This window comes from Podarcis muralis, chromosome 15 (genome assembly GCF_964188315.1).
Source record: "Podarcis muralis chromosome 15, rPodMur119.hap1.1, whole genome shotgun sequence".
Taxonomy (NCBI): domain Eukaryota; kingdom Metazoa; phylum Chordata; class Lepidosauria; order Squamata; family Lacertidae; genus Podarcis; species Podarcis muralis.
In genome coordinates, this window is record NC_135669.1 from 23,946,695 (window position 1) to 24,214,227 (window position 267,533).

The window sequence follows — 267,533 nt, forward strand, 5'->3', positions numbered from 1 at the left end:
GTATTGTAAATAAATGAGCAAATAAAAAAGTGTGTTTCTTTTTCCTCCCTTCTTTCATAAACAAGAGATAAGACGTAAGTGTGGTGTCTGACATAAGCATAATGAAAGTTAATTTGGGGGCTAAACTAAATTTGGGGGCGCATATGCTAAAGACAAGGGACCCGGGTGGCGCTGTGGGTAAAACCTCAGCGCCTAGGACTTGCCGATCGCATGGTCGGCGGTTCGAATCCCCGTGGCGGGGTGCGCTCCCGCTGCGCGGTCCCAGCGCCTGCCAACCTAGCAGTTCGAAAGCACCCCCGGGTGCAAGTAGATAAATAGGGACCGCTTACCAGCAAGAAGGTAAACGGCGTTTCCGTGTGCTGCGCTGGCTCGCCAGATGCAGCTTGTCACGCTGGCCACGTGACCCGGAAGTGTCTGTGGACAGCGCTGGCTCCTGGCCTCTAGAGTGAGATGAGCACACAACCCTAGAGTCTGTCAAGACTGGCCCATACGGGCAGGGGTACCTTTACCTTTACCTATGCTAAAGACAGGGCTGCTTCTCCCCTTCCTGCCAGAAAAAACACCCAGGGCACATTCAGAGGTGGGGAACGTTGCATTAGTTTTCCTGATTATAATGCTGGCACTTTTGTCCTGTTTTCTAACGTTCCTGTCACACTGCAGCAGCTGTTGAGTTATGGAAATGTGGCTTTTTGACTGATATATCAGCATGTTGTGCTAAATATCATTCACACCAGCAGGTGTGGCATCGCACAACAACAAATGTCATTGGACAGCGTTGCTACTCCCCCCCCCCTTTCAGCACATGCATGCTTCTGTTCCCTTCATGATTCCCCCATGAAAATGGCAAGAAAATAACTGCATGCTGGTATTCTGCCCCAATTTTTGTCACTTTGCTCCCACAATTTTACAAGCAAAAAGGGGCTACAAATGGATTTTTGCCCGAAGCAAATAAAATGTAAATGAGCACCAAGCATGTGCCATATTGCATTAGTTTTCAGAAAGGGGTATTTACGTCATGTAAAATCTCACATATAATGAACAGTTAAAAGAAATTAATAAATAGAGTAAACAGCAATGTCAGTGCAGCCTCACCTCCAACAGCCAATTGCTTGGGGACTGCAGGTGTGAGAGGAAGCACCCTTTTTACCTCTCGCACCAGCTGGAGGAAAAAGGGTTGATAGGAAATGGTATCCCCTGCCTCTTAGGAAAAAGATCACAAGACCTACCTGGTTCCATCCATGGGCCAAAGAAAGAGCAGATGTTTAACCAGTCACTGCCATAAGGAGCATTTGTCAAGTATGTCTGTTGCCTTAGGACTGAATAAGTGAAATGAAGAACATTCTGGTCTCCGCCACCTACCAGATGGACAAGGACTTCTGGGTCTGTGGCAGCACCTCTGTCCAAGCAAGAACCCCAGCAAGGCAAGACCAGCCTGGTCTCAACCAGATATAAGTGCCTGGTTGTAACCCATCTTTTGGGGAACCATGCTATGCAGGGTTAAAGCAGGCATAGGCAAACTCAGCCCTCCAGATGTTATGGGACTACAACTCCCATCATACCTAGCTGACAGGACCAGGATGATGGAAGTTGTAGTCCCAAAACATCTGGTGGGCCAAGTTTGCCTCTGTCTGGGTTAAAGTGTCCAACTAGGACCTGGGAAATCAGGGTGCAAATCCCGTCAGCCATGAAGCCCACTGGGTGTGATCTTGGGCCAATCTCTCTCTCAGCCTAACCTATCTCACAAGGTTGTTGTGAGGGTATAAGGGAGGAGGGGAGATGTGTATATGCTACCTTGAACTCTTTGCAGAAAAGGTGGGACATAAATGTAATAATAAGTAATAATAATAATAATAATAAATCTTAAAAATTAAAAATTTTAAAAATTAAAAAGCAGAGACATCACCTTGCCAACAAAGGTCTGTATAGTTAAAGCTATGGTTTTCCCAGTAGTGATGTATGGAAGTGAGAGCTGGACCATAAAGAATGCAGAAGAATTGACGCTTTTGAATTATGGTGTTGGAGGAGACTCTTGAGAGTCCCATGGACTGCAAGAAGATCAAACCTCTCCATTCTTAAGGAAATCAGCCTTGAGTGCTCACTGGAAGGACAGATTGTGAAGCTGAGGCTCCAATACTTTGGCCACCTCATGAGAAGAGAAGACTCCCTGGAAAAGACCCTGATGTTGGGAAAGATAGAGGGCACAAGGAGAAGGGGACGACAGAAGATGAGATGGTTGGACAGTGTTCTTGAAGCTACGAACATGAGTTTGACCAAACTGCGAGAGGCAGTGGAAGACAGGAGTGCCTGGCGTGCTCTGGTTGATGGGGTCATGAAGAGTCGGACATGACTAAACAACAAAAATAATAAATCTAGCATTGTCCAATTAACATATTTCTTCTCTGCATTCCCTTTTATTTCTTGTTTGAGCCTGTCTCTCATTTTTTTAAAATTGGTGTAAGCTACTTTTGAAAACAGTATTTGTCTGAAAAGTGAGACAAAAATACAGGAAATATTTTCTTCACTCCCGACCAGCTGAGAGGTTTGACGTGGATCAACAGAAAGGGACCTTCTAGCAGGGAAGTGGCTCGTAGCTTTATTCTCGTGCTGTGCGCTCTTCTGCATGTTGCCCTTGACGTCCCTTGCTCCTGTGTCGCCTCTTTATCCCTGCACGATCCCTTCCTCCTGCCTTCTGCCTTCTGCCGCTACCTCCCTTCCTCCCTTCCGTCCGTGAATTCTCCCTTAAAGCTCCTCTGACATGTGTGCGCGCGTTTGATTTGTGTATCGGTTCTCTGTGAGGAGCACCTTGGGTATTGCGAGTGGCAGCCAGCCTTTGCAGGCTTGTTTACTCTTTTAAACACTGCCACGTAAAGCTAGGAAGCAGGGGAACAGATTATAGAGACTGTTTGAAGGTGTGCGTTACAGCACGTGTGTGTCTCCTTTGTTTTGGTATCAGCTAGCCGGCTCAGTGTGTTTCAAGCCACCACGTGCGTTTCTGCTGTCCCTATTATTTGCCGTTCCCCTTGCCCACTATCCAGCTGAGTGAATTGTTTTTGCAGTCCCTTTGATTCAGTGATCCTGCTTCCCCCCCATTCCCCGTCAGCTTAGTATTTTCTTTTATTTTATTTTTTTTTTTGTAGGCATTGTTTTCATTTCCCCCTCCCCTCGCTAGAGGGAGAGTCGCTTTATTTCCTGTTGCTGCTTAGGGCAAAGGGGGTGAAAGAGCGATAGCAAAGGGCTTTGTCCCAAAGCCTTCTCATTTGTAAGGGACAGCGTTCATTCAGGCAAAGTTGCCCTAAATATCACCAGCTCTCAAAGCTCTCCCTGCCTATTTAAATTGCATGTGGTTGTGGAGTTTTCATACAAACAGGCTGTTTTGCCCCACGGGGCTTATTTCATTTTAAAATCATTTTAGTCTTAGAAATAGAAATAGTGGGCATTCCCTGCCCCTTCCTTATTCATTTATTTTATTCTGCTCACTTCGTCTGCTGAATCTTATTGCAAATATCTCATTCTGTTGCCATAGAAGCAGTTGCTGCCTGGGGGGCAGAAGCATAGCAGCTAACGATTGGTAGTTAAGAGCTTTTGTCCCTGAGTCTTCTCTTTTGTAAGAGGCAGCTATACTGTAGCTGCACCCCCAGGGTAATTCTTTGTCCCTAGTTAGCTAGATCGATCCGTTATTGTGTCTTTGACTGCCTTTTGTTTGGGGGATTGAGGGGCAAGTTCTTTGCCTTCCTATTGCCAACTTATTGCAGCTGCTCACTTTATTTCTGTAACTGTTTCCCTCAAGATTGGAGAGTCCCCCTGGTGGTGCAGCAATAAAACTGCTAGCGCATTTGCAAAGCTAAGCAGGGTCAGACGTGGTCTCAAATTGGATGGGAGACCAGGTGTTAAAAAGTCAAACATCAGATTGCTAGAAAAAGGTGGAATATATTTCATTTCACTGTTTTACTGCAAGTATAATATCTGCACATAGTTATTTCTGTGATTTACATTTATAAGTGGGATTTATAAGTTATAACATTTAGGGTTAATATCTAAAAATATATATATATTTAAAAAATAAATAAATAAATAAATAAATAAAAATAAAAAAATAAATAAAAATAAATAAATAATAATAATAATAATAATAAAAAATAATAATAATTAAAAAATAATAATAATAATAAATAAACAAGTTGAAATTGTTCAGAAGTCGGATTCCTTCTCCCAAACTCCTGCCAGTGTAGAACGTACTGAACTTGACAGACTCCCATCTGCGGGAGGCAGTTAGCTAATAATATCCCTGCAGCCACATACACCCTCGGGTTTTGTGGATAGTATCTGATTTGCTTTCGCATTCTAAATTTGCCCAACAGTCATGGATTCCGGAGGAAATCAGCAGTCCACCACTGGCGGCGACCAGCCGGTCCCCTCCACAAGTAATGGGGGCGCGCAGGCTTCAGCCTTACCTTATGATCCTCAATCTTTACAACAGTTTTTCAGGATGTTCGAAACTCTTTATAGGCAATGTAGACCAGGATCCTCGGCGCTGCCCGCTCTAGAGCCTTCGCAGGACGTAATACCTGATACTCCCCCCTCCAACCAGGGGCTGTCAGGGCCCCCGGCTACAGTGACGGCTGGGGCACATTCGGTCCCACCAGCAGCCGGTGCCCAGGCGGCTGCGTCGACAGCCGGTGCTCAGCCCGTTGCCGTACCTAGTGGCCGACCCGGTACGCGGGCGCAGTCCGCCCGCTCTAGAAAAGCTACACAAGCTACCAGTAAAGCCAAGGCCCCAGCAAAGGGCAAAGGTAAGGGGAAGGCACCCAAAAAAGGGAGCGGCAGTAACACCATCTCTCAAGCTACAGGTTTGCCAAGTGCCTTTCTGGAGCAGCAGGCGCACAGTTCCACCGAGGACAGCGCGGGTTCTGGGTCCGAAGGGGAACTGGGGGAGAATCAGTCATCTCAGCCATCGGTCGACACTACTGCCGGCGTGCCACAAGGGGGTAAGAGGAAGTCCAAAAAGAAGCACACGTCGGCCAAGAAGAAGAGGAGCAGGCATTCAGACACCGAGGAGGAGGAATCAGGTACGTCCTCTTCAGATTCTGATTCTGAAGGGCCAATGGATGGCTATTGGGGTATTGGGGAGTCCAATCATGGGATCCCCCTTTGGGCTCATGAGAGGAGGGCCAATTCCCACCGAAAGGTTTTTAACGGGGTTCTGTATTGGAAGGATGGGACATTGGTAGAGGACGTTAAGGTTGCTACCAATCAGCCCACAGACTTCATTCTGGGAAACCACTTGTCACATAGGAAGAGGAATAAGATCCTCAACGGGGATTACGTGGATATGTTTACCCTACTCCCCCCAACAAAAATAACAGGAAAAGGTGAGAAAAGACGCTCTTATGGTAGAAGGAAGTATAGAACGCCCAGGGCGGAGCGCACATTTGAGAACTGGCTAGACGGGTACCAGGTTTTCATGGGTGTAGTTTGCGCAGCGTATCCCCATCGCGCCATGGATTTAGTGGCTTACCAGGCTCATGTGAGGCGAGCTCGGGCTCTGGCAGGTGAAAACGCCGCACTAACGTACGACGAGAACTTCCGGAGGAATGCCTCTCTTCACCCCACCACTCGATGGGACCTCACAGATCCTAACTACTGGGGCGAGGATGTAAACCCCTACATCGAGAAGAAGAGTCAGGAGGCAGTTAAAGCGGGTAAGATTGAGCCAAAGAGGCGTCGACAATGCTGGGAGTTCAACAGGGGCGTGTGCTCTCGCCCCTTTTGTAAGTATCTACACGAATGCGAGCAATGCTGGGGTAATCACCCCGCTTCCGCGTGCTTCAAAAATAAGCCTCAGCCCTTTCGGGGGGGCAGGGGGTACTTCCTTAACAATCCCAGAGGTGCCCCCGGTGCATCCCGTCAAGGTCCCACCAATCGCCAGTAACACTGATCTAGGTTTGGCATTCTCCCCTATTCGCCTGCAGCCCCTCAAAGCCCTATTGGAACTATACCCAGATAAAACCGCGGGGAAATACCTCTGGGAGGGGTTTTCTACGGGATTTAGGATCCCGGTGGCCACCCCACCCAACTCCAGGGAGGCGGATAACCAAAAATCTGTTAGGGAACGGCCCGACATAGTCAGAAAGAAAATAGAGAAAGAAATCAGGGCAGGCAGGGTTGCGGGTCCTTTTCTTGAACCGCCTTTTCAGGGGCTTCACCTTTCCCCGCTGGGCATTGTGCCAAAGAAGGCCCCGGGGGAATTCCGCATGATTCACAACCTCTCTTACCCGAGAGGGGGTTCTGTTAATGACGCGATTCCTCAGGAGCTTTGTACAGTGAAATACGCCTCCTTCGATCAGGCTGTAAAAATGATCCGTCGATTCGGTCAGGGGGCGTTCCTAGCAAAATGCGACATCGAGTCCGCCTTCCGCCTTCTTCCAGTTCACCCAGATGACTTTAAATGGCTGGGCTTTAAATTTGACGGTGCGTATTTCATTGACAAGGCCATGCCCATGGGCTGCTCCGTTGCTTGTGCAGCCTTTGAATCTTTCAGCACATTCCTGGACTGGGCCCTACGCAACAGGACAGGGTCTTTTGGCGTATCACACTATCTCGACGATTTTATTTTGGCCGCAGACAGTAAATTACGGTGCTCCACTATGCTAAAGGCTTTCACGTCCCTAGCCGGCGAATTAGGGGTACCCCTAGCCGCCAGCAAGACTGAGGGCCCAGCCACATCCCTAGTCTATCTGGGTATCGAGTTGGACACCGTGGCCCAAACTTCCCGCTTACCCGTTGAAAAATTGGTCGCGCTCAAGACAATCATACATCAGCTCTTACCCCTAAAGAAAATAACATTGAGACAGATCCAGTCCCTGCTAGGCCATTTGAATTTCGTGTGCAGGGTTGTTGCCCCAGGGCGACCATTTTGCGGCCGTCTGGCTCGATTGGCAGCGGGCCTCAGGGCTCCGCAACACAGGGTGCGCCTCTCAAAACAGGTAAAAGCGGACCTGGGGGTTTGGTTACAATTCCTAGAAAAGTACAATGGGGTCTCATTATGGCAGGATACCCTGCTACTTAATGCTGACCTACAAGTTCAATCAGATGCAGCCGGGTCCTCAGGTTTCGGTGTTTATTTTCGCGGTCAGTGGTGTGCCAAAAGGTGGCCCGCGGAGTGGCAAGGTCAGCCCATTACTAGGGACCTTACCTTCTTGGAGTTCTTCCCGATTGTCGTAGCCGTGCATTTGTGGGCGGATCAATTTCGTAATCGCAGGGTTTGCTTCAACACCGATAATCAATCAGTAGTAGCGGTCCTTGCCAGGCAATCTGCTCGGTCCACCAGAGTGGGAAACCTATTGCGTGCTTTTGTCCTTCTGTGTTTAGAACAGAATATTTACTTTTCGGCCAAATTCGTGCCTGGCATTAATAATGACATCGCGGACGCTTTATCTCGTTTTCAGATGGAGCGCTTCCGCTCGTTAGCGCCAGAAGCGGACCAATCATCGATGCCTTTCCCGGAGCATCTCTGGAGGATTGGGAGCGAGATATAATGAAGGGAGTATTCGGTGCAGTGGCCCCATCCACAATGAGATCGTATAAGAAGGCTTGGGTCGATTTTTTAAGATTTCGCGCACGCATCCCTGGCTCTAGTAGTCACACCACTCCCTCAACCAGGGAGGTCCTCCGCTACTTGGCACACATGAGGGAGTTAGGCCGGGCTCCTAAGACACTCAATATTCACTCAGCAGGGATCTCGTACTTTTGTAAAACATTTTTCGAGCAGGACCCCTGCGCAGCCTTCATTGTGCGCAAAACTCTGGAGGGATGGCGTAGGCAGCAACCCCCATGTGCGGACAGGAGGCGGCCTGTAACTTATGAAATTCTGTTTAAGATTCACAAAGTTCTTCGTGAAATTTGCTGGTCAAAGCACGAAGCGCGTTTATTCTCAACAGCGTTTTCCATTGCTTTCTTCGGCGCCCTACGCGTAGGCGAGGTAGTATGTGAGGGGGATGCCAGCCAGTCTCAGAGGGGAATTTTGATGAGCGACCTGACCCTTTCTAGAACCGATCTCATAGTGCGGGTGCGGAGCTCAAAGACAGATCAGCAAGGCAAGGGGGCCCTGCTCCGGCTGCCGGCAGCCCACGGGAAGGGCCCTTGTCCGGTTCGGGACACGAGGCGTTTTCTTTACCTAAGGCCTAGCGGCCCTGGTCCGCTGCTAATACATGCGGACGGATCCCGCCTTACTAGACACCAGTTCACTAGGGTTATGCGGGCGGCATTGTCGGCCTGTGGTTTCCCGGCATCAGAATTTGCTGCTCACTCCTTTCGTATTGGCGCAGCCACCACTGCGGTACATATGGGGCTTCCCACGGAGAGGATTAAGGACTTGGGGAGGTGGAAATCTAACGCGTACAAGGCCTATGTGAGAAGCAACCTGTGACTGCGTGTTGCACCCCTGACCTCCGCCCACTTTTCTATTTGCTTTTCAGAACTCACGAGACTGCGCATTTGGTTGGTGGGCCACAGCATCGTGCACTGGGCCAAGTTTCATGCCTTGAGAAGTGGTCTGGGCGGCAACCTGAATTTACATCCCAGGGTGGATCTGGTTTGGATAGCGCGTAGAGGGATGCGCTGGAGTGAATTCAAACCAGCTGTGATGGCCAGGGCTGCGGCTGAGGGTCCGCCTGACGCCCTAGTGATTCAATTGGGAGAAAATGATCTCGCTTATCGCAAGGCGATCGATCTGAGGTGGCACATTTTTGATGATCTGACCGAGTTGGTAATTGCATACCCACATGTCACAATAATTTGGTCCTCGTTGCTTGAGAGGAGGACATGGAGAGATTGCGTGAGCCCAGTAGGGGTCAACAAGGCGAGAAAGGTTTTAGAGCGAGCGGTGGAACGTAGAGTGGCAGCTCTGGGCGGGTTCGTCATCAGACACCCGGGCATCCAGTTCAGCAACGAGGCCCTCTACAGAAGGGATGGCGGGCATCTGTCAGATGCAGGGAACGACCTATGGTTGGGTGATATCATAGCGGGGATTAGGTCCTGGGTTCAGGGGTTTACATAGGAGGGCGTATGAGTTGGTTACAGGCTTGAAGGTATTGGCGGCGAGCTTTGCTCGTGTGGCGGTTAGGCATTGGCTGGGGTTCAATTGTTATGCAAACGGATGGGGGGGGAAGGAACGCCATCACCTTCCCCCAGGAAATGGGGTAGTCCGGTACAGGACTCCGAGGGGCGTTGTCTTGTCCGAAACCTACCTTGGTAAGGGCCCCCGGCACGCCCCAAGCGGTGACACCCGTGGGATCCTAGTTGGCGTACTCCAACGGGGGCCTCCCACGGTTAGTGTTAACCCTTCCCGGACATCATGCCGGGTAGCGGATAGGAGCCAATGCCTAGGGCCAATACCTTCAATTCTCTAATCAATAAAGTTGTGGCCATTTCATGCCCATTAAACTTAAACATCGTGTCCTGTGTCTTTCTTTCTGGGGGAGGGGTTTTGACACGCAATAAAGTGCCACAGTTTAAACAATCTCCTTTCCCCCTGTAAGAATCATCCTCCACTGGTGCAGAGCCAGAGGCAATTACTTTTCTTCTGTGACCACAGTCAATATGTGGTACTCTCAGTTTCCAAAAGTAAATGTTACTGAACTAATGTGAAGAGCTTTTTTTAGTTCCAAGGTGGCAGCATTAAAGCTCTCAGGTCTGGAACTGCTGAAGAACAAGGCATGATTTTGTATATATTTGTAAATGCAAAGGAAACGGCAATCTGTTTTTTAAAGTGCAACTCCTTCTCATGCCAGTAACTATGTGGTCAGGGAGGCAAAATGTGACTTCTCAGTTGTACATCTTCTGGAAGAGAAGAAATACTCTGCTCTCTTTTGGATTGGGCTGTATTTACTTTCAGCAAACTGGGAAGCCTGTGCCATTTTAGCTGAAAAGGAATGCTCACATGATTATACTGGAGTCTCCAAAGGAAAGAATCTAAACTACATGTGTGATGATCTCTGGAAATAAAAGAAAGTGCTCCACACAGCATATAGTCAAACTATGGAACTCACTCTCACAGGACGCAGCAATGGCCAACAACTTGAATGGCTTTAAAGGAGGATTGGACAACTTATAGGCACAATAGCTATGCTCTGCCTCTATGGTTAAGTCTTCTGTTGGACTATTTTGAAATAACCTGCTTGGAGGAATGCATATGACAAACAGTACATCAGATTAAAAAACAAAAATGGACATTGCAGGCAAAATCAGTGAGCAGAACACTAGATTTCTGTTCAGTCCTACAAATGCTACATGATTCTCCCCTCCTGGCTCTAATATCATTAACTGCACTAGGAGTAAGGTAACCTATTTTGTCCATTTGCTTTTACAAAGACACCAAAGCCATTCAGCAAGGGAGTTTGGACTGGTGTTCATGGAGCTGCTGGACAGGCTTCCTTCTATGTACTGACCAGATACCAACCTGCTTAGCTTCAAAAATGGAGCTACATCAGGCATAACAACAACAACAACAACAACAACTTATTATTTATACCCCGCCCATCTGACTGGGTTTCACCTGCCACTCTGGGTGGCTTCCAACTGAATATTAAAAACAATACAGCATCAGACATTAAAAGGTTCCCTAAACAGGGCCGCCTTCAGTTGTCTTTTAAAAGTAAAATACCGGTAATTGTTTATTGCCTTGACATCTGCTGGGAGGGTGTTCCACAGGGCAGGCGCCACTACTGAGAAGGCCCTCTGCCTGGTTCCCTGTAACCTCACTTCTCGCAGCGAGGGAACCTCCAAAAGGCCCTCGGTGCTGGACCTCAGTGTCCGGGCTGGATGATGGGGGTGCAGATGCTCCTTCAGGTATACAGGCACCTTCAGATCTTTCTCAGCCTACTGAGCTCATACCTAACCATTCTGCTGCATGGCCAAACTGCAAACTCATAAGCAGGGCAGCTCAGAAAGGTCAATAGAAACAGAAAGAGCAGGGTGGGGAACCAGCCTTATTTTTGCATGTGTCTAGAATCAACATCGCCCCCACCCCAATGCTACCCACATGCCGAGTTTAGTAAACACCTGAGCCATCATGATCCTTAAACAAACTGTTCACAGAAGAGCTTGTTCCAGATGCACTGTTCCCACCCACTCATTCCAGGATTGCACGCAGCCACCTCCTCTTTCCTTCTTCCTCTCCTCAAGCCTGATAGATTAAAAGGGGGGAAAAAGATGAGGATTTTGGTTGTTAGCTTGCACCTTTCTAATAATAGCCTTCTAGCCAGACCTTATCAGTCACAGCTTGGTAGGTCTGTTCAACAGGGCTGCCTCTGTTCTCTGCCAGATCCCTTTTAAATCTCTCTTTATTGTTGCTATTTTTCTCAGATCACATTACTAAAAGCTGCAGCATCCTGGGGAGAGGATATCGAGGGAGACGAGCTGAATGTGTTTGTGCTGGAAAATATGGGGGGGACTCACACTCACAGGCACGCTGCTTCCTTGTATCCTTCAGCCAGCCAAGAGTTAACAAAATGAAGAGCTCTCATGGAGGCAGAGGGTGTTCTCGGCAGTGAAAGGTGGATGTGTTACTGGATGTTAAGAGAAACGGTTCACTCATCTGTCCACCAGGAGCCTGTGGTTTGAGCTTTCCACATTTGAAGATCCAGGCTTACATACAGCAAAAACTTCCTTTTGCAAGCCTTATCTGTGCATCCAGCTGGAGAATCTTCTGCTCTCTTCACACATGGCTGGGATTTAACTGAGGAGTGGGGGATGCTGCTGTGAGGAGTTCCCCTTTAGATGGATTTTTGACAGGACTCCCTCAGGTTGTCTGGATGAATGAGTGCCTTTCAGAGCCGAAGAAGGTAAGCAGCCTTCTCAGTGTTACTATAAGCATTCCAGTTAGCATCCCTAGGGACCACATACAATCCTGGCATTGTGCCTCTTTCACACTGGGGAGATTGGAACCGGTTCTCTCTCCACGCCCTGGCTGTGGAACCAGGTATATAACTTAATTGTTTTTAGTCTTTTTTTGCTATAAAAACAACAACAATCCAAAAAGCATGCATCATTTTGACAAGATATATATATTTTTGCATGGTTTAATCTGAGAGGTGCCCGTGTGGTAGTTCAAATGCCTTATCTAACATGTTTGTCTATTCCTGGAACCTCAAAGTTATTGCCAGACGTTGTGGTAAAGCTATTAACATGGACTTACTGCCAAAAAATAAATAAAAGGTGTAGGATAACTGACTTTTATGGGTTTGCTGATGATGGTCTTGTAGGAAGCAGGTGTAACCAAATGTCTGGTCCTCAGGTAAATTACCAGGAAACAAGCATACTTGCATTTAATGTTTAAGTAAATGGTGCAAATGACTTGCTCCCACTAATGTCCTGACTTGAGAAACCAAGCTTTCCATAGTCTAGTTAATATTTCAGCTGTGCCTTTAAAGAAAAGGACAAAAGACAGTTTATGGAGTTTCATGTTTTATACTTGAGCCCTTATAGTGTTGCACCCAAAAATGGATAGGATGTCCCTATCTTTTTTTCAGGTAATTAAAGCAATCAACACAATAAGCCACACGTTAAGGCAAATACTGCTTAGTTTGCATACAACAGTGAAAGGTTTGGATAAAAAAGTGAACTTTTTTTTGAGAATAGCAGCTTTCATCCTGCGGTGCTCTGAAAACATAGCAAAAAATATCCACAATGAAGTGTTCCTCTTGTGCAACTCAAAGGTGATTCTGGCAGTGAAAGGTGGGTCTGTAAATGGATGTCAGAAAACAACTCCCTCTTCTGTCCACCACCAGCTTGCGGTCAGAGCTTCTGTATTTTGAGGATCTATGTCAGGCTGCATATAGAAAACTATTTGCAAATACATGAGCCTCAGCTATATCCAGCGTCATCTGCAAGATATATTTTGGTTAAAGGGGTCAAGAGGCTAATTTTTGAGTGGAGATTGGGTGACTCAGAAAACATGAAAGCAGTATCTGCTGAAGTCTCAGTTCTTAAATCAAGATAGGATTTCCAGTAGTTGTTGTCTGGGGGAGTTAGAGAGCTAAGCCATACACCTACATCTTTCCTTCCCTAGTTCCTGTCTCCTCCACTGTCAACTCATTTAACCCTGTTTTTCTTTTAAAAAAAAGGCAAGCCATGCAATAGAGCAGTGTTCACAAAATTCAACTGAGCAAATCTTGGGTGAAATTTTCTAGGTTTCTTTCCATGCAGAAAAATCTATCAAATATATGTTTTACTATGAGCTACATGCTCATTTGCAGTACAGTGAGCCCTTTTTTATATATATAAAGAGTATGTACAGTTGGAATTTGCAAACCTGAACAGATGGATCTTCTTAGCTGAAACAAACATTTTAATGAATTCAGTAATGTTTTTTGCATGGTTTCCAGCCCCCTCTCCTTCCTTGTTCCTATTTCATCTAGAGTCGGGTAAAAATGTTTTGCAAATTCAGCAGCACACTTTGTTGGGATTCCTGGAAGAGATGCAGTCTCTATGAATATATAAAACACTTTCCCTTTTTGAGGTCTGAGGCAAACCCGTCAGTAATATATTTTTGCATGCAGAACATGCTGCTTGCTCCATACTGTTCATTTATTCTGCAAGCTGGGGATAGTTTCCCCCTTATTAGCATTGGGTGGTCAGATCACTCTGTTCCAGACTGCTCAGAGTTCAGCTGGGGGCAAGCAATGATAATTCGTATGCAAGCTCTGAAAGGAAGCACAAAGCAAAGAGTGGGTGCTTCACAATGGAAATACGGGTTACTTGTAAACACCTGGGCCCAGCACATCCTTTTCCGAGTGTATTTGGCAAGCTGCCACAGGTGGGATATGATTCAATCCTAAAACAAGTGGACCTGTCCTGTACAGTCAGGTCAAAGTCTATGTGTCCATGAGAAGACGTATCACAGTGTGATGCATACTCATTTGATCCTTCTGGTCCGAGCTGTTTCGCTAATGGCACTGAGTAAATGAATGACAGAAGTAGGAAAAAAGCTTACATAGATGGAAGAAAGAAGCTGAGGGGAGTTGCCTGTGTAGGGAAAGAGCACACTATTTCCACATTCACACTGTACATTTGAAGTTCTATAATATCACTTTAAACAGCCATGGTTTTTCCTGAAGAGTTATGGGAGCTGTAGTTTGTTCAGGGAGCTGAATGTTGCTAGAAGGTCCCTATTCTCCTCCCAGAGCTATGGACCAGTGCTTTCTAGGCACGAGACAAGCAGAGGTGTGGACGAGCCCTTTGTATGTTATCAATGAAATATTAAAAGAGAGGCCCACTGGTCAGTTCCCAGGATGTCTAAAGTGGTATCATGACCTTGCCAACTGATGCTGAGCAAAATGTTGGACCTCCAGCCCACAACTCTGAGAAGAAGCCAAATAAGGTTTCTCCTGACAGATCGGGGCAAAGATATGACTGCTTTAGTAGCTTCCTTTTTAGCCACAATTTTATCCAAAAGTGTTCCCAACGAACTATCCTTACAGGAAATAGACAAGGCATAGCAGAATATCCAAATGCACACGACCATAGTGTGAGCTTATAACCCTTGATAGCTTCACCCTTGTCTTTTTAATTATTCCAATTACTTGAAACATTTTATACTGTGATGCCAATAAAGGTATTTGATTGATTGGTTGATTGATTGATTGGTTGATTGATTGATTGAAAAAAATGGTATCATGGTGTTTTAAATGTATGGTGTAAATGTGGCCTAAATCAGTACAAGGAGCTGAAAAAAAATACTGTAAAACTTAACAGAGGAGAATATTTACTAACTTCTAAAATAGACAGACTTACCTGTTTTTTTCCCCCATAGAAAAGAGTATGGCAGCCAAGCAGCCAGGCTATTTGGCTGCCAAGCTGAAGTCTGTGGCTTTGTGTTCAATGGCTGGGCTTTGTGTTCAATGGCTGCTTCCAGACCATTCAGCCTTTTACCAAGGCCCTGGTCTGTTTGCTTGGGGAAGCCCGAAGAGACCAGACTTGATGCTGGCAACATTGCTCTTTTGTGCTGAAAGCCGTAAAACTGGTGGATTAGATCTTCAGTGTGAATTTGAACTGTGCTTTCTGCAGACCAGTGGCCAGCCAGGCACCCATGGAAGGCCTGCAAACAGGACCTGAGTGCAGAAGCACTCTTTGCTTTTGTGGTTTCCAGCAACTGGTATGCCGAAGGATCCTGCCTCCAACTGTAGAGGCAGAGCTAGTAGCCTTTCATAGTGTTATCTTCAATGAGTTTGTGCAATCCTCTTTTACAGCCATCCAAGTTGGTGGCCATCACTGCGTCCTGTGGGAGTGAGTTCCATAGGTGAACCATGTGCTGTGTGAAGACCCTCTTGGTGGTGGCCCTGGGGAGGGTCTTCTCTGTGGTGCCCCCTAAGCTGTGGAACTCTCCACAGAGGAGCCTCTGGTACCTTCTTTATAGATGCACATCCCGACCCTGGCTTTTGACACCTGAGATATATATTTTTAGGACACACCTTAATTACATGATTATAAGTTGTATTAAACTGTTTTTAACATTGTGTTTTAATTGTAACCTACCCTGGGACCTTAGCAGCAAGGGTGGGCCGTTGTTGTTGTTATTATTATTGCTATTTATGAGGATGGTGATGTGTGCCATAATATATATGTGGACTTTGTAAAAAGGTAAAGGTAAAGGACCCCTGAAAGTTAAGTCCAGTCGCGAATGACTCTGGGGTTGCGGCGCTCATCTCGCTTTACTGGCTGAGGGAGCTGACGTTTGTCCACAGACAGTTTTTCCGAGTCATGTGGCCAGCATGACTAAGCCACTTCTGGTGAAACCAGAGCAGTGCATGGAAACACCATTTACCTTCCTGCAGGAGGTGTACCTATTTATCTACTTGCACTTGACATGCTTTTGAACTGCTAGGTTGACAGGAGCTGGGACCGCACGGGGATTCGAACCATTGACCTTCCGATCGACAAGCCTCAGGCTCAGTGGTTTACACCACAGCACCACCCGCATCCCCAGTACCCCACTAATGGGTGTCATTTGCAGAGTCTGGAAAAACAGACAGCAGTAAGTGTAGTAGAGACAAGGAATAATGGAGGCTTGACCCACACTATACCCAGGGCAGTGGATGTTCTAATCTGTACGCAGGTTTGTTGCCCCCCACCCCAGCTTCTGTGGGCTGTGGAATAACCACCTACTTGCTCCTACCTACCTTATTTTTTGCTCTATAAGACTCACTTTTTCCCTCCTAAAAAGTAAGGGAAAATGTGTGTGCGTCTGATGGAGCGAATGCAGGCTGCGCAGCTATCCCAAAATCCAGAACAGCAAGAGGGATTGCTGCTTTCACTGTGCAGCGATCCCTCTTGCTGTTCTGGCTTCTGAGATTCAGAATATTTTTTTCTTGTTTTCCTCCTCCAAAAACTAGGTGCGTCTTGTGATCTGGTGCATCTTATGGAGTGAAAAATACGGTGCTTGCTCCCTCCTCTGCTGCCACCACACATTGTGCTGCATCTGTTACTGGCAGAGAAGCAGCACTGCCATTGGTGCTGATTTGGAGCAAAATCAAACCAATTTGGGGTGAAATTTCACCCCAAACAGATGCAATCTTGCCCAAAATCGGTGCCAATGGTGGAGAAACCTCTCCGCAAGCAGTGAATGTGGCAGAGCAGGTGGGGTACCCATGGGTGTGCTGCCTGGGAGGCTTCTGCCACCTGAAGCAATTGCCTCACCCTGCCTAATGGCTGGGCCGGCTCTGGGCACTATCCTACAGAGCAGTGCTATGGACTTAATTTGTGGCACATTTACCAACAATGGTTGACCCATAGCTGCTGTACGTATTCCAGCCGTGGGGAAAGAAAATGTATGGGGGGGGGGATATATTTTTGTGCATACTTCTGCATGCCTGCCACCTTCACACACACATACACACGCACCCCACAAAAAATTACCTGCTGCCTTAATGCCAACATATCTGGACTCCTGATGTCTGTCCACAATAAGCACCATGCCCTCAATCCTGGGCGGACAGCGCTTTGACTCAAAGGCACTTGCTGCCAACACAATGCAGCATGCAATCACCTCGCCCACAAAATGGTTCCAGCAAGGTGTTTCTCTGTGCCACTTCTTCCACATATATTAGCCTGACACCAGGACAGCCTTGCTTCATGATTGTCCTTGCTACACATACTTTCTGCAACGCTAAACACGATAAATGCATCACAGTTATCCTCTTCCCACGCTGTACCTGTGTTCTTCTGATTTTCACCTTGCTGCTGAGCCATGTGAAATCACGGTGTGTGAATTCATTGTAATTCTATTACCATGTTGGAGATGACTCATAATATATTAAGAGTTAGAAGGGCCCTGCAGGGTATCAAGTGTAACCTGTTGCGCCGGAAGGCTTAAGTCATCCCTGATTGGTTTTTATCCAGCCTCTTCTTTAACATCTCCACAGTGCTACAAGTTCTGTTGCCAAATCAACAGCCCAATCTTCTGAGTACTTGCCAAGGGGTTCTGCCACCCTAGGACTTACATTGCTTCCAATCAGTTGGCACCCTGCGGAAGAGGGGATTTTAATGTTGCAGAGTGCCTGGGAGGTGTGGAAATTTCCTTGTAGCTCCTGTTTGTTTTAACAGGGCTTGCACAAGAGAACATCCCTCTGGACTGCATCCAATGTTAATTAGTGCTCCATGTTAATGAGTGGGAGGGAGCAAGCCATTTGCATTTTCTGCTTCTAGATGCAAAATGGGTTTTGCAACCTTGCTTGGTGCTGTTGTATTTTCTTTGTCAGTTGGAAAAAAATAGGTGGGGGGTTGGAAATGCCATTCTGTGACATTCATTAAGGTGCACATCTGGGGTGACTGTGACCATCTTCCTCCCTCTGAATGAATGAAAAGCAGAGGCTAATGCAAAAGAACCGTCTGTCATCTCTCTTTTTGGTGTGACACTCATGGTTGTGACATGAAGCACGTTGGAAAATCCAGAGGCTCTCTAGCTAAGACAACCTCCCTGCCCTCTTTCCCCTTTCAGCAAGCAGAATCCCAAAGGAACAATCCACTAGATATGACAGGCTTGATTTCCGAGCAGAACTCATATTTAAAATGTGGGACAGGATGCATGTTGGGGGGAAAAAGAGAAGGGCATTCTGATTCTAAATAAATACGTTTGCTGAAAATAAGTCAAAACTGATTTCAGCTGAGCTTCCCGTCTTATTTCTTTTATTCTGTTTCTTACCTGGCCTTCACCATAAAGTCTCAGGTTCGCAATATACAATTAGGGATGGTGGCAGGGAGGGGAACCATGTAAAACAGTTCCAAACAAAACAGAATAGCTTAGATTAAACCAAAGAGCTGGGTCCCACAAAACACCTTAGCTGTCAATAACTAGGGCAAAGAGCTATGTCTTCAAAGAAAAGTTATACTATGAAGACTGCACCTTTGTGTGACAGCTCTGTGGGGATGGAGTTTCACAATTTAGGGGCTGCTAGTGGAAGGCCAGGGACACAAGGTGGTGCTGTGGGTTAAACCACAGAGCCCAGGACTTGCCGATTAGAAGGTCGGCGGTTCAAATCCCCGCAACGGGGTGAGCTCCCATTGCTCAGTCCCTGCTCCTGCCAACCTAGCAGTTCAAAAGCACGTCAAAGTGCAAGTAGAAAAATAGGTACCGCTCTGGCGGGAAGGTAAACGGCGTTTCCGTGCGCTGCTCTGGTTTGCCGGAAGCGGCTTAGTCATGCTGGCCACATGACCCGGAAGCTGTGCGCCGGCTCCCTCGGCCGCAACCCCAGAGTCGGCCACGACTGGACCTAATGGTCAGGGGTCCCTTTACCTTTACCTTTATTTAGAAGGCCACCATTTTTGGCCACCATTTCCTACACTTCTGAAGGTGGTGGAATGACTAAGAGAGCCTCCTCTGATGATAGTGCTGGGATAACTCAGGTGGTAGAGCAGAAGACTCTTAATCTCAGGGTTGTGGGTTCAAGCCCTACATTGGGGGGGGTGTTCCTGCATTGTAGGGAGTTGGACTAGATGACCTTTGTGGCCCCTTCCAACTCCATGCTTCTATGATTCTATCTCTTTTCCCCAACCCAAAATATGCCCATGACTTCTCCATGGACTCATGACAAGCAGAGTGGGTTGGTTTCCTGCTTTACAAAGGATAGGCTTCTATTTGGGCTATCATAGGATAGCTCTCCAAAGGGGATGCCTGTTTGTAAGGCTGTGTGGTCTCACTCTGGTTTAACGATAAAGAACCATCAGAAATGAGAACAAGAAGAGCCTTGAAGTTGTCCCATCAGCAGTTATCTGAACTGCAGACAGGTCACTAGTTGTGATGGCTTGGGACTCAGGCTCGGACTTGGAATCAGAGGGGTCTCAGTCTGCACCGGATCCTTTGCCTCAGGCATCATCTGAACCAAGTCTGGGGCCTGATCCTGAAGAGTCCCAGTCTGCACAGGTGCCTCAGGGGCCTGAGCCTGTCCTGGCTCCAGATGCAGGGTTTACCTCGTTGCCTTCAGCTGGGCCATCACTTACAGCTGCTCCACTACCGGTTTGGTCAGGGGAGGCTGAGGCGGCCCCTGGGTCTAGTAACCCACCAACGTCTCCCGAGTTGCAGAGACTAAGGTCTGAGAGAAGGAGAGACCTGAGTACTCGCAGGAGGAGTGCTTGCCTTCGGGCGAAACAGGGAGGTGTGTCGCCAGGGGATCAGGACTGGCTGTTACCCCAAAAAAGATAAAAGGCTGTCAGATGCCGCCCCAGGTTGCGGGAGCAACATTGCTGTATGTATGCCAGATCTTGTACCTGTCCTTGCCTGGTTTCCTGCCTCGGCTCCGTCGGACTGACTCCTAGTGGAACCTTTGGATTCTAGACTGGACCTGGACTGTGTGTCTTGGGTTACCCCTGGGGCCAGCACACTAGTCACCATGTACCTCGCCATGGAAAGGTGGACTGTATTTCTATTTAAATGATAGTAATGATATCTGATTTTGTATCTGTGGTGTTGTGAGTTGGGAGGAGGTACCCCCTAAACCCTATGAATTAGCAAATGGTGGGATTTTGATAAATTGGAGTATTGGAGGGAAGTTTGCAGGCCAGTGGAAAAATACAGGCTAAGCTTCCATCCCAAGCCTGGGCCTCATCTGGGACAGAGGTGTTAATATGACAAAAGGTGTTGAAGGCTAATCTGAGAGGAGTTCTTGAGCCTGGGAAGGCAGAGGCTGCCAAGGTAAGTGAGTGTGAGGTGACAGGAAAAGAGTGTCTTTAGCAAGATGTGCTGGGAAGAAGGAGGGAGAGAACAAAGACTGAGATCCATCTTGGGCAGGCTGTTTGGAGCCTGCTTGGGAGAGATGCCTTTGACTCCAGTGCTGCACTGCTGTGGGGAACAAGCCCCCCCTGAGAGGACCTTGCTAGAGTACCTGGACTCCCTCCATGCAAACTGAAGGTGTAAATATGTGAATGAATCATATTTCTTAGAGCTATGACAGTCTGCTGCATCTTCAGTTCTCCAAAGGTGCACAAACCCTGGGTGAGCACCGGGAACCCCCTATAATCTAGCTGCTGCGAGCAGAGAGTGAGGGGTGGCAACTAACTTTTCTAACAGTGCATACAAATATTGAAGTATGTCCTCTTTTGTCCTCCTTTTTGATGACGCCTTTCCTCTTTTTGGGTGACGGGTAAGTGGCCATTCAATTTTTCCTTAATCTGTTCCCCTCAGTTCTATATCACTTTCTTGTAGGCAGAATTATTTCTATGAAATATACATCAAAGTCTTACAAAATCTTATGCAGGCAAAGCATGCAGGGATAAAAAGCTTCAAAATTACAAAAAAAACAAAACAACCTATAACAAAAAGAGATTATATCTGTAGTGGCTGCTTATCTACACTTCACTCTGTTCCTTTTGGGACTCTGAAACCCTCTAAGAGGGTCTCAATAAACATATTTTACAGGTGATTTTTCAGGTTTTGTGGCACTGATACAGCAGCACTGCTTTCCCCTGTCCTTGCTCCCCCGCGAAAATGTTGATTTTGAGCTAGATCATTGCCAATATCCAGATCCATCCTGCTAAGCAGATAAACAAGGCTTAACCAAACACCCCATTCTTCCCAGCTCCTTTCCTCACCAGGTTCCTTTTCTCTGCTGAGTGAAACAATAATAAAATCTCTACAAACCCAGGATGTGAGCTTTCGTTAGACGCTGGCATGGAACAACTCGCCGCTGAGATGGTTTTGTTAGCTTTTTTTAAATTGACCCTCATTGTGCTCATCCAGGAAATGAAGAGAAAAATAATCTCTTCAACTCTTTTTTTGGACAGCCCACTTCAAAATTAAAAATTAATCATCCTTTGTATCTCTAGTTTGTGAGGATTCACATATAGAAATGTTCCAAGGCCAGCTATTTGCTCTGCGATCGCCTTCTGTGAGTAATATCCCCTTTCACCTAATTGGGTTTTTAAAAAATCTTCCTATATTGATTTGCTTGTTCTCCCAAGTAAACTGAGTGTGAGGGGGGAAAGGAAGTGGGTAGAACTGGAATAAAGAAGCAGAGCAAGCGAAGCAGTAGCTTTCACTATGCCAATCAATATTCAAAAGCAAAACATTTCACAAAATGATATTTTGAGGTGACAGATGATGCTCACCTGATAAAGATGAGAGATTCTTAAAGACAGAGTTGGAAGATTTGAAGAAAGTTTATAAACTGCTTGTAACGTTGAGACACTCCCATGTGAATGATTACAGTTTTGCCATAGTGTGGCATGCACCGCAATCTCTGAGCAGTGAAAGAATTCATTGGTTCCTCTGCTTACTCCAAGTTTGGTTTCCTTGGAATGAAGAGACTGTGGTGTCTTTAGCACATGCGGTTTATTTGCACATATATACAACCTGGAGGAGACTCTTGAGAGTCCCATGGACTGCAAGAAGATCAAACGTATCCATTCTTAAGGAAATCAGCCCTGAGTGCTCACTGGAAGGACAGATCCTGAAGCTGAGGCTCCAATACTTTGGCCACCTCATGAGAAGGGAAGACTCACTGGAAAAGACTCTGATGTTGGAAAAGATGGAGAGCACAAGGAGAAGGAGACGACAGAGGACGAGACGGTTGGACAGTGTTCTCGAAGCTACCAGCATCAGTTTGACCAAACTGCGGGAGGCAGTGGAAGACAGGAGTGCCTGGCGTGCTCTGGTCCACGGGGTCACGAAGAGTCGGACACGACTAAACAACTAAACAACAACAACCTGAGTGTAGCATGGAGGGGTTTACTGCACTAACGCCCAACAGATCTTTCTTCTCCATCGGGTTCCCAGGGAAGTCCCAAATCACAGCATGGGTTCAGAACAGAGAAAGACATGTCTCTATCTCTGTAATTGCGTGGTGAGGCCCTGGACCCCCCCAGCTTCCCAAAATAAATACACAAACACAAGTACAGAAGAAAGGAGACTGCTCCCTGGCTGCACCACAATTTAAACAGGCATAGCCATGCCCTCAGGCCAACCCGATTGGTTGGGGGGCGTGACATGGCCGGGGATCCCTTGACGTGGGTGGCATTACTCCATCCCACTCCCGGATTGCAGGGAGGCCCTGGATTCCCACCCGCAAAGCAGCCCTCCAAAAAGGGAGCACTGACAGCTTATACTCACACACACCCAGGCCTATTGTTCTCCATTTTATGGCCATATTGCATCCAGCCAGGTGTGGTGGGAAAAGGCCCACTCATTTATCTCCATGGTAACAGGGGTCACTCTTTGGTACTTAACTGACATGCTGAGGCCATTATCTTACAAATAAACTTTTCTGACTTGCCTCTTCTACCAGATTCTAAACCTGACATACACAGGACCACAGGTTTGGAAGGGAACCGCAGTTTCATCCAGACTCCCCTTAGCTTTCTGATGGTATTTATCCCTTCCATTCTCATTCAGCAGAGGACGGGTAGTCAGACATGTGAGACAGTATTGCTGTGTGTTTTTTAGTTCTGTTGGGACCAGTGTAAGACTGATGTTTTATAGATACATCTGTGGACATCTTTCAACAGATACATCTTTGAACAGTTGCAAGGTGGGAAAGGGGAGAGAATAAAAGGAGTCAGAGGCAGATGGAAGCGGGGAGGAATCATGGAGAAAATAGAAAGAAAGAAAAGCAGGACCCAGAGGAATAGCAGATTAGAGAGATGATATGACCTTGTCTTTGCCATCTTTGTTTTAACATCCTTTATGTCATAAATGGTCATGGCTAAGATTAAGCTGGTGCCAGAGGAGATAGGACACTTCCGCCTTATCTCCAGGCTGTCTCTCACTCAAATGACTGAGCATCTCCCCCCCTCCCCCAGTGTAACTAGATATAGTTCTCAGGATTTAATTTAAACAAACGTCAGGGTCTCTCCATCAAGGCTGCACACACCAAGGCTGAGTCCTCTCAGCAAGATAAACAGATTTTTACAAAATGCACATGGTTGCAGGGGTGCTCTCAGGGCAGAAACCAGCTTGGTTGGCTGGCTAGGCAAGGCAACTGTAGCAGCTCAACCAGGCTGTTGTCAGCAGTTATATTTTCAGGCCTCCTGATCCTGCCATGTTGAAATGATTTAGTATTCCCTTCAGTGATCCGTAGCACAGATTAGGCCACTTCCCTGGTGGCTTAAGAGGTAAAGTTTCTAGGCCGTACTTGCCACCAGTTGGAGACCCCTGGTTCCTTACAGTTTGTGCATTGGTTACGATTAGATATCTCAAATGCTTATGAGATTTATGGCTGAATTACGGTTGCTACAAGGCACAGTGTTGTCCAGTTGAAAAGCAGAGGGCAGTTAAGATGGATTCAGTTCTCAGTTTAATAATGCAATAGAGCTGGCCACACCTGCACCATACATATAAAATACTGCCATACCACTTTGAACAGTCATAGCTTCCCACAAAGAATCTTGGGAGTCTTCATTAAGGGTACCAAGAATTGTTAGGAGACCACCCCTAATTTCCCTCACAAAGCTACGATTCCCAGAGTGGTTTAACAATCAATTCCTCTTCCCAGAGAACTCAGAATTGTAGCTCTGGGCAGGGAATAGGGGCCTCCTAACAGTTCTGAGCACTCTTTACAAACTACCATACTTTCCCATGTATAAGACTGTGCTTTTTTCTTTAAAAATCATGCTAAAAAGTGGGGGTCGTCTTATACATGGGTAGTGCATAGGGTGGACGTTTGATTGGTTGCTGTGTCAATGGGTGGTGTTGATTGGCTGACGCTCCGACAGTTGGGTGGGCGATAGTCAACCTGTGCCGGCGATGGGACAGATGGGAGGTGGATTTTGTGATGGGTGCAGGTGTGCGATTTTCGGCTATCGCCCCTAAAAAAAGCTCAACAACTCTGAGCAATCTCTCCCCATTTTCTTAAATTTGAGTCCCCCAAAATAGGGGGCACCTTATACATGGGGGCACCTTATAGACGGAAAAGTACGGTACATTTTCCATGATTATATGGAGGAAGCCATGGTGGTTTAAAGTGGCATGATACCACTTCAAGTGTGTAGTGTAGATGGGGCCAAAACCTTGCCACTCTAGTTCCCTGTTTGCAACATAAAAGATATAATGATAAAAATACTGCTTCTATCCGCCATTGTTTCTTAAACTTAACTTTGGGGAACTTTTCTAGCATTCATGTGTTTCTGCAGTTGCACCCCAAGGAGGTTTGAACTACCCGCTTTAAAATATGTAAGCATCTTTAACAAAAGTGTTAAGTGAAAGAAATAGATTTCCCCCCCCTTTTTGTAAAGAATGGTTTGCTGTGAATATTATACAGTGATACCTCTGGTTAAGTACTTACGTAATTCGTTCCGGAGGTCCATTCTTAACCTGAAGCACCACTTTAGCTAATGAGGCCTCCTGCTGCTGCCACGCTGCCAGAGCACAATTTCTGTTCTCATCCTGAAGCAAAGTTCTTAACCTGAAACACTATTTCTGGGTTAGCGGAGTCTGTAACCTGAAGCGTATGTAACCCGAGGTACCACTGTATATTAATATTAACACAGTTAACTAATGGAACAGAAACTTATTTAAATTTCCACTTTGAATAAATGATACTTTGAAGTTAATGAAAAGAATGGACATGGCCACTCCAGGATTTCAAAAAAGAAAGAAGGGGGGGGGGGGGAGAGAACAAAACAGCTTTCTCCATTCCAATGGTACAGCTTCTTTCTGAGTGATATGGGGAAAGTCTTTACTTCATTGACCTTATCTGGAGAGGGAACAATTAATAGGCTGCTCATATAGGAACCTGTTATAGTTTCTGCAGCAGCTGAACTTTCTCTGATCTCCCAACCACAGAAAGGACACTCCGATAGAAATAATGAGAAGGAAACTGACACCAATCATATCCAAAGGTATTTCTGGAGAATATGAAGATTGCTCATTTGTTTTGCATGTCAGATATCAATAAGACGCACATCATTACTGTCACTTTCCCCCTGATCTGGGAAGAAGGGCAGCTAAAATTAGAAGCTCTCTGCCCAGCTATCAGTAAATTGCAGGCAGAAAAGCACTTGCTCAGTCTGGGTGAATTGAAATGGAGAACATGTTTTCTTCATTAATGAGGCTTAAAGGGATTTTTATTTTTAGTACAAGCACACACATGGACTTAAGAAGATGTGGGCTTCAGTTCCATACCTGGTGCCTCAAGGAGCATTTGGGTATGGCTGGATATGCAGCCTTTGGGGTTATTTTACTATTGTTCCTCCCTGTTGAAACACAGTGTTCCAGAGCTTTCTCTCCACTAAATTGTAGTTTGAGGAGCTTTGCGCATCTTGTTTCCCTACGAAAGTCCCCCTGCAGCTTTTGTTCTACATGGTGCACCTCATTATACTAAGGATTACTGTACCTGCATGAAGTGTTTTCTTCCATTTACACATTTAAGGCAACCTGACAGGAAAACTCCATTTCCTTTATATATATATAAATTTTTATTAGTTTTTTAACATAGCATTTTCAACAGTAATAAAACATACTTTTACATCTTATTCATTTTTTTTGACTTCCATCAGTCCTGTCGGAAAATTTTCCAATTTAATCTCTTAGTATGCATTTCTTATTTTACCTATTATATTTCAAACTCATAACCAATATCTCTATCTTTTTCTACTTTGTAACACTTTGTATATTTCTCCTTACAAAACTTCTTGTAGTCCTACTACAAATGTGCAGGATTTGTAAGCACATAGACAATGGGGAGGGTTTTCCCATTTCCATCCAAACTGCAGAGGAATATTTGTGGTCACTGGGAGAGTCAAAATGGTTTCTGGCTTGTTCTCCTGTACTGTTTCAGACACATGGTTTATATACAGTGGTACCTCGGGTTATGTATGCTTCAGGTTACATACACTTCCATAGTTCACTGTAGAGCTTTGTAGAACTATGCACGGAAGAGGCTCCACATTCAATTTCTGGCGCATCCAAGTAAAAAAACTGGGAAAGACTTTAAAAAAAATAAAATCTAGGAGAGCCACTACCCACCCCTTTCTCCCTCCCCCATATTAATTGATTGGTTTCCTTCCACATCTTTGTACTAAGCTGATGTACACAATATAGTACAAAGAGCTAAACAACAACAACACCAGCGAAAAACACCACAGAAAATAACAGCGAATTGATGGGTAAACAATAAAATGGTGCACCCACAGCACAGTCCTATTAGTTCAGCTGGAAAATAGGTATTTTGGCTCAATGGCTTCTCTGTGTAAAGAGGCTGGGTGGCAAAGGATGAAATTTGCTAAGCTGAAACAAAAGGTTGGAGCCAAAATGAATGCCGGGAGTAGGAAAGGAGCTAATGATAGCTATCTCAGAGGTAGCACTGCGGAGAAGTAGTTCAGCGCTAATTAGTGGCTAAGACACACTGCACAGATTGAACAGCCTACAGTTTAAATTAGCAGGTAGCAGCGGATCAGTTAAGCAGAAACTTTTAATTTCATTTCTTGTTTATAACCGAAGGTGGTTGGGGTGTGTGGGTGTGCAATTTCAAAGTACTGCCTAGAATGTCCACAAGATGTCATTGTCACATTTAGGCTCTAACTCAGTTGCTGGCAATTTGATGAGTTTTGGTGGTGGTTTTGGCAACACTGCAGGACTGTTTGCTTCTCCAGTGAGAAGCAGAATTGGCTCTGCTGTAAGGATTACCACTAGATAATGCTTGTCAAAGAATTTTGGACACTTGAAAGCGTCCCACAAAAGCTAAGTATTCTTACATGTGCCTCAAAGTTCTGAGTAATTACTTCCTCTAAGAAGCAACGTGTTTGGTATCCACATAAGGTTTAGGTGTTTGGAGGCAGAAACTTTTATTGTGAGGTTTGATCTTTGCATTTGAACGTGGTCCTGACCACAGGCATGACACAAGCAAAGTTTTCAAGGAGTCGGGACCATGGGCATAGCCAGGATTTTTGTTAAGGGGGCAGGCCTTTTGTTGGGGTGGGGAGGGGGGGGGCAAACCCTCAGTTAGCTATGTATTTTTATTGATTTTTATTAATTTATTAATTTAAGGAGCAGCTGACCCTCCCTCTCCCCCCTTGGCTATGCCCATGGTCTGAGCTGAGCAAAATACAGTGGTACCTTGGGTTACAGACGCTTCAGGTTACAGACTCTGCTAACCCAGAAATAGTACCTCAGATTAAGAACTTTGCTTCAGGATAAGAACAGAAATCATGCAGCGGCAGCGTGGCGGCAGCGGGAGGCCCCATTAGCTAAAGTGGTACCTCAGGTTAAGAACAGTTTCAGGTTAAGAATGGACCTCCAGAATGAATTAAGTTCTTAACTCAAGGTACCACTGTATTGGGGAACAATAAATAGAGGGTGCCTTCTGACCCTCAGTATGAGAATTGGACACGAACTTTCATTGTCTTTTTCCCAGCCGGCATGCTCACATCACAAAGAGAAAATCACTCGCTGTAGCTTGTTTAGTCTTATTTGATCAACTAACTCCCGCTGCTTGATAAAACGGCACTCATAATTACACTTTATGATCTTGAACTTTCTGTGGTTGTTTCTTCATGGACTGCCAAATGAACGGATGACCTCAACTTCAGTCAGAGGTAGACACAGCATAACCTCTGAGTGGGATCAAATGAGCTGCTTATACTTTCTTTTTCATGAGAGCCACTCAAGGGAATCGGTGGCAGAGCACAGAAGGAAGCTTAGTTGTCCTCTTAATTGCAAGTCCCCTGCTTTCTAAAACGGGCAATTCATAATCAACAATGTTCTCTTATGAAAGACTTCTTCTTTTTCTATTTATTATTCACTAGCTGGTCCCATTTCTGCCTCCGACCTTGGAGGCAGAGCACAGCCATCATGACTAGTAGTCATTGATAGCCGTAAACTCAATGAATTTGACTTCTTTTAAAGACCTCCCACTTGGTGGCCACCATTGGTTCCTGTGGGAGTGAGTTCCATAGTTAACCTATGCACTACATGAAGAAGTCCTTTCTTATATCTGTGCTGCATCTTCCGAAGTTCAGCTTCATTGGATTTCCACAAGTTCTTGTGTTATGAGAGCAGGGAAGACTCTTTACTGTATCTACTTTTATAAACTTCTATCATGTCACTTCTTACTTGCCTTTTCTCTATATTAAATGTCTCAAATGCTGCAGCCTTCCCTCATAGGTGGGTTACTCAACCTGCTTGATCACTTTTGTTATGTACTGAAGTTCTCACCCTGGGCCAGCAGGGGGATACTGTAGATAGTTATGCAAATAAGGGATCGAAAGTGACGTTCAGTGATTGGATAGTTTTAAGAAAGTTGATACAGTTACGTTGTACGGGAGCTCTATATAAGCAGGCTGACTGAACTCTTCAGTTCAGTTCTGTCCTGGCCTGTGAATAAACAAGAGCTGTTTGAAGAGTCGCTGTGTCGTCTGATATGTTCACCCACAACTTAACAACTTTGGTTGCCCTTTCCATAACCTTTTCCAACTCCACAATATGCTTTTTGAGGTGAACTAAAAGGCAAACTTTGAGTATTTTTCATAGAGGCAGTTTTTACAGCCTATACATAGTCCTTCATTCAACATAGTCCACTTGATAAAAGTTTTATTCTTAGCCTTAATGACTTTGCATCCCATGTCATCCAAAGTGCATTTCAGCCCCGAAGTGCCTGCGCCACATTGGTTCTTACAGTGTGTTTGTGGAAGCTTTGGCTGCTGTTGCCTTAAATCAGGTCTTCCATTTCGGAGCCCTGACTGCTTTTGATGGTTATTGCAGCTCATTCACACTTTTGCTTGCCCGTTATTTTGATGTATTTTGATTGCATTGTGTGCTGATTAATTCCCCTTGGTCCAAGAGCTTTTCTTGTTGTCCCACAGCTGTGCCTTGGGAAAATCCAATCTTAACTGGCTGAATCAGAAGCTCACTAGCAAAATATCTCTTCGGATTTCCCTCACATCTGGCGAGATCCAATTCCATGGGTAAGATTGGATTTTCCGAAGGCATAGCCATGGAACGAAGCTGCTGAACCCAGGGGAAATAATATATAATGCGGTCGTAATATGGGAACGAGCCCTTAGTCTAGTACAAATACAGAGGCAAAATTGCAATGTTCAACAGTGCTCTTCAGAAGAAAAAGAATTGGGCCCAAATTGCAGGGGATTGGACTAGTTGGCCCTTGAAGTGCCTTCCAACTCAGCAATTCTATGATTCTGTGAAATGTCTGCTTGGGTTTCGCGATCTGCTTGACACACACACACCATACATGAGACCTGCTTCTCTCAGCCTCTCTTCTTCTTTGGCGATCACTCGTAGCCGAGTAAGATTGTCTTCCATAAACATGGTTTTTCACAATGAATCCGTAGGTGACTGTGGAGGCCAATTCTGGATCCACACGTCCTTCCACAGTGGGGACACTGGTTTCCGGACGGGAGTTGATCATGCTGTAGATTTGCCAAGCATGCCTTCCTCTTAGCACATTTCTCCCTTGCGTCCTGAGTTCGAAGGTCTTCAAAGCCCATGACACCTTTGGCAAAGGCTGTTCTCCAATTGGAGTGCTCGCAGGCAAGTGTTTCTCACCTGTTAGTGTTTATACTACATTTTTTTAAAATTGCCTTTAGAGAGTCTTTAAACCTCTTTGGGACGCAGGTGGCACTCTGGGTTAAACCACAGAGCCTAGGACTTGCTGATCAGAAGGTCGGTGGTTCAAATCCCTGCAGCGGGGTGAGCTCCCATGCTCAGTCCCAGCTCCTGCCAACCTAGCAGTTCGAAAGCACGTCAAAGTGCAAGTAGATAAATAGGTACCGCTCCAGTGGGAAGGTAAATGGCGTTTCGGTGTGCTGCTCTGGTTCGCCAGAGTGTGCTGGCCACATGACCTGGAAGCTGTACGGCAGCTCCCTTGGCCAATAAAGCGAGATGAGCGCCGCGACCCCAGAGTCGGTCACGACTGGACCTAATGGTCAGGGGTCCCTTTACCTTTACCTAAACCTCTTTTGTTGACCACCAACATTACGCTTTCCATTTTTAAGTTTGGAATAGAGTCATTGCTTTGGAAGATGATCATCAGGCATCCGCACAACATATAGCATGCACCATGGGTGTCTTCTCCATGCGATGGCTGACTGAAGATTCATGTTTTGTTCACATACTACAGCTGCATGGAAGAGCACTACCAAGAAACAGCTCCCTGCACAGGTTGACATGTGCTTCTGTGTGAGAGAGAAGGTGGCTTTTATCTGGTCCTCTCCTGCATGGGAGATTTATTAACACATTTATCCCCCACCTTTCCTCCCAGTAGGTCCAGGTGCTGTATGTATACTGCTCTCTCCCTCCTCATTTTATCTCATGAGAACCCTGTCAGGTAGGCTAGGTGAAGAGACTGCATCCAGCCCAGGGCACCCCTGTGAACTTCATGGCTGAGCAGGGATTCAAACTCTGGTTTCCCGAGTCCTAGTCTGACGCTCTAACCCAGGGGTCAACAAACTTTTTCAGCAGGGGGCCGGTCCACTGTCCCTCAGACCTTGTGGGGGGCTGGGCTATATTTTTTGTGGGGATGAACAAATTCCTATGCCCCACAAATAACTCAGAGATGCATTTTAAATAAAAGCGCACATTCTACTCATGTAAAAACACACTGATTCCCGGACTGCCCACAGGCCGGATTTAGAAGACGATTGGGCTGGATCCGGCCCCCGGGCCTTAGTTTGCCTACCCATGCTCTAACCCCTACCCCGCACTGGCTGATAGTTACACAGCGCTGTCCAAAGCTGCCTATAGCAACAAACTCCACACTTCTTATTTGCAGGCACAATGGGGGAAGTAAAAATTGTGCATTTTGCAACAGGCTCTCCAACAGGCTTTTTAAAGGTGCAAACCAGCTGGGAATGGCAATGGGTTAAGATTGCCTCTGACAGCTTGTCATTCTTCCCAGCAGCATGTTTTCTTGCTCTTTTCTGATTGTTATTATTGTAGAAGCCTAAATGAAATTATCCTGGGTTATAATTTAAATGTCAAATGTAATTACCATAGCAATGATCTACTTGGCAGTGCCCTTCCAATACACAGAGACATTGCCTCATTCTCCAGGGAGCAGGAGAATTGGAGACGAGGTCTCTGAGGACAGGACCTGTGAACCCTGCGGATGACAAAGCAACGTGTCTTGGGAATAAATATTGTCTAAAGTAGAATCAGTTTAGAATCAAAGGCAGAGGAACACTGGGTCTTCTTGTTGCTCCATTGATAAACGAATGGATTGCATCCAGATACAAATCCTCGTATGTGTGAGCTGCATCAGTATCCCTGGTCTCATTTTATTTTAATTTAAATAAATTTATTATTAAACAATAAAACAGACAGTACAAATGAGAAAAGGGACAGACATTAACAACCAAAAAGGTATTATGATTTAAATGCAAGGAGCTTGGGAAAACACAATCAAATAGTAAAAAAATCAGGAGTAAATAGAATACAGTACATTGGGTTTTCTTACACTGAACAATAAAGACAAAAAGAGGAAAATGTATTGTCTATTTACAGACGCCGCCAAACAAAATCATATTTCAAAGGGATTTGCCACCCATGTGGTTGTATTGTCATATAGTTAATAAATAACTTCCAAACAGAGGTCAAGTCAGAAATATCAGCATCATCCCTAGCTGCACAAATCGTATAGATCAATTTCTCTGAGACAGCAAGGAACATATGTAACATTTATGAGCCTGTTATCTAGGGTATAACATAAGGCATCTCCTCAACCCTGAGCAATTACTAATTGAGCAGCTACCAGGAGCTATATAATTAATTGTTTACATATAAGACCTGCATTACCTTTATCAATGACAGACAAAATACATCATTTAGGATCCAAGATATTTTTAAAAAAACCTATTAAGTCCACTGGTTTCTGTAGTCACTTGTTTCCAAAATTTATAAAATTTAGCATGACTCCACCACATATGCCAGTATGGTCGCTGCTCCTCACAGCCCCATGAGCAGCCTGTTCTTGTAATATGAGTCAGACACAGTGTGGTAAGATACCACCAATGAATGACTTTTAAAGGATTATTCTGTATGCTGGCAGAAACCAATCCAAAATGGTGGGTGGATCAGAGCTTTGTCCATTGAGATACCGGTACTTGAAGTTTTCCCTTAAGATATAATTGCCATACCAACCTAGGTGAACCCTGGGGTGAAAATTACAATTGCAGAAGTAGGGAGCATATAATTGACACCACCCCCTTCTGGGGAAAGATAGAGGGTGCCAACACTTATCAGTTCCTGCGTTTAATGGAAAACCTACTTATTCCAGCAGGGCTTTATTGGAGGGCGGGGGGTGGCGTTGAATGTTTGACTGGATTTTGATTATTATTGCTATTACTGCTTTTGTTGTGGTTTCAACCGCACCCTTTCTTCTTTTTTTAATATATGGCAGCCTGTCAATAGATTTTATCTGTTGGTTTTAATTTATGCAATTGCATCCTGTCCTGCTATTGCATTGTAATGAAGGGCGAGTTATATAGGTGAACCTGGGACAACGGAATATGAAATGTATACATGACTGAGGGAAAGAGTATGTGGATATGTGGGAATGGGGGGGGGGCTATGGGTAGACAGATGCATGTCGATGAGGTGACCTCACCCACTTTTTGGGTTGCCCCAAACCACTGTTGGTACGTGCCCCCACTATTTATCCCTAAGGGAATGAGGTTGTTGACTTTATTTACTTAATTTTATTCATTATTACATTTATATCCCACCTTTCCTTCAAGCTGCTCAGGTTGGCATGCACATTTCTTTGCTACCTTCCATTTTGTCACTGCAACATCCCTGTGAGGTAGGCTAGGCTGAGAGACAGTGACTGGCCCAAGGACACACAGTGGCTTCATGGCTGAGTTCAGGGATCTGAACCCTGATCTCCAAGGTCCTAGGCCAGCTCAGGGGTTAGGAATCATGCTTTGTATTCATAAAGCCTCAATCTCCAGAATCTCCAGTTAAAGGATCATTGGATAGCAGGACTTGAGAAAACTCCTGGGGAGTTGCTTACAAACAGAATTGACAGCGATGGGCTGTATAGACCAGTGGGCTGGTACTGGACAACTTCAATACTTGATCCTGTGGTCAAGGTGTGAAGCACTGCTCTCTTGAACCAGTGGCTGTGATGGTTTTCAAATAGTAGTTTGGGGATATTTCTTTAAAAGGTGACCTTGAATCCTAAAAGGAGCATGACTTTAATAAAGCTCCTAATTACCACTTGCTAGAAATAGAACACCAGCACTGCAACCATGTGACCAGAGAGCTGCCATTATTCTTGGCAGGCTTATTTTCCGGCCTGAGAAATGAGACCTCATCTCCTTAGTATTTCGAGAGCTCCCCTTCTTTGAAGCGATGGGAGGGTCTTAGAGTTGGAAAGTGAGCCTGTTGCTCAGAGACTCGGCAAGAAAAGGTTTTGTTATGCATAAGAGTCAGCCTGGCTATTATATTATGCCTAGTGAGACTAATTGTCAGCAATATAATCCCTTTTTCTTTTATATAACTTTTTAAAAAAACAAGTACAGTGGTACCTCAGGTTAAGAAGTTAATTCGTTCTGGAGGTCCGTTCATAACCTGAAACTGTTCTTAACCTGAAGCACCACTTTAGCTAATGGGGCCTCCTGCTGCTGCCACGCCGCCGCCACACAACTTCTGTTCTCATCCTGAAGCAAAGTTCTTAACCTGAGGTACTGTTTCTAGGTTAGCGGAGTCTGTAACCTGAAGCGTCTGTAACCTGAAGCATCTGTAACCCGAGGTACCACTGTATCTTACATTGCAGCCTTCCTAAAGCGCAGCTCAGTTGGGCTTTGCATGTTTGTATGGTAGAGGAACAGACTCAAGATTTGGGATTGTGAAAGATGACCTTCAGTTCTTCACACAATGGGCAAACCCAGTTCCCCTAATTTGGTTTAGGAAGGATCCGGGATTGTTTTCAGCTTCAGGCCAAACTGACTTGTACTGTACATTGGCATCAAAAGCACAGGGCTGGCCTACCATTAGCCAGAGTGAGACAGTTGCCTCAAGCAGCAGGTGCTGTAGGGTGCTGAGTTCATAGGCCAATGTGTGCCACACGATTTGCCCTGCATCCCCTAAGCCAACTCCGATGCAGTGGAGGATACTGCCCCACTGTCGGTGTTGAAGTTAAGGGTCAGGTACCCTCTGTCAGGTTTACTTCTGCACACGGAATGAGGAGGGTGTCATCTTTTCCATTGCCTGGCAACAATCCATTTTGGTCCAACCCTACTAAAGCATCCCTGAGGTATTCTCCAAATATTTCACTCCAAGGATTGACCTCAGTAGGGTTTAACCCCAAGTATACATATTTAGGATTCCACTTTGAGCATAGAAACATTGTATAAAGAAGTGTAGGGAGAACATTGGGAAAGCTTGGTTTTCTTGGTCCTTTGCAGTTGTGGGAAGATTCATATGATGAAAGAAGTCCTCCCTTCTCACTATCTTTGATTAGCACGCTGGCCAGAAACTGAGAGGTTTCAGTCTCTATCTCTCTTTTGGATATTATTTCCTCCCTGGACATCAAACACATGAAGATACTTGTTCAGAGCAACCCAGAAAATCCATGTTAATAGTTTTACTATGAGCGTATTCATAGCTCATGCTGCTGTTTTTTTAATTGAAAAGTGGTTCCAGGTTCTCTTCTTGTTACCATAACTTTTTTTCTGGATCAACTGCTCAGTCTACTAAGAATTCAATATAGCTGCTTCCAAAATGTCATTCGACATACATGTATTCTCTCTTGTGTTTCTGTGCTTTCTGGTCTTCTGTGATTTGCTGGTTGTGTTTGTCTTGCCTGTCTCTAAATTTTTAAAAAAGAATAGGCTATGTTTACATTTAAAGAGTGAAAGGGAAGCCTCTCATACTGAAGTTTATGGATCTGCTTAAAGAACTTTTGGGTTTTTGTGTGTGTGTTTTTTAAAGGAAGTAGTTCAACCTAGATTAAGGATATTTCATAGAAACTGTAATACCTGCAACCATCAGTTAACAGCCTGCCTGTGGATGGAATTTAATATACATAAAATAGATAATAATAAAAAATGGAAGCAGGATGAATTAAGAGGTCGGGCAAGGCTTCAACTTAAATGTCAATGCATTTTAGGTGAGCTTTTACATTTGTTAAACCTCTTGTTATTCAATCAGTTTGCCCCAATCAGGGTTCAGAGCCCTAATGCATGAATTTCTAAATTACTTCTTCACATTACTTCAAATTACTTCCTAATGGCGTCTAATCTTACAATCAACATAACAAAATGATAGCAAGCTTGCAAAGTGGACTCCCCTCCAACTGAGCATGACATCCTCTGTAAATTTTGATACATTTTTTAACTTTTAGCAATGCAGTTTTACTGTTTGAAGGTTTTTGTTATTTATATTGATAGTTTGAAGCATTGGGAGGTTTTGTTTTTTTAACCTTAAAAAAATGTTGTTATAAGGGAAAAAGAACTGCTCATATGTTTATAAATATTTTAACATAAATAAATATAGGGAAAGGCAGGGTATTGTAATAAGAGCTCCATTGTGGAGATTTTGGCATGGTGTTGACCCTTTTTTAGTATTGAAGTTGTTGAGCTTTCTTAGGATTTTACCCCTGAAATCGACTTTGGACATGCCTGACCTAGGCAGATGCTCTGTTGATGAGTACCAAAGAAGAGGAGCTGCGGGTAAGGATTCAAGGGTTTACTGTGTGTTTGCATTTGCATGGTGGAGCCCCGAGCCCCACCCCATTTCTTAGAGAATGAAACACTTGGACATCAATATTTTGGGTTAATGGGATAACTAAGGCCCCAGCTTTATTGGTTACAGATGTGAGCGGTATTGGCTTAGGCATTGGAACTGAACCAACTATATCTGACTCCTGCCCGTCATGCAGTTAGTCTAGTAAGGGTCAACCACCAGTAGGGGGAGCCCTGTTGATGTACATCAACTGTGAGCTCCCTCAGGGTCACCGATGGGGTCGTGGCATGGCCCTAGCCCATACCCGGGCTTCAGACAGGATCCACACCCCGGATCCCTTTAACGGAATACCCTTAAAGAGGAGGGGCAGGTGAAGGCCACAACCTCCCTTCCCGTAAACCAGGTTTACCAATGCCTAACCGCCAAACCTTATAAAGTTGTGATGATTGCTACAAGGCAGGTGAAAACCACATGGCTGGTGCCAATTTGCCAAGTGGGAAAATTCCTACCTGGCCCCCTCAACAGGCAACCAACCATAGTCCATAGTAAGGCCAAGATGGCGAATGAATGAAAATAGGGTGGGAGGGCAGAAGATCTGATGCAGGAGGAGAAAAGGAGACTGAGCCCCCGACTGTGTGGATGTTTAAATCAGGTAAGCCACACCCCCTGGTCAACCAGATTGGTCGGCTGTGGGACTTGACATGGCCGGGACTCCGAATTATGCGGGCGGCATCGCCACGCCCCTTGCTGTACACAGGGAGTGCTTGCGGCCAGCCTGCAACTCTGCTCCCCTGGGAAGGTGAGCGGTTTTCCATTTAATTTGCATAGTCCACATGATGTTGCAAACCTCAGCCCTTTCCTTTTGTAAATGTGGGTTTATCTGATCGAGGAATAATCTGATAAACTGGGGAAAATAGGACTCCAAACCACTCTAGTTGAGGTTGCAGAACTTTTTTTAAAAAAAAAATGTTTTGAAGTGGTTGGATCAATTGTCACTTTCTGCTAAGAACATAAGAAGACCCTTGTGGATCAGGCCAATTGCTCATTTAGTCCAACATCCTCTTACCACAGTGGCCAGTCATAAGAGTCCTCTCCCTCTCGTGTGGGTTCCAGCAACTGGTATTCAGAAGCATTACTGCCTCCACGTGTGAACACGGAGCATAGCTATCATGGCTAGTAGCCATCAGTAGCATTTTCCTCCATTAATTTGTCTAATCCTGTTTTACCTAGAAAACTGTACAAGGAAACCGCATTTCAAAATCCAACACCAGATATTGTGCAGGAATCTGAGAAATGTTGGCTGAAAATTTACAGTTGCTTTCATTTCATTTCATTTCCTTTTATTTTATTTATTTACTTATTGAATTTATATACCACCCTATACCCGGGGGTCTATTTGTTCACAGAACAAATAGGAACAAATTTGGGCTGTGCTAATGTTTATTTCTGGCACAATAATAGATCCAATCTGGTTTTATAGATACAACCCCTCATATTTTATCTGTTGGATTTGCACAAAATGAATTTACAATTGTCTGACTGTGTGCTTTTGCACCCTTCCTGAATAGGAATTTTATTTTTTAAAGGATACATACAGCTATCTGCACTCATACCCTGTTGGTACTTAATTGGTAGAATGGAATCAACAAATGAAAAGGTACAGAAAAAAACAAAGGGAACACCTACTGGTATGAAGAGGAACAAGCCAAATTGCTCCTCGAAAACTGATTCAGCTACCTGTGGGTGTGGACTACTCAGACAAATTTAAGTTTGCAACTTCTTGGGTTAAATTAAACAATTTGCAACTTGGTGGGAGGCTAGAATTTCTTTGCTCTAGCATTTCAAAGCATTCTACATTTCCCCCTCTTAAGCTGCTGTATTTTAATGAGTCCCTGTACTTGTGATGTACATAAAAAAAACTGAGTAGAGGAAGAAGCTGATTCTCATTGGTAGAACACTTGCCTTGGCTGTGTGGGTTCCTAAGTTTAACCTGGCATCTTTAGTTAAAAGATTAACACGAGGGTTTAAACATTCTCTACAAAGCATTCTCTAGTCAACATTGCAGCAGTAATTTCATAGCATGTTCAGTAGAAATAGCTAACCATTAATTACGGGAGACAGCGTGTAGTTAAGGGATGCAAACTGGTAGATTCAGCAGCCAACTGGTTCTGTTGCTATCTGTGCTGATGCTGTTAGGCACGTTGTGATTTCCAGCTCGTTTTTGGAACATAAGTACATATGCATGCTTGTGTGTAAATAAAAGGCCTTGGGGGAAAAGTGAAATTCAACTTGTCACTTGTGACAGGAAGTATTGCCCGGTGGAAATTTGAAACCACAATATGTGGGGGAACACACACTCGGCCTTAAAAAAAACTGCCTACACCTGTTCTGGGAAATCAGACTGTGAGAACACTGTGGATGTCTGGCCACCACAGGAAGTGACAGTTCAGAGCAATTTGTCACAAAGGCTAACCCAAAAACAAGCCTGCGGAGACCTACAGTTTCTTTTCAATAATGAATGCAGCCATTTCCTTTACCACATGGGTAGCCCAGCTGCTAGGGCAGCTCAAAAAATAAAACGTTTTGTTCCTGAGTCCATCTGCAGTTCATTCATGGTCCCTGCACAAAAACGGTAACAATGTGAACTTGCCCCTTTGAGGTTAGTCAGGAGCATGAATTATGCACTGTGGTGAGTGTCACTGGCACATTTTGTACCTCAGTTAGGGATTGCTGAGTCTAGTCACATCGACACAGCTTCCTTGGCGCTTCTGTTTCCAGTTGTAGTGCTGTGTTGAATCAGTTTGCCTTGCATTGTCGGAATACATTTATTCCTCAGTCCAACAAAGACCAAATCACAAAAACGTATTCAGCGGACATGATGGTTTCAATATGTCTTTGCAGCACAACTAGCTTTGTCTTCATCCAACCTATTTTTGGACGAGTTGTGTTGAGACTGATTTGGGGATGAATTGAAACCATCCTAAGATGGATTTACTCCACTGGAAACTTGGAACTAGTATAAATCCTCTGGATGCAGCAGGATAGAGGACTGGGCTATTTGGTTGTTTTTGTTTGTTTGTTTGTTTGTTTGCCAGACAAACATCATTATCATCAAATTAAAAGAGCCTTTTTCTAATATTTTATTTAGTTCAAATCTGAATACCCTATTTTTTGCTCCATAAGACACACTTTTTCCCTCCTAAAAAGTAAGGGGAAATGTGTGTGTTATGGAGCGAATGCAGGCTGCACAGCTATCCCAGAGGCCAGAACAGCAAGAGGGATCGCGAAAGCAGCTATCCCTCTTGCTGTTCTGACTTTGCTTCGCTGGAGAGGCGCTGCGCAGAGAGGGAGAGCTGCGCAGCGCCCCTTCAGCAAAGCAGGAGAAGAAACGGAGCCCCTTCCATTTCTCCTCCCGCGCTGCTGGAGAGGCGCTACGCAGAGAGGGAGAGATTTTCTTTCTTTCTTGTACTTCTCCTCTAAAACTAGGTGCGTCTTATGGTTGGGTGCATCTTACAGAGTGAAAAATACGGTATATTTCTTTAATGGGCATTGTTTGCCATAATATGTTTGCTTAAAGACCACTGGTGGCTTTTGTGGGCTAGTTGTGCATGCAGGTGCAGGAGGGATGAATTTGTTCCTATGGGAGGGAACTATGGCCACAAACATGGATGGCCTTAAAAGACAACTAGACCAATTTATGGAGGAAAAGACTATTAATAGCTACTAGCCAAGATGGCTACGCTCTTCATGGTCAGAGGTAGCAGTGCTTCTGAATAGCAGCTACTGGATACCACAAGTCCTGCTTGTGGGTTTCCCATTGCGGAATTCAGCTGGCCTCTATGAGAACAAGATGCTGAACTATGGACCATTGGCCAGATCTAGCAGGCTCTTCTTATGATCTTATCAACATGTCCAAAGAAACTAATGTATGTACAGTATAAAGAGTGAGGGGAAAGATTCCTAGCGCCCATTAAGTCGCAGAAGCATCACAAAAGCACACAACAAACAGCTGATTTATTCGTGGAGAAGGTACTGTATGTGCCTTGCTTCATATCAGGGCAGACTGGGTTCTATTGAATGAATCTGATAAAGGTTGGAGGCTGTGGAGGCCAAGGGAAGGGAGGCCGTTTGAATATGTATGCCAAGGACTGAACATGGGGTCTTCTTTACTCTGCCCCTGCTTTTGTGTGGCTTTGCCCATGATTCATTGACCCGCCACCAAATTGCATTGAACAAGCTCCCACGAATCGTTAAAAACTGAATCAATGCCTTACGGATGCGTGTGCAGGCAGTTCGCTCAACGTCACCCCTTCCTCTGCAGGAGTTTTGAATCATCAGCAATCATTTAACTGTCCCCTTCAGAGCACATCTAGTACTACTGGGTCTTTTGAAGCTTTTTGTGAAGCACTGGCTGTGTTTCATGAGTGACAAACAGCCCCAGTACTGTGTGGCACTAATTTCACAGATCAAGATAATTAGCATCTCAATTTCTGCCTACACAAACGCCTTTCCTCCACTGCCTCTGACAGTAAGGACTGGTTTCCATGGAGCTGCTCCATCCATACCTTAGGAAATCTCTGCCCCGCCCCACTCCCAGTCCCAAACACATGCACCCAACTTCTCCCTATGGGCAGAATTTATGAGGTTTCCATGGAAACATTGAGAAGAGATGGACTGAGATATCTTCAGCACGTGACGGTGGCTTCACAGAAGTCTTGTGGCTTTGGTGGTTGGTCTTGTATGACTTCCTCTGTTGGTTATTTCTTGGATGTGTCCAATATAGTTGACCAAGAAAACCAGTTTATGTCTGGCTAAGAAGTCACACCAAAAATATAAAAAGAGCAGTTAAGCATCAAAATTTTGTGAAAAAGGGGAAATTAAATTTAACAGGCGGTTTTGAATGATCTAGGCTGCTCTTTCTTGGCATGTAGCTTAGAGAAGCTGCGGATCCTGCCCCTGGATCGTGTGTTCCTGAACCCGTTACCATGCTTGTTAAAATTTTAGCTGCACTTGTGAAACTTTATAATTGGCAGATCAGCCTTGAGTCCTGCGGGGCTCAGGCCAACCAATTTCTATTCCATTCTGGTATCATACCATGCAGCTGAACAAGCATTCATTACTATGTATTCATTATATTCCATTTGTTCTCCAGAAGTCACTTTTATTTTGTGTGACATCTCAAATATAACACAGAAATTAGCAGTTAGGGAAACACTGAGGAAATGCAATAAATTGTTGTGTGAATGAAGCCTAAGGCAGGTTATGAAGCTGGGTTCGCTCTACAAGTTTTGACTTTACCCTACAAAACCTCACATCATTGCTGCTGCTAACCTGCTCTTCGCCTATCCCAGAGTGGGTTACAACAAGTAAAACACAATATTAAAAACAGTTTAAACAACCTGCCACACCTGTACTTTATCTCTTTGTTCTGAGTGTGTCAGACTGAAATAGCACCCCATCAATTCCAAAAACTCAATAAATTTGATTCCAGAGTTGTTCCAGCAAAAGATATTGGGTGGAATCATGACAAATAGCTTGTGGAGGCAGGACATCTGTGTGAGCAAACATTTTTATTTTTGGGGCGGAGGGAATGATGGGTGCAGCTCCTGGGATTATTATTTTTTAAGGTACCACACATCTTCATTGCTAAACCTCATGAGAAAAAGGTTCTATAAGGGGACACTCAATATGCATCTTCCTGTGACATGTTGACAAATAGGGTCTGCTTCTTAAGAGTGGAGAAGTAGGAAGGTAAGTGAGTCATAATTGGAGGTAGGAGGTGGATTAATTTTTGAGTCCAGCTGATACATTATGGGGGAGAGTGGCAAGAAGATAAGATATGTCATTGGAAAAAACTGAAATGTAGAAACACATTGTTGAAATTATCTGCACTTATAAAGACTTTAAAAATAATAATAATAATAATCTCATCTTCCATCTTCTCTTGGTGAGTGCTTGGCTTCAGGAAGGCTAAGGTTGCTTAGGATAATCCCAGGGGAAAAAATCATTTTCATTTCATGGTGGTATTCTGTATTCATATACACTAATTCTTTCTATGAAACAGATAAGGACGCAATGATACTGTCCATGCTGAACCCCCACAACCTATAAAGCTAGGTGTCACACATTTGGCGGGGACCGCCCCTAAACCCTAGAAATTAATAAATAGTAGGAGTTTGAGTACTTGGAGTATTGAAGGGAAGATTGCAGGCCAGTGGAAAAAATACAGGCTAAGCAGCTTCTTTTCCAAGACAGGGCTTGGGATACAGGCATTAACAGACAAAAGGTGTTGATGGCCCAACTGAGAGGAATTATTCGGCCTGGGAAGACAGAGGTTGCCATGGTGATGGGTGTGTGTGTTTGAGGTAATAGGAAAAGAGATTCTTCAGAGCAAGGTGAACTGGGAAGAAGGGGAGAACGAAAGGGAGAGATGCATCTTGAGCAGGTGTCGGCAAAATTATTTAACCATGGACCGGTCCACTGTCCCTCAGACTTTGTGGCGGACTGGAGAAGTGGCACCGGGGGGGGGGGGGAATTGGAAGAAGAGGTGAGGGGGACCAAGCAGTCCTCCTCCCCAGCCCCAGCCACTGCGCTTACCTTCCCAGGGGCTGCTGCCACCACCACCACCACCGCTTCTTCTCATGCGTAGGCAAAGGGAGCTCGTCCACTCTGCTCTCTGGCCCACAGGAGCACCAGGGCGGTGGCAGCGGCAGTGGAGGGAAGATGAGTGGCGCAAAAGGGTTGGCTCCGGAGAGGGGCTGCTTAAAATGACGCTCAGTCAGCTCAGCCCAGACCCCTTCCTCCTCTAGGCAGGGCGGGGAGAAGCCAGGAGGAGGGAGGGAGGAGGCGCCACCATGGTGTGTGTGAGGGAGAAGGGGGGAAATGGAACGGCGCAGGGGGGAAATGGTGCAGCCTGAACGAACAGAATCCCCATGCCGATCCACGGACAGTCTGCCGGCTAGATCCTGAAGGCCATTGGGCCTGATCTGGCTCACTGGCCTTAGTTTGCAGACCCCTGATCTTGAGCAGGTTGGCTGGGAGAAATGCTCTTTACTCCGGTGCTGCACTGTTGTGGGGAACATGTTCTCTTGTGACGGCCATGCCGTAAGACCTGGACTCCCTCCATGTAGACTGAAGGTATAAATATGTGAATAAATCATATTTTTTAAAGCTATGACCCTCTCTGTTGTGTCTTCAGTTCTTCAAAGGAGCACAAACCATGGGTGGGCGCCTGGAAGCCACTGGCATCTTTCTACCATTTGGCAAAGAGTTGAGGGTGGCACCCAACTTCTGTAACACTAGGTTTCACCAGACCAGATCATGGAACAATGAAATGACCAATATTACACAGGGGAAAGAGCTAAATCTGAAATTGCTGTTTTCAGTTCTGTGAAGCCATATATTTTTAATGTTGTGAAACATGACTCTAAGTCAGGGGTGGGCAACCTAAGGTCCGTGGGCCAGATGAGGCCCAATCGCCTTCTCAATCTGGCCCACGGACGGTCTGGGAATCAGCGTGGTTTTTACATGAGTAGAATGTGTCCTTTTATTTAAAATGCATCTCTGGGTTATTTGTGGGGCATAGGAATTCATGTTTTCCTTTTTCCTTTTTTTTCAAAATATAGTCCAGCCCACCACATGGTCTGAGGGATGGTGGACCGGCCCATGGCTGAAAAAGGTTGCTGACCCCTGCTCTAAGTGGTGAAACTTGAATATAAATGCCTCCTAATAAACCTTATTTGACAACACCGCCTCCCCTATCCCCCCCCCCATTTGCTGAGGAATGGGAACCAGCAGTGTAACAACTTGACTACAGCTCTTTTTGACAAATATAGGACTTGCTTAAATTGGGGGTCTCTTTATTCCAGAGACTTGTTTCTTCTAGCTCCCTCTTGACACCAATGAGGGCTGTGATTGATCAGCCAGCCCGGAAATCAAACTCTAGCTAGGCACGTGCAGCTTATAAATGACAGAGACAGAGCACTGAAATAAGCATTCCTCCAGCATCTAGCCTCAGAATAGATTTGTGTGTTTTTTTCCTGTCAAAGAAATGGGTTGATGGATTATATTTTCACAGAACCTTCATTTGAAAAGGTACTGTCAGAAGCTGGTGGCTGGCTGTTTAGTTTTCCATAAACATATGAATGTCTAGGCAGGCAGGCATGTATGCCTCTGAGTTCTGCTTGCTCGTACGGATGCAAGGGTTGGTTTGGCTCTCGAGAAAGCTTTATAGAGGCCCTAAGAGCTAGCAAGAATCTCTGGCACAACTGGATGAGCAGGTGAGCTAGGTGATCCAATAGGTGACATGCCCCCTGGGCTCCTATTATAAAGGAAAGGGGCAAGCAGTTTTAGCATGGCAAGTGGGATGCAAATGAGAACTCTGCCTTGGGGGCTGGGGCTGGACTGCCTGTTTGTTCTGGTGCTGGTATCTCTGTGTCTTGGAGGAGGTGACAGTGATGGCTTGAAAGCAGATAGGGCACTGAATGCCTCCTGAGCAGGCAGGGACTTGTGAGCAGAGGCTGGCAAGGGCAGAAATTGAACCCGGTGACAGCAGAGTACAGTGGCATGAAGCATGGGATGGGGCTCACATCTTTATCACCATCTTACCATGAAGTTTGCAATACCCGGGGAATGAGCCTTACAGCTTTGGAAAGAGTAACCGACAATGAGAAAACTCTTCCTCCTAAGTCAGTGTATGTTCACATTGGAACAAATGTTAAGGGAACTGCGATCTCTGAAATAAGGCACTTTATTTGTGCTCTGTGCTCTTTAAAAGAAGGGCCACCTGTTTGAACGGTTTGGTGGCCCTGTTGCATGTGTAGATTTCCTTGCAGGCCTGAGGTCTTCCGAATTTTCTTCCGGTTCCCCCTTTTGCTGCTGCTGCTGCTGCTGCCGCCGCCGCTAAAACTACTGCAGTACAGTACTGTAGTTGCTGCTGCTCGGAGTCTCCTCTTGTGCCTCTTGAAACGCCGCAGTGAGCTGTGAACTGCTGCAGTTTCCAGACAGATTAGGGACAGTTTTATTAATGTGAACGGCAGAGTTTTAGCTGCAGAGTTTATACAGCCTGGTTTGGTCTCTCTCTTCCTGTTGCTTTGACATCAAGAGCTTGGGTCGAGGGGTAGGAAAGGGTGGGTGTGAGAAGGCCACCAGAAGATTTTTACCTGTACCTATTACTTTCTTTTCTTTTCTTTTCTTTTCTTTTCTTTTTTAAGAAGAGCCTCCAACAATCTGGTGATTTCCTTATGTCACCCACCCGGTTCTCTCTCCCCGCACTCCCCTCGCCTGCAGATAGTATTTGTTATCTGTGCGTCTCCCCCTTTGGTTATTCCCTGTAGCTTCTCCTCCAAGGGGATGGGATGAATCCAATGCTGTGCTTTAGAGGCTTCCCAGATGAAGACAGCCACAGAAGACTGCCTATGCTTTCGGCTGTTAATTTAACCCCGTAAGTGCTGAGCTCTTTGCTTTTGGGGAGGTGGGGAGAGCCTTTCATGAAACGCAGGTGCTGAGCTTTAGAGGTATAGATGGGGTGTTGTGGGACTCTGGTTAGCACTGCCTTTCGTTATCCCAAAAGATGCAAGACTGTGCAGAAGTTGAACTTTGATGTGGATTGGGTCCTGTCTTTGAGCATGTGCCATTTGGGATGTCATCCTTAAGTTTGTTGAGCGTGCGTGTGTGCATGTGGCAGTCAGGGGCCTATTAGGAATACACATTTCTGTGTATTCTGTTCATTTCTGGTGAATCTGGACTAGGGAGTTTAACATGTGTGGGTCATGGTTGTACTACAAGTTGTTCTTACAAAAGTGATGTTTCGGTATGTTGGCACTATTGATAGTGTCTGTGCCATGAAGCAGTATTGACATTAAGTAATAAACCAGCTAGATGTCTGAATAGCAACCTAGCTGGGAAATCTGTGACATAGGAATGACGGGTTTAGGGCTTCGCTAGAAATTTAGAAAAGAAAGTCTTTTTTGAACATTTGTTGCGTGGGATGTGGTGAAATGAAATTCTCTTGAAAAATAATGGTGTCACAAAAGATATTCTGAAATTTTTGGAATGGTGTTGCTGCTTATCTTACTTAACCTTAGAAAAGGGACTGACTTTGGTAATATGGTGCCCTGAGCCAAGACAAAATTTGGTGCCCCCTCCCAAATATTTCTCATTTTCACCAAAAAAATCCTTTTGGTACAGATGCTTTTTGGTGGATTTTTTCTGCAGGTACCCATATAAATATAGGATTACTACTACTACTACATCATTATTATTTTGCACCCCCTCAGCAAACTTTTTCAGCAGGGGGCCAGTCCACTGTCCCTCAGACCTTGTGGGAGGCCAGACTATATTTTGGAAAAAAATATATGAATGAATTCCTATGCCCCACAAATAACCCGGAGATGCATTTTAAATAAAAGGACACATTCTACTCATGTAAAAACATGCTGATTCCCGGACTGTCCATGGGCCAGATTTAGAAGGCGACTGGGCTGGATTCGGCCCCCGGGCTCTAGTTTGCCTACCCATGCTTTAATGTATCAGTTTAGGTGAGTTTGCATTTCATAGGCCTATACAACTTTGACCTGCCATGCCAGATAAAGTCTACCAACCATGCATTGCAGCCTGCCAGGTGCTTGGTGATTCCCCCTCTCTGATTTTGCAGTTCTGGGCCATCAGCCAAAACAGGAAGTGTGCAGAGGCCCTGGCAGGTCACTATACAGTATACAACTGATGGACTGCATCTGGAGGTAGATCTGTAATCAGGGAAAGACACCCCTTACTTGCTCAACCTACAGCTATGGCACAGTACTGGTGCAGGGACTGAAGCCGAAAATAAAATTATTCCTATTTTTTAACAGTTGCTTGCCTGTTTTATGCCAGCTGGGCCAATCTTCAGACTTCAGCTGGGCTGCCCTTCTCCCTCAGGATAAATGCAGAAGGAAATTCTCTGGATCAGAGGTTCCTAAACCGTGGTCCGTGTGAACCACCAGTGGCCTGCAAGCTTCATCAGGCTCCGTGGCATGTCTGTGTTAAATAGTCATACTGATATTAATTGTATTTTATTGCTGCTTTTATTTCTGATATTGCATTTAATTGCATTACAATCAAATACACAGGAAATAAAAGAAGCAATCAAGTAGAAATCCATTTAGAAACCACACAGCACATTACAGTTGGTACGGAAGGCAGGAAAAAAATAATTAAGTGGTTCATCAAAACCTTCATCATTTTTCAAGTTTGTTTGGGAGCAACAGCTCTCAATTTCACCTTAAGACTTGTCAGTCTCAGATTTAGTGCAAGTCTCCACTTTGCAAGTTGGCTGTTTCTCTCATGTTTAGGAGCATGAATGACATCATTCAACCTTAGTTCGTTCTCACTCACACACACATGCAGAAAACAGTTATTTTCTTCACCCCTCTACACATGGGGTGAATAAAATACTTGTTGCATTTAAAGTAGAACTTGTTAGACTATCCCACAAAGGTAAAACTCTGGGCTGCAACATACTTTGCATTGAGGATCTGTGTAAAGTTCTGGTTTCTTCATCGTTAGATTCATTCACGTTTTCCAAGTATCCTTCAAATGATATCACCATCTTGTGCCAAGATTTTGTTGGGTGGGCAGGACTTTTGTTAGGGGCGCAGAACCGATGTGATTTGGCAATTACTTAAGTATTTCTGTTCTTTTGCTTGATTGGGGGGGCAGTTGCCCCCTGCCCCCCCCCCCCGGCTATGCCCATGGCATCTTGAATTCAAACTGGTTATAGTAAAAATAAGATGATATGCAAACGTGTCTCTTTGATATTATCTTGGTGAAATGTTTAGCAGTGTGTCAGGTCGAAATCTGAACTTGTTTTATGGCTGGATTGTTATGTTGTGGTTTGGCATTTTGGAAAATCGGTAACCAGGCGGAAAGTAGAAACCCAATGTGGAAGCACCAGTGAATATTTGAATGGAATAATGAAACAATGGGTGGCGGGAATGTTGACACGGCAGGTTTTTTGTTTAAATTGTTGTTGCATTTTGGCATTTGAAATGTTGATGATGTGCAACTGTGGCTGCTGTGGTAACATTTCAGCAGATGACTGGGTCTGCTAGGAAAGGGATGCATTCTCCAGAGATCAGTATCTTTGCGGATGCAGCTGAAGCATGTAAATCAAGATGAAGGTGATAAAAGAGAGCCTTATTTGCTGCTGTGGCAAAAATGCCATCCCTCACAAATCACTGCCCTAGGTTGCCATCTAGCTGTGCCTAGTAGCTAGAGCCACACTGGATGAGTGCCACTGCTTCAATGTACCAAGCTGAGCTTTTCTTTGGCTTCCTTTAACTTTAACCTATGTCCTCCTGTTTGTGCCTGATTTGTTTTCAGACCTGATGATATTATAGGCAGAGAAGAGGAGTTGTAGGAATTTGGCATTTTCCTGCATAATTGATCACAGTAATTGTGGAAGTAGAAAGAGATATCAGTGTGAGCTAGAATGTCCTTACAGAAAACTTTGCTGTGTGGATTTCAGTGGAACATTTCAGCTGCTGCTATTATTATTATTATTATTATTATTATTATTATTATTAATGTATTAAAATTCTATACCGCCCTTCATCCAAGGATCACAGGGCAGTTTACAATACAAAAACACAAAAATATATAACATAGTAATAAACTAAACAACTCCCATATTTTAGTGTAATATCTAGTGTTGCGTGGATGCTGATGTTCTCTTAGAATGCAGGAGATTCAAACATAGCAATCTTAAATAATTCAACAGTTCTGTACTATATATAAAGAACATCAGATACATAATTCATCCCAAAGCCTTTACATTTTCTTGAGACTTGCATATGAAAGATTGCTCTGTGCATCACCGCTCTTGGAATGTAAACCAAATGCTCGTTGTCTGACTTTTATGGGGCTGCAATGGTTAATTGTAAATTGAAGGAGAGCATTGTTGCAGATCTGCTGGTTCTTGTTTTCAAGCCATTCTGCTTTGTCAAATTATTCTGTAAAAGTGGAGTCTGGTGGGGGGGGGGGGGAGAGCAACATGTGTGCAGGCTATATCACCAGTACCTGAACAGCTTGGTCAACAATTTGCTAATAGGCTTCTCTAGGAGATGTAAAATCCAACGTGCTTTGAATCTCTGAAATCCCTTGTGCTGATGATCAGAGCCAGAAACTGGCTAGGAAGGAAGATGGACAAGGAAGTCCAAGGTGGGCTAAAGGAGGAAAAGGCGATCGCAGAGAAGCTGAACGGATTCTTTGCATCTGTCTACACAGTAAAAGAGGTACAGAAGATCTTTATGATGAGTTTCTCAGGACAGGAGTCAGGAACTGAGACAAGTAGTGGTTGCAAGTGTTGAAGTTCTAGGCTGTATTGACAAATTGACAGCAGGCAAATTGCTGGATTTGGATGGGATCCACCTGGAAGTTATTAAATAACTCAAATGTGGCATTGCTGATCTTTTAACAACAATAGGTAAGTGGTCCCTAAGTTCTGTACCTGAGAACTGGAAAGTGCCCAGTGTAACACTCATTTTTTAAAAGGGAACTTACAGGCTCATTAGCTTAACGTATATTCTGGGAAAACTGACAGAAAGCATTGTTAGAGATAGAATTACCAAGCATATAGGACAGAGATGGGGAAGCCCCTTTCAGTCAAAGGGCTTGTGGGCAACCTTTGGGACTTGCAGACCAGGCAGGACCAGATGCAAACATGAGCAGAGCAATTGATGCCACTCTTGTCTTGGCCATGCAAAAAGTTTATATATACAAACCACACATCTTTCCATCCTTTATCCAGGCAAGCAGGAGGCATCATCACAGTTCAAGGCCACATTCCAGTTAGGCAAAAAGAATGTCTGGCTGTTGTTTTCTGTTCCTTTTCCAGTCTGCAATGTCCTTTAGAAGAAGAAAAAACACAACCATGAGAACTGTACAAAGTCTTCCAAATGCAGCCAAGCTATAGATTCACACGAAGGCATTATGAGGAGGGCAGATTTATTTTCAGTCTGTTCCTAATAATTCACAACATGAAATTTGCTGTTTTCTCTGCTGCTGCACACTGAACTGCCCACCATGGCCCTCTCTTTCCTGGATTAGGGATTTGGCTCAAAGTGCATCTCTGTGTACTTGCTTACAGTGAATTGTTTCGCCATTGATCCTTTTGTATGCTGCCCGCCTCCCAGTCTGTTTTGGATTTTAGCATCCTCAATAATTGGGTTCCATCTGCTGCTTAACTCTTTGCTCCAGTTCCAGGTGGCTTGTGAATCTTAAATAGCACTTTTTCATCCCAGTACAGCTTACTTCCCACCAGTATCACCAGTACGTTGATGAGTTACTGCTCTGTCTCTCTGTTCCATCAGTACCAGGAGAAAGAATGCAAGTACAGAACCAGCTGGATGTGTAATAGGCTGGATGTGGACCAACAATCTAAAGCTGAGCTCTGACAATATAGAATTGCTATGGGTGGGTGGTTCCCATGTCAGGAAACTGGCAGAATGACCTATTCTTAATGGGGCTGCATTCCCCTTGAAGGAGCAGGTGTGTCTATGGGGGTGCTTCTGGAACCCAGATGACCTCAGTGACTAGCATTGCCTTTCCCCTTGCTTTAATATGCGTGCCAACTATGGCTATTTCTAGACAGGGAGAGCTGGCCATGATTACCCACGCTCTGGTAACCTCCAGCCTGGACTATTCAATCAGTCAAATATTCATTACTGTCAACTAGCCATTCAAAAAAGGACAAAGTATAAAAAGTACATAATCACAGCCTCAGAAGAACAGAGGTGACAGGTTCAGAGCTAAGAATTATAGCAAGTTTAAGAGACATTCAGTTATTTTGTGACCTGTTCAGTAATGGATTTATTAGGGAACCCTCCCCCCCAAGGAAGATACTCAAATAGGTCTCTAAGAATTGACCACCAGAAAACTGTCTACCCTACGCGTGGTGGTAGTGGTGGAAACAATGTGTTCTCTGATGCCTTGATACAGGGGTTGGCAAACTTTTTCAGCAGGGGGCCGGTCCACTGTCCCTCAGACCTTGTCGGGGGCTGGACTATATTTTGGGAAAAAATAATAATGAACGAATTCCTATGTGCACTATGCACACCAGGCAGGCCCCACAAATAACCCACAGATGCATTTTAAAAGGACACATTCCATGCAAGAGCACCAGGCAGGCCAGACAGTATTGTAGATGATGATGATGATGATGATGATGATGATGATGATAATAATATTCTTATCTGCCCTGATGAGAGTCATTGTTTGGATGGGGTGTCCTTGCCTGGGTTTGGTGCTGTGTTTGGAGACCTGCTGGGCCTCCTGCTGCCGGCACCTCTTCCACGCTTTGGGGGTGGGAGGGGGCCCTCCTGCTGGCAGTGGAGGTTGAATTGCCACTGTGCCAGTGGTGGGGTGAACTCCGGACTGCAGGAAGGTCTCCAGAGGCCTTCCGGCAGTTCGGAGCCTTCCTGCTGGAAGTGGAGGCTAGATCGCCGCCGCGCAGCCAGCGGGGAGAGCTGCGGACTGCCCACAGGAGCACCAGGGCGGCGGAGTGAAAGGGCTGACTAGCTCCAGAGGCGCTGCTCAAAATGGCGCTCAGCCAGCTCAGCCCAGCCCCTTCCTCCACTACGCAGGGTGGGGAGAAGGGTGGGGAGAAGCCAGGAGGGAGGAGGCGCCATGGTATGTGTGTGTGTGTGTGGGGGGGGGAATGGCGGCGCCCCCCCAAAATTAACGGAAAAAATAACAAAGAGAATCGCCAATCCACAGACCATCCCTGGGCCGGATCCTGAGGGCTATTGGGCCAGATCCAGCCCGCAGTCCGTAGCTTGCCGGCCCCTGCCTTGATAGAATTTACAGTAGAAAAACATACCGTATTTTTCGCTCTATAAGACGCACCAGACCACAAGACGCACCTAGTTTTTGGAGGAGGAAAACAAGAAAAAAAATATTCTGAATCTCAGAAGCCAGAACAGCAAGAGGGATCGCTGCGCAGTGAAAGCAGCAATCCCTCTTGCTGTTCTGGCTTCTGGGATAGCTGCGCAGCCTGCATTCGCTCCATAAGACACACACACATTTCCCCTTAATTTTTAGGAGGGAAAAAGTGAGTCTGATAGAGCAAAAAATATGGTATATTGTCTAGTCCAGCCCCCTGCATTGCAGGAATCACAGCTAAAGAATCCAACCTCTGCTAAAAACAAATCCAACCCCTGCTTGGAAACTTCCAATGAAAGATGGAAACTTCCACCATCACTTCCATTGTTGATGAGGCACTTCCACCGTCGAAGAACTTTTACCACCAGAACGTTCTTCCTAATGCTTTATCAGAATCTACTTTCTTGTAATTTGAATCCATTGGTTTGAGTCCAACTCTCTGGAGCGGCACAAAACAAGCTTGTTCCATCTAAAACAAGAAGCTTGCTCCATTTTGAATTTTTAGAAATGGTCCCTAGCCTTAATCTAGGTCTCTAGATGACTGTACCATCACAAGTTATATATGAAGTAGTAGGAAAACAAGGCACAAGAGAATTCCAATCATGGCAGAATATAAAAAGAGAGGCAAACTATTTATGGTATCAGTTAAAGGCAACCATGAAAAGAAAGCTCTTCAGAGTCCATCACCTAAATGCTAGAATCGAAGGGTCAGGCATGTCAGTTGGAAGGTAATTCCATAGATTTGGGGCTAGAACCATGAAGGCCCTATTTCTTGTAATGAGTTAATATACAGACAAGACACTTGAGAAGACCCCATGAGCTTAGAGGCAGGGGTATTTGGGTAAAAGCAGTCCTTTAAGTAAACTGGACCCAAACCATTTACAGCCTTCAATGTTAATCTCAGAACTTTGAATCAGACCTGGAAACCTATTGGTAGCCAGTGCACAAGTGGTGCAAAATTGGAGTAATGTGTTTGGATTTTCTGGGTCCCCCATCAGTACCAGTGTTTTAAACCAGCTGTAGCTCCTAGACCATCTTCATAAGCAGCCCCATGCAAAGTGCATTCCAGTAGTCTAAAGGTAAAGGTAAAGGTACCCCTGCCCGTACGGGCCAGTCTTGACAGACTCTAGGGTTGTGCGCCCATCTCACTCAAGAGGCCAGGGGCCAGCGCTGTCCGGAGACACTTCCGGGTCACGTGGCCAGCGTGACATCGCTGCTCTGGCGAGCCAGAGCCGCACATGGAAACGCCGTTTACCTTCCTGCTAGTAAGCGGTCCCTATTGATCTACTTGCACCCGGGGGTGCTTTCGAACTGCTAGGTTGGCAGGCACTGGGACCGAGCAATGGGAGCGCACCCCGCCGCGGGGATTCGAACCGCCGACCTTTCGATCGGCAAGCCCTAGGCGCTGAGGCTTTTACCCACAGCGCCACCTGCGTCCAGTAGTCTAGCTGATACTATTTCACAGGTTTCTTGCTCTTTTTCTTCTTTTCTTTCTCTACCAGCTCAATTCCTATTCCCCCGCCCCCCCCCCCCAAAAAAAGAAAAGTGCTGCAATCAGAATTATGTAAATTCGGCACATATATGCAAATATTTTCAATCTGCATAACTTCTTGATACAGAATTAGATTCCTTGATGCAGGCATCTCTTTGTTGAGAAAACGAGCATGCAATAACCCTTTGATGACTCATGTGTATGTTTTCATCTGTGTTCCCAAACTCCTTTCTCATCTTCCTCTCCTTGGTACGCTCTAAGATAATCAAGTCTTTTCAAGTGAGTCACACGTTTCTGGCTCCGTCTGACAGTGAGCGGGGCTTGGGTTCCCATTCAGAAAGTTGCAGCTGTCCAAGGAGCGGAATGTTTCTGCAAAGCAGAAATGGTTATTTTCTACTGCTTTAATTACTGCAATTACCCTAAAGCACGCTTTGTGCAGAAGATGGCAGTCAGAGCTGACACCACGGTCGGATTTCCCCACCTCATGGGAAATGCCGGCGGCCACAGCTGTGATACTTTGTCATCTCAGGGCACGAGTCACATTCCAGATTTGAGTACTAATTTCACTGCTTCTGTTGTTTTTCATTTCTGGGTTTTGATTAGGTTCTTCAGTGCTTCTGAAGTTGATTAATGTCTGTTTTTATTTGCATGATGGGAGCCTTGTGGAACTCTGAAGCAGATGCCCCTTAGGCCACAACCACACAATATATTTAAAGCACTGTGATGCCATTTGAAACAGTCATGGCTTTCCTGCCTTCCTCCCCCCTCCTTGGTGGGTGGCACCGGCAGTGCCCTTCCCCTCCCTCCCTCTCTCTCAGCCCACCCAACGAAGAGAAGGGGGCACCAGTGCCTCCCCAGCCCTGAAGGCCTGGCATGAGCATGGCTTACTTTTCCCCAGCTCTGGCCTTGATGAGGGAGCCCGTCGTGAGGCCCCTCAGAAATTTGCGCCCGTGAAGAAAGAACCCCACCCAAAGAAAAATGGATAATGAAGATGATGGACTATGCGGAAATGGCAAGGCTGACCAGGAAGATCAGGCACCGAGAGGACAACAAATTCAACAAAGAATGGCATAACTTTATAGAATATATTAAAGAACACTGTAAAAATTCTAAAAACGTTAGCAGGGTTGATATAGAGCACTTGCAACTTAAAACGACAAAGGATAAAATTGAAGTATAATAATTTAGATAAATGTAATTAGATGCAGTTTAAAAAGGAAGATAAATTTTGGAAGCCAAGGGAGGGGTAGGGGGAAGTCTGGGGGTTCAGGGAACCCCATAAAGGTACTGATATGGACTATGGTTTAATATGAACAAGTGTGTGTGTAAAAAATTTTTTTTTGAAACTTTGAATATATATATATATATATATATATATATATATATATATATATATATACACACATACACACACACAGTGGTGCCTCGCAAGACAAAATTAATTCGTTCCGCGAGTTTTTTCGTCTTGCGATTTTTTTCGTCTTGCGAAGCACGGTTTCGGAAAAGTTTTGGAAAAGCTTCAAAAATCACCAAAGTCTTCAAAAACCTCAAAAAAGGCTACCACACCGCATGCTATGAGTTGCTCCTCGAAGTCAAGTCACAACTGTATTAATGGTTTTAAGAAAAAGGAAACAAACTTGCAAGACGTTTCCGTCTTGCGAAGCAAGCCCATAGGGAAAATTGTCTTGCGAAGCAACTAAAAAAACCAAAAACCCTTTCGTCTTGCGAGTTTTCCGTCTTGCGAGGCATTCGTCTTGTGAGGTACCACTGTACATATATATATATATATATATATGTATGCTTTCGTAGATTTTCACGGGTACAGGAATGCAGGTTTTGGTGTCCTCGGGTGTCTTCCCGTGTAAAAGTTGGGGTGTCTAGGCGACGTTTCGACGAGGTCTCACTCGTCATCTTCAGGCTGGTGCTTTCGGCTTCTTGTTACTGGAACAGAGCAGGATCTCAGTGTTTGAGTTCCTATAAATACTGTTGAGGGGTGTGGTGTATAGCCTCCAATGTTCTGGGCAGAGAGGAAGTTCCCAGGCTAGTGTGCCTTTTCTTCTTTTGTTCCTTAATTGCTTGAGGGATATCTTGAGTGATTTCTTGAGTGTGGTTTTGAGCTGTGGTTTTGTGGCCTGTGCCAGCCAGATCTGTGTAGGGATTGCTTGAGGGATATCTTGAGTGATTTCTTGAGTGATATCCTGAGTACCACTTAGGTGGGTCATTAGGTGTGGATTAGTTGCTAAAGCCTTTGTGTCTTGACCTCTTGAACTTTGTGAAGAGTTTTTCTGAGAAGATGGCTGTACTGCATTTAGTTGTGCTCTGGCTTGGCTTCGTGTATAGGGGCGAGCTGTGGTTTTGTGGCCTGTGCCAGCCAGATCTGTGCTGCACCCCCCTGCAATCCCTACACAGATCTGGCTGGCACAGGCCACAAAACCACAGCTCGCCCCTATACACGAAGCCAAGCCAGAGCACAACTAAATGCAGTACAGCCATCTTCTCAGAAAAACTCTTCACAAAGTTCAAGAGGTCAAGACACAAAGGCTTTAGCAACTAATCCACACCTAATGACCCACCTAAGTGGTACTCAGGATATCACTCAAGAAATCACTCAAGATATCCCTCAAGCAATTAAGGAACAAAAGAAGAAAAGGCACACTAGCCTGGGAACTTCCTCTCTGCCCAGAACATTGGAGGCTATACACCACACCCCTCAACAGTATTTATAGGAACTCAAACACTGAGATCCTGCTCTGTTCCAGTAACAAGAAGCCGAAAGCACCAGCCTGAAGATGACGAGTGAGACCTCGTCGAAACGTCGCCTAGACACCCCAACTTTTACACGGGAAGACACCCGAGGACACCAAAACCTGCATATATATGTATGTATATATATATATATGTGAGAAATTTGCGCCCAGGACCATGGCCCAGGGGCGAAACTAGGCTTTATTTCACCCAGTTCAAAGACCCAGTTTGGAACCCCCAAGCGCATTTTCACACACACACACACACACACACACACACACACACAGGCTGAAAGCCTCACTGGCTCCCCTCTGGTCTGGAGGCTTCACCCAGGGCAAAACCCTTGGGAAGTCCCCCGTCCTGTCCCCCCCCCCCGCCAGCTATGGCTCTGCCTTGGCCCCCCTATGCTGTGCCACTGGCTGTGAGGGGGTGTGGCTGTGAATTTGCCAATACACTACTGGCAATAGCTTTAACAGAGAGGGCTGGCCCCTTAGCTGTTATCCTTGAGCTTGTACTGATGTTACTTCCTTGTACAGTGGTACCTCAGGTTACAGACGCTTCAGGTTACAGACTTTGCTAACCCGGAAGTAGTACCTCGGGTTAAGAACTTTGCTTCAGGATGAGAACAGAAATCATGTTCTGGCGGCGTGGCGGCAGCAGGAGGCCCATTAGCTAAAGTGGTACCTCAGGTTAAGAACAGTTTCAGGTTAAGAACGGACCTCCAGAACGAATTAAGTTCTTAACCCGAGGTACCACTGTATGCCTGGAAGACAACATGCTATAAAGTTTTATCTGCATAAAATGACCTTCAATAAGATCTTTTTCTGATCAGACTAAAGTAAGAGACATCCTCTCCCGAACTGTAATTAAAACCGTGTCCCCTCCTCAGTCCTCTATGCACATGGCTGATCGTATCTCAAGCTCCTCTGCATGTGCTGTCTGCTAACACCTACTCATAAACCTTTGTCCCCTTCAGATGCATCTGATACAGTCTCAGAACACCCAGTACTGCTGTAAGAAAGAATATGACTGGTCTCTTTCTACCATGATTAAACCACATAGTTGAAGGAACGTCATCAAGATACGGATGAATAGCTGCTATGTGGTTGATTAGAAATCCAAGATAAGTTGCTGAGAAATATATGAAAGGGATGCACACTCCCCAGGTAGAGGTTAAAGCAAAAAGGGGAGGAATAATGGAAAATCTGTATCAGTTGGAGGAGCTTTTCTTGACCTTCCTCTCTAGAATGTGCATCAAGCATGGCGAGGTTACAGCACACTGCAAGAGAACAGTAACGATTCTCTACATCTGTACCCTGGAGGCTTGAAGCTGAGAGCCTTCCAGAGGCAAGATAAGAGCCTGCTTCTAGACTTCATATTAGCACATGGTTGGAAACATATGTGTGTGTTTATCAGGGCGGGATTTAGGTTTGATGAGGCCCTAAGCTACTGAAGGTAATGGGGCCCTTTATATGTCCAGCTGTCCTTTGTCAACAACAAATTGTTGCTGTTTTTTGTGTTGAATATACGCTATATGGTAATTTATGGACCTAATAGGTCCATACACAACACAAAACACTGTTGCTGTATGTAGGTTTTATTTTATCTGTTTTTTATCTTATATTTTGGAAATGTACATCCAATTTTTTTCCCTTTAAATTTTTTGGCAGCCCCCAAGAGAGTGTGGCCCTAAGCTATAGCTTGTTTAGCTTATACGTAAATCTGGCACTGTTTAGAAACGTGGATCAAAACATTCATCCCTGTGCTGGTCGTTTTGATATTTTAGTGAGATGGTTATAAGACTCCTATTCTCATTATAAAGGTCATTTTGAGAGTACCCTAGCAACTACTGTTATGTATGGTTGACTTCCCTTAGTCCCCTTCAGCATAGCCAGCAGCCAAGGCTGATGGGGGAGAAAGTCCAGCGATGCTGGAGGACAACACATAATGTATTCGTTTACTCAGAAATCTTCCTCTCTTCCACTGATTAAAAAGCTAACAGGGCAATTGCTCTTTTGGTTAAAGATATACTAGAGAAGCATGACGGTTCTACATACAATGCGTTATCAACTTGTCAAAATGTACTGTTGCTAACACCTACTCATTTAAAGTCCTGATTTTTACCTCTGAAGCCTCGAACAGTTACCAGTAGTTGAAGGCACATCTAACTGCCCACACATCAATATCAACAACAGAGGTCCTCCTCCTTTGCCTGCCACCAAGATCAATGAAATTGTCTCGCATGAGCAAAAGGGCCTTTTCAGTGGTATCCCCCATGGCCTTTGGAATTCATCACCAGCTGACTTCTGAAAGGCTAGCACACACACCAGTCCTTCAGAAGGGCTTTGAAGACCTATTTGTTTTGTGAGGCCTACGCAACAAATGGCATTTTGGGTTTTACATTCTGGGATGTGTGTCTTTTTAGCGTTGCTGGTTTATTACTGTTGTCAGTGCATTGCAGAATTTATTTTTTATCACATTTTTATTCTGTTATCGCTAAAACTATAATTGCAGGGATGTAAACCACCCCGAGAGAATTTTACAAAATGCATGCATTCCAGTCAGCAATTTGGAATCTGAAACTTTAAAAATCTGTAATCTAGAAAGGGATCTGCTAGCAACGGATAACTTAGCCCAAGGGGAATATTAGCAGTATATTCATTTTTTAAAAAAGTATTAGTAATTTTATTATAATTCCCCATGCCTTTTAGTATAAAAGGTAAAGGTACCCCTGCCCGTATGGGCCAGTCTTGCCAGACTCTGGGGTTGTGCGCCCATCTCACTCAAGAGGCCGGGGGCCAGCGCTGTCCGGAGACACTTCCGGGTCACGTGGCCAGCGTGACATCGCTGCTCTGGCGAGCCAGAGCCGCACACGGAAACGCCGTTTACCTTCCCGCTAGAAAGCGGTCCCTATTTATCTACTTGCACCCAGGGGTGCTTTCGAACTGCTAGGTTGGCAGGTGCTGGGACTGAGCAGCGGGAGCGCACCCCGCCGCGGGGATTCGAACCGCTGACCTTTCGATCGGCAAGCCCTAGGCGCTGAGGCTTTTACCCACAGCGCCACCCGCGTCCCTAACCTTTTAGTATAGATCAACCTAAATAGGAACATAGGAACACAGGAAGCTGCCCTACTATATATTGAGTCAGATCATTGATTCATCTTGCTGGCAATGGTTCTCCAGGGTTTCAGACATCTTTCACCTGAAGATGCCAGGGATTGAATTTGGGGCCTGCTGCATGCAAGGCAGGTACCCTTCCCATTAAGCTGCGACCCTTTCCTGAATAAATGCAGGAATGATAAAGGGGTCTGTTGCAATCTAGATTGTATAATAGTCTGACTTAAGGCTACAGGACATTTGTGAGAACAGGAGGAAGATGTGCAATCATTTAAGAATACACCAAGGGCCTTTGTCTTCAGTTTACTTATTTGTCTAAAGCAATATTGATGCTTTCCCCCCCTTTTGTTTCAGTCTTGGACTAGAGCTCATCCTGTCACACTTTTAAATTATACCGAAAACGTAAGGATCACCAGCTCTTTGCAGAGCAGGGTAGAAGAGCCATATGCAAAGAGCACGGCTGCTCTCTTCAAATGCAATGACTATACTTTCTGCAATAACTGAGCCACCAGAGAGCAGCAGTAGGGAGGTCTGGACATACTCTGGGCAAGGACAAAAATAGCGAAACCAGGAAAAGTTAAATGAGGCGACTTGTGTACACCATACAAATTAAGTAACTTTACATATGCTGTCTTCTTTTGCATACTGTTCTCATCCACTTGTTACCTGCTGTTTTTAATGCTTTATAAAATAAATATTTGCCTTCCATTGGGAAATGCAAATAGATCTATGGGCACACACTGAAGCCCCATCTCCTAGCTACGGAAAATCCTGTGTCAGGCATTGCCTAGTTAAACGATGGAACTTGCTCCCGCAGGAGGCAGTGGTACCATACAACTTAGATGGCTTTAAAAGAGGATTAGACAAAATCATGGAAGAGAAGTCTATTGATGGCTACTAGCCATGCTGGCTAGGCTGTGACCCTATGGTCAGTGGTATTAATGTTCCTGAATGCCAGTTACTGGAAACATCAGAAGAGAGTGCTCTTTTGCTTCGTCCCTGCTTGTGGGTTTCCCACAGGCATCTGGGTGGCCACTGTGAGAGCAGGATACAGTGGTAAGTACTTAATTTGTTCTGGAGGTCTCTTCTTAACCTGAAACTGTTCTTAACCTGAAGCACCACTTTAGCTAATGGGGTCTCCTGCCGCCGCGCCGCCGGAGCATGATTTCTGTTCTCATCCTGAAACAAAGTTTTTAACCTGAGGTACTATTACTGGATTAGCGGAGTCTGTAACCTGAAGCATATGTAACTCGAAGTGTATGTAACCCAAGGTACAGTACCACTGTACTGGACTACAATGGGCCACTGGCTTTTCTTATGCTCTTTTGTGCTTAATCACACCAGTGGCAAAATAAATCTTTTTGCAAGAGTTTTCCAGAACCATATACAGTGTCAGCAACAGAATTGAGATGCCACTACAATGAATTCAGCTTGACTTTTATGTTTTTAATTTTAAGATGAAATTTGTTGACTATACAGAAAAGGCCACTGCATAATCCAGAATGTGGCAGCCAAACTGGTGACTGGAAGTGGCCGCTGAGACCACATAACACCGGTCTTGAAAGACCTACATTGGCTCCCAGTATGTTTCTGAGCACAATTAAAAGTGTTGGTGCTGACCTTTAAAGCCCTAAATGGCCTTGGCCCAGTATACCTGAAGGAGCGTCTCCACCTCCATTGTTCAGCCCAGACACTGAGGTCCAGTGCTGAGGGCCTTCTGGCGGTTCCCTCACTGTGAGAAGTGAGGTTGCAGGGAACCAGGCAGAGGGCCTTCCCAGTAGTGGCACCCGCCCTGCAGAACTCCCTCTCATCAGATGTCAACAATCTTACTTTTCTAAAAGACACCTGAAGGCAGCCCTGTTTAGGGAAGTTTTTAATGTCTGATGTTTTATCGTGTTTTTAATATTCTGTTGGGAGTCACCCAAAATTGCTGGGGAAATCCAGTCAGATGGGTGGGGTGTGTGTGTATGTGTGTGTGTGTGTGTGTATATATATATATATATATATGCTTTCGTAGATTTTCACGGGTACAGGAATGCAGGTTTTGGTGTCCTCGGGTATCTTCCCGTGTAAAAGTTGGGGTGTCTAGGCGACGTTTCGACGAGGTCTCACTCGTCATCTTCAGGCTGGTGCTTTCGGCTTCTTGTTACTGGAACAGAGCAGGATCTCAGTGTTTGAGTTCCTATAAATACTGTTGAGGAGGTTCTGGGCAGAGAGGAAGTTCCCAGGCTAGTGTGCCTTTTCTTCTTTTGTTCCTTAATTGCTTGAGGGATATCTTGAGTGGTTTCTTGAGTGATATCCTGAGTACCACTTAGGTGGGTCATTAGGTGTGGATTAGTTGCTAAAGCCTTTGTGTCTTGACCTCTTGAACTTTGTGAAGAGTTTTTCTGAGAAGATGGGTGTACTACATTTAGTTGTGCTCTGGCTTGGCTTCGTGTATAGGGGCGAGCTGTGGTTTTGTGGCCTGTGCCAGCCAGATCTGTGTAGGGATTGCAGGGGGGTGCAGCATCCGGAGGTGCCACCATGGTTTGGCTACTGGATGGTGTCTGTAATTTATCTGTGGAGAGGGTCTGGGTTTGGGTCTGGTGTGGTTGATTGGTGATGGCGTTCTGTGTGCCTCTGGATCTGGTGTCAGTTTTTGTGGGGAGGGCTAATTTCCAGATGTCTGGCAAGCGGGATGTGTCGTCACGCTTGTTCATGTTGTGAGGGTGTTTCTCTATCTCGATGGCTTCCATGATTATTCTCTTGTGGTGATGTTCCATGTTAGAGAGCAATTTGGAATCTGCAAAATTAATTTCGTGTCCTGTTTCTTTCATGTGTTGGAAGAGAGAGGAAGGGCACTACAGATAAAATTAGCAAAATCCTCCATAAACACAATATCAAAACAGCCTTTTGCGCCAACCAAAAAATAGCCAATATCCTCAGAAACCCCAAGGATAAAATCCAGTTGGAAAACCAAGGGGTCTATGAAATACCCTGCAAAGTCTGCCCAGCCACGTACATTGGACAAACAAACAGACGAATAAATGCACGTATCGCAGAACACAACAATGCCGTCAAAAAAGAAGAAAAAACTTCCTCTCTCTTCCAACACATGAAAGAAACAGGACACGAAATTAATTTTGCAGATTCCAAATTGCTCTCTAACATGGAACATCACCACAAGAGAATAATCATGGAAGCCATCGAGATAGAGAAACACCCTCACAACATGAACAAGCGTGACGACACATCCCGCTTGCCAGACATCTGGAAATTAGCCCTCCCCACAAAAACTGACACCAGATCCAGAGGCACACAGAACGCCATCACCAATCAACCACACCAGACCCAAACCCAGACCCTCTCCACAGATAAATTACAGACACCATCCAGTAGCCAAACCATGGTGGCACCTCCGGATGCTGCACCCCCCTGCAATCCCTACACAGATCTGGCTGGCACAGGCCACAAAACCACAGCTCGCCCCTATACACGAAGCCAAGCCAGAGCACAACTAAATGTAGTACACCCATCTTCTCAGAAAAACTCTTCACAAAGTTCAAGAGGTCAAGACACAAAGGCTTTAGCAACTAATCCACACCTAATGACCCACCTAAGTGGTACTCAGGATATCACTCAAGAAACCACTCAAGATATCCCTCAAGCAATTAAGGAACAAAAGAAGAAAAGGCACACTAGCCTGGGAACTTCCTCTCTGCCCAGAACCTCCTCAACAGTATTTATAGGAACTCAAACACTGAGATCCTGCTCTGTTCCAGTAACAAGAAGCCGAAAGCACCAGCCTGAAGATGACGAGTGAGACCTCGTCGAAACGTCGCCTAGACACCCCAACTTTTACACGGGAAGATACCCGAGGACACCAAAACCTGCATTCCTGTACCCGTGAAAATCTACGAAAGCATATATATATATGCATATATATATGCAGGTTTTGGTGTCCTCGGGTGTCTTCCCGTGTAAAAGTTGGGGTGTCTAGGCGACGTTTCGACGAGGTCTCACTCGTCATCTTCAGGCTGGTGCTTTCGGCTTCTTGTTACTGGAACAGAGCAGGATCTCAGTGTTTGAGTTCCTATAAATACTGTTGAGGGGTGTGGTGTATAGCCTCCAATGTTCTGGGCAGAGAGGAAGTTCCCAGGCTAGTGTGCCTTTTCTTCTTTTGTTCCTTAATTGCTTGAGGGATATCTTGAGTGATTTCTTGAGTGATATCCTGAGTACCACTTAGGTGGGTCATTAGGTGTGGATTAGTTGCTAAAGCCTTTGTGTCTTGACCTCTTGAACTTTGTGAAGAGTTTTTCTGAGAAGATGGCTGTACTGCATTTCGTTGTGCTCTGGCTTGGCTTCGTGTATAGGGGCGAGCTGTGGTTTTGTGGCCTGTGCCAGCCAGATCTGTGTAGGGATTGCAGGGGGGTGCAGCATCCGGAGGTGCCACCATGGTTTGGCTACTGGATGGTGTCTGTAATTTATCTGTGGAGAGGGTCTGGGTTTGGGTCTGGTGTGGTTGATTGGTGATGGCGTTCTGTGTGCCTCTGGATCTGGTGTCAGTTTTTGTGGGGAGGGCTAATTTCCAGATGTCTGGCAAGCGGGATGTGTCGTCACGCTTGTTCATGTTGTGAGGGTGTTTCTCTATCTCGATGGCTTCCATGATTATTCTCTTGTGGTGATGTTCCATGTTAGAGAGCAATTTGGAATCTGCAAAATTAATTTCGTGTCCTGTTTCTTTCATGTGTTGGAAAAGAGAGGAAGTTTTTTCTTCCTTTTTGACGGCATTCTTGTGTTCTGCGATACGTGCATTTATTCATCTGTTTGTTTGTCCAATGTACGTGGCTGGGCAGACTTTGCAGGGTATTTCATACATGAAACTTCCTCTCTGCCCAGAACATTGGAGGCTATACACCACACCCCTCAACAGTATTTATAGGAACTCAAACACTGAGATCCTGCTCTGTTCCAGTAACAAGAAGCCGAAAGCACCAGCCTGAAGATGACGAGTGAGACCTCGTCGAAACGTCGCCTAGACACCCCAACTTTTACACGGGAAGACACCCGAGGACACCAAAACCTGCATTCCTGTACCCGTGAAAATCTACGAAAGCATATATATATATATATATATACACACACACACACACACACACACACACACACACCATCCAACTTTTTCGGACCCAGGACACGCATCTTCTGGGATGTGCTTCCAGGCAAGTCACATGATCCGTGCCTTGCTCTCACCCCCAAAATATGCTTCTTTCGGGGTGAGAACACAGCACAAAAGTGCAGAACGCAAAGTGGCTGCCGCGATCTTGCACAAAAAATGGGATGTCCTGTTTTTTCCTGGGCACTTGACAGGTATGCCACTGTTAATTATACTATTCATCTTCAGCACATTAAATGTTTATGATATAAGATTTGCCTTTCTGTCCTTTCCTCAGTCGCAGCCACACAAATAGACCATATTTCCATTATACAGGCACCCACATAGACACTCTCCCCTATCCCTGTGGGAATGTCTGAGGAATAACTTATTGGTCTTTGTGAAATTAACTTTTGAGATGAATATTTGCCTCTTTGCTTTCAATTTTAAAGTGTATTAATACTCACGGCAGCCAAGAGAACCCAAGGCACAGCTTAAATAAAATATCAGAAATCCAAAGTGTGAAAAATCATGCTTGGCAGCACTTAATATCCTTTAAGTGTCATCCATTTTATTTGCCAGCACTGCTTGGGATCCTGCTTTCTTTTATATCAACAGGCAAAAGTGGAAGGGGGGCAATAGCATATGAAGGGGGGGCAATAGCATATGAGGGTTAGGACTGATTCTAAGACATGAATCTGGATGCCAGATAGGTCAGGCGCAGCACAGAGGCCCTGTTATGTAAGCTACGACAGGCACAACATCACGTTTGTTCTTGACGTACAGCCTTAGAAAATCTATGACCTTGTTTAGCCAAGGCTGACAGCCAGCATATTAATCAGTGGTTATTAATTGCCATAGTATTCGCCTATGGATGTGAACTGGGAATGAGGCAGAAAATGCCATAATGTTCCTGAGTATGGTAAATCACATGTCTGCACAGTTAGTACTTCAAAAAGTTCTGGCCAGCCTCCCCAAAAGCATCTACTGTGGTCTGTGGATAAGGGAACACTAGATATTAGGGTGTTTCATATTTATGCTATGGCTCAATACCAAGAGGGTTAAAAGAACATCACCTCTATCCCAGATAGTAAAGGTAAAGGGACCCCTGACCATTAGGTCCAGTCGTGACCTACTCTGGGGTTGCCGCGCTCATCTCGCTTTATTGGCCGAGGGAGGCGGTGTACAGCTTCCGGGTCATGTGGCCAGCATGACGAAGCCGCTTCTGGCGAACCAGAGCAGTGCACGGAAACGTTGTTTACCTTCTCGCCAGAACGGTACCTATTTATCTACTTGCACTGGTGTGCTTTTGAACTGCTAGGTTGGCAGGAGCAGGGACCGAGCAACGGGAGCTCACCCTGTCATGGGGGTTCAAACCACTGACCTTCTGATCAGCAAACCCTAGGCTCTGTGGTTTAACCCACAGCGCCACCTGCGTCCCTCTATCCCAGATACTGTACCCTTATTTTAGCTCCTGTGATATACACACCCGTACATTCTCTAGAGGTGATCGCATAGCGTGAAGACTGACTGAATGAGGGCTGGCGAGTAACAATGTTTCTACCCAGAATTTGTGAAACAGAGAGAACAGTCCTATGTACTGTACAGTGGTACCTTGGGTTAAGAACTTAATTTGTTCTGGAGGTCTGTTCTTAACCTGAAACTGTTCTTAACCTGAGGTACCACTTTAGCTAATGGGGCCTCCCGCTGCCGCCACGCTGCTGCTGCACGATTTCTGTTCTCATCCTGAAGCAAAGTTCTTAACCCGAGGTACTATTTCTGCATTAGCGGAGTCTGTAACCTGAAGCGTCTGTAACCTGAAGCACCTGTAACCTGAGGTACCACTGTACAAGAAACTGGTGTAAGTTAAGCCAGTGTAAAGTTATGCCAGATCTAAACTCTGTTCAGCAGTGAGGCTGCAGCCGCACTGACTAATGCTGCCAGCTGGAAAACAAGCCTTTAAAATAGTAATCTGTGCTGGGTTGCCAGGCCACCTGACCAAGCTAAATGAGTTTAGGGTCATGTCCACATTCTGCTCCCCGCACCCTGCCAATACATCCCAATATTTGTGGAGTTATACCAGCCTTGGCTCAGCCACCTTAAGCTTGGCTCAACTAGGGTGAGCTATTTACTCCAGAGGACTTAGGGTCGGGGACTTAGCACAGAACTGCCCCTAATTCAAATAGAAACTTATTTGTGAATTTATCAGATCTAATTTCTGTTTCATTTAGAGTATTCCTTGCTGATGTCACTGATTCTACTCAGCAAAAATGAAGAAGAAAGCGCACTAAAGAGTAATTGCTTAGTAAAAGTACTAAAGTACTAAAGGGTAATCAGGCACTGGCTGATAAGGAATGGAAAGATGCTAGCTTGCTTAGCTAGCAGCTTGCTTTATCTGGTTGCCTCGGCAACACAGGAGGAGGTTGCTCTTTGCTATCCGTGGTTGTGCAACTGTTTCCGTCTGCATACTGCAGCCAGGCAAAGGGTCAGCAATGGGCTTGTTCACATTTGAGCATTATTTAGCTGTTAATCCACTTCCCCCGCATTTGAATTAGACTGGAGTAGTCCACAGTCATGCATACAGTATTGAGATTTGTACATGAGATGCAACTGGGGTCTTTCTCATTCCCATCAGTGGGTCTTCCTTCTTGTGTTTGTCCCTTTCTTCTTATTTGTTGATTATGCTGTGATGATGGGGCATGCACACAGATAACTGTGCATGTACCATTATTATTAGTATTATTTTTTTAAAATCTACCCAGGAAGTGCACAAAAGCGACAGTCATCCATCTGTCTGTCTATCATCTATCTATCTATCTATCTATCTATCTATCTATCTATCTATCTATCTATCTATCTATCATCTATCTATCATCTATCATCTATCTATCTATCATCTATCTATCTATCTATCTATCTATCTATCTATCTATCTATCTATCATCTATCTATCTATCTATCTATCATCTATCTATCTATCTATCTATCATCTATCATCTATCTATCTATCTATCTATCTATCTATCTATCATCTATCTATCTATCATCTATCTATCTATCATCTATCTATCTATCTATCATCTATCTATCTATCTATCTATCTATCTATCTATCTATCTATCATCTATCTATCTATCATCATCTATCATCTATCTATCTATCTATCATCTATCTATCTATCTATCTATCTATCTATCTATCTATCTATCTATCTATCTATCTATCATCTATCATCTACATTCAGGAGCATGCCAGGAATACTTACCAGCACATCTGTAAAACGAATAAAAGCGATTGTAAATTCTCAGCACACACTTTTCAGATAAATTTGCTGCTCAGTATCTGGTGTTGACTTTTAAATGTGGTTTGTGCAGTTTCCTGGTTTTGTGCAAATCTGAGGGATCCAGGGAGAGAGAGAAATAGAGGGAGAATGGCTTGGAAGAGAAATGAAAGCTTAGAAAGAAAGTAGTGAGTACAGCAAGAGGAGTAGCAGAAAGGGACGTCTGATCCACCCATCCAAAAACACAGAAACAAATTGTCTGTGGACCCAAGTGGATTGGTTTGGAGCTTGTTTTCCTCCCAATTTATCCCTGTATTCATAACTCATCCATGTCAAGTGAGTTTCCTCTTTGCTTAAGGACACGAGATCTGCCTTGCTAAATCAGACCAGCAAGTCTGCTTGTTCAGCAATGTTCACAAGAATCATAGAACTGCATTCAACGACCATTTGAAATTAATGGAACTAAATTAGTCATGTCTGTTAATTTCAGCAGGGCTACTCTTGAGGATGACTAACATTGGGTGCAATTCATGGCAGCTAGCAGTTGCAAGATGGTCCTCTGGAAACTGGCCAGTGCTCCACCAGTAGACCACAATCTCCCATCACCACATCCATTGGGTCTTTTGGCCCTTGAAATCACCCTTAATGTTTATAATAGGTAGATTAAACATGGGCACACAGTACATGCAATTAATCTTGTTAGGTTTTTAGAAGTTGTTTGCTCACCCTGAACCTGGATTATCTGTGTCATAATAACAAAATACACAAATTTCCCATATACTTCCCATTTTGAAACTATTTCCCATTCTTTCAAGAGTCTGCATGGTGTAGTGGTTACAGTACCACACTAGGACAAAAGTTTCAGTTCTCTCTCAGCCATGAAGCCCCCCCCCACATTTAAACAAGTGAGTGCAAGAGGATTTTTATTTTTCACTTGTCTGTAAAATATTTCCCAAGCAGCTCCCTTCTGAAGGAAGAGCTGGAAGAGAAAATGCCTTCTCTGCCACCCAGGCACTTAACTCATTTCGGAAATTTCCTCTAATGGTCCCTCTGCTGAGATTGTAGGTAACAGGGAGATGATGGATAGAAGTGGAATTTAGGAAGCAATTTCTACATGCTTATTACAAAACGAGTTTACCCGTTGGGAGGTAGGAACTGTCTGGCTCCTTCCCTGGCTCTGTGGCTCCTGGGAGTTCAGATCAAGTTTTAAACATTTCAGCTTATTAGCTCTGTGCAGAGGGGAAATGAGAGCAATGGCTCCCTTATGGACATGGTGTTTGGTGCCTCGCATGTTACTTGGCACACCTCCCATCTTTGCAAAGGAAAAGCCCCGGCAGTTGGGAGTTCAGCTAAAGGGAGATGATTAGGATTGATTCACAGCCATCCCTTTTGTCAACATCTGCTTAGCAAAATGCTCATCACTTGAAAACTGCGGCTGCACTTGATGTGTAAAAGGAAACTTGCAGTTGCGGAAGGGAGAACATCCCAGACTTCACTGCCAGGGAAGCAGGCTGGCAAGATTGCTAGAAAACTCCCCAAGCCCAGATTAAGTAAGGCCCTCCTTTTTGCACAAGCATTTAGGGTGGAATTTGAGTCAGAGCAGCCTTTTCCGCCCCTTAGTGCTTTGTTCTGTTTAGTTGTTTGCTTGTTTGTTTGTTCCTGTTGTTAAATATTTTGTTCATGCGCTGTGCGAATTATTTTCACACTTTTGAACACCACACCATAACCTTCTGAATAAGAGGAGTTAAGGAATATTTTTAAATAAAGTAAAAATCTGAGCAGAATGGTCATATACAATGGCCCCAAATGGCCTTGCATTTAGCCATAGGTGACCAGGAATTGCATGCACATGTTTAAGTGGGGTGATGGAGGAACAGGGGTGGCCTGTCCCATTTTGCCACCTGAGGCGAAATGGGTATGTGCTCTCTCCTGCCCCTGACCCTGCTGGAATGCCTCGCCTGCCCCACCATTCCTGCCACTGCCAGAACCCCGTTGTCACTGAGTTTCAGTAAGAGTTTTGCAAGGCCTTGCCACTCAACTTCTCCACCCTAGGGGTGGTGAAATGATCAGCAACATGGCACACAGGAGTGCCTCCCTCTTACTGAAACCTGGTGAGGGGGGCTGTTCCAGCAGCAGCGGAGTGGGTGGGGTGCTGCCTCTGTGCTTCCGCCACATGAGGCAGCTGCTTTCTCCCACCTAACAGGTGGGCCGGCTCCATGGAGGAGGGAGAAAGCATATTGTCCATCCTTCCATCCAGTATAAAAATGTAGTGAGTTTATGCAGCAGGGACAAATTCTCTCTGCTCCTCTATCTATCAAAACAACAACACACAAATTATATTATGGGAAACGGCTTGCAAAAATGTGTATATTTTACAAAATGGCATGGGAAAATGTGTATATTAGGAGAAATTTGCACTGAAATGCAGAATTATTTTTTTTAAAAAAAACACAACACAAATTGCTGCAGAAATATGGAGAACTAAATTTAAGACCAGAAAAAGCAGAAACAGGTCCATCCATTCCTAGGTACAAGTTATAAGATTTGTGTGTTCTTTGCGTGGGCAACTGGCTTCTCTACAGACGGCTCCACTGACCAGAGCTACCAGAGCATGCATTTTCACAGAACAGGAGCAAAATATGTGCTGCTGAAAGACCTTTTGTACTTGCAAGCTGGTTCCCCTGTGATTAATGGTGTGTGCTATGAGCTGTGACCCAAGATGAAAGTACTATGCAGGTATGAGAGATCTACTGAGTGCTCAAAGGAAGGGCAACCTCTCCTCTCTTCGGAAAGCACCAGAGTGATACAAAAACCCAGGAAGCAAATGTCACCTCTTAATAACTGGGATTGTAATACAACCAACAGTAAAAGATGCTGTTCCGAGTTGTACAGAGACTCTGATTTATTGCAGGCTACGAAGCAAAATGCACACATCGTGTGAGCAGGACACAGGGCTTGCACAGATTCCTTTTGTTCTTCCTCTTAGTTTGTGCTCAGGGAGTGTTTCCACAAGCAAGGCTTAAACTGCACAGCTGCCTCCCTCTTCCTGCTTTGCAAGAACATTCCATCACTTTTTAATGTAGAAGAGAAAGCCAAACTGGGCATTGGTCATGTGACTGAGAATTCTGGCCAACAAGTTTTACGTAGTGTTCACAGGACAGCCAATTTTCTGGGGGTTTTTAAATAATATTTTTTATTAAATATTTCTTACTTTACAAAAATATGTGCATTCTCTATTTTTTCAAGTTGTTTTTTCTATGGATCTGTTGTGAGACATTAGTGTTGCATGCAGTATAAGGTTGGGAAGAAAAGGGGGGAGGGGGGATGGTGCATGGGGTGGGGTGTAATGCGTCTGTTATTCTACATAGTGTATGTATGGGGTTTTGTGTCAGCATCACTTGTGTGGGTTCTCTTTCTATTTGCTTGTTATATTTCCTAGGTGGTGAGAGAGGTTGGGGTGGCCTAGGGTATGGTTGGTTGTCCTTGGTTGGCTGTAGTGAGATTCGTTTATATGTGTGAGGGTGTGGATTTTTGGATCAGGTTAGCCATATGGATTCGTATGCTCTCGGTGGATTCTTGTAATTGTCTTGTTGGGCTATATATGTGATAAAGGGGAACCATACCAGAGTGAAGGTGTCGTCTTCTATTTGTCCCCCATTTGTTTCAGTTTATTGGCTAGCTTTTTTAGTAGTAGTAGTAGTAGTAGTAATAATAATAATAATAATAATAATAATAATAATAATAATAATAATTATTATTATTATTATTATTATTATTATTATTATTATTTATACCCCGCCTTCCTCAGCCAAGGCCGGGCTCAGGGCAGCTAGCAACCAATAATAAAAACAAGTTGAATGAATGCAACTTAAAAACAAGGTTAAAATGCAACATTAAAACATTAAAATGCAGCCTCATCACAGGAGGAGAAAGGAAAAAAGAGAAAGGGGGAGGGAATTAAATTGACTCCAAGCCAAAGGCCAGGTGGAACAACTCTGTACGCTGTTTCCCATACGATTTGATACCATTGGTCCATGTTTACTCCTAACAGGTCTCTCCAGTGTCTGGCTATGATGCTTCTGGCTGCTGAGAGTAGGTGGGTTTTGAGCACTTTATAACGTGAGTGGGCGTTATTATCTTGACAGATGTTCAGTAGGGCCAGTTCTGGGCTGACTTCTAATACCTGCTTAGTTATTTTGCATGCTTCTTGCATGACTGATGTCCAGAAGGTTTGGATTTGGGGACATTCCCACCACATGTGGAGGTATGTGCCTGTGGAGGTGCAGCTTCTCCAGCATTTTGGTGATGCTCCTGGGCGTATCAGCACCAGTTTCCGTGGTGTTAGGTACCATCTGTAAGTTATCAATATATCGCTAAAGGCCTTTACATAGTAAAACAGGGAATAAAAGGAAACTTTCATCTAAAATCATTCAACGTAACCTGTAGCAGTTTACAGCATAAAAAGAAATTTACGACATTAAAACTTAAGATTGGAATGCATTCACCTAGCTGGAATGGAGCTTCTTGGCTGCCAGGTAGCCAAATTCCATGCTTTAAGCATGGACTGTGTGAACCTGTTTAGCGCTGTGAGGATTTTCCTCAGTTTGGGAGTAATGGGTATGCTGTGGTGGGGATATTTTCAATCATGTCTCTAATTTTCTGTTTTAACAACAACATTCAAAATAGCTGGGTGAAAAAAGAGCATCTTTAAAGGACATTTTTTACACATAAGACGAAAGCAGCTCTTGACCCAGTTAGTTTTTAAAATATATAGTTTATGGGAGTGTTCACTTTTTTTTTTTACTTACACTGAAACAGTTCAGAGTTCCTGTTCTTCTCCCCTGCACCTCTTTTTAGTCTCCCTCCCCAAATCATTAACCCCTTTTGGCATTGACTTGTTCTCTCAATAACAGCTGTAGTAAATTGTGGGTAGGTCCCCACCCATACATTTAAAGCACATCCAATTCCTATTAAAAGCACACGGCTTCCCCCAGAGAATTCTGGGAATGAAAGTTTGTTAACTCTAGTGGGAATCATAGGATTGTTATGGGAAAACTAGTTACCTGGATTCTTTTTGGGGGTTATAAAAGGTAAAGGTAAAGGTACCCCTGCCCATACCGGCCAGTCTTGACAGACTCTAGGGTTGTGCGCCCATCTCACTCAAGAGGCCAGGGGCCAGCGCTGTCCGCAGACACTTCCGGGTCACGTGGCCAGCGTGACAAGCCGCATCTGGTGAGCCAGAGCCGCACACGGAAACGCCGTTTACCTTCCCGCTAGTAAGCGGTCCCTATTTATTTACTTGCACCCGGGAGTGCTTTCGAACTGCTAGGTTGGCAGGCGCTGGGACCGAACAACGGGAGCGCACCCCGCCGCGGGGATTCGAACCGCCAACCTTTCGATCGGCAAGCCCTAGGCGCTGAGGCTTTTACCCACAGCGCCACCCGCGTCCCTTGGGGGTTATGGTGTGCTTTAAATGTGCACTTTAAATGTATGGAGTGGAGCTGCATATATGTGGAGGGGCAGGGGAGCTCCTCACAGAAACAGGGCTCACTATGATAGTACAGTACTACTGTCAGTGTTTGGTGCCACAGTGGCTGCGCTGCAGAGGCTGATTTGCACATGCAAATATATGTCAGGAAGCCCCCTCTGTTTTTGCTGCTGTCTTTTTTCCCTTCTCCTTAAGTAATGGGAAGTTCAAAGCTGTCTTTCATGGGACGCTCTCCATAAGAGACATGAGCACTCTGCAAAAATCTTACTTGGCATTCATAATCAGTGAAAGCAGAATCAGTGTAGCCTCCAGAGTCCACAAAGACACGTCTCTGTTTCAGTTACCCAAAACTACCAGCTCTAAGGTAATTGCGTTTTAGATCCAGTGTGTTTCTCAGAAACCATGTGCATCCCACATGGCTGCCCAGGCAAACAGGTGTAGGTTTCTTGCCCAGATTAGCTAGCTATTTAATCACTTTGTGGTTGCTTTCATAAATTAGGGGTGTAGGGTGGGTCTTGTCTCAAACAATCTAGATCTCTAAAGGGAAGTGATAGTCCCATTCCATCGCTGGCAGGTTAAAACTAGCCATTTGAAGAGCAAGAGAAACTGTTTTCTTGTGAGATTAAAGGTAAAGGTACCCCTGCCCATACGGGCCAGTCTTGCCAGACTCTAGAGTTGTGCGCTCATCGCACTCTAGAGGCCGGGAGCCGGCGCCGTCCGCAGACACTTCCGGGTCACATGGCCAGTGTGACATCGCTGCTCTGGCGAGCCGGCACCAGCGCAGCACACGGAACGCCGTTTACCTTCCCGCTATAAAGCGGTACCTATTTATCTACTTGCACTTAAGGGTGCTTTCGAACTGCTAGGTGGGCAGGAGCTGGGACCGAAAGACGGGAGCTCACCCCGCCGCGGGGATTCGAACCGCTGACCATACGATCGGCAAGTCCTAGGCACTGTGGTTTTACCCACAGCGCCACCCGCGTCCCACTCTTGTGAGATTACTACTGCTTAAAATGCTGAAAGCAAGCTTTTGAGACATGCAGGACTCATAATCATCTACTACTACTACTACTACTAATAATAATAATAACAATTGTACCCTGCCCATCTGGTTTCCCCAGCCACTCTGGGCGGCTTACAGCTGAAAGCAAGCTTTTGAGACATGCAGGACTAATAATAATAATAATAATAATAATAATAATAATGCCCCACCCATAGATGCTCAGAAAAGAAGATATGACTGTCCCAGGCAGCAGATTTACCCACCCAAGTTTCTGGACTCTATTGTCTCAATATGGAACAAACTTGCTCTGTCTTGGTGCTGAAAAATCTGCAACTATAGTTAAAGAGCACAATCCAGTACTATAATGTTTTCCCCTTCTCCTGCCTATTTCAGCTGACAAAGACTCCAGTATGATTCACAAGCTGGTTGCATTCAGTGTTTTAAATGCTAGTTGCTTCAAATAAAAGTGCCGTGTGCCCTGCTCTGTGGGACCAGTGCTTACAAGCAAGACTTTGCTTTAGCTTTATACTTTAAAGAATAAATAAATTACTAATCTTTGCAGTAGCACCAGTCTTTTCCCCCTTAAAAAGCAAGAACTCTCTGCCCTCCCTCAGCGCTTGTCACTGGTATTTTTCACGCCTTATCATGAGGAAGGTTGTACTGTCTCTCTTGTTACACAGCTCCTGGATTTCAAAGAGCATCAGACAGGTGTCCAGTGTCCTCTATCCAAAATTAAAAAGTGACACCGAATGTTATGGCATAAGTAAGCGTTGCCTAGTAATGACAAAATCTGCTTAGAAAACTTCTAGTAGCAAGAACACCTTGTACTGTTTTGGGAATAAGAATCAAAGCAAGAAATGGAAGAATCCACTTGGGGGCAGGGGAGACATGCCTATTAATTTATTCTTTCATTTAATTTTTCATTGATTCCCTGTCTTTCAGCCTGCTAGAAGTCCTCAAACCATCTTTTCGTCAAAATGATAAAACTAAAAGATTATCTATTCACCATAAAACAGCACAGTGGTTTTGTTATGTACCCACCCGTTCAAGGATTGCAGCAAATTTTGGGTTGCTGTGATTCACTGCTTATTTCTAAGGCTGTACCCTCAATATGGATCTAGATATGTTTCAGAGCCATTTAACTCTCCCAGCTCCCAACCAAGGAACCTGGGAAGTGGGTGTTCCATGAAGGACTTAGCGATTTTTCACAGGAACTCCTAGCATTCTCTCAAAACCACAACTTCTTTCTTGTACTTTTGACACTTAAGAACACACTGTAAGAAGAGCCTGCTGGATCAGGCCAGTGGCCCATCTAGTCCAGCATTCTGTTCTCACTGTGGCCAACCAGATGCTTGGGGAAAACCCACTACCAGGACCTGCAAGCATTACTGCCTCCTGCCATGGATGCAGAGCAAAGCTATCGTGGCTAGGGAGTCACTTGCAAGTGGTGAGTGTCATACAAAACCCAGTGTGCAAATGAGAAGCTGGGGACTTGCAACATCGGTGTGAGGGGCACAGACCCAAACTGTGCTTGCAGTATAAAAATACCCCACTAGTTAGTAATTTCCGCACAATACTTTCTTTCCCCTCCATTTCTTTTAGGACTGCGTTCAAACACCCATGATGGAAGCTACAGTGGAACCTTGTGTTACGTACTGCTCTCCTTACGAATGCTTTGGGTTACGAGCTCCGCTAACCCGGAAGTAGATGCCCCTTGTTGTGAACTTTGCCCCAGGATGTGAGCAGAAGTGGTGTGCCAGCGGTGTGGCAGCAGCGGGTGGCGCCATTAGCGAAAGCGTGCCTCGTGTTCAGAACAGTTTTGGGTTACAAACGGACCTCTGGAACGAATTAAGTTCGTAACTGGAGGTACCACTGTACTGTTTTGACGTGCTCTTGGAGGACCAAATCCACCTCCAACCTCTGCAGATCCGTTTGTTCAGTGTAACACTGTCATGTCTTGTTCCTTTTGTTGACTTTTCTGCAAGGCTGGATTCCTTAGGAGTTCCTACCTGCTCGTGAAATGCATCTAGTTCTATTGTTTTCGACATTTGCCTCTCCAGGAGGCCTCCTTACAAACTCCTGACTTGATGTTCAGATGCCCTGTTCTGTTCGTCGTAATGATCATTCCGCAAATAAACATTGGTCAGGAGCAAGTGACACAGGTGGCCACTGACCACAGAGAAGCAATTAGGAAAGTGAAAACAGCATCTGCAAGGAGCAAGAGTGCATCAGCTGCTAGGCAGCGTGTGTCGGGGCCCCACAAGGGTTAGGTTTGATGGCTTAAAATTACTCACAGCTCCTTACAAGGAGGAAATTGCTCAGCTAAATTTTTGTGAAGCGCTAAGATAATGCATACTACTCTCTTTCCCCTTACTTGAGTCAACCCAGTCACAAAGGGAGCCTGAGAATGCAAATATTATCTCCTTACGTACTTGCCTTCCATTGAATGACAGAATAATGTATTTGTCTGAGAAAGAGTTTCATCTGTGCTGGGAGATCTGTGATGGACTACAACTAAACTAGGCTGCAGCTATCAAGGGAGAACCGTGGCTGTGGATCTCTTGAGTTTTCCAGCATCTTTGTATTTGTTTCTTTCACTACCATCTGAAGTTATGCTTGGAAGAGATCCATTTCTCTTTTGCACTGCTTTATAGTATCTAGGGCTTTTGTCGTGGTGTTTCCCACTGTCCCGTCTTATGTGCTTAGATGTCTTTGCATGTCATCTGCCAGTCTTTCTGAAATGCTGTCAGCATAGCATGTCATTTTGGAAGCAGCCCTTCACCCTGAAACCTCTCTTTCTGTCTTTCACATTATTTGGACACTTCTGCAGGAATATGTGATGTGTACGTACGCAATAATAGCCCCCAGGCTCACTGAAACTCTTTTGCCTCCCCTGCATTTTGCCCCTCAATGAGCTCTTTAATTTTGTGTTAGACAAAACTCGGCCAATTTTACCGTGTACAGATCTCATCCAGGAATTTCCCGGCTCATCTTCTGGCTTTCTTCCAGATTCTAGGAGTTTTATTGGAGACTTTGCTTTTGCTTTTTCCCTTTAGGTTGCTTCAAATTTCAAAAAGGAAAGCCATTTAGTGCTGCAGCCTGTTAGCTTCTCCTTGGCTTTTGCCCGCCCCCCTTCTCCTACCTCCCTTGACTTCAAACAAGGCACACACAAAAAACTATTTAGCAACAGCTGAAGGCCTACGCTGGAGGTCACCAACTTTCCCCTCCTTCGGCAGGGTGGGACATCTGGCCTGAAAGGGGGAGATGGAGGGAGAGCGCAGCCAACCGCCTGGTAGGAAAGGTTTGTTTTCATTCCTCCTCTGTCATGTGCCGCAGTGTGGCTGATCGGAGCAGCACATTTGGTAACAGAGCCCTTGTCCCTTGAGGTTAAGAGTATGGTTACACTTGCAGCGGCAGCAGCTGCCTGAGCGTATCAGCAACAGGGGGGGAAGACAAATCCCCCCTCCCACCTCTTCTCCTCCTTTGCCAGTTTTATCATATATCACTGCTTCCTTCCTTCCTTCCTTCCTCCCTTCCTTCCTCCCCCGCTCTCTCTTTCTCTTTCTCTTTTCTCTGACCTCCTCACAGCTTCCCACCTGGTCACTCCAGAGTGCACACAGCGGAGAGTTTTGTCAGCCCAGCTCCGGAGGAGAATCCTTCAGCCACTGAGCAAAAGGAGAGCCAAGCAAGGACCGCTGGAAGCCAGAGCAGAGCAGAGCGGAGGGAAGCTGGTTGGTGCCAGCTCGGCTTCCATGTGTGCCTGCCCCCCCCCCCCCATGCTAAACCGGCTGCTGCAGCTCTGAAGGAGGCTGACTGAGCATGCGGGACAAAGTTGCTCTCGGGAGTTGAAGGACTTGGGCTAAGAAGTCAAGAGCAACTTGCAGCGAGCTGGCTCCCTCCGGGCTCCTGTTAAATGAAACCACCTGAGGAACATGAGATTTCCTACTGGAGAGGGAGGGAGGATGCCAAGCCCGGTAAGGAGGGAGAAAGGCGCATTTTAAGTCTTCAGTGTTGTTTGCATTGAGTGGGGTGGGAGAGAGAGAGAAGGAGAGAGTGTCAAGAGTAAATGAGGGAGGGAGGAGAACTGATACGGGCACCTGATGCCAGCTGCAAAGATGACAGAGACCCTCCAGCTCCCAGCACTGCAAGTCCCGGAGCAGCAGGTGGCAGAGTGCGGCCACGCCTGGTCCAGTTCGTCCACGCCGACCCTGCGCCGAAGGCGCTTCAGGATGCGGCGCGCAAGGAATGTCCAGGATCCGAGCCTAGAGACTGCGCCCTCCAGCAAGGAGTTCCTACAGCTCCCCTCCATTGAAATCACCCCTTCCAGCGATGAGGACACACCTTGGTCTAACTGTTCCACGCCCAGCGCCTCTCCACGGCGCAAGCGCTTCCTTCTCCGCAAGTGGTTGAATGTGAGGGAGAAGAAGGAATGCAGTGAGAGCAGGTATGTTACCTCCTTTCCCCTCTTCCCTTTCCACCTTTCCATCTATGAAGAAGAATCCTTCAAGAACTTGGGACATGGGACTTTCTGTTATTTGACGTGGCCCATGTTCCACGATGTCTCCCTCTACTGGCTAAACTAGTTGAAGTGGCATGCAGATTTGATACTTGTTGGGCATGGTTTTCTTAGTCCTTTATTTCAGACAGCAACAGAACCCTAAACAAAACACGTGGAGCAGTTTACAAATCGGAGATTCGTTGTAGTGCTTAGATGGGCTAATGATGGGCTTGCTTCCACCATGATGCTGATACCCTCATATTTAAACTATAGCCATGTGTTAAGTGTGTGTGTGATTCAGATATCAAAAGGGGGAAATTGCCCATCAGCAAACTCTACCAGATTAGGGTCCCCTGCCCACAGATCACATCTTCAGGTAACTGGTAGCTGCATCTGTGGATGATGGTTCATATAGGCCTTTGTTCCTTGGACTAGAAATTTCTAATGCAAGCATGTAATCATTAGAGGACGCTGAGAGTTCTGCATAGCATAAGTCTCTGAGACATTTCTGGATTAAATATATGGTAAAAGGTAAAGGACCCCTGACAGTTAAGTCCAGTCATGGACAACTCTGGGGTTGCGGCACTCATCTCGCTTTACTGGCCGAGGGAGCTGACGTTTGTCAGCAGACAGTTTTTCTGGGTCATGTGGCCAGCATGACTAATCTGCTTTTGGTGAAACCAGAGCAGTGCACGGAAACGCCGTTTACCTTTCCGCCGGAGTGGTACCTATTTATCTACTTGCACTTTGACGTGCTTATGAACAGCTAGGTTGGCAGGAGCTGGGACTGAGCAATGGGAGCTCACCCCGTCACTGGGATTTGAACCGCCAACCTTCCAATGGGCAAGCCCTAGGCTCAGTGGTTTAGACCGCAGCGCCACCCATGTCCCGTATTAAATATATGAGTTTACCTCAATTCCTCTTATTTTTCACAATTTGGCAAGTAATTATTAAAAGTACCAGTAGCTAGTGAAAGCTGATGATTAAACAGTTTGAAACTCATTATGTTTACTTGGAAGTAAATCCTATCTATTGAAATCAGGTTTAATTCCAAAGAATTATGTGTAGGATCACAGCCTTCAAGAGATGCCTTGTCTGAAATGCAAATTCCTTTTTCTGCTGTTAACGAAGCTGTCAGTAACAAACTGCCCTTTGTTGATTAATCATCTTCCTTTATCACTTAATTAACATTAAAATACCACAGTATCCATAACTAGGCAATATCTGAGGATGCTTAATGAAGACAACACAGCATCCCTTGATAGCTGCTATTAAATTCCAAATCAAATTCCACAATTTGTAATTAAATAGTTGATCAATTAATCCCATGTTACTCAATTGACTTTAATTCCCCCCGCTGCCCTTGTATAATTGTTTTGCATCAGCCACTTTTCTCTAACCATCAGAACTAGCAGCTTTTAAAAATAAACAAAGTGGAGATTCTTATGCCCTTGCATCAGCTGTAAGAATAAACATTCTATCAGATACAAAAGACAACTTGGTACTCCAAATACCTTGAGTGACTGATGAAGGGTGGAAATGGTTGTAAAGTGAAACACAGCAATGCATGAAGTGTGGAAGTATATTTATGGCAGGAGAGGATGCAATATATTTGATGAAGAGTAGTTTATAACATCTTAATAAATATTAGAATATTAAAAATGCACACAAACATTGTCTTGCTGGATCAAACCAAAGGGCCATCAAGTCAAGTGGTCTCTCCAACAGCGGCTAGCCAGATGTTTTCAGTTACCCCCAAAGCAAGGAATGAAGGCAACAGCTGCTTTCACATGGCAGTTGATTTCATTTCCCCAACATTTCCCTAGCTGTTAATATCTGCATTATGTTTGAGCTTTTAGGTGACGAAAAAAGCATTTTCTGGAACTATACCAGAATATAGTGCAAGTTTAGCCCTCATTTCCATGTTGTTTGCTTCAACCAAAAAATACATTTACAAATAGTATTAAAATGAGTGCTAAACTTGTGCTATATTCCAGTATAATTTCATTGTAGTTCTGTAAGTGGCTTTTGCATTGTGCAGAAGCTTAAAAATCATGTTAGGGAAAAGTCAGGAAAACGGAATGAATGGCTGTGTGTATGTAACCTTGCGGTGCAGTCTGCCTAGAAGTGGCTTTTACATTATGTGAAATCTCAGCTACAATGCAGAAATGAACAGTTAGGGGAATGGGGAAGATGAATGCAGTCAAGGTCTTTTGCCTGTCAACCACATCACATCTCCAGTGGTCCCCTGCCTCTACACAACCACAAGTATCTGAGAGTGTGGAGCTGTGCAAATGGCTGTGCGCTGATTAACAACTGCTCAAGTCGTTGTTCACCACAGTGCCCAACAACATTTTTGAAATGGCGTTTGGAAAAAGGCTAGTACATGGATTAGGAGTATTAACATACCAAGACCAGCACGACAACTTGGCTCTTCCTATATTGCAGATTCCAAATCCATCCTGTTGTTGCCATGGAAAATACATTTGGCTTTTCGCATGAAATTCCTTCTCTGTCCAACAATGATCTCTTCTGTAGAGGTTGCAACCTTCAGAAATGGGAAGAGGATAACAGGAGTTCTCAGGGATGGAGAAGGAAGAAACAGCAGAGACTGTTGGTCTGGCTGCGGAGTATTATCTCCGCGGAGATAATATCGGAGATATATTGTGGACATGCCCGATTTCATGAGTTAAAGGAGTCTTAAGTTAGCTATTGGTTAAATCTTCATAATTTTGCACAGGAAGAAAACAGTTTTCAAGAAAGTTATGCACTTTGTTTTTTATATCACTCATGCATAGCTCATAGCAGATACCATCTTAAGAAGAGGCATTCCCTCCTTGTGTAGGAAAATTAACTATCCCTCTCTAACACAGGGTTAGTTAATTATGGCAAACTTAACAGCCCCGGTCTCCTGGGCTGGTGCACAAACCACTTGCATCCCCAGGTGTCTTCTTCATTGTAGTTTCCTCAGCTCTTGCCACGGGGCATCAGACACACCATTTGGGGGAGTGTATGCCATGAAGGGTGCATACAAAACTAACAGAAGTTTGAGTGTGACAGATTTTCAGGGCTTAAGTACTGACACCATTCATGCAACGCAGAATACAGCAGGTGCAATGGTGCCTCTTAGTCACCCATCGCTGGCTGGCAGTTGGAATCCCTTGAACACTTCGCTCCACTGGTAATGGGATTTCAGAATTTATGCAGCAATGGTTTGTCCGTCATTCCATCATTTATTCAATTGTGTAGTTCTGATGTTAAAATATTTCTTTTTATTATTAGTTCATTTCTTTTATTTATTACATTTGTATACTGTATACTGCCCTTCATCTGAAGACCTCAGGGTGGTTGACAAACATGGTTTTTATAGCACTTCCTGGGCATGCAGTTCTGTAGGAACAGGAAATGGGTCACTATGGGAAATGAATAGTCAAGTCATTTTCTTACCCATCTCCACCAAATTTGCCTTTATAAATAATACACTGACCAGCTTCTGTCAAGTGAGTGGTGATGGTAGTCAAGGCAACTGGAAACCTGAAGTGAGGTAAAGGTGACATCCCACAGGGGAAAAAATAAAGCAGCTAAGAAAAATGGCATACAAGATGTAGTATTTTCCATACCATGTTTTTGTTTTTTTGAGACTTAAAAAAAGTTTATCTCTCTCTTGTGAGCCTATGATCTGGAAACTTTTATAGAACCAATGTGGAAGACCACATGACACATTCTGACCAATAGTTGTTGAGGCTCTGTTGCTGGTCTGTCTCCTTTCTTTCCTTTTGGCTAGAGTAAGGTTACCAGATTTTTTCCCCAACTTTTCAACTTCCTACTAAATAGATGGATTTGGTCAGGGGAATGATTTGTAAATCTGGGGACTGTCCCCAGGAAACGGGGACGTCTGGTAACCTAAGGCTAGAGTTCTTTCCTTTTGGCTAGAGTTGGGTGGTGACACACAGGAAGACTCTTTCCCCAGCATTCACCAGCTCCCCAGTACAGGATGACTGGATAGTGCTCTCCAGTTTTCTCTCTGAGGAGGGCAGCTGTTTGGAGCTATTGTTGGGGTGAGACTCTGCATTTCCTGACAAAGCTGTTGGTACACATGAACCTGCGAGTAAATTATTTACTGCTGGGAAATTTAAATGGCTGCTATATTGTCAGAAGGGACGCGGGTGGCACTGTGGTCTAAACCACTGAGCCACTTGGGCTTGCTGATCAGAAAGTCGTCAATTCAAATCCCCGCGACGGGGTGAGCTCCCGTTGCTCGGTCCCTGCTCCTGCCAACCTAGCAGTTTGAGAGCACGTCAAAGTGCAAGTAGATAAATAGGTACTGCTCCGGCGGGAAGGTAAACGGCGTTTCCGTGCGCTGCTCTGGTTTCGCCAGAAGCAGCTTAGTCATGCTGGCCACATGACTCGGAAAAACTGTCTGCAGACAAATGTCAGCTCCCTTGGCCAGTAAAGCTAGATGAGCGCCGCAACCCCAGAGTCGTCCGCGACTGAACTTAACTGTCAGGGGTCCTTTACCTTTTTTATATTGTCAGAAGGCAAAAGTGAAAACCATGAGATTTAGAACAGCCAATCAGATTTTGAATGCTTATGGCCAACGGGCATCACAATATAACACACAAAACAATCAAGACAAATAATTCAGCAGGAAGTTAGCATACATTTTCAGAAATGTAAATTAGGTTTAGAACAGGCCAGGGCACCATTGTAAATAATCAATGAGAAATCTTCTGAAGCAAACATTGGCGGTCTGAACATCTTAAAGGACATGTCTTTGTATTTTTATATCCTAGCATTAAATGCATTGGGAAACCTTGAGACGCAGCCACCTCCCTCTTCCAGAAGCCCAAATGTGCCAAATGAAAACCAATTGATTCTTTTTTGGCATCACGACATGTCGGGGGATGCTAATGAAGCAGATGAATTGGCAGCTCTGGATAATGACATTTTAAAGTCAGTAGCCACATGACAGAGGCAGTGGAGGAACAAGAGTTTCATTTCTTGTTCCCACAGTGACCTCTGTCTCTGGCTTGGGAAGATGAGGAAAGAAGATTTGGCCCTTTGATGCTTTCAGTTCTGCAGAAAACGAAGACCAAGCTATATGTGAGTGGCTTGCAGTTCCTCCTCTGAGGCTTTTACAAAATGCAGCTGCAGAAGCCACAGTCGAAAAACCTATGGGGAGTGTGGGGCAGAAGGGGGCTTCTTAACATTGTCACATTTTCTGCTCAAAATTCCCAGCCCCCTGATTGAAATCTTGGGGAAAGGACATAGTGGTTGCTCATTAGTGTCAGATGCAGAAGAAGGTTGCATAGCATGTAAGAAATCTGTGAGGACCTGGATTGATGTTGCAGACGTTTTGATCATGATTAATGATTGTACGTGGACTTCTTGTACTTTTTTCTCAGGCAGACTAAGCTATAAAAGAGCAAACAAGGTAATGAGCAAATCTGGCTTTTAGTAAAAGGAAATATTTAAGTGACTTAAAAAGCAAGTATGGGCTATGCTGAGGATGTTCTTTGAGGCTGATCTGAAGTATGGGCTATTTGACAAGAGCTGAGATTTCTGTCTCAGTCTGAGCAGCTCTAGCCATGAGGAGGTCACAAAGTAAACTAACTGTACTGATGAATTCAAGGTCAGCTAATGAGTTACTGTACTTCACGTTATGAACCTCCATAAAACTCCTGCCCCCAGTTGTCACATGAGTTCGATGCATGGCCCATTACTGAGCAGTCGCTAACTAAAGGGTGTGAGGACTGAGATCACAGACAACATTTTCCATCTCTCAACTTCATAATTCCATCTCTCAGCTTCATAAACTGTTCTAATGGATCAGTTGCCACGGATCTCTGTTATATATCAACTCATCTGCAATGAGAGATGAAATTGGGAAGTCGAGAAGCTGTTGTAAATCTGACCTGTGCTACAACTGTGGTTTAAAATGACTATGTTAGCCAACATTTAATAGTGAGATTGTGCTCCCTTCCCTGTTACTGGGAGCTGCTCCTTTAGAAAAGGTTTATGCAGTTTTTAGGAACCACCAAGCTAATCAGCCCTCCATGAATGGCAGCTTAGGAAGAATATGGCAAGACTCCTGTTTTTGCTGCCTGGGGATGGCAAAAAATGGACTGGGTGTGTCTTTTCAAGCCATTACTCATGGTTGGTGGGCTGTGCAATGTTCTGTGCATCAGAGATTGCAGGATCCTATGCTAGGCTCTGAGGGAAAGCTGCAGCTATCTCATCTTTCACTGCTGAGGAGTTTTTAAAGAGCCATGTTGCAACTTGGCAACCTTACTTAGATATGTCAGCTTGTTTTCCTACTAGGATGTCTGAATGCCAAGTAGAAATTCAGAAAGTGATTTAAAAAAACAAAACAAAAAAACATTCAGTTGTAGATGAAGTTTCACTAGCTGGATCGACTATTAGAGTTGGCAGTGCTGGTGTGTCAGTCATATCTGTGCAGAACTAATGACTTCTTACTACATAAGGTAGGTCTTCTCTCCAATCAGTTCTGACACTTAACAATGGATGAGCATGAGCCGTGTATCACAAGCCAATTAATTTCATATTTCTGTGTTGTTTTCACAGACCCCTATACTCTTGGCACATTCTTGATTATGTATTTGTGTGTTTAATAAAAACTGTAGTTAGCCATGCTGGCCCATTAGAAAAGCAAAACAAAAAAAGCCAAAGTATGTTAATAATTTTATCATGCCCAACCAAAATGTCACAGGATCATGAGCAAGCTTTTGAACTTACGGCAAGTTGAATGTTTCAGTCAGTGAAATACTTGAAGGTACTGGTTTTATCCCCAGGTGGAATTGCTAGAGACTGAGTGTAGCAGAAATTTATTGAAGCCAACACAGGTCAAAGGCAGAGCTGGGATAGCAGATTGCATTTCCAGTAACCAGATGTACAGAGACCATTTTATCCCCCCCCCCATGTCTATCAAACCTGTGTACGAACATAGCAGAAGAAGATACCCTTAGTTAATCTAATTTAAAGCTGTAAATTGGCACCAGACTCTGGGTTGTCTGACATTTGAATCAGATCCTTAATCTCTCTCCTTGCCCCTTAGCAGCTTTAACTGGCACCAGACTCATTCGAAAAAGAGGCAACACTGGTCTTTGAAATTCAGGTGACAACATTAATTCAATCTATGTTACTTTCCTTCCTATCAGGTGTTCCAGTGCCATCTTCAGGTTGCCTCCTACATAGCTTTAGAGCAGTGAACAAATATGAGTCGCAGAACATGACAGTATCTTTTTCGTTGTTCAACAAATCTGATACTGATTTGTTGCCATCCATTTAGAAGACGTATGCTTCTGCACAGTGGCGAAGCTGCCTGCTCTGGCACCGAGAGTGGCGTACATCCGGGGGCGTGGCTGGCATGCGTTCCGGGGGCGTGGTGCACTGCCCCGGGCGGCGGGGCACACGTCAGTGTGTGTGTGTGGCAAGTAGTGCGCATCCTAGGGTGTGCGTGGCGAGCATCGAGCATCCTGGGGGTGCGCAGCAAGCACTGAGCATCCCAGGGATGTGCGGTGAGCACCTAGCATCCTGGGGGGTGGGGGCGGCCGCAATGTCACCCTCCTGGATGGCACCTGGGGTGACCGCCTCCGCACCCCAACCTTCGCCCGCCAGTTCTTCTGCAGCTGCTTTAGACTTTGGAGGCAGGGGCAAGAAATGGCAGGCACTAAAGGAAGTTCTGTGCTAAGGAGGATGCTTTTCCTTGCACACCTGTGGACTTTGTGAAGGTGCCTTGGAGGTGCCACAGCAAACCTGCTACAAGACTGTTTCCAACCCAGCCCTGCATTTCATTATCCTTTAGAGTTTGAGTGAATGGCTTTCCCCTCACTCCCCATTTGATCTCTGATCATTCTTGCAGCCCAAGCCTAAGCATATTTTCTGAGAAGTCCAAATGAATTCAACTGTACTTACTTCTCTAGGACCGCAGCTGTTTTTGTTTCAAGTACTTTTATCTGTCCTGCATCCTCCAACATTCAGCTTCGCTGGATGCCCACGAGTTCTAATGTTATAAGAGAGGGAGAAAAACTTTCTTCTATCCACTTTCTCCATGCCACACATAATTTTGTGAACTTCTGTCATGCTGTCTCTTGCTCACTAAACTAAAAATTTCCAAATGCTGTGACTTTTCCTCATTTTGGCTGCCCTTTTCTGAACCTGTTCCAGCTCTACAACATCCGTTTGGAGGTGAGGCAGCCAGAACTGGACACGGTATTCCGGATGTGGTTGCCCCATATATTTTGATATTGGCAGTTTTACTTTCAGTTCTTTTTCTAATGATCCTTAGCATAGAGTCTGCCTTTTTCACAACTGCTGCACACTGAGTCTGTTGAGGTGAGACTGAGATATTTAACCTGTAACTCACAAAACCTGTTTACGGAGTACCTGTCTTCACAGAGGTAGTGCTTGTAAAAAAAATAAACAAATAGCATGGTGCCTCATAGTGAGCATAGAATTGTAGAGTTGGAAGGAACCACGAGGGCAATCTAGTCCAACCCCCTGCAATGGTGGGACTCTTTTGCCTAGCGTGGCGCTTGAACCCACAACCCTGAAGTTAAGAGCCTCCTGTCTACTGATTGACCTATCCCAGCTTTATAAAAACAAAACAAGCTCAAATAATTTGAAAGATGGAGAGACTGAAAGCATCTAGAAATTCAGGCTTGACTCTGAATGATGACAGGGTGCTAATGAAAGGAAGGTTTTATGCAAGAGTTTGATTTATTTATGAAGGCAAATGGATTAAACTCCAAGGAAGATGCCCCAAAGGTGGCAATAGTTCTAAGCGCTGCAGACAATGAAGCTGCTTCATTATTTAACAGCTTTAAACTGTCAGGCTGAGATCACAGCAAATGTAATTTAATAATTCAAATTGTTTTTGTTTTCGGGACTTTCTTAAAAGTAACCCCAGCCTTGCAGATAAGCCCAAGGTTGTTTTTGTTGTCTTCCATGAAACATGCATCTATTTAGCACAGGGGTAGGGAACATTAGGCCAGGGTGCTGAATGTGGCCCTCCAGATCTCCCTATCTGGCCCTCGGGACTCTGTCCAGTCCATGCCCCTCCAGATGACAAGCCTTGCTGGTCCTGCTCTGCGCCCAGAGTTTTCTGGGAAGAGGGAATGGTTGTTGAACCACTCTGGGAATTACAGCACTGGGAAGGGAGTAGGGGTCTCTTAACCAACCACCACCCTTAGCAAACTGCAGCCCCCAAGATCCATGACTGTTTAAAGTGGTACCCTAGTGCTTTAAATGTATGCTGTGAATGTGGCTGTAGTGAGAGATGCTTGCATTGGTGATCTGCAGCCATTGACACATAACACACATAATTCTATTCTCTCTCTCTCTCTCTCTCTCTCTCTCTCTCTCTCTCTCCTGTCAAAGTTAGTTGGCCCCAGGCCTGTAGAAAAAGTAATTTTATAGCAAATGTCACACAATAGTATTATCCACAGATTTCCAGCCTCAAAAACTCCCCTGGAATATGGGTGAAATTTTTCATCTCATGTGAATTAACATTTTGTGCATCTGTAACTGAATTGCGGTATGGAAACTGCAGTCATCATCTCATCTTTTCTCATTTCCCGGCCAGGAGATGGAATTTGTGTGCAAAAGAAGCAAGTGATGTATGAGCCTATTGGCCTATATATTCCAGTGCTGGGAAGCCATTATTCTCTAGAATTACTAGGTGATATCCAGTAAGTTATACTCATACTGAATAAATTACTCAGTTCCATTCATTTCATTGGGTCTATACTGGATACCAACCATTTACCATTGAAGTAGGGATGTAAAAAAACCACACAACTAGCTTGCTTGAAGAAATCTGGATGCATTAAAAGCCTTATACTGCCAATAAAAACATAGTTTTACCAAACACTCGAAAGAATGCATACTCTTTTATAATCTTCATTTTTCCTAAGGCTTTGTGAACCAGGATTCACAGACTTTGGAACTCCCTTCCTAGAGAAGCTAAACTGGCTCCCTCTTTGTTGTCCTTCTGCCCGCAGGTGATTGTGCCTTGAGTCTTCTTTCTGGCCTATTTTTGAAACTATCCTCAAGGAAATAGCTGTCAATCAAGTGTACATCATGCAGGATGAAAGAGTCTCCCGTGCATATCATACTTATATGCAAGATTTATTTAGCAGCCTTTCACCCAGTCTGCTGAGAGACCTTTGCCATGTGCATGATCCTTGACTGTCACCAACTCAAGACCGAGAAAGAAGTTGATGTTTGGAAGGTTTAATCGTTAAATTGAGTTGGTTAATTTTTATTTACACTCTCTGCAACTTGGGAGTCTCTTAAAATGTGCAGAAGGTGAATTGCATTTGGCTTGTGCCCACGTAGAGAGATGTTGGATCAACTTGTTACCAAACTGAGCTTGAGTTAGGGAGCAAATCATGAGCCCATTGGGTAGAGTCTAAGCCTTTGCTGGACTTCTGGTCCCCAAGATATTAGGTGGTTGCATGACATTCATGGCACTGAGCTCTGGAGTAATAAGGTAAGACTCCTGTTGATTGGTAGCTCTTTACAGCCTGCACCTTGCAAATCATATCAGTTCTGCTTCAGGTCATTTTTGGCCTTCAGAGAATGACATAAAGCAGGAATTCTACAGATCATTATTTGCCTGGGTGCAGTTATGGGCTGTGTGAAAGCTCATAAACTTGAGTCTGAATCCGAACAAGATGGAGACCTTGCCACCAAGTGGTTCCCAGGTCCAGGAATTGAAACATTTATCTGTTCCAGATGGGGTTGCAACCCTTTGAAGGAGCAGATGCTGCTGGATACATCTTGGTTGCTTGGGGTGCCCATTACCAGCATCAGTTGATAGTGCATTTGTGTCATTTGCTGGTTAGGCATAGCTCGATTACTGTGGTCCATGCATTGGTAACCTTGCAGTTAGACTGCTGTAATGCACTGTGTGTGAGGCTACCCTTGTCAGGAAGCTACAGCTAGTGAGTGGGCTGTCTAGCTGTACTCAGATTTCACCTGTGCTAAAACAATGACACTGTTTGTGTGTTAGTTTTAGAACCATGTTGAATCTTTTGTTGAGTCTTTTATTATTATTATTATTTATTTTTATTAAAGATTTTCTTGTTTTACAGAAGTAAGTGTAATGTCTCTCATATTTTTTCCACGTATGTAACATTTTTACAAATCCGTTTCATTTGTTGAGACATTAGGGGGAGAAAGAAAAAAAGAAGAAGGGGTGGAGGGAGGGAAGATGGGTGGGGTTGGGCTGGGTGGCGATGTTTCTGTTATGCTTAATGTATGTAGGGTTTGGTGTCAGCATTGCTTGTGCTGTTCACTTGTGTTCCTTTGGTGGTGAGAGAGGTTGGGGTTGGCCTAGGGTGTGGTTGTTTGTATGTGATTGACTGCAGTGATCTTTGTTTTCGTGTGAGTGGGGTGGGTGGGTGTTTTGAATCAGGTTAGCCATATTGATTTGTATGCTGTTGGTGGATTATTGTCGTTGTCTTGTTGGGCTGTGTATGTGATAAAGGGGAGCCATACTGGGGTAAAGGCATCTTCTTCTGTTTGTTACCGTGTCAGTTTCAGTTTATTGGTTAATTTTTCTAGTAGGGCTGTTTCCCATACTATTTGGTACCATTGGTCCATGCTTACTCCTGACAGGTCTCTCCAGTGTCTGGTTATGGTGTTTCGGCTGCTGAAAGTAGGTGGGTTATGAGTTCTTTGTGGTGTAAATGGGCATTGTTATCTTGGAAGATGTTTAGTAGGGCCAATTCTGGGGTGATGTCTAATTTTTGTTCAGTCTTTTGAATCTTTCTAGGACCCTCGTACCTACGGGACTGCCTCTCCTGGTATGTCCCACGGAGGACCTTACGGTCTTCAAAGAAAAACATCTTGGAGGTCCCGGGCCACAGAGATGTTAGGTTGGCCTCAACCAGAGCCAGGGCTTTTTCGGCTGTGGCTCCAATCTAGTGGAATGCTCTGTCACAAGAGACTAGGGCCCTGCGGGACTTGACATCTTTCCACAGGGCTCCCAAAATACAGGATTTTCTGAAGCCGGGATTCTTTCTTAATGAGAGCGCAGCGCTTTCACAGCAAGCTCGGGGCTTCGCTAAATGGAGGTCGGCAATGGCGTCCCTCGACCGCTGCCCAACACCGTCGTACTCTTCGCTTCTTTTGAAGCTACCTGACGACAGAGCTGGCCGCTTTCCGTCGCTACGGGAACCTGCTTCTCTGAACTCCCTCCAGAGTAGATTTCGGGGGGCTTTTGCGCCCTAAAGCACCCCCTATCCTCCAAAATAGCCCGGGGTTTCCCTCGCGGTAAACCCCCGCTTGCAAATGGGATCGCGCTGCGCCGGAATAAATTGTTGTTGTTGTTGTTGTTGTTGTTGTTACTGAATTATGAAGTTCTAAACAACCTGAAACTCAGGTTTACTACAATCTTCAGAAAAGGCCTTGCTGGCTACACTGTGGTTGATGGGTTGTCATTTATCATGAAAATGAGCCTTCTGTGTAGTGGGACTGATTATCTGGAACATCTTCCCTCATGCAATTTGGTGGGCACCCACTGTGGTGGGCTTCAAAAACTTACTGAAAACTTACTTGTTCCATCAGACTTTCCCTTGCTTTTAATTATCTGATACACTGCCTGCATTTTTCTGTTTCCATGTTTTGCTGGACACTTTTTATTCAACAAACCTAATTTTATTGGATTTTTTATTGCATTTTGATATTGCATATTTCCTTTTCGCTTGTGATTTTATGATTGCAATTGACACAAATCTCGTAAGAGATTTTGTTATATTAAGCGGTATATAAACTACATTAATCTGTGCAGTACAATCCTTTGCAAGCCTACCCAGAAGTGAGTCCCACTGTGTTCAATGAGGCTTTTTCTCAAGTAGGTTTACAAGAAGCCATTGTTTTCTATTCTGCCCAATATTGGTCGCATGCAGAGCACTGTTTCTGTTCCACTGCCCTTCATCTCCTGCCAAAAGCTACGTTATTTGTCTCACTGTCTGCTGAAGCAAAATGACATAATTTGCATAATTAATTATGTAAATCACCTTGCCATTACGTTACTCCAGCTCATTCATTTCAATGCAAAGGAGACACAATGCAGACATGGTCGGGGCTAGGGGAAACCATAACCAATTACTTATTGTTTGCCAGCCGAAAGCAATAACGATGCCAATGAATACCAATCATATTGACTGGATTGATTTCCTCTCTGGACATAGCTGGTGCTCACGTATTCTTCCTATTTTCTGCTCCTGTTTCCGTCAGAATTTTCTGACCCCTCCTCTCAAGTAAATGTACATAGGATTGTAGCCTTAGCATTTTAGCAATTTAGGAAATCCAGTGTGCTATCTTCCTTTTAAGATACAAAAGATGGTGTTGGATGGGAGAAATATAAAGAAATATAACTCTGTGGCATGGTGTCTGTGCATTGTGTGAAGCTGGGATGCCTTCCTTTGTCTGCCTGTGATTGCATGTTGTTGTAATGCAAGCATTAGCAGCCGTATTCTTCAGAACAGCCTTTGCCAACTTGCTGGCAGGGGCCGATAGAGGACACTCAATTGGTGAAGTCTGCTCTTCAATATGTGTTGTTGTTACATTTATATCTAATGTTTTTCTCTAAGGAGCATACATGGTACTCCTTTTCCTCATTAATCCCCATAATAACCCTGTGAGGTAGGTTATGCCAAGAGAGGTAGTGACTGGTCCAAAGTGAGTTTCATGGCCAAGTGGGGATTTGAACCCTGGTCTCCCAGGTCCTAACACTCTAACCAGGACACCACACTGATTCTCTATATGTTGACGTGTTGCTGTTCCTCTTAAATTTCCTCCATGACTCACTGCAAACTCATTTATCTATTCACTAGAAGGGTGAAGGAGGACACAGTCAGGAAATGAGGAATCTCATTATCAGTAGAGTAGGTGGCAAGAGACAGAACTTTGACCTTATCTGGAGGGTGGAACGACAGCTCCCCCACCCACTCTGCCTAAGACTGGGAGGTAGTCTCAGGGCTTTGGTTTTCAGACCCATTTTCGTGTGTTCCTTCTGTTGCTGCCCGGAATTGAGATTTTAAATGGTAGGATAATGCCTGTGTCCAACTCTTCTACATTTTTTTTCTGGAGTATTTCTGCATCAGAACATATCTGAGACCCTTATATTTGGCTTTCAGCTGACCACTGAGATTTGGAGTGAAGGATGTTCCATATTTAAAATACAGTGGTGCCTCGCAAGACGAAATTAATTCGTTCCGCGAGTTTTGTCGTCTTGCGATTTTTTCATCTTGCGAAGCACGGTGTCGGAAAAGTTTTGGAAAAGCTTCAAAAATCACCAAAGTCTTTAAAAACCTCAAAAAAGGCTACCACACCGCGTTCTATGAGTTGCTCCTCGAAGTCAAGTCGCAACTGTATTAACGGTGTTAAGAAAAAGGAAACAAACTTGCAAGACGTTTCCGTCTTGCGAAGCAAGCCCATAGGGAAAATCGTCTTGCGAAGCAGCTCAAAAAACAAAAAACCCTTTCGTCTAGCGAGTTTTTTTGTCTTGCGAGGCATTCGTCTTGCGAGGTACCACTGTATAGTTAACACAAAATGGAAGGAGAAAGCACAGACCCTGATTTGCAAGACCTTAACCAGTACTTTGTAGGGCTTCTATTCGCTGACCCAAAATCCCATTAACAAAGTACATTGTTTTGTTGATACAAAGGAATATAGCCTATCTGTTTCTGAGACCCTCTTCTTGCATAGAAACAAAGGGAATTAGATGAAAGCACAGTTAGTTTCAAGATTCAGAATGTGTGATCTTGAGCGCTGCTTGATGTTTGAATCCCCCTGACACAAGATCTGTATATTTATCTCTGGAGAAGATACAGGGAACTTTGGTTGTTGATTGATATTTGGTGTCGAGATTTAAACCCTTGGAAGTGGGGAGTTAAGAAATAAAGAAGAACATGCACACAAAATACCTTGTTACAGGGCAGGCCCACCCGTGAGGCAAGGTGAGGCGACTGCCTCAGGCAGCAGGATCTGCAGAGGAAGCAGATTAGGCTCCCAAGGAATGCATTGCCCCCACTGCAGCAGTTGCAGCCACAGCTGTGGCATGCTCCTTGGAGGACAGATCTGCCTCCTTCTCAGTAGGCCCCACCAGGGCCGTCCTAAGCATATCTGGCACCGTGGTGCAAAGCTCCCTCTGGCGCCCCCCTTTTTTTAGGGAGGACGGCGCTGCTGGTGGGGCTGGAGGAGGCGGGCAGCAGCTGGAGGGCGGCTCCTTTGGTGGGGAAGAGGCAGAGGCTAGACGCGGCGCCTCCTGGCTCAGCTGGCCACTGCAGACGGAGGCTCTGGGTGTGGCATGCTGCTTTGGTGCGGCATGGCAGAGGCGGGCGAGGGTGGCGAGCTGATGCCAGTAAGCGCCATGTCCAGCCTCCACCTCTTCCCTGGTGCCCTCCAGAACTTGGCGCCCTGGCACCCTGTGCCACTAGCCTCTATGGGTAAGACGCCCCTGGCCCCCACCATGCTGCCTCTACAACCCCCTCCACCCCCATTCCTGATGTACGGTAGATCTTCATTCACCCCTTCTTCCCTGATTGGGGCGGGGAGTGCCATTTTGTGGTTTGCTTCAGGTGCCAAATTGTCTTGGGCTGGCCCTGCCTTGTTGAATTTTGGGTAGCTCTTTTGCTGAGGAATGTTGGTTGATAGAGGCTTCATTCCTCAAAACTGGGGGCACCATGTGACACTGTTTTTTCTCTGTCACGGATGTGCTTATCACCCCTTCTGTCTCACCCATGCTTTTCCTGGATGTAGACTTCTTGGGATATTGAAGGCCCTACTGTAGTTTTGAGGCTCAGATTGAGCAATTCATTCCTGATGTCTGCTTGCACGCCAACTATGCAAACTGGGCAAAGTTTAAGTACTTTTGCAAATAACTGGCATACTACAGGTGCAGTGTGCAACTAAATGTTGTGGCGCATCATTCTTTACACCCAGTGAGGTGTGTTCCTGTTCAGGCTATCAGCCAGCCACCCACCCTGAGGAGGTGATTTGCAAAGAAAGGAGGCAAGATGGGATGTACATGTTGAAGAGAGTGGTCATAGAACTGTAGCACTGGAACGGACCCCAGGTGTTATCTGGCCCAAACTCCAGCCTAAGACTAGTGGTTAGAAAGATACTAGAAATTCAAAGATAGCTGGGAGTTTTTACGTACCTCAGAAATTCCAGACAGAAGCTAAATATAGTGCTTGTAGGAAATATATATATATAGTAGGAAATGAGCAGTGTTGGCTAGCTGGTCCTGAGAGCAATACTGTGTGAAACAGGAACAGCAGGGAACTTCAAACCACTTTCCTTTTGCCTCCAGTGAAGGTTCCGCACAAGATTTCAGCAGCTGGAAAGCAAAGTATGACATCTTGTGGTCAGAGTCTATAATTCTCCAGCAAAAATATCACCTATTTAAACTTGATCCTTAGCTCACTTATTTTTTGTTATTTATGCTGCATACTTCTTGTGTGGTTCTGTTGTTTTAAATTATTGTTCGTTGCTTTGATACATTTTGCAAAAAAAATAAAATACTGTAGAGCAATTTTAAGAAAAGAGAAGAGAAGAGAAAAGGGTTTTGTTGTTAGGTTGCTAGACTTAAGTTCAGGGAGACCTGGGTTCAAATCCATGCCTAGTCATGAAGCTCGCTCGTGGCAATTCACAATCTCTCAGCTTAGCCTACCTCACAGGATTGCTGTGATGATAAAATGTCGTGAGCGGGGAGATCTATGTATGCTGCCTTGAGGTCCTTAGATTCAAGGTGGGATATAAATGCAGTTAATGAGACTACAGTGGTACCTCGGGTTAAGTACTTAATTCGTTCTGGAGGTCTGTTCTTAACCTGAAACTGTTCTTAACCTGAAGCACCACTTTAGCTAATGGGCCCTCCTACTGCCGCTGTGCCTCCGGAGCGCGATTTCTGTTCTCATCCTGAAGCAAAGTTCTTAACCCGAGGTAATATTTCTGGGTTAGCGGAGTCTGTAACCTGAAGCTTATGTAACCTGAAGTGTATGTAACCCGAGGCACCACTGTAATAGCAAGAATAATGACCAAGCTGTAAGTTTTCCATCTTCTTAGATGGTGTCCAGTCATACGGTGCCTATGTCATACAGACAGTGATGGATGTGGGACAAAGTGATATGCAGAAAACAGTGGTTGTTCAACACAGGGTTGATGCCTTTTTTGGCCTGTCACTTCAGAAATGTTTGTTCTGGAACTAGGAGGTAGCCTGAGTAAGGTGTCAGCAAGAGAAATGCCGTGCCATTGCCAAATTGTACTTCAAAACATTATTTATTATTCAACCAGGAAATTGCTTCTGAGTGCTTACTGGGGCCACTACCAGTCTATGCTCACTTTGTGATTGCAGTGAAATATTGCTGAAGGATAAGTGCATGCAGTGGTGGATGTGAATGTGCTGAACAGATCCTAGAGATCTTGGTACATCTGGTTTGGGGTTTCAGCTACTGGCTTCATTTGCACCTAACCCTGAGCTCAAACCATGCCTGAGCAAGAGACAAACAACCATGCATGTAGCTAGGTAGAATTTTTATATTATTTATTGCATTTGTTTCCCACCATCTTCTCCAAGGAGCTCATAGTGGTGTGCACAGTTCCTCTCCTTGTCATTTAATAGCCATAGCAGCCCTGAGAGGTAGGTTAGACTAAGAGGCAGTGACTACCCCAGGGCACCCCCAGTAAGCTTCACATGGCTGAGTGGGGATTCGAACCCTGATCTCCCAGGTCCTAGTCTGACACTCTAACCCAGGGGTTAGCAAACTTTTTCAGCAGAGGGCCGGTCCACTGTCCCTCAGACCTTGTGGGGCCCAGACTATATTTTGAGGGGGAAAATGAACGAATTCCTATTCCCCACAAATAACCCAGAGATGCGTTTTAAATAAAGGTACACATTCTACTCATGTAAAAACACCAGGCAGGCCCCACAAATAACCCAGAGATGCATTTTAAATAAAAGGACACATTCTACTCATGTAAAAGCACGCTGATTCCCGGACCATCCACGGGCCGGATTTAGAAGGCAATTGGGCCGGATCTGGCCTTAGTTTGCCTACCCATGCTCTAACCACTACACCACACAGGCTCTCAATATATCAGCTGTTTCACCTCTCCCTTGGTCCTGCTGCCGCCCACAAAACCTGGAGCTAAACCATGGTTTGACTTAGTATTACATGCAAACCCAGGCTTGTGGTTTACCTCCCCGAGAAAACCATGTGTAGTAAACCAAGAACAAAAACCTTGATGGCAGCTCTTGCTTTGCTGGCAACAAGGTAAACCACAAGCCCAGGTTCACATGTAACTGTGTAGTGTGGTAGCAGTATGACCTAGGGAGGTGTGAACCAGCCGTTCTTTTCAGTCTCATTACCTGCATGCTTGTTCATTCTCACTGAGATATACTTTAGTTTACTGTTGCATATGAACCAGACAAATACTGTACCCCAGAGCTGAGGAGCTAGTGAATGATGCTCTGTCATTCATGCCACCACATGAACAGAGTACAGAGTTGTTATCATTGGAATGAAACTAATTTGGATGGACCAGTGGAGTAAATCCTGGTAAGGGCCATTTTACAGGATTGGCTTCGTGATGGCATTGGCCATTATTTCAGTGTTTATACTGGAGCCAAGCACTGATTTCAAGCTTATTTTGGGACTTGGATAACAAAACTGAAATTAACAGTTCGGAACTGAAACCCAACCCAGCCCAGTAAAATTCAGCTGGCACTATTTAAAATCCTGGAGTTGAAGGTGAGAGTTGAAGGACATTTTGGGAGCAGAATATTTGAGCCTTCTCTTCCACCAGTTTCATAATTTCTCATTGGCCTTGTGATTACTAACAAACATACTGCCCTAAAATGAAATGTCAGGCATATCGCCGCAAGCTCGGGGGCTGGGATTGCCTTGTAAAAATACATCACAGGCATATGAGGATTCTAATAAAGATTTGGGAAAGCACACTGAAGGCGTAATGGGATGGGATGCTGCAAATTGCCCACCCCTTTTGCAGTTGATGGTCCTTATTCCTTCTAAAGCTCTTATCAACTAGGTTAGACATTTTAAAAAAAATTAAAAACAAGAGTTATGCAGATTTATTTCTTATTGGTTATTAAAATAGAAATTGGATTGACTTAATGAAAAAAGTTTTCTACGTGTATTTTTTTATAAGCTTAATCCCTCTAGAAGAATTTTACTTTTGACTGAGATCATCAGTCCCATTGCTTGCTTACTGAGATGTGTGTTTTCAGGCCACACCCTATTCTTGTGAGCATAATACACTTCAGCTGTTTTGAAATTCTGTATTTTAAATTGTTGTAACCCACCCTGGGGCCTGCTACTGAAGGGTGGGTAATAAATTTAATAATATGTGTGCCTCATATTGTGCTTGTTTCTCCAGCAGCCAACAGAGCAGCCAGCAGAGCAGTCACGATGATGACCCATCCCGATTCCTGAGCCCCCGAATGCGTGACGACTGGTAAGTTACTGGAAAAAATGACAATACCCAGCTCTACCTCTCTTTTAAATCGTAACCAGTGAAGGTCCTGTGTGAGTGCCTGGAGGTGGTTGGAGGCTAATGGATTGAGGTTGTGAGACCAGAGGGTGGCAGCGGCAGCTCCTGTTCAGGAAACCCAAAGCCTCCTTGAGCATGTGGAACTGGTTGTCGAATGATTTGAATTTGGAGCATGCTTTCCAAGTCCAGATAATAAAGCCTTCCTTTTGCTTACTGTGTGTGTATGGGTTTATTTCCATCTTTTACTTCATTCTAATTTTCCAAATGGCAAAAGCTGAGATATGCTTAGGTATGTTCCCAGCTTCGTCTCTAGCAAAAGCTATAGTTGTAATTACTGCTTGAACTAATCTAAGGCATTTGCAATGCAATCCTATGCATGTCTGCTCAGAAGTAAGTCCCAATTAAGTTCAGTGAGGCTGAGTCCCAGGGAATATGGGAATATGCAACTTTACACTTTTAAATTTCATAGAAGATAAAAAGAGTAAAATTTCAATCCGCCAAATCAGGGCAGGTTAATGGTAGTTTGTGAGCTTCATTTTGGTGGTCTGCGGTGTGTCTGTAAAGATAGGATTAAAAATCACACAGCGTCTAGCATTGGAAACTACTATTGCTACAGCAGGCAGAAAAATCATGAAGTCGCCCACCAAAACCCTCAGCAGTTTTAAAATGGTCCATGGGGGGTGGTGAGGTTTGGAAAGCACTGTGCTAAGTTATGTACAATGCATTTCATGTTCTCAAAGTAGTAAAGGAGTTTAGCTTTGATAAGAAAGTCAATATTGCATGTATTTCAAAGTTTATTGAAATTTCCATGCCCCCCCCATTAAAAATACTGGTTCCCCAGATTTTCAGATTTCCCCGGAAATTCTGCATCTCTCCTGTGTGTGTTGCCCATTCTTCTTTCAGTAATGGAATGTCCTTGTATTCATTGTACAAAGTCAGTTACCCATGCAAAGACAATTATCATTGTGGGGGGTGTTTCGGTATATATTTTATTTAGCATAAATCTGAAAATGTCAACCCTAGCTAAAGGAGGCGGGGGAGCAGCTGCAGACTGAAACCATTGTATAGATGTCAAGTGCCTGTGAAATATTGTTAATTGTGCAAATATAGCAACATCACGCCTGGTTATATTCTGACAAACATACAAGACGTACTGGTAACTGGCTGTGCATTCACATAAACACTACTCTTCTCTATATTCTTATCACAATATCAAAGGTTTATCTTGCACACAAACAACACATAAAGTGCAATAATATAGATGGAAGTCCCAATAGATCAGATCATTCATAAAGACCAAATGTCTGCTAGTTTCTGTTCCACATATGTTCATAAAGTCCAAATTGGTCTTTGGTTTTTATGAATGATCTGATCTATTGGGACTTCCGTCTATATTATTGCACTTTATGTGTTGTTTATGTGCAAGATAAACATTTGATATTGTGATAAGAATATTTAGAAGAGTATTGTTTATGTGAATGCACAGCCAGTTCGTCTTGTGTGTTTGTCAACTGTATTTCACGTAACACAAAGTTTGAAGTTGTTTTGCTGGTTATATTCTGAGACATGTAATTATTGAAGGTACCCAGGATAAATCTGAAACATGGTGCAAACTCATTTTGTCCTGTGAAAAAGAACAGACAATTTCAAGGAGTTGTCTGTGGCAAGCGGCTACTAATGCTGTCTGATAATGGAAACAACTGGTTCTGTACATGTGTGACACAAACATGTGTGTGTGTGTGTGTGTGTGTGTGTGTGTACATTAGGGATGTGGACTGCAGTCAGGTATGGTATAAAGAGGATGTGTGGTTGTGTTGGAACTGCAGCTTGGCTGACCTCACTGTTTGCTGAAAGAGTGACCTGGGAAGGAGGTCAAACGATCTGGCGGCTGCAACCTTTGTCACATACAGTCACTTGATCTGTGTCAGCCCATGACATATCTGACTCTGCGAAAGGAAAGACGTCGTCAAAATAATTAAAAAACAAAAGCAAAATAGGATGGAGGATTTGTCTGTCTTGATAGTTTTGTTGATGTGTAGGAGCACAGGCCACAACAGGAAAACGTTGTTTAATTGCCTAGATGGACCATTGGCCTGACCTAGCAGGATGAAGAACCTAAGTTCCTCATTCTGTCCTGCTAATGCATCTACTGCAGTTAGGCGAGATCTGTGGCACCAGCTTGTAGGAGCAGAAATGCCGCTGAGTGAACTCCGCTTCTGCATGTATTGTGCAAGTTGAAATTCTGTATTCTACACTACTATTCTCCTGATTGATCTGGCTGCTTTGGTCCTCACAAATTCTGTGCTCCTCACCTACAGTCAGTTGGTCCATAGGGAGCCTCGGGCACCAGTACTTAACTTACTTTTCTTTTCCTGTACACTTCCTGCTGCTAGGTACACCATCACGCTTCAGGCAGCCTTGTGATGAAAGCATATTTCCTGATGGATTTCTGCATGCCACGCAGCTGCTGAAGGCACAGTGCATCTATGTGCCTTCTCCTTGGACCAGAGCCTACAAATCCTAAGGCTCTTTTTCTGTTGCATGTCTTCTGTTCACTTTCCCTGAACCTATTGCTTGTGCGTTTGTTCAGCTTTGGTCGGAATCCTCCAAGCTTTTCAGTCTTTGCAGTAATGGAGCAGCTGGCACATAGATTCCTGGCACAGGTGTTGCTTTTTCAGGCAGGGGGAACACACTCCCTGCTTTTCATATACTTTGCAAGGGAAAGTTATGGAGGAGTTTCCCTTTATTTTTAGCCTTTCGGGCCTTTAGTCAGCCTAGACATCACTTCAGCTGCCTCTTCATCTTTGCTGTCGGATGTTAATCAGTTGTTCATCTTGCCTTGGTTCCAAATCAAACCTTTAGGTGGTCTTCGTTCCTGGCTGAAGAAGGAGCAGGGAGGATAAGAAAGAAAATGCAATATGAGGACAAATTTGGATTCATATGTTTCTGGCTCTTTGTGGTTGATTTATTACAACTCCAAACTGCAGCCTTGGCACAAAAGATGGGGGAGGATGGGGGGGGGGGAGAGGACGAAACTGTGAAAGTGGCACATGTGACTCCTTCTTTGTGTGTTTTTTGGCGAGACCAGCAAAATGTATTGTATTTCCACTTCCCTCTCCTTTCTGTTGGTAGGTGTTCTTAATTGGTTGCACAGAAACGGCCGACACTCTGTAATCACAGCCTTCAGAATCAGAGTTTTAAACCTTACTTGGGTTGTAGGTTCAGGGTCAAAGCCAACTAGAGTTTGCTGTGACACTAATTTTAGAAAATACTAAAACAGGCCAGAAGTTGGGACTTAAAGGGGCAGTAGGAAAGAGATTCACTTTTAGGTCAAAGGAAATGTATGATGGTGGAATAGGAAATGAAACTCATTATCTTTTCTTCCTCTAAGTCTCCACCCCCTTTTTGAACTCTAGTCTCTCTGGGGAGCTGTCATCAGATGCTCTGGTTGGGAGTCTCGGAATATTCCTTGTTTAAGGTCTTCTTAGGGTTTGCTTTCTTGGGCATGTGTTGAACCTCCAGTTCCTTTCTCTGTCATATCCTCTGCTTTCTTTCCACCTTTCCTCACCCTCTCCAGTTTTTGAACTCTCAGGCTCACACTCAGCTTTGAGCACGCACACTCAGAATATTGTAAGGTGGCCACTTGCCCCATTTATTTAACTTTCATCGAGGCAAGTGTGGGGAACTTTTGGTCCTCCGGATGTTGCTAAACAACAACTCCCCATCAGCCCTAGCAAGCATGGCCAATGGCCAGGGATGATGGGAGCTGTCGTTAAGCAACATTTGGAGTGCCAAAGGTTCCCCATACCTGATGTCTAAAGACTTGAAACGCACGTCTTCTATGATTACCTTTTATCTATGGGAGTCATCACAATATGTGGTTATTTGGTGATCCTGGAAGATCACATTGCCAGAAACATTACCAGTTTCTGCAAGGGGATCTTGACATGGAAGAAGCCCTGCTGTAGGTTCTCCTCCTGCCCCATGGCCCAGCTCCATTTGATGACAGTACAGTGTAGTTGGTGGAGGACATTTTCCTGCAACTCTCATCTCCTAAAGGTTACAGAGGAAAGTGCCTTTGATTTAACTAATGGGTTATTTCCCAACACAGTGAAGCCATGAGGAAAACCATTGTATAGCACACACTAATATGTAATTCTATCCACCACTAGGTTATATCCAGCTCTGTCTGAAGGTTGCATTCTCTATTGTGTCACTTGAATGAAAAACCTGGCTAACAACTTCAGAACATGTGGGTAGATAATATTCATCCCACAGTCACCTGCTGGTGAAAATCAGTGGTGGTGATGCCTCATTTTCTTTTTTAATCAACGGAAGAGGGTGTGTTCCCACCTTGTTTTCTTAACATGGGGTCTTCGTTCCCTTGTCTCCTTCAGATGCAGAACATTTCTATTAATGCCTCACTTGTAGATGCAGCTAAGATGATGGAAGCAAAAGCTGGAGAGGCCTTGCCATGTTCTAAACATAATAATTTATCCCCCTGAGGGCCAATTAATAACCCAGGAGAGGGCATGGATGAGAATTACCTTTTGGTAGCTTAGTACAGCTTAACATTTTCCTCCATATGTTTCTCTGCAGTCATTCATGCCTCCATAGTAATGTTGATCCTGGAGGTAATAGAAAAGAACACGGCAGAGGAGAAGTTGCCTTCTGCAATTGAAACTCCACAGCTAACTCCACAAAAGGGCCTCCATGCCTCAACTTACCCTCCTGCAGAAAGCTGCCCAATCCATTTTGATGGAAGTAAGAGGAACTGTAGGCCAACATGATGCTTCCCACTGTCTCAAACGAGCAATGGTATGTCCCAACAAGGAAGTCCTGTAGGGCAGGATCAGGAGAAAGCCCTGAGAAAGGGACAATTGCCAGTTGAGAGGAAAGGCACTGTGATCCCAAAAACTATGGAACTCGTTCCCACAGGAGACAGCAATGGCCACTAACTTGGGTGGCTTTAAAAGAGGATTGGACAAATTAAGGCTATCAATGACTACTAGCCCCAATGGCTAGGATCTGCCTTCATGTTTGGAGGCACTGATGTTTCCGAGTACCAGGAGAAGAGAGTGCTCTTGTGCTCAGGTCCCACTTGGAGGTTTCTCATAGGCATCTGGGTGGCTACTGTAAATATAGGATGCTGGACTAGATGGGCCACTAGCTGGATCAAACAGGCTTTTCTGAAATTACTATGTCCTTATGCAAAAACGGTGGATGCGGGTGGCCCTGTGGGTAAAACCTCAGTGCCTAGGACTTGCCGATCGCATGGTCGGTGGTTCGAATCCCCGCGGCGGGGTGCGCTCCCGCCGTTCGGTCCCAGCGCCTGCCAACCTAGCAGTTTGAAAGCACCCCCGGGTGCAAGTAGATAAATAGGGACCGCTTACCAGCGGGAAGGTAAACGGCGTTCCGTGTGCTGCGCTGGCTCGCCAGATGCAGCTTGTCATGCTGGCCACATGACCCGGAAGTGTCTGCGGACAGCGCTGGCTCCCGGCCTATAGAGTGAGATGAGCGCACAACCCCAGAGTCTGTCAAGACTGGCCCGTACGGGCAGGGGTACCTTTACCTTTACCTTATACAAAAACAGACAATTGCCATTCACTTCTAGATATGGTAGCAACTCCTTTCTACCATACCCAATTTGTCAGAGGGACATCTTGCTTTCCTCCAGCCTCATTGAATAGAAAGAGAGTGGGAGAGAGCAAGCCAGGTTGCCCAGATAGATGAGTCATGGCTAAGAAGGATAGGAACAGAATGAGGGAGCGAAAGCTATGGCAAGTCCCTTTTGGGGTGGCATCTATTATGTGTGCTTTTATATATATATATATGTATATATATAAAGATCTAGCTCACTTTCACAATTCTAAAATCATTAGCTCCATTTATAGCCTGAACTTCCTCAAGGAGTTTGGAGTAATGCCTGTGAGATTCCCATGTGGCAATACCTTTCAGGTATTGATCAGAACCAGCCCCCCCTTAGCATCAGAGCATTAGAGTAATAATATCAGTTGCCTTCAGTCTGTTCTCGGACTCTCTGATTAATAATCTAATCAGATTTAAAGGAAACATGAGTGCTGAAAGTGTTTGGAGGGGAGTGAGTGGCTACCAGCTATTTCCTAAAAAACAAAGTGAATTGGATTTTTTAAAAAAACACAGATTGCAAGGTGCGCTTAAAATGAAATCTGCTCAGTTCTGGGAATCAATGTGGTACCAAAGAGTATCTGAAGAAGTGTGCATGCACACGAAAGCTCATACCAATAACAAATTTAGTTGGTCTCTAAGGTGCTACTCGAAGGAATTTTTAAAAATTTTGTTTCACCTATGGCAGACCAACACCTACCTGTAAAGAGTGGACGGTCATCCCTGAGATGCTCCTGGACCTTTCTTACCTGGGCTGTTATCATGCATGTTTGCACGTGCACCCACATTCTTGGCAGGGCCTTGGTGCTTTCAAAGACACCTGCGCGTGCTGCTCAGGTGCTTGCACTGCTACTTTTGTTTGCTGATGGTAGCAAGAGGGAAAAGATTGTGCCCCTCGGGGGAATCAATTTTCTCAGGTGCTGTGCTGGGATTTGAGAAGCGAAAACTTTGCCCCTCCCTGCAGCACATCTGACATCAATTACAGGTGGAGCTGTGCAGGCAAGGCTGTTTTTGTTTCTTGAGAATTGGGACAGAGAGGACCTGCCCACATCTAGATAGCCGCACGGAGCCAGGAAGCTGGTGAGGACCGAATCAAAGGCACTCCAGCAGGGATCAGAGGAGGAACGGAAGCAACGAGAGGCTGAATGTAAATATTCAAGCAAGGTTTTCAGCCACTGGCAGTTGAAATGGCGTTTCAGGCATGACAGCAAAGTGGAGGTTATTTTGGGAAGTGGTTGAGCTTGCAAAGTCCGGTGACATCTTCCTTCTCCTGCTCGTCCTCGATGCAAGGAGCCCAAAATGATGTTGCGGTCCGAGTTGACTTGTTAGAAACGCGGCACAGCAGAGAGAACAGACAAATACATGCTTGCTCCAAGCTTTGAATCTATGCACTCCTTTTTTGGACCAGCCTCTTTGGGCTGGACTCTGGACCCACTCCTCCATCAGGACTAGAAGCTTTGCTGGGCTGTTGGCTCCAGTTCTTCTATGGGCTGCAGGCACCTGAGTTGGCTGTTGCACCGCAAAGCACAGCCATGGTCCAGAACCTGCATCCCAAGGAGGTTGCCTCCAGTATAGCTGTGAGGCAGGCCTGCCATTTTCGTATAACTTTCCTGAGGAAAAAGCTCTCCTTCCTCAGAGTCATGTAAGTATCTGGGGATGGGAGGCGAGGGTGAGAGATGGGGTTGTGTTTAAATGTGCGTGTACCTTTGTTCACCTGCATGCCTGCATGGGCAGTGTGTGGCTGTGTGAGTGTGAGCACCTGAAAAGAGCCCTGCTGGATCAGACTGAGGGTCCTTCTCTACCAGTTGCCTCTAGGAAGCCCATCTAATCATAGGATCATATGGAAGGGATCCTGAGGGTCATCTCGTCCAACCCCCTGCAGTGTAGGCCACAAAACAAGTGTCTTTCCTGTTGCAACTCCCCAACATCTGGTATTTGGAGGTGCCCTGCTTTTTAGCGTGGAGGCTCCATGTAGCAAATAGCTGTTGATCAGCCTCTTCACCACAAATTTAGCACTTTTGAAAAAGCCATCTAAGCTAGTAGTCCTCAGCACCATCCTGTGGCAGTCAATTCTGTAAATTGTGCATCTGGGTTCAATGTCCCAGGGGGTCAAAATGAAGGAGCAGCCAGTGGAACCCAGCTGCAACAAAACATTGTAGTGTGGAATATACCACCAAGCTTTATCGGTCCTTGTTGGGCCATTTTTTTTGGGGGGGGGGTTGCTTCCTTCATTTCCCACACCCATTAAGATTTGCTTTTTTCACTTCTGCAAAATTTGGGGCCTCAAAACCCTGTTGATACTCCCTCTTCTCCATGTGACTGGTGCCATTTGGCTTCATAATGATCAGCCGTCAGAGAAGGAATGAGTTTTCTATTAGTATAAGATGATAATTCCTCTTAAATGGAAAATGCTAGGCTGGAACTCAGCAGTCTAGCTTGTTGTCCCAGTTCAAGCATATTTGTGTGATCTTTCTCAGGGCCCGTACTATATGCAAAATAGAAATAAGTACCTTCTCTTACACGATAGCAGGGGCACCAATAAAGCAAGGACCCATGGCAGGTTTTCCAGGTAGACCAGAAGCAGGAATGAGATGAAAAACCAATATGTTGTTGTGGAGCATGAGTGTTTGCAGACCCACTCACAGAGCAAGGCTCCTGGGATTTAAAATTGGCCACAGCCTTACTGATTCCAGATTTGCAAATAGATGGTGTGGTTATCATGTAGATGCCGCTGAAATCGTTGTGCTTGGTTTCACATGCATGCATCTCCCCCAAGTAACTTTGCTCCACCAAGCCAGAAATTGAGATTAGGGAGAAATATATGCACGGAAAAGTGGAGAAATAGAGAGAATGGAGGATGAGGAAAACTGGATTTGTGGGATAGGAAAAGTATAAAGTGCTAGAAGTGAATGAAAGGTGATGGGTGTATGTCACAAAAAGGGAGAAAATGCTGATCTTGAAGGTGGGTGGCTTAAAAAGAATTTTTACTCTCTCTTTTTAAAGAAAGAATATTTGTAGTATCAGCTTAATAGTCCCCCGTGATTTACGTGAACCACTCAGTGGCACAGCTCACTTGCTTTTCACCCAGTCTATTTTAAGTCGGTGGACACTTTACAAATAGTGCAGGATCTAAGTATGCCTTGACTCCCCAGTTCCTGTCTACTTGCAGGAAGATAAGCACTTGTGCTTCATTTTGTAGATATTGTTGGATAAGGTTTTCCTACTCAGGTATCTCCTCCATATATATCTTGTTTGATTTTATTTATATGCTGCCTTTCATTCCCCGCCCCCCCCCAAGATGCTCAAGGTGACTCAAGAATAATAAACAAATCAATGTAAATATAAAACAATACAAATGCAAGTGATACAAATGATTAGAATTCAAAGCAAAATCATAATATTTCAAAAGTATTAAAAACCAAATGCATTCCTGTTCCTGCCAAGAAAGCAAAGAGCATTCCCTGCAAAAATGTTTAGAGAGGGCAAAAGTACGGTAAATAACTGAGCTGCCGCTCAGCGGAAGAGCTTTTTTTAATGTGGAAAAAAGTAACATATGAAATGATCCTGTCTTTCATTGCTTGAAAGAGCTCCTCCTCTTCTGTATTCATACATGCATTCAATGTCTTAACTCAGAGGTTTTCAACCAGTGTGCCGTGGCACACTGGGGTGCCTTGAATGATAGGGGTGCCACGGGCAACACTGGCCACTGTCCCTCTTTCCTTCCCTCCCTCTTCTGATGCCCTCTTGCCTCCCAAAGTCTTGCACAGCTGTTTGTTGCAGCAGCCCTGACTACAAGCTCCCCAAATGAATGGTGCCTCTGGGGCTAGCCAGGGGGTTCTTCCCTGGCCCCTGTGGGGCAGTGTGAGAAGGCGCCTCTATTTTGGGCAGGGGGTGCAGCTCAGAGACCGGGGTGGCAGCAGCGGCTGCCCAGAATACTCCCAAGGAGAGAGGAGAGGAGAGGAGGCTGAGGGAACACTCCACAAGGGAGGGTGTTAAAAAATGGGTGAGAGGCTGCCAGCTCTGCAGGCAAGGGGTGACATCACTGGGCTCCTAAACCCCACAGGGGCGCCACAGAAAGAAAGTGGAGCTGTGGACTTTAAAAAAGTTGAAAACCTCTGTCCTAACTCCTTGGATTGCTAATGCAATTCTTTCTGCAAATGGGGACATTATCCAGCACTGACATATCTGAAAGACAAGTACAGCGGGTGTTGAGTCACTCAGAAGTGGAATGTGGGCTGCAGATTATTTTTCTTCTCATATCTGAAAATGTTAGAATTCACCTTATTAGCTCCATATCTTGTTCTGTGGTGATCCTTACGTCTTCCTTCCTTTGAGGCTGAGTGATGTGGCAGCATTCTTCCTGCTCATGAAGGCCACATTCACGCCATCCATTTAAAGCACTATGGTGCCGGTTTAAACCGTCATAGCTTTCCCCAAAAGATTCTGGGAGCTGTAGTTTGTTAAGGGTGCTGAGAGCTGTTAGGAGGCCTTTCTCTTTCCCTCCCATAGCTACAATTCTCAGAGTGGTTTAATGGTCAGTGCCTCTTCCCAGGAAACTCTAGGAATTATAGCTCTGTGAGGGAAACAGTGGTCTCCAAACAACTCTCAGCATGCTGAACAAGCAACAGCTCCCAGGATTCTTTGGAGGAAGCCCTGACGGTTTAAAGGGGTATCATAGAGCTTTAAAGGTGCAGAGTGAGTGTGGGCACTTTCTAACACTTGAGTGAAGGAGTCACAGGGCCGCCGTCGCTTACTTGGACTCTTACAGGTCAATAAATCAGGATTTGCTTGTGTGGACTGCGGACAGTATCCAACTTGAGGCCAAGAAAGAGTTCGATGCTAGTGTTAGGACTGTGGGTGGGGGTCATAGGTTTGAGTTTTTTAGGTTATTGGCTGTAGGGATCAGAATTGTGTGAGCAAAGCCTGAAGCCCATGTTGTGTCCACCTCCCGAGGAGCAACTTTTCACAAAGTCCTTGTTTTGCTGTCCTCAGCACACCTGGTACAGTTGTGAGATCATTTGCTCCTTGTTCTTCTGACGCCAGCATTGTTCCTCCTCCAAGGCAGCAGAGGTGGGATGTTAATTATAGTAGGAAGCCTCAGAAGCCTGTTGCAGACATCGTGGAGGAATGTAGGGTTTCTGACAAGAGGTCAGAAAAAGATGAATGCCTCCCTTTCTCTTCCTAGCTCTGAGCGTTCTACACCTGGCATCCCATCCTCAATAGCCACCTGATAGCCCTTGAAAATCTCTCCAACCCAAGAGAAAAGGACTATTGTCCTAGCATCATGAAGAAGAAAGGCTGCACCTATCTCTGGAACTTTGGCCTCCCAAAGAATTAGGCCATGCCACCTCTGTATTATCTCATCACAAATTATCCCATATCCCTGCTTGCCTTTCTTCTTCTTCTTCTTCTTCTTCTTCTTCTTCTTCTCCTTCTTCTTCTTCTCCTTCTTCTTCTTCTTCTTCTTCTTCTTCTTCTTCTTCTTCTTCTTCTTCTTCTTCTTCTTCTTCTTCTTCTTCCCTACCCTTACACCAGACCTGGTGACAGAAGATAGAAGCCTAAGGGCAGTGTGAGAAGAGCCTACTGGATCAGGCTGGTGGTCTGTCTAGTCCAGCATCCTGTTCTCAAATGGCCAACCAGATGTCACTGGAGAAACCACAAGCAGAACCCAAACATTAGAGCAGCTCCTGTTATTTCAGCAACTGGTATTGCTGCCTCCAACCATGGAAGCAGATTGTGGTTAGTAACCATTGATAGCCTTGAAATGAATTTGTCTAATTTGCATTTAAAGCCATCCAAGTTGGTGGCCATCACTGCTTCCTGTGGTTTAACTATGCACTGCATGAATAAGTCCTTTCTTTTTTCTGTCCTGAATCTCCCTACAAGTGGCTATGGTGATCCTTAGTGTTATAAGAGAGGGAGAAAAACATTTCCTTGTCCGTTTACCCTATGCGATGCATAATCTCCACACTTCTGTCATGTCTCCTCTTAGCTTTTCTACGTGCTGCATGAAAACATACCGTAGCTTTCTGTGTTTTATTCCCTCAATTTAGAAGTCTCTCTGTTCAGATCTCCAGACTAAAAGATCTGTTTTCCTCTCCTTTCAGAGTTCAGAAGTTCTCCAAACTATGTTTCTCTTCTCCAAATGCTTATAAAGGACCTATTTCCCCTTACTGTCATTTCCTACCTTTTCTATAGCTTCTTTCTCTGTTTTTAAATTTGCTCCATATTATTTTTGTTTTCTTGTATTATTTTATTGTGATGTGCCCTAAGCATCATTTTCTTTTCATGGGTGGTGGTGCAGGCTATATAAATGAAATTAATACTGTTCCCATCTCCGGGTCTGATAAGTGGGAATGTGATTAAGTGGAATGTGATTAAACATCTCATCAAAGAACAGGCACGGACTGGGCCTTTGCTGCTGTTACCTGCATATTTGTCTTCCTAAGTAGAGTTCCTGATGGCTCATCAACAATTTGCCATGCTGACTGGGGCTGATGGGAGTTGGACTGAATCAACATCTGGGGAACCATGGCTTTGGCACCCCTGCTTTGTTAATTATCTTATTCAGGATCCTCCTCCCTTGTAGGACACTTCTGACTGTAGGAGGGCTGGTGTAGTTCAGTCAGGAAGGAAAACTGGTCCTAAAAGTTCAACTAAAAGCGTAAGAAGAGTCTGCTGGGTCAAGTCAATGGCCCATCTAGCGCAGCAACCTGGTTTCACAGTGGCCACCCAGATGCCTGTCAGACCTGAGTGGGACCTGAGCACAAAAGCATTATCACCTCCTGTGGTTTCCAGCAACTAATGTTCAGAAGCCTTGCTGCCTTGAACTGTGGGGGCAGAGTAGTCATCAACAGCCCTCTCCTCCATTAATTAGTCTAATATTCTTTTAAAGCCATTTAGCTTGGTGGACATCACTGCTCCCTGCTGGAGCAAGTTCCATAGTTTAACTGCTAACGTCAAGTATCAAAATCTGTTCTAAACTCATTACATGGCCTTAAGCAATCCACTGCCATCCACCGTTCTCCCTCAAATGATAAGTGATTGACAGAATTTGTTAGGGCAAGCACAACAGAGGATGTAAAGCAGGTTATGAGAGAAGGCATTTCTTTTTGAAAACGTTAAAGGCAAAGAGTGGGAGAATTTCTCTTCCTTGAGGGGGGACGACCCCTAATAGGCTCCCTAGCATAGCTGTCACATTTTTAAGGTGTACCAGTGAAACTTACGCCCCATTGAATGCCAGAATGTAATGAGCGTGGAAGATAAGTGTATGTCTTCATCCATGAGTGCACATGCCAGAAGGTCCTATAGATGTTGTTGGAGGAAGGGATTAGCACTGCCATTTTTCAACTTTCCGTGATGAACACGTCGTGAATCCTTTTGGAAGCCCTTTGAGAAGGGCAGAGATTCAAGCCTCTGCCTGCTTGTTCAGAGGCATGTAACAGACCGTTGTGTCGTTTCAGTCCACCTGTTGATTTTACCTAACCACCACTTCCTTGAATAACTTAGTGAAATTTCGGAATGTTAAGGTCACACTCTTGCCATGGGAAAGAGAAGTCATGAAAGTCGATGGGATTTGGGCCACATTCGTACCATACATCAAAAGCACTATGCTACCACTTTAAACAGTCATGGGTTCCCCCAAAGAATTCTGGGAGCTGTCGTTTGGAGACCCCCTCCCCCCACCTACAGTTCCCAAAGTGATTTAACAGCCAATCCCTCTCTATGGGGAGCTCTGAGAATTGTAGCTCTGGGAAGGGAACAGGGGTCTCTTAACAACTCTCAGTACCCTTAACAAACTACAGTTCCCAGAATTCTTTGTGGAATGCCATGATTAGTTAAAATGGCATAATAGTGCTTTGAATGGATTGTGTGAATGTGGCCTTAGTTAATTGCACCCCTTCTGACATTAAAGGAGTGTGTGGGTGGGGGAGCAAGAGAAAGGGTTTCTGATTATTTTATTGGCAGCATTTATGTGGCATATCCTCAGCTGCTAGGGTCCCTTGAAAAGTCTCTGAACCCCTGAAAAAAGGGTCAGTCAGGAAGGCAAAACTGCGGTTTACATATATTCTGAATATGCCCTTTGCAAAAGGAACGAGTGATGTATTCGGGTGCGCATCCCAGCCAATGAACACTTGCTGTCTCTCCTCTCCAGTTATAAATGTGGTCATCATTTTGCCACTCACCACCATGTCTGCCTTCTTATCCGTTTATTTTTATTTAACAGTATTCATATACTGTTGAATCAGCAAAAACCTCCAAGCGGTTGACAATAAAAGGCAATAAGACAATAAAAGACATACACAGGAAAATACCAATGAAACCAAACCTTAAGAACAACTAGACATAGAATTTATGAAAACAGAGTTTGAAATGAGCAGTTCAAAAAGCAGATGCGCAGAATAAAAATGGTTAGGGGACCACCATGCTCCTTTTCTGGGAGTTTATCTCCATTTGCCGTGATTCAGTTGCGGATGCCAGAAAAGGGTGTAATAATGGAGAGATGATGTCCCTTCCAATGCCCCAGTGCATGCTGGGAGTAGCATGGAGAACTAAAAATAAAATAGAATTATAGGGCGAGTTCACATATGCAGTTGACCACACAGTAATTCTCCTCAGCTGCAGCTGCAATAGGCAAGAAACCCACACACAAAGTGGGCACGAAGACACTGAAATTGGGGGAGGTAAATGTGTAAACAAGTTTTGGGAAGAGGTGAGGAAGGATTTTTTAAAAAATAATAATAGGTGTACTGGTGACTTTAGACCCCAAATTTTGTATTTTATCAGTTTTTGATGGGTTGAATATGGACTGAATATCTAAGCCACTTGCAATTATATTATTTACAGCTGCTTCTTTGACCATATCAGACTAGAAGGACTAGACTAGAAGGAGTCATTTTTTCTTCTTTTAATATTAGGTTTAATGAAGTGATATCTGTTTTGAAAAACAGTAATAACTGTTCTGTTCAACACCAGCCTTTGACACAAGCTTTTGTAAATAAAAGTAGGGAATGGGTGTATGAGGTTGCTTTAAGCCATCACAGCTGTATTCCCAGGTAGCTATTTTCTAGCACATTGAATTGGGCAGTTTATAAAAAGGTTTCAAAACTTTTTGCATTTTCTTTAAGCAGCAAATTCCTCTGCGCAGCTTTCCTCCCTAGGAAACGTATTAAACCTTCCTTTCGAGATACCTTGCTGAGTAATGTCTGGGAGGGACATCTCTTGAACACAGGAGCTACCCCATAGTCCTGTCCTGGGCAGTGGGGTGGGGAAATAGCCATCTTTGTGCTGATTGGCTGATTGGAGTGGAAGAGAAGCCCGTCTCCTGAATGAGTCAGCAAGCAGGAGGTGATGAGTGAGCAGCAAAAGAGGCACCTGGCTGGTCTGTGACATGTCTCATCCCCCCACTTATTTGCTGGAGGGGAAAAGAAAAATCCCAGGAATGGCACAGGAATTGATGGCCGAAGCAGGGGGCTCGGAATAACGCCCCCCCATGGACCAGTAGCCTTCCGGCTGTTCTTTCCACCCTCTCTAAAACTTTGACCAGAGCGTTCATCTCATCTCCCCAGCATCCTCATTCCTGCTTTAAAGGAAACCCTTCTGGATTAGCCTTCCTGATGGTCAAGATGGTCCTTAGCTTTGGTCCCTGGATGCCTGGAAGGAGGTGATGAGAGGGGCGGGAAAGCACTTTAGATGAGAGCGGCATGCATCGTTAGGGGATTGGGGAGGGGGAGTCAGCTGGAAGAAACTCTTAATGTCGTTTAATCCCGGTCATGAGAATTTGATTCTGATTATTATTAACTCCCAAATCCTTTTGGGCCTGGTCCAGAATTCTTCCTTAATCTCGCCGGCTTTCTGTTTTTTCCATTTGCATCTTATCCTTTGGTAGCGTGCGCAACAGCAGCAGCAGCAGCAAGTTCGCTGGAGAAACCTGGAGGCAGCTGTGCCTTTAAAATTGGTCCTCCCACGAGAAAGGAAATGAATGAGGAGGGGAAGAAGGCCGTCTCCTTTCCCGTACAGACGTCTCCTCCTGGAGCTTTTTCACTTGTCTCATGGTGTAGGGCAGAAGTCCAGTGCCTTATTTCAAACGCAAAGTGGCTCTGTTTGCTTTTTGAGGAAAGAAAACCAACCCGCAATTTATGATTCAGCACAGCAGTGACTTTGCATCGGTAATAGGAGCTGAGGTGCCCTCTCTGGGCATCTCAGAGGTGTGGTGTAGGGAGAGAGGGAGGGAGGGAGAGAGGCTGATCCTCAATTTTCTCTTTATTGTGGATTTGACAACCTTTTCCCCCTCCCTCTCCCCCCTCCCCTTCTTCAGAAAAGGGAGGTTCCTTCCCATTGCTGTGTACGTCTAAAGGCGAGTCAGGTTTCTGCAGGGGTTGTTTTGTTTTGTTTCGTTTAGGCAGCCTGGACCATATTCTTACAGATTCCTGCAACTGACATTGCCTGCCTGAGTTTCATCATAAGCTGTGTGCGCTACTTCTGCTGCCTTCTTCTTTTTCGCTACACTCGCTTCCTGGTCCCTTTGGAAGTCTGTTTCTGTGAGTTCTGGGGGTAATAAGATGGCAGCATGTGTAAACCCAACACACCATGCACCATAACAAGGTCAGCCTTTCCAAACACTACTAATCAGCTCCCTCCTTCCTCTGCCACCTCCCATTTCTCTCCAACTGCTGGCTGTACCCTCCCTGCTCTCTGATGACTTTGCCCTGTAAGCCTCTATGGACTTCTTGCTGTTCTTGCACCCCTCCTCTTTCTCTCCTCTGGTCTAAATCCTTCTGCTGTAACCCTTTGCTGCTGCATCACCCCTCCCTCCCTCCCACCCATATACTCTGCTTTTTATTGCTCCTTTGGATGAATCGAGGGTCATCAGAGATCTCTGTGTTTTTAAAAGTGCATGCTCCATCTTCTTTGAAAGCGATGCCCAGGCTGAGATGCCCTAAGAAAAGGGGTGACCCAAATATGTGGAATCTAGGTCTGCTTGTGTGTCCTGGATGCTGGTATAGGTTCTTTAGCTCTCCCAGGAGTTGCCTTTTAGCCCTGACCTGGCTGGCTATTTTTACACATACATACAGGGAGGTGAGAGAAAGCATGCCTTGCATTTACCTTATGTCTTTGCTGACCCAGTACAGTGGTCAGTCCAGTGAGGGGTGAGTCAGGGGCATCACTTAGGAGCAGTGGCGTAGCGTGGGTTGTCAGCACCCGGGGCAAGGCAAGTAATTTGCGTCCCCTAACCCATGGATTTTAGCACTTTTAAGTAGGGGCAGAGAGCTGCGAGTGCGAGTGTGGCCCCCCCAGATGTTGCGCGCGGTGCGGCCGGCCCCCCCTGCACCCCCACGCTACGCCACTGCTTAGGAGGGTGAAGGGGGGATAATTTGTATTGCTTGCTCAGATCAGCACTTATGGGAAATTAGTGTTCACACAGTTTTGGTCAATTGGCTGATCAAGTATTGTCATGTATAACTGCAGATTAGGTATTTAAAAGCACCTGGCTTTTATAATTATGATCAGAAAACAAAGATACTTTAATCTTCAACAGGTGTGATACCTAAATATAACAACAGATTTGTTAATAGTGTGAATAATGAAATTAACTTTAGGGGAAAAAACTTGTAATGAATTGCTGAGTTGTAGTCAAGTAACCTTTACTCAGAACAGACCCACTTAAATTAATAGCCACGGCTAACAGGCCTGTTCATTTCAATAAAGGTAAGTTGACTACACCCCATCAGAACTTCAGCAGAATTTGTTATTGTTTCTATAAATGAGAACAATTCACTGAGTGTGTCTTCCCCCTGGTTTTTATTATATGACATCAAAGTCAACCTTCAGCTGCAAGTGAGAAAACTAAAAATAAATTTAAAACAAAACAAGTAGTTAATGGCAACGATTAACAAATAAAGTTTGAATGGCAGCTGTGCTTAGGAGTCAAGAAGCCAACTGTTCAAGCAATGCCAGCTTTGGAGAGGAAACTTTGAGGTCACAGGGAGGAAGGTATTCCTTGCTTCCCGTAGCAAGCAAGGTGGAGTCATAGACAGTGTCAGGTTGTGAGCTTCATCACTGATAACTGCTTGAAATCCTGTTCTTCTTTGAAGATGTCTACATTTGCAGCAGCTGGTCCATGGGGGAATCTTTGCTATGTTGGTGTGTTTGCTCCTGACTGCAGGGCAGGCAACCTTTCTTTGCTCATGTCAAATGGCACCATGATGTAATTTTAAAAAGGATTAAACTGGCAACAATACCAGTTGACATTCTTGGCTTTGTAAATTATTTGACCACAATCAAGGAGTAGGTGGTGAGCTGACAGTATTTGACTGGTTACCTGACTGGTGTGCCATACATTTGAGACCGTTAAAGCAGTCATAGGCAAACTCCGGCCCTCCAGATGTTTTGGACTACAATTCCCATCATCCCTGACCACTGGTCCTGTTAGCTAGAGATGATGGGAATTGTAGTCCCAAACATCTGGAGGGCCAGAGTTTGCCTATGTCTGCTTTAAAGGAAAAGAGTTGGAAATTGAAGTCTTTTTGCCTACAGAAGTAAGTAGGTTTGTCAAAACTTAGATGAGGGGAAGGCAGACATGGCCCATATCCAAAACACAAAAAAGGTAATCCAATACAATATGGGGGGAAACACAAAATGTGAATGTATGCAGATCTGTCAAATGGTCAATAATATAATATTCAGGATTATTTTCAATGAAGTCCAGTAAGAAGGCAAAGCTATTATCCTTCTGGAGTACATACCGTCCTTGATTTGCTATTCTGATTCCTGGACTACAGCTCCCATCATGCACTGCTGATGAAAGCATCATGTAATTTTTCAGCTGCTGCAGCACCACACAGAATCTTCCTTTCTTACCAGACATCTCCCAGCTCAAAGATGCTGTGGTTGCAAGTGTGTTCTTGTAGCCACAGAAATTCTAGGACTGCAATACACTGATTTCAGAGAGCAGCACTTTTATCCTCTAGGCATTCCTCCACTTCCAGCAATTTATGAAACATGCCTTCCTGTCTTTTACCCATATTGGTCCCTTTTAAGGCTCTTTTTACTTTGCCTTATCAATGCTGTTTTCTTCTTCTCGTTATCTCCCTCCCATTTCAAGCCTCTCAGTTCTTTTCTTTTCTTTCTTTCTCTAGCTATCAAATTGTTTTGCGTTGCAAAGCATCTTAGCCTGTTCTTGTTTTCCACAGATTATTAGGCTTCATTCACACAGCAGTTCATTCTGTTTCCCCTGATGTTTCACTGACTGTTGATTTCTGCATTACACTTGAGCTTTCACACAATGCAAAAAAACAGCTCCTGGAAATCTAATGGAAGTTTAGCACTCATTTTTTGTGTTAATTGGTTCCAGAAATAATGTGATTGCAGCACCATCAACCTGGAAAATCACAGGAGCAAACGTACAAAATTTGGGGTGATACACTGGCATATGGTTCTTTCCTGCAATTTCCATGAGGGAATGATGGGGGGGGGGCAGAAGCAGGCATGTGCGAAAAATGTGGGGGAGTAGCAACCTCCATTGATAGGGGGTGATGTGCTATACCACGCCCACTGAAATTTAGCATGACATGTTGATGTCAGAAAGTCACAGTGCCATAATGCAACGGGTCTTGAAGCATGAGAGGAACATTAGAAAATTGGTCAGAAGCACTAGCATCATTGTCAGGAAAACTAACACAGTATTCCCCAAGTCTAAATGCACTCTTAAGTATTTTTGCAGACTTCTGCTGTGGCTGAATAGGCAGGACTCATACCGTATGGTGTACGGCAGTGGTCTTCGCAACTGCACATAGAAAGAACATGGTGTAGTGGTTAGAGTGTTGGGACTAGGATCCCTACTTACCATGGAAGCGCATTGGGTGGCCTTGGGCCAGTGACAAGGTGGTTGTTGTTGTGGAGATTCATTGAGGAGGGGGAGAGAACCTTGTTTGCCATCTTGAGTGCCTTGCAGACAAAGATGGGAAATAAATGCAATAATAAAGCAGATTGGAGGTGGTACTTCATCTAGTTAAAGGCACCTTTTGTGAGTGTAGGATTTGGGGTATCTGCCTGCTGATGATTACACCACCAATGTACTGGTACTATAGCGAAAAGTCAGGTCGCTGCCCGAAAGCGCTTACAATCTAGACAATGTGAGACACTAAGAGGGAGGTGAAGAGAGAAACCAATTTGGTTACAGGTGTGCAGCTTTTGTTGTCATTGGTGAGGGGGACTAATGAGGTTTCCTGGAAGAGATGTGAAGAGGGATTTAAGGGAGGGAGAGACAGAGATGCTAGAACCTTTATGCAGTGTGTGTGTGTGTGTGTGTGTGTGTGTGTGAGAGAGAGAGAGAGAGAGAGAGAGAGAGAGAGTACATCAGCATCTTCCAGCAATGGCTCATTCAGTGATCAGACCCCCCCCCCCCCCGAACATCTCCCCCTCTAGGCGCTGTCCATTCTTTGGGTCTGTGCTTACCCTTCCGGTCAGTCAAACTCATCCATTCCCACAGCTGGCGGGTATCAGAGAAACCCACATTGATTCGCTGTAGTAAAGTAGGGCAGGAAGGAGAATCACAGTCCCCATGAACGGGAGAGGAGCTCTGTCCCTGCTGGGCAGGAATCCTCGAATGATGAATGAGGCTGTGTGAAGTCATCTTTGCTCGTCCAATCGTCAGGCCTGATGGACTGCGAAAGGCAGGGCCTCTGCTGCAGATGCAGAAGCCTCTCAATACTCTGAATTGGCACACTTTCCCCTTAGAATGATGACTTGATGTTTTCAAGGCCAGGGCAAACTGGGTGAGGCGAGACTCCCAGGGAAGGACCAGTCTTTTTCCAAGTGGGCTTTTTTTTTCTTAAGGGAGGTGGGTGGTGGTGAGGTGAGTGTATTTTGTTTTATTTCCTCCCCCTGAAAGTGTGGTATGATCAGAACCTCACCTCCTTCCTCCTTGCGCTGGATCCTTTTGTTAAGAGCATCTCTGAACATGCACCCACAGCCGAGTCCTTTGCACCTTTCTGGCTTTCCTGGCACTCCTCCGTTTTGTCCCTCATCCCTTGCTACTTGCCTCTCCCCAGAACATCCCTTTCACATGCCTCCTGGTTACTCTCCTATCCCACTCTCTTCTCCACATCCCTCCCCGCTTTTCTGAAGTTCATAGCTGAGGAACGCTTGGCCTTTATATTCCTTTCCTTTGCAATGAAAGGCAAAAGCGGGTCATATGCCCACTCCTCAGAGGGGACAGGGCATGTGGAGGGAAAAGGAGGGTGCCTCTGTTTTTCCGACAACAGGCCAAACCTTTTCTTCTTACAAGGGAAGCGCTGAGAAATTGCTCAAACAGCTTCTCTGACTCCAGCTGGCCATCTCTGTCGACAGCTTACCACAGGAGCTTATGTGTCCCCTGTGTGATTCCTGCATTGCAGGCGGTTGGATTAGATGATCCTTTGGGGTCTCTCCCCCCCAGCTCTACAATTCCATGATTTATTATGGTATTGGCATGTCCTCCATTCCCCTCGCTGGGAGCTGCCTCAGAGATCAGGGAGAGCCGCTTTCTTGCCCCCCTTCTCCATTCCCCCACCCCCCTATAGAACTGTGTGTCGTCTCCTCTACCACGTCCTCATGTTTTATTTTCCCTTCTTTCCTCCCCTGCCCCCCACCTCCTTCTGAATGATCTTGTTGACTGATAGGCCAAGCAGAAAATATGGAGGCGTCTGATATGGCGACAGCAAAGGTAGGATGGAAATGCTGCCGGCCTCCCTGTGCGTAAGTTGCTTCGCTTGGCAAATTCTTATTTTATTTCTTACATTAATCTTCACTTTCTTTACATCCTTCTCTTCCACCCCCCCAGGGAGGGGAAAAAAATATCTATGTTTGGTTCAGAGGTTGTGGCATTATACAGTCAAGATCTGAGAGAGTCGCTCTTCTCTCCATTTCAGAGGAATGCATTCTCCCCCACTGCCCCCATTTCCCCTTCCTGCGCCCAGTTTATGCATAATGTGCTAAGGGTCTTGGATGCTTCTCTCTTGTCTCCATGTAAGAGCATATCACACTGATGAGAAGGTGACCCGGGAGAAGGAAGGTCCCTTTGCTGACTCTCCCAACCACCCCTAAAGTTCTTCAATTGCTTCCCTGCATCAAGAGAAGCAGGGCTTTCACTAGGACTTTTTGGGTCCTTGGCAAGCTTGGCTGTCGTCTAGCAGCAGAACACTAGAGGGTGTGCTTGAAGTAGAATTCCGAGGAAATTAATGTGCAAATTTGAAATTGCTCGGGGAAGAATTCCTAAGCGTGCCTTGCCTTCCCTGAAGTTAGATGGTGTGCTGGAAGAGGCAGAACTGCCCCACCAGCATGTTAACCTGCAGGCCATGGAAGGGCAGCTGTGGGAACTGGTATGGGCAAAGTTGAGACCAAGGGAAAACAGCTACTTGGATGGTAGTAGTTATTACAGACTTAGAGGCATCTGACCCAATATTGCTCTCTCGTTTTGATGAGGCCTGTGTCCTCCATGACAGCATCATCCTCGCAGAATCTTTTCAGTCTAGATGAGGCTGGATTGTTCTGATCTGCACAATGCAGATGCATGTCTCTCCAGCACTTCAGGACATATAATCATAAGTCAAGAGCAGTTGGTGTTTATATGCAGCAGTTGCCAGCTTGCTTTACTGCCACTGATCCTGTTCCTTTAAGTGCCCTGTGGCACATAGAAAGCTAACTGGTGAAGGTTTTCCCATCAGCCATCCAAATATCACAGGAATATTGTTTTATTTCTATATGGTTTAAGATGCAGGACCAGTTCAGTAGCTGGGAACCTTGTTTAAATGCAGTTTTGTATAGCAAGAATCCTAGGGAGGGAGAGAAAAAAGAGGTGCCCATAATTCTTAGTTGCCCACTAGCTGTTGGCATGTGTATGAAAGTATCTAAACCAAGCTTTTTTCCAGGAAGTTCTCAGACAGACAGTTCTCCTAATGGAACGATGTAGTAAGCGGAGTCCCCAAGGATTGGTACTGGGACCTGTGCTTTTAAACTTCTACATAAATTGTCTAGCATTAGTGGTGAACAGTGTGGTAGCTCATGATACCGAACTTTCCATGGTGGTTAAAACAAAAAGAATTGTGAGGAGCTTCGAAAGGATCTCTCCAGGCTTGGCGAATGGGTAGTAACAAGTGCAAGCAAATGTAACGTGCATTGGAAAAACAAAACAAAAAAATCACAATTCACATACACACTCATTGGGGTGGTAATGGTCTGAACTGGCGGTGAATGACCACGAATGAGACAATAGGGTCATAGAATTATAGAACTGTAGAGCTGGGAGGGATCTTGAGGGTCATCTAGTTCAACTCCTTGCAGTGTAGGAATCTCCACTAAAACATCCATGACAGATGGCCATCCAACCTTGGCTTAAAATCCTCTAATGTGAAGGAGAGCCCACCACCTTCCAAGGTAGTCTGAAGTGAATAGCTTGATGGGTCTGCCAATATAATAATGTTGCTGTGCAAATCCATGTTAAGACCACATGCTGGAAGAGATTCAGAAAAGGGAAAGGAAAAAATGGTTAAGGATCCTGGTGCAGCAATTTCCCTATAAGGAAAGCTTACAACATTTGGGGCTTTTCAGTTTAGAAAAAAAAGAGAGTAAGGGTGAATATGACAGTGGTGCATAAGATTATGCATGGAGAGAGTGGAGAGGAGAGGTTTTTCTACCACTCTCATAATACTAGGACCCAGAGAGACTATTTCAGGACAAAGGTGGTGTTCTTCATGCAGCACAATTAATTCATGAAACTTTCTCCCACAAGAAGTAATGATGGCCCGGTACCGACTTGGAAGTCTTTAAAAGGGGATTAGGCAAATTCATGGAGGATAAGACCACCAGTGGCTATGTTTTACCAGTTGCTGGGAATTGCAAGTTGGAAGAATACTGTGGCATTCAGTTCTTGCTTGCGTTCTTCCCATAGGTGCTTGGCCACTCTGACAACAGGATGCTGGGCTAGGTGGGCCTTTGGTCTGAAGAAGACTTGAGAAGACCATGTTCTGAGGACCAGCTCTAGCCTGAAACACAGTTTAAATTCTGCGTATATTGTTGTTTAGCATTTATATACCAGGTTTTTGTAAGTGTTCAAAACATGCAACCTTATAAGGTTCTGGCCATGCTGCAGATGGGTAGAGGAAGGCGAGAGAACAGATTGCCTAAAGCCACCGAGTGACTTCATGGCTAAGGTGGAATTTGCGCTTCCTAGCTCACAACTCGAGTGTCTTGGCCACTGTTCTATACTAGGTGTCTGGTGTGTTCCACAAACACCATTGAGAATCTCCATAAATTATGGCCCAGTATGTGAGACAGCCCCCGCGGATGTGCCATAAATAAACAGGAGAAAATATATTCCCATGACTGGGCTTTGAGTGCTGCTCTCCCCTTCCTTCCCTTCCCTGCTTCCTTTATAAATATTTTGTAGCATCTCACCCAGCATGCCTTGGGAGCAGAAGTTGCCACTTGGATAAACTGCCTCCTCCCTTCACCTCGTTTTTCCTTACTCCATCTCTCCTGGCAATCTCCTTGACCTCCAAAGTGTTCTTGGCTGCATGCTCAGTGCCTGACATCTCCCTTTCCTTTTTTTAAAAATATAAACCATTATACATTGCTGAATGTGATTCTGCAGTACTGCTTTGTCCCAGATTTCACCAGGTTTGCAGGTCTCCTGGCCCATTTTGCAGCCAAAAGGGCTCAGCATCCCAGGAAGGTGTGCAGGTTAGAAAGCAGCTCAGAGCAAGAAGTGTGGGTTTAAAATTAAAAGAACTCCCGAGGTTAGACACTGCCACACAACTGATTTGCAGCTTGATGTACTGTGCTGAGAAAACACTGCCTTCCCCTTACCAATCAGGATTTGGTTCAGAATCAATTCCACTTTAGTGAAGTAATTGATTGCAGATAATTTCTCAATCAGAGAACAACCTCAGTGATTATTAATATTGATGGTGATTATAATAAATATAGTGCAGCATCAATGTGCATGGTGCTTTCAAGAGCCAAATAAGTGCTTGCCCCAATGAGGTTACATTCAATATATTTGATCCTGCATTAGCCAATAACATGTGAGCCATCAAATGTGTGTGTGTAAACCTATGCATAAGCTCCAGTTTGATCTGTTGTAATTTTCATTAAGCAGCTGTAATTCATGAAATCTTGCCACTTTCAAATTTTAAGTGGTGAACGTCCATACAAGCACACCAATACATGTGCCTTTAAGGTGGCACAATACTCTTTTGCATCAGAAGCCTGCTCCACAGCGAATCAGAGCAGGGCCTTCAGTGGGACAGCCCATTTTACGGAAGAGCATCTCTGTTTTCTGGCTGGCTGAAGATTGAGTATTACTGTATTTGTATTGCTTTTAAATCTGTTTTTAGTTGTTTGGCTTGCATGATTGTCATTCATAATGAAACTGATAAAAAAGGTGATTCAAATGATGATGGAGGTGGTGATGATGATGATGATAGTCTAAAGATAACAAGAAATGGTCACTTGGCAGTATTCCATGCCCAGGACCAAATGGCCAAGCTGCTCCATTATTATCAGTGAACTCTGGCTCAGGGCAGATTTGGGTTTAGCCAGGAGGTTGATAATGGGTTTGATCTTGTGATATCAGTTAGTGGTCTCGCATAAAATGCAGTGAAATTGTTGTTGCACGCTTTGAAATTGTTAAACGGTGAGCTGAGTTTCTTAAATGTTGGGCTGCTCTAGCTCTTCAGTTGTGGCAATGGGTGAGGTGGGTCTTGGCTATTTCCATGCTGGTTTTTGTTTTTGAGAGTCCAGAGCAAGCGTTCTTTCAAGCCACTTTATCTCCCACATGTTTTCATTACCAGTCCTAGGGGCGAGCGTCAGACTGGTGTGGATCTGCTAGAACCACCAAGATCCACTAACTATCACCAGGGACAAGAGGCACATTTAGAGCTAACAAATTATGATCCCAGGGATTTGTTCTGAGTATCAAAACTGAACTGAGTTCGCAGTCCTTCTACACAAAAGTAGACTCCTGTTGCCACTCACCACAACTACCGGTACTTCTCTTCATTTCAACAGTATAATTTGAGGAGGAGCATACTGTTGTTGCCATTGTTAAGCAATGGTGAGCCAGAAAGCCTTGCCAAACTTCTTCAAATCTCACCCAGAAATTTATCTATTTACTGCATTTATATCCCACCTTTTTCCTCAAAGGAGCTCAAGGTGTGGTCCATGGTTCTCTCATTTAATCCCCATGACAATCCTGTGAGGTAGGTTAGGCTGAGAGACTGGCCCATAGTTGCCTAGTGAATTTCATGGCGGGATTTGAACCCTGGTCTCCCAGGCCCTAATCTGACACACTAACCACTACACCATGTTGGCTCTCCAACAGTAGATTTTGCTCTGCCTTCTCCCTGTCTCTGGGGACAGCAGGGACAACCTTGGCCCTTGCAGCTAATCTTCCTGGTTTTTCAGGTGGCCTACAGAAGCCCAATTCTCCCCTCCTCTTTGCTTAATTGTGTGTGTTGGGGGTGGGGGTGGGAAGAGCCATGAACCAAACCTATCATAACAGTGTCTTGGGTCAGAACCTACTAGAGCCAAGTTAGAGCATCTGTGCGCTGAATTGCCTGCTGGGGTCTCCACTGCACTACTCCAGACTTAGGTATTGTTATAAAGCTAGCATTTATGATATCTTTAAAAAAAAAAAGGAGGGTGGGAAAACACCCCCCCTCCATATTTATTTTGTTTAAACCAGGATTTCCCAAACTTGGGTCTCCAGCTGGTTTTGGACTACAATTCCCATCATCCCTGACCACTGGTCCTGCTAGCTAGGGATGATGGGAGTTGTAGTCCAACAACAGCTGGAGACCCAAGTTTGGGAAACTCTGGTTTAAAACCTGCCTTTCCTCAGCTTTATGAACCCCTAAACTCAGCCCAGGGGCCTGTTTTCAATGTAGGGGTTTGGCCTGGAGCACTTGAAGTGTTAGAAGGGCAAGAGCTTCTCTACCCGGTGCAGAGTGCCTCCCTTCCCCTTTTTGGAAATCACCACCTAATTTCCAAATAGAGGACCAGGGTGCCCCATGTATGAGAGAGGGGGGGGGTTTCGGGCAAGTGCCCTCATCACCTAGGAGGCTGATCTACTGATTTACTCGGGAGCTTAATAAGCATGGCTAGAACTGAAGCCTCGGAGACTTCAGAGAAGCTCGATTTCTTGACAGCCGAACTCCCCGGGCCCTGAGTGCAACCGGACTTGCTCCCTAGTAAGGATGCGCAGTACTCGCACCCCGCTCCTGTGCATTCCTGTTATGGACGCCAGCCCTGCCGAGACCGCGGGGTTCCTCGGCAAGGAAACAAGGTCCAGCCTAAGCGAGGAGGCGCTCTGGGGAGTCCCCGGGCGAAGGCTGGCCCGCCCCGCGCGCCCTCCCCTCCCCTCGGCCGCTTCCATCCGCGGGACCGCGCGGCGGGCATCCTCCTCAATCCGCAGGCTGGCCCAGCTTCGCTGGCTTTCCCTTTGGCAGGCGGCGGGCGCCTTTAAAGGGCGGGCGCAGCCGCTCGGGCCGGGCAAGTGGGCAGGCGAGGCGGGCTGCGCCGGGGTCGCATCGCATCGAGGACCCGGGAGGAGGAGGAAGGGGAGAGATTAGCTGGAGAGGGACGACCAGCAGCAGCAGCAGCAGCAGCAGCAAGGGTTGGATCCGGACCCCCGGCGGGGCTTGGCGCTGCGCCGCCCCTGGGTGCCTCCCCAGCATCTGGGAGCTCGCCGCGGGCGCCTGGGCCGTTGGCGGCAGCGGCGCGGGGAGGCCATGGCATGATCTCCGCCTCGCTGGCGTGCCCGGGCTGCCCGCGCTCCGCAGAGCCGGCCCCCGGCAGCAGCGAGAGCGGCGGCGGCGGGGTAGCGAGAGCAGCAGCCTGGGGCGGCGGGGCGGCGCTGCCCTCCTCCTGCCGCCCGCCCGCCTTCCATGCCGGGACGGTGCGCTTCCCCGGCAGCCTGCGCCTGCCCGGCCTCTTCCACTATGTCTTGGGAGCCGCTCCGGCGTCGTCAGTGGGCAGCCAAGGACACGACGGGCACCGGCTGATCGTGACTGTACTAATGAAAGGCTTCAAGCTTGCCTGGTAAAGGAAGGAAGGAAGCAAAGGAAGCGGGTGGGCCGGGCGGTGGGTGGGCGGCGCCGGGTCGGGGGGGGGGTCGGGGATCGGGCTCCTCGGCTGGCCTTCCAGGCCACCCCCGTCCTCATCCACCTCCCCGGTGCGCTTTTTTCTGTAAGGCTGCATCACCGGAGAGGTGCTGGGAGGAGCGCACGGGAGCTGAGCATCACTGCAGGGTGTGAATGCATCCCGGGGAAGGAGGGAGAGGATCATGCAAAAGGGCTTCTCTGCATCAACGATGCTGGTGCAGTGGCGCCTCTTGGCTCTCCCTCTCTCTCTCCAGCCTCTCCCCTTTCCTTGCCACACCTCTCTCCCCTGCCTGCCGCCTAGGTGTGCAGTTGCAGGCAGGCCCCGCCGCTCGTTTCTCTGCTGAGGGAGAGCAGTGCGGTATATTTGGAAGTGCCCTCTCCTCTACCTTAAAAAAATAAACGGGACGCTTCCGAACTTTTCTTCCTTCTATTATATTTTGTCGATTAGTAGTTTGGTGCATAGACGGCTCCTTCCCTGCCTGATCCCGGAGATGTAGGCAAGGACCGACTCCTGTGGGCGTAGCAACTTGCAGGCTTTTGAGTTACATAAAACTCTTTGTCAAGGAGAATGGAGAGAGATTGCAACGTCCCTAAGTGTACAGTAGGCGAGAGAGGTGGTGGTTAGAATTGCAGCATTTGTAACTCGCCTTGATCTCTCTCTCTCTCTCCCCGTAATGCCTGAGATGTAGCCACGTCTCTCTGTTTTCCTGGAGAGGAAAGATTATGTGTCGCTTGAAGCCTTGGATGCTTCTGTGCTGCACACAGGGTATGTGGGTTCTCTTTCCCTGTCCCATGTCCTTTTTTGAATATAGTTCAAAAATACCGAGCCGGCATTATAATTTCCATGATTGTTTCAACTTGGGCGCTAAGGACATAGTCTCATTGCCATGCTTTCCCAGGAATTTCTTGAAGTGTTGCCGAAGGTGATGGGGTACTGTGCTTGCGTTACAGACGCCCCCTAAGAACTTGTGACCTTAAGCCATTGTTTGGGTTTGTTGTTATTATTGTTGTTATTGCATTTACATCCCACCTTTCCTCCAAGGAGCTGAAGGTGGCACTCACAATTTTAACTCCCCCCCCCCATTTTATCCTCACAACAACGCTGAGAGGTAGGTTAGGCTGAAAGATGGTGAGTGGCCCAAGGTCATAAGTTTTGCTAGAAGAGGTTCCATTATAAAGGTGCATTGAGATAATACTTAAAATTGTCTTGTGAACTAGCCTGGAATCTATGGATGAAGGGCGGTGTACAAATTTTAATAATAATAATAATAATAATAATAATAATAATAATAATAATAATAATAGAAACTTATTATTTGGAGGTTGAGCGAAAGTCAGCATAGTTTGTGTGTGTTTATGCACTCCAAATCCTCTTTATAAAAGGTAAAGGGCATTTATTGTGGTGCTTTCTTCAATATAGGTAATTGGTACTTGAGTAGGAGAGATGTTCACATACTCCACTGAAATAGGAATTGTTCTTTCTTCAAATAAGCAGTCATTATAGTAAGGTGGTGGCTGAAATATTGATTATCCATTTTATCGTGCCTAATAGTAATGCCTACTTGCATAAATAGTTAGAAAGCTGTTGTAGAGTGAGATACTTCCGTTAGTAGGAGGTGGGGGGGGGAATCTTAAATTTGTTAAAATTACTTAGAGTGGTTGTTTTTTAGAATAAACTTTAGGTTTGTATTAGTGGATCAGTCAGATTTATGTTATAGAAACCATCTTGAATTGAGCCGGGGGGGGGGGGGGCTGGCTTACTAGGCCTTTAAGATATTTCACATTTTTAATTATGTGTGTGAGTGCAAATACAGATTGAGAAAGCTTAGTTTACAGCTGGAGCGGCACTTGCAATAACATAATGCAGACAACGGGTAGATGATATTCCAATTACCTCTCAAACTTCCTCTTTAAAAAAAACCCCACACAATTTCAGCACCGTGCTGATATGTTCTTGAATGAATGAAGTGTTGGATTGGGCTGGAGTATTGCATAATAGCTTAGCAATGCTTCCTGGCAATGCTTCCGTGTTACAGTCTGTGAATAGTAAAACTGTAGTGTTTGCATCAGGCTTGCCTGCCCACTCATAAAAAATAATTTCTTCTTAATTATGTAACAGTGTGATTTGCTCACGTTGAAACATATATTTAAAGTAATTGATGCTGCACAATGGCTACAATCTCTCTCTCTCTCTCTCCCCTCCATCCACCACTAGATCAGAGGCTAAGAAGGATTGGGCAGGAACAGTACGTGCATGGCAGACTTTATAGATTCACACTCCGCATTCAGAAAAAAGAGAGCGATGCTGGTTGTATGTTTAGGGCAACTCTTACATCTAGAGATAAATATGCTCAGAAGATGCTAGAGGGCGCTGCCTCACTGCCGATGCCTACTCTCTAGCAAGCATTATAATTTTTGTCCTACTTGATGTTTATGTTAGGAAGGAAAGCTTGCTCTTTCTTTCTTTCTTTCTTTCTTTCTTTCTTTCTTTCTTTCTTTCTACATTTTAGTGTTTTCTGCCTCCTTGCTTTTTCCACTTTGCAGTAGAAGAAGCCATTATGATCTTATTCAGTAAGGAGGCTCAGTTGTCACTCTGATTTCAGAGGATGGGAAATAGGCGATGATGGAATGCAATGCACCGGGGATTTTTCTGCACAACCTTAATGGAAAAATATATACTTTCCATGCTTGTGTTGTTTTCCAGCAACTTGGGGTGTGGGGCTTCATTTTTGCAGAATGCTTCAAGTTATCTGAAAGTGTTATAGTGCAGCATTGATTTTTCCAGGGAGTATGCATTTTAAACTAGACTGAAAAGTTTTTGTTTTTTGCTTTAAAAAACAACAATAAACAGATTGAGCTTGGTGGGTATATATTATGAAAACAGAAGTGAATGTCTGCTCAACTATGAAACTGAATGATCTTGGGACAAAGTAGTGACTTAACCTACCTTGGAAGCTTGCTGTGAAGGTAAAACAAGAAAACCCTTTTTATATTATACTTTCAGCACTGAGGGAGCATGGAACTTGCAGGTCGTAATTAAGTAGAGTCTTTCCATTTTTTGTTTTAAAAATAACTTTTACTCATTCTGTAATTCTTCTCTTGATTGAAAAGTATAAATAAGGATTGTAAAACAATGCTCCTTGCTCTGGTTTATGTAAACTTTTTTAAAAAAAATAAATAAATCTGCCAAACTCATAGTATTTGCAAATCATACTGTCCGTAGTGATAGCAAACATCGCAGCCAAGCAAAAAGGGTTTTGAAAGTGCCTTCTGAGACTTTGCAGCGTAGAAACACTCTGATGCTGCCTTTAAGTGCAGTAAAGTAGTCCACCTTTTGTAGAAGAGGAACGATCCACTTTCCATCTTTAGAATCATAGAATCTTAGACTTGGAAGGGACCACAAGGGTCATCTAGTCCAACCCCCTGCAATCTTGGTCTTGTTATCCTTGGTGGCCATTTAATTCTTATTCCTGGTTCTTTGTACACGTGGGAATGTTGAAGCTGAACATTGGAAGATAATAATGCTTCTGAATACCAGATTCTGGGAGCCACAGAAGGGGAGAATGCTCTGGTGCCCGAATCCTGCTTGTAGGTGTCCAACTGGCTGGCCATTGTGAGAACAGGATGTTGGAGTAGATGGGCCATTGGCCTGATCCAGCAGGCTATTCTTACATGTGGGGTGGGTTACTACATGGAACTGTTAAAACAATTTACTAACCTTCACAGCATTTTTTATCTCATGGTGTTAGAAATCTGCTGTTGGTTATATTACTTGTATTGCTGGTTGTTCATTTGACTGCATAGGATTTTTTGAATGGTAAATGTTGTGAACCACCCTGATATCTACGGGTATAGGGTGGTATGCAGATATCATCATCATCATCATCTTCATCATGGAACTCCCAAGTCCCTGCTTGAAAATAATAGCAATATATTTGGAATTTGATGGGTTGCGCTGTTGAGGTATCCACAGATAGTAATCATCGTTTTCTCCATAAGGAACTTGGATTCCAGCTACCAGCTAGTTTTATTTATTTAAAATGCTTATTCCACCACTGTTTTATATTAAAGTATACTCCAAGTTTTGTTTGATCATTTGAAAACTGTTAGTACAAATCTTTAGAGATGGGAATCTCATGGGAATAATCCCTTTGGTTTTGCATAGTTGGGAAAGGGTTAAATTAAATATCAGATTTCAGGTCTCTTCTGCTAGTCACGATGCTAACTCCTGGCTTTCTTTAGCACAACTGATGTGTGTGAATCATGATTCAGTATCCAGAATGTAATTAGATCTTTTATACTTATACATAGTTTTAATTCTATTAATGTTTAATTGTTTCTTAGTGGTCCTTCCCTATGTTTTCAGCTGTTCCTGTTTTATCTGTAAGCCTCCTTGAAACCCTGTCAATAGTAATAATCATAGAATTTTGGGAGAAAAGGTTGAGGAGCTCATATTGAAATTAGACCTTAACTCTCTGTAATTAGATCACTGCTGGCAGGTGTTTGTGTTTGAGTGTTTTGGGTAAGCATTATTAGCAGCAAGGGTAAATTGTACTGTACATTGGGTAACAATGACCTTCTTGGGGGAGGCAGTGAATTCCTCCTTGAGAAAACTGACAGCTCAGCACCTCAGCTTTTCGGTTATTTGACGGATGTGATTGACCTTTCCTGTGCAAGGAATCTTGTGGAAAGTGTAGCCCAAGTGGCTGCTGAGGGTTCCTTTCTGTTTGTGGGGAGTGAGGCTCCTTTCAGTTGGATTGTGGCAGTTGGAGCTCAGGTAAGGCTCTCCTTTCAGCCATGAGGTTTCGCTTTCCACCACCTTTTAAACAAAACAGTGACCAATGTCGTTGATTGTCCCCCAAACACTTCTTGATGCCATGTCCGTGATGTAAAGAGGCTGAAGGTTATCCAGTTGCCAAACTTGCTTGATGTACTGAGCTCATATTATCCAAGATAATCTTTTGAGGCTCTTTTGTGGAGCCCTTACCTAACACAGGTGGGTAAGTACCTGGGGGAAAGATCCTTTCTGTATGTGGAATGCCTTGGGCCATCACTATAAGCGATCAGGTGCCAGGTAAGGCATTTGAAATCCGGACATTGATTCTGCTTCTTCTTACATTGTTCCTTTATTGCTGTGACGGACCTCAAAAGCAGAAAGCTGAAAAGTGGCATGTCAAGCTTTAAACCGAATGAACACTGTGTTAATTCAGTAGTTCTCAACTTATTTCAGGCCACATAGCCTGCTTGGTTCCATACGCTCATCCCCTGTGCCCCCCTACTGTATAAAAACCATTATTCGGGATAGTTGTTTGAACGATCCACTAAGGAAGATAATAGCACAATAAAATTCAGAACTGTAACAATTAATTGCACATGTATTCAAAATTCAGTTAAAACTATTTACATTAATTAATTCCACAAAACAGATGAACTTTATCCAGTGATACCAGCTTTTCAAAGTCCAATAGTCATTTATACGACCAGCAGCCAACTGCCACCCATTTGCCTCTTAGCTCCCCCTAGGTAATCCCATTACCCGCCCCCCCCCGGGCAGTCTTTGAAATTAGCCAAGTGCCAGGAACATTTTGCACCTATTGGCCAGGCTGGTACCCGTCATCTCCACCGTCTAGAGATGCATGCCTAGGCATCAATTGGAACTTGAATGTTTTCACACACTAATAACACATCCTGTAGAATTTTATCAGTTATACCTGTATTTTATCTGCAGGAACCAAAATGCTTTTTCTGTGCAGAAGCAATGAACAACGCTATAGCTAATTGTTGAAGCTTGTCTTCACTTACCCAATCCTACTGTCCTGCTCACAGTTGTGAAGAATATTCTTAAATTATTATGAATGATCCGTATCACCATTAAGAAAAAGAGGTAAAGGTAAAGGTAAAAGGACCCCTGACCATTAGGTCCACTCATCTCGCTTTATTGGCCAAGGGAGCCGGCGTACAGCTTCCGGGTCATGTGGCCAGCATGACTGAGCCGCTTCTGGCGAACCAGAGCAGCGCACGGAAACGCCGTTTACCTTCCCGCCAGAGCGGTACCTATTTATCTACTTGCACTTTGACGTGCTATCGAATTGCTAGGTTGGCAGGAGCAGGGACTGAACAACAGGCGCTCACCCCGTCACGGGGATTCAAACCGCCAACCTTCTGATCGGCAAGTCCTAGGCTCTGTGGTTTAACCCACAGCGCCACCCGCGTCCCTTCAAGAAAAAGAGGTAGGAATAGGCTAATATATATGTCGACTGTTCCTGGAGGAAGTGACTTTTCTTCTTTAACTTCTCAAAGTCCTTAACCTAGCTCAAGGTTGTCATATGAACTAGGCAGATGTGTAACTGATAATCAATCACAGTTAGTGCATCGTTTGAAAAATAGAACTTCAGAGCTGTTTTGCCCCAAAATGGCAACTAGACATTCCGTTTTGGCAACTGTAACCTTGGTTAAAGGAGACAGTTGGCCCCTAGCTTATACAGTTGTACCTTGGAAGTCGAACGGAATCCATTCTGGAAGTCTGTTCAACTTCCAAAGCATTTGAAAACCAAAGCACAGCTTATGATTGGCTGCAGGAAGCTCCTGCAGCCAATCGGAAGTCGCGGAAGCCTCATCAAACGTTCGGTTTCCAAAAGAACGTTCGAAAACCGGAACAGTCACTTCTGGGTTTCGATCATTCGGGAGCCAAAACGTTTGAGAACTAGGCTGTTCGAAAACCAAGGTACCACTGTATATCTGAGTTTCTAACTGCCCCGAGGGAGTGGTTAACATCTTCTTTGAGAACCACTTTGTGTTAATTTGAGAGTCTGGGAAAACACTTAGGAACATGAGTGGACATCAGGTGACTCTTCAGATGTTGAACTGCAACTCCCATCATTGACACTGGTCAAGCTGGTGAGGGATGATGGGAGCTAGAGCCACAGGTTCCTCATCCCTGATTTCCAGTGGGGTTGAGGAAGGGTTTAGTAGGCAAAAAAGCACCATGGAAAGCACCAAGCAAGGAACTCACTTCAGTACTAGCTGGAGGTGGACTTGAGGCCTTATGGGTCCTTCCAACCACTTAAAGCTCCACCTCCCATATGAACAGGGGCAAACTGGACATGGGGGAAGGTGCTTTGACTCAGCTCCCAAAGGCTCCAGGACTGCTAGGTTTAGGATCAGTAACAGGATCCGGGCCTTATTCTTCAGCACAGTAATCCCAGTCTCAACCAGCTAATGCTCTTCTGAACTTGGAGTTTGGGACTTGGACCTTGACATGCTAACTCTTCTAGGAATACATATTTCTTATGAAGTTGCATTTTCTCGAAGGGAGATTTAAGAAAATTGCCAGAGATTGGCCCTTTTGGCATATGTGGTAGCCCCTGGGTAGAGGACGCCGTACATTATATGCAAACTGTACAAAACAGATATTTAGACAAATCTTCAGCAGTGGTTGCTGACCTCAATTATTCACATAATATTAAGTATCTGTTGTTTGGTTCGGACAGGTCTGCAATGTTTATTACACTGAAATTTGCAGTGAAGTCTGCTCAACTTAGACAAGGCCATATGGCTTCTCTCGAGATTTTAGAGACATAAACATGCTTTATTTGCTGTATAGGGCGAGTTTTTATTTTTATGCATAATCCTTGCATACGGTTTATGTCCATATGGTTCTGTTTGGCTGCAATTAGCATTTGGTTGCCCTGTTAATAAATTTGGTTTGAATTTTATGTTTGTCATGTGTGCTAAGGTGGCATCCCAAGAGAACAAAATCTCTTCTGTTTTGGATTCTGAAGGGCCATATTTAGTGAGTGTGGCATCCTTTTATAAAAGGATGATAATGTATGCAGAGCCTGAAGTGTGTGTGATGTGCGTGTAATATATGCATATTAGAGGTCAGCTCTGAGATATAAATCTGCGCAATCAGGTTCCCAGTCACAAGGAAGAGGCTACATGAATCTGTATGTGCATAGATGCTCCTTTCATCCTTCATGGAAGGTGTGAGGAGGTTGAGGTCATGGACAAGGTCCATAGGCATGATCCCAGCCTCTTCTCCACTCCTTCAGTAGACACATGATTGAAGGTACAGAAGGGGATTCTTGCACCCCACCCCTCTTCTTCCCTCATGGTATGTTTTAAAGTAGCCCATTCATATAGCTCAGGCATAGGCAAACTCAGCCCTCCAGATGTTTTGAGACTACAATTCCCATCATCCCTGACCACTGGTCCTGTCAGCTAGGGATGATGGGAGTTGTAGCCCCAAAACATCTGGAGGGCCGAGTTTGCCTATGCCTGACATAGTTTATTTTATATATTGCATTTACAAACCACCTTTTCTCCAAGGCACTCAAGGTGGTGAGTATGGTTCTTCCCCTCATGTAATCCACACAACAACCCTGTCAGGCAGGTTAGACTGAGAGGCAGTGACTGGTCCAAAGTCACATAGTGAGCTTTTTGGTTGAGTGTGGATCTGAACTCTGGTCTCTCAGGTCACTCTAACCCAGTGCTTTTCAAACTTGGGTCCCCAGCTGTTGTTGAACTACAACTCCCATTATCCCTGACCACTGGTCCTGCTAGCTAGGAATGATGGGAGTTGTAGTCCAACAACAGCTGGGGACCCAAGTTTGAGAAACACTGCTGTTATCAATACACCACACTGACTTAACTAATGCACTTAAAAGTTCTTTAGCACTTGTTAGTTTCTATGCCAGTCCTATTTCCTGAAGAGCTGAAATGGGAAAGGTAGAGGAATATGGTGGTTTGTGTTTTTTTTAAATATATATATCAATAGTAACATCCCAGTTCTTGTCCTGTTTGACTGTATGCTACAGGAATGAGTTCCACTGTTCTCTTCCCTAGGGAACCTTTTGCCACTGCATATAGACTGCTTTCTTGTACTTTAGGAAATAGTGCCCAAGAGCTATTATGGTATCCCCACTTGCCGTATTTAGGGAACTAATATGCTCCCTTTTTGCCAAGGCAGCTTACAGTTTTACAGTTCTCTCATCTGCTCACTAGCAGATAAAAATAAAAGACAAACCACCCACTCTCCCAGCCCCCCCATCTTCCTTCTGACAGGGCAGGTGGTGTCCGTTGGCCCTATGGGGGAAGGACAGGACAGTCTGACAGGCCCAGGCCCTGATGGTGTCTCTTCCTGCCCCCTTGCACTCTTCCTTCACTGGGCATGAACCTCTGCTGTGTATGGGGTGGGCAAGCAAGATATGTACCCCTACTCATCAACCGTTTGTGAAATGAGTCTTAATCTAGCACTGCTTGTCTTTGCTTATGTTTCAGTCAATGAGCACTGAAAAGGCCTTGCTACCCCAGCAAATCAATAATGTAGGAGGGTGTTGCGTTCCAGCGATGCTGGTGTGCTGCAAGCGTCATAATATTCTGGTGTTTGGGGCTGAAAGGGCAACCCCTAAACGTGAACTGGTGTGTCTGCTAGCAGTTTTGGGGTGACTTTGCAGCAGTGCTTGAGCTTTGCCGTCGTTTCCAGGTGTCGAATTGGTTCAGTGAAAGTGTAGGGGATCTCAGCAGAGAGTTTCCCTCCTGTTCAGGCCCCTTGCTTTCCCTTCTGCCCACTTTTCATACGTGTGAGCATTATTTCAGCTGATGAGTAAATTCTCACCGCTTGCAGCTGTTTAAAACTGCACCACAAGCTTTGATCAAATGGCGCTCCCAGAGCTGTTCAGTCATGCAGAGGGCAGCCCCAAGGAATTCTTGCAGATTCTCATGCAAGTGGCCCTTAAACAAAGATGTCACAGGACTTGTAGTTAGGAAGAGTGTGTTATCGCCTACTTCCTGATGCAGCGAATGGTCAATATGCTTAGCTTGTGTACATTTTCAGCTTTGCGCGGAACTGTACCTCTTGCAGTTCATGGCCATTCAGTCCTGCTGTATCCATACACACACAAACTTGATGGAGCAAGTTCTGATGTTCCAAGATAAGTGTATAAAAGAGGCACAAATCCTCTCCTACGGGGAGGAGTTTGAGGAGTTTGGATTTGATATCCCGCCTTTCACTCCCCTTAAGGAGTCTCAAAGCGGCTAACAATCTCCTTCCCCTTCCTTCCCCACAACAAACATTCTGTGAGGTGAGTGAGGCTGAGAGACTTCAGAAGAAGTATGAATAGCCCATGGTCACCCAGCAGCTGCATGTGGAGGAGCGGGGAATTGAACCCAGTTCACCAGATTACGAGTCCATCACTCTTAACCACTACACTACACTGGCTCTACACTGGCACCACACTAGGGAATTGGTGGTGGAACAAATAAGAACATAAGAAGAGCCTGCTGGATCAGGCCAGTGGCCCATCTAGCATCTCATAGTGGCCAACCAGATGTTTTTGGGAACCCCCAAGCAGGACCCAAGCACAAGAGCCCTCTCCCCTTCTGTGGGTTCCAGCAAGTGGTATTCAGAAGCATTAATGCCTCTGACCATGGAGGCATTGTTGCCATTAATAGCCTTCTCCATAAATTTGTGCAATCCTCTTTTAAACCCACCCATGTTGGTGGCCAGCATTGCCTCCTGTGGGTGTGAGTTCCAGAGTTCAACTATGTGCTGTGTGCATAAGGACTTTCATTTACCTTTTGCAAACCTCCCAACATTCATCTTCACTGGATGCCCAGGAGTTCTGGTGTTACTAGAGAGGGAGAGACGGTTTTGTCTGTCCTCTTTCTCCATACCATGCATAATTTCGATCATGTCACCCCTCAAGTCGCCTTTATTTTTTAAATGATTTTTATTAAATTTTCCACTTTTATCATAATCACATTTTGTTACATAATTCTATAACTTAATACAGTACATTACTCTATAAGAGCATCGACCTCCTTCCCTCCCTCTTTCTGACTTCCACACACCTTTCTATATTCTCCGCATTTCTATAATCACATGTTTACCTTCTATCTTATTATAATAACTCACCTTGTTATCGGTAAATCAGTTCCATATGTTTACATTACAAAACATTTCAGTTCAAACCTACAAACGCTTTCAGATGTTTACAATTTTCTTTCATATAAAGTATAAATTTGTTCCAGTCCTTTTGAAACAGTTCTTCACACTGATTCCGGATCTTCCCTGTCAACTTGACCATCTCTACGTACTCCACCATCTTAACCTGCCAATCTTCCAGTGTTGGGAGCTCCTGCTGTTTCCATTTTTGAGCCAGGAGTATCCTTGCAGCCTTTAATCTAAAAATCCCACATGCTGCAACCTTTCCTGATAGGAAAAAATAGGAGGGGAAATGTTTATATCAATGGTGAAAATGTTTGAGGATCAGCAACAATGCAGGATGGATCTTTGCTGCTGGTGCCCAGATTTTTGGTGCTCGTGAGAAGAGAGGCCAACGCTGTTTTTTTTACTAGGCCCGCTGAATTTGTGCAGCCACATGCAGCTTTGTCCCCAGAGGAGAAAACAAATAAACATGGTCTTGCAGTGTAAAGGCTGCTGAACCAGAAAATGCTGAGCAAATAACTCGCAGCGCACCCCTAGAATGGTCCAAGTGGAAATCGGAAGCTCAAAACAAGCAGAGAGAACACTCGGCTTTCATTAAAACAGTTCAGGGCTCGCTTAAATGTTGCATCAGCAATCTGCCACCACTTTGGCCCCATCTATGCACAGATTTTTCCCATGCAGTGACCACAAAGTGATTTGTTAGGTTCACATGGCAGTGCTGTTTTCCTGATTATGCCCCCTTGTGGTGAGATGAATGGCAAGCAGGCACATTTTCTACATCCTGTAAGTTGTGCCTGAGCATGGAATAAACAAATGTGAATTGAAATGGAAAGGGCAGAGCTTTAGTAGGAGGAGATTCCCCACTAGTCCTACCAGTAAATTCAAGCTTCCCTCCCACTGAAAGGTCCTTTCCATTGCTTTTTTCTTCATCGTGAGGGCATGAGTCCCTTTGCCATCACGTGCGCCTTCTCAGTAATTGCATTACCACCACCCCTCCCCGCATGTATTGTCCAGGGAACCGCAGAGCGGACATGCTAAAACAAAGTGCAAGAATTCCCATTGAAAACAATGAGACCTTATCTGAAATAATGGGAGCTGTGAAGGTCAGTTCAGATGACAAGGCTCTATTGAAACAAATGCAGTGCTTGAATGTTAAATGTGATGAAAAGTTGGTGAGATATTAACTGCCCACTTGAATAACTTTCCGTCTTGGAATAGAAAGTGGAGAGAAAAGAGTCTGAAAAATATTCTCATGGCCAGGCTTTTGCATTGTTCGTGGCGCTAGAGGGGATTTATTTATATTTTTTTGTAGTGGGGTAGGTGGGAGGATGATGGTAATGAATAAGGGAGTTCTTTGAAGATAAGGGTGATGAGAAGGAGTGTGTATAACCATTCTCAGGCCATACATTTAAAGTACTGTGATACCACTTTGAGCAGCCATGGTTTTCCCCAAAGAATCCTGGGAACTGTAGTTTGTTAAGGGTGCTGAGAGTTGTTAGGAGGTTCTTATTCCTCTCCCAGAGCTACAGTCAACCCCTCTTTATAGGGAACTCTGGGAATTGCAGCTGTGTGAGGGGAATAAGGGGACTCCGCTAGATTGGTGTAGAAAAAGCAATTTATATGTGTTGTGTATGCGATATAACATTGTGCCACTAGATGGCGCTGTGGAATCCCGTTTTCCCCTACTGGATTTCCCTGTTTAAATTTACAACGGGCTTAACTGAAACACTTATTCGGTGTGTCTAGATCCAGCCAGGGTCTCCTAACAGCCCACAGCACCCTTAACAAACTGCGGCTCCCATAATTCTTTGAGGGAAGCCATGGCCGTTTAAAGTGGTATCAAAGGGCTTTAAACGTATGGTGTGAATGTGCCCTAAGCTGACTTTCTTCGGTTTTGGGGATCTGCAGGTTGGGGTGCATTCCTCGAATCCTTTGCCAGCCCCCTTGTGTCCTAGCCTACCAGTTACGAAGCGGTCCAGAATGCTTGTAACTTCCTGCCCTCCTGCAAACAGCTCTTCTTGCAGCGTGATGAAATGTCAGCAGCAATGAGATTTGCCTTCAATGCAACTCTTAGTCAGAGTGCAAGAAGCCTGCATCTCTGTGCACTCTTCTTGTATAGAAGAGTCAGGGAGACCTAGGCTTCAGTCTGAGGCCACAATCTCCCCATGCATGTAAAGTGCTGTGGTGCCACATTCCTGATTTCCCCCAAAGAATTCTGGGAGCTGTCATTTGCTAAGGGTGCTGAGAGTTCTTGGGGGACCCTTATTCCTCTTCCAGAGCTGCCGCTTCCAGAGTGGTTTGGCAATCTGTGCCTCTTCACAGAGAATTCTTGCAAGCTTTCGCCCATCTTCAGTGTGGGTAGCAGCAAGGGTAATGAAGGCATCAAATCCCACACAGGACTTGGCTTTTATAACAAAGCTGACGAGCTGCAAATGCGATGTAGACATTCAAGGCTTCATGATTCTTTTTCTTCTTCTTCTCCTTCCTTGGGGGTAAAGATTGGGCAAACAGAATGTCTTGGGGAGAGTGCTCTGAGCCACTGAAGAGCGGAAATTTGCTCGCTAACATTCATGAGTGGATAGAAGAAAGCATGGTTGGCTTTGCATGCAGTGGCTGAGTTTACTGTTTTTAGCAGGATGCAAATCTCTTGGGGCTGTTAGGGTGAAGGCCAGGGCAATGAATTGGGAGTTAGAGAGTCAGGAGTGGCAGGGCTAACCTGTGACGGGACCTTTTTAATTGTGGTTCCCTGCTTGTGGAATGCCCTCCCTGGTGAGGTGTGCCTGTCTCCATCCTTATTAGCCTCCAGGAGGAATTTGAAAACACCCATTTATCTAGGCATTTGGTAGCTGAATGATACTGTTCCTGGGAATCCCTGTGCTCACTGGACAGAAGAATAATTTCAATTGCTATTGCGTTTTGATGCTTTTTATGGTATTTTTGTTTTTTTAGAGTGTCTATTTTAGAATGCTTTTGTTTTTAAATTGTGTATCCATTTGCCACCCTAGGCACCTTGGAGAGGAAGGAAGGCCTATAAATAAAATAAATAACAATAGGCAGAGCAATAAATTGACCTAAACTAGACAGTTTCATTAACCATGTCAGCACTTACCAGCTTGCATCTCTCAATTCTGAGATCCCTCTTCCACCTTCTTCCTTTTCCTATGTCCTTTCTTCTCGTTCAGCTCTTTCTCTTCCCTGTTTCGCTCAGCTACAGTGCCCAGAGTTCCCTGCGAAGAGAGGAATTGGTTGTTATACCATTCTGGGAATTGTAGCTCTGGGAAGGCAGTTCTCCGCACACTTCTCAGCAACTCTCGGCACACTTAACAAACTACTGGTCCCAAGATTCTTTGGGGTGGGGGTGGGATAATGACTATTGACCGTGTTATCATAGTGCTTGGGGTGCGTAATATAAATGTCGCCTAAATCCTTATTTAGAAGCCGGAAAAGGGTAATGGGGAGTTATGAGTTGTAGCCAACTCAATTCCACTCAGAGTAGATCCATCGAAATTAGTATGAGTAATGCCCATGGGCCTAAGCACTGGTTGCAACCCTCGCAAGTGCATCACTGAAAGGTGGATTCTGTTCAGCATCCAAAATACTTCAAGAGGCCAAGTCTGAGCTGACTGAAGGAACGACAGGATGTCTACCGTTTCTTGTGATTATCGCTGGACAAATAGCAAGGGTTAATGAAAAGCCCAGATTGTGTGGAATCAACTGTGTTTTAAAGGGGCAGTTGGTGCATTTTCTCCCCTTCACTGGGCAGCCAGTTTGGATGCTAGAAAAGGCAGCATGATCTAAAGAGACAATTGCCATATAGCCCTGCAGAGCCGTTATCAGAATGAGAAATCTTCCCATCTCCTTACTTTTCAGAATACAAATAAGGCAACAAAGCAATATATTTTAGGCTGGATTGATAATCTGTATGTATTTGTTTCTCCTTTATGGGGTCAGAAGAATTAGGCAGAGGGAAATAGTACTACTTAAGTTTTCTGGGAAATACCTATAGCCTGACAGAGAAAGCACCATGCATGCGGGTCGAGAGCACGCATGCATGTTGGCATTTGCAGCAGTTTTTCAGCAGTGCCAGAAACACTTGTTGTGCTTGCCAGGAGCACAGATGCAAAAAAATTGGATATTTGTGTTCATCCAGTGAATATTCTCCACCAGAACAGAAAACAGAAATGTGTGAAGCAGCTCTGGGTGTCCTCTTTTGGTGAGAAACATATTGGTGAGGAAACAAATGGGGGAAGACACTAGCATTTGCTCCAATGTTCAATGTACCCTGTTCTCTGGTACTTCAAAGCCCCCTTTTCTTATTTTGGACAGATTGGGAGGCAGGATCGACTTTTAACATCTCCTGAATGTGCACAGCTATCCTGTCAGTTTCAGATTCCATCCCCATAACTCTTAAAACCAAATCTCTCTGTGCCATAGTTGGAAAAGCATGACTGTAAATGCACACACATGAACCCACTGTTCCAACACTCTGCTTTCATTATGTTCTCTCGACCTCCTCAGTTAGCAACATCTGCTCTGAGCAGAGGAATGTAGGCTGTCCCCAAGTGTTTTTCATATATTTTATAAGATCAGCAACCAGCACACCCTCTTTCGGATCCCTTTGCTGGTCTTACTTTTGACAGGATGAAAGAATATATCGTTCTGCAGCACAGGCATAGGCAGGAATTTTGTTGAGGGGGCAGGCTTTTGTTAGGGGGCGGGGCAGAAATTCAGATTTGTATCAATTTTGATTGGTTTTGATTGATTCAGGGGGCCAGTTGCCTCCACCCTCTTGACTACTCCCATGTTCTGCAGTTGAAGAAGAACTTATAGCGGTGCTTGGTGGGAGAATAGAGGAATAAGTGTGGAGGCAGGCAAAATATTTTCAGAGAATTTGCAGCGGGTTCTCCATCTCTCCTATAAGGCTGGCTTCCTTGTATCTGTCCAGTTTGCATTTATTCCTTTATTCCTTAAATTTATATACCGCTTGATTATTTTAAAAAACCCTCAAAGTGGTTTGCAAAAAGAAGAAAGCAATAAAATTATTACCCCCCCCCAAATCTATTGAAAACATTAAACAAAAAATCAATGATAAGCAAAAAAGCAGATTAAAATATTTGTTGCTAGAGAAAGGTCACACTCAATGATCTTTATGGCCAAGCGGGGATTTGAACCCTTGTCTCCCAGGTCCTAGTTGGACCATCTAACTACCACACCACACTGGCATAGAACAGTGCATGAATCAGCATGATTCAGTCCGTGGAACAGAACATGAATCAGCAGCGTTCCTGACAAGATAACGGGAAAATAGCTGGCAGGGTGGTGGGGGTGTAAAATCAGTGAGGTGAGGCTAAGGAGATTCTGAGGTGGTGTTAAACTGAGAATAAAGCTCTCCATCGAACCTATAATTTGAAAGTGCTCTTTCTTCCCCATCCCACATACTTAATTGCTGTTGCTATTTCTCTTCGTTTGCGCTTGCCTTGCTGTTGTCTTCCTTGTAATGTCAATGTGGGGCTGGCATCCTGCATTTTTAGAGACACTTCTGTAGTCTTGCAGCCCTCTCTCTTCATCTTCAAGTCAAGTCATCTGGGGTCCCCTTTAAAACAGCATCACAAAAAATGCTTCTTGAGCACAAAACATGGTAATGTCTCTGCCCTGGTTCAGGGAAGTGTTTGAAACCTGTTCCTCCAACACTGAAATACATTTCCTTTAAAGAAAAGGTGCAATCGCATCCTAATCAAAAGGGCCTGTCAGGATTGATGTTGCTCCTCCCTGTCTCTGCTGGGCTTGAAACCGTTTGCTGGTGGTGGTTCAGAATGACTTTCTGGGATGTCCCTGTGCACCATGTTGACTTATGATTTTGTGCAGGGAGCCTTATCCATTCTTCTCCTCCTTTTATTCATTTATACCCTGCCTTTTCTTCCAGAACTGGGACTTAATGCCGAAATTAAATCAAAACAAACACAGATAAAACACAGAAAGCGAAAAATGTATAGAAACAATAGTTTAAAAGTAATTAAACCACAGTGGAATCAAAATGATGTATTTTTGTTTCAATTTCTGTGATTTTTAAATCCATATTACTGAGACTTTTGAAGACTGCAAGTGTTGTTTTTCGCCTTGACAGCTAATTGTTTGGGAATAAGAGTTTGCAGGCTGTAAGTGTCTGGAATGTGCAAGATGAATAAATAAGCAGTGCATAATGTGAGATTTAAACTTGCTAACTACCCATGACCCTCTTTTCTGTATCTTCCCATAATTTGGGAAACGGTGATCTAGATCATTAAAGCTTCTTATCTGGGACTTCAGGTAGACATCTGTGTTTTAGGAATGGGGGTGTTGCTTGATATGCTTGTGTTGTGCGCATTGCTCTGTTAAGGAGAGCTAATTAGTTCCTTTTAGCGCAGTCTCCTTGCAGAGGTAGCTGACCTCTTGTTAATCCTAGATTAAGTTCTTAACTGAGAACTGGCTCTTTGTGTGTCCCACTTAAAGTTGTTGACACTCTGCTCTCGAAAGATCTTTTTGCTGCCTCTCCTTACTTCCCTTCCAGCACCGGTGATGAGTGCAGTTGTACAGTATCTACTCTGTTCCTGCTGCTGTGCCGTGTGAAGCCGAGTTTGCCAGCCACAGCCTCTCCTGCTACAAAACGATAGCAAACATTGGCTTTATTTTACTTGTGAAAGAGCAAACTGAGGGAAGTGACCGGGAGGGACGCTAATCGTATGAAGCTGCCTTGCATTGAGTCACTTCATTGGTCCACCAGCATCTTCTGTTCTGGTAGCAACCCTCCATGTCTCAGATAAGCCCGATACCCGAGTGAGATTCCAGGGGTTCCAGGCATTTTACCCAGGGTTCATGTTCCCTTTTGGAAACGAGGCACAGCAGAGACTGTGGTGTCTTTATGGTCTATGGTTTATTTACACACATATACAACCTGAGCCTACTCTGGAGGGGTTCACAGCATTGAGGGGGTCTTGCTTCTCCCATAGCGGCAGCTGTGGATTCAAACAGAAATCAACCATCATGCTTTTACCCTCTCTCCAGCTTTGCTGACTTTACCATCCTGCTACCTTTTCCCTCCCAGGCCACATCGCAGCCAACTCTCCTTCAAACTCTGCCTTTGTCTTCAAACTAACCCTGAGCTGAAGAGGGAAGTACAATTTTGGGTACAATTCTTTTGTACAATCAGTGGCATAGCGTGGGGGGTGCAGGGGGGGCTGGCCGCACCGGGCGCAACATCTGGGGTTAGGGCAAATCCACAGGTTAGGGGGCGCAAATCCACGGGTTAGGGGGCGCAAATTACTTGCCTTGCCCCGGGTGCTGACAACCCACGCTACGCCACTGTGTACAATTCTTTTTTGGGTACAATTCTTCAAATTTTGGGTACAATTTGGGTACAATTCTTCAAATTTTGGGTACAATTTGGGTACAATTCTTTTGGGTACAATTCTAAGTAACATTTCTCAATTATCTTCTTCCCCACTCGCTTTTCTTGTGAAACCTCAGAAATCATTTCACTTAGAGACAAGGGGTTGGGTGAGAGGTTGACAAGCTTTTCTCTTTCGACAGAGATGTTGCTTCCGTGGAGGATCTGGTTGGGGTCAGGGAGGAGATTTTACTCAGGGCTCACCTGCTAGCAAATCCTGCAGAGTTTTTGTTTGCATTTTCTTCCAGCAGTTCTGAAGCATCATGGTTCCTTTACCTGCGGCTGCAAATTCATGCATAGTAACGAGCTGGAGTTTTCATGCATTTCCTATGCAGCCCACCTCACCCCAGGAGGTCAATGTGGGTGTCATATTCTGCAGCTGGCTTCCTGTTCCAAAGGCTTGCTTGCCACTTGAGGCTGTCTTTTGGACCAACCTTGAGAATGCCCTCAGTAAAGTGAGACACCAAGCAACATTTCAGACCTCAGTAGAAGAAAATGTACTCAAAGATGAACCTTTGAGTACAACGCCCTATGCATCAGGTCTAGCATCCCGCTCCATCAGGCCTCCTCTCTCATCTGTCACCTGGGGTCAGCCATTCCATCCAACTGCTTCAGTGAGAGAGATAGGAAGCAGGGCTCATTTCACCAGCTTTGCTGGCGGCTCAGCTCTATTGGGCACTCCCAGTGTTAGAAATTAGCCAGGCGCCAGGTGCATTTTGTGACTAGCGTGGCTCCCACTGCAACCTTGTGAAAATCTTTGGATGCCAGGATGGCGACTGGGGAAAGCAAAATGTCACTTTAGAGAAGGATCTGAAATGTTATCTTCGAAGCCTGAATTTGTTTTATTTTGGATTGTTTTATTTGATGTTTTAATGTGTTGTAAATCATTTTCAGATTTGTTCTTTAAAATATAAAGTGGTATAGAAATGAATGAATAATCACAATATTCATCGGTGGGGAATGGTGCCCAGGTATTCCATTGTGGCGACCGTAGACTAGGTTTAAGGCGTGATTTGGTAATTAGCTTATATATCTGACTTTGTAACACTGGGCACTCCTGCCCCAGAACTGTGCCAGCTGCATTATGGGAACAATTGTTTAGAAATTATTGCCTGAGTTTTTGTTTTTATTTTCCTCTTCTGTCTCTCTGAGCCTGTGGGTAGGGACTGTCTTGTTTTGAAGCTCTGGGAGCAGTGGCTGATGGCAAAATTCTGTGGTCCCAGTCCCTGCTCCCCGCCTCTTGCTTTCTATTCTACATCATAGCTGCAGTGACCCTGAGGCTCTGCACCCACTGAACAGGTTGTGCTCCCCTAAATCTGCCTTCTGGGAGCCCTTTTGGATGAAGCGCAGTGTACAAATGCTCCAAATAAATAAATATTGTAAGGAACTATCCTTTAGAAATGTGATCAACTTAGAAAAAGGGAAAATAAGGCTAAAGTACAAAGCTATGGCCTGTTTAAAATTGGAGGAATTCAGAAGATTTCATCTCTAATGGAGTTTTATCGGGTGGACTTCTTTTACGCTCTAAAGTCCATGGTTTGGTTTACAAGGCCGTCAGAAAACACTCTCAGTTGATGCATTAAATTTTCCTCTACTGAGGCAGGATCTTTACAATCCTGACTGCTGAGTGACTGGACTGCCTCTCACACTTTCCTCATCAGCCTCGGGCTTTAATTACCTGGACAGGCGAGTCATTTCCCATCACCTGAGAGATGTACGGTAATATTAATGGAGGAGATGGGGTTACAGCTGAGGCAGCTAAACAGAACCCTTGGCAAAATTGTGGGGGGAAAGGGACTGTGCTAAAGTATCTGTGGCCTCAGTTTCTGCTACCAGGCAAAAAGTGCCTTTCCCTCGTCCACATGCTTTGAAATTTCTTCTGTGTGTGGCAATAATTTCATTTCCATGTGAATTGCCCAAGAAGATGAGTTGCTTGAAACAACAACTGACAGACAGAGCATGGAGACCTCTTGTTAAAGAATCTGATTCCAACACTTTTTGATGATGATGTTGATGAATAGTCAAAGAACACAGAAAACAGAGAAGCTTTTCAACAAAGATAATGGCTGGACATGGCCATGGTTCCTTATTACGATACTGAATGAATCGGATGCATTTTCTTCCCCAAACTTGTCTGCTCTATAAGAAATGCCTGTAATTGTGGGGGGGATGGGGGGTAGTACTTAAGATTAGAGCTGAGGACTTAACATGCCTGAGAACACTTTGTGAGTTTATGGCCGAGGTGAGATTTGAACCAGGATCTTGCAGGTTCCTAAATCAGTTCCTAAACAGATACATTTGTACAGAAATAATTAGCAAAAATAAAAAACCCTATGCATCAGACAAGTTTTCTGCAATTTGGTTTATTTTTTAATATTGCCCCCCCATATTTTTTATTCTTTTGCAGGTAAATACAAGAACAACGTATAACTACAGTAACTTGTCCTGTGGTACATTCTTATTAAGTTTCATATGCAGTACACAGCTTCCATCTTCCCTTAAGTCACAGGGATATATTGAAGATACTTTGGGATGAACAATCTGAATCTCCTTTAAAGCGATATCCTTGTATACATTTTCGATGCTCCTCCAAGTTGCTTTGTATTCTAATGAAACTAATAAGAATAGTTTTTGTAACAACATGGATAATCGCCAAACGCCAAACAGTTACTGTAACACACACCAGAGAACTTGTAACTGTGTGCTACTTATGCTTTAACACCCTCCTCCAAAAACCAGCCTCTTGGCTTTTATTCCTGCTTTTTATGTTTGTCTCAAAACATGCAACACTCTGCAATCAAAGTGCCAAAGAGAGCGGAGAGTAATAAACAATTCTTAAAAGTGAGCAAAATTCTCCATATACAGAGCTTGCAGTTCATGTGTGCCGGTTTAAGTATTTATGGTTAAGCAAAGACCCGAAGGTTTCTGAAAGTATGTATTATTCTGCCATGGCAGCAATTTGCTGTTCGCTGCAGTTCTTAAGTGCTGCCTCTTCTATTATTAACGTTCCTTCCATCGTTGTCTCCAGCATTTATAGGATGCATTCTTTGCTAGGACTGGCACTCAAAAGTGGGATGTAAGATAACTTGCTGTCTGGGTTTGTCTTGCCATTGGTAGAGTGAAGCAAGCGGCTGGCGCATTTTCTTTTGTTTCTCAGCGCAGTGGGCTGGACTGCTGTTACAGCTAAGCACTGGTCCAGATGTATGCTAGAAGGGTTTGAGAGCATGTCATGCAATTGTGTTTCCCTGTCCTGCTGGTCTAGGAAATTTTTGGGTTACAATAAGCTGTGTGGAACTCAGAAGCTTTGTCTTTCCGATAACAGTAATCTGCTCAGGGCTGCTGATGACTTCTAATCTTTAAACGTCCTTCAAACTTCTTCACAGATTTGAGGGTTATAAATGATCCCTAAAACTATATATATTAAAGAGCCGCCGCTTGAATGTTTTAAGTTTTAAATCCCACAGTAAATGGAACCCCTGAAATCCTACTTAACATGCATGTGCCATCGGAACGCTAAGGCAGAGGGATCTTAATTTATGAGTCCATCATTAAAGAGAAGTTGTCATAAAGCTTTTGCTGTAGACTTGGTGGAGTGCCTCTTGTCACAATCCACCTTCAGCCACTTCTCTCTAGCCTAGCCCCAGATCTGTGTTTGCCATGAATTCTGTGTGGTGGGCTGGTTAAGAACGTTTGACTAGGACCTCGGATTCTGGGGTTCGAATCCCCATTCAGTCACACATTGGGTGTCCTTGGGCCAGCCATTGCATCTCAACCTTACCTACCTCACAGGATTGTTGTGAGGAAGAATTGGGAGGGAACCATGTACCCCACCCTGAGCTCCTTGGAGGAAAGATGAGATGGAAAATGGAACCAGCATCTTCAGGGCTGTCATTGCTTGTCCTCCTGCAGGGTTTGCTATTTCTTCCCTCTAGTCCAGAATCATGCCGAACTTGTAACTGTGAATTTGGCACATGGTGCTGCTATAATTTCAGTTAATGTCTCCTGCTACGGCTGGTGGTTTCCTGCTAACCAGACAACAAATGTGTGTCAGGACATTTCTCTGCAGGGTAGATAGCAAGAACTGAGCAATGCCCAGGTCTGGAAAGAGATAGATGGTAGCCCTATCTTTAAAATATTGCATCTGGAGGTAGTGATGGTTAGGATTTATTTGTCGCTCACAATGTACAGTGGTACCTCAGGTTACATACGCCTCAGGTTACAGACTCCGCTAACCCAGAAATAGTACCTCAGGTTAAGAACTTTGCTTCAGGATGAGAACAGAAATCGTGTTCCAGCGGCGCGGCAGCAGCAGGAGGCCCCATTAGCTAAAGTGGTGCTTCAGGTTAAGAACAGTTTCAGGTTAAGAACGTACCTCCGGAACGAATTAAGTACGTAACCAAGGGTACCACTGTAATGCCTTTTGAACTCAAGACATTTCCATCAGTATTCTTCAGATTCTGGTTCCTGGTGTGAGTGTGTAACATGTTTTTATTCTGTAGGTGTACATGTTAAGGGTTCCTCCATGCCTTCCACAGCAGTTATATTTGTTGTGGTTAGAATGATGTTAGCAGTGAGTAAGCAAGCAAAGTGCAAATGGATGACAACCATCCTTATATTGGCCACATTCACACCATACTTTTAAAGCACAATGAAGCCACTTGAAAAAGTCATGGCTTCCCCAAAGAATCCTGGGAAGAGTAGCTTGTTTAGGATCCTGATCTTTCCCCCCTATTCCCCTCACAGCGCTACAATTCCCAGAGTTCCCCAAGGGACTGATTTGTAAATCACTCGGAGAATTGTAGCTCTACAAGGGAAACAAGTGTCTCCTAACAATTCTCAGCACCCGTAACAAACCACAGCTCCCAGAATTATTTAGGGGAATCAATCGCTGATTGAAGTGTATCACAGTGCTTTAAATGTTTGGCGTGAAAGTGGCCATCCTCAGGTATTTGAGGACATGTTGTGTTTACGGTTTAAATGGCAGTCATTGTTTATATGCTGGTGTTACACTTGTGTTGTTCACACAAAGCATGGCAGCGCTCATCAATTTAAGGTCGGAGAGCACAGAAGGTGCTTGGGAAGCCCTTAGCGTTTGAAGTAGAGCATTCCCCCCCCCCCCCCTTACTGAATTTTTTAAAAGGAGAGTTCTTCTGGCCAGGGTAAGAGCTTATTTATCCCCTGGTGAAATATACCACTGCTGGGATGCAGAATTCCGAGAAAAATCATCCTGTGCCACTTTTGAATTCCCTACCCTGCTGCAAGTGAACGGCAAGATCTTGCAACGGTTGTGCTGAAATGCGCATGGTGCTGAAGTCGTCCTCTCGTTTGCCGCCGCCCCCGCCCGGTTTAACTCCTCCGGACCCGAGAGGGAACCGCTAAAACCGGAACCCCTGGCCAGCCCCGTGCAGAGCAGGCGTGCATAATTGAGGACGGCGCGACTGCACCATAGGGTTGCATTATGTAAACAGGCAGCGAGCAAGCGCTCCCTGTGTGCGCCAGTGTGTGCGCGCCTGTGCTGCTGCCTGTGTGTGTGTGTGTGTGCGCGTGCGTGTGTGTGTGTGCGAGAGAGAGAGAAGGGAACAAGCAGGAGGGAGACGGCGGCACAAGCTGGCAAAAGTCTTGAGGGGGGTGCAAAGGGGCGGCCGTAGGCGAGGACCGGCTATGGCTGGGCACACGCAGCTCTGGCGCGCTGCAGAGAGAGGGGGCTCCCTTCTGGAGTAAGCCCCCCCTTCCTTGAGGGGGGGTGAGGAAGAAGGGCTTTCAAGATGGTCCGGGAGGGGCACGGCCCTTTCACCTCCTCACTGGCCCACCCCCCTCTCTGCCCCCAACCCCCACCGCCCAACTGCATGAATGAATGAACTCCCAGCTGCTCCACTGTATGCTACTAGTCCCTAATGGCTACCAGGTTAGTGGCGCGCTCTGCTCTTTCCTCCAGTCGCTCTCTGCCTGCCTGCCTCTCTCTGTCCGTCCGTCCGTCTCTCTTTCTTGCCCTCTGAGCGATCTAGTTGCCCATGTGCGCCACCGCGGGTCATTTTTGTACATGTTTATGTCGGGGACTTTCTGTGCGGAGGGAGAGAGAAAGAGAGAGAGAGAAAGATTGGTGCCAGAGGCATACGGTTCCCTGCTTGAATAAATCCGGAGTCCATGTTGGTGGCGCCGGCTGCTGCTTCTGTTCTCTGCTGGGGATGGGGGGGAGTGTGCGGCGGAAGGCTGAGCATGAAAGCAGCCAGTGTGACATCATGTTGCAGAGATGCCTCTTCTCTCCCCCCCCATCTCTTCTTTGGTTGGGGTTGTAGGGTTCAGTCCCCCCCTCCATCCATCCTCTGCAGCCGCCACCATCACACACTCTTTGCAATTGAAGAGTGAAGCAGTGATTTCTGTGGTCTTTCTGCCTCCCTGCTTTGCTTCTGGGAAGAAGAGACAGGCAATATGCTCCTGGTGTTTTGCAGCCTTTTGAACAGAGGAGAAAGAGAGAAAAGGGGGTTGAAGGTGGAGATTTGGTTGATTTCTCAGTGCGTCATGCAGCAGCAGTTGGGTCTGCTCTGTGTGCGCTTGTGTGCCCATGTGCTCCCTGGCTGTGAGCTCCCTGTTGTCCACCCACCCCCAATCCTGCTCTCTCTCACACACACCACTTTCCCCCTTTTTGCCTAGGGTATATTTCTTCCAAAGATGACAGGAGGAGACAAAGGGGGCTGGCTATGAGAGTCTGACACACCATCTCCTTTCACGGCTTGCAGTGCTGGAGGCGGGTGTTAGTGATGATGATGAAGGGGACTGTCTGAGATGGTTAAGGACAGGGAGGAAGATGGGCGGTGAAGGTGTGTGCCTGTGTCATTCCGCCCCCTCCGCTCTCGCTTCATCTGCTTGCCTTTTTTTTTTTTTGTCGTTGTCATCTTCTTCCTAGAAATGAGCACATGCGGGAAAGACTTTGCTGCACACACCCCTTTCTGCAATTGTAGCTGCACCAGGAGTAAATAATAAATCTCTGCTCAAGGGAGATGGGAGTGTCTTCTGGGGATGTGGTTTCAGCCCTGTGGGAGGAAATTAAGAGTCCCGGTATTTCATGTTAAATTTCAGGATAACTTTTTGTTTTGTTGTTTTCTATTAATAAAGAGATCCTTAGGCTGTAAAGGCAGTCTAGAGAAGCCTCCTTTTGTACTTTATGTACTTATTAACTGCATTTCTAATCCACCTGCAATGCGAGGGTTTGGACTTGATGTCTCTCGCACCTCTATGATTCTATGACCTTATCCTCCAGGGAGCTTGAGGTGGCATACATGGCTTTCCACCTCATTTAATCCCCACAACAACCCTGTGAGGTAGGTTAGGCTGAGAGGCAGTGACTGGCTCAAGGACACCCAGGAAGCTGCATGGCTGAGTGGGGGTGTGAGCCCTGGCAGGTCCTAGTTTGACACTCCAACCAGTATACTCAGCTGGGAACCACCACCACGACTGAATGAGGGTGAGAATATGCCATGGTGCAAGTGGGACATACTTTGCGCCTGCATCGCTCCTTGCCGACCTTCAATAGCCTGAAACATAGTTAGTATTTACAGTCGTATTAGTTTAAGGTTATGTAGGTTTGGCTTGGTGAATGCAGAGGAATAGCAAAGGCTGCAGAGACTGGAGGGACAGGCAGGGGAGTGAGGTGGGAGAGAAGCAGGATAGTAAATGAAAGGAGTGTCGGATAACCCCTGCAAAGTAAATGGAGTTGATCCCGCTTGCTCAACACTGAAGATCACCGTGTCTTCTTTTAGCCTGTGAAAGTTGATCCATGTTGAACTGCAGGTAGATGTTGTCAGATGCTTGCTGCATCTGCCTGCTCCGGGAAATACAATCTCTCTCCTGCCATCCACACCCTATCCCTAGCAGGATGTAACACCCTCCAACATACATGAGAGTGTCCTCAGGAAACTCATAAACATTACATGCTGCAAAAAGAAAAAAGGATTTGGCTGTCTGTTCCATTGCTGTCTGTACAAGCTGTTACCACTGCGTAGCTGTCATGGCAAGCTGGCTCAAAGACAGGCCAGTTCCCCAAGAAATTGAGAGCTGTTGGAGGCAATAAAACTAGGCTGTTGTTTTACGCAGATATTTTGAAATACAGTTTTGAGTTCTGATGAGTTGTGAGTCAAATTATCTCAAGCTGCAGTGGGATTCCACCTCTGGCTAATATTTATAAGCTCCGCCCCCCCTCCCCGGCTCGGTAATGTCTTCAAATATCCCAGCTGATCCTGTTAGGTATATGCTATCGTTATGAATCCAAGACCCCATATTAATGTATTGAAAATTGCAAAAGAGGAAATTATCTCCAAAGTGCAAGCTAGTTTTACCAGGAGTTGCAGAACATGAAATGCAGAGCTTTCTTGATACAGTGGTACCTCGGGTTACATACGCTTCAGGTTACATACGCTTCAGGTTACAGACTCCGCTAACCCAGAAAAGTGCTTCAGGTTAAGAACTTTGCTTCAGGGTGAGAACAGAAATCGCATGGCGGCAGCGGGAGGCCCCACTAGCTAAAGTGGTGCTTCAGGTTAAGAACAGTTTCAGGTTAAGTACGGACCTCCGGAATGAATTAAGTACTTAACCCGAGGTACCACTGTATGTAGAAATAGGGATGCTTTTGGGTTGCATCATTCATTAAGAACTGATGCCAGTGTTTGAAACTCCCATTCTTCTAGGCGCATTTTGCGACAGGGAATTTCATTAGCGCGAGCAGTTTCTGAGCTCTGGCCCAAGACTTCAGATTAAAACTGCAGAGTGGAAGGAAAGGAAGACCTTTTTCTTCCCTCCCCACTTCCAGCTACTGTTTGAAGACTGGAGAAGAAACCCTCTTAAGAATATTGGGGGTGGGGCAGGTGAAGGACTAGAGCACGTGAAAAATTAACATAATATTTTAGCTGCAGTTCATTCATTTTCAGCTTTGTACTGTATTCTTGTTATAAAAAACCTGTGTCTAGACATTCTGTTGTTGCAGCCATAACCTAGGTTTAAAGTACCATTTAGTTCCTAGCTTTCATATCTCAGTTTCTAATACTGACTGGTGCTTAGGAAGTGATATCAGTTTGCATGCTCTTTATGCCAACAGTCATTAGTCTAACAAGACTTATTTCCTTACTAATTTTGAGTTACCTTCTGGGAGCAGTATAGTGCACCTGGAAACAGAGAGCTATTGCTATATTGATCATAGATGCACTAATTGTTGCAGCAGGAAAGGAGGATATTCTGAGAGAGTTTATATACAGATGTGTGCAGTTTTCAACTTGGGATCATTTACTTCCTGTCCTTTTAAAGAGGCAAGAAGTATGTGCTGCAGAAATAACACCGTGCTTACTTTCAATACTGTAGCTAAAAACTGCTATCGTATTTTCAGAGACCCTTTCAGCAGACTCCACATTCTTATTGGGAAGTTTCTACCACTTTTATCTAAAGCAGGGTTTCCCAAACTTGGGTCTCCACTTTTTTTTTTTGGACTACAATTCCCATCATCCTTGACCACTGGTCCTGCTAGCTAGAGATGATGGGAGTTGTAGTCCAGCAACAGCTGGAGACCCAAGTTTGGGAAACCCTGATCTAAGGCAAAATAAATCCTTTTAGTGTTTTTAACCTCTTTGCAAGGCTGAGCTCATTCTAAGCTTTAGCCCCCTTGACATTCACCCTGCAACTGTTGGCTACTCTTGTATACTCCTTTGTGATTTTCCATTTCTTGCATTTCTTATAGATGCCCTTATTAAATCTCAGCTCATCTATAAGCTCCTTTTGCAGCCATACTGGTTTCTTTAGATGCCTCCCATTTTTCTTTCTTGTCTGCATTTGGGCCTTCAGTATTTCACCTTAAAGAAAACCCTATCTTGGACTCTTTTCTCTTTTAGTATTTCTGACTCTGGGATCTCACCCAGTTGTTCCTTAAACTGTTTGAACTTGTCCTTAAAGTCCAGAGTGCATGTCTGACTATACTCAGCTTTCCCTTCCCTCTGTATCCTGAAACCCAGGAAGACATGATCACTTGCTCCCAAGTTTCCCAGTACTTCCACTTCGTCAATAAATTCCTCCCTGTTTGTGAGGACCAGGTCCAAGATAGATGATTTCCCTAGTTGCTTCTTCCACCTTCTGGGAAATGAAATTGTCCGTGAGGCAATTGAAGAATTTGTTGGAGGATTTGAATGTGAAATGAAATTTGGCTGTGTCACCTGCCATAATTTAGAGGAAAGACAAGTGAGAGGTGACGTGATAGAAGTTTATAAAGTTAAAGTACGACATGGATCAAGTGGCTAGAGAAAACCTTTTCTCCTGATGAAGCTGAATGTTGGAATATTCAGGAGAGACAACAGAAAGCACGTCTTTGTACAACTATGAAACTCATTCCCACAGGAGGCTGTGGTGGCTCCCAGTATCCCTGAAGGAGCGTCTCCACCCCCTTCGTTCAGCCCGGACACTGAGGTCCAGCTCCGAGGGCCTTCTGGAGGGTCCCTCACTGCAAGAAGTGAGGTTACAGGGAACCAGGCAAAGGGCCTTCTCGGTAGTGGTGCCCACCCTGTGGACCACCCTCCCATCAGATGTCAAGGAAATAAACAATTGTCTGACTTTCAGAAGACATCTGAAGGCAGCCCTATTTAGGGAAGTTTTTAAATGTTTGATGTTTATTGTGTTTTAATATTCTCTTGGGAGCTGCCCAGAGTGGCTGGGGAAACCTAGCCAGATGGGCAGGGTATAAATTATAAATTATTATTATTATACCAAGTTGGATGACTTTAAAAGAGGATTGGACCAATTCATGAAGGGCAAGGCTATCAGTGGCTACAATGGCTGTGTTCTACATCAACTGTCAGAGGCATAATGTCTCTGAATGCCAGTTTCTGGAAGCCACAGGACATGAGAGTGCTGCTGCACATATGACCAGTTTGCAGGCTTCTACCAGGCATCTGGTTGGGCACTGTGAGAACAGGATGCTGGACTAGATGAGCCATCGCCCTGATCCAGCAGGGCTCTTCTTATATTCTTCAAGACTGCTTGATGCCTTGCAGGTATAGCAGGTAGACCGTGGGAGAAGCTTTGCTATGCTGCAAGGATTGCCTCTTACCGCTGCAGGGCTCAGGAGCAAGCTGCCCTCTTTCCCTGGCTAATGAGTGGCACCCTAATGAACTGGTAAAAAGTAGGCTGTCCTCCATACAGCACTCTTGGAAATATTTAACAATATCTGATGGTCAAATAGTAAGCAGTTGATTGACTAGTCTGCTAGTATTAGAGAAGAGAGTCCAGGTTATTTAAACTCACCAGTGGGAATACAATATCTACATTGGGATTTAAATCTAGTGAATCGTCGCAGGAACCCTACTGTTTTCTGACTTTGTTTGAGTGGCTGCTATTTACTTACTACTGGTGTATATCCACCAAATGTATATTTTTGGCTGGTGGAACAATATATTGTGATATCCAGTATTAACAGCCTTGCTAAGAAACCTTTTGAAATCCTGAAGACAAATGTTTCAAATATTATACTGTTAATAGCCTCATTCCCTTATTCCCTGGCAGAACTGTAGCATTTGAATGAAAACTATATTCATGCAGCAGTAGAAGACAAAAGGCTCTAAAACTCCTGCAGTTTTCAAGCTTTCTACTGCAATCGCGATGTCCAGGATCACACACACACGAGTTGCAATCATTCGTTTTTGCCACTAGTCCTGCAGCCTAAAGTTGTTCTCATAAACTTGTATGTTGTGTATCTATTGCGGTGTTGTGTTTCCAACAAACTTATCCAGATTGCTTAGAGGGGTCATCTGGGGTTTTCAACAGCCTTTGGCCAGTTAGTTTAATAAAGTTTTATTATATATATATTTTTTCTAAAGTGGGTCAAGCTGTTTTGTCATTTCAAGCCTGGATTCCTGGTTCCTTTGCAAACCCTGGTTACTATGGGAACAACAGAAGGCACTTGTCATGGCTGTTCTTGGGTCAGATTCAAAACTCTGGGATTGAACAGGAACAGCAAAGGTTTTTGAAAGATTTGGGGTGGGGATTGAGAAAGGAGGCAAATCAGAATTGTCACACATGCCAAAAAGTGTTCTTGCTCTCTTCTGTTGTCCAGCAGAAAACTTGATATTCATGTGTCATAAACTGCTGTGAAACTTTTCCACTGATGGGTAAGAATATTAGATCATTTGTCAGAAAATCATGAATCTTGTGTTGCTTCCAGCAACCTTACTACTGATATATAGTGGAAAAACACTGCCTCTAAAAATGTGGAGGTTCCATAGAATCATAGAATTGTAGAGTTGGAAGGGACCATAAGGGACATCTAGTCCAGCCCCTGCAATGCAGGAATCTTTTCCACAAGCACCTGGTTGGCCACTATGAGAACAGGATGCTGGACTAATGGGCCATTAGCCTAATCCAGGCTCTTCTTATGTCCCTAAATCTCTCTTCCTTCTTACCTTTATCAAAACAGGGAATACTACTTGTCAGGGCACACCGGCTTCTTAGAGCAGCAGTTATGTTTTCCAGTTGTCTGGTTGGTCTCCACTCTGCAGGACACGATATCTGTAATGACTGTGCCACGCACAACCTTTGGAGAGTTTGTATTGAAGGGCAAATCTCTGTTAATTCATTGATGAAAATACCAAATACTGCAGCAGATGGTGTTCAATAAGATCCCTGAAAACCAGAATAGGAGATGTGGGTTTTAATACATACTTGGACATGGAGGAAACCATATGGCATTGTTAAAGTTGATCTTTTGGCCTCTACCTTACAGGACTAGCATGAGGATGAAAGAAGACAAGGAAGGGAGTATATTAGGGGAGGGAAAGAAAGCTAAGGAACTGCCTAGGGCTGCAATGGAAGCACCACATGCCATGTAGAAATGGCTCACGCTGAAGTCCTGTCTTTGGTACAACATGAACAATCACCAGTTCACACTATAACCTTCAGTTAATGAGCAGCAATGTAAACCAGCTCAGTTTCGTGGGACTGGGACTGTTTTCAGTGAGGCTTCCTACCATAAAGTAGCCAGAAGATTCATGCAAAAAGCGATTTGCCAAAGGATTTCTGTCATTTCCCAGACCTGCATTTGGTTGGTCAGATTTCAAACACGTGCCTGGAGAATGAAATGATGAACAGAGCTGAAGCATTGAGAATGCCAAGAAGAGCACCCCCCAACACTGAACTAAAATGAAGTAAATAATTGCAGATATTCCAACCGAAAAGATGTCCATAAAATACATTAAAAACAAAATGTCAGCATGTTATCATTTATAACTGCCACTTTGTTGCATTTGCATTTGTTTACAAAGAGCAGTTTTGTAAACTTACAATACATTTTGCCAGTTGCAAAAAAAGTAATAGAAGTCATCCACACACACACACACACACACACACACACACACACACATCTATATATATATATCACACCCACCCACCCCATCACTGAAGTGAGTTTGCACATCACTAATGTCACACAAAAGCGATAAAGTACATAGTTGATGAATGTGGTTTGGCCACCCTTAAGTGGTGATGTTGATAACTGCAACTTCTCACCACCACCTCCCCTTTTTTACTTCTTGGACTCATGTGGTTAGACACCCTACTTTAGGAAACCCTGAGGGTGTTTTTTTTGGGGGGGGGCAGTTGTAGACTAGAGGTGGGGAACCCGTGGCCCTCTATATGTTGCTGAACTCCAGTTCCCATGAGCCTCTGTGAGCATGGCCAATGGTCAAGGAAGATGAAGTTGTTGTACTACAATTCATGGAGACCCACAGGTCCTCTGCCTCTGAGGAAGAGGATGGAGGCTCTCCTTCCAGAAGCCACATCTGATAGCTCCTGTCTCTGTGTTCCTTTTAGAGCCCCCAGGTGGCACGTTGCAGACACCATGCTTATATCTGTGCTTTGCCATATTATTGACTTGGCTCTCCTTTCCTCCCCCTTCAGCACTGCCAGTAACTCAAATCGCAGCAGTCCTGCTTGCTCCCCTATCCTGCGCAAACGCTCCCGGTCTCCAACGCCACAGGACCCCCAAGGAGACACCATGGTGGAGAAAGGCTCAGACCACTCTTCAGACAAATCCCCTTCCACGCCAGAACAAGGCGTGCAACGTAGCTGTTCCTCTCAGTCGGGTCGTAGCGGGGCCAAGAATTCCAAGGTGAGTCTGTTCACGAATAGTTTGCGCTCTCTCTCTCTCTCTCTCTCTCTCTCTCTCTCTCTGTTGTGTACTGATATTGTATAGTATGGGGAGAATGACCACTTGCATCCTTCCTCTTTACACCTGCTTCCCAATTATTTTTGTTGACTCACTTCAACTAGATCCTAACTTTGCCCTCTGATAGAAACCAAACCAAACTGGTTGGCGCTTGAGTAGGGCTCATTTGACAGTTTTCTTAGTTGTCTTCCTACTATCAAATATCCATGCGCGCACACACACACATAAATTTGTGGCCCTGACAAACTTTTAATAGTAGTCATGGACTAATGTTTTAAAACTACTAAGGTCCCCAATATCGACGTGAGTTCCAGGACTTTTGAATATAGGAATCATTAGGTTTGTTAGCTAGATTGCACAGCTTTTCTGAACCACAAATTAAAAAGGGTCAAAGGACATTATAGTGAATGATACTCGCCTAGCCTGGCCAGCAGTTTGTATGAACTTGGTTGTGAGTTCTAGAAACATCTGCAACATGTAGAGGTTCTCTTTGCAAAAAAAAAGGGTACATTTTGAAAGGGTTCTTTGAATGTTAAGAGCATAAGAAGTTCCCTGTTGGGTCTATCCAATTCAACGTCCTATGTCCCATAGTGGTCAGCCAGATGGCTATGTGAAACCCCAAATCAGAAATGAAAGAAATAGCCCTTTCTCACTGATGTTCCTCTGTAACTAGTATTCAGAGGCAGAGTGCCTCTGTTCTTGGATGTACCATACAGTCCTCATAACTAGAAGCCTTACCCTCCATGAATTTGTCTTAATTCCTTTTAAAACACATTTAAGTTGGTGGCTACCGCTACACCTTTTGCTAGTGAGTTCTATAAGCTAGCTACGCACTGTAGAAAGTTTGGAAGTCTGTGGAGGTGTCATTTCTGAAAATCAAGTCTCCACCAAGAAGTCACAGCATAGCTCAAGAACTAATACCACACTGCTCTTCCCTGGACTCTTCGGCAGTCTGGTAGTCAGATTCACATCATGGTTATTCCTAATTCATATCAGGCTTACTACAGCTTCTGTAGGCTGCAAACACCACACTGGTTCTGGATTGCCTGGCCCACACTCTGCATAAAAAGCTCATTTTCTGTCACCCGAAGACAGATATTCAATCAAGAATGTGGCAGGATTTATAAGACAGCTCCTGCTCCTGAGAGGTGTTCTTTTTATTATAAGCAACATGTGTGAAAAGAACAGATACCTATCTTAAGGTTCCAGCTGCTGAGCCCCCTCCCTCCCCAAACACACACCTTAATTTTAATTATTTCTAGCTCTTTATTGCTTCAGTCAGTGAGGCCTTATAAAAACCCAGATCGGCATGCCTTGAATGAACAGAGCAGGATATTGCAGCAGGTAGTTGAAAGTTCCTGCTGGAGGAAAATATGCCTGTGGGGATTTAATTTGCAAAGATGAAGTGCCAGACAGCTGTCTGTTTTTCGAGTATCGGGCTGTGTGGAACAAGCTGGTAGTTTGTTCATAGCGGAGTCATCAGTTTCTAAAGAAGCCCACCTTCCTCCATTATCCTTGATGGCTGCTGTTGGGGGCTCAGCAGACAGCCTTGGGTTCATTGCTTTGCCCAGAACCCAAATTCCTTTCCCCTCCAAATGGAGACCTTTCAAGGGAGAGAGAAAACTTTGTTGTCTGTGGAAGCTGGCTTTCCTGCTGCTGCTCTGTTGTGCCTGACCATAGCGAAGGGACCCACCGGTCAGAAAACATGACATAAAAAGAGCTCTGCTGGATCAGGCCAGTGACCCAGATGCCGCAAAGGGGAAACCCATAAGCAGGACACAAGCACAAGAACAGTCTCCCTTCCTGCGGTTTCCAGAGACTGGTACCCAAAAGCATTGCTTCCTCCAACTGCAGAGGCAGATCTTAGCCGTTGTGGTTGGTAGCCATCAATAGCCCTTTCCTCCATGAATTTGTCTTGATACTCTTTTAAAGGCACCCAAGTTGGTGGCCATTCCTGCCTCCTGCAGGAGCGAGTTCCATAGTTTAAATATGTCTTTCTGAACTCTGAAAGGGAAGAGGGTGCATTTCCTGTTTGTTTTGAGTTTGCTTCTCCTGAATTGTGTGTATAACTTCATTTATTTCCTTTCCTGCATGCTTTTTTTCTGCATCTTTCTTTTTTTTCTTTCCTTTTAAGTCACACAAGCGCCTCTCCAAAGTAAGCCTTCTTTCTAATCTCTGCTACCCTGCTATAGAATTGATCTTTGGTTCTCGGGAACCACCTGTGTGCTGTTGTGAAATCCTTCCCTCCCCCTTTAAGACATCCTCCCAAGTATCTCTGTGGGAATGTCGGTAGCTACACCCCTTTACTTTTGAGCCTTTCAGCTGGGTTTTCCTTGAAGTTCCTAGCAGTTCATGGAGACTCCTACATAAACCTTGCGTCATAATTTTTCAGAGGCTGGCCTGTGATGTTGCGGCGGCCACTGGATATGAAGGCTCATTTACCCAGGCACCTTGATACCCGTGAGCTGATTTTAAAAATCCAGTGGAACCCTGAGATTCCCATAGGTCCCAGCAGGACACTTAAACTGACCTATCAGCTCTTGTATGTTTTTCAAATATTCTGGGTCCCTATGGCATAGCTCACCATATTTGGAACCAGGGGTGGAACTTGAACCCTCTACTTACCTTCCCTCCTCCTCCTGCCAATTGCTGGACTCAGCATTGAGCATTGAGTGTTATTTTTCATTCAGAGATCTTAACATGTGGGACATAGCTTGCCCACCTAGAAAAATACTTTGCCTCTTCTGTGCCTCTGCTTGGAATAAAGATTCATGACCCAGTGACTTCAAAGAAATCCAGCTTTTACCCACACAACCACCTCCCCACCCAAGTGATATGCTGATTGTGTGCCCCTATGCAAGCCTGGGAATTCATGGGCTGCATTCATGTGACAGTTTCTTCTGCTTTCCTCACTTTTCTCTGTGTTAATTTCCACATTATATTTGAGCTTTTAGATACTTCATAGATCATGAGTTGGAAGGGACCCTGCAATACAGGAATATGCAGCTGTCCCACGCAGAGATCAAACATGCAACAATCCACGTCCAGAACTATGGTGCAATTTAGCGCACGTGTAGCACTCAGTTCCATATTGTTTGCAAATGGATTCCCACCCCCTCCCAGAAGCAAATAACATGGAAACGAGCCCTAAACTTGCAGAATATAGTTCTTGAAATGGCCTTTAGCTCACGTGAAAGCTCAGATGCAATGTGGAACTTAACAGTTAGGGAAAAGTTGTGAAAAGGGAATAAACTGCCGTGTGAATGCAGCCTACGAAAGATAATTTTCAAGTTTATGTTTTCTTTTGGAGTTGATATTCCATAGAGGGGTGCCAGAGACGTTTCTGGGTGGTTGTTTTTTTTTGGGGGGGGGACAGGACACCGGTAGAACCATATCTTGTCAAGCCTGCTATAATGTTCCAATCTTTGTCAATCTCAACCTCGCTCAGCTGTTGACCCTTTTTCGTGTGCAGTGGAGCAACAGGGGTGCTTGTCTGTTCCATACAGGAAAATAAGCTACTGGTTTCAGGACCACAGGTGTGCTGCTATAGGTTTGCTTCACCCAATCCTCCTCTATTTCACCCAATCCTCCACTATTATTTTGAGGACGTATAGCACGAAATGGGTCTATGTGCATATAGCTGTATGAGTCAGATCTGCACATTGCTTCACGTATAATGGAGGCGTGGGGGTTCCCACATCAATAAGCGGTTGAGGGGCATGCATGAACCAGAACTTTGACTTCAGTGACAAGTAGGCTGCGTACCAATTGGTGGGTTTAGCAAAAGTGGGTGTGGCCAGACAGACCACTCCCCATTCAGGCAAGAAAGGAGTATCATCAGAACACACTCCAGCCCTTTAAAAGCTCTAGAGGAGGTCACAGGCAGTGTTGGAAATTAGCCAAGTGCCAGCTGTATTTTGTACCTGGCTTTCAGCCACTTGAGACCATGTGAAGATGCCAGGGTGCCAGGATGGCGCTTGAAATTTCCACCATCTGGAGGTGCATTCCTGGGGATCATTGGACTTAATACCACATCCTGCAGAATTCTATCAGTTATATTTTATCTGCTCAATCAGAATGAATTTCAGGAACCAAAATGATTTTTCTGTGCAGCCTGAGCAGGAACAGGCAACCATTGAGAAAAAGAGGTCGGAGGACACCATTATATTTGTGAACTGTCCCTGGATAAAGTGACTTTTCTTCTTTAAGTTCTCAAAGTTCTTAACCTAGCTCAAGGTTGTCATCTGAACTAGCCAGATCTTTAACTGATAATCAACCACAGTCAGTCCACACGGTCACAGTTCTTCCTAGACATGTTTCTTAATCCCTCTTTGGGTCAGGAATCTGAGATAAATTTGAGTAGCTGAGAAGGGTCCGAGGTTGACAATAAGAACATTACCTCCCAAGTCTTGCTGCACATCTCTCCTGCCTCTTTCCTTTCACAACTTAGACTTGCTCTGCTTTTTCAAAGATACGGGTTTAGGTTCAGTGAGATGAGGCAATTTTGAACTTGTAACTTTTGACGTTTGTGGGTCCTGCCTTTCTACAACCTTTGCCCTTTTATTTCATGTGCTGCTATGACACAGTTTTGCCGTTAGAGGGAGCTGCCCCCCAGCTGTCATTCCTTAGCACATGTCCTCAAGGCAAAATGTATACAGTACTGTACTCACTTGGAAATCGCAGACTGCTCACACACCATCCATTTACAACATTTAAAGCACATTAGTTCTCCCAAAGAATATTGTAGTTTGCTACAGGTGCTGGGAACTGAAGCTATGTGAGGGGCAAACTACCCTTTCCAAGATTCTTTGCAGAAGTCCATGTGCTTTTAAATGGATAGTGTGTATGCAGCCACCCAGGGCAGTGTGCTCCTTATTTCCTATATGTTTGAAGAAAAAGTGTTTTCTGAGGCAACTCCGATGAATATATCTTTTGAGAGGGTTAGGTCAGATGCCTAAACGTGCATCTAAGATGCAACTACAAATCACACCTTCCAATCTGGCTGCAAATCAGATTTTTAAGGCACACGTGCTTGTTGCCTTGCTCTTAGAGCAGAGAATTCTTGCTTTCCTAGTGCAGGAAAAAGATTGGCTTTTTTTCTTCAGAGAACCTTCTTACTCCAAAAAACAAAAGCATACAAACACAATCATAGCAATTCAGAGTGGTGTTTATTTCAAGGGCAATTTTCCCCCCAGTGTTCAAAATAATTTAGGTTGTGGAGGAGAGGTAATGGTCCCTTATGGTGCAGAAACAGGCTCTTGCATCCTCATGCGGCAACTCTGAGCTGTGTTTCTCAATTTGAATTGTTGGGGCACCAAACGTGTCACCCTGGAAAGTGCCACCTGATCCTTTTGTGTCCAGATCTCCCAGTGGCTTTGCCTCAGCCCGTGTGCTTTACTCATTATACTGCCCATATCACTACTAAACCTTGTTTGTTGTGCCCTGTCAAAGCACTATGCAATTGGTTATTATTGATCAGGAAAGCTGCTACTTTTTATTGTTTTAGAGCTGGAACTGAGAAGTAGGTGCTTGGCCAAGTTGCTAGGATTTGAGAATAGATCTTCTGGGTCCAAGTAATCTGTTGGGTGCAGGACTGACCCTAACCATAGGGGCTTCCTAGGAGCTTTCCCTTTGCCCTTTCCACTATCATGTCGGCTGACCCACCCAACCCATTTTGCCAGCCCAGAATGACAGCCTTGGGTTGCTACAAGCCTTAGAAGATAGTTATGAAACTGCCTCTGGGTTAATCCTCTGCCTCTTCCGCCCTCTTTCTGTGACAGCACAATGGTTCTGGTAGGATAAAGGGTAACTGGAATCAGCAGCTGTGCGTAGTAGAGGGGAGAGTAAGAAACCTGCCTTGGCTATTTCTTACATGCCCCTTCTGTTGCCAGGAATAATGGCTGGTCCTGAAGACTGTCCTAGTAACCGAAAGGAGTGCTCTCTGGCTCTTTGGCCAAAAGTATCCAACAGGCAGGGTGGGTCTATTGCAACCTCATCAGAAGTGGGCTTCTGTTTTGGCTATAATTGAGCAATGAGGGCAATATCATGCCTAACACATAAAAGTGTCTATGCTAAGCAAATGAACTAGTGCGCAGAATTAGGCATGGCTTAACTTGGGGGCTTGTTTACACGATCAGAAATACCTAAAGATGTCTCAGCGGTTTAAGCCAGGTTAGTTATTGTGAATCAGTACCACCTGCCGTCGTGGAAGAGCAATACTGGCATAATACTACACCTGTTCTTCTGGAGCAAAGCACTTGATCTGGCAGCGCCAACAGCGATGTCCACATGAAGTCATTTGCTGCTGAAGTTGCTGTGAGGGTACACTGCTGCTGTGTGAGAACACAGGTGCCAGCCCATCTCTATATTTTTGAGATCACTGAGCACTGTGCTTTCCTACGTCTATTAGAGATGGCAACTTTCCTACTTGTTATTGTACGATGAAAGGGAAGCAATACACAGGAACCCTGGATCTTGCCAGCCTTGCTGACTCCCTTCTCTCCAATCTCCAATTTGCCACTCAAAGTGGTACACAAATGAAGCATGTTAATGGAGGAGATATCTCTGAATCACACAGCAAAACTGTAGAGGACACCCGGTGTGGCTCTACCCAAGGCAGAGCTCGCCTGTCCTTTACAGTCTGCTCAGTTACAGGCAGCTGGGTTGAGGTTCTGCAGCTTGTGGCCATGATAGCTGCTTCTACCTTCCCTTTGGGAGGCCTAGCTGTAGACCTGTGTGGAGTGGCATAGCTTTGCATTGTTACTGTAATATGCCAGCATAGCTTTGTAGGTGACTTGTTTGCATCCCCTCCTTTTGCCCTGTGTTATTATCCCTCTAAAATCCCTTATATATTTCTGTTTCCTTTTCTTTCCGTTCTAATGTTTCATGATTTTCTTTTTCCAGTATGACAGATTAAACCTGATCAAAGTAAGAACTTGACTCTCTCTCTGTCTTGTTTTCTTTCTTACCTACCTACCTGCTGGTTCTCTGCTATTTCTTCCTTTAGCCTGTCACTTTGTCACCTTTTGTGATGATGATGATGTAAAACAAGGGGTCTGGAATCGAATTAGAAAGCCACATAACTGTGTGGAAGGGGAGTAGTATGGTAGGTTCTCTGAGTGAGATTCAACAAAGTTGTGTGTGCAGAATGAGGTCCGCTCATGCTATGGGTCTTTTCTCCTTCTCCTCCCCTTGCATGCCCCCCAACATCTTCTAAATTTGCTCTGGGCATTTGGAGGATAAACCAAAACAGGGGAAGGAGAGGAGGAGAAAAGTCCTCTTTCATAAGTGGACCTCATTCTGCACATGCATACACTGCTTTGCCCTATGTTGAGTTCCATCTTCTGTGTCCAAAAGTAATTCTGGCAGGTGTTTCCAAGAACTTCCCTGGGACTCAGGGACTGCTAAACTCTTTTGGACTTTACTCTTCTCCCCTTCACATGTTTTTGCTTCCACTCTCAGGACAGAGAGATAGCTGCGTGGTTTTCCTTGTAGTGAACCCATTTCAACCTCCATTATCATTTTAGTTGCCCCTTTCTCTTCCTTCCCCAACTTTACAGGTTTATTTGTTTTTTGGTCAGCACTATATGTGGCATTCTAACAGTAGGCATACCATAAAATCTTATTACTTAAAAAAATAAATAAATACTGAGAACATTTATATCCCACCCTTTCCCCAGAATAAGGCAACTACAAACAAAGTCCTTCAAACTACAATTTAGTGTGTGTGTGTGTGTGTGTGAGAGAGAGAGAGAGAGAGAGAGAGTGTAACTGCAAAAACATCCAATTAAAGTCAGCTAAAAAGGAAAGGTTCCTGTTTCCCTACACACACACACACACACACACACACACACACACACACACACACCCTTGGGGTCATGTCAGTAAAGAGAAAGCATGGGAAAGCTCCCAAAGGAAGAAATTAAGAGTTAAGGTGCAGCCACTAAAAAAGCCCTAGGTGCCAATGAGATCTTAAATACCTAAGCAGATGGTCTTTCAAGTGTCCCAGTCCTATATCATTTAGAGCAGGGGTCAGCAAACTTTTTCAGCAGGGGGCTGGTCCACTGTCCCTCAGATCTTGTGGGGGGCCAGCAGTGGCGTAGCGTGGGTGGTCAGCACCCGGGGCAAGGCAAGTAATTTGCGCCCCCTAACCCGTGGATTTGCACCCCCTAACCCGTGGATTTGCCCTAACCCCAGATGTTGCGCCCGGTGCGGCCGGCCCCCCCTGCACCCCCCACGCTACGCCACTGGGGGCCAGACTATAATTTGGGGAGGGGGGGAAATGAATGAATTCCTATGTCCCACAAATAACCCCTAGATCCATTTTAAATAAAAGGACACATTCTACTCATGTAAAAACACGCTGATTCTTGGACCGTCCGTGGCCTGGATTTAGAAGGCGATTGGGCCGGATCTGGCCCCCTGGCCTTAGTTTGCCTACCCATGATTTAGGGCTTTAAAAGTCAAACCACCAATTTGAATTGACCATAGAAAGTGAGTGGAGGCCAGTATATGAAAGTGACTGGAGGCCAGTATTCATTGGAATGAGAGAGTCACATGCTCCCTCTAACCTTCTCCCATCAAGCTTCGGCATTTTGGACCAGCTGCAGTTTGGGAACGCCTTTTAATGGCGGCTCTGTGTAGAGCAGCTCGCAACACTTCACGGGATAAGAAGCCAAAGCATCTTTCGTTGTGACCCCCTCTTGTATCCCAAGGAAATAATGCAGTTGGTGCACCAGCAGGAGCTGTGTGAGCCCACTCCTGGCAACCGCTGTTGCTTTTGCATTTGCATTTGGGCTCAGATCCAAGTTCACAAGTGCTTCCAAACTGTAGCCTAATGTCTTTTCATTCCCTTTCCTAATAATTCCTAGCACTGAATGTGCCTTTTCCACTGTTGCATCACCTTGTGAGCTTTTCACTATGTTTCCTCCCGATTGCTTATGGCAGGAAAAAAAAAAATAATTGTGGCTCCAGGATGGTATATTTTAACTCAATAGAGACTCATTCTAATGTTCACATAAAACTAATGTAATGTCATATTTCAGTTAGAGCAGGCTAATCTTCATGTGGATGCAAATTACCTGAACCACATAGGGTCCATGCTTTATGCAAGCAGACTGCCATGAAAATTGTGACCTTCATGGTCTATTCTTCTGCAGCAGCTGAAAGTAAACTATGAATCGGGCTGGTTGGCCTTTCTGTTGCAGCTGAGGAACCTATAAAAGGACACAATCAAGTCATGAATGAATGAATGAATGAATGAATGGTGGAAAATTCAGTGCTGAAGGTCCTGCCATTTAAGCTGGCAAAAGTGCAGACTCTGTGTATTTGTTGAGGACCAAAATGCAACAAAACAACGACACTACAAACTGGCTTATAACAAAGCCTGGAGATACTGTAAACATGGAGTGGATAAATGTACAACTTTATCCACTCCATGTACATTTATCGACTCCATGTTTACAGTATCTCCAGGCTTTGTTTTGCACATGGCACCTTAGTATGTTTGTTGCTTGAATGGTTACAGGTCTATCTCTATTCTAGTTATTATTCTAGTAAATTTGGTTTTAAACTTATAAGCCAGTTTGTGGTGTTGTTGTTTTGTTGCATTATTATTACTGTCACCACATTCGATACTTTGTGTATATACTTTGTTGAGGACCAGACAGGTGTGGGCGGAGTCTGTAGGGGCATTTAAAAGTGTGGATGTGCTGTCCAGCTTCTTGTATACTCCCCAGCCCCACCTTCCACAGCTTGAACCTGCTTATACAGATGTAGTTAATGTAAGGGATTACAGGATCAGGCCTGTTAAAAGAAGTGGGCATCATAAGGTTTGCATCCAGCTAATTTCTGCTCAGAGCAGACCCACTGAAATCAACAGATCTCTTAATGTCTATTAATTCCAGTGGGTTTACTCTTGAGTATGACTAGCGTTGGGTGCAACCCTAAGTGTGCTCTTAAGGAAGAACCCACCATTGCTTTATTTTGCTGATGAGAAAAATAAAACAGAGAGAAGTGTCCAAACTTTACCTAGATGAGCATTTATATTACAGCAGCAATTCTAGCTTTACAGGCTTGATTTTTCCTTACACCTCCATGTCTTCCATTGTACAGTTTTGAATTTGATGTGAAAGCCCCAGGAGGATTGCTAATCAATCACTGCTTGGCATTTCCAGGTTAGCAGTGACATACCAAGTATGAATGAGGACGCTCATTTCCTGCTTGTTACAATTTGGCCATTTTGGGATAAGTGCCAAAAATTGTGTTCTGGGACCCTTCACATTCCATGTCGTCTCTAACATTTCCCTCGTCTGGTTTTAGTGGTCATTACCAAAATTTGGTATAATCCTTTCTCTTTAATTCCCCCTTTCTTCACCTAGTGCCAGAACCTCCATACTAACTGATTCTTTTTTTATTTTTATTTTGTCCTTACAGAAAAGCCAGAGTTGGTACAATGTAAGTATCTCAGCTTCCTTTATCCCTTGATGCATGCATGGAAGGAGGGTGGGAAGGAGATAGAGGTGGGATGGGTGAGAAGAGGTCTTAGAGTTACATCGGACATTTGAATTCTGAAATGGGGATGTGGGGCAGATAGATATTGGAGCCAGCAAGAGCATTGGCTTGATAAAGAAAGATTTTTTAGTGGATGAGCAGGTACGTGTGCTGGCCTGCACATCATGGATTTCCTCCTGGCCTTCATTGTGACTTCCGCTGGATCCTAGAAAAGGGTGTGGTTTTTTGTTACCAGAGCAGCCAGATGGCAGAGATGAAAATGGTTTGAGGAATTTGAGGCTGGGGGAAAAAGACCTCTTCTTTTAGAATTTGCAATACCCTGACTGATGCCATTCCCCTCTTCCTTGTTTGTACCTATCATAAGAAGAATCTTCTGATTCTTCCTCTCTCCTCAGATTGAGCTCTGTGTGGACATGCCCCAAAGTTATTAAATAGGCATCACTAAGGACATCAGTTCCTTTGTACCATGAGCTCTTGATTTGTTTTTCTGGAGAACTCTGGCTGTAAATTAGCCAAGACATATTTCTGTGCTGCTTTTTGTGAGTTTCCAGGCCATATTCCTGGATTGTGGTCTGACCCCTTGCTGGACAGATTCTCTGATGGGAATACTCCCTTCTATGCTTCCATTTGGAGCTTGTGTATGTTTTTTAAGACAGTGTTGGCTAACAGCAACCTGTGACCTTCTAGAGCAGAAGTCCAATGATACGTGCAGGGCTTCAGATTTGGCACCCCTGTTTTAAGGGCACAGAGGCAGGCTTCCTCCGCATATATGCCAAGCTAATAAGATTTGACATGCTCTTTCCTCATCCTCTTGAGAATCTAGATGCCCCATTTTGGTTTTCTGATATCTGATTTTAGGGATGTACAGTATTTCAGCTTCCTTCCACCTTTAACGTCCTTGGAGTGGGTAGTGGAGAATGTGTGACCCTCCAGACACTTCTGAGCTATAGCTCCTATCATCCTTAACCATTAGCTTTGCTGACTGGGGCTGGGGAAGTTGGTCCAACATAAGGAAGGCCACAGGTTTCCCCTGCCTCACTTAATTCCTTCCCATCCATTATCACCATAGAATCTCTGATGCAGGGAAAGAAATGCAGACATTCAGTATTGGTTCCTCCCACCATAAAAACCAGATGCTCTCTTTTTCCAGTCCTCTTTCCAGTGCCCTTGACTAAAGACCATGCAATGCTGACACAGAGTGATGTGAATGATGCAAAGATGCCTTAGGTCTGCAGCTGGGGCAGCCTTGAAAATATGTCAGTATAGTCTCAGCTCTCTGAAACTCATAATCCCTTATGCCAAACCAGAGGAAGCTATTGAAAGCAGACACTCAATGTTCTGTGTGGACGCAAGTGCCATATTGGGAAGAAATCTGTGCCCCAAGGCCTTGGCTACGAACGTTATCTGCCTAAGATCATGTTTTGAGTCCCAGAAAATGTCTGCTAAATTGCAGATGGGTTGATCTATTGATTACAGGCAAATATGTATAAGGCAGGCTATTTTTAACAACTTGCCAGATAGCCATAGGCAACCAGGAACCCCAAGCAAGCTGAGAGGGCTGGAGGAGGAGAGACGATTCACTCCAGTTTGCTTGGTAGAAGGCTTTGTTTGTTTACTAGCCTGTCAAGAGACTAGAAGTCTGTGTTTCCATGCCAGCCATGAAGGATGGGGCTTCTCTTTTGCAGCTGCCATTGTGGAAACAGGCTACTAGCCCAACTGGCTGGTAAACATTTTTTGCAGGCTAGTAGCTTTTATGGGCTTATTTACAAGGTCGATATGTGAACGTGTGCACAGTTTCTGAAAAATGTTTTGAAATTTGAGATAGTGGTTCCAGTGGAACGGGGGTACAGTACCACGCAACAAACTCCTAAAGCTTGTTACCTGTCTCCTGAGGGAAGAAGGTGTACAGGAGGTAGTCTCAGCAGAAGCAAATCCAAGGAATATTTGTCTTTGGATCTTTCAGCCTTAGAATTTAGTTTAATAATGAGATCTGTTGGTGTCTACAGAACCTAAACTTTGTCTAAAATTAGAGCTCCACCTTTGTAATAGAGGGCTGCTGGATAGGAAGGAGGGGTGATCCCCCCCCCCCAATTATATGGGCTTTTAAAAAAAGCCCTAAACCCTTTAAGATCTGATGTAGCATGCTTCTTTGATTTATATTTGGTTAACAAAACTGGGAGGAAAAATGACATGTTGATTTTACATACTGAAAACATATTCCATGTGTTTTCTAGTAGCATGTTGCCGGTGCAGTTTAAAAAATTAAGTGGAATAAGGAAGACATGAAAAACTGTTAACATACTGATTTTAGTATTCCACAAGAACTCTGTGTGCACATATAGCATGCACACACTTCTTGGGTATAGTCACCTGAAAATAGTTTATTACTGCACAGTTTGACTGTATGGTATACATTCATTACATTACCAAGTAATGTTACGAAATAATGTATTGCTAGAAATAGAACAATATTTCATGGAGGGGGGTGGGAATCACTGCAGAACATCTTCCATTACAGAAAGTATCACTGGTCTGGTCCCAAATGATGTGACCACTTGTAGTCTCCCTAGTTTATTTTGCCTTCTGCTGCAGGATGACAGCTTTGATCTCTACTATGAGCACAACCAAGAACTGTGTTGACATGGGCTCCTTCAAGCTTCTCCTGTCTCTAGCAGTCAACTTCAAGTACTATGGCTGGTCCTGATTAATGCTTCTTGCTCCATCTCCTTCCCTGATCAAGCCAACCAGGAATAACCTGCTGCAGGCAACCGTGTCCCATTAATGGGCAAACAAATGAGAAGCTATAGGCTTCCTTTCTCTGTGTGTCCTGCTCAGGGAGGGGGTGTATATGAGCCCCACCAGGAGCATTCATTGGCCATGGTCTGTCCATGAAAGCATATAATGCTAAGGGGAAGGAATCCTTGTTGCAATATTTGCAACAATCATAAGTTAAATGGTACATGTGTCAAGCTTCCGGAGTTTATTCCTATAACAAGGTTTTGGCTTTCAGGTAGATATAATTGACGTTTTTAGCCACAAAAGCTAGACCCCAGGCTATACATTTTAAACTATATGCAGAGGGAGGGGAGTCCTAGAAGAAAACGACCATGCCATCTCCAGACTTTCTGAATCCGGGATTGTCTCTAGTTTGCACCGACACAAGAGACGTTAGCAGGAACTGGGAAGCCATTTTGAAGAAACATGGCAGCATGGCTGGTTCTCAAGAGGTCCCGTTTTCATGGAAAACGGGAGGAGCAATGAAAGCCAATTGGAGTTAGATGGGGAATCCCCTCAAGTCTTAAGATCATTTTTTTTTGCTTTGTGGAGGAATGCAACTGACACAAATATTGCAGCTGCATGAAGTTGTTCAGGAATAGAATCCAATCTCCCACTTGCAAATCTTTCCTGAAACACCCTTGTGGAGGACGGGTTAGGTGTCAAAGTGTTCCAGATTCCAGAATCACTATTTTGGAAAGAAATATCACATTTGGAACCTGGCTATGTGAATAGCAAGTAATGTGGCTAGATGCATACAGAGAGATCTGAGTTCTTAAGAGGACGGGCATAATAGTAAGAGCTTGATGGTGAAAGGTAGAAGGTGACATTTCCCCCTTGCCGCATAGCTCTCTGTGTTTCTGTGGTTTGTGTGTGCATGCAAGTGTCTTACTGTTGGCATGTCCTCTTTATTTTATTTCTGTTCTCTTGTTTCTTCTCCATGTATTTTCAGCATGAACGACAGCACATCCGCAGAGTAAGCACTGGCTGTGTACTTCTGGGTTATTTTATCCTAGTTCTACTTTCCCCTTTCACCAGGTAAAAACAAGCAGTGCTGAAATAGGGCCAGTCCCCCAACTGAAGTTTGCAAATTCGGCTGTTTTGCTGTGCCAGTGACACCTATTGTTTGTTACACTTTGGGTTACCTGGTCCTGAATACTTAGGAAGCTCTGCCTAAAATTAGACAGAAGTTAGCCCTCTTTAGCATTCCTTTATCCATGCAGTTAACAGTTTGCAGCAGTGATTCTGCTGTTCTTATTGTATAGGCTTCCCATGCATTTGAGGACCTTGGCTCCCCAGTGCATGCTGGGAACCTACAGAAGTTAAGAGCGGGTAAAATTATCAATAGAACACAACTGGAAACCCCAAAATGTGTACATGAAAAGAAGTGTACATAAAATAATATTATCAATTAAACACGGGGGGGGGGGGGACAGCAAGAGGTGTTAAAACACAGCACATGTAACTAAATTTGTGTGTCTGGTTAGGGTTGTGGAAATGAGAAAGAATCCATACTTTGGTTTTTAGTCATGCGAATGATGGAATGTCTAGCAAGGGCTGTTCTTCACCAACCATCCTCTGAATTGTGCCTTAGAATAGGTGCAAGCCGTCTCTTAAGAGCTCCAGTTTCTTGTTGGTACCATTGGAAGCACTGGCCCTATTCCTGCTGTTTTTTTTACTGGCGTTCTTATCTCTGTCGAGCCTCCTGTGCTGATATTATCCTTTCTTTACTAGGCTGCTTTGCCCTGCATTATCCTTTTTGGTCCACAGAGGCCGCTCCTTCCCACATTCCTGTTTCATTCTTTTCCGTGGCAATAGCAAGTCCCACCTGTGTGTTTCTGTATAATCCCAAGTCTGTGTTTGCTTAGCCTCCCAAATGATTTTCAACATACGTTTCATTTGCATGCAGAATGCATGGAGGCCATTCAGTTCCAGGTTCTAATCCTGATTATTAAGAGGGTGCATATTTTTCCTTGCATGGTGAAGGAGCTGCCTTCCTCCTTAGCTGCCTACCTCCCCAACCCCCTGGATCCCTTGAGCACTAATAATAATAATAATAATAATAATAATAATAATAATAATAATAATATTTTATTTGTAACCCGCCCTCGCTGGCTGGAGCCGGGCTCAGGGCGGCTAACATCATGAAACTAAGACAGTATACAAAGATCATAAGAACATAAAAACAGGCAATCAATTAGTCTTAAAATTAGTTCAGAGCAAATTAAAATCTGGACAGATGTCAGTCCACAGGTAAAATTGAGAGTGGTTAATATTCTCCAGGGCCAACTGTTACCACTGGTTTTATAAAGGACCTGTGTGCAGGCTAGGAGACCTATTTAATGCTTGTTCTTATACAGAAAGAAAAGAATCAGACTGAACCCTGACCAAAGGCCTGGCGGAACAGCTCCGTCTTGCAGGCCCTGCGGAAAGATGTCAAATCCTGCAGGGCCCCAGTTTCTTGTGAGAGAGCATTCCACCAGGCTGGGGCCACGGCCGAAAAGGCCTTGGCTCTCGTCGAGGCCAGTCTAATCTTCCTGGGGCCTATGATCTTCAGGGTGTTATTATTTGCAGACCTTAAGGTCCTTCGTGGGGCATACCAGGAAAAGCGGTTCCATAGGTACAAGAGTCCTAGACCGTATATGGCTTTAAATGTTAAAACCAGCACCTTAAACCTGATCCTGTACTCCCACCAGGAGCCAGTGTAGCTGGTATAGCACTGTATGAATGTGCTCCCCCAGTGAGGACCCCGTGAAGAGTCTCGCCGCGGCATTCTGCACCCGCTGGAGTTTCTGGGTCAGTCTCAAGGGCAGCCCCACGTAGAGTGAGTTACAATAATCAAGCCTGGAGGTGACCGTCGCGTGGATCACAGTGGCGAAGTCAGGGCGAGAGAGATAAGGGACCAACTGCTTAGCTCTGCGGAGATAAAAAAATGCTGCCTTTGTTGTAGCTCTAACCTGCGCCACCATAGAAAGGAAGGCGTCGAAGATTACGCTTGACGGAAGGCGCTGGCGCTAATTGCGCTCCGCAAAGGATGGGAGGTTATAAGATGATGAGGTTTATAAGATGCCATGATGTCATCTTATGGTGGAATTGGCAGAACTGCAAGCGTAGTTTTGAGAGGTCTACATGGTATGCCCAACAGAGCAGAAATGGGACAAAGGCAGAGCAGGTGAAAGGCAGAGCAAAGACTTTCTCCATGAGCTGGGAAAAATGGCTTTGTGAGTCATAGGCCGCCTCTGTATAATGCACAGCACTGCAGGACCTGGCTTAAATCAGCCATGCTTTGGTTTCACAATACCTTCAGTAGGCTTTATTGGCTGGTGCAGAAGCAGGTATTGTGAGTTTTGTCTGTTTGGTTTGTTCTTTTTTTTTTTTTAAGGAAAAAAGTAAGGTAAGGCTGGGGGAGACTTGGGAAAGCTTATACTCCCCTCTCATTTCTTCCTCTTGCTGGTTCCATCCTCTTTCCTTTGTTTTTCTTCTCTCTCTCTCTCTCTCTCTCTCTCTCTCTCTCTCTCTTTCTTCTTATAAATTTGCAAAAACAAAGCAGAACTTTAAAAAAACACAACTTTTGTATTTAAGCAGGGACACACATTTCAGTAACATGCAAGAATGCAGAAATAAGCAGTACAATTAAATTACAATTAACCAATACAATGAAACAAATTAAAAGAATAAATATTAAAATCACAGACAAATAAAATTCAACAGTAGAATTAAATTACAATTAACCAGTCAAAATTAATACAATACAATTAAAATTACAGTGAGAGGGAGCTTAAGTTTGTTCACATTCTCTAGAAAAAATAATTACTATTGGCGGGCAGAGGGCTAAACATGGGTTTTTTTCTTTCTTTCTAAATATCAGGTTATTGTCCTTGAAGTCTTAGGCTTTTTCACTTTACAAAAGTTAGTACATCATTTTTTTTTTTAAAAAATGAAGTTATCACAGAAGGTAAAGGTTAACTTAGTTCCTCCCCACATACCCCCCCTCCCACTCCCCAGGGCTGTAGCCTCCTTCTTGTTGCCAAGTTCTTTTTATTGGGATTAAACATTGAGAGAAAACCTACCTCTGCACAAATGCTCTGAGCACACCGGAACATTCTCAGTCATGCCTGCAAAGCACATGCAAGGCTGCTTTTCTCTGCTGAGCAATAAAGGGATTTGAGCACTCAGCTTCTGGTTCTCTCTCTCTCTCTCTCTCTCTCTCTCTCTCTCTCTCTCTCTCTCTCTCCCTCTCCCTCTCCCTCTCCCTCTCTCTCTCTCTCTCTCTCTCTCTCTCTCACACACACACACACACAGAGAAAAGCAGGCCACAACTTTCCTCCAGTTAGACATATTTTAAAAGGTCAGCTGCAACATACAGGCATAAACACTTGCTCTGGGGCAATAAATACCTGCTCTGGCAGGCAGCCTTTGAAACATACCAATCACTAGCAGTTGTTTGGCTCGTGAATGCTCAAAGCAGTCTGTGTGCGTCATTACGATCACATTTCCAACAAACCTGTGACGTAGGTCAGTACTGCGACCTCCCCAACACCATCATTATCGGCCCTTATTGCGAGCCTGGAAGAATGTTGCATTTGAACCGTTGGGAGCTGTCCTGCACCGAGTCATATGACTTGGTCCGCCTAGCTCAGCACTGCCCACTACCTGGGCAGACGGACAGCTGCTCTTCAGACACCTTCTGCATGCCCTCTCCACCACTGAGCTACAGCCCTGCTCTCATGCTCTCTGCCTATGTGCTACACCAGGTCCACCTGTGTTTGCGCCTAAAAGAGTTTCAGTCTAGGGTTGCATATGAAACACCTGTCTAAAACAGGCAGTGGCAAATTGTTGTTTGAACCTGTGTGAAATCCAAGGGCTCGTGCATGCATGTGTGTGTCTGTTCAATCTACTATTGTGGGAACAGAGCACCTTTGCAGGTACCTTTTGACTTTATAGGTCAACACTGGAAAACTTTAAAAGTTTGCTGTGTGAAATTTAACCCATGTGAATCAACTGGCCTCTAAACTTCTGTTTGATATCCTCTGCTCGAAAAAGACCAGAACTGGCTGGCCAGCATGCCCCTGGTGGGACGGACGCAGGGGGCACTATGGTCTCAACCGCTGAGCCTCTGAGTCTCTTGGGCTTGCTGATTGCAAGGTTGGCAGTTTGAATCTGCGTGATGGGGTGAGCTCCCGTTGCTCTGTCCCAGCTCCCACCAACCTAGCAGTTCGAAAGTATACCAGTGCGAGTAGATAAATAGGTACCGCTGCGGCGGGAAGGTAAATGGCGTTTCCTTGTGTGCTGGCTTTCGTAACAGTGTCTCGTTGCACCAGAAGCGGTTTAGCCATACTGGCCACATGACCCGGAAAGCTGTCTGTGGACAAACACTGTCCCCCTCGGCCTGAAAGCGGAGATGAGCGCTGCACCCTATAATTGAACTTGACTGGACTTAACCATCCATGAGTCCTTTACCTTTTTGACCTTTTACCATAGTAGCATGAGCTAGGAATTTGCTGAGTCAGATCTCCCCTCAGTTGCAGACTCCTAGCTAGGTGGCTCTCCCAGGCTCAGAGCCCCTTCTCTCTCTTCTGGAAAACTGAAATTGATCAGAGGTGCCACCTTAAATGTGTGTTTTGGGGGTTTTGGGTTTTTTTGGAAAGCTTACTGAAATAAGCGTGAGAGATAAGTGCAAGTTCAACCTCCCTAATTTCTGATTCTCTGACTTCTCAGTGTGAAACCCTCAGGAAGGGTGCTCCACCCTACCACTGACATTAGCAGGACCCACTGCTTGGGGGGATTCCCAGAGATAGTGGGGTCTACAGCAGCCAGCCCATGGAACCAGTGTGATGCATATGTATCAGCTCCCCCTGCTGGTTGCAATACACAATGCAGCCTGTGCGAAAAACATTGAAGCTGCAATCCTGTGCCTTATTACCCCGTGGAGCAAATCCCAGTGGAGTTAATTGGACTTTCTTCTGAGTTGGATCAGGCTGCCAGGGTAATTTTATTCTCTCAAATATATAGGACCCTAACCTGCTTCATAACTCCTGTCCTTTGAGATTGGCATGGCAGACACCCCCACTGCAGGCATAGGCGAACTCCAGCCCTCCAGATGTTTGGGACTACAATTCCCATCATCCCTAGCTAACAGGACCAGTGGTCAGGGATGATGGGAATTGTTGTCCCAAACATCTGGAGGGCCAGAGTTTGCCTATGCCTGCCCTACTGGCTCCCACTGCGAACCTTTTAGATTGTATCTTACCACAACCCTTGAATTAGAACGGAGTGTGCATCTGTGGCCATGTTCACAATGCACATTTCAGAGAGCCAGTGTGGTGTAGTGGTTAGAATGTTGGACTAGGACTTGGGAGGCCTGGGTTCAAATCCCAATTCCGATCCATACCATGGGTGCAGGAGTTTAGGATCGAATCAATTGATCTAATGTTGTGGTGTCATGGTTATAATTCCATGCTAAGACTTGGGAGACCAAAATAACCACGGAGAGGGGGAGAACCCAAGTGCAGCATCTTGAGCTCCTTGGTGGGGAAAGGTTGGATTAAATGCAATAAATAAATAAAGTGTAGTTCCTTAAGGGTGCTGAGAGTTGTTAGGAGATCCCTCTTCTCCTCACAGACCTGCAATTCCCAGAGTGGTTTAACAACCAGTCCCTCTCCACGGGAAACTCTGGAAACTGTATCTCTTTGAGGGGAAAAGGAGGCTAACCCCTCTCAGCACCCTTAACAGATTACAGCTCCAATAATTCTTGGGGGGGGGGGCATTCCTGTTTAAAATGGCACCATAGCACTTTAAATGCACGGCAGTGTGTGTCCTTCCTTGTTTCTCCTTTTCCTATCCACCCCCTGCTGACGTTTCAAGGCCTCCCAGTTTCTTCTCTGCAGTCAGCTTGGATTTCCTGTCCAGAGATTTTTCAGGGTGTTTTCTCTCTCTCTCAAAAACAAACAGCTGGAGCCTATGAAACAGTTATTCCCCTGTGAAATCTGCCTCGCCCACCCACCCTCTTCCCAGTGCCATCCTGTCCCAGCTCCCTGTGTTTGCTGTAGAGTTAATGTTTACCACCCCGCCTCCGCATCTTTGGAGAGCTGCTCCTTTTTCTTCAGGGGTGGAGCTGGGCGTCCGGAGATAGGAGACAACATCTTCCTTATCAGTATCTAATAGGTTTTCTCATCATCCAGGAACCAGAGATAAGGGGGTACTCCTTTAAATCAGCACAGGGGAGACACAGGCATTGACTCTAAACCAGCCAGGCTGCAGCTGGGGGCCAAATTATAAACCAGGTGTTGCCATGTAGGTGTTGCATGCAGCCAGCATCAGAGCTTAAAAGGCAGATGCTCCATCTCTCCCTTTGCAGCCAGTGTACATACATACAGCATTTTGCACACCAGTGATTTGTGTCCTTGGTGGGCATAACTGCTGCCTCTCTTAGCTGTCAGCTTTCAGATTTGAAAATAAGGGATCAGCAGCCTCACCTGTCCCAGGGACAGTGTACGGGATATCTAACAATCCGGGATAGCAGCGGGAAACGGCGCTGGAATAAGGAAATTTCCCGCAAAAAAAGGGAAGGTTGACAGCTATGCTGCCTCTGTATGTCGACAAATACATGGGGTTAAGCACCATTTTTATACATGGGCCACTTTGTACCCTCAGTCCTTATGGAATCCCAACAGCGTGGGGAGGGTGCATAGAAACCACAAGTAGGGAAAAGGCTTTATTCCTCACTTCCAAATTCTCTGCCCTAAATTGCCCTCTCCTTAAGCTTCCTTCCTTCCTTCCTTTTATATCCCACCTTTCCAAGAAGGAGCTCAAGGTGCCATACCCAGTTCTCTGCCTCCTTATTTTATCCTCAGAACAACCCTGTGAGGTAGGCTAGGCTGAGGCACAGAGACTGGCCCAAGGCCACCCAGTGGACTTCATGACTGGGTGAGGACTAGAACCCCAGCTTCTCAGATCTTAGTCTAACACAGACCACTATGCTTGGATTAAGCTCTTGCCTTCTCAAATTTGTGCAGTTCTGAATGTGCACGAGTGACATGTGAGTTTGGAAGTGTAGTCCATGTTCCCCAGCCCAAAGGCCCATTGATTTCTCCAGAAGTAGAAGGTCTTCGTTTGTGCTCTCTCATTTATGGGATTCCTTTCCCTTCATTCAAGCAAATGAGAATAGAAGCCCACTACATATGGCTGAAATTGTGCAAGACTCTGCATGTTTGTTGTGTTTTTTTGGGGGGGGAGGGGGCTTCCCCTCTTTAATTTTCAGGAAGTTACAATAATAATAATCATTTATTATTTATACCCCCGCCCATCTGGCTGTGTTTCCCCAGCAACTCTGGGTGGCTTCCAGCAGAATATTAAAATACAATGATTTATCAAATATTAAAAGCTTCCCTAAACAGGGCTGCCTTCAGAGGGAACCGCTAGAAGGCCCTCGGCGCTGGACCTCAGTGTCCGGGCAAAATGATGGGGGTGGAGACACTCCTTCAGGTATCCTGGGCCGAGGCCATTTAGGGCTTTAAAGGTTGTGCTCGGAAACATACTGGGAGCCAATGTAGGTCTTTCAGGACCACTCCCAGTCACCAGTCTAGCTGCTGCATTCTGGATTAGTTGTAGTTTCCCGGTCACCTTCAAAGGTAGCCCCACGTAGAGCGCATTGCAGTAGTCCAAGCTGGAGATAACCAGAGCATGCACCACTTAAGCCTTGTTTGGTAGCTAAAACATTTGCAAATCAAACCTGAAATAAACATTCCCTTTAACAAACTTTTTTCATGATAACACTAATATTCATTGGTATGAATCCTGGCTATATTTAACTGTTAGCCTGGTAAACAAGGTTGAAACAAGCTTCTCATGCTAAGCAAGATTCAGCTGAATGTTGGCAGGAGAAAATTGGAACATGAGCTTCAGAATACATTTTTAAAAGCAAAGTATAATTTATCAACGGGAGTATAATGTTCTTCCTGCTTTCTGAAGGAGAATGGACAATGCCACTATTGAGTTACTTCAACCAATGGTGATACTGGATGATGATGAATCTACATCTCCAGGATTAACAGCAACACCCATAAATGCAAAAACCAACTAACAACACATTATGGCTGTTCAATTGTAGTGCTGTGCTTTTTATTGCTGGTCACCTCCCTGGAAATCTATTGAATGTAAGGTGGTGCTAGAAATGTTCTAAATTAAATGAGTAAATAAATTCGAGTTTGCATTTAACATTTTGTTTCATTTTTTACAAAATGTTCCTATTTCTTAAGTTCTGTCTATCATTCGCAGCTCATGTCAAGAGACGTATTCACCCAACCTACCTTGAACAGTTCAGTTTTGGAGATTATTATGGTCACACCTGCACCATGCATTTAAAGCACGCGGCTTCCTGCAAAGGATCCTGAGAACTGTACTTGGTTAAGGGTGCTGGGGATCGTAACTTTATGAGGGGCAAATTCGTGACAGACAAATGTTGTCCATTCATTCAATCATCTGTGAACATATTGTGGAATATCTGGATTCCTCTTTATTCGGAGCATGTAACAGAACTTGGATAAGGGAGGTTATCTTGTAGCCTGCTCTTTTGTCGTCTTGTAACCCCCAAACAGATCTTGCTGCCCACTTTCTTTCCTGGCCATGCACCTAACTGCACTGTCCAGTCTCTTTCCACATATCCACTTTTCTTGTTTCAAGCTTTGCAAAGTGAAACACCTTATCCCTTATTTTTGAGTTCCACATAATGTGTGTGTATGCACCCATATTAAGAGCGTAATACCCACACTTGTTGGTAAGTAGCTGTTCAATGAATTATTTTCTCTTATTAGGTTGCAGGAAAGGGGGTCTTCTACAGTCTAGGGCAGGGATTCCCAGACTTGAGTCTCCAGCTGTTGGATTACAACACCCATCATCATCCCTGAAAGAGAGCCAATGTGGTGTAGTAGTTAAGAGCAGTAGACTCGTAATCTGGTGAACCGGGTTCACGTCTCCGCTCCTCCACATGCAGCTGCTGGGTGACCTTGGGCTAGTCACACTTCTTTGAAGTCTCTTAGCTCCACTCACCTCACAGAGTATTTGTTGTGGGGGAGGAAGGGAAAGGAAAATGTTAGCCGCTTTGAGACTCCTTAGGGTAGTGATAAAGCAGGATATCAAATCCAAACTCTTCTTATTCTCTTCTTCCCTAGATAGGAAGAGCAGTGGTCAGGGATGATAAGAATTACAGTCAGAAAACAGCTGGAGACCCAAGTTTAGGAAACACTGGTCTTAAGAACCAGTATTTTCTGAACCTATACCCAGGTCCATTTGCCTACCTAAACAGCATCTACATATATTTGCATATCTTCCTGTGCAGCACTCATGTTACAGTAATTCTCATGCCACAGTGTAACACCCCAGCTTTCAGAACGTACCTTATATATCCTATTTTAGATTCTTTCATTACATTTTGGCCACATTCACACCATCCATTTAAAGCAGTGGCATGACACTTTAAACAGTCATAGCTTCCTCCCTTCCCCGAATTCTGGGAGGTGCAGCTTGCTAAGGATGCTAAAAGTTGTTAGGCAACCCCTATTCTCCTTGTTGAGCTACTGTTCCCAGGGTTCCCTGTGAACAATAAGTTATTGTAAACCACTCTGGGAATTGCAGGTCTGGGAAGGAAATAGGGGCCTCCTAAGAACTCTCAGCAACATTAACGAACTACAGCTCCCATAATTCTTTGGGGGAAGTCATGACCGTTTAGACTGGTATCATAGTGCTGCTAAGGTATAGGCTGAATGTGGTCGAAGTCTTGTTTGCTGTTAGTGAAAACTGAGACTATGTAATGCGGAAAGCGAAGAGGACTGGAAACCACACAGTCTCCAGAAATTATTGATTCAAATAAAACCTGGGGTGGTGGGTTGGCAGAACTTCAACTTCTTTTTCTTGCACACAATAAAAGTTGCAGATTAAAAACAAAACCTTTGCTGTTGAATATTTCTACGAAGAGAGCAGAATGAGGCAAGAGGGTCACCGAGTGACAAAACAGAGCAGTCTGGCTTTCTTGGAGCTGATTTCATCATCTCTGCTTCTGCAGATTGGCCTCTCTGCCTTCTTCTCTCCCCCCCCCCCACCGCAACCCCAGCCCCAACACAAACGCTGTCCAGCCACTTTTGCAGTACAGGAAACATCTGCTGGAAGGGAGGACTGAGGCTGGGTTACTTCAGGGCATTGGCCCACAGAACAACCCTGAAACTTAAAGCGCGTGCAAGTCATTTCGATATCTTTTCCCCACCCGCTGCTCCCACAAGAAAAGTTAATGAGAGAGCAGAGCTGCCTTTTTGGAGAGAAGAGCCTGAACGAGGAGTGTCCGGGGCAGGCCCTGGACGGGGTTCAGAAACTGCTGTTTTGTGCACGCCTTCTGGGAGGGAAAGGGCTGAAACCAGCTCTCGCTGCTGCTCCAGAGATGCCAGCAGACTCTTGAGAATCAGTAGAAGATTGGAACTTGGAACTGGACGTCTTAGGTGATGTGGAAATCATTGCTGCCATGCCAGAGCCCAAGACGATTTGGACAGTGCCTACGTGCTGAGATGCAAATCCTGCCAAGAGTCCTGCAGACTGGGTGCCTGTGTGTGTGGCATTGCTGTGGTCTGCTGCGAACAACATTGTTGGGATTTCTCCAGCTGAAGGCACCGCTGCAAAAGCCACTGGGCAACAGGAAGGCAAGGCAATATGTCAGCGAATAAACTTTTCTGAATGAACTTGTTTCTCCCAAAGCATCCTGCTGGAAGATTGATTATTCTTTTCTCTTTGCCTCCCCCTTCCCCTCCCACATGTGAGGTGGGAGTGGATAGTATTAATGCGCTTTTAAAGCAAGCATTTACTATTATTAATAATTTTGCTGAGTCCCGAAGGGAAAGTTTCGTTTTGTTCCTGAAATCCATGTACCCCTAAAGACTGAGAGCGAAAGGTGGCAAATGACATCATGGATTCTCTGTCGGAATGCGGAGCAGTTTGGAGTCTTCTTCTTGACCTGGAGGACAAGAGGCTTCTATGGTACCTGGAACGCCTGCATGAATTCTCCGAAGATTATGGCAGCTCTGGATGGGATGAGATTCCAGCTGTGAGTGTCTTCTTGCCAAAGCCATGCCTCCCTCTCACATGGATGTTCTTGTGCTAACTTCCCTCCGCTCACTTAGGTTTTGCTGGCAGGCAGAATCTGCCTTTGCCAAATTTATTTCCCCTTTTCAATTCCACGTGTTTTAATGTGTATTTTGTATTGCCTTGTGTGTCGTCTAGAGGCATCGTTGCATGCAGTGATTGATGAATGTAATGAATAAATTTTAGAACTGCTTATCCTAATCCATCACAAACATAGGGAAGGTTTGGAATCCAGTAGTAACAGCCTTTATCACCCCCTTATGCGCCTCAGTCAAGTCACACTGAAAATGAAATCCCGGTTCCCTTAGCTTTCTCTGGGTTTTTGCAAAACTTTGGGCCTAGATTCCTCCATCTAGTTTACTTAGCCTTCATCTAAAGTTAGTGTCAACTAAAAACCCATTCTTGGCCTTTTGATAATCGTTTACCTGGCAACAACTTCAGGACATTTGTAGTTGTCTAGCGTATATTACTATGGAAGCATAATGCGTGCGCACATGAAAACACACACGCACACACACACACACACACATATATGGAACACAGTTGTTATGCATTCAGTCTTTCCAAAATGAGATACAGCAATTAAATCCTTAAGGGCTTGACAGTTGGGCTCCTTCTGTATGATTATGTGGCTGTTTTATCTGAGCTGAGACCTCAGAAGTTTTTGTAATGCATGAGAAGGTGTGTAGCCAGCTGGAATTCCTGTTCCTATGGGATTCCTACTTTTATCAAAAATAAGAGAGTTGCAGCAGGAATAATTCAAGTTCTAGCTGGGTTCAGGATGCGTTGCTGCTTAGGACTACAGCATTACGACAAAGTTGCAGTATCCTCACTATCTTGAAACTTGCAAATTGGGTTCCGTACTGACACACGGGAGCCATGTCCCTTGTACATTCTTCCCAACAAAAGAACAGCTAGGGTACAAAAACAATTACAGATTGCTTTCGAACTCACAGCAGTAGCCCAGTTTTAAGCAAATGAGCTATTTTTTTTAGAAACCAGTCATTGTCCTGTAACTATTCATGGCTGCTTCTTGGGTCTGTTAATCCATTCACAATCGTGCGTTTCCTCCTGGCTGAAAAAGAACTGATCTGGGCTACCCCTAGCCATAAAAATGGTTTCTTCATTGGATTGATAGTGAGGATATATCTGGTCCCACCAAGACTCAAGCTGTTAGATTTCAGCTCTAGTTACACCAGCCTCAGTTGCCACCAATGTTGTGGATGTCCCTTCAAGGTTTCGGTTTTTGAGCATGTGTTTGTATATACTATATACAGCCGTACCTTGGTTGTTGAACGGAATCCGTTCCGAAAGTTCGTTTGACTTCCAAAAACGTTTGACAATCAAGGCATGGCTTCCGATTGGCTGCAGGAGCTTCCTGCATGCAATTGGAAGCCACGTCGGATGTTCAGCTTCCAAAGAATGTCCGCAAACTCAAACACTCACTTCCGGGTTTGCGGCATTCAGGAGCCAAAACGGACGAGTACCAAGGCGTTCAGCATCCAAGGTACAACTGTATGTGGGTTGCCAAATAGCTTCCATTTCCCCAGAACAGTCCAGATTAAGATATCCATTTGCCATGATTCTAGTGTGACCACTTATTTATTTGATGGGAAATCCTATCCTATAATGTCTCCTTGCTCCATAACTTAAGACTCCATCAATTCAAAAATTGCCACCTGGGGATGCTATAAATGGGAACGTCCCGTCACATTTTCCATTATTTTATCCCTTATTTTATTATCCCTCCTTAACATGAAGTTTTATAGAACACCTATTGTGACTCTTGGTTCAAAATAAAACCTGTGGCTTCAACTATATCCATTTATCATATGAATACTGGTCCAATGTTCCACCCACAGATCTGATTAAATAAATCGCCTTGATAATATAAAGTAAGCCTAGGGCAAGACTATTATCTCCCCCACACCTTCTGCTGGCCTGTCCTCCCTTCTTGCCTTCTTGGTCTATGCCAAAACAAACAAATTTTGAACCCTCGATAAAATAACATAAGGTTGCCCTGATTAAATGTCAAAAAACAGTACCTTCATTTTTAATTGTTGCTTGAAAAATGTAGATTGCTTTGATTAAAATGTTTGGGAGGCTTTTGATGCAGACTATGTCCTACCCTCTCCTATGGTGTTGGGACTCTGCTGTGATCTAGACAGAATGGAAAATCCCCTTTTTCTTCTGCTACTCCTACAAGTTGTCACTCTCTCCCATATCTCCTATTGTTTCCCACCATTATCAGCCCTCTCCCAACTAGCTTTCTTCTTCCTTTCTTCAGCATTTTGTAGTGGGATAATATCTGTCTTCACCACCCACTGCCTTCCCCAACGCTTAGTTAGAGATGCTAATGTATCCTTTTATAGTGTACCCTTCTTGCCACTTTCCCTCTGATCTTCTTTACCTCCCTTTCTTTCTAATGAACTCTCCGCCGCCGTTCGCAGGTGCTGAGCCCAACCTACAAGCAGCGGAATGAAGACTTCAGGAAACTCTTCAAGCAGCTCCCCGACTCAGAGCGCCTCATAGTTGGTGAGTCCTCCCTCAAGTATTTCCCCCCATTGGTGAGAGCAGAGGTTTCGGTCGTGTTGTAAATGTCAGCCTTTCTAAGTCGGGATGCAGAAAGTTTCATCCTTGGCAAAGGTTAAGTATCTCCGAAAGAAAGAGAGGCCAGACCCTGGGTACCTGCTTCCTTTGTAGTAGAAGTTAAGACTTTTGGGGACATCACTGAACTTGGTACTCGTTTTCCTACCTGTCTGACTAATTGTAGTCCTTGGAATATACCTGGCATCAGTTTCATGGTGGTTCGGGGCAGATGGTATGGAAGCCAACAGGTATTGAAGAAAGTAGCTATTCAAATTTTAAAGTTCGTCCTTTGCACTCTTTTCACTATACTTTGGGTAGCTTGCTGTTGAACAAGTTATCTGCACCTACAGAGATGTTAGGAAGGGCAATTATTAGCAACTGTAAGAAACAGTCTATCTTAAATCGCTTGAAAACCTCGTAGTATCATTTTTCTTATCTAGCTTTCAGTTGGGTTCGTTAGCGAACATTTGGTGGTTGCTACTGCGACAGAGATGAAAACAAAACCTAGTATAATTTTTCCTATATGGATGAATTTTCTATATGGCAAACTGTTTTTCAATATTTGAAGATGGGAACTATCATAGTGGAGAAGTGTATTTGCATCAGAAGGCTTTCTGTGTGCAGATCCTCTTATTCGACTCGTAAGAAATAATATAATATCTCAGATCTTTTAATTCTGAGGCAGAGATAATAACTATCAGCAAGTAGTAGTGAAAATTAAGTACTTCTTGTATTCATGGATTGATATTTTCTCTTGTGGGACCATTTTTCTTTTCAACTTGTTTTATTCCTTGCTATGGACCTACAAAGTGTCTCTCCCTCACAAGGGACAATCTTGATACATTACTGCAAATACAGAAGAGTTTGTGAAATTTCCAAAAAATCATGCTAGATGTACCCAATTCCCTTTTTAAAGAATCATTGCAGAATTGCTGTGCATCCCAACAGTCAATAAATAAGGAACCCAGGGGCATTCAGAGTAGATGGTGTCTGATAAGTGCTCCTTGTATTTAATTATTTTGATTGACATTTCACCAAAAAATCAGGCTTGAAAGTGATAATGGACAGGGAGATAAACCTGTTTGCAGAAGTATTGGAGATCAAAAGAAACTGGGTTGAAAAGTGATCAGAACTGGAAACTGAATTAAAGGAATTTAATGTGAAAGTAAAAGAACAGAAATCAGCTAAGATGAAAGTGTCCTAAATAATCTTGGTTATGTAAGGATCTGCTTCCAAGATGTTTTAATTTGTGGATTTGAATGTGACTCGCATATGACTGATTATTGCTGTCATCACCCGATTGTTCACAAAGACAGATACAATAGTAAATATATTGCAACATTTTAAGGACTTGAATCAGTGATCTTTTCACTCAAAGAAGAAGCTTACATCCTGGGTAATGGGAAAGAAACGATAGAAATTAAGTAGATAACTTCATAGTTGATAACCATTAGACAGATTGTATGTGGGGACGCATGCCGTAATAGAGGGTTATCTTTTGTTCCTACTCTGAAACATGATCCAGAACAAACAAGAGTAGATCTTTATCAATTTATTAGTATTCTTAGGACCCAAACCCGATGGAAAAGCTCCCTTTCCTTGTTCTTCTCTGATAAGTCTCCCATATCTCCTGCCGCTTCTCACCACCATAAGTGCTCTCCAGACTAGCTTTCCTCTTTCATTCTTTCCTGTTTACACATTTAGCAACTGTGTGAATAACTTTTAAAAAGGAAATAGCAGCCATGGAAGCGTAATTTGAATCAAGAGCCTGGTGTGAGGATTGGGGGGGGGGGCTTTAATCCATTGTCCCATTGGAGCTAATCCAAGTGATGATTATTACATTTATATACACCTTTTCTCCATGGAACTCAAGGTAGCACAGGTGGTTCTCTCCCCTCCCCATTTTCTCCTCACAACAATCCTGTGAGGTAGGCCAGTGACTGGCCCAAGGTCACCCAGTGAGCTTCATGACCAAATGGGGATTTGAACCCTGCTCTCCCAGCATCTCTAACTTTGCTGGCTCTCATGCTGGATTGAGGCACCTGCTAGTTGCTTCAGGAGAAAAGTTTCCAGTCACACTAATAGTGTCTTGTCCAGCTTGGCCTTTAGGTCGAACACACCATATTTTGAAAGCATAGAAGAAGACTTTGATCCTTGAGCCAACCCTTTGAGGATGAGGTCATCTTTTGTTCCACTAGGTCAGGACCTGTTTATCCTGCCATCCAACTATTTCAGGAATTAGTTTTCAAAGTTCTTGAGGAAATGGAACAGAACCCTCCCCAGGGTAGGGAACAACAAGATGGTTTTGAAAGGGATATCTTACATTAGGACAGGGGTCAGCAACCTTTTTCAGCCATGGGCCAGTCCACCGTCCCTCAGACCATGTGGTGGGCCGGACTATATTTTGAAAAAAATAATAAAAATGAACGAATTCCTATGCCCCACAAATAACCCAGAGATGCATTTTAAATAAAAGGACACATTCTAGTCATGCAAAAACATGCTGATTCCTGGACTGTCTGTGAGCTGGATTGAGAAGGCGGTTGGGCCGCATCCGGCCCACGGGCCTTAGGTTGCCTACCCCTGCATTAGGATCTATCTAGGAGGCTGGTTAGGGTTGGATTAGTATAAGTATGGATAGTAGTAACTGTAAGGTAGAACAACCAAGTGCACTTTTGCTGCCTCCATTGGACACCAAACAAGATGTATTGAACAGAAATTAGAGCTTTTCTTTGAGAAAGGAGAACAGTGGGATAGGTAGTACTGAATACCAGGTTTTGAATAACATCTCTTCCCAGGAACTTCTATTTTCTGAGTTGCCTCGTACAAGAACGTTCTACCCTCACCAGGAAGAGCCTTTGTTTCAGTCAATAACTTCACATTAGAGCCATTCATCCTGATGTGTGGGGCTTTTGATTTAAGTCATTACATCTCAAGCAAAGAGTATTTATAGGCTTCTGGAGACTTCATTGAGAAGTTACAGTTGGTTAATTGAATGGAAGGAAATGCTGTATTCAAGTCTATTGGCATTGGAGTCTTCTACACAAGTATTCTACAAAGGGATACACCGTGTCTGTGTATTGCACTTCTTTATAAACCCTTGCTGAAATACTTTCGATCAAGTATTACTTTAATCAGCTAACACACAAATACACACATTCTCTCTCTATTTTCTTTTGGTAGGTGAGCAGTGTCAACATGGGATTTTGCACGGCCCTTAGATGGCAGAATTTAAGCATACATTTGCATCATTCACATTTTATTAGGATCAGCCACCACAAGCTCTCGCGAAGATTTAACATGCCAGGGGAACAGAGTGCATACTCTCTAACCAGTGAATGAAAACTATGAATTCACATCCCGTAATTCCCACAATCATGACATACTAATAAATCAAAATTTCATTTCTGCATGATCTTGTTATGTAGTGACAACATAATTCGGGGCATGTTTACAATATTGGGTGATGGTGGGGACAATTCTAAACATGTTGATTTCAAATTTGAAAGTATATTTCTAATGAAGGAAGGTTAATTTCCTGTTTTAATGAAGAAAAAGTGATGCAGACTAACACCCATCTTTGAAAGCTCAATGGAATCATGCAGTCATAGAACTATAGAGTTGGAAGGGACCCCAGTGGCCATCTAGTCCAACCCCCTGCAATGCAGGAATTAGAACTAAAGACTCCCAGACAGCTTGGACAGGCAGCCAGACAATTCAAAAGGCACAAGCTCCCTTTGTTCTCTCTCTTCCACCAATCCCGTGCAAATGTCCCTGTTTACTTGCCCTGTTCACACTCCTGATCTTGATAAGAATACACTGCTTCTGTTATGACAGTTTCCCATCCCATTCTCAAATGCACTCCTTTTGGCGCTTGCTTAAAACATTTTTGTTTTGCCAAGCCTACCCAGAAGTACAGAACGTTTGCGTGTGTTTTGATTTTAGTTATTATTTGAATGTCTTAAATAACTGCGCATAACTGTCTTTACTGATAGTTTTATTCTTTTTATAAACTTGCTTTGAGGTTGTTTCTACAATATATAAATTTAATGGGGAAAATATATAAAAATAATGTATAAAAATAATTTATCATACCGGCAGTTTTTATGTATCAGAAGGAAATAATGCTTACAGCTCATATTTTAATTCTAAGGCAGAGGTGCAAAGTCAGCAATTTGTTCATCATGATCTATTTGGAAAGTACTGTATAGTAAGAACAGTACAAGAGAAATTTTTTTTAAAAAAAATAAAAACTTCTCTACCTCATTTTGAGCATTTTTTCTTGGGGTGTGCTGTTTTCTTTTATCTGTTGCTGGCTTCATTACTCAGGAGGCCTGCACCTCATTCCTGATATCTTTTAGGGTCACCCATAAAGTACACCCCACATCAAGAGGAATAAGGCAGAGGAGCAAAATAATGAAAGAGGAGGTACAGTGGTACCTTGGTTCCCGAACAGCTTAGTTGTTGAACAAATTGGCCGCAAACCTGGAAGTAAGTGTTCTGGTTTGTGAAGGTTTTTAGTAAGCCAAATGTCGGATGTGGCTTTCACAGCTTCCAGTTGAGGGCAGGAAGCTCCTGCAGCCGTTTGGAAGCCGCGCCTTGGTTTTCTAACGGTTCCAGGAGTTGAAAGGACTTCCGGAACAGAATAAGTTCGACAACCAAGGTACCACTGTATAGACCATCGAGAGGAGGGTGCAAAGTGTGGCTGGGTAACATTTTTGAAAGGCAATGTGCTTCATCTCTCTCCCCCCCCCCCATTAAGCAGCATCCTCAGATATACAGTGGTACCTCGGGTTACAGATGCTTCAGGTTACAGACTCTGCTAACCCAGAAATAGTACCTCGGGTTAAGAACTTTGCTTCAGGATGAGAACAGAAATGGTGCGGTGGCAGCGGGAGGCCCCATTAGCTAAAGTGGTACCTCAGGTTAAGAATAATTTCAGGTTAAGAACATACCTCCAGAATGAATTAAGTTCTGAACCCGAGGAACCACTGTACTCATTTTTCACTTTATTCTGACAAATCTCCCAGGCACATTTCCTTTCAGTGGCTTCCCTTCACTATTTATCACATTTATTAGTCACCCCATGCCCAGGAGGATCCCCTGGGCAGCAAACAGTTGAAACAATTTAAAAACACAAGTCCAATAAAGCGGATGAGTTTTCATGTTGCCATTATTTAGACTGTAGCCTTGCTGGCTGTGCTGTGCTTATTTTATACCATGTGTGACTCCCAGCTGTTTTTAGATTCCTAAGAAATATGCATTGTTTCTGTTGGTGATGGCAACACCCTCTTACCTCTCTGCAGATTACTCCTGTGCACTTCAAAGAGACATTCTCCTGCAGGGCCGACTCTACCTCTCTGAAAACTGGATATGCTTCTATAGCAACATTTTCCGCTGGGAAACACTGGTGGGTGCCTTCCTTAGCCCCTCTACCAACGGGATTATTTCAGGACCGTTCTGAAAACGCTGCACTCAGTCGGTTTGCTAACACTTTCCTTCGTCTCCTTTATTTTGTTTTTGCACAGTTGACTGTCCGTTTGAAGGACATCTGCTCTATGACCAAGGAAAAAACTGCACGGCTCATTCCTAACGCTATCCAAGTTTGCACTGACACTGAAAAGGTGCGTGCCAGAATCCTCGGTTCTTGACGCATCCAAAGAATCGAGTGCAGAGGGCTCTGCTGGTAGACAGGGAACCTGCTCTGAACTCTTGAGTTGAGACAGACAAGAGTTGGCCCCAGGAATTGACTGACACGGTGCAGAATTCCATGGGGTGCATTTGACAGCTGCAAAAAGAAAATTTACTAGTAAAATGAGCATAACGGTAGCCTGGTGGATCAGGTCAATGGCCCATCTAGTCCAGCATCCTGTTCTCAGTTTGGAGTGAGACAGTAAATTTTAAGGATGCTTCCATTTGAGGCCTTATGTCACAAATGGGTCATTCAGACCCAGTTGTCCTGTATATACATTTGGCACATTCACTTTCTCTCATTCCTGGTTTCTCAGTTCAGGCTGGCATTTTTGAGACAATGACAAAGTGTGGGTGCTACAAAAATCACATGTTCTTAAGTGGCACCAATTCCACAGTAAAGCTCCCATCTGAAAGAGAGTTGAAAGCGGCAGGGTATTTATATTTGTCTTGTTGTTCCTTGAACCAAGCAAGTTTTTGCAGAGTTTTGAGACAATGCAAACCACTGCAGGATGTGTTTACTGTAGGTAAATTTGGGGTGTATTATATACAAACAGTGAGCAGTGATCCTTCACTCAGTTCTACAAAAAACATCTAGGCTCATTTGCCCCTATGAAGCCTTTAGCAAGTTCCCCTTGGACACAGTTCTTGGTCCTTGAAATGACGACTGAGAGTGCAGTCCTACAACCATGTACCTGGGAGTAAGTCCCATTGAATTCAGTGGGCTATATGTCTGAGTAGACATGTATAAGAATGCACCTATGCCTTTGCTCATTCTCCATCACTTGTTCCTCTCTTACTGTTGACATTTCAATTGTAGATTCCTTGGGTAGAGGCTTGTTTCTCTTGCTGATAAAAACTCTCAAAAGTTTCACTTATGGCGCTGAATACCTTAATCATAATTTAATGATGTGTGCTGAGGGTGGTGTATCACAGGCTGTCGGTTTGGCAGAAACAGTTAAATGCAGAGGTCAACAGGTGAAAAGAACACTTGGACCAGCTCTGTGACATGCATACTGTTCCCTGGACCACCCTAGCTGTGGAAAAATAAATTCAAGGCTATGAAACGGATAGTGTAACAAAGGGGTGTTATGTAAGTAGCTTACTGAGTCTAAGTTGCATAAGTAATGCATTTGCTCGTTTTGCCTTACTACCACCAAGCTTCTCAGTTCTCATATAATTTGATCGGAAAATAGCAAGCTCTCTGCTTCACTTTGCCAAATCTCTGTTCTCCACAGCACTTTTTCACTTCCTTCGGCGCCCGAGACAGGACATACATGATGATGTTCAGGCTCTGGCAGAATGCCCTCCTTGAAAAGGTAAATGGAGATGTGGGGACACTCCTCACATAGATATGAATCTGTTTATTTATATGAAAGGTACAAACTCTTCCCTTTTGCAATGCTTTGTCAAAGAAGCTGACAAACAGTAAAACTCACATACTATAACGGAAAAGCAATTAGAACAGTACAGGTAAAAAGGACACTCTAACCACACGTCAGCATTCTGAACGTGAGGTGCCACAGCAGAAAAGGCCCCAATATTTTGAGTTTACAATTTTTGAGTGCTCCAAATACTGTGTCTTAGTGATGCTTACAGCACTCTTATAAAGTTCACCTGTATTGCCGGGTGTGATGTATGAGAGGCGGTAAGTTGATTAAGAGAACCCATTGATGATAATTGAACTGGGTACATCCTTGTTCATGGCTCTTTGGTTTTTTAAAAAATAAAAAGGCTACACTGCACCACCTCTTTAATTAAACTTTTCCCCTCTGAGCTTTGCTTTGTCCTGGACTATGAGCTTTGTCAAGCCTCACCAGAAGTTCATCTTGTTCAGGAAGAATGCACCGGGTTTTTATTTTTTAACAAATGGTTTCTTGTTATCGCCCTCTTTACACAATCTCGCCTTTCCTAGCCTCATGGCTTACAAACCGCAAGCTTCTTTCTGAATTCCAACATTGGTTAGAAATTTTAAGGCCCTGTTTTGATGATGTGATTATGACATGCCTTCCTGCGCACATCCCAACAGCTGTTTGGCTTGGCTTTCAAGGACTTCTTTCTCTTTTCCATCTCCCTTTTTTAGGGCTACCAGTGCATTTGACCCTTTCACATATTAACTTTTGAGAATCCAGCTCTTCGTGTACAAGGCTTCCATTGTTTCAGTCTAAAAGCCTCAAGGGAAATATATATACATGCATATATGCATAGATAGCTACCAGCGACTGTAGTCTGCTTCAGATCACTTTTTCTTTAAAGTATTGTTGGTGACGTGCAGTTGGTTTGGTTTTTTAAATAAACTCAAATCATGATGTTATTGACAATGGCTACCTATTCTACATTTGTCAACATGGGAATTCTCTGCACTGTGGCTTCCAAACCAAGGCATCGGTCGCAAGAGCCTTGCATGATTTTCACATGTGATGACACATACAGTTTTTTGTTGGTGCATTTAGTACAGATCTTGTGGCAGAAAAAAATAGGTAGATGTCATAATTAGGTTTGGAGCCATAAGCAAGCGTGGTTCGTCTGCTTGGGTTTTGTCACCTTCCTATGGAGAGGTCCCAATCCACAGTGTTTCTCTCCACAGCCCCTGTGTCCAAAGGAGCTCTGGCACTTTGTGCATCAGTGTTATGGTAGTGAACTAGGGCTGACGAGCGATGATGAAGACTACGTGCCTCCTGACGATGATTTCAACACGATGGGGTACGTTGAGCTAAAGCGTGCGGAGACGTGTCAAACAAACTTTAGCGCACAAGGGTCAGAAGCTGGATCTGCCTCAGGCACTCGCGTGGGCCAGGAATGCTGGATCAGGCCAGGGTGGGAAATATGCTTCATTTCCTTCTGACCTTACTATGTGCAATTTGCCACCCGCACCATGTATGCCTGTAACTTCATGTATCTGAGGAAGTAGATGGTAGTCCCCAAAAACGTGTCCCATAATGCATCTGTTAGTCCTTAAGATCATGGAATCGTAGGATTGTAGGGTTGAAAGACATCATCTTCCCCAACCCCCTCCAGTGCAGAGATCACAGCTAAATAATCCTTGACAGATGGCCATCCAGCCTCTCTTTAAAAACCTCCAATGAAGTAGAGTCCCCACCTTCCAAGGTAGTCCGGTCCACTGTCAAACACATCTTGCAGTCAGAAAGTTATTATCTCCTTTCTTGTAATGTGAATCCTTTGCTTCAGATCCTACCCTCTGGAGCAGCAGGGGGGGAAAAGCTTGCTCCATCTTCCACGTGACAGCCCTTCAGATATTTGAATACGGCTATCGTATCACTTCTCTTCCCCAGGCTAAATGTGCCCAACTCCCCCAGCCGTTCCTCAAAGGGCTCGGTTTCCAATCCCTTGATCATCCCGGTCGCCCTCCTCGACAAACATTTCAGCCTGGAAATGTCCTCCTTAAACTGTGGTGCCCAGAACTGGACACGGTACTCCAGGTGGGGACAATGATGTCACAAGGTTTCTTTCTTGTCCTGGCTGCAACAGACTGCCTGAGCTCCCCTACGGGATTTTTTTTACTCCTTTGGTTTCACTCTCCGGTGCTTTTAGCAGCTGACTGATGTGAGGGCTGGCAAAATTCAACATTCGTTTCTGCTTGTTCTTTTAGCTACTGTGAAGAGATCCCCGTGGAAGAAATTGAGGTGAACGACAGCTCCTCGAAAAGCAGCATGGAGGCCAAACCGGAGGCGAGCCCTCAGCTTCCTAAGAAGTCTGTCACCAATAGTAGCACATTGACACCGACAGGAAGCAGCGAAGCGCCAGTCCCAGTAGGCATTTTTTCCTTTTGCAGAGTTGCATCTTTGATCTGACCCAATGCATTGTGTAGGCAGGGGACTGCTATTTAACATAGCTCCCCCAAATTAATTTTTGTCTTTCAATATTGGTTTTTAGCTTCTAAATGCAGGGAAAGCAGTAACCGCCATGGTTCTCTTCCCTAAATAGAGAAGGAATCTGGATTGTAATTAATCTAAATATTCAAGTTCCCAATGGATTTGGGTTGGGACACTGATGGTGGCTCTCTTGTAATCAACCTGGTGTGTGTATTTTGTTTTTAAAGCTGTAGATGGGTTTCTTTGTAGATAGTCCTTAATTGGTTTATAGTGGTGGATTTGTTTTTTTAAGTGTATTTACTTTTTAAGCATCGGTCTTACTATCTTCCACATACAAGTTCTGCAGCTGGGCAGATCGCCACTCTCATTCTAAAGCTTGGTGCTGAAACATTTTCTCACAAAGACCTGCCCACATCCTCAGAGCGCATTCCTCAAACGGCATGGCCAGTTCCTTCTCACTCAGTTGCCTTCTCAGCGCCATAGTCTCAGTGTCGTTCAGAACAATGTCCTCTCCCTAGACAGTCTTTTCCTTTCCTATTGTAAATTCAGGGCAGGTAAAATAAAGTCCTTCTTCCCGCGGCGTATAGTTAAACTATGGAACTCGCTCCCACAGGATGCAGTAAAGGCCACCAACTTTGATGGCTTTAAAAGAGGATTGGACAAATTCATGGAGGGCAAGGCTATCAACATCTACCAGCCACGTGGCTATGCTCTAACTCCACTGCCTTCTGCCAGGGCCCGGCTTGCCAGTTTCCCATGGGCAACTTGGTGGCTACTGTGGACTGGATGAGCCACTGCAGGGCTCTTTGTAGGTTTTTATGATCTTACTGCTTACTTTTCTAATTTTATTTTTTAAAAATATTCCTCTCTTCTCTCATTCCCCCCCTTCTTTTTTCAGTTTTGCATGGAAAACTTGTGCTTCCTCAATGCTTCCATGTACATTGGCCAGTATGGCCAAAACATCTAGGGGGCTCCACATTTTCCCCATCCCTACCATAAATATACAAAAGGAAGGTGCCCCAATATAAATGGATGTAATAAGAACATGGGGACGCGGGTGGCGCTGTGGGTTAAACCACAGAGCCTAGGACTTGCCGATCGCATGGTCGGCGGTTCGAATCCCCGCGGTGGGGTGCGCTCCCGTCGTTTGGTCCCAGCGCCTGCCCACCTAGCAGTTCGAAAGCACCCCCGGGTGCAAGTAGATAAATAGGGACCGCTTACCAGCGGGAAGGTAAACGGCGTTCCGTGTGCTGCGCTGGCTCGCCAGATGCAGCTTGTCACGCTGGCCATGTGACCCGGAAGTGTCTGTGGACAGCGCTGGCTCCCAGCCTCTAGAGTGAGATGAGCGCACAACCCTAGAGTCTGGCAAGACTGGCCCGTACGGGCAGGGGTACCTTTACCTTTACCTAATAAGAACATCTTGCATATAGTGTGATGGTTGCATATGTTTGTACCCCAGTGTGCATAAGAGCACCAGAAGAGTTCCAGCTGAAGGTCTGCCTGGTCCACCAACCTTCTTCCCACAATGGCTGATCAGATGCCTCTAGGAATCCCATCAGCAGGCCATGGAAGTCAACAACTCCCCTCTCCTGTTTTTGCTTTCCAACAGCTGGTATTCAGTGTCATACGGCCTCTGAGCATTGAAGCTCCAATTATCCCTTTTTGCTAATATCCATTGATAGACCTTCCTTGAAGGATTTATCTAATCCAGTGTTTCCCAAACGTTTTTGGGCAACGGCACACCTGTTTACCGGAAAAAAATCTCGCGGCACACCACCATTAAAGCCCCGCCCCGTGACGTCAGCGCGCAGCGTCACGCCGGGAGGGACGCACAAAAGTGAAAGTTTTTTCCCTTCCCCTTGCCGGGGTGGGAGGAGGCAGCAGAGCGAGGGACTGAGGGACGGCGGCAGCTGAGGCGGCGGCGATAGCGGGCGGAGGAGGAGCCGTCGCCGGGAGTTGCTGCTGCTGCTGTTGCTGCTGCTGCCCGGACATGCCGGCCTCCTCCTCCTCCGCTGTCTCGCAAGCAACCCACCCTCCCCCCGCTTCCCCAGACCGTCTCCCCCCCCCACCGCCGTGTCCCCTACCTGTGCTGCAGCCCCACTAGCCCCAGCGTGATCACATGGGGCACGTCCAGCTCCGTGGGCCACAGGCCGGAGGCGATGCACCCGAACACGCCGCACTCCTCCCGAATCCCCAGCTCCTCGAATTCCATGGTGCCCGAGCGAACACGTGTTGTTGTCAGCGCAGCTGCTTCTGTTATTGCCGCTGCTGCCTCCTGCCGCCGCCGCCGCCTGGGTTTGAGGGGGGGGGCGGAGGAGGAGGAGAAGGAGGCGGCGGCCTCAGAGGCGCGAGTTCCTCTCCGCGCCCACCCCTTGCGCCCGCCTCATTTACATGCATACATTACGAAGGGGCGAAATTCCCCGCCTCGGGGCTGCTCCGCGTGGTGGAGTTGGTTTCCCCACCCCAGAGGAGCAGAGCAAGAGAGGTCGCCTTCGGGGCGGGGGGGGCTACTTTGTATCTGCCTTTGGACACAAGTTAGCTCCCGCTCGCTCTTTCTCTCTCCCCACAAGTTAACTTTGTTTCCCTCTCTCTTTCTCTCTGCGCGCGCGCGCTTCTGAGAGCGAGTTTTGCCCAGTGGCTCCGAGAGTGTAAACGGCTGGCTGAAGTGCTGAGGAGACCGCGAAGGGCGGAGGGAGCTGGGCTTCGCGCGCGACGGAAGGGGTTATTCCCCCCCCCCCTTATGGAAACGGGGTTTGAGGGAATAAGGGGTAGGGAGGAGACTTCGGTTTTTGCGCGACTGAGCAGGGGAAGGGGGCGTCGGCGGGCGCTCGCCTCAGATTGGAGAAACGCTACCAAAGGGTTGTGAGCGGGGGGGTGTGTTAAAAACATCCCTCCCTCCGTGGGTGGAGGAAAGGGGGCTGGGAGGCAGGATGTGGCCCCGGCGGAGAGTTTTAGGTGGCCCAACCCCTTCCCTTTCCCAATGAGGTGGAAGCATTGGCGGGTTTCTGCAACCGCGCCCCGCCCCCTTCCGCCGTCCGTGCCCCCCCCCCTCCCTTCGTACGCAGCCCCAAAAGTGCCTCCGGACTCCGAACGCGCTTCTTTTTCGGGTCGCTTCCCTCTCGCGCGCTGCTCACTTGGTTTTGTTCTCTCCTAGGCGCCCGACTCGCCCGCCTCCCTCCCACGGCACACCAGCCGGTGTCTCACGGCACACTAGTGTGCCGCGGAACACCGGTTGGGAAACACTGATCTAATCCCCTTCTAAGGACACAGGTCAATATAAGTAAGAATTGCATTTGGCCCCAGGCTCTTTGAAACTCGCGCTGTAGTCCCACAGGTTGCAAAACCATCTTAGTCTACACGGAAAGGGAATCGTGCCGCTTTTTATGGAGCAAGCCTAGGTCTTTCCGTTTCCACAGGGAACAATGGGAAATCGCTCACCTTGACCCCATAGAGTTTCAGTCATGCCAGACAAGCCTCAGCATCACCCTTAAGGCAGCAGTAACACCCTGATCTTTCTTGCACCCTTCCAGTATGAAGGAGTAGTTCCCGAGGAAGAGGAGGTCATTGACATCCCCTCAGAGAAGGAGCTGACAATCGCAAACCTTATTGGAGACAAGATTGAGATCATTGCCCCCATTAATTCCCCCTCCCTGGACTTCAATGACAATGAGGACATTCCAACTGAACTCAGCGATTCCTCGGAAACTCACGATGAAGGTGTGTGACTGGCGGCTGCAGGTATTGTGGTGGGTTTAACACAGGCATCCCCAAACTCGGCCCTCCAGATGTTTCGGGACTACAATTCCCATCATCCCTGACCACTGGTCCTGTTAGCTAGGGATGATGGGAGTTGTAGTCCCAAAACATCTGGAGACCCAAGTTTGGGGGTGCCTGGTTTAACAGCTCCTGTAAGTGTCGTCCGCCTCCTATCTTAAATACTACAGTGGTACCTCGGGTTACAGACACTTCAGGTTACAGACACTTCAGGTTACAGACTCCGCTAACCCAGAAATAGTACCTTGGGTTAAGAACTTTACTTTAGGATGAGAACAGAAATCGCGCGGCAGCAGGAGGCCCTGTTAGCTAAAGTGGTACCTCAGGTTAAGAACAATTTCAGGTTAAGAACAGACCTCCATAACTAATTAAGTTCTTAACCCTCGGTACCACTGTATGAAAACTAATTTGGAAGGCTCAGGACTTCCAAGCTCAAAGTCCATCTGCTGGATTTCCAATGATGTTTAATATTCCTTTGTTCTTCTCTAGGTCACATGTATTGCTTGATTACTTTTAGAGTTTGCATCATCATTAGGTTAATGGTTAGACAGTCTCAGCACTGTCCACCAAAAGCAACTCCCAGACAAGTCTTCATTGATTTCATTAAGGCTTGTGCAGGAGATGTTCCTAGATTAGTAGGGGGTGGGATTCACATGAGACTTTTTAAATTGATTTCATAATATAACCAGATAAGTAATAACATAAAGTCAACTTAGTGTATAAAAGCAAGGCAAGGCATACAAAATTATAAGCATGAGGAATAATTACACCCAGAAGTAACTCAATACAGCCATATTTCTCTAGATGATGCAGGGAGATGATGTTGCATATCCAGATCTGAAACGTAAGAAATAAAATACCACCAAACAGAATAGAAATGTTCAGGGTCAGCCTTCTCTTTGGAGACATGTAGTTCACATGAGACTTTTGACTACTCAGGAACCAGATCAAATGGCAGAGATGTTAGAGCTCATTGAGTCCTCCTGAAGATCTCCTCTCACCTTTTGCATTCATGAATCACTTTCTGAAGGGATCCCACAATCTTTCCCTACATGGAAATGTGACATCAGGTTTACTTAACTGTTTCAGGGATGAATCTGTGAGCAGGATCAGAGTTCCCTTTGGGGTCCTGCTTGCGGACCCATCTCTGGAACTGACAATCTCAAAATCAGCGTCATGTTTGCAGGCATCGTAAGTGATCCTCTGAGCCCAGGTGTGCATCCAGGTGTGTCAGGTGAAAGACTGCAACGTTAAGCTCTCTGCTTCGTTATACAGGGGAAGTTCAGGCCTTTTACGATGATCTGAATGGACGGCAGTACATGAACGAAGTCTTCAATTTTAGTGTGGATAAGCTGTATGACCTGCTCTTCACAGACTCTCCGTTCTTGAGGGACTTTATGGAGCAGCGGCGGTTTTCTGGTAAGCTTGGGAACTCCTTGCCTATTTACATCAGTCAGTAGTACTCTTTGGCACCGGCTAACATCATTTTTCTTTAGTCAAGCCTATCCAGATACGTGAAATGTTGACACTTGTCTCAACCTGTTTTTAGCTTCCTGTTGATTTTTTTGTTTTGTTTCGTTTTAATCTAACTGTTCATCATTTTAGACTTTCTGTAAACTGCTTTGTGGTTGTTGGGTTGCTGTTGTTGTTTTTTTACCATCAAGGGCTATATAAATTTTAATAAATAAAATAAAACGTTGCACATCCGTACTACAAATCTGAATCAGTTTCAAATGTCAGAATGGCATGCCACACAACCAAAGGTCTTTGGGGATTTGTAGTTCTACAGCAGTTGCTCAATATCACCAGCAAACCATTCTCTATGCCTCTCACAACTTCGTAGTTCCCAAGATTTGGGTCAGAAAATGTGGCGGGGAGGGTGATCTTCCTGAATTCATTTTGTAACCTTAACCCTCAGCCAAAGTAACAATGAGGGGTTTTGTCCCATTGCCTGAGTTCTGTATCATGGTTTTTATTTTTTATGACAATGGAAAACCAAGAAGAAGAAAATGTTCTTGCTGGTGGGAAAAGGACAAAACCCCCACAGTTCTTCCACTCCACCCTGCCCAGCACCTAATTTGTATTTTATTTGGATCATTGATATCACACGTTTTCCTCCAAGTAGCTCAGATTGGGATATTGACTCGGAAGGGACATTGCCACACCTTCAGCAGAGATGCTCGTGATTAGTGGGGTTCTCTGGAGTTGTTCAGCTCCCCTGGGCAACTCCACCAGACTTTATCAAAACTCCTCCTAAGTTCTGCCAAACCCCTGTGAGAACATGTGCAAGTCTAATTGAAAACCTCCCTGAAAACAGTTCCTATAGAGCTTCAGCAAAACCTCCCCAAATTCCCTTTGAAATTTCACTTAGATAAACTACAGGTACCTGAAACCCACCTGAGGACCATCCGGCCGATCTCATCAGATTGCATCACCTCGCAAATTAGAGGGGCCTCAGTGTGAATCCAGCCGTGGTTTGGCTCAAGTAATGTGAACTTTGGGCCTGAAAGCCCTGAGATGAAATCCCACCCACCCCCTCTCTCTTTGTGGCCTTGGGCAAATTACTATTTTTCGCCCTCAGTTTCCTGTTTTGAAAACGGGAACTTTTAATGGCCCACTTGATCAATGAAAGGGAGAACAGGATTTAGGATAAAAGGCACCACATTGGAGGCATACCAAACAATAAGCCTTCTGTGTCCACCCTGCTGAGTCTGCCAGCTGGGGTGGAGGTGGGGCTGTGGCTTGACTTTGGTCATGGGAGTCATTTTTATTTTCCCCTGGGAACTGTGTTGTGCTTTGCATTCTCACCCATTGGCCTTTGTTTTGAACATAAGAAGAGCCTGCGGGATCAGTCCATTGGCCCATCTAGTTGCACGTCCTGCTCTCACAGTGCCCAGCCAGATGTTGTGATGGGAAACCCACAAGCAAGACTTGAGCACAGAAGCCCTCTCCCCTCCTGTGGTTTTCAGTAGCTGGTATTCAGAAGCACTGCTGCCTCCAGCTCATAGCTGTCAACCGTCCCTTATTTGGCGGGAAACTCCCTTATCCCAGCGCCGTGTCCCGCTGCTGTCCCTTATTGATGATGTCCCTTAAATTTCCTGGGTTTCAAAGGAAGCAGCTCCTCTCCCTCCCTCCCTGCTGGCCAGGGAGGAGGGAGGCTCCAACTGTGTTGCTTGGCTGCATTGCTCACCCAATAAGGAGTCTAAGAATGACTGTGGGGTGGAGCTTGCATGCCTTGTGCCGATCAAATTGGCCGCGTTGCCTTGGGACTCGCCTTTGCTCAGTGCTTCCCAGCGGAGAGGTGACAGTGTTTTTCCTTGCTGCATCCCCTTGGCCGGGTTGCTGTGCTGTGGGAACCACCGCTTGAGGCTTTGTTTGGCTGCTGGCTGGGCTTTCTGCCTTTGGCTCGGAGGGGCTCAGAAGCTGAACATACCTGTGCCTGAAAAATCCCTTATTTTGGCTGCTGATCCCTTATTTTCGAGGCTGCTGGTCCCTTATTTTCAAATCTGTAAGTTGATAGCTATGCTCCAGCTGTGAAGGAAGAGTATGTCCATCCTGGCTGGTAGTCATCAGTTGCCTCCTCCTCCTCCATGAATTTATCTAATCCTCTTTCAAAGCCATCCAAGTTGGTGGCCTTGAGCTCCTCTTGTGGCAGGGAGTCCCAGTGTTTAACTGTGCGCTGTGTGAAGAAGCACTCTTCTTTCATCTGTTCCTCTCTCTTTTCCCAGACGTTGTCTTTCATCCCTGGAAGAAGGAAGAAACTGGCAATCAGAGCAGAGTTATCCTTTATACTATCACCCTCACCAACCCTCTAGCCCCAAAAACTGCCACTGTCACTGAGACTCAGGTGAGAAGCCCGAGGCCTGCACTGGGCTGTTCAGCTTGAAGTAAGGATGGTTCAGTTAAGGCCGCAGAGGCCCCATTCACATTATACATTTAAAGCATTACGACATCACTTTAAACAGTCATGGCTTCCCCCAAAGAATTCTGGGAGCTGTAGTTTGCTAAAGGTTCTGAGAGTTGTTAGGAGACCCCAATTCCCCTCCCAGAGCTGCAATTCCCAGAGTGGTTTTATCAGTCAATCACTCTTAACTACAGGGAACTCTAAGCTACAGGTCCAGAATTATTTGGAGGAAACCATGACTGTTTAAAGTGGTGTCATAGTGCTTTAAATGTTTGTCATAAATGTGGACATAGCCTCTGAGTTCATTCAGACATGGTGTATATTGTATTAATTTTCCTGATAATGTTAGCACTCCTGTCTCATTTTCTAACGTTCCTTTCCTGCTGCAGTACCTGTTGCATTATGGAACTATGGCTTTTTTACCGATATACCAGCACATCACGCTAAATTTCAATCACACTTGGTGTTGCACAGCAACTAATGTCATTGGACAGCATTGCTACTCTCCCACCCTGTCCACACATGCCTGCTTCTGTTCCCCCATGTTTCCCCCATGAAAATGTCAGGAAAGAACTGTGTGCTAGTATAGCATCATTTTATGAAATAAATTATGAAATAAATATATTGCCCCAAATTCTGACACTTTACTCCCATGATTTTCCAGGTTAAAGGGGTTGCAACCCATTTTTTTTTCTAGAATCAAGTAACACTGAAATGAGTACTAAACCCGTGCTATACCCCATTAGTTTTCCGAAAGAGACTCTTACATCATGTGAAAGCTCAGATCATAGAACTATAGAGTTGGGTTCATCTAGTCCAAACACTCTGCAGTGCAGGAATATTTTACCCGACGTGGGGTTCAAACCCACAACCCTAAGAGTAAGAGTCTTATGCTGTATAGACTGAGCTATTCTGTGTGATCACAACCTCTGCCTGTTCTCTCTCTGCTTTCTCCAGACTATGTACAAAGCAAGCCAAGAGAGTGAGTGCTACGTGATAGATGCAGAGGTGCTAACTCACGATGTCCCCTACCATGATTATTTCTACACAATTAATCGTTACACATTGACGCGCGTTGCCAGAAACAAATGCCGACTCAGGTGGGTACAGCAGGGCTATAGCTTTGCGATATTAGCAAGGACTGTGATAAATGGAGTTGAATGACACCTGCCCAGATAGGTTGCTGCTGCTCGTATTTCTAAGCTTGGAAATACAAGTCTCAGAGGCTAGTGACACTCAGTTTACTCTAAGCCAGGAGGGCAGGAGACGTTTTTCAGCCAGAGGACTATGTGGTCTCGAGAACTTTCCAAGAGCTGCATGCCAGTGGAGGGTGAAACCAGAGGCAAAAGCAGATAGAGCGACAGATTTAGGATTAAAATGATTATATCGTCACCATCATTGATTTATTCATTGCCTTCTAAACCATCGTCTCAAGGCAATTTACACTTAAGAAAATTGAGAAAGCCACTCCCGACATCAGGAGGGGGGGGGTGCGGGCTCACGCCCACTAACATCCACACGGGGCTGGCTGCAGCCCCGTGTGATCAGGGGAATCCTTGGGCCGCGTCATACCCTGGGCCAGCCAATCGGCTGGCTGCAGGGGCGGAGCTAGCTGGGGTCATTTAAGGACGGCGCGGCCCGAGAACGCCCCTTTTCCTCTTCATTTCAGCTGCGGTTTCCCACCCACCCTCCCTCTAGGTTTCCCTCTGACTTTACTATGGACCTCAGTTGGTCACTGCAAGGGGCCTGGTAGGAGTTTTTCCACTTAGCTAATTGGCATTGTTTTTTAAAGCCATTTGGTTTTTCTGCCTACCTCGTAGCAAAACGTCACAACTCCTTGGTTTTGGCGGTTAGGCATTGGTAGGGGTATTATTATACTGATGAGTCGGGGAGGGAGGAGCGCCATCAACTCCCCCAAATATTTAGGGGTAGTCCCATAAAGGATTCCGGGGGGCGTTGCCTCGTCCGAAACCTATGGAGGCTAGGGCCTAAAGCGTGTTCCCGAGTGGTGACCCCTCGGCGAGCGCCTAGGGATGTGCATCTCAGGGGCTCCCCCTGTTGGTGTTAACCCCTTCCGGTTTTATCCTTCATAGTCTGATAGGACCAATGCCTAAAGCCAATACCGCTCTTACCTGTAACCAATAAAGTTGTGGCCATTTGTTGCCCATTAACCTTAAATTCTGGTGTCCAGTGTCTTTATTTTATTCCAACTGGTGGGGGACGGGAATCACCACGCAACAGCTGAAAACAAAAGACAGCAATTTAATACATTGCTGAAAATGGTGCAAGACCTTTTAAGAAAGACAGACAGAAAGAAAATTCCTTGAATTTGGAGCAAGGAGAGTTTTAACTGTAGTTTCAGAGGTATACCATGTTTGGAAAATGTTTCACGTTGCAAATCCAAAAGCAGGTAATTGGTTGTAACAAATGCTCATGAGGCCAAAGTTAGGGCTCTTGGAAGTGACCTCTTCTTTCTTACTTTTTCAGGGTTTCTACAGAGCTACGATACAGGAAACAGCCATGGGGGCTGGTGAAATCTTTCATTGAGAAGAACTTCTGGAGTGGCCTAGATGATTATTTCCACCATTTAGGTGAGATCTCGCTAGAGCAAAGGTTGGGGAACCTTTGGCCCTCCAGATGTTGTTGCAGGCCAACTCCCATCAGCTTCAGCCAGCCTGGTCCAATGATCAGAAATGATGGGAGTCATAAAACAACTGCATTTGGACTGCAGACCACAGATTGTCTGACCCTGAGCTAAAGCATCTAGTTACGTTTCCATTTGTTTGCTGTGATGGCATATGACGGAACTCCATAAAACTCAACCAATGGAGTAGATAAAACCGAGCCTTTGAAACATTTGGGATTGTCAAAAGGTTTCCTTTTAGTATTTTAGCCCTGCATGCCAATACTAAAGGTCTCCATTATTATTATGATGAGGGTGAAGACGCTCCTTCAGGTATAATAATATAATAATATTATTATACCTGAAGGAGCGTCTCCACCCCCACCATCCATCCCGGACACTGAGGTCCAGTGACGAGGGCCTTTTGGCGGTTCCCTCACTGCGAGAAGTGAGGTTACAGGGAACCAGGCAGAGGGCCTTCTCGGTCGTGGCACCTGCCCTGTGAAACGCCCAGCAGACGTCAAGGCAATAAACAACTATTTTACTTTTAAAAGACAACTGAAGGCGGCCCTGTTTAGGGAAGTTTTTAAATGTCTGATGCTGTATTGTTTTTAATATTTGGTTGAAAGCCGCCTAGAGTAGCTGAGGAAACCCAGCCAGATGGGTGGGATATAAATATATTATTATTATTATTATTATTATTATTATTATTATTATTATTATTAAAATTGGTATACCGCAGATCTCAGGGAATTTCCAACATAAAATTACAATATAAAAACCACAAAATACATAATAAAAATAAGAACAAGAGCAAATCAATAATCCCCCCCTCTCCCACAACATATTTAAAAGGGCACCAGATGTCAAACAGCCAAAGGCCTGGTTAAAGCAGAATGTTTTCACCTGCCACTTAAATGGTGAACCAATGCAGAAAAGGCCTGTTCTGATATCGCCTCACTCTGGACCTCTCGTGTATTAATAATAGTGTTGGTATTATTAAATGTATTACCCACCCTTCAGCAGCAGGTCCCAGAGCATGTGATGATGATTTAAAATTCAGAACTAAAAACAGTTTAACAGATTACAATTGAAGAAGTAAGAGTTGGCCCCTGAAAACACACATCTTAGGTGTCAACGAGGTATGTTTTCAGCATTCCCCAAAAGCTATATAGTGAGGGTTTGGGGCACACCTCTGCTGGGAGGGAGTTCCACAACAGAGAATGCCCTGTCCTGGGCCATCGCCACCCCAAATTTCTGAGGGAGTGAGGGGGTTTCTATGGAAGGAGGTGGTGTCTCAGATATTTGGGGTCTGTGCTATTTAGAGCTTTAAACACTTTAAACACCTCAGATCGAGCCCTGAAATGAACTGGCAGTGTATATGTACAGAAAAACAGCAACTGGCAGTTCTTCGGGTTCATTATATGTAAATGTATTTCTGTCCCTTGAAGCTACTGGCTCGATGGGGTGGGGTTGGGGAGGCTGAAAACAGGCGCTGTTGTGATGATGCCTGTGCCCCTGACCCGTTATGGCTGAAGTGAAAGCGGTGCCTTCTCTCCATGACCGATACCTGCCCCCTCCCCCCGGCTTTCCCTGGCAGAGAGTGAACTGACCAAAACAGAGAGCACATATCTAGCCGAGCTCCATCGAGAATCCCCCAAAGTGAAGGCAAGCAAGCAATCCACAGTGCGCCGGAGGAAGCGGCCCCATACTCACCTGAGGGGGCCTCACCTGGAGGAAGTGCTGAGCCCTGTAACCACCCCCACAGACGAGGAAGCTGTAGGTCGAATCAAGCGTGTGGCAGGTAAGGAGCACCATGTGCAAATGGGGGCGGGGTGGGGGGAAATGTTTAGGCTTATGGGATGGGCAGAGGCCCCAGATCCCTCTGAGGTAGTTTCGTTGAGGGTGTGGAATAGGGGTCCCTGAGGAGAAATGGTTTTCCTAGAGTAAGGTAAAGGTAAAGGGACCCCTGACCATTAGGTCCACTCGTGACCGACTCTGGGGTTGCTCATCTCGCTTTATTGGCTGAGGGAGCCGGCGTACAGCTTCCGGGTCATGTGGCCAGCATGACTAAGCCACTTCTGGCGAACCAGAGCAGCACACAGAAACACCGTTTACCTTCCCGCCGGAGCGGTACCTATCTATCTACTTGCACTTTCACGTGCTTTCGAACAGCTAGGTTGGCAGGAGCAGGGACTGAGCAACGGGAGCTCACCCCGTTGCATGGATTCGAACCGCTGGCCTTCTGATCGGCAAGCCCTAGGCTCTGTGGTTTAACCCACAGCGCCACCCGCGTCCCTTTTTCCTAGAGTAGCGCTTCCCAAATTGTGGCGCAGGGTACGCAAAAGGGTTTCAAAGGGTAAATGGCAGACTTTTTCACTTGAGTGTATCGTAGATGAAATAGTATTATTAAAATTACCCCGAAATTATCTTTGCCTGAGAAGGGGTACCCCAATAAGACTAAGCTTTAAAATGGGGCATGTGGTTATTGTAAGTTTGGGAAACACTGTCGTACAGCGTTGTTGATATTAAATCATAGCATGGTTGACCAAAGGAGGATTCTCTTCCCAATATGTATTTATTTTATGGAATGTATAGACCACTTGATTGTAAGGGGGGGGGGGGGACCATGAAATAAAACTATGAAATTATCAGTAAAAACAAAACAAAACCACACTTAAAATGACTATTTAAAACATTTTTTAAAAATTTAAATAAGTGAGAAGCTAAAAACAGATTTAAACAAGTCTCAGTGTTCTACATTTCTGGATAGGGATTGCCTTAAGCAAAAAATGTGTTCAGCAGGCCCCGAAAAGAGTAGAGGGAAGCAGCCAGCTAGGCATCAATAGGCAGGGAGTTCCGAAGCGTGGTTGCTGCCACGTCAAAATATTGATTTATTACAAATGCAGAATTAGTATTATGTGGCATCTGTAATGATGCCATTTCTGCAGATCGAATATATGGGACATATGCTTTTGGGTGTGTTTAAGGGAAGGGACTTGACCTCTTCAGTGTAAAACGAACGCTGCTTTCCAGGTTCCACTCAAACACGGCATATCCCTGAGGAAAGTCCCAGCGGCTTCCACCTGCAGAGTGTCTCCAAATTGCTGCTCATTATCAGTTGTGTGTAAGTGATTCTTCGACCTGGTTTGTCAGTTTCCTTGTTCTGTTACTGCGCTCTGTCTCTCCCTCTCTCTCCCCCTCCCTCCCTCCATTTTAGTCTGCAGTCTAGTAGGATTATAATAGTGTCAAGATTTTTATTTTTTGGTAAATTGATCCCTCCCACCCAGATTTTGAGGTATCCCAAGTCCATTCCCCTCGCCCTGAATCAGGTCCGCATTCCTGGGGATCCTAGGAGGTGTTTTGGCATTAATAGATGTTGAAGAGGGAGTGGTTGTTTATGTGGGCAGGGGAAGAGCTGGGGCAGGGCAGATGGGGAAGGAGAGAAAGCCAAGAAGCAGCTGTGGAGAGGATTGCAGAATGAACTGCTTCTTTGCCAAGAATCAATTGGGGAAAGACCCAGCATGTTTGGGAAAGAGGAATTCAAGGGTTGAGAGGGTTCAGGCTTCTGCGGAGCTTGCTTATGGTGGGTGATGTGATTGTGTGCCCCCCTCCTCCTCTCCAGAGAAAAATGGGGTGGCCCGTTTTTGCACAGGAAGCAAAGGAGTATAACTCTGCAACACATAAGCATTTAAAGTTGTTGTGACGATAATATGCTTTGCTCTGTTTGTGGTGTTTCCTGTTTTTTGTTAAGTTTGGGGACCTTTTAGCCACAGACTGGTCCAACTTTGGAGGCAATAAGTTGTACCAGCTGAATTAAAAGCAAGGGAAACACCATCATGCATCACCTCCCAAGCTTCAAATTCACCCATCCAGCATTTTAAAATTCTGTGCCTCTTGGTTGGTCTAGAAGAATGTTTACATTCTTTTTTAAGCAGAACTGTGTTTTTTAATAAAATCAAATAAAATAGTGCCAGATAAATTGAACTCTACAGAGTTTTGGAATGACTTGACCATTTGCTGAATAAGACTCTGAATGAACACACACAAATGTGTGAATCTAGGGACTCATCTGCACTATACATTTAAAGCAGTGTCCTACCACATTAGAACGAATCTTTATTTGCATCAGCCATTGGCCATAGCAATAAAACAACAATACAATATACAAAGAATAGAAATAAAAGGTCGATTTTATAAAATACATTTTGGGGTTTTGAATCAATAATTAATGGTGGATCTTATTCTGATTGCCTCAGCTAAAAACCTTGTAACCTTTGCTGTCACCTGCTTATCTTGATCTGCCAAGAGAAAGGACACTGTGGCAGTGGTTGGGTGACCCGGAATGGACAATAAAAGAGGGGTGATAACCTCATTCCTCAAGTCTTTATAAAGAGTGCAAGCCCGAAGGGCATGCGCCACCGATTCAAGACTGCCATCTCCATAGGGACATAAGCATTTTTCTTGTGGAATCTGTTGGAATTGTCCCTCAAGTACAACCAAGGGCAATACATTCAATCTTGTGAGCGTAAAAGTGCATCTATATTTTAGAATTGCTAGGTTATGCAGATAGGTTGCCAGAGAATTGAAATGGGAAGGTGGAAAATAGTCATACCATGGGCAAAATTTCCTTATTGTGGCCAAGTTGTTCTGATGCTCGAAATCATTTAGGCATCAACAAATTAGACTGTTTGCTTTACTAAAACCCAAAGTGAGTAGCTGTTGTGGTGATAAACTACAAGAGTGAAGTTTCTGATAGACAATTTTAGTCCAGGCGCTCTTAAATCTTTGTGGCTTCCTCCAAACAATCTTGGGAACTGTAGTTCAAAGACCCCTACCCCTACTCCCCTCCTGGAGCTACAATATACTATCAACCCCTCTTTAAACAGATAATTGGGAATTGTAGCTCTGGGAGGGGAATCGAGACCACCTAATAACTCACAGTGCCCTTAAAAAATGACAGCTCCCAAGGAGTAATAGTACCACTCTTATTCTGCCTTGGTCAGACCACACCTGGAATACTTTGTCCAGTTCTTGTTGCCACAATTTAAGAGGGATGGTGACAAACTGGAACGAGTGAAGAAGAAGGCAACAAAGATGGTCAGGGGTCTGGAAACCAAGCCTTATGAGGAACAGTTGAGGGAGCTGGTTACGTTTTGCCTGGAAAAGGAGACTGAAAGGAGATATGATAGCCATCTTCAAATATCTCAAGAGTTGTCACATGGGAGATGGAGCAAGCTTGTTTTCTCCTGCTCTGGTAGATAGGTCTCAAACCAATGGCTAGCTGAAAGTCTAGCTACAAGACTAATTTGACTGGTATGCTGTACAGCCTGAGGTACTTTGGTTTAGTTGCAATCTGTCTCTACAGGCTGATGACTCAAACAGTGGTGCCACCTGCTGGTGGAAACCACAAGCATCAGAGGCTCTGCCATCTAAGTCCACATACATAGCCTTTTGAAGGGGGGGGCAGGTTCTGCAAATGAGATAAATCAGATATATATCCTTCATTTGCATACCAGGTTTTGATTGACATAAAGGCTTTGTTTCTGTACGTGCAAGCGGTTGTTGTTTATTGGTTCTGTTTGTTTTTGTTTTTTTATGGTGGTCAGGAATTGGGCAAGAGAGTATTTATTTTCATTTACCTATTATCTTTCTACCCCACCTTTTCTCCCAAGGGGCTCATGGTGAAGGCATACATGGTCCCCCCCTTGCATTTTATCCACACAACAGCCCTGTGAGGTAGGCTAGGCTAAGAGTCTGGCCCAAGGTAACCCAATGAGCTTCATGACTTTAGTATAGATTCGAATGCTGGTCTGTCCCAGGTCCCTGTTCCAACATGCTAGCTACTACACCACATGGAAACCATGTCCTTGTTGTTGAAGGGTAGACCAGTGACCATGCAGGGGAAAGGGTCCTAAGGCTCCTGGATAGCAGCCGGAAACTGCTCCTCAAAGATGTCTTAGTCTCACCCTTGCCCCCTGTTGTACAAAGACCCCCTTCCCCACTCCATGTGCCTAGTTTTTCTTCTCATTTTGCATCAACTCCCCAAGGAACTCTGTGGTTTTGCCTCTTGACACTGAGTGCTGGTTACATCCTGCCTTTGCTATCCTAAGCTTCTCAGGATTTGGAGTTAGCCGTGCCCTCTGGTACATGGCATGACGAGTGCTGTGCACCCCTTGCCCCACTGCTGCATCACCAATGTTGGGTGTCTTCTTCTTCTCTCCTCTTCGCATGCTCTGCAACCCCTCTCCCCAATATGTGTCTGTTCTGTGTCCTTTAGAAGAACTACCCCCCCTTGCGGTTTTCTCCTCTCTCAACTCTAGTTGTGTTTCTAACCTTCGCCTCCTCCATCTTTTCTCTTCCCTGCTCCCATTAGGATTTGTTTCAGGTACCGTCTCCTCCTACTTCTTCTTCACCTTGATTTCCTCTCGCCTGTCTCCTTCCGCCTCTTTTGCTTTTTTTTTTAACGCTGTCTGTCTGTTTGATCTCTGCTCAGATCCTCCTGGGCTGGGCTTCTTTCTCTTCCCTTTTCCGTGTCATTTTGTTGCTGCTCCCCAAAACTTAGCAAAGAACCCCTCTTTTCCATTCAGCTCTCAGCTGAGGGTGGCTCTAGCTGTGCTGCGTTATTTCTGCCCTGCTTTAGAAAGCTCATGCAGCTTTTTCCACCTGGGCTGAAAGATACCTCCAGAAGATGAGAGGAGGGGGCAGCAAGAGAGGAGGGGGCCTCCTTTTCTGGCTCCTGAGCTCCCCCTGCTCCATCTGATCAGTTTCAGAAAGGAGGGTGGAGGGGAGCAAGTCACTCCAACAAGGGGGCAGGTTCAGCCCAGGGACTCTTGACTTGCCGAGCTCCCAATACTGTATGCATGTTGCGTCAGAAGGGTGGGGACTGTGGGCTCAGCATCTCCTACAAGGTGGGCTTATCCCCACCTTACCCCCAAATCTGCTTTACCCACAAAGGCTCAAGGTGGCTTACAATAAATGCTGGGGTGTCAGGCGGACCAGACGTTTCTATAGTAAGTGAATACTTTGAAGCTCTTCTGCTCAGGGTGTTGAAACTGGGGCATGTCTGATCATGAATAAGATATCCACGGTGCATCCATAGAATGGGTTCAGCATGCACAAATGCACAGGGCTTCATTTCATCACATAAAAAGGGCAGAGAGTATCTGCCTGAGGCTTTTCAGAAAAGGGGTCCTCCTAGTTGTTGGGGCTTTGTGTGTGAGTTGGAGGAAGGGCCCCAGTCCAGGTTGCATGCCTTTCATTTTTCTTCTTTCCCTCTCCAGTCTGGTGCTTTTGGTAATCCTCAACATGATGCTGTTCTACAAACTCTGGATGTTGGAATACACTACTCAAACCCTCACAGCATGGCAGGGTCTACGGTTACAGGAAAGGTAACACACCCTACAAGCAAAATTTCTTTTTTCTTTTTATAATAATTTTTATTAATTTTAGCATATAAATTATAATCCATACCACAAAACTTCACCACTTATACAATCTTTTTTTGCACTTCCATCAGCACCTCTGATGATCCCCCGTTTTAACCACTTCTTATGCATTTCTTAAATTCATATTGCCTTTCATTATCTTAACTAACCATCCTCCCCTTTATCCATTTTTGCAATAGTTCCAATAATTCACCTCACAAAACTTCTTGCAAACCTATAAATGTAGTCTGATCAACACAATTACTTTTCAAATAATCTGTAAATTTACACCAGTCTTCTACACCCGCAGATTTCGAATCCTTCCTGTTAATTTATCTAGTTCTGCATAGTCCATTAATTTCATTCTCCATTCTTCTTTCATCGGTAATTCTTCTTGCTTCCATTTTTGTGCCAATAATATTCTTGCTGCCGTTGTTGCATATAAAAACAGCTTGCATTCTTTTCTATTTATATCACTTCCTACGATGCCCAGTAAAAATGCTTCTGGTTTCTTTATAAATGTATATGTCAACATATTTTTCATCTCATTATATATCATTTCCCAGAAGCTTTTCACTTTTTTACATTCCCACCCCTACAAGCACCCCTCTTGTGGCCAAACCACCATCGAAACCCAATAATATAAAAAAATCTGCACTGCCTTCCAGGGCTCATCTTTCCTTCTCTGCCCTGACAGGTTACCCCAGTCCCAGACTGAATGGGCCCAGTTATTAGAGTCCCAGCAGAAGTATCATGACACAGAGCTTCAGAAATGGCGGGAGATCATCAAATCATCCGTGATTCTCCTAGATCAGGTGAGAACTTGCATCTAGAACCCTGGTATGGATGTGACTGACCTTTTCCCCTGCATACCACCAATTGAAATCACAAACCATTTTCCACAGGCACAGGGGGATAATTACTCATGGAAGGGAGATTTGAACAGAAAATAAAATGCTCCAGAATCAAGAAGATGGGAAATCATTACAGTGGTGCCCCGCAAGACGAATGCCTCGCAAGACGAAAAACTCGCTAGACGAAAGGGTTTTCCGTTTTTTGAGTCGTTCCGCAAGACGAATTTCCCTATGGGCTTGCTTCGCAAGACAAAACGTCTTGCGAGTTCTTGCGAGTTTGTTTCCTTTTTCTTAAAGCCGCTAAGCCGTTAATAGCCACTAAGCCGTTAATAGCCGCTAAGCCGCTAAGCCGTTAATAGCCGCTAAGCCGCTAATAGCCGCTAAGCCGCTAATAGCCGTGCTTCGCAAGATGAAAAAACTGCAAGACGAAGAGACTCGCAGAACGGATTAATTTCGTCTTGCGAGGCACCACTGTATTTTTGAACTTCAGTTAACTTGGCTGCTGATCTTGAAGCACAGATTTCCCTTCACCCTCCCCAAGAGAGCCTTGCACACTTTTTTAAACCGAAAGGTGCTATCCCGGGGCTTCTAGCTTTTGCCTTGGGGGTTGCTAATTGCATATCCTTTCTCTAGCAAATTAGAATACATTTGTGTGGCTGCAGACTCCCCCCCCCCCCGGGCACCCATATGTCTTTCTGTGTGCTGTAACTTAATGGTGAAGTGTTACTCCGCTCCCGCACTAAATGCACATAGCCAGTGGCTCTGATCCACCAATTTGCTTTCTCTGTGTGTAGAGCATATCCCAGTGTGTGGTGACTTGGAGAGACACATAAAGGCATCATTCACCTCAGAGCAATCAGCAAACAGATGTTCAGCCATCACGCTGGACGCATGTGAGATGACTGGACCCATGTGCGTGCGTGAGGGAGATAGCTATTGTTTTTAAGACAACTAAACTGTGTATTACCCTCACTTGGCAAGCTATAAGGAAATGGGGTCTTGCCATCAGGAAAGGAAAGCCCTCGGAAAAGTGGGTACTTCAGGGAACCTCTGCCTACAGAGCTACATCAGCTGCAGGAGCTATTCCATTTCAGTTGCATCTCTCTTTGCTTGTGTGGAGTTTCCTCCGTTAAAATGAACAGGGAAGTCTATATATGCAAGTTTTTATTTATTTATTTATTTATTTATTTATACATACATACATACATACATACATACATACCCCACTTTTTCCCAGAACCGGGACCTGAGGCAGCTTGTGAAAATTAAAACGGAATGCTCAAAAATCATGCAGAAGATGATAGTTAGAAAGTAACTGAACTATAATTGAATTAAAACAATGTCAAAAGCAAATCTGTTAAAATATGGATTGCAAAAACAGCACAGCAGTATTTGAAAGCTTCCCTTCCCATTTTTTGGTCTTGCAGATGAAGGACTCACTAGTTAACCTCCAGAATGGAATTGGGTCCCGTGAATATCGGCCGGAGCCAGACGAGAAACGGAAACGGTTCCACTAGCAGACAGGAACCCAAGTGCGGCCAGAGGACTGTGTGCAATACATGTACATAGAATATATAAATATATATATATACAGAATATAAATATATATATATATATATTATATACAGATTTTAAAAGAGAGAGCGAGAGAAAAATGAAGCCTACGTACTGAGAAGAGAGAGTGGTGTGTTGATCCGACCTCCAGCACTGGATGAAATGGAGCGTCATCTGGGATAGCGGCAGGATGCGGCTGGGTTGTGCTCTCCCGGCACTGAGGCATTGTGGGAAAGTGCACCCCGTGCCATCCTGGGGCCCTCCCCCACACCTCTCTTAGTATCTGTTTGTCCGTCCGTCTGTCTGTCTCCCTCTCTCTCCGTCTGGGGTGTGTGTGTGTCGGGGGGTATTTCACCCAAAGGGAAGAATCAGAAGGCGTGAGATCCCACCCACTCACCCTCTCCTCCACATTTTACTGAACTCAAGAAGCTGCTTATAGGAGATACTGTCTACTCTGGCTCTCAGGATAGTCGCTGAGGCTGGCAGGATGAACCCTCTTAACTGCTGCTATCACTTTTTTTCCTGGCAAGCTCTGTTGGAACGGCTCTGGGTAGCCCATCAACCAAGTGTTTGCTTCACAGCCTCCTTTTTACAGGGTTATCCTTTTAATGCTGACCTGGCTTGGTGCATGCTTCCCGTACCCCTTTCTGCAACTCCAGTGGAAAATACGTGCCCCCCAGGAGGGCGTAGCAACCTCATTGTGTCCTGGAGCGAGTTTTGCAATACAGGTAGCCAGGGACTGCTTCTTGAACACTCCCAGGTTCAACTCAGTCCTTGACACTCATTCTCTTCCATGGAAGGAGTTAGGTGAATGTATACCCCCCTCGTTTTAGTTTGACAGTGTCCCCTTTTGGTGTCGGAGACCCCTCTGATCATTGTGCATTTGCATTTCCATCTATGTATATCGTAGGAAACTGCTGCTTCACTGAAAGGGCTATACACATATATCCTTACCGGACTGGGGGGTGGGTCCCAAAGCAAGTTTCACATAAAGAAAAACCATTCCCCGATTTCCCTCTTCCCGAAAACAAATGAGTTGATGGTACCGAGCTTGGATGCTTGGAAGTCCTCGTCCCGGTTCTCGAGCTCCTTCTGCATGGGTTAGCTGCATCTTTTGTGTCCCGCTGCATCCAGGAGAAGTGCCGAAAGAAAACCAGCCCCTTACTACTAAATGAGGAAATTGCTACTGCCTAAGCAGAAAAATGGATCTTTTTGGCAGACGCAGCTGCCTCTCAAATGCATGACTGGCTCTAGGATAAGTTATAGGGACTAAGAATAGTCTTGGGGTGATGTTTCAGGGTGGGCAGGTTGGTAGGCTGCTGAAGACTCTTTTTAATCAAGTGAAGCCCTCAAACACCCTTTGGTAGCAGAATCAAGGCCAGTGTTGGTGACCTAAAGCAAAACAAACCAACCAACCCTGATAACTCTGGAGAAATACAGAGTTTAGACCATTTCCTGGCCACTGCTTTTGGGAAATGACATGCAAAACATCCAATTTTAAGATGCTTTTCAAACAACAAATTAGAATGATCTGGAATAAGTTGAAGTCAAATGACAGTTCTATATTTTAAAAGCTTTCTTTTCTTTTTAAGTGGCAATTATATAAGTCGGGGCCCCAGAAGATTAAGCTCCTGTAGGGTTTACTTTGTTTTGCAAGAAGAGGAGGAGGGACGATTGTTTTTCCACCAGTATAAACTTCACAAGAAAGTGTGGTTCACTGGTTTTTCTAACATATCCTTGTCAGCAAGAATCATTCCTGGTGGTTTGAAGGACAGGTGGGAAAGGCACCCCCGCCCCACTTTACAGGCTAGGTCCTAGTTCAAGGGCTGTTTCCCCCCACAACTGAGCACTGACCCAAAATGGCTGCCTCCTTATTCCAGTGAGCAACATGTCAAACTCTTTAAGAGGGTCATGGTTGTTCTTTAAAGATCCTGCCACTGCCCCCATGGTTGGACTGTGTGTTTTGTGAACAGAGTAAGGCACACGAAAGGGGGGAGGTGAGTTTTACTTTTCCCCTCTCTCTGAACTAATGTCCACATTGACCCCATAGAGTTTTCCCATGGCTGGGGAGCTTTGACTTACCGACTGTACAGGAAGGCAATAGATATCCCTGTCAAAGAGCCCTGAACCTGCATGCATAGCTCCTGTGTTCAGAACCACCCTGTTAAGTTTTGCAGAGCAAGCAGATTTGCAAGGACAAAGGAATATGCCTGTGTCTCTGCATGGCGCTGCCCTTGCAGGTGGAGGAAAGGCTTCTGCTGCTCTGGGGAGACAGGATTAAGATCCTAATTCGGTCTTACTGAGGCACATTTAATTTGGGTTTTTTTTTAGGGATGGGGGCCCAGTTACTCTCTAGGCATTGTTGGGACCTCATCTCTCATCAGCTCCGGCCAGCATGACCAGGGATGATGGGAGTTGCAGCCTGACAATATCTGGAGGGTCGCAGGTTTCCCCATCAGAGACAGGAAAGATGATGTTTTCTCCCTTTGAACTGAGTTAGAGCATATAACTACCCTCCCTGCTGGATTGGTCATTGCTGTTGCACGGTAAAGATGTGCTGCCTTCTCCGTATTCTTAAGGATGCTACACTCTGGTTATCATTTGATGAGTTAAAGGTGCAATGAGGATGCAGGATCTGTTGTACCTGTGCTCTTCCTGCATCCCACCCATCTCCTGGCAAACCATTCCTTTGAGAAAGGACATCCTTAGAGGACACTTGCTTTGCGATCGATTAGTTGCATTCTCCTGCCCCCAGTTGATACTGTGATTTCATCTCCACTAAGTTCAGCATAGCTGCAAAGGATGCCAGCAGACCTATAAAGCAATCACCCTTGGGGCACAGATCAATTTGTTGTTCTTTTCTCAGGCCCATTGTCACCTTCTCAGTTTCATTAATTGGACTGACTCAAATACTTTTCTTTTTTTAAAAAAAGCCTAACAAGTTATTGTGGAGGAAATGCTAGAGCTGAACACCCAGCCTGCACAATGGCCTTTCTGTTGCACAAATTGGGGGGGCGGTTGGTTCTCAGATTTTGTTCTCCATGCCCCCCCCCTCCTAATTTCTTCTCTCATTCTCTGGCATCTCCCTCATGCTTACCAAAAGCACAGGTGACTCTTGTTTTTGTGCCATAACACCCCCTTCCTAACCCCTCCAGATGTGCTAATCAGCCAAATTGGAGTGTTACCACTCACCCTGACTTGCTGAGCTTCAGCTACACACCTTGTTGAGAAAGAGAGAGAGTGTGACCATTTCATCTTTAGCAGATTATGCTAGGATATATTCTCCCCTCACCACTGGAAAAGAGGTGAAACCTGGTAGCAATTCACCTTTCTATGCATTCTGCCCTTATTCCACTTCCTTTTCTCCCCTTTACCTTGAGTTCCCAGGCTCTTGGCACCCTCTAGGGCTGGCCTGGTGCTGCCCCACACATTTCTTTCCTCCGCATGACAGCAGTGTCTTCTGAAATGAATGCGGCAAGGGAAGCAGACTCCCTTCCGAAGGAATCACATTCGCACATGGCTCAGAGTATCCTCTCTGACTCATCTTTATTATTATTATTTTTTAAAAAAATTACCTCACTTTATTTTGGCCAGTTTTTGTTGCTAAGGTTTGAAGGACTGCCTTCCCAACCTGAGCTTTGCATTGGATTTTTTTTTTTGGGGGGGGGGATGGTGGCATAATGTAGCAAAGGATTGGAAGCTGCTTGGGTGGTTTCCCCATTGTTCAATCTCCTCTGGAGTTTGGGAGAGTGATTTCTGTGACTGCTTCCTTGAGAAATGAGCAGCCACTTCATTATATTGTTCCCTGTGTGGTGGTGATGATGACCTTAAACCCACCTCTCTCTCCCCCCCCCCACCTTAAGCATGAACATCTGGCTTAGTTACTGACAATTGTTTTTCAGATGTGCAAGTTTTCCTGACTACATTTCAACACCTTTATTGGTGGAGGGGTGGGGGTTGGGGGGGGGAGCGGGGGGGGGGGGAGAGACATAAAGGGAACAGACCAGAGGCCCTAGCCCTTCCGCACCTCCCAAATATTTCCCACAGCTGGAAGGGTCTGTGGTAGGAAGACAAAATTCTGGCATTGGGCTGATGTGCAGAAGGACACCCCTGGTTGTGTCTGTAGGAGTTGTCTGGCTGTGTCTGTGTGTCTGATTCTGTAACTATAATAAAAAACTTTGCGCTGTGCGCAAAGTCTAGTATACAAATTGATTTAAAAGGAAAAAAACAACAACCACAAACTTGACTGCTAGAAACTAGGAGTTTAAAAAAGGCTACAAAGCCAAAATCTTAATGTAAAGTAGCTAGGGGGGGAAATGGAATAAGAGTATGAATAAAATATAATGAACAAAAGAGAGAGAGAAAGCATCACGTGGGTTCTTTTGCTTTTTATTTTGCTGTCTGTTTTCTACATCTCCTGTGCCTTTTCCACACACATCACAGACAGAAGACACAGTCTACCTTTTGAGTTGAAGACATCGTACACGGTTATCTTTGTGTGCCCATGTAAGACATCCCACCAAGGGAGGTTGTATTCACCGTCAGAAATCCCATATGAACTACTGCCTTAGAAGGCAGGCGGAAGAAAGTGTTATTTCTTAAAGAGTTATGGAAGTAGTTGTGGTGTGGGAGAGAAAACGTTAAGGGGTTTATCTTTACCATTCATTCTTCTGAAGCTTTCCTGGTTCCAGAACTGCTACTTAATTGCTCCATCTCAAGAGCTGAGGGTGTTACCAGATTCTATTATATCGGGTAAAGAATGCAGAGGCTGGATTTAGGCTCAACTGGATTAGGGTCAGATAACTTCCCAAGGGCTAAATGGCAAATCATGGGCAAAATCAAGAAGGACGCCCTAGTGCGAAGAAAGCTCCTCCATTGTTACTTTCTGCAGGATGTGATGGAGTGCGCTTAAATTGGGCATGACAGCTGGACCCTTCGCCATGTGGAATTATGGGTGCTGCTTTGGTTCACAATTTGAGTAACTCCACGAAGCATGACATGTTGAAGAAGGTGAGTTACAGCTCTAAGCTTCAGATATAAGCTTCATAAATAAGGTTAATGAATTAGTACAGGTATATGCTTGCTGAGTAGCATCAGCATTACTATACTTTTTTTTGGGGGGGGGAGTAAAAAAAAAGCTTACAGGGTTGCTCCAAAAATTACTGAGACAGGGACCTGGTTCACACACAACACTAAGCTAAACCATGATGTGGTTTGAATGAACCACTGTGGACTCCTAGAGAGGAATTGTAGACTCATCAAATTTTAGAGCTGGAAGGTCTCCCAAGGGTCATTTAGTCCAACCCCTAACAAAACCCTGGCACATGGCCACGCAACCTCTGTTCAGAAACTTCCAATTGCAGCCCCGCTCGTTCTGCTGCTGTTTCGATCTGGGCTCATGGCTTAGCTCTCCCCAGAGAAATCGGAAGCATGGCAGAGGGAGGGAAGGAGGCATAACCCTGCCACTCATATTTGTAGCAACAAACCATGGTTTGCCATTAAGTCTACAATGAGGCTTAGTGGTGGATTGTGGTCTTTAACTACAGCAAAGTACTTTGCTATTCATGCTTTTTCTAATACTATCATTTGCTGTGAAAGAAAATAATGCAAGTCTAGGCAATACAGTGGTACCTCGGGTTAAGTACTTAATTCATTCCGGAGGTCCATACTTAACCTGAAACTGTTCTTAACCTGAAGCACCACTTTAGCTAATGGGGCCTCCTGCTGCTGCCACGCCGCCGGAGCACAATTTCTGTTCTCATCCTGAAGCAAAGTTCTTAACCTGAAGCACTATTTCTGGGTTAGCAGAGTCTGTAACCTGAAGCATATGTAACCTGAAGCGTATGTAACCCGAGGTACCACTATACTCTGATCCTACCAAACAGCTAGGCTTAATATTTGCCCCCCCTGCACAGTCTTCAGATTCCTTTGCTGAAAAGAAAAATTGTGCTCAGTGTTCTACCCCACCATAAAACAGACCATTACCAGATAGAAGTTTAGATTTTATTTATGCAGACCTTCTAATGGGTGGGTGGCCTTTTTACTGGCCCAGAGGGACAAACCCACCTTGGCCCAACCCTCCAAGGACAACTTGTGGCAGACAGCCTTCCTCTTCAGCTGATCTGTTCAGATCAGTTAAGGGTGATGGCAGTGGGTTTTGCTTCCTCTTTCTTCATTGAAGTTGGTCTGATGACCGGGAAGTGAGAGATTTGCACCCCTATCTGGGTGCTGGGCTGGCCCTCTGTGTTATTTCCCATCTTTGCTGCTGCCAAAATTGGTTGGGTCTTGGAAGAGGGGGCAGCAAAATATGATAGTGGGGGCAGATCAGGCCTGTGAACCTGGAATTACATCACCCCTGCCTGATAATAAAATAGTATATGGCAATTGGAGGGCATAACATGCTACTGGCAGTGGCAGGCTTTGTTTGAGATTGGAATAGCTGAATAATTTTTTTCAGTGCCGTGCAGTTATTAAAAGCACAGTGCTCCTCTTTGAAATGGAAGGTTCACGTTGCCATCTTCCACCGATCCTTCAGTTAGAATTGTCCATCCTGCTTCACTCTCTCAAGTACATAAAAGGACACCTGACCCGACTTAAAGCCCCTACAATTCTGGGCATCTCGGTCACTGCGTCAAACACTAAGGAGAATTTAAACTTTCATCACAACATCATGTTTTGCAAAGTGGTTATTTGCCACTGCCCTCTGAATCCTGCTGGAAATTAGTTTAGAAGTTTGCTGCTTGGGTTTCACTAAATCACAGAATGCCCAAGTTAATGACTCTTGTCCTATTTACACACAGTATATGACATACTATGGAGTGTTGCAACATGGAAATCACATACGATGCAAAGAGAGGGTGCTTCATGGCCACACTCTTACCCCAGGGCTCAATCTAGTATCTGTATAATATCACCACTCTTTTAGCAGTGCACTATGTACCTCGGAAACATCTCTGGCTCGAGCATTTCCTCCTCCTGTGCCACAGGTTCATGAAAAACTAAACAGTTCAATTACTGTATTGCTTCTGCCTGGCTTTCCATTTGCTCCTGGAGGTATTGGCCAAAACAGACCCACTGTTATCTGCTTCCCTAGGAAAATCTGGGGCATGTTCTGTGACATCACTGGGGCATCATACTGAAATTAACACCAAAAGCAATGATGACTAAATGAATGCCACTTAATGCTGAGGAAGCTGTGATGTCTGAATGCACCCAAAGGAAAGTCTGTGTTAGTGAGAGATGAGTGAGTATTTACAGAGTCGTTGAGGCAATGGGCAACAGAGGAGGTAATGGACCTCTCCCCCCCCCCCCCCCGGACTTTGCATGCCTCAAAGGAAAGTCTTTAACAAATGGGCTGATCGCTCAAGGAATGAGAGCCATGAAGTCAAAGCAGTGCGATGTTCCAGACAAACGGAAACAAATTTACACTTCCTCGTGGTTCCTGGTCTTGGGCTCCTGCAAAACTTGGCTGCAGTGACTTACTCCTTGTGTCTGCCTAGTCCCTGAAAACAAGGAAAAAGAGCCAGACTGTGATTCACCTTCCACTTTCAGAAGATTAGATGAAAACCTGCATGAGCAAAACACACCACCTACTTGTAGAAGTCACACATAGGAGAGGAGTTTTAGTGCATCGCCAATTACCTACCTTTTGGACCGCCTAATCTTGTTTTATGTCTCTTGTACTTTGAATTCTCTACCAGGAAGATGGCTTTGGACTCTTACCTTCAGCAAAATACATACAAGGGGGGAAATCTCAAGATGGCACCATGTCTTCCACTCCATAATCCCTGGAAGAGTTCTTGCTGTTGGAGTCACTTGGAACCATTGCAGACCTGTCTACGGCAATCCACATTCCATCCACAGATCATATCTGAACATTTTCAAATATGCTCAGTAGCTTCCTTGAGCCTGGAGATCATGAATGACCCCCATGGTGGTGCCTGCACACAGATTTGGATTTGCTAGGCAGCCAATGCCCTCCCCCGCTGCCATGTGATTTGCACAGAGCTTTTTCACCTTTTTTTTTTTGCACACTGTACGCCTACGTGGTTTCATCTTCTACTCCTCCTCCACTGGCACAGCACAATTCTCCTTGTTTTCCGAAGGGATGGCGAGGTAGTCAGTCCTGTAGAGCAAGGCGAAAAGTGTACTTCATGGAGAAAGTCCTGAACTGGCAATTTTAAAAAGAGGTTTACATGGGGAAGGACTTTAGCAAAGTAGGAGAGCACATGTGTGGCATCCAGAGCATTCTAGGTTTGAGCCTTGCTGAGCTCTCCAGTTAAAAGGGACCAGAGATCTTGGGACCAGAGACCTTGGGACCAGACATCACCACCACTCTCATCATCATCATTATTCCCCACCCATCTAACTGCTGCTCTGGGCAGCTTCCACGAAATATAAAGGAACACAACAAAACACCAAACATTAAAATCTTCCAGAAACAGATGTGATGTTGATAATGTAGCTCACTTTTGCACAGCCGGTTTTTTTTTTAAGCCAGCATGGGAGGTGGGGAGTCAGATTTGGACCGTGGTGTGTATGTGCCTCTGCCATCCGATAGAAATCCTTACTGCTGCTACACCTGCTGTTTGAATGAGAGAAAATGGCTTTCCTCCCATTGCAAGTAGCTGGGCACTAGGATGTGTGACTGGATTCTGATTATGACTTGGGAGGGACAAAGTTTACAGCTCCCCCCCCCTCAGTTCTAGTTCAAGGTACCTGTATCAGCTCCTGGATCCATCTTCTTTTGGACAGAGATGACTTTGCCACCATTTTAAAATTGTGGTTTTATGAACTCCGATATGGAATCTTAGCCAATCATCTGGCTGCTGCTTGTTGGACCAGCTGCAGTTTGTGAGCATCACGGAGCAGAAGGCTATCAATGGCTGCTAGCCACAACCCTATGCTCTGCCTCCACCACTGGAGGCAGCAATGCTTCTGAATACCAAGTGTTGGAAACCACAGAAGGAGAAAGTGCTGTTGCACTCAGGTCCTTCTTGCATGCTTCCCTTGGGGGGCTCTGGATGTCAACTGTGAGAGCAGAACGCCGGACTAGATGGGCTCTTAGCAGGGCTATTCTTACATTCTTATGTTCACTTACGCATTTTCCTGAGCAACCTCCTCTGCCTTGGCAACTTTCCTGTAGCAGTAGATCATTTCTACCAGCAGCCACAAAGTGAGGAAGACTAAGAGAATATACATCATTATTTCAGAGATGACAGATGTGAAGTCTTCTCCAGCTGTGTAGGGGACAAGAAAGGGAAAGATCCACATGAGCAAAGCCACCTTTGTGGGGCACAGAGCATGGTGTCCTGCTTTGCAGCCATCTTTTGGAAACCTGTGAGCTTGTGTGGTTTTCTATATCTTCCTATATGGAAGTAATTTGCCATGCAGAAACTGAGCGGCTCTCTTTTCTGGCTCGGACTGTAAGCTCTGTGCCAGCTCAGTAGGCAGTTGCATGCCTATCGGCTCTTATGGAATGGATTGTGCCAACTGGAAAATTACTGGTATCCTGCAGCCAGGAACCTAAACACACACAGTTACCATTCGCCAGCTGGTGGCTGCAAACTGAGCAAGGATCCCACTGTACCACCACCTCAGTAGAACAGTACAACCTCAGGCTATTTGCAGAGCAATGTATAGAATTTCTTTTCCATAGACCATAGTGCCCCCATATCATTCTTTACAATCTGGATGAAATACTCATGCAGAACATGATAATCAAACACTCCCAAGTGTTGGGAGGATCAGAGCTTTCGAGTAAGCAAAAAATGTTGAGAGGCTAAATGAGGTGAAAGCAGGATCACCACTAGAACTGGGGGAGACAACTGAGGTTCTACCATCTCTTAGAAGACTTTGTGGTGCCACCCACTGCACCATTGGCCATAAGGCTGACATCTGCACATGCACTTTAGGTGCAATTGAGGGGGGTTGGGCTAGATGACCCCTGGGGTCCCTTCCAACCCTATTAGTCTATGATTCTATATGTTCTCCTTAGCGCATGCGCAAACGTGCAGAGTTGCTGAGATGACATACTTTGCTTGGGACAAACAGAGCTACGTCTGTGCCCATCCTGGAACCCTGACAGGCTCTCCTTTTGTTTCCTGTTTCTTTACTTCCCCATTTGCAGATGTTCTATATTGTGCTGAAGACAAGGAAACAGAACCACCAAGAAACTCAGGGAGGGATCTTCAGCAAGGGAAGGAGACAGAGGGAAAAAAGGACACAGAGAAAGGGGTACACAGCTGTTGGCAGAGGGGGAGAAAGAGAGAAAACAATATAGACACAGCGTAAGGAATGAGATGCAACAGGAGGGAGCCATATTTAGTTCAACAATCATTTGGCGCTGCTTCTGTTGAAACTGACAGTCTCAGCAAGCCATTAGAGAACAGCCTACGGACAACCCTTTCCCCCCCAATGAGCCCAGTTTTGACGACTCATTGAAGTAAACTAAATGATGATGTGATTCTCTACAAGGACTTGGGACTTTTTAGTTCAGAGATAAGACAAATAAGAGGTGAGATAGTGGGCATTTATAAAATTATGCTTGGCATGGAGAAAGAAGAGCTTTTCTCCCTCATAACACTAGAATTAATGGACATCCTGAATGTTGAAAGATTCAGGATAGATTTGAGAGAGAGAGTGGAAGAGAGAGAGTAACTTCCTGCAACAGGAGGCAGTGATGGTCACCAATTGGAATGACTTTAAAAGAGGATTGAGTAAATTCATGGAAGAGGAGGTTTTCAATGGCCACTAGTGACCTTCATGGGTGGAAGCTGTAATACTTATTATGCATATGAGTTACTGGAAGAGGAGAGCGCTCCTGCGCTTGAGGGTTTTCCACAAGCATCTGTGAGCACAGGATGCTGGACTAGGTGGGCCACAGGCTCTTCTTACATTCTTATGATAAACATTGTGGTGAACTGAGTTTAAATCTGGGGTGACTGGAGGTGGGAAAGAACCTCTACTATTTTTGCAGGTAAACAAACTCTGAACTAAAACTATAGTGTCATATGGAAGACATGAGTTTCCTAATGACCCAAAAGTTTTGTGGGAGTGGGAGGGTTCTGTTTTAGAGGGTATACAGAAGCAAAAGTCTATAGTTTTGAATTAAGGGACTATTTTAACATCTGGCCTAAAACTTGGCCAGTGTGGAATACAATGCCATATACATATTATTACACCAAGTCCATCACAAGCCCCATTTCATTACATTCTGCCTCGGCTCCCCAATAGTCCCTTGTGGGGAATGGTGACAAAAGGATGGTGACATAAAGCTCCAAAATAAGCTTTGGAACCAAGTTTTCTGAAGGCAAAACTGTACACATGCAAATATTGCTGCTCGTTTGTTCAGCTCACTAACATGGAGTGAAAATCATTTGAAATGATTTCAGGCCTAATTCTTCTGCTAAATGTATATCTTGCATTTTAAAGGAAGTAAGAAATGAACAGGCCCTTTCAAGTTTGAACTGTGTGTCCCTTCTATGGGTCAGAGAAAATGCCCACCTTCTTTCCCCCCTGCAAAGTGGTCAGAGTAGTTTAAGGGTTATTTGGCATCAAGGCTATAAAACGCCATCCATGTTTAACCAGCCCCACAGCGAGTGTCTCTGGGTCACCTAGGAAGTCATCTTTAATTTGGCCCTTGACAAACCCTTCAGCCTGCTTTACGGAATGCAAATGTGGGAGAAACTGCTTGAAACTTGAGGAGTCCCTCCCCCCCCTTCCTTACACAAAATACCAACTTCTGCATCACCATCTTGTGTGTGACTGCAAGAGACCCACTGCCAAGAGGCACCAGAATTAAGGGACATGCCCGTCACCCTTCATACCCTCCTCCACCACCGTGAGACGGATCAGTGTAGAGCGGGTGACAACTGGTCGATGAACCTCGAAGTTGAATTCCCGAGTGACATTGCAGGTGTAGATCCCCGAATCATTCAAAGAGATGTTGAGCACGGAGATGGACACATCCTGCATGTCTATGCTCCCGTCCCATTGGAGCCGACCACGGAAGCGGCTCCCAAGTTCCTGCTTCTCATTTTCGTACTTGTAGATCTGTAGGGAGCAGAATAAGGAAGGATGCTGTCATTTTCAGACCTTTGTGCTGTCTTCTGTTGCAAGGAACAAAACCGGACTGTTTAAAATGTTTCTTTGGAAAAGTCTTCTTTTAAATATCTTCTTCAGAGCCCTCCCTATTCTTAAACTCTTCTTCCCTGCTCCAATGGATATAGAATACAAAGAAAACATGTGACAAATGCATGTGTGGATTGGCATTTAATACGCTCCCCTTGAACAAGAAAATAAGGTGGCAATAGTGCAGAGCAGGAGAGAATGACACATGATCCCCCAAAATAAACATGGACAGATAGTCTCTTTGGATTATGCTACAGGGGCATCTCAACAGTAGTGTGGCCAACACTGGGTGCTTTGCCAAGGTGTCACAACTGAGGTCTAAAAACAGCTGTGGAACAGCTGTCCTTGTGTGTCAGAACAGAAAAAGAGGAAGCAATGCAAAAGCATTTATCACACCAATATATTTTCTTCAGCTGCTCTGTGAATAAACTGGAGTTTAGCACTTTGTTTTGCCAGGATGATGACTTCCCGGACCAGTAAATATTTTGGAGAGCTTCTGAAAAGATGTGTGAACAGCATTTAAGCTCTCAGGACATTTAACCTTTCTGATCTAGCCTGCCTGAAGCTGATGGTTGGTAAGATTCCTGCTCAGTCCTTGCAACTCTTTTAGGAAAGCAGATCTGACCTCCTCGCAGCAAAGCCTCCTGTGCAGATCACCTAATAGGGTTTGAGGACCCAGATGAGAATCTTGTTGGGAATAGCACCCTCATCAAAACATCTATTAATAAATGTCTAGTTATAGGTGAAGACCTATGCATTTGCAAATGATCCTCATTTTGCTGGTTTTCCCTGCCACCCATTACCTGAGATTGATCCTTTTCACCTTATTTCCTCCCACCCTTTATCAAGGAAGAGAATAACGTCTCCTGGTCCCTTTTCCCATTTCTCATCTCACAGCCTCATAGCTAGAGGCACCCATTGTGATACTTACAGGCTCATCTATGCCCCCTTCGGTCTTATAGTACCACTGAACCAGAGTGTTGGCAGAAACCTCCTCTCGCTTCATGCAGGAGATACACAGCAGCTTCATGCGTGATCCTTGGACTGCCTCTGTCTCTGACGGTACTTCAACACAGACTGAAGAGCAGACACCCACTGGAAAGCCATGGATCAGCAGCCCAGTTTGGATATGTGAGCATATAGTGCAATTGGGAGAGGGACCCATTTCCAAGAAGGGAAAAAGACAGAGGAAGACACAAACACATGGAGAGGGGGTGGAGCGACACAGAGAACAATCTGTTATTCAAGACGCTTGTGATTCTCAGTGAAAATAAATCTCTTAATTCAACACTGGCATTCGTTGAGAATGGATTAAATATCAGGATTTGCAAAAAACCTTCCATCCTATGCTGATCTCAACCAATAATCCACATTAAATAATAACTTGGTGCTGAATTTACTAGTGTTTTGCAGATTTATACAGAGTCCCATCTCATTCCTCCAACACAGAAATCTGAATTGTGAGATTTCAATGTTGCTTTGATCATTTGGGCTACAATTGAAGCACATGTGACATACAGTCAACCAACCAGAAGTTATATAATCCAGAACTGCAAGTTCTTTTTTCCCTCTCCCTCCCAGGTTCTTTTTTTTAAATATTATGTTTGTTCTTTACATTTCCCCAGAGACCCTGCAAAACACATTATGAAAACCTGTATTTCTATACACACACAGCATCTGTAAAAGGCTACTTCATCCTAAAAGCTCACAACATTTAAAAAAGGCAGAAGCATAAAATACGAATGATAAAATGCCCCCCTCAAAAGTCCTATCCCCAACACAGTATTGCAGTCTACCAGACTCGACAGAGCTTTTCATCACCATCCTTATGTGAGAATTAGGATGCCAAAATTAGTATCATTCTGGTTCTCTTATACATAGCACAGTTTGCGCAAGTACATGTGAACAGCTGGCACCAAGTCAGATTCTACTCAACAGTTTGAATGTTTCCCTCTTAAGTGCTACTAGCCAAGCATGTAGATAATGCTTACTGTACCCTTTCTAACTGACACTGAACAACGACAGCTTCTTTTTGCTAAGCAAACAGTGCCAGTGTTTCCCCAAGAGACAGGGGTTCAGGAAAAACATCTCTGACTTCCTCGAGCCAAGAAGCCCGCACATTGCTCTGGGGTTTCATTTACTCTGAAGAGCATTTTTGCACAGAACCCTGAAAGCATTTCTGAATCCCCTCCTGTACCATTTCTGTACACATGTGAGAATGTTGTTCAGGGAATGTAGAAAAGAGAAGACATCCATTTTAAAACTGAATGCACATTTTAGCCAAACTAGGGAACTGCAGATGTGGAGAGTGGGGGGAGAGAGAACCAATGCGCCCAAAAAAACTGTTAAGTGTGGCATGTGAAAATGCTTTCAGCTCTCAAAAGTGCATAGAATTGACTGAAGAGCAAGGATGTAATTGTCTGTGCATTCTGCCCCCCCCCACAATGCTTTAAATAAAAGTTGGCACAAAAAATTGCACTTTCGCAAACATGTTCTCCTTCAATGAGGCACAACCCTTTCCCTGTGACACTTCCAACACCTGTTTATCCATTTTTACAGGCTTCATTCCCAGCTGTTCCTCTGTTGCCTTAGGATCCACAATTTAACTGGGCGGTCTGACAAGGGACAAATCCACAGTCTAAGGGGTTGTTTCTCTGTAAGGCTTCCCAGCCAAACTGCTGTGTTCTAAGATACAGCATGGAATCCAAAGTCTTGCCTGAATACTGCTGGATTCACTATTGCAGTGTTTCCCAACCTTGGGCCTCCAGTTGTTTTTGAACTACAATTCCCATCATCCCTGACCACTGGTCTTGCTAGCTAGGGATGATGGGAGTTGTAGTCCAAAAACAGCTGGAGGCCCAAGGTTGGGAAACACTGCACTATTGCAACTGTATTTTGGAGGTAAAATGTAAAAAAAAGAAGAAATGGTTGGAAGCCCCTTGAAAACATCTTTGAAACTCAGTTTTGACATGGGAATTTAAAGGTACTTGGGCTGTTGCCTCCTTTTCTAAAGGCTCCCTAGAGAGAAAGCAAGCTCCAAGTTTAATTCCCAGCATCTCCACCAGCCAAGCAGAGCTGGAAGAAACTCCTTGCCTGAAACCTTGGGACAATATTGATTTAGATAGATCAGCGATCTGACTGGTAGAAGGCAGCTCCCTAAGGCCCTCCTTGGGGTGGAGTGGGGTGGGGGGAAGGAAAGTTAATATGAAAGTCATTGCAATTCGCAGCCAATTTTCCTCCGGCTTCTCTTGATATCGTGCACGTGCAGATCCAAGTGCACGAGGCCCATGGTTGCGCTTTGACTCTGTCCAACCGGGAAACAACCACAAACCTCCCCTTACTTAATTAAAGTGGTGCACAATAGCTCGCCATGGCAACCCTTCTCTCTCTCGAGGAGCTGCTCAGGCCCCCGGGGCAACTCGGCAATTAATGACTTCATAGAGGACTTTCTCAGGGATCCTTCCCACTGAAACGGAACCCCTCTCTCTGGCTGTCTCACAAATACACACGTTTCACATGGTTTCCTGGACCACAGGCGGGAAGCACCTACCGCAAAGGACCACCACCAGCAGGGAAGAGGCGGCGGCCACCTTCGTTAGCGCAGCCATGGCTCCTGGAAAGGCAGACTCGGCTGGGTCTCCTTTCTCCACCAGCTTAGTCGCCGCGCAACTGGATCCGGGCGGGAGGAGGAGTAGGCGCTGGGTTGGAACCGACCGATGGGAGCAGCCGGACCAGGAGGAGGCAGGGATCAGGGAGGGCAAAGGTGCACCGTTCAAAGTCCCTTCCTGGCACTCCTCCTCTCGCAAGGCTTTTCAGCACCAGGGAGAGAGTCCACGGGTCGCCGCCCTCTTTGGACAGCTCCGCGCTGGAGGAGGCGCTGGGCTGGAACTCGCCGATGGGAGCAGACGGGGTTCCCGGAGGGCAGCGGCGCACTTTTAACTGACGCGGCTCCCGCGTAGCGGGTTTCAGCACCACGAACAGCTCCTGCGGGTCGCCTCCCTCTTTGGACAGCTCCGCGCCGGGCGGGCAGGGTCGGGGTTACCTGGCGAGGGCGCCAGCGCCGGCTGCCACTTCCCAGCTGTGGGCATCACCAGCCCCTTGGAGGCGCCTGCGCTGCCCTGCCCCCGCCTGTGCTCAGCCCAACGGTTCGGGGGAAGGGAGGCGAGCGACGGAGGACAGCAGGGGTCTTTGGAGAGCCGCTGGGCCCGTTTCCTACAGCCCCGCGGCGCGAAGGGAGTCGGGGAGAGGCCCGAGATGGAGGGGCTCCGCAGCCACCAACCCTCGCCGTCGCCACCCTCGCCGCCACCTCCAGCTCCGAGCCTCCCCACAGGAACAATGCATCTCAAGCCGTGTGCTGGAGCCCAGCCTCCTGCGCCGGCTCTGCGTGGCTGGGACGGCTTGTGCCCGCCTTACGAGAGCGCGAGGGTGGGAGAAGGAGGAGGAGGAGGAGGAGGAGGAGGAGGAGGAGGAGGAGGAGGAGTGCCGCCGCCTCCCTTCTCCGAGCCGTGCCTGGATTGGGAACAGCCCCTCAGGACAAGCATGCGCAGACCTCTCTTTGGCAGAAGCAGGCGTCCCCCTCCCATCAAGAGAGCGAGACTCCCTTTCCCCGAAGAATTGGGGGTGGGTGGGGCGTTTCCTGCCTCTTTCCAAGCCAGCTGCTCCCAGCGGCTCTTCACATCTACACCACCCCTTCAGGGTTGTGCGCGGGGGCGGGGAAGGGACCATGTGCCACCTTTATTTCCTTGGATAAAAGGTGGGATATAAATCCAGCCAATCCATCACTAATTTAAATGTGCTTTGAATGTATGGTGTGGATGTAGCCAAATCCAAGGTTCACTTTCTCTGCTGAAATCTTTCATAAGCAAATAGCAGCAGGCAAAATGGAAAAAAGACCCTTTTCTGGAACAAAATGAGTCTGGCAAGGAGAGCAAAAGAGAAAGAGAGGGAGGCTGAAGGGACTGCTGCCTCCAGAGCCCCCAAAGCGCCCATCATCCTAAATGATTTCCATGCAATCTGATGGGATGTTCTTCAGTGTTTGAGTGCACAGCAATGCCTGGCATCCTGCCAGTGTTCCCTGGCAGGGGAGCCATGCTTCTCTGCTGTGGTTTCCTAAAGGTGGTAGCTAGTCGGGAGTGGCAGCAGTGGCCTGTAACAAGTCCATGTGACTGCCATTGGGAAAGCTCCAAAGGTCACTCTTGCAGCTGGAAATGCTGAGAAAGCCTCTGTTCTCATAGATCCGGCTTGTGCCCAAAGGGTTTAGTGGCAGGAGCTGGCTGGGTCTCTTCCATCTGGAGAGGAGCCACAATTCCCATCACACGCATCTCCAACTCTGCAGGGCAGTCTGTGGTCAAACCTGAATGGATTTAGAAGGAGGGGATGCTCATTAGATCAAGCCAGGGTAGACGGGGATATACTGACAGATTGCTGGTTGATTTGCAGTAAATTGGCAAGGATTGCAGACTCTCAGTTGTTTAACAGCAACAGGAACTAAATGACCTGCTCCCACCCAGTTGCATTGCTGGAATGAAGAAAGATGTTGATGCTGCTTGTGGTTATGAAAGTGGCAAAAGTGGAGTGGGCATTTTGTGTGCTCAGTTCTGATTTAGTACCCAAATCATTCCTGGTCTCAGAACTATTTAATTTGTTAATAAGTGTTTATCTTTTGCATCCAGCTTCAGCTGATGGATTTGGCTTGGGGGGAGGGAGGGATCCCAGTAAAAACACACACACAAAGAAAAGTCAACCAAACTGAGCAAAACTCTCCATTAGATGATTTTGCAACCATGTATTTCAATGTCTCTCTCTCCCTCCTGCTTTCATAGAAGTAGAAAGTTCCCACCGCCTTGTCTCTGGCAACAAGAAAGTGCAGGAAGGGCCACTGGATGGCTGGCCTCCAAACTAGACCTGGCCAAGAGAGAGGGCTATTCTCAGAAACCCTAAGCATACCCAGCTGTCGTGTCTCTTTAAGCCAAGCCTACACATCAAAAGCAGTTCTTAGAATAAATGTATTATGCCGTAAATGTTACTCCCTTCCCTGGAAAGCAGTTGCTGCTATCTGAAGCAAGCAGGCTAGAAAACAGAGTTATATCCCTACCTGGGGTTAGCTTTTAGAAGGCATCAATCAGCTCTACTTGCCTGTCCTCAATGCAATTTCCACTTCTTTCGTACCTGGTTGTGATTGTGGGCTTCATTGCATCTCAAGGCACATATTTACATAAGAGCAGATATGTGCCAAATACAAGGGATCATGTTTGCTTAAACAACACATTTTGAATTAATGTTACATGGCACCCTGTTCTTCGGTTATGTAAGATAAAAGGCACATCTCCCTGAACATCTGCCAGAGGTGCCATAATTACTTGGTTGAATGCTGCCTGCTGATCCTGAATTCATTGTCCATGATGGCTGGGACTAATGGGAATTGTATTCCTTGGAGGGCCACAGGTTCCTCATCTTCCTAAGCCCTTTCAACTCTGTCATTCTATTAGTATTATTTACAAATTCTTAATCCTTTTATGCATACCAATTACATTTTTTATTTAAAAAACCTTCCATTTTTTCTTCCTTTGGAGATATCATCAAAACTAAATAAAGCCTGGGAAACATGTGATCATCTATTTATTTGTTTTTTCTCTTGGAGTCATCTGCATTTTGTCTGCAGTTCACCTCATATAATCTATCCTGGGCCTAGTGGGTGGATAGTGCTCAGCACTGCTTTATATAGATCTTCAGAATCTGTTAAATCAAGAGGCTTGCACTCTTGTCTGACAGCCATATGCTCACAGAAGCACTGTGAAGTCATGTCTGTTTGCAGCAGGCCAGCTTCCTGTCAGGAAATGCAAGCCCCTGGATGTGAGAGAGGATGTGGGCCAGCAAAGAGCATTCATCACAGAGCAGGAGCCGTTAAGGAAAGACAGGCTGTTTTCACCTGTGATTAAGAAAGAACCTGGATGGAACAGTCTGACTCAACTCCTATAAATGGCCTACTTTTACTCTCAGGAACATGGCAAATTTTGGCTCTCTGGAGTAAAGTGTTCTGTCCTCAAGTCCAAGGCATGGTGAGTCTGCAGGTGCCAGGCACGAATATGTTTTCTATTCAAGTTGTCCATGGCAAACAAAGTCCATTAGGAGTTGTTTGTCTGTCTTACACCACCCTTTCAAAATGTGCCCAGTCACTGTGAACAAACAGTGATGTTTTGTAGGGTCCTTTGACAACAACTTATTCATGGTCCACCTTCAGTGAGTCCACCTTCTGACCACCATTATAATCATCTCCACCTCTTCCTGGCCACCACAGTTTTCTGAGCCTGAGCAAGAGGCAGGGCAACAAGCAGCCATTTCTTTATCTACAGCATTTACCATTACATATCTACCCTCCTTTCATCTTAGAAGGCATACATGGCTCTCCCCACCTCTCCATTTTATCCTCACGACTGCCCTGTGAGGTAGGTTAGGATGCTGGGCTAGATGGGCTGCTGGTGGGCTGCAGATTTTTTTGTTGGCTGATTCTCACTGTTTTAATACAGTAATCACACTTCCTTACATTCCATCTGACTGACATTCCGTGAAGAAAGAGCCAGAAGCTGTCATTAAAGTCATTGCTATCCACTCCCCACTTCCTCCAGCCTTCTGTATGCTCATTAAGCAAGTGCTCTTTTGCAGGAGAAAGTCCCCCCCCCCAAAGGGCAAGAGGTCCCTGTATGGCTGGTGAAGGCTCAGCCCTCTTTGGTCTTTCAGCCAGAGATAGCGTGTGTGCGCGCGCACACACACACACACACACACAAACACACACAGAGAGAGAGCGCACTGGAAACATTGATGAATATGAATTGTGAATGCTACAGAGAGCGGAACCGCTCTCTGTGCAGGGGTTGCTATGGGAACACCATCCCAGCCAGGGCAACACAGGCACACAACACACACACACATGGTCTGACACTTCTGTAGCAGAACAAGGATGGGGGATGATCAAAGATGCCCAACATTTCTGCCTTCAACAATTCCTCTGATTTCTCTGTGATGCCTTATTATAGGCTGGAATCAAGAAAGAAAACCTGAGCAGGGATGCCTGGGCCTCATGCAGTTGCTGGCAGATGGCTTCCCTGCCAACCATTAGAACAATTGCAGAAATGCCTTTCATTGTGCAAAGAGAAATATTAGCCATGCCTTGCCACTCCTGGCTGCCAGGGGGTTGAGAGAGGCCCAGATCTATCAGCAGCTGCTCACCATTCATCATGTATTGGTGGGATACTCTTTCAGCTGCTTAAATCTGTGGATAGGACTGTCCTGAATAGAGTCTGCCTTCTTCAGCAGAGGTCTCCAGGGGGCAAAAAACGTACAAGGGCTCCAGCAGCAGAAAGGACCCAGTTCAGTGGTGGAGGATCTGCCTTAGCATGTGGAAGCTTAGTCCCTGACAGCAACTCTAGGTAGGGCTGGGAAGAGACCCCTGCCTTAAACCTTCTACTGGTCTGACTCAGTAGAAGGCACTTCCTTATGCTCCTCTGTACTGTTGTTGTTGTTGCTTAGTCGTTTAGTCGTGTCCGACTCTTCGTGACCCCATGGACCAGAGCACGCCAGGCACTCCTGTCTTCCACCGCCTCCCACAGTTTAGTCAAACTCATGTTGGTATCTTCAAGAACACTGTCCAACCATCTCATCCTCTGTCGACCCCTTCTCCTTGTGCCCTCAATCTTTCCCAGCATCAGGGTCTTTTCCAGGGAGTCTTCTCTTCTCATGAGGTGGCCAAAGTATTGGAGCCTCAGCTTCAGGATCTGTCATTCTGCTTTCCCTTAAAGTAAAGGTAAAGGTACCCCTGCCCGTACGGGCCAGTCGTGACCGACTCTGGGGTTGCGCGCCCATCTCACTTAAGAGGCCGGTGGCCAGCGCTGTCCGAAGACACTTCCGGGTCACGTGGCCAGCGTGACGAAGCTGCTCAGGATCTGTCCTTCCAGTGAGCACTCAGGGCTGATTTCCTTAAGAATGGATAGGTTTGATCTTCTTGCAGTCCATGGGACTCTCAAGAGTCTCCTCCAGCACCATAATTCAAAAGCATCAATTCTTCGGTGATCAGCCTTCTTTATGGTCCAACTTTCACTTCCATACATCACTACTGGGAAATCCATAGCTTTTACTATACTGACCTTGCTCTGTACTAGACCAGGGCAAGAACCCAGTGAAAAGGGCAGAGAATAAAGGGGAGGCTACTGTGCCCCACCTTCTTGTCCTTTCCTATATCTTTCCAACAACAAAAAATTTGCAGATCATTTCCACAAAATAGTGAGGGTGCTTTCATACTGTGGCTGTTTTTAGGTGGTATTTAGCCACACAGCAGCAAATTCAGGGCACTCTATTAAAGTTTATTTGTGAAATAAATCAGCATCCCCCAAATATGGGACTTCTTGTGAGATGATTTGTTTCATGTCACCTCTCACTCGCCCTTTCTCTAAACTAAAAAGTCCCAAATGCTGCAACTGTTCTTCATATGGAAGTCACTCCATCATTTTAATTGCCCTTTACCGAACCTTTTCCAACTCTACAACCAGAACTGTACACAGTATTCCTTCACGACCCCTGGCCTCAGAAAGTTGTGGGTGTTATTTAGAGGCACTCGCTGCCAAAAGAAAGGAAGAGAACTCCATGTTTCTTCTCTGTGTGTCTCTAGACAGATGGACCACTGGGACTTTCTCAGAAATATACAGAGAACAAACACCACATCCCATGCTTTGAGGAACAGTTCCATATGAAGCCATCTGTTAGCATGGCTGATCTTAGCCCATTCTTCCACCTATGGAGACTACAGGTGCTGGAAGAACCTAGTGGTGGTTATCACACAAAGAACGATCACCTCTGTTGTGCTTTATCAGTGCAGCTCTGCATCTCCATCCATAGAGGGTGCATGAAGACTCAGCAGGTGGCGCTGTCTCTTCCCTGAAGCTTCCTTTGTCTGGCAGGATGGCTACAAAGTTATGTAGTGAGCCTGATGTGAGTCATCAATAGTGCTCAGGTCAGGGCAGGTCTTATACCTTTCAAATTTCAGTGGTGCCCTGTGCAAGGCCAAAATTAAATACACCCCCCCCCCCACTTCTTGCATTTTCTTCTGTGCATGCTCTACAGCACCACTCTCAGTGTGATGCCCAGTGTGCGGAAACTGCCCTAAATCTGCCTCTGCACAGGTAGCCATCAGCATCATGTGAAAATATGCCTGAAGATTGCCAGGCAAAGTGAGCACATTGAAAACCCAGGTACAATGAAACATACAAACAAAAAGCCTCTGCCCCACCAAATTAAAAAGCATCACTTTCCAGCTGACTTACCAACAACCAGTCTGAACAGAAATACCTTTCAGAGCCACAATCTCTGCACTTATCCGGGAATTTGCCTTCCAAGCACAATATTTTCTTTCCACAAATAGCCAGTGCGGGTCCTCTGATTCATAACAGGAGGAGCCTGTCCTCAGGGGGGTCAGGGATTGTAATTCTCCACCCCATGCAGTGGACCCTTGTGTTGCCATCTCCATGGGGAGAAGCAGCTCCTATTGAAGCAAATTGGGGCTCCCCCCAAGGCCAATAGCAGGAGTAGAGGAGGGGAAATCTGGAAATCTGGGGGTCTAGATTCAGAACTGGGGCCCCCAGATAGGCTATTTTTTGAAGAATGAAAGAAAATCTTACATTCAAGACAATACCAAAAAGTTCCAAAATGCTGTTACATTTCTTTGCAGGGGAGCTGCTGCAGTCCCTTGATCAATTTGGTTGTGCTTGACTGATTTAACCCATCAGCTTCTATATACCCTACTGTACCAAAAAAGGTGAGTTTTTCTTAACCTGGCATCTAAAAGGTTGGATTGAGACACACTTCAGTGAAGAGGTAATTTCACAGGCATGGAGGAGACACCCCCTAAAAAGATCATACATTGACAATTCCAGGAATTCAGAACTGCCAGATCTCCTATCGATGAGGAAATGCCACTTATTTTTTCTAAATATTGTGTGAGAAATGTGCTTCATTGGTTCCTTAGAGATATTAAATTTAACAAAAGATGGGAACAGAGAGATGGCAAGAGAAATGATAGCAGAAGGCAGTGTGTGAGAGAGATCATAGGCTCAATTTGTGCTTCAGGTAAAGAACACGATGGGGACTGGGGATCAGAGATAAATTGGGCTCTTCAAAAACATGAAAGATTCAGATTCCAACGTGGGATAAAATCCACCCATAAGTATTATAGTAAACAGAAAAGACAAGAGGAGGCAATAACAGCAAACCCAAAATCAATGTTCATGGTTAACTAACAATTTCTAACAGCCTAATACAACCTGGAAATGCTTCGATGCAAGTGAAATTCAGCATTTAGCCACACAGAGGCAGCAAGGAGCAGCATGAAAGGATTCCTACGGGCAACCATGGGTCTCATGCCATTGTCAGGAAGAATGCGGCAACAAAAGGACAACCTCTGGTCTTTTAGCAACAATTCTCAAAGGTTTATGATATCCCTCTTCTGGGCATGTTTTTTAATGAGACTGAACTAATAAGACAAGCATTTCCTGATAGCAGCAAAAGTTTGTGCATCTCATGAGTGCTGAAATGAGTTTTTTAAAAGTGATCCCTCTTTGGGAAACTCTAACCTGAGAATGTGATGTGCTTTTGCAGCACCGACTTCTAAACATGTTTATAAAGGTTACAGCAGCTATTCTGAGAGCTAGTCTGGAAGATTCATGCATGCAAGGAGGGAGGGGCTCATGGCTTACTTACCATTTGGCTCAAGCAGATTTTTAAGTACTCTAGAGTGCTTAAAATCCCACCAAACAGCTGGTTTGAAACACTTATTAAGAACTTAAGAGCCACCTGCTGGATCAGGCCAAAGGCCCATCTAGTCCAGCATCATGTCCTCACAGTGGCCAACTAGATGCCTGTGGGAAGCATGCGAACAGGACCTGAGTGCAACACAACATTCTCCCCACCTCTGATTCCCAGCCACTGGCCTTCAGAGATATGCTGCCCCCAACAGTGGTGGGAGAACACAGCCCTTGTGGCTGGTCGCCACTGATCAGTGTATCCTCCATAAACTTGTCTAAACCCAGTAGTGGGCAGTGGGATCGGGTGACACTAACCTTACAGCAGCTCACCTAGGCAACACTGGGGCAAGGCAGGAGTGGAACCAGCATTGTGCAGGTGCATAAGTGGAGCCCATGTGGCACACCTGCCGGTGTGTCTTCACAGCCACACCCATGTCAGAGCCCTCCCATGTCCCCGTGAGGTGCAGTGTTGGGAGCGGGTCTCAGCAGATCTGCCCCATCATACTGACTGCTGCTGGATATTAAAGCAGTCCAGGTTGGTGGCCATCACTGCATCCCAAGTGACTAAATTCCAAAGGTTAACTGTGAGGTGTGTGAAGAAGTCCATCCTTTGGTCTTTCCTGGATCTCCCAGGGGTCAGCACTTCCTACGAAGGAAGTCCACCCAAGCTGGTCACTGCAGGTATGAAATAGGCTGAAATCATAGAATCATGGGATGGTAGAGTTGAAAGGGACCAGAGGATGATCTAGTTCAACTCCCTGCAATGCAGGAATCTTTCAACCAACACAGGGGGTCGAACTCATGACCCTGAGATTAAGAGTCTCATTCTTTACTGACTGAGCTATCCCTCCACCCACCTGTTAGGATTCTTGCTCCGTGTTTGCAGTCATGGGATTGTTGTCTATCACATGATGGTGTATGTTTTCTTTCCACAGAGTAGGAAGTGACGGAGACAGGATGTTTTGGTATTACTGTGTTCCGTGAAGTGGGGCTATTGTCCTTTGTTCTTTCTCTTTGCTGTATGATGAGAAAGAGGAAGGAGCTAAAACAGAATGCTCCGAGTGTATTAGCCAAATGCTAATACTGAGTTCTGTTACACAAACTGTGAATACTCTGTGGATCCCTAAGTGTGCTGATGCTTCTTGGTATCAGTCACTGTGTTGTTCGGGCTGAAGAAAGCTTTTGAAGCTCCCGAATGAAAGACTAGGAGGGAGAGAACATGCCAGTTGGGCATGTGTCTCTACCAGAGTTCTACACAAGTGTAGGACGATCCTAACACCATCTACCCCTTCCACAGCTGACAATGGACTCTGCTCATATTTCCTTCAGTTTGGGTAGCTGTTTTCTTCCTCTTCCCCCTCCCCAAACTCTACATTAATCCAGGGCTTCAGAACATCTGCTGCTTCACCAGCTCCAAGGAGTCCCAAGGATCCGAAAAACCCTCTCATAGGAGTGTTGAAGTCATGGTTGGGAGAGGGGAGACCAGCTCCTACTTACTGCTGCCATGATCTCAGTTCTCTCCTGACTCTAACAATTGCTGACCACATTTTCAACTGGTCTATTGACCACTGGGCCCTCTCTCTAATACACAGTCATTACATTCTGCTAAAGGTGATGCATTACAAATAGGCAGATCACAGATTCTGCACACACTGACTATTGCTGGAGTGTTATGGGTCGGGGTTGGAAAAAATGACTGTAAAACAGATAAGTGGGATATGGTCAGAAAAATCTGGGAGCGGTTAAATTTGGTTCAGTGAAGAGAGATGCTGAAGAGCAGAGAGAATCATCAGGTGCAATTATATAATTGGTGCCTGTTAACAGCTTATGGAAAAAGAGAACTGGAAATAACAGTGTTGGAATGGGTGACCTATTTTTTTCAAAGATATAATTTGCAAAGTGGGGAAATCTCATAGGTATAAAAAGGAAAAAAAATGCTTCCTTCCCCTTCTTAGCTGTTTTAATGTTAAAACAAAGGTATGTGTGGAATTGTTACTATTTGGTAATGTTATAAGCAAATCTATTTTTGTTTGTTTGTATGTATTTTTTCTGAAGAACAAGTCTGTATGTGTGTGTGTGTGTGTGTGTGTGTGTGTGTGTGTGTGTGTATATATATATCCTATATATATATATTGGATATATATATATCTATATATATCCACATTAACTTTAACTTAACCATACAATGCACAACAGCTTAAAAAGGTAAAGGGACCCCTGACCATTAGGTCCAGTCGTTGCTGACTCTGGGGTTGCGGTGCTCATCTCGCTTTATTGGCCGAGGGAGTTGGCGTACAGCTTCCGGGTCATGTGGCCAGCATGACTAAGCTGCTTCTGGTGAACCAGAGCAGTGCACGGAAACGCTGTTAACCTTCCCACCAGAGCGGTACCTATTTATCTATTTGTACTTTGACGTGCTTTTGAACTGCTAGGTTAGCAGGAGCAGGGACCGAGCAACGGGAGCTCACCCCGTCGCAGGGATTCGAACCGCCAACCTTCTGATCGGCAAGTCCTAGGCTGTGTGGTTTAACTCACAGTGCCACCCGCGTCCCTCTATCACAACAGCTTACTACATGTCAAATGAGAAAATACACAAACAGGCTAAATACATCCATTTAGCAACCACCATCAGGGGCTGCAGATACCCGAGACGCCTTCTTGCATTATGTGGCTGATCAGCTTGCTGTAATACAACTGCAAATTCTACATAATTTTTTTTTTTTTGGGTGGGGGGTTAGATTTATGGTGCAATGAAATTATTTTTCCATAATAAATTTAAATGCCACTGTTTGGGATAGCTTAGTCAGTAGAGCATGAGACTCTTAATCTCAGAGTTGTGGGTTCAAGCCCTACGCTGGGAAAAGGATCCCTGCATTGTAGGGGGTTGAACCTGTAGATGACCCTCACCGTCCCTTCCAACTCTATGATTCCCTGATTACACAGACATACAAATACCAATACCCATTTGCCTCCCTTCTCCACTGCCCTCTCACACCACCCCAGCTCATTCTGCAGGCTCTCACCTTTCGCTGCTCTTGTGTCTCCCCTTGTTATCACTTTCCCACCCCCCCACTGCCCTTTTATCTCTCCCTGCTATTGCTCAGGTCCCCCATCTCTCTCTCCCTTTTCCCTCTGGACTCTGACCTGTAGTGCTTCTCTCTGCCTTCCCTCCTTCCATTATCCCACAGTCCCAATGCCTTATTCTCCCCCCCCTTCTCTTACTGCCCTCACTCACCTCCAGCCACACCCCTCACTTTCGTCTTTGGTTTACAGTCATACCTCGGGTTACAGATGCTTCAGGTTGCGTTTTTTCAGGTTACGGACCCGCCGAAATCTGGAAGTACCAGAATGGGTTACTTCCGGGTTTTGCGGGTTGCGCATGCACAGAAGTGCTAAATCGTGCTTTGCACATGCACAGAAGCACCAAATTGCAACCCGCGTGTGTGCAGACGCACCACTGCGGGTTGCGAATGCTGTGGGTTGGAACGTGCATCCCACACGGACCACGTTTGCAACCCGAGTATCCACTGTATTTGTTTGTTTTTGAATATTTGCACCCCTCTCTCCAGCCAAAAAGGCTCCCAGAGCAGCTTACAAACAATCAAAACGAGACAGCCTCTACAATCTGAAACAAGACAACACACAAGGGAAAAGGAACTGGGAGGGAAGAGGAAAATCAAAAGTCAAGCACCAATTTCTAAACAGTTGTCTAAACAGTTTTCTAAAGAGTTGTTTCAGGGGCAGGCAGTACCAGGTGGAGCTGGGATTCTGGCAAAGCTGATGGAATGAGTCTTCCGCTTCCCATCTTTTCCACTGAGGCAGTCTGAGGGAATGGCTGTTCCCAGGTGATGGTAGAGGGAGAGTTGATTACTTATCAGTAACCAAGGGGAAAAGAACTCCCATTTTCACAAAAAAAGCATACTTCATAGCCCTCCTGATGACACTAGCAGGCAATATACAAATCCGTTTGGACTTAAATACGACAAGCCCAGTCTAGAGCAGGAAGAAGCCAAGGGGGGAAAGGGGCACATCTAACAAATACTGAAATAGCTGGGGGATGGGGGAGGAACTGGATTCAGATTGCATTTAAAGGTGAATCTATCAAATTCACTCTTGCAAAACAACATGAGAACCGAAAAACTGTCATCCTTCAAAATTCACACTTCTCTGACTAACATTTACACAAATGAATATATTAGGGTGTGCATAGAAATGAATATATTAGTGAAAACAATATGCACAAAATTGCACTATATTAAAAGGAATTGCTTGCAAAAAAAGTGCACACTGGTGATCACTGCAATTAGGAGAAATTTGCAGTAAAATCCTGATGAATTTTCATAAGGATTCTCCTCCCGCCTCCAAAAAAACCAAGTTGCTGCAGAAATGTGGAAAACTTTAAACATTATTTCTCCAAATAATGAGAAAGTGAGAAAAGCAAAATTGACAGAGCCTCCCACTCTTGCCAAAACATTCCATCCCTAACAGCACAGGATAAAAAGGGACATCATATCTCTTTCCAACACCCTCATAGCAAACCAGCCCCAGAGGCGAATTTAGGGGAGCACAACCAGCTTGGGTGCACTGGGCGCAGAGCCTTGGGGGTGTTGCAGAAGACTACAACTATTACATAGAATTGAGTGCGAGAGGTGGGGGGAAGCTGAATTTTGGTGTTGCACAGGGCGCCACTGAAATTTGAGGCCCCAAGGACTTCCACTGCCAACCGGCTACTGCAAAGTCAGAAAAGAGAAGCCCATGCCTACTGGTGGCTGCATACAAGCAGCAGGCAAGGGCAGAGGCCCAAAGTGGGCAAAGCAAATGGATATGGCTCTTACCTTTGTATGGTAGGTGATGTCCCAGCCATGCAAAAGGCAATGAGGCTCCTCCATGCAAATCTCTCCATCCACACAAGCAAGAGGCACCACCCTGGTGAAAGGACACCTTCTAGATATGCAAAAGCACTCGAGGAGGGAGCCACTGAGAGGCGTGGCTTAGGGAGACGGGGGTGTGGCCTGGGGAAGAGTGGGCGTGGCCTGGGGGTAGGTCCTGAGGGTCAGTCAGAGAAGGCTGGAGGGCCAATTTCAGGCCCCTTCCTGAAACTGAGGATTCCCACCTGTAGGCTAGATGGGCAAATATCTCACCTAGCCAGCTTACAAATGCACAGTGAGGAGCATATCTATACCTATATAATTTCAGGCTTAGTGTCATTACCCTCTTCCTGTCTCCCAGTTGTTCTTTTCGCAACCTGCATTTGCTAGGAAGATGCTTGGTCTCCTGTCCCACTGCCTGGGGAGGATGCTTTGTAATTGCATTAAAAATAGATTGCAGGCTGCGTACATTTACCGAGCAGCATGAGCCACACCTTTCAACAACAAGGCTGGCCAGCCATGTAAAACATTGTCTTTGGCTACAGTTAGGCAACTTGACGCGCTGTAGGGAGTGAATCATTCGCTGCTGATATCCAAAAGCTCTTTGTTTCCTTGAATGAAATTATCCACTTTTCTCTCTCCACACCCACCCTTCCCCTGGTCTCATGCGCATCATTTATTTAGGGCTGATAGTAGGGCAAGACCTGCCTCTGTGGCAGATAAGTGGAATTCAGACGTGACGCTGCTTCCAGCATTCACAAGGTATAAACAGGATGGAGATTTTTTAAGTGACTCATGACTGGCAGCCATCGATTTTGGAGGGCACAGGCAGGACAGTCAACGGTATTTAGGTCGTTAATCCAGATCAAATGCATTTAGCAGGAATAGACGACCATTCTTATTTGTTGGCATTATGTGGCCTACATTGTTTTGGGTCAGTAGGTTCTGCTGGGGCAAGGAAGCATTTGTCGTTTACCCTCAGTGAAGCAAGGAGTTAGGGAGACTTATTCAAGCCAAGGGCTGCAGTCTCTCAGGGAGAACCTTCTGGAGGGTCACACGACAGCATAGGCAGGGCTAGAGGAAAAATGGGTGAAGTAATGGGTGTGAGGGGACACTGGTGGCGCTGTGGGTTAAACCACTGAGCCTAGGGCTTGCCGATCAGAAGGTCTGTGGTTCAAATCCCCGCGACGGGGTGAGCTCCCATTGTTTGGTCCCTGCTCCTGCCAACCTAGCAGTTTGAAAGTACGTCAAAGTGCAAGTAGATAAATAGGTACTGCTTCGGCGGGAAGGCAAGTGGCGTTTTCATGCACTGCTCTGGTTCACCAGAAGCGGCTTAGTCATGCTGGCCACATGACCCGGAAGCTGTACGCTGGCTCCCTCGGCCAATAAAGCGAGATGAGCGCAGCAACCCCAGAGTCGGCCACAACTGGACCTAATGGCCAGAGGTCCCTAATGGGTGTGAATTTCCTCCTCCTCCTCCTTCTCATTCTTAGCCAAGTAAGATTGTCTTCCATAAACATAGTCTTAGTGAGTACATAAGTGACTGTGAAGGCCAATTCTGGATCCACACGTCCTTCCACATTGGGGACATAGGTTTCCAGGTGGGAGTTGATCATGGTGAGGGTTTGCTGAGCATGCCTTCCTCTTAGCATGTCCTGAGTTTGAGCGTCTTCAAAGCCCATGACACCTTTGGTAAAGGCTGCTCTCCAATTGGAGTGCTCGCTGCATATGAATTTCCTCTGTATGCTTCTGTTTACACACCTCCATCCAAGTAAACATTAGGCCGTTTAACTGCTTAGACACATTTCAGCAGATCTAGTGAGGGGGCATGACCTAGGAAGACTTCTGAGGGCCAGCTATAGGGGCCCTGGAGAGCTGCAATTGGCCCACAGAGGGGAATTTCCCCACCTCTAAGCTACAGCAATGAACCAAGGTTACATGGAATTCCCTTGTTGCAGTAAAACCCTTACTATGCTTTGATTAACTTTTGCAAATGACAAAACAGTTATTATAATTGAATAAGTTAATACCAAGAAATGAGAAACATCTAAAGAAGGCAGTTAAGGAAAGAAAAGAATAACTCAAATTGAGGTGGTGGACAGAAGTCAACACAAAAGGCTAGAGTGCTTAGGTCTGATAATTCAGAATAATAATCATGGGTTATTGGTGGAAGGAAAGATATTTAGTTAATATGCATTATTAATTTTTAGTTTTAGTTTGAATTTTGGATGGAATTTATCTGTGTGTGTATGTATGTAAAGCAAAACTCAATAATAATTATTTTTAAAAAAAGAAAAAAGAATTCCCCTGGGAAATTTCACTCCATGCTCTTGACTTATCTTGAAATTCTGAAGACATTTTCCTTGAATGGCAACCATTAAAATTGGTCCTACTTTTGACCAAACCTGGGTGGTGCTTTCCTGGTCTGTTTTACAACTGGCACCGCAGTGGCTAACTTGGGCAGATCAATGATGCTGGGCTAACTATCAGAACTAATATAATCTTGAAGGGCTTTGCCTGATGCACCTCAGCGAAAACTCTTAAATAGATGGAACACATTTTATTCAGTGTCGAGAGAAAGAGAGACCAGAAAATGTGGGGATGGCACAAAGCAGTCAGTTGCAATGCTCCCATGAAGGACATTGTTTGCTGAGGCACAGCCGTGACTTTACATAAGGTGCAAGGCAAGCTATCAGTCTAATGGGATCAAGGCACGGGCATGTCTGCCTGTCAGTACCTGCTCCTTTAAGTGGCATTGGCTTCCTGTAATTCATTCATTGCCAGATGCTCAAACAATATCCCTACACAGGTCTTTCCCCTCTTGCTAAACACATAATCAAGGAAGGAGAATGATTAGGAAACCTAAAAAATTTCACGGGAGGAACGAACAAGCATTGAGATCACCTTCTGAGGCCCTCCTTCATGTGCCCCCTCCTTGAGAGGTCCGAAGGGTGGCAATATGAGAATGGGCCTTCTCTGCAGTGGCTCCCCATCTGTGGAATGCTCTCCTCAGGGAAGTTTGCCTGGCGCCTACATTATACACCTTTAGGCGCCAGGCAAAAATGTTCCTTTTTAGCCAGGTCTTTGGTTGATCTGATTTACATCCTATGCCCTTTTAAAATGTGGTTTTTTGGGGTGGGGGCTATTGAGTTGTTTTATTGTTTGAGTATATTTTTATTATGTGGTCTTATATCTGGATTTTGTTCTATGGGCTGCCCTGGGACCCCCAGGTATGGGGCAGTGTATAAATTAAACAAACAAATAGAGAACATGTATTAGTTATTATATATTCATATAATTTCTGTATTTTGGAAAGTGAGGACAGTTTGGCTGTTGTTGTTGCTGCTGCTGTTGTTGTTTTTTTACCCACCCTTTACTCCAAGGTCCCAGGGCAGGTTACAATGATTTAAAATACAACATTAAGAAAAGTTATTAAAACAACTGAGGGCTCAGCCATACTTTTTTGCTTGATCCGCATTTTGATCATAGCGTGTATCAATTGGTTTCTTATTGTTCCATGTAAAAATGCAAAAATCAGTGAATATGCTCAATTGGTTCTTTATCAGAAAAGCAGAAAATCTGAGAAAATATTTTTCTTAACCAACCTTCAATTCAGCGGGTAAGATCGTATTTTTTTTGCAACGCACGGCTGCAGAACTAGGAGAAAAGCCCTTGTATCCAGTAGAATTAACTGATACACAATCTGATCAAAATATGGTTTGTAGGATGAGTACCTACAATCACAGAAATAAGATGGATGCTGAAAATATGCACCTCCCCTTCAAAGCAGGGGGCTGAGCCAGTAGAAGCAATCACTGAATTGCTTTTCATAGAATTGCACCACACACTAGGACCCTCGTACCTAAGGGACCGCCACTCCTGGTATGCCCCACGGAGGACCTTAAGGTCTACAAATAACAACACTTTGGAGGTCCCAAGCCGCAAGGTGGTTAGATTGGTCTCAACTAGGGCCACGGCTTTTTCAGTACTGGCCCCGACTTGGTGGAACACTCTATCACAAGAGACCAGGGCCCTGCGGGACTTGACATCTTTCCACAGGGCCTGCAAGACAGAGCTGTTCCACCTGGTCTTTGGTTTGGACTCAGACTGGCCCTTATGTTTCCCTTGCCTTGTGGTTTTGATTTATGGGCTACTATTCAAATGAGGGGGGACGCGGGTGGCACTGTGGGTAAAAGCCTCAGCGCCTAGGACTTGCCGATCGAAAGGTCGGCGGTTCAAATCCCCGCGGCGGGGTGCGCTCCCGTTGCTTGGTCCCAGCGCCTGCCAACTTAGCAGTTCGAAAGCACCCCTGGGTGCAAGTAGATAAATAGGGACCGCTTATCAGCGGGAAGGTAAACAGCGTTCCGTGTGCTGCGCTGGCTCGCCAGATGCAGCTTGTCACGCTGGCCACGTGACCCGGAAGTGTCTGCGGACAGCGCTGGCTCCCGGCCTATAGAGTGAGATGAGCACACAACCCTAGAGTCTGGCAAGACTGGCCCGTACGGGCAGGGGTACCTTTACCTTTTTTATTCAAATGAGGCTGCATTTTAAATTGTATTTTAACCCATATTTTAATAAACTGGGGGTTTTTTTGTCTGTCTGTTTGTTTGTCGTCCCCCCCCCCCATTATGTTGTATTGTAATTTTATCTCTGTCCGGGGAGGGCGGGGTATAAATAAATTTATTATTATTATTATTATTATTATTATTATTATTATTATTATTATTAAGTAATAGAAACGTAGCCTTACAAGGGACCCAAGGGTCATCTAGTCCAACCCAAATCAGTGGTCAAGTAGTGAGCATCTCTTTTTGGCTGGTGCCTGGGTGATGGACTGCTGCTTTGTTCATCCCATCTGGAGGCAACCAGATGCAAAGGAGGAGGTCAGGGCACCTGCACCTCGAGGGTTGTCCTGCAGGGAGGATGCTGGCAGATGCAGCATGCCAGGTGAGTGTGATAAAAAATCGGCCCTTTGCTGAAACTCCCTGGGCCTGTCTTCCTCTGCACCTCCACCACCCTGATTCACAGTTCAAGGAGCAGCAGCAGCTGGAAGCCTGGGAGGAAAGTGTAGGCTGTGCTGAGAATAAGGCCAGGATGGCCGGGACACTGCAAAGCAGGAAGGGAGATCAGCTGCTCCCCTTTGTCCCACTAGCAGCAGATCCCACTATTAGCCTTGGCACAGGAAAGGGAGGCTTGGAAAAGAGGAATGCTTTTCCCTGCCGAAAGGAGGCCAATCTGGGCCTGGTTTCAGCTGGCATTTCCGATTGCAGCAGCAGCAGCAGCAGCCCCGAATGCAATGTTCCCAAGCCCAGCCCTGCAGCGATCAAGTTCTTGCCTCACGTGTGACCTCCTTTTCTTTTTTCCAGGGTGAAGATCTCTGGGGAGGGGCAAGAATGGTAAGCCGGCACACACAGCTCCCCTGATCAGCTTCCCAGCACGTTGCAATTAGGTGATTGCAGCCGGCAGGCTGGATCATGCGCCTTTCACGTGCCTCACAGCAGCCCTCTTGGAATGGGAAAACAGGCACTAAGTGGGGCACCCACTTAGAGGCGAGATGTGGAGGAAGAGGAGAGGGCAAGGAATGTATCATTATTGGGGTATATTGTTTTCCTGCTCACATCCCTCTCTCAGGTGGAGAATGCTCACTTCCCCAACCAGTTCCCTCCCCTGATTTTGCAATTAGCGCCAGAGGGGAAAGGGACAGGATGGGAACAGTACAGTGGTACCTCGGGTTAAGTACTTATGGTAATTTGTTCCGGAGGTCCGTTCTTAACCTGAAATTGCTCTTAACCTGAAGCACCACTTTAGCTAATGGGGCCTCCTGCTGCTGCCACGCTGCTGGAGCACGATTTCTGTTCTCATCCTGAAGCAAAGTTCTTAACCTGAAGCACTATTTCTGGGTTAGTGGACACTGTAACCTGAAGCGTATGTAACCTGAAGCGTATGTAACCCGAGCTACCACTGTATTGCAGATGGGTCCCAGAATAGCAGAAGCAGGCAGAGCTTCTGCTAGCGTTGGGTGGAAGCATGCAGCTTGTGAGCGAGCCATCAGTGGTGGCCAAACTGGGGCCCCCCAGCTGTTTTTGGACTACAACTCCCATCATCCCTAGCTAACAGGACCAGTGGTCAGGATGATGGGAATTGTAGTCCCAAAACAGCTGGAGGGCCCAGTTTGGCCACCACTGCTCTAGGTGGATGGGTGGACAGCATTGGTGGAAGGATATGCCTGGGGAGAGTCCTGACTCCATAGAGCCTGGCTAAAAGGTTTATATTTGCCTCGTGGGGAGAAGTCAGTACATTGAATTCAGGGGAACTCCAGTGTTGGCTACCCATCTTGGGCTGCAAGAAATGTGACACCTTGTGATTTTCTGAGGGTTGTAACCCTAGGTTTACTTTCAAAAATATGCCAAGGACTAATGCTGCAGGCATTAATTCTATTATACATTCTTATGGGTTTTTTTTTTGTTTTGTTTTAAATGCTATGGTCAGTTTACTAACTGACTGAAGCTGTGGAAGGACAAGGTCTTGTGAAGTACAGTCGTACCTTGTTTGTTGAACGCCTTGGTACTCTTACGTTTTGGCTCCCGGACGCCGCGAACCCAGAAGTGAGTGTTCCAGTTTGCAAACATTCTTTGTAACCCGAATGTCCCACGCTGCTTCCGAGGCTTCCGATTGGCTGCAGGAAGCTCCTGCAGCCAATCGGAAGCTGCGCCTTGGTTTTCGAATGTTTCTGTAAGTCGAACGGACTTCTGGAACAGATTCCGTTCGAGAACCAAGGTACGACTGTAAAAGACTTCACTTCCAAGGCAGCAAAGACAAGCCTTTTGCAATGTGCAGTGAAGGAAGGCAAGGCAGTGGTCCTTAAATGGCCACCCAGTCTACAATTGGCCCCTCGTTTTCACCCGTGAAGTGTTGGATCCCCCTTGTAGCTTCACAGTGACCTGGCGTTGTTCTGGGTCTGTTCAAAGGAGGGCATGCCTCATCCATCCTTTCCCCTCATGTATAGATTTGTGGAGGCTGGCATTTGCTATTTATGAACATGCTGACACCAGAGAACTTTAAATATAGGCCAACTAGTCATGCTATTGTGATAAGAAAGCAGCATGCATTCTCACTCTCCCTTCCCTTCCTGAAACACACACAATGCTTGGCTGCATGGACATGACAATGGTAACAAAGATGCAAACCTCCATCCTTGCCCACTTCAGAAATTCCCTTAGACAGTCCCATGGCATTTGTTGCCCCATCGGATTGTTCAAGGATGTGCACAGCCTCCACCTCCCTCCTGAGTGACCTACATATCAGACCCAAACAAATTAAGAGCTGACTAATAGTCTCGTTGACCGTAGGAGGTTGACTTGGTTATTTTGGGCTTAAGAAATTGTCCTTGTCTGCTTCCTGATGGGTGAACCTAAATGAGCTGCAGGCAATATAGGCTCAGTAAGAAATACATACAGCCCTTGAAATGAGCTCCGTAGTCCATGGCAATATAGAAATGGATTGTCAGGGATTGGGGTGGTGTCTCTCACATATTCTGACATTTTTCCCAGGCTTTTGCCTGTGGGGTGACATCACGCTCCTTGTTTGTTTCAATCGAGCAGGGGCTTTCCCATCAAACAAAATTAAAAAAAAAAGGAAAGGGAGAAGAAAAACAGGTTTGCTGAGTTACAATCATGGAAGTTGAATCAGCCGCGCTTGTGTGGAGCCTTAGAAGTGCGCGAGGGTTTTTGACATTCTGCAAACTCATTTAAAAAGTCAAGTTTATTTCTACAAAACAATACAATATAAAACATAAAAAGGAGGGATAAATAAATGACAAGAGCAATGCAATATACAGGGAACGCTGAGACTTCCTCAAAGAACAAAAAGTTCCAGAATTCATGCTACATACATTGCCAAATATCTATAACTGCCAGTGCTCTCTGGTTCTGTAAGTCTTTGTTGAGTGCATATGTAATAAAGTTTTGCCAGGCAGTATGAAATGATTGTGGGTTCTTTTTTCCTTGCACAACTCAGATTTTCTGTACCATTTCTTCTGCTTTTGCTGTCCAAATCATTCTGTACCATGCTGTTAAGTTTAGGCTATCCAGATTTTTCCACTGCCAAGCGATGGCTTGCTTGCCCAGAATTAGCAACTGTGAAATCACTTCCTTCGAACTGATATCCTTTTTAATGTCCTGTAAACAGAGAAAGCAAAAATAATTCTGCAGTAAATTCAATATCATAGCCTGTCATACTAATCAGTTTCTTATGTACATAGGACCAAAACTTGCATTTCGGACTGCATTCACACTGGAAAGGGACATTCTGGAAGTTCATTAAAAACAAAACAAAAGCCAAGACCATCATTTGATATTCTAAATGGAAAATGCTAAGAAAAGATAACATTTAAATCAGGGATGACTAACCTTTGCCAGCCATGTTTAAGGTTAGGCAACTCTCTGAGGGCTACAGATCATGTACATACTCTTACACACCACGCACAGACACTCACCAAACATACAGCAAGCACAAACCCACACACAGGAACATAAGAAGCTGAGTCAGGCTACTGGCCTATCATGCTCAAGGCTGTCAACACAGACTGGCATTAGCTTTACATTCCTAGCCCTACCAGGAGATCCAAGGACTGAATCTGGGACCTTCTCCATGTAGCTCAAATGCTCAACCACTGAGTTACAACATACACACACATACAGGAACATTCTCTCTCACCTCCTCCACCCTGACCTTCACCCTAGCAGAGAGCTAAGAAGTTTAAACCTCTCTTCCGCTCAGTGCTGGGATTCGAACACAGGTCCCCCCCCCATTCAACAGATGATGGATCTGGCGATCATGCAGTGGATCGATTTCTGTCTTCACAAGGCCAGGATCTCATACTGTACAAAATAAATAAATAGTGTGCACTCCCATGAATAAGACGCATAAGACAAAACACGGCATTTGATCGCCCCAAGGTCATGTGGCTCAACTGGTAATATGAGAATCATACAATCACAAAATTGTCAAGTTGGAAGGGACCCCAAGGGTCATCTAGTCCAACCCCCTCTAGCACCACCTGAGTTTCCTGTGCATCAATGAAGCTAATCAGTTTAATTTGAGCTTCTGGCTTGGTTTTCCTGACCTGGCATATTAATTTTATTTCCTGGTTGTGATGTGCAAGGGTTGCATTTGCTTTTGTTTCCTGGGTAGACCCTTGACCTCGGGATGGTGCATAATAACAGTACATTTCTTGTGGGGGGGGGGCGGGGACGAGGAATGTCAGAGAATTCTGATGAAAACGGAAGTGGAAATTGCCATTGTTCACTTACTGTATTTGTCCCCATGTCCAGAATGGAAATCAGTCCAGCAAATATGATCCGTATTTGCTGCTGCTGCTTTCAGTCTGCAAGCAGTGCACAATCTGTCACATCCACCCACCCCGCCATTTGAATAGCATTTCCTTTGAACTGAAATGAGTGGGGTGGAACAATGTAACAGCAATATAACTTACATAATTTATGTAATCACGCAAGAGGGGTAATTTCCACCACAGTTGACAGAGAGACGAACAACGTGGTTTTGGCAAAAGGAGAACTGCAGTGGAACAGAACCCTTGCTGCATGCGGCTCATGTGGGGCAGAATGGAAAGTGATGCCTCCTTACATCCCTAGGAGGGACTGGCCTCTCCAGCTGTGGGAAGAAGGGTATAGCTCAAAAATGATGGAGCTCAGATCCGAGGCCCGAAGGTGACCGCGATGGGTAGGCTCAGCCTGGCCCCATTCTGAAGGTGCACACGGGAAAGACCAAGGCTCAGTGGCAGACCATCTGCTTTGCAGGTGGGATCTGATCCCAAGTCTTATCTCCAATGGCATCTCCAGGTAGGGCTGGGAGAAATCTCCCCCAGGAAACACTAGAGAGCCTCTGGCAGTCAGGGTAGACAATTCTGAGTCAGATGGACCGATTGATCTGGCTTGGTATAAAAGCTAATACTTCTTGTATTCGCATGCCATATTTGAAAATGATGGGGGAATGCATGTACAGTGGTACCTCGGGTTACATACGCTTCAGGTTACAGACTCCACTAACCCAGAAATAGTGCTTCAGGTTAAGAACTTTGCTTCAGGATAAGAACAGAAATCGGGCTCTGGCGGTGCAGCAGCAGCAGGAGGCCCCATTAGCTAAAGTGGTGCTTCAGGTTAAGAACAGTTTCAGGTTAAGTATGGACCTCCGGAACGAATTAAGTACTTAACCCGAGGTACCACTGCATATACCACAGTCATGCAAATGAAAACAACAATTACATTTGAGCTGGTGTGGTGTAGCAGTTAGAGTAGGGGTCAGCAACCTTTTTCAGCTGTGGGCTGGTCCACTGTCCCTCAGACCATGTAGTGGGCCGGACTATATTTTGAAAAAAAATATGAATGAATTCCTATGTCCCACAAATAACCCAGAGATGCATTTTAAATAAAAGCACACATTCTACTCATTTAAAAACACGCTGATTCCCAGACCATCTGTGGGCTGGATTGAGAAGGCGATTGGGCCGCGTCCGGCCCACGGGCCTTAGGTTGCCTACCCCTGAGTTAGAGCATGGGACTAGGACTTGGGAATCCAGGGTTCTGGCTCTTGCTCAGCCACAAAGCTCACTGATCGACCTTGGGCCAGCCACCGCCTCTCTCCCTAGCCTACTTTGCAAGGTTGTTGTGGGGATTAAATTGGGGGAGGGAGAGCCACGTATGCCAGCTTGAGCTCCTTGGAGGAAAAGGTAGGATGTAATTCAGATAGATAGCTAGATCAAGCAAAACAAACAAACAAAACAATAAATTTAGCAAAACATTGCAGCTTTTTTACCCTGTCCATTGCCTGCGAAGACCAGCCACTCACAGGAAATCCTTGCCGTGCTTCCAGGAGAAGTCTAGCTTTGGAGAGGGATTACCTTCATGGAAGAGGAACACAGAACAATGTCTATAGACATTCTCTCAACTTCAGCGAGCCAGGATTTAATCCACAATAATCTGAATCCTTCAAAGATTATAATCCAATGATTATATACTGCGCGTGTGCACACACACACACACGATTCTTATGACACCTTATAAAACCGACTATTAGGCCATGGCACTGGTCAAACAATATTCCAATCAATACACAAGGCACGAGGTGGGAAGGCAAACAATGCTGGGTGGAGTGAGGAAATGACCAGACAAAGCATCTTCCAAGGTTAGGAGGGTGGATGAGCATAAAGCAAGGGGAAATCCTAAGCACAAAGCTTGACCCCATTGTAAGGTCAGAGAACATTTTGAAATCTCATGCTGGAAGATCAAGGCTGAGGCTCTGCCTTTAAAGGAAGGACTGATTTATTATTTAAATGTACCCAGTCACTTTCCCTGGAGAAATCTGCCTTGAGGTTCTGGATCAGACCTCCGTGCTCATCCATGCACCGGTGATCGCTAGGCATCTTCAGCATATTTACATCAGTAGGGAGCACATCCCTACACCATCACCACTGTAGATGCAAATCGTGAGTTCCAGGAACCAAGCTCACCCTTCCCATCTTGCTGGATGGGGCTGATGGGAATTGGTGTCCAACAACACCTGGAGGGCTGCAGGTTCCCCACCCTGGTTCACAGGAAGCACTTAGGAATTCTCTGAAGGACCTGACCTCCTTCTGGCTCTGTTCTGCCACTCTGCGGAGGATGAATTCATGAGCCTGATTCCTGGAGCTAACAATTGGCACCTGCACTGGGAATGCCACAGTGACGCAATCCATAACTAATAACTTCATCATACAGGTTTCTGTGTCAGTAAGAAAACCAGTGCCATGTTTATATAGTACTCTGGGCACCTAGTTTTACTCTGAGACTGTTGTTCCAAAGAGAGAGAGAGAGAATGAATTTGCCATATGCTGAGACAGACAACCATTGGTTTCCAAGAGGATCACATGGTCTCACCTTCTCGGCTCCACCAGGTTCTAGCCAATGGTTCACAGTGTTAAGGTCTTCCACCCTGCTATGTTTATCTCCAGTTTCAATGTACAGCATGTGGGTTGCCTACAACAATTGCTGGAACAGCTCCTGAGCCAAAGAGCCAGATGAAGCAAAACAGAAGGGCTTCCAGCCAAGGAACTACACATGACCCAACCTGTACACCATGCCTGCTATCCAGCAGAAACAAAGCACCAAGATAAAGTTCTCATTTAACACACACTTTCATGGCTATTTTTTTTTGAATGATGGGCAGCCCCATAGTAGCAAGTCCATCTGTTCTGGAGTAGGTAGGTGGGTGGGTGATGTCTTCTAGAAACACATATACCCCACGGAGCTGTAGTTTCCATGGAGGGACAGATGGGTTTCTGCCAGGCCTGAGAAGGCTGAGCGTGACCTCAGAAGGTCAAGATTTGGGCTGCAGCACTGTGGCTGCCAGTTAGCTAACAGGTTCAAGGTTGTGGTTCTAGTCTATAAAGCTCTATACAGCCTGGATACTCCAAAATCAGTGTCATGAAGTCAGTGGATTAGAAGGACTAGGCTAGTACCCTAAATGTTCCCCTAGTGCAGCCTTTCTCAACCTGTGGGTCCCCAGATGTTGTTGAACTACAACTCCCATCACCCCTAGCCAGCAAGGCCAGAGCTCAGGGATGATGGGAGTTGTAGTCCAACAACATCTGGGGACCCACAGGTTGAGAACTGCTGCCCTAGTGCCTTCTTCTCAAACCCAGGAAGCTTCTGCCCATCTTAGGGAGGGAAGTGTGTGTTCTGATGGGTTCCAGAGACCTCCCAACACCTTCCCAAAGTCTGCCCAGCTTTGAGAAGGAGGCAAGAGGGTGCCAGCATCCTGTTAGAGCCTTGACACCTCCTTCCCAAAGCCTGGGAAGCTTCTGTCTGGCTTAGAGAGGAAGCACGATGCTCACATGTACCCCATCCCCATCCCCATCCCCAATCTCCCTAACTGTTCCCCTATGAAAAATGTCACCACACACCACTGGCCAAAAATATGGTCTCTCCATGGGGTAGAAGTAGGAAGTAAGCTGGGTTGCTGTTATTTCTTTAAAGTCTGGCACCAGGGCATTAGCAGATGGAAACATCAGGAGATACAGCTGAACATAAGAGGAGCCTGGTGGATCAGGCCAATGGCCCATCTGGTCCAGCATCCTGTTCTCACAGAGACTGGCCAGTTGCCTCTCATGAAATATCAGGGTGATATATGACAATATAAAAACATAAGACAATCACGAAGATGACTTACTTCTCAAGAAAATTTAAAATGACTGTGCAGATCTGTTGGCATCCGTGTGCATGAACAATTTCACCAGAACATGAACTACTAATTTATGATTCTTCAGTGGAATATCAGGAGGGATAAAATCATCCCCTGATCCCCACCTAGGGTGGTGGTGTTATGACACGGTTGCCATATTTCGAAGTGCAAAAAAGAGGACAACTTCTTGGCAACTTCTACTTTTAACTACGGATTGCTATGACGACTCTCATTTCACATACTCATGAAAAAGAGGATGTTTCCTGGAAAAACAGGACATGTTTGACCCATGGATTCGAAATGGCAACATTTCAGTTGCAATTAAAACCAAAACGCTAACAAGTTATGTAACGTGTTATTTCACGTAGCTGGAAAATCAGTTATGACTCTTAACAAGTGTGAGTGCAAAGAGAGGTTTACTGGTCCATTTTTTTTTGTTCTTGTTTTTATCATGTATTTTGTGTTTTTATGGATGAAGAGCAGTATACAAATTAATTAATTAATTAAAAGTTTTTTTAAAATGCTGTACCAATACTGATTTATTCCACACACTTGGGACTTGTGATGCAAGGGAAGCAGAATTGCTGTTTCCATTTTGCAGGTTAGGCAACTGAGGCAGGCCGAGGGAAAGGATTACTTGAGTTTCTTTCCTGCTGTTAAACCAATGGTTTAACAGTCCTATGAATAATCTAAATCTCTTGCAAATAGTTGTTAGGCAACCATGAAAGCAATAGGAGAGTATGATGCTGAGGCTGTAGATGTGGTCAACATTACATCCTTCGAAGTCTGACCGACTGAGCATCCCAGAAATGACTTTCTGGAGAATTCAGTGTAGGGATGGTCAGCATTCTAAGCCAGGGGTCAGCAAACGTTTTCAGCAGGGGGCCAGTCCACTGTCCCTCAGACCTTTTGGGGGGCCAGACTATATTTTGGAAAAAATATATGAATGAATTCCTATGCCCCACAAATAACCCAGAGATGCATTTAAATAAAAGCACACATTCTACTCATGTAAAAACACCAGGCAGGCCCCACAAATAACCCAGAGATGCATTTTAAATAAAAGGACACATTCTACTCATGTAAACACATGTTGATTCCCGGACCGTCCATGGGCCGGATTTAGAAGGTGATTGGGCCGGATCCAGTCCCTGGGCCTTAGTTTGCCTACCCATGTTCTAAGCAAACTGAATCCACACCTCTCTGACTGCTCTATGGGTTGGAACTAGGGCTGCCATATTTCAAAAAAATAAAAACCAGGACACGCCAAAAGTTCTTGAACTTTTTTTTAGGAAAGTCCCAAAATTGATGAGCTTTTTAAAGGGGAAAACACACAGATTGATGTGGAAATGGGGCAGAACAGACTCTTGTCTTGAATGAACATGTGGAATGGACACAGACCAGAAATAGACTGATGATCTACAATTCAGAGTGATACTCCTCTGTATGTCACAGATAGGTGAATGATAAGCCTTGCCATTGGGAGAGAGCCATTTTACCATCCACTTTTACAAAAAAGAAAGGGAAAAAATCTGATGAGTTGTGCACTCTCACCCAAAGGCTATACGACAGCAATGGTACCTTAAGATACAGTCCCTTTAAGAGGCAGCAATGAAGCCACTGTTATAAAAAAAACCCCCCACAAATTTAGATCCAGTGGTTTGGGAGACCTACCTCCCCCTTTCAAATATTCCGTTATTGAGCAACGTAATGAAGTGGGAGGTGAAAGAACGGCTCCAAGCTGTGTTGAATGATACTGGTTGTTTGGCTCCATTCCAATTTGGATGCAGGCCCAGTTCTGGGATCATAACCTGATGACTTACATTGAAGAATGGATTGGGAGAGTGCAACCCTACCGATTCTCCTGGCCCTCCCAGTGGCTTTCAGTACCAACCACCATGTCCTAACAACACTCAGCACCCTTAACAAACTACAGTCCTCAGAGGGAAGCCATGACTGCTTAAAGTGCTATCATACTTTTATTTTTATTCCACAATGTAATGATTATTTCGTTATATTTGCCAAGTTAAACTAACTGAAAGCAGCTTGCAGATGCTTAATGGGCTTAGGATTTTATTTATGTTAAGTGATGAATTAATATGTTTAATTCCATAAGGTGAAGATCTAAGGATGTTAATGTTTAAGTTAAATTTCATAAAAATTGGAAAACCGTTAAAAGTTAATGCAATGAAATTCAACCAAGGGGAAGCGAGGAAGTCACTTAACAAAGTTAATAACTGTATTTTTCAATAAGGCTGCGATTTTTGTTTGTTTGTTTGTTTGTTTATAATGTGAAAACTAATAATTTTTTTGAGAAAAAAATAAAATAAAGTGCTATCAAACTGCTTTATGTGAATGTGGTCTTGCTTTTGCTCATCTGATGTTGTCTTAAACTTTAAGAGTTCCATCAGGTAGCTTACAACGGGACTGTTAAATGACCATGTGAAACTACTCTTCTTCCTTTTGGCATGGAGTTATCATCACATAAAAACAAATTAATTGCCATGTTAAAAGAAGCCTGGTCTGAACTTTGCCCTACTTCCCCCAGTGACTTGGAAGAGCCATTTCAGTTGTGGCGGCACCTGAGTGCTTTGGGCTAGGATGTCGAAGTGCTCTTCTCACCTGCAACCCAAATATGTATTGTTACATGCCATGCCAATCTCTGAATGGTGTGAAATTCCAGGGGTACCAGGAAGCAGAATACCAGCATTACACTCTAAGAGGGCCCTCTGCTTCTCTTATAGGTGCAGTGTGCTTGGGTCAACAAGCTGAGAAATCAGCCATGTCCTCTTGTTAGCCTTTGTTCCAGCCATCCCACATGGTGCTTAGACCCCAGCTTCCTTTGCTTGCCAAACCAATTGCAAAACTGACACCTTTCTCCTGTTTGCTTCTGAGATCCTAAACACCAACACACAGCTGGAGGAGGGCCTTCACCCCTCCTTGTCCAGTACATCTTTGCCCTCTTGATGGCTTCCTGGAAGGGTTAATAGCTGGCCATCATCAGGCTTTGTTCTTCCAGTGACCCCCATCCATCCAGCTAAATTTCCTGAGCTAGCCTGGCTCAGAAGCATGAACTAAATCCAGGGACTTCCATGCTTGGCACAATTGAATCAAACCTTAATTAATTCTAATTTTAACTAATTCTAGGAGTTATGGGTGACTTGCACCCACAGACTCTGGCCCCTAGAACATATAATAAAATATACAAAAAATAACCACAGAGAAAACAATGTACATACCATCTTTCTTTCTTTCTTTCTTTCTTTCTTTCTTTCTTTCTTTCTTTCTTTCTTTCTTTCGTAAATGCTTTAAAAACTTTAAGTCATCAAATGCCCCTGTGATTTCTTTATCCACCCTCTATCGATTTCAAATTCCTCCATAATGTCAGTGTGCCATTATCCTCTATTCCTTTATCTATACAGATTAATAGCATATGATATTGCAGCTCCTTTAGCCATGCAGATTAATAGTGCATGATATTGTAGTTCCTTTAGCCATGCAGATTAATGGTATATGATATAATAGTTTATACAGGCACTCTAAACACAGTTGAGTAACTTGTCGAAGTTGGGTAACTTGTGATAAGATGGAACATGTTCAAACCAGTGAGAAAAAGCAATCGGTAGTACTCAATGAAGAATCACTCCAAGTAGACCCATTGACATGAATGGCGTTTGGTTCTTTAATTTCAACAGGTCTACTCTGTGTAACACTTAGTTGAGTGCCACCCAATATGACCACATATGTATTTCATGCTTTTCCACTCAGTTTGCATTTAATAAGCACCTAGACTGCTTCTGAGCAGCAGTTGCTGATAACTGGAATAAATCAAATTAGAATTTGCCACCAAAAGGAAGGAGGCAAAAGGTCACCAGAAGCTAATTAGTCATCATTGTGTTATTTAACAAGGCTGAATTCCAGAAAGATGGATGGTGCCAATCAAGGGCAGAGCAAATGAAACTTTGGTGTCAACTGGGCACAACTGCAAGGAAATACCGGTAAAAAGCCTTCTAGAATGCAGAATCCTTTCTGAATGTCGTTCGGCTGCATCTCACCCTCTATGTTGTCCTTCATTTTAGAAGACAGCAAACTTTGCAGGCAAAAGAGTCTGTTTAGGTGAGCTCTCAACCAGAATGTCTGAAATCTCAGTGATTAAGTTCTTGTAAACATGCAAAAGGGCTCCTGAAATTTCCATTGACACCTGTTGCAAAACTAAGAGGCAGCATTTTGGAAGTCCCAGCTTCCAGGCAGAATGCACAATTCCCATGCCAGGGGATTGGTAACTCGAACCTGCCAAGCCACAGGGTTCAGATTGCAACAACAGCAACTGGAATGTGATGGAAAAATTAATCGCCTCTTTCAAGTTTCTTTATACCTCAATTTGACTCCTCCTTGGCCGCCCTCTAATAGAGGCCAGGAAGGCAGTCAACAACTGTCTGCAATTAATTAATTATCCTGCAGAGATTGGCATACATCCACATGTACAGTATCATATCAGGGTTCACAATGCCAATCTGTTTGAGAAAATGGAATCTCAGTAAACAGCTCGAGTTCTCCCTCAGTTCTTGCCTACGGTGTCTTTTACAGTCAAACAGACACAATGAATCAGGCTGGGAAACGAGAGGAAAATGTTAAGGAATAGCTACATCAAACACATAGTCTTCAGGCGATTGCTCTTGTTATTTTCAGGCTCCAGACATGTGTTGAGGCTTGCTCACATCTGATGCTTGCCCTCCGTTGCAAAAGTACAGGGTTTATTGTTTTGCTTGGGCAGCTTTTTTGGAGTGCGGAAATCATTTCACAGCTCTGTTTCATTAGTTTCCCTGCAAATAAACCCCTCTGCAGGACTGGGCCAGAATTCGGAAGCCAGAAGCTTAAGGAGTCAGATGATGGGTGTTGTTGGGTGGGTGGGTGGGTGGGTGGCGGGTAGCAGCTGCAGGGTTTTCAGACAGCAGCAGGTGACACTGTTCTGTCTCCAGTGTTGAAGTAAGACTGCTGGACTGGTCTGCTTCTGGAACACTGGGGTAGAGGTGCCATTTCGTCCTTTTATTCAGGACAGGGATCTGAACCGAGTTGTAGGATCTCAATATCTCAAAGATTTCGATTTCAGACAACTCTCTGGGTGGAAAAGGGTTCAGAGAGATAGCAGGACTGTCTTGCCCTGTGGTGACATGGGTTGCAGAAGAAGAACTATCTACTTGATCAGCTGTTGGTGCAGAATCCTTCATCCCTGGGCAGCAATGGTGACAAGGCTGGAACCACAATAGAAGAGATGCAAGTAGCTGCAACAGACCATCATAACATACGCTGAATTAGCTGTGGTGGCAGATAGAGATGGACTGAACTCTCATGTCCAGTTTCTCATCTTTTCCCCAGACCAGTCTTAAATTCAATTCTCCATATTTCTGTGTTTTTTTGTTTTGTTTTTTAAAATCCTCCTGAAAATTTGTCAGCATTTGAGTGAGAATTTCTCCTAATCAACACATTTTTGTATGTGGTTTTGACTAACGTATACAATTTGCAAGCAATTTCTCATAATATAACACATCTTGGTATTACAGATGGGTAGCCGTGTTGGTCTGCCATAGTCAAAACAAAAAAAATTCCTTGCAGTAGCACCTTAAAGACCAACTAAGTTAGTTCTTGGTATGAGCTTTCGTGTGCATGCACACTTCTTCAGATACACTGAAACAGAAGTTGCCAGATCCTTCTATATAGTGAGAAGGTGGGGAGGGGTATTACTCAGAGGGGGGTGGGAATGGGTGATTGGCAGATAGCTGTGATGAGCCTGTTGACGACTATTAACGACTGCAGTAGGTCTTACAGGAAAAAGCAAGGGGTGAGAAGGTGAAAAATGGCTTTGTCATGTATAGTGAGATAAGAATCCAATGTCTTTATTCAGTCCAGGTGTCTCCATGGTTTTAAGTTTGGTAATGATTTGCAATTCAGCAGCTTCTCTTTCCAGTCTATTTCTGAAATTCCTTTGTAGTAAAACAGCTACTTTGAGATCTTGTATAGAATGTCCTGGGAGATTGAATCTCCCAGGACATTCTATACAAGATCTCAAAGTAGCTGTTTTACTACAAAGGAATTTCAGAAATAGACTGGAAAGAGAAGCTGCTGAATTGCAAATCATTACCAAACTTAAAACCATGGAGACACCTGGACTGAATAAAGACATTGGATTCTTATCTCACTATACATGACAAAGCCATTTTTCACCTTCTCACCCCTTGCTTTTTCCTGTAAGACCTACTGCAGTCGTTAATAGTCGTCAACAGGCTCATCACAGCTATCTGCCAATCACCCATTCCCACCCCCCTCTGAGTAATACCCCTCCCCACCTTCTCACTATATAGAAGGATCTGGCAACTTCTGTTTCAGTGTATCTGAAGAAGTGTGCATGCACACGAAAGCTCATACCAAGAACTAACTTAGTTGGTCTTTAAGGTGCTACTGCAAGGAATTTTTTTTGTTTTGACATCTTGGTATGTTCTTTCCCTTAGTATATGTATTCTTGTACATGTTGTTTGTTTGGTTGGTTGGAGAACCGCATCACAAAATTTGGAGATGTGTGAACTTCAGAGGAAAGGTATTGGTTCCAGAATGTGAATTAGGTAGTTTGTTGTTTAAATGCAACCAGAATCAAGTTTCTCCCACATCCCTACTGGCTGCCTATGTAAGGCACAGGTCAAGTAGCTTGGCTAGGCTGCCTGCCAGTTGGAATTCCAGAACTGCATTCAGGGCTGATCCAGACTTCCATTTTTCCTGTGGGTTTAAAGCACTGGTCAGTTAGGTTTTTTCTTTTCTGATGCTGCTTTTCCTGAGAAAACCCACTGTTCACTGCTGAATCAGAACAAATGTCAATCTGCAGAAACCTGGAATGGCATTTGTTCCAATTCAGTGGTAAACAGTGGATTTTCCCAGGGAATGAGGCAGGAGGACAAAAGAAAAGACTGCCCGGCCAGTGCTTAAAAATCATGTGACAAGCCCTTTGTTTTCCTTTTCCAGCAGGGGTTTAAAGGTTTATGGTATTTCTTTTAAGGTTTTATTGTGCAATTTTCAGTAGGTTGCACTTTATGTGCACTGCTTAGAAATGCAAATGATCAAATGGCACATAAATATCTTAAAGAAAGAAAATAATAGATAAATTATTACACTATTTCAAGTAATTGCTCAGGTACCACCAGCGCAAACTCTTTGAGGTGTTGGAAAATAGTGCAAGACTTATTGCTAGTCCTACATCCCTCTGCTCATACTATATATTTTATTAATTGCATTTATAGCCCACTTTTTCCAGTAAGGAGCTCAAGGCAGCATACATGGTGGTCCCCCTCCTTAGTTAATCCACACAATAACCCTGTGAGGTAGGTTAAGCTGAGAGGCAGTGACTGGCTCAAGGTCACCTGATGAGCTTCAGGGCTGAGTGGGGGTTTGAATCCTGCTCTCCCATGTCCTACTCAGACACTCAAACACATGGGTAGGCAAACTAAGGCCAGGGGCCAGATCCGGCCCAATCGCCTTCTCAATCCAGCCTGCGGACAGTCCAGGAATCAGTGTGTTTTTACATGAGTAGAATGTATCCTTTTATTTAAAATGCATTTCTGGGTTATTTGTGGGGCATAGGAATTCATTCATTCCTCCCCAAATATAGTCTGCCCCCCCCCCAAGGTCTGAGGGACAGTGGACCGGCCCCCTGCTGAATAAGTTTGCTGACCCCTGCTCTAACAATTATATCACACTGGCTTCTCCTCCTCTTCCCATTTGTGTGCCTCCCTCTTCATCCAAGGAAGGTGGCAGGGACCATTAATCTACAGCAGTGCAATGGCAAGGGCTGTACTGGCACAGCATTGTTTGAGCCCATTTCTTAAGAACTGCAGATGCTCTTTTTCTTTTCCATTCCTTGCCAGCTTCTTTTCCAAAAGGCGGCGATCATTTCTTTATTAGCTGAGCCAAGTGGCAACAGTGCTTCTAAGCAGCTGCAGAAGTCTTTGTGGGTCCCACCCACACCTTATGCAACATCACCGGACCCTTGCCAGTGTGTTAAGGGATGCACAGTGGTGCCCAAGATGCTTTCTTCTTCCAAAGCAACTGCTCAGGCTGCAGTTTCCAGTCCTATGGGAGGGGGGACATGCCTGTATCTTTTGGCCCACTGGGCGAAAACATCACAGATTCTTTGGGCCTAAATGGCCTCTAGGAAGAGATGACGACTACCCTCATTCTTTGTGTTGCAACTGCAACTCATGGCAGCAATGAGTGCAAGGTAAATTGAGGAAGGAGGAAGCAAAGGAATCGGCTGCATTTTTTATGGTTAACATGATTTCCACACCAGATTGATACTCGGGACTGTAGATAATTACATAATTAACTCTTCATGCAAAATCATATTGTGACTTCTTTTGCTGTGCCTTTTGCACATTTTATAAAATATATAAACTGAAAACTCTCGTGATGCCAGACCTGGTGTTTATCCAACAGAATAAAAGGTGCTGTTGCGATCAATCCCTTCTCCCAGGGAACTCTGAGATTTGTAGCTCTGGGAGGTGAATAGGGTCTCCTAACAACTCTCAGCACCTTTAACAAACTACAGATCCCAGAATTCTTTGGGAGAAGCCGTGGCTGTTTAAACTGGCATCAGACTGATTTAAATATGTGGTGTGGATGTGGCTCAGTGTCTGGTCGTGTGCTGCATGGTTGGCATTTGTGAGACATAGACTCTGGCCACTCCTGAATTAGTATGATCCCCAGGAGATCTTTCAGCTCTGTGCTATCCTAGTGACTTGGCTTCCTAACTTCCCAAGTGCCTTGTGTCCATTCCCCCAGCCACTCACACCAAGATGTTGCCCAATGCAGCCTTGACACCCTGATGCAGTGGTGCAAGGTCTCCTGTAGCTGGGATTGGCGCAACGTCCCATGCGTCATTGCAACATGATGACTCAGGCCACTCTCGAGGTGTGCCAACCCTAAAGCCTAATTTTACCTGCCTTTTGGCTTGTATGTGGGAGGGGTCTAAAAGGCTAGCTCAGGAGACTGCAATCCTGCATCTCAGCACATGGGCAGATGCCCCATTGAAATCAGGGGGGTGATGTGCTTGAAGGACAGTGGCCAAAGGTTTGTTTGTTTGTTTTAAATATAAGCCCCCTTCCATCTGTTGAAATCTATTCA

General features: G+C 45.1%; 2 protein-coding genes across 12 annotated transcripts; one reads left to right on the forward strand and one right to left on the reverse strand.

Annotated features, from left to right (window-relative positions):
* Positions 1–11,642: 11,642 nt before the first annotated feature.
* Positions 11,643–220,700, forward strand: GRAMD1B (GRAM domain containing 1B). 11 transcript variants are annotated; one of them, XM_077919744.1, is made up of 22 exons: positions 11,643–11,840; positions 77,883–78,738; positions 98,224–98,301; positions 158,417–158,627; positions 169,119–169,139; positions 172,924–172,947; positions 186,545–186,629; positions 191,990–192,093; positions 192,212–192,307; positions 193,613–193,693; positions 194,962–195,077; positions 195,985–196,144; positions 199,738–199,924; positions 201,257–201,400; positions 203,710–203,828; positions 204,843–204,985; positions 206,373–206,476; positions 208,109–208,312; positions 209,545–209,635; positions 213,792–213,899; positions 214,633–214,750; positions 216,217–220,700. In XM_077919744.1, exons 2-22 carry the CDS (start codon positions 78,395–78,397, stop codon positions 216,304–216,306), a joined length of 2,628 nt encoding a protein of 875 aa, XP_077775870.1. In that variant the 5' UTR covers positions 11,643–11,840; positions 77,883–78,394; the 3' UTR covers positions 216,307–220,700. The 11 variants fall into 11 exon arrangements, 8 of the variants coding, with proteins under 8 accessions (XP_077775870.1, XP_077775874.1, XP_028563451.2 ...); XM_077919748.1 differs by lacking the exon at positions 77,883–78,738 and having other exon boundaries at positions 11,649–11,840; XM_077919747.1 differs by lacking the exons at positions 11,643–11,840; positions 77,883–78,738 and adding an exon at positions 89,287–89,305.
* A 1,744-nt stretch (positions 220,701–222,444) lies between these two features.
* On the reverse strand, positions 222,445–232,922 carry SCN3B (sodium voltage-gated channel beta subunit 3). Its single transcript, XM_028708398.2, has 6 exons — positions 232,026–232,922; positions 229,407–229,570; positions 228,172–228,397; positions 225,444–225,582; positions 224,360–224,468; positions 222,445–223,845 (listed from the first exon to the last, which is right to left on the reverse strand). The coding sequence occupies exons 1-5, from the start codon at positions 232,081–232,083 to the stop codon at positions 224,402–224,404; spliced, it is 654 nt and encodes a 217-aa protein (XP_028564231.1). The 5' UTR covers positions 232,084–232,922; the 3' UTR covers positions 222,445–223,845; positions 224,360–224,401.
* Positions 232,923–267,533: the final 34,611 nt, after the last annotated feature.

Coding starts and splice junctions, on each gene's coding strand:
- GRAMD1B (XM_077919744.1), top strand. CDS start 78,395: ATGCCAGCTGCAAAGATGACAGAGACCCTCCAGCTCCCAGCACTGCAA. Junction 192,308..193,612: donor TTTGCACTGACACTGAAAAG/GTGCGTGCCAGA, acceptor TGTTCTCCACAG/CACTTTTTCACTTCCTTCGG. Junction 203,829..204,842: donor CCACTGTCACTGAGACTCAG/GTGAGAAGCCCG, acceptor TGCTTTCTCCAG/ACTATGTACAAAGCAAGCCA.
- SCN3B (XM_028708398.2), bottom strand. CDS start 232,083: ATGGCTGCGCTAACGAAGGTGGCCGCCGCCTCTTCCCTGCTGGTGGTG. Junction 228,398..229,406: donor AAGGGGGCATAGATGAGCCT/GTAAGTATCACA, acceptor TGCTCCCTACAG/ATCTACAAGTACGAAAATGA. Junction 224,469..225,443: donor GAGGTTGCTCAGGAAAATGC/GTAAGTGAACAT, acceptor CTTGCTCTACAG/GACTGACTACCTCGCCATCC.